Source organism: Homo sapiens, chromosome X (genome assembly GCF_000001405.40).
Source record: "Homo sapiens chromosome X, GRCh38.p14 Primary Assembly".
Lineage (NCBI taxonomy): Eukaryota > Metazoa > Chordata > Mammalia > Primates > Hominidae > Homo > Homo sapiens.
The window spans coordinates 20,598,445-20,886,802 of NC_000023.11; the positions used below are offsets into that span (position 1 = coordinate 20,598,445).

Consider the following 288,358-nt stretch of genomic DNA (forward strand, 5'->3'; position numbering starts at 1 on the left):
AAAATTGGAAGCCAAGAAAGCTAGATGCCATCTGGGGAAACAAACAGAAAACATCCTAATTTTTGTTTGTGGCTAGCACTACAGCTATCCACTAAAAACATGGTGTTTCTGGATTTTATACATGTGCAATTAAAATGAATCCTCACTATTGTGACTTAAAGAGAATCCTAGTCTTTGGAATGAAAAGATACTGTTTTCTCATGAGTGATAACAGAGTCACCAAATTCTATTCTGAGCGTATATGTTAGAATATGTCACGAAGTCTATTTTCTTCCATGACAGGGTCATCTTATTGGGTAACCACTGGGACCAATGAATTTCTTAGCAGTTTAGCTATATCAATGGTGAAATTCAATCAGTGGCTTTAGGAAACACTGCCATATGTGTTTTAGTTAAAACTGTGTATTTTGAGTTAATGCAAGATAGATAGCTCTACTTACTTTCTAAGGTTAGCTGAACTACAATGCCTAAAGCAAATGCTTCAAACTTCTGCAGGAGAAGTACAAGTAAGTTGTAGTGGACTCTGTTTATGACTGATCCACCATCCATTTTCTCTTTTCTTTGTTTCCCAATAGCATCCCAATTTTGTCCAGGTATCTGCAAGTCATTTATTTACCAGGTAATCTTAGCAAAAAACTGTTAGGGAGTGGAGAGAAGAGGCAGGGAAGTGAAAGAAGCCAATGAAAGGTATGTTATGTGAGTTACCACTGTGGGCTACTGGAGCTCAGGCCTGTTGGGGAAGTGTAGTGATATTGGGTGTGCTGCCAGGAGACAATTCTTCATGTCTTTATACATCTTTTGGCAGCTATTGTCCTCATCTATGTTTTCAAGGATGTTAGCATAGCAAACGGCCTTGGAATATAGACATAGTGTCTCCATTCAAGGGCAAAGTGCTGATTTGTTTCCTGACCAAGACGATAAAGAGAATGTCTTTCTTGGGGACAAAGGTTGGGTAGGTTTGCTAGTAGCCCTTATAAGATTGAAGGTTTCTAAGCTTGGAGTCTTTCAGCTATGACACAGATCTACTGTGTGCATAACATCCACTGAGACTCCTCAACATCACCCTGTGAAAATTGGGTGTCAAGGGGGAACAAATAAGGACATGAAGCTCATGCCGCCTGCTATGCCATGAGTAATAATGTCCTTTGTCTCTGACCCTGGGGTCTACTGTCTTCTGCCAGCATGCATGAAACTGTGGCAGTCTAACCTCCTGGCTTTTGGGCAGTGTAAAATCTCAGAACCTTCACAGTCCTTGACAGATGTCTCAGCCTTATTCCTTTTGAGGGATGATAAAGCTGGGGTATTTAATAACCACTGGTCATTGGTCGAAGGCTACTCCCACGAGGCCTTAAATCTTCAACATTTCCACCTTTCTGCATGAACAGGCTGGGTGACTTTCCACAATTTTGTTGAAAGCCTCCAGACAAAGAGATGTAGATGCTGCCATTTAGAATTGACAAGTGCATACTTTGAAATGGTAAAGCCTGAAGAATATAGGCAGGGCACAAAAAAGGTCTGCTATTTCTTCCCTGGTGTCCATGTGCCTCATTTTGGAGACTACTAGTGAAGAGCATGAGAGGGACATGTTACAAGATGAAGCCATCAGAAGTAAGGGGCACCAGATCACTGAAGATCTTTAGAGCCATATTAATTAATTTGAGCACGGTGGGGAACCACAGGGTTTTTAAAGCAAGGTAGCTACTATTTATTGAGCATCTACTATGTATTAGGCATCATGCCAGGAACTTTAAATGTATTAATGTACATCTTAACCTTCATAGCATTATTTTTATGATTTTATGTATAAGAAAAAAAATTAAAGAAAATTTAAGAAACAAACTCAACATTAAACGCTAATATTAATTTATCCCTTTATTTAAAAAGTAAATGTGGCAGCCCTCAAGCCAGCTGTCTTTGCTCTGAGGCCAATGGTGTTTTCATTATGCCATAGCTACTGCTTTTCTTCAAACATTTTCTACATATGAAGAAAATGCAATTCCCAGTGTGAAATGATTTATCTTAGGTATTGGATTGGTTTTTGACCTCTCATTTTATTATTGAATAAGAGAAAGTTTATATCTTCATTAAGCTAATATATATAACGACTATGCAATAACAATTTATTATTTATTTAACATAAAAATTATTATGCTAAAGCCAAAACCAGTTTGAAGTTGATCAATAAGTTTCCTTAATTAAAGTGCTTAATATTTTCCATAATTCAACTGTTACATTTTTGAGAATCATTCCAATCCAAGTTACCTTCTAATATTTAAAAAGTCTATAAATTAATATAATACATATTCAGGTAGAAAAACTCCAAATATACTGAAGTTTTCATGTTTACGTAAGCAAATCCTGTGTTTTTATTGCCATGTAACCATATCCTATTATTTAAAGTGGATGATTATGTCCGAAGAGCCATTTGCATTTATGTTACTCATGGTTCATAAATAAATCTCTTCTCCACTCCTAAATCACAAAAGAATCTTTTGAGATTAAATCTTCCATGATTTATCTTAGCTCCCATGTAAGACTATTGAGAAATGTTGGCAAAAATAATCTAGTTATTTTTGAGCTTAGAGATGAAAGTAAAGAATGTCTACTTTTTGAAAGCTAGCTAGGTGTTGACTTTTTTTCCTGTAAACATTTATCCTAGATGTTTAAAAACAATGTGGAAATTTAAATGGAAAATGTTTCTGTATAAATATGCTTAGTACAGAGATTTTGGACTTTTAAACGAAAGGCTTTCTCAATTACAAAGTACTTCTTAGAGCATTTTTTCCTCTATGCTTTCCCTAGACTGACTAAATGTCAGTGCTACATTGAAAAGGAACATGAAGAATAAAATTCAGGCCTAAAATTAGGCTATTGAAAGAGTTATCTGATCCCCTACATATTTTTGTAAACTCACATTTTAAAATTATGTCTAACAAATGATAATATGCCTGGACTCTATTTAGGAATATTTATCTATTTCATACTTAAATATAACAACACACATTTATGGCAGGTTCCAGCGTTCCTTTGGTGACCATATTTACGGTAGGCAGGCATTAAGACCTGCCTTAAAAATTCATTCTTGTAATGTCGGTGTTTGGCTCATCATTTCTAACTCTGTCAAGATAGGGGCCTGGAAGTGATAGAGCTGTAAGAATTCAGCTTTCAAGGAAGACAACATATCTATTGTCTCACTTTAGTTAAAATTTATTTAGAAATGCCTATAGAATTTGGTTGAAAACTACATCTTCAAACAAAAGTTAATAATCTATGTTGTAAAATGAAAGGTTAGAGCTTCTTCAGGAAACTAGGGGGTCATTATCAGCCTCCAAGAATACCATCTTCCTCAGATTCCCTAGGTCCTAGGAAGGAAATAAGATGGGTACTTGGGGACCTGAGATCAATTCTCCAGACACTGGGATTATCACTCCCTCATTTACGGAAGGAAAGCTAAGGCTGCTTTTCACCTGTTGGGCCAGCTGTTCTGGAAAGGTTGGAAGTCACCTGAGGGAGGGAAGAGTTGAAGGATAAATTCTGACTTTCTAGCCCAACATCGTGTTTGGGGAAGGAGGGCCATTAACTAAGAATACAAGGTGTGGCCATCTGAAGAGCATTCTAGGTGATATCCTGGGACCCCTGGCTTAAATGCCTGAGAGAGAAAACTACATATATCCAGAAGAGGGAATTACCTAGGGTCCAGGCCTGCCAAGGCTGGCCAGAGCAGCCCTGCCTTCAGAGGAAGTGTCCTTCTACTAAAGAGTTATGAGTGCAGGTGGAAACTGACAGAATAGCAGTAGAGACTTCCACACAGAAGAGGAGTGAATGAGTTTGATCAGCAGTGCCTGGCTAGGACTCATCCTGTTTCTTCTCTTAAGTGAGTGGAGCTATGGAGATTCCTATGCTTATATGCAACTGCCCAGTCCCTAAGAATTCTGAAATTCAACATTCTCAGAAGTAAACTTGTCACCTCAATTAACTTTTCTCTTCTGTATTCTCGAGCTTTCTTGGTTGCTGGCCCAGCCATCTACCCAATCAACTTGTCCATCATTCCTCATAAACAAATTTGTCAATCTTTCCATCCTTCATACCCCATGTCTGATACCACTTTCTTGGTTTAGGCCCTTATCTTTCTCCACATAACATAGCTATCAAGTTTTTGGACATAAAATACAAATCTGGCTGTATCACTCCACTGTCACTGCCAAAAATAGTCAATGCCCACCCCTCTTGCTGCCTATGGGATTAAAAAGAAACTTCTCTGCATGGCAAAGTGGTCTGCTGATAAACCAGTTCTATCAAAACAAGAAGGCCCTGATTTTGACTGGTTGCAAATTTCCATGGTGTAAATACCCCCACCATGGCCAATTCCAAAGCACAGTTTATCGACCAAATCACACAATTTCCAAATAATTAACAATTAGCTGCTAGCTGGCTCTAGCACACCAAATGCATCAAACTCTTGAAGATACGGTGCCTGACTACTTCTGTCATCACTAGCCAATCCTTTCTCAAAGCTATGCTCTGGGATGTGCTTGTAGCTCCCTTTGTATTCCAGGCTGCTTATTGCCGGCATGCTTTTGTTCATGCTGTCTGTAATGTCTGTCCACAGCACCCCTTTTCACCACCCCCTTGGGGCAAAACTCTTATCTTCATCTTGCTAAATTCTTCCATCCTGGCTTAGGTAAACTTTCAAGGAAGACTTTTTTCCTTCACTTTGTCTTCATTTGCATAGCCCAGAAGTAGGCCCTGAGTTGAAGATTCACATGTAAGTGATTTATTAGTAGGTGTTCCCAGGAAAAAACCAATAGGAGAGTGGGGAAGAGAGACGGACAAAGAAAGGAGGCCAAGCAAAGATGTGGTGGTGTTCCCATGGAGAGTAACTTTGGTGCCTTCTTATAAGGGACTTTTGCAGAAAGTGTAAGTTACACATTAAAGTTGCCTTGATCAAGGGCAAAGGAGCTGGCATATTTATATTGCTATACTTGTCGGTCACGAGAGCTGCCCCCGGGAAAACAAATTCCCAGGCACTTCCAGCTCTCTGTGCATGCGCACAGACAAAATGGGCTCTTGCAGCCTGAGAGCTGTCCTCCAACAAAGAGACACAGTGCTGGCAGCTGGGAATGAAAGTGACCTGAAGCTGATGTGCATGAAAATGCAAAGGGATTCCACAGGATATGGGCAGGGTACTGGCAGTGCATGAAATATACCCTACTCTCCAAAACACACATGCATGTGTGTGGGCACATGCACAAACACACACATATCCCTCAGGCTGGTTTGGGTTCCTGATATGGTTTGGGTCTGTGTCCCCACCCAAATATCATCTTGAATTGTGCTCCCATAATTCCCATGTGTTTTGGGAGAAACCTGGTGGGAGAGAATTGAATCATGGGGGTGGCCTCTCCCATACTGTTCTCGTGGTAGTGAGTAAGTCTCACGAGATCTGATGGCTTGATAAGGGGAAACCTGTTTCACTTGGTGCTCATTCTCTCTCTGGCCACCTCCATGTAAGAAGTGTTTTTCACCTTCTTCCATGATTGTGAGGCCTCCCTAGCCACATGGAACTTTAAGTCCATTAAACCTATTTATAAATTGCCCAATCTGGGGTCTGTCTTTATCAGCAGCATGAAAATGGACTAATACAGTTCTCCTCCACAGTACTTCTATCTCACCACTATTGCAGTTACCTCATGGTTTAGAGTAATTTCTTCATGTATCAGTGTCCTTCATTTTACATGACCACCTTGAGAATAGGGGTCATTCATCTTTGTACAGTGCCAGGCATAAAATACGTGTTCAATAAATTGTGTATAGATTAAATGCATGAGGGAGGAGACCATAGTGACAACTAATGGGAGCAACTGGGATGAGGGAAGGGGCATAGGTGGAGTAGAGTCTCAGAAAGACTGGATAGGAAGTTGAGGCACATGAATTTTTGAGTATAGCCCAGGTCTTAAGCTTTCTTGTTTGCTGTGGTCTGCAAAGATAGCATTAGCACAACATAATCTTGCTAAAACTGGGAAATGGTTCTTCAGGCCCCCTGGGGATTAGCTTTTTGCTATTTTTCCTGTCAAGAAGCATTCTAAATTATCGGAGACACTTAGAAATTATGGGTAAAATGTTGGCATTACAAAAGAACCTATGCCAGGCCTCCAAGCCAGAGGTTAGAGGAGGCTTGAATGCATTGTTCGCAGGGATTTCCCTGAAGTCTAATTAGCATCTAAGAACACTTCAAACTGCAGCTCCATTACTTGCAACATGTAATTATGGATATTACTAGCATGTCTAATTTGACACGTAACGTAGAGGGCGAACATTAAGTGGGAGCTGTAACATTTGGCAACATATGCTGCAGAGTTCAGTTTTTCACTGACACTAGAATCATCTGTGTGTGCCAAACAAGCCTTTTGAAAATGACAGATATTAGGAAAGCAGCGAGAGAGTAGTATTTCTTCCTCCTTCTCCTCTCTCAAGTTAATAGTTCAATGCAATTAAACTATATGATCTATGAGGAAAATGGAATTCTAATTAGCATTGATAACAAACCATTCACCCGCTGCTCTTGAATATTAGAACATTTGTTTCTGGCCAATTCTGTTCCCTTAGAATTCAGGGCATTTGAACCAATTGGGGTAATCAGTGGGCAATCAGTTTGTTTCTGGCCAATTCTATTCCCTCAGAATTCAGGGCATTTGAACCAATTGGGGTAATCAGTGGGCATTTGAGTCCAAGAGGAACAAAAGGAGGTATGATACTTATCTGGAAAACCTTCAACATATCTAAACAAGAAAAGACTAAAAACTATAAAAGAGAAATCTGAGATAAGGCGTAAGAAAAATTACAGTATTATTAAAGTGTTTTGTTAAAATAACAACCCTGCCTTTAGTAAAGATCCATCTCCTTTGCCTCAGTCTTTATGATTTTCTCAAGAACTCAGGGTTGAATATTTGAGGTCATCCACCTCTTTTAGTCCCTCTATCTGGTTATGGAAGTTCTCTTTTCTTATACCTTCGGAGTCATGTACACGAACCTGTCTTTGGGATAGATGGAGCAGGTGTCTGTTGACATGGGTTTGAGGAATTTCAGGGGGCACCATTGATTTGGGTCTGGAAGATGGTTCAATCTTTAAAGAGTAGACAATCACATTCAATTTCCTAAAAGAGGGCAACAAGTCAATTGGTTGCCACCTATAGGCTTAAAGGAATTGATTGACAGATATCACACCAGGGGTTTGAATGTGGGTTGGAGGAGGCAGCAGGAAGAGAGAAAGAAAGGTAGAATGCAGAGATAGGATGCTGGTAACAAAATATCAGTTTCAAGTTTTGATGAAGTCTGATTCTATGCATAGCATCCTCCATCCTCAATGATGCTCTGTAAGACTGCATCCCTCTTTAGCTTTTCAGACCCATCAACCTATGTGGAGATGTTGGGCTAATTTATCTCCATACTTCTCTCAACACCTTTCATAATTTCACTCCCATGTTGAATGAACCAGTCTTCCCCTGGTTCTTTAGCTGGGCCTCTGTACCAGGCACTGGCCACTAAAAAGAAAAATGATGGCTTCAATCTAGAGGAGCTACCTACCCTACCTCAAGACAACTCTTTAGTCCCACCCTTAGTTCCTTATTAAAACCATACCCCTGGAAATGTAAGTTAGTACAGCTACATGGAAAACAGTATGGAGGATCCTCAAAACATTAAAAATAGAAATACCATACAATCCAGTAATCCCACTGCTCAGTATAGATACAAAGGAAATGAAATCGGTATGTCAAAGAGATATCTGCACCCCCTCTCATGTTTGTTGCAGCACTATTCACAACAGTCAAGATATGGAATCAACCTAAATGTCTATCAACAGATGAGCTGATAAAGAAAATGTGGTATATATACACAATGGAATACTACTCAGCCTTAAAAAGAGAAGAAGTTCTGTCATTTGTGACAACATGCGTGAACCTGGAGGACATTTGCTAAGTGAAATAAGCCAAAAACAGAAAGGCAAATCCCACATGATCTCACTCATATACATGGAAGCTAAAAAAGTGTAACACATGGAAGCAGACAGCGGAATGCTGGTTGCCTGGGCACTGGGAGAGGGGTGGTCAAAGGATACAAAATTTCACTTAGACAGGGTGAATAAATTCAAGAGATCTATTGTACAACACAGTGACTATAATTAATAACAATGTATTATGTTCTTGAAAATCGCTAAGAGTAGATTTTAAGTGTTCTCAGCACAAAAAAATAAAAATGTGAGGCAATGCATATGTTAATTAGCTGGATTTAGCCATTGCACAGTGTCTACCTATTCCAAAACATCATGTTAGATACCATAAATATAAGTTTTATTTGTTAATTAAAAATACATTCTAAGAAATAAAATTTTAAAAAGACCCTACCACTTGGTGCGTCTCTGGTCCCAGGCACCTGGCAATGTGTCACCCTCCTTCCCCCTCTTGCAGTTTTGTGCCCTTATGTTCCCTCTGGCATTCATATCTTGGCACCCCTTCTCTGGTTTTAGTTTTGCTTACTCCTGGCCTCAGAAGTGCTCCCTGCTGCCTGCTCTAGCCCCCATCCCTGCATCTCAAAGGAAAGGAAGGAGAAAATGTTCTTGTCTAATTCCCACTGCAAATCTGGGAGCTAATTCTGCCAAAAGAACCATGTGGCATTTATGGGAAAGACTAAAAGCACGAAGGGGAAGCGTGTAGTGTTCAGTGGCTGGTCGTGTTGAAATAGCCAACTTCATAATTAGAGCTATGGTCCTTGTAACACCTGCCTTTTGATCTCAGTACAGAATATATTAGGTTTAATAAACAGCCATTTTGCTGCCTTGTTTTCAACATTCACTAAAAACTTCACATTTTCTGGGTTCGTATTTGTAGCCCTGTTGAGGTTTTTATTTCTCAACCTGTTTCCTATTAAGAATAGAACCTGACGTAAATGACCTCCTCAAGAGAGAGGATCTAGAGCAGTGCTTCTCAAATGTGGAAGGAAAATTTCAATCCCCTGTGGGTCTTGTTAAAATGAGATTTTTTTTTTTTTTTTGGTTCAGTAGGTCTGCCTGAGATTCTGCATCTCCAACAAGCTCTCAGATGCTGCTGATGCTGTTGATCCAGGGATTACACTTTGAGTAGCTAGGATCTCGGTGATTCTTGATGCCAGATTTTTCAGCCATGATTAATGAGCAATAATCGTGTTAATAGAGGTTGGGTTTAAGACCCAGCATTTTCCCCAAGCATGTACACTATATATACTTCATTGTAAAAAGAATCTGGTAAAACTTTAGACCCTCAGGCAATAATGGTCCACTTGCAAATTTTTTTGTGCATCTTCTTAGACACCTCTTCTGATGAGTCTGAAAAAGTGGAAAGAAGATCAGAATTTTGATCCAGAACGATTTCTGTCTGTAGTAATATTTTAGGTTGATGTTGACTGCAGAGCTAGCACTGAACTTGAGGCTTCCTCAGGGGAGGTGTTCAGGTGTTGTAGATCTGAGACCCTAAGATACAAAAATAATCAGTATCAGTTAAAGCTCCCTAAATGCAGCATTCTTTCAAACTGTAAAACCATTCATGTGTAATTAACATTGGTGGCAAATAAGTCAGTGACTGTTTCTCATCTCCTATTTCTGATTTCTCATCTCCTCCCTTGAGATGCTTCTTTTGATTTCAGTTACTGATGCTTTATCACACATATTTTCAAAGTCACTGCAGAGAACCTAGTAAATCCTACCTTTTGTTAGTAGTAAAATTAGCCTTAGGCATGGTAACTGCCCTGGCAATGTGCTAGCTGCTGAATCACCAGGTGAAAGCAATGGAAATTCCAGGAAACAGAATATGACCCCAAGCTGGCCACAGGGCCCACTGGTCATGACATTGTATTATAACGTTTTTCTCCACCTAGCCTCCCCTTTTCTATTCTCTCTTTTCCCATCCCATTCCCCTTTCCAAGTTACCTTTCTCTTTTTATCTTCTTGATCCCCAGCAGACAGCACAGATAGCACATTGAAAACCGACTCAATGAAAGTGTGATGGTGAAGTCAGGGTTTTCCTCCAAGTCCTTGCCCAAGGCGCCTGAGATTGCCCAAGGCAAAGGTGTATTGTGCAGCCCTCAAGTAGAAACTCCTCCCTTGTTTCTGCCTTTATCCATCACTGTCAAGAAGGGGCCTCATAACAGTTTAAGCGTTTGTGTTTTGGTATTTAGGTTCGTATTTGTCATTTAATGAACTGGTGTTCACTGCCAGAGCTTGAGCTAATAGAAAGTGATAGATACAGGAAATATGAAAACTAGCAATCTCTAGGTTGTGGGCAGCATAAGTGAAAGTTCAGAAGCTTAGAATTTAAGGTAGATTTGCTGACCCAGCTTTCAAAATCCTAGCAGTGATTTACAATTGTAAATCCCCCACCTCCCTCCAGGTTGCTTTATCTGTTTTTCTTTTTTTCTCCCAAGCTTTAAGCAGGAGACTGAGACAATATGAACTCACAAATATTTAGCTTATTATTTTCCATGACCACGACTAAAGTCAATGGAAGAAGATACCATAGGTGTGCAATACTCAAGGAATTCCCAAGTAAGCAGATCCTGTTTAATTCAGATTTTTCCTTTCCTGAGCTCATCTTTTATCGAATGTACAAAGCCCTCCAAAACTTCTACAAAGATCGTTGTTCCATGCCTAGTTATGATTTAATTCATTTGCATGTGACAATTCTATCATCTCAGTACCATAAGGAGCAAGTCCCAGGGCAACAAGAAGTGGTTCCATTTTTAAGGAGGTCTCAGGTTTACTTGCTGAATTTCCAGCCAAGCTATTGACTCATCTCATTGTTATAATTGCAAGATTACTATCTTTCTGTAGCATTACACCTGCTGTTTCTAGATCCCTCAGACCCATACATTTATCTCCAAATGAACTTTATTTATACAAATTAATCTTGACAAGTTCCCCTCCTTTAATAAACTAAACTCCTCTTCAGATCTGCACTCAATAGCATTCATTTGGAATCCATCTTGGACTTTTGGACCAAATGCCACTCCCTGTGGGCAACCCAGCCCAGACATCTGTCATGGGGCCACATAGCTACATGTCCCTGCAACTCAGGAAACATCCATGATTCTGACTACCGAGTGTGTGAGTTTTTTGAATAAAGGGGCTGTATCCTTCCTTAATCTGTCCTTGTAGTATTTTAGCACTGTGACTTCTTGTTTTCTTCTAAATGAAAAATGGCTTTATTACTTACTTCTGATTATAAAAATAATCCATGCTTGGGGTAAAACTTTCAAATAGCACAGATTAGTATAATGCAATAAGAAAAACATTAAATTCCACCAATTAGGGATTAATATGATTCACAGCCTTCTGGACCCTTATCTGCACATAGACACAATTTAATGCAATTGGAAGGCACTCTTCTGGCTGAATAATATATTATTATTGTTTCAGTGAGTACAGATATCAAAATAGGTATTTATTTATTTCCACTGGACTGAATTGCAATATAAACAGAAGCCTATGGCTGTTTGTAATTCTTATGCCTTTCCTTATTTTTTTCCCCAACTCCACAATTTCTCTGAGCTCCTCTCCCTCTTCTTTAACCACAGCTCCCAGCACCCCTGAGGGGCAGCCTTGGCTGCGGCAGTTGCCAGGGAGAGGAAGAGAAGGAAGGATGTGCAGGTGGTCAGGCAGCAGGAGGGATGTTCCATGCTGTCACTTCCAAGAGAATTGGCCTTCTCTACTCCTGCCAGGTGGGAGTTGAAGTGATGTCAATCTCCCATTTTATACAGTCTCCTTATTTTTTGTACTCCATCCACCTCTTCGCCTCCTTCCCAAGCAGCAGAAGGAAGGTATCTGCACGGTCATCAAGCTCCTTTGGCAATTCTGAGTTAGAAGGTGCACAGCTACTCTTTGAGACATGCTGCTCTGCTCATTGCAGACCAGGTGCATCTTATGGCTAAATAGGAATTACCTGGGGAGGTGGTTAATAAAACAAACTCCTGCACCTCATCCCCCGAGATTCTGACCTGTAGAGCTGGGATGTGGCCCAAGACTCACTCTCTCTCTCTGTCTCTCTCTCTCTCTCTGTGTATGTGTGTGTGTGTGTGTTTTCTTCTTTTTAAAAATGATCCTGATGAGCATCCCGGTTGGCACCTGCTCTACTTTCTGGCAACTCAAAGTGTGGTTCATGGACTAGCTTTATCATCACCTGGGAGCTTATTAGAACTGCAGGATTTCAGGTATCACCCTAGACCTGCTAAATCAGAGCCTATACTTTAATAAGATCCCCAGCTAATTCATATTGCAATTAATGTTTCAGAAGCACTGCTCTACCCCAGTGCTGTGAAATGGGCAAATCCTTCTTTGTGGCATTTAAGTAAAACATTGTGACTTACTTGATTCCCACGTACTTAACTGGTAGTGAGAGTTCACAAAATATACCCACAACCTATGAGAATATTTTTATGAAAGAGATGGGGTAAACAATACCAATAATTTTAACCTAAAGGAAACTCTCCATCATTTTGAATCTTGGCCTATCCCTGATTTTATGCAAGGAACCAATGTTTACATGAATATTTTAGATTAAAGGTTGGAACTCAGCCGCATTTTAGCTCTTAAATCTACTCTTCCATCCTTAGTGTTGAGTTCTTGTCCTTGGGATTGCAAGATGGCTCCTGTGCCTTCATGAAGTATGTACACCTTCCATGAAGGAAGAATGGAAAATGGAAAGGGCCATTGTGTTTAGAAGTCTGCCTCTTTTAACAAGCTTTCTAAGCAGTTCCTCCCAATGATTTCCACTTATATGTCATAAGCCAGAGCTGGATCACATGACCACCCCAGCTGAAAAGGAAACTGGGCATCTTGCTACCTTACCCCCCAACTGGGGTTCTGTAACCAGATAAAAGGGGAACATGGATATTAGGTAGGTAGTTGGCAAGACCTGTCTCTATCACTAAGTTGTAAATAACTCACAAGATCTTTGCATTGTAAAGGGGAACAAAGCCTTAAGCCAAAGGAATAAACCTGGAATAGTAGAATTTCAAGCATTAGTTACTGTGTACTTAGTCTTTGTGTTTAGCGTTGAGAAATTCCTATTTACTCTCTGCTCTTAGTATGCAGAATATTTGCCTACTCTGTCTGGGTTTAAGTTGGACCTTACTTAGATAAGAAACCACAGACTCCGCAATGTGAGACTTACCTCTGCCCCATCTGGGCTCTGATCTGCTTTGGGACATGACGTTCCTAATCAGAGTCCCTAAAACAGAAACATCGTTCCAAATGCCTGCTTTTATTTAAAAAGTTGTTAGCATAGTTATCTTGAATTGTATTTTTTATAATCAGTTAATTGTTTTTATTTGATTGAGATTCTAATACAATCCATACATGTTTCCTTTTTAAAGTGATGACATATTTAAGGTAAGGGCTTAAAAAATCAAATTATTATAAAACCTCATGTTTCAATTGAGGATGCTCTGCTTTTCTTGTCTGGACAGGCCCTTGATCTAGCACTTATGCCGTCTCTGGTGGAGAGGAAAGATAGATGCCCTCCTGATCTCATGTTTAACGTTGAGAGACTATGAGGCAGGTCCTTAGGGCAGGTAAGCTTAGATATCTGTGAAAAATAGTGACTTCAACTAAAATAGAGTAGGTGATCAGGTCTGGAGATTGAGAGCAAGAGAAACTAGAGATCTATTTTTTTTTTTTTTTCTGCAGGCCAGAGGGAGGAATGTGAAGAATGAGACTGCTAAATCCTAACCACTAGACCACCAGGAAACTTAGAACTGAGAAGAATGAACACAGAAATCTCAATGGTTCCAGGAAGGGTCAGATGGACTGAGGATGCTTTGTGTGATTTAGACAAGGTACCAGGTAGAAATAGATACTGAAAAGTCCTAATAGAAAAAAGTGAAAAATTATTGAGGCCAGAGTGTTTGAAACAAAACCCAGATCAGAGTTGGCCAGAGTCCCAGCTTTCTGCTCCCCTGTAACTTCAAGGGATCTAGTTGGCACTCATGTGGTCTCCATGAGCCTGGGGAACTTTGTGGGATTGTATGTCATCACATGTATACAGAATGTTTAAAGTTTAGGGAAAGTTCCTTGTTCCAATTAGTATTGTTACACAATATACCATCCCAAATTAGTGGTATAAATAACAACAACCATTTTATTAAGCTCACAAATTCTGGGAGTCAGGAATTCAGGCAAGGTACAGTGATGACCCATGATGTGTAAGTTCTCAGCTGGGAGGACTCAGATGGTTGGGGGTGACTTGAATGGCTGGGGGCTGAAACCATTTGGAGGCTTCTTTTCTCACATGTCTGGGGTATGAGCTGGAACAACTCAATGACTGTTGACCTGAGGATCTATGTGTGGCCTCTCCATGTGGCTGGGTGAGGGGCCAAGGAGTCTCTGGAAGATGCGAGTGCTCCAAGAGAGTCCAGGCAAGTTGCTGAGCCCTTGTGAACAAGCCTTCGGGATCTCATAGCATGACCTTCACTTTTCCCTTGTGGTCAAAGTATCTAGAAGCCTTCCTGGATTCAAGGAGCAGAGTCATAAAGCAGCCCCCTCTTGATGGGAGGAATGGTAAAAAAATTTTAGGCCAACAGGCCAGCCAGCAAGCAAACAGATTCCTAGTCCCTAAACTTGGAACCTTGACTGTACATTTTCTAGCTGTGTGACCTTGAGCAAAAGACTCAGCTTCTCTGTTGTCTACTTTTCTCATCTACCAAATAGTAGGTGCCCATTTCATGGGGTTTGGATGATAACTAAATGAGATAAGCTTACACTGAAGCATCTAGCACATTGCCTGGACCATAACTGTTCAATACCACTTGAGCCTAAATCTGAAGAATGTTTGGCAGAATACCAAGCCTAAAGTTAGGCTTATTTTCTCAGGTACAGAAGCAAGGATTAAGTTGAAAGAGGTATTGTGCTTTTGACAAATGTAAAGACCTACTACCTGCCAGGCATGTCCTCCTAGTCAGGTAGAAATAGATACTGACAGTTCTAAGCCAGGAACAGTTCTAATTCGAGTTAGACTTGCATCCAAAACTACCAGACAGGACATTTCAGATGATTATGGACGCAAGTATTATCTAAGCATCTTATCCTTTCCTTGACCATAAATTCTTTCCAGAACTGAGCTTTAGAAAATCTCTTTGTACATGCTCAAGCTCTTCTCTGTGCAGGTTTTGCATATATTTTATTTGTCTATTCTTACGTCTATTAAACTTCTTGTATCCTTAAATATTGAATTGATTTAGTTGGATTTCCTGGAAAAAGAATGAATGCTCTGTCCTTAGATGAAGTCCTCATTAGGAGATGTTCTTTTCTGAGAAAATCATTGTGGTTCCTGGGTACTGTGCCATTTAGTTGACTTGGTGCAACAGTTTTAATTAATTAGTGAGAGGAATGCGATGAGCCTTCTGAGGAGGCTTTCAGGAGAGTCTAATAAGACAGACAGCAGTTCTTGCTGAAATATTACACACATCTTGCCGTGTGAGGAGCAGTGATCATGGGTACACAGTGAAAATTACTGGCAGCAAGAGCTACAGTGGATAACAGAATTCTCACAATCCAACAAGTGATCTTGCTCGTGAAAATAAAGGTAGATTAAGAGCTGCAGACTGGCTTTCTGTTCATGGAGCAGTTGGGTTCTTCTCATTTTATGGGTTCATCATGCCATGTTGTGGATAATATCTTTCTAGCAAAGTTCATTTAAATATGTGAAAAAGGAAAGCTTAGTAATAGAATATGAAATTATTGTGATCATTAGATTTGAAAGTAGTTCTTAAAATGTAATTTATTGTAACCAAATGTAGCTGATTCTTTTTGTGTCCCAAACCACATTCCCTCTACCTTTATGCGACTTCAGCCATAGCTGTGGTGGCCATTTCCTGTGTATGCTGAGGGGTTCTCCCCAGTGCCTGCTGCATCTTGCTCAGCCCTCACATAGAACATCCTGGGATATGGCAAGGAGTGGGGCATGGGGGTCAAAACCTCTGGATGCAACTCTGAAACAAAGGAGGACAGGAAAGGGCCCATAATGGCTTCCTCTCCTATGGAGGAATCATTCTGAGGCACATTCTACATCATTTCCAGTGTGCTCCCAGCAGGATTAGTCTCCAGCTGCCCACAGGATTAATCATTTCAAGAACATACCCTTCCTTAACTTTCTTCCTTGTCTGCCTTACTCTCCCTGCTCCTTCACTCCTGATCCCTGAGCTCACCTCCCCAGTGAGCTACCTGGAACCCCCCAATTAATATACCAAATATCCTTGCTTAGTTGGACCTGAAATTCAGATATGCCCAGAGGAAGGGGATCTCTCATTCCAACTTTAATATCTATTGCCTTGCACTGATTGTCATAGGAGCCAAGGCCGTATGTGAACAAGGGACTCAAATAGTGTCCTCAAAGTGGAATGGAATGGGGTAGGGAATAGGGCTTCTGAGAGAGACAGAGAGACTTCACCTAAAAGGAAGAAGAGGCCTGCTGTGATTCATTCATTTATTCAACGGATATTTATTGAGAATCTTCTATGTTTCAAGTACAGTTCTATATGCTGGAAATGCATCAGTGAATGAAAGCAACAGAAATCCTTGCACTCATAGAGTTTGTATTCTAGTGGAGGAAGACTGGCAATTAAAATAATAAAAAGTAAATTTTAATAAACATGGGAGTAAAGATATCTCTTTGATATGTTGACTTCCTTTCTTTTGGGTATTTACCCAGCAGTAAGATTGCTGGACCATATGGTAGCTCTATTTTTAGTTTTTTGAGGAACTTCCCAAATTGCTCTCCATAGTTGCTGTACTAATTTACATTCCCATCAACAGTGTATAAGGGTTCCCTTTTCTCCACATTCTTGCCATCATTCACAGTAGCCAAGATTTGGAAGCAACCTAAGTGCTCATTGACAGAGGGATGGATAAAGAAAATATGGTACATATATACAATGGAGTACCATTCAGCCATAAAAAAGAATGATATCCAGCCATTTGCAACAACATGGATGGAACTGGAGGCCATTATGTTAAATGAAATTAGCCAGAAACAGAAAGACAAACATAGCATATTCTCACTTATTTGTGGATGCTAAAAATGAAAACAATTGAACTCATGATGATAGAGCACAGAAGGATGCTTACTAGAGGCTTGGAAGTGTTGGAGGGGCAGGGAGGAAGTGAGGATAGTTAATGGTTGCAAAGCATAGTTAGAATAAATATATAATATTTGATAGCACAACTAGGTGACTAAAGTCAACAATAATTTATTGTATATTTAAAAAATAATTAAAAGAGTATAATTGGATTGTTTGTAACACAAAGGATAAATACTTGACGGCATGGATACCCCAATTACTCTGGTGTGATTATTACGCATTGCATGCCTATATCAAAACATCTCATGTAACTCAGAAATATAGACACATACTATATACCCACAAAATTTAAAAATAAAAAATTAAAGTAAATTTTAGATTATTTTAGAAGAAGATGTTAAGGGCTAGCATAGAATAATATAAGGGGGATTAGCAGTACAGGCGAAGAGGGGGATGGTGTTAACTTATGAATGAGGTGGCATGTTAGTTTGCTCAGGCTGCCATAACAAAATGGCACAGAGTTGGTGCCTTGAACAACAGACTTTTATATTCTCACAGGTCTGTAGGCTAGAAATCTATGATCAAGTGCCAGCAAACTCAGTTTCTGATAAGGGCTCTCTTCCTGGCTTGCAGATGGCTGCCTTCTCGCAGTGTCCCTGTGAAAAAGCTCTGGTGTCTCCTCCTCTTCTTATAAGAGCACTAGCCCTATTGGATTTAGGTACCACCCTTATTACTTCACTTAATTATTATTACCTCCTTAGAGGCCCTATCTCCACATACAGTCACATTGGGGATTAGGGCTTCAACATCTGAATTTTGAGGGGACACGATTTAGTATATAACAGATGGTTTGAGTAGATATCCTTTACAAGGTGACACTTCAGCAAAAACATGAAGTAAGCAAGTTATCCATGTAGATATCTGAAGGAAGAGAATTCCAGGAAGAGGGAATGGCCAGTACAACTGTCCTGGAGGGAAACTGGTCTATCCTGGCCAAAGTGTTCAAGAAATAGTAAAGACATCAGTGTGGCTGAAGTGAAGGCAGCCAAGGGAGTTGCAGGAGATGAGATTGGACAGGTAAAGGTGGCCCACGTCCTGTACAGCCTTCTAGGACATTGTGAGAATTTTTTGCCTTCTGGAGTGGGAGACATGGAAAGCCAAACTCAGCAACAATATCTAATGGGTGGATGAGGAGCAGTGATTTTAGGAATAGGTGGCATGGTGACCTACTTGACAGTGTCCTGATCCAAGCACCCTTGTGGCCTGATGTTGAATGAATGACTGAAGTATATGCTAGGAAGAATAAAACATTATGATTACTGGTCAAAACAAAAATGAAAACAAAAACAGTCATTAAACTATGTAATTAGTTGGGGTCCAAGCAACCTGTTTGTGGGTGTCATGTAATAAGGACTGGAAGTGCCAGCAGAAAACTGCAGCCATCACTGAGACTGCTCAGTATGGATGGAGCCCAGTGTTGACAGATGATCAGCACAGTAAAGGAGAAAGTCTTGTTGCAGATAGGATCAATCAGATAGACCAGGGGAGAGAGAGAGGGAGTTGAGAAATACAACCCCATGAGGCCAGATGTGGTGGCTCATAGCTCTAATCTCAGTACTTTGGGAAGCCAAGGTGGGAGGATAGCTTGAGCCCATGAATTCAAGACCAGCAACATAGCAAGACCCTGTCTCTCAAAAAAAAAAAAAAAAAAAAATTTACCGGGCTTGGTGGCATGCACCTGTAGTCTTAGCTACTCCAGAGGCTGAAGAAGAAGGATCGTTTGAGTCCAGGATATCAAGGCTGCAGTGAGCCATGATCACAGCAGTGCACTCCAGCCTGGGTGACAGGGCCAGATGCTGTCTCAAAAAGGGAAAGGAAAAAGAAAAAGAAACACACCCCCACGTATATAGGAATTAGAATATGTGAGAGAAGTCACATTTCAAATTAGTGATTATGCTGACACTTGGTTAATAATGTGGCAAAAAATTAATTTGGAGCTCTATTTAAATCCTCATAGATTGAATATTTGAAATCAAAAAAGTTGTTGGAGACTCAATATTTGTCTTAGGTTGGGAAGGGCTTTTTAACCATTACCTCACTGGCAGAAATCAGAAGGAAAAGACTGGCCAGGCATGGTGGCTCACGCCTGTAATCCCAGCACTTTGGGAGACTGAGGTGGGAGGATGGCTTGAGCCCATGAGTTTGAGACAAGCCTAGGTAACATAGTGAGACCCCATCTCTACAAAAATAAAAAACTTAAGCCAGGCATGGTGGTGCACGCCTATAGTCCCAGTTACTTGGGAGGCTGAGACAGGAGGATCGCTTGAGCCCAGGAGTTCAAGGCTGCAGTGAACCATGATCATGTCACTGCACTCCAGCCTGGGTGACAGATTGTCTCAAATAAATAAATAAATACATACATAAAATTTAAAAAATATTGAAATATTTGACCACAAAGATGTTCAGAAGTTCTATATGGTAAAAAACACTATATCTGTAAAACTGAAAAAATATATTTGCAACATTTATGACAGAGAAAAGATTAATAGCCTTAGCATTTAAAGAGCTATTATAAACTGATACAAAAAGAAAAACTAATAAAAAATGAATTAAGGCTGTGAATAGTAAACTTACTAAGCCTATGAACATTAAAATATGAAACAAATAAATGCAAATTAAAATAATGAGATATATTTTCTCAGAATAGTAAGGATTAAAAAGATTGCAGACACAAAGTCTTGGCTAAGATTTGGAAAAATAGGCACTCTTTCTTATAATACTGGTTGTTTCTGATGAATTATTCTGCTGAGAAATTTTGTAATATATATCATATCCAAGTATATATTATTTAGCTCAAAAATTCCACTTCTAGTCATTTATCCTAATTCAGTGATTCAATATATATGTAAAGATGGGTATCAAGAAGGTTTAATTTTTGTCATTTATGCAAAATAAAAAGAGGGAATAGTATAAATGTCTCACGATAGAGATGTCATAAATAAATTATGGTGTGTCTAAAATAAATATGATACAGCAGTTAAGATTAATGATAAAGCTGTATATTTATTAATATGAAAGTTTTCTTTCTTCTTATCATGGTGACTAGTAGACACCACTCACAAATCTCTGAGTAAGTACTCTGTAATCTCATATGCTTGCATGTATATACCAGCATAATTAAGTAAAAAAATGATAAGTTACCTCTGGGTAGTGTTATTATGTGTGATTTTTAAAAAGTTCTCTTTTTGCTTATCTGCATTAGTTATTTAATTGATAATGAAGTTGTACAAATTGAATAATAAATATTTTTTAAAATTATAATTTAGGTTATATATTTAAATTGCTAAGTTCTTGAATATCTGATATTGAAAGGTGTCTGGTGTTTTTCAAGTTAAAATTTTCTCAAGCATGGATGATTTAATTTTTAAAACAATATTTATGTCAAGGAAATGTTGTATTTTACATAAATTTAGTAATTCATTTGGCCTTCAATTTCACCTCTAGCTCATTATTATGACAAATATATATTCTTATTTCTGATATTTGACATGTTAATAATACTGAAAGGACCAAGAGAAACAATTAGAACAGAGGCCAGGATTATACTTCTACAGAGCTGATTGAGATAGAGTCATCTGTGGGACCATAGGCTTTTTTTTTTTTTTTGGTAACAGCTTTATTGAGATATAATTCACATGCTGTACTACTCAGCTATTGCAAGTATACAATTCAATGGTTTTTAGTATATCCACAGAATTGTAAAATTATTACCATACACAATTTTAGAACATTTTAATTGCTCCAAATGCAATCCCCAAACCCTTAGCAGCCAACCCTCATTACCCTTCATGTTTTCCAGCTTAGGCAACTGCTCTATAGATTTGTCTATTCTGGACATTTCATGTAAATGAAACCATAAAATATTTGGTCTTTTTGTGACTAGCTTCTTTCATTTAGCATAATGTTTTCAAAGTTCATCCGTGTTGTAGCATGTATCAATATTGCATTCCTTTTTATTGCTAAGTAATATTGTATAATATGAACATTTTACATTTTATCAGTTCATGAACCTTTGGTTTGTTTGCACTTTTTGGCAATTATAATAATTCTGCCATGAAAATTTGTGTACAAGTTTTTGTGTTGAATGTCGGTTGCTTTGATCACTAATTCAATCTCTTTATTGTTTATATTTATTTAGATTCTCTATTTCTTTTTGAGTCATTTTTGGAAGTTGGTGTTTTCTAGGATTTTGTCTATTTTATGTAAGTTATCTAACTTATTGGAAACCATGGTCTTTTGAAAAATATTTGGAGTGTAAAGGGAAGAATGGGAGAATAGTGGAAGATCGTGTAGTAGCCCTGAGATCCTTCTTGTGATCTCTTAAATCTTTAATGAAGTGACTGAACTCACAAAATCTTTAGTGTGACTTGATTTTTTTTGGTGAATAGCAATAATAACAACCAAAAGAAGAAACAGTAGCAACAACAACAAAAACAGGGCAACAGGGCTCAAAGTAATTTTAGATTGGGCTGAATTAATTAACGAGACTGCCCTTGCCATATATTCTGAATTCAAGCAGCCAGTTCTATTTGTTTCGTTTGACTAAAACTTGTACTTAATGATGGCCTATGTGAAATAAAGTAGTGATGCCAGAAATATCTATGATGTAAAAGAAGGAATTCAAAGGCTTATGATGATAAAAATATTGGAGTGTATTTATCATGTTCAACTGGCTTACTTAACCTACAGCTATGTCTTCTGAGAGAACCTAGAAGATATTTTCCTCACCGTGGCAATAAAGAATAAATTGGTGAAGGTGGAAGCAGCATCCTGGAAAAGCATAGTATTGATGTTTTCTGTAGGCAAGGGACAAAGATGGGAAATGCAACTATTGAAACAGGGTGGCTGAGGCAGAGGCTGAGTAATAGCACTTAGTCACTAGAAGCCAGTGGGTGTGGTTATCATAATAGGCAACAAACCTAAATGCTTGTCATACTGGCTTGACCCACAGGGATCTTTGGCAGTAGCTAATTGATTATGGTTTCTCTAGAGCTGAAATAAATGACTAAATGTGTGATCTAACATCTTCTTTGTCTGGTGAACAGAGACTGAGTAATAATGTTAGAGAATATGGGATCCTCTTCCAATTCCCGGCTTGAGTCAATAACAGATCTAGAGCCCCTTCAATAAAAAAGATGCTGGGCACTCTTGTGGGACTGTAAACTTGACCCCTGACCTTTTTCCAAGGGGTCTGGAGCTATTTAATTAGGTAGCTTCACTAGGAAAAAGTAAAATGCATTGAGTTCATAATAATTCTTGGAAACCCAGAATACCAATGTGGTCTGCCTATCAGTGTCACGGGCTAACAATCATTAGATGATAAATGAAGTTTTGGCCTAAGTTCATCTCACTGTGGCTCTGGGAGTTTTGTAAGTCCATCTGTCTGCTAGGCCTGCCAACAAAATATCACAGTTTGGGTGGTTTAAACAACAGAAATTTATTTTCACACAGTTTTGGAGGCTGGAAGTCCAAGATCAAGGTGCCAGCAGGGTTGGTTTCTCTTGAGGTCTCTCTCCTTGGCTTGTGAATGGCTGTTTTCTCTATGTGTTCTCACACATACCTTTTCTCTCTCTGCATGTGCCCCTGGTATCTCTCCCTCTTCTTATAAGGACACCATTCCTATTAAATTAGGGCCCCAGAATAATGACCCTGTTTAATTTTAAATATCTCCTTAAAGTCCCTATCTCCAAATACAGTCACATTGGGGGTTAAAGCTTTGTTATCTGAATTTTAGGAGACACAGTTTGCTCCATAATACCATCCTATTATTTCACAGTTCCTGAGCAGATAGGTGCAAGTGAAATACTGAGCAACTTTCAAAATTCTTCCTTAACCTATGAAATGAGGACACACCCTAACTTTAACAAACTATTTAATCAAAATCAAACCCCTGGGGTAACTAGAGATGAGTGCTGTCAATAAAGACTTGATAGATTCAGGGGTGGTCAATCTACTCCTCTTGAGGACATAGTTGTGGTTGGGTAAGCCAGTTACACATGATAAATCCACTCCAACTTTCCCATCTCACTGAGCCTTTAAATTCCTGTTATTATACTTTCTCCAATTAATTTACCTATATAAAGGCCTAAGGTTGGGTTGGTGTGGTCCCAGGTCTCTCTTGAAATATGTGTTATTATGAGATCACAGAGAAAAGAAATGGATGACATGACACTCTCCATTTATTAGTCTTGCTAACGTGGGTAGAAACTGTTGGTATTTCTAGGGACTTTCATTCCATACAGAGTATTAAGCCCAGTGATTATGTATAGCCCCAAGGCCTTAAGAACTATGCTTGGCAGGTTGCTATGAGCTGTCTATGATCCATGTCTTAATAACCCTGAGTTAGCCATTGGCCCACATGTTTTTTTTCTGCCTAGTCCTGTGCTGGAGTTTCCAGCATTGATTTAAGAGGGTATTTTTTTTTTTTAAACATATCTTTATCCACCAACCAGAGCTCAAACTGAATTCATATGGGCCAAAGAGCCAATCAACCTCTGAGATGTTGAATCTGTTCAGATGAGTGAAACTTGTCTCTGAGATACCTCTTGATTAGATGGCAGTTGCTTGGTATATCTGCAGTTTTCTCTTGTTTTTTTTTTAATTTTTTTTAAATTTTTTTATTTTTTATCAATGTACCACACTCTGTAAACAACTGGTAGGGACCATTTTAAGTTGGTCACTTTTTGGAGCCTTATCTGTTATGGGCTCATGGTTTCAAGAGCCTTTCAATAAGACCACCTCAACATTTAACACAGTGATTTGTACATAGCAGGTGATCAGTAAATGTTTGTTAGTTCATTATCTATTTTTTTAATTATTATTATTATTTTTTGGGACGGAATCTCACTCTGTCACCCAGGCTGGAGTGCAGTGGCATGATCTTGGCTCATTGCAACCTCTGCCTCCTGGGTTCAAGTGGTTCTCCTGCCTCAGCCTCCCGAGTAGCTGGGATTACAGGCGTAAGCCACGACACCCAGCTAATTTTTGTATTTGTAGTAGAGACGGGGTTTCACCATGTTGGTCAGGCTGGTCTTGAACTCCTGACCTCAAGTGATCCACCAGCCTTGGCCTCCCAAAGTGCTGGGATTACCGGCATGAACCACTGTGCCCCCCAACTGTTATCGCTTTAAAATAGGACCATGTTTAAATCTTCTCAGACAACTCCAAACTTGTCCCAGTTTCAAAGTAATATACACTCTTTTTAATATAAGGAGTGCATTCTTATCATTGAAAACTTACGAAATAAAAGGAAACCTAAAGAAAAAAATAACAATAACTCATATAACACACTGAGAGATAATTACTATTAAGTTTTTGGTATATATTTCATTTTAATCTTTGCTACCATCCTCCCCTGATCACAAACCCTCACAGATTATAAAGTATATTTAGGTCTGTACCCATGAATTCTGATGACAGGAAACAAGTTCCATGAAATAATAGTTCATCACATAAATACACTTTAATTTTTTTAAACATAGTATTCTATTGTTGAACATACAGACATTTGCCATGAATTAAACAGAATTTAGATAAAAAAATCTTTGGACATAAATCTTGTCCACATTTTTAATATTTTCTATGGGATAAAACTGTAGAAGGAGAATTATCTAGTTAACGTATATAAATATATTTAAGATCTGGATTAATATTGCAACATCATTTTCCAGAGAATTTTTACCACTTGCACTCCCAGCAATATGGAATTTCCCTAACTATTCCTTAATTAGTAACTAGTTTCTTCTTTTTTCCTTTAATTCTTTGGTAAAATGAAAACTTATTGTATCAGTTATCTATTGTTGCAAAACAAACCACTCCAAAGCTTAGTAAATTAAGACAAAGATAATTTATTATTTCTAATGATTCTATGGGCTGGTAATCTGGGGCTAGGTAGTTTTTCTCCTGGTCTCAGATCATTTATGCATCTGAAGTCCTCTGACAACTCAACTGGGGCTGAAGGGGACAAGATGACCTCATTCACATGTCTGTCTGGAAGTTACTTCTGACTGCTAGTTGAGTCACCTTTTTTCCCCCCATCACGGTCTCTCATCCTGAAATACATGTGAGACTGAGCTTCTTCACAGTTTCAAGGTTCCAATGATAAGAGTGAAAGATGCACTGTCTAACCTCCAGAGTAATTTCCACCGCATTCTTTTGGTCAAAGCAAGTCACAAGGCCATCCCAGCTTCAAGGGGTGGGAAAATAGATTGCACCTCTTCATGAACAGAGATCAATGTCATATTACAAAGGAGCATGGACCCAGAGAGGTGTGATTCATTGGGAGTCATTAGTATTACTCTCTATCACATTTATCTAATTTGATTTTACTTTGATTATGAATGAGGTTACTTTTTGGCCATTTGCATTTTTTCTTTTTAAGATTGTCTTTTGACTATTTTTCTATGATGTCTTAAGATTATCTTACCAGTTTTTAAGAATTCATTATATATTATGTATATGAACTTTAGTCTACCATAGTTATTACAAATATTTTTCACAGTCATTTTGTTGATTTACTTTTTAAAAAGAATATAAATGTATTATTACCACTGAACTGTACCCTTAAAAATGATAAAGATGGTACACTTTATATGTATATTTTACCTTAATAAAAATTAAATTAAATATTGCTTTTAAACTTCAGAAACCTTTCTTCAGTAAAAAAATCAGATGCTTATATATAGAAGACTAGCTTTTATATGGCTTGACTGTTTGTGTTTAATTTTTTAATCTATTAAAAATTTATTTTGGCGTGTGATATAGTGATAATTTAATGTGATTTTCTCCATAGATGTTAATTTCTATTTTACACTCCTTAAGAAAAAAATCCATCCTTTCTCAATTGTTTTCTATGCGTATTCAATCATTTGGTAAATATTTTTGCATTCCAGAATTTGTTCCTGTATTATTTTTTCAATTTTATTGCTGTCTTTATAAGGATATTTTATCAATGTCTCATTATTTCAATTGAGATTTATAAATAATTTTAATATCTGGCAGAACAAGCCCACTCTCATTTTTCTTCAATAGTTTTCTTGGTTTGTTTTTTGCCTGTTTATTCTTTCAGATGAACTTTAGAAACATATTATTCAATTAAAATCAATCCCCATGAGATTATGATTGGGATTGCATTACTCCTCATTTGGGAAAAGATTAAGTCTGCCCAACCAGGAGGATGGTATTCAAGTCTTCTTTTAATTCTCTTAATACAGAAATCTGTATCTATACTACACACACACACACACACACACACACACACACACACACATTTATGTATGTATCCCAAACATTTCTTATTATAAGCTATTTCTAGGCTATTTTTAGGGTGTGCTATTGTATCTTCATTATATTTCTAGCTGCTTATTACCTAAACTATTGATTTCTTGATAATTACCCTGCACTCAGCCACTTTTTTGAATGTGTTTATTAATTCTAATAGTTTTCTTATTGATTTTCTTTCCTTATGTGTGCATCTTAATATCTGCAAATAATACAAATTATGTCCTTTGCCTGCCAATAGTCATACTTCTTGTTTTGGTTTAATGTCTTCTTTATTGGCCAGAAATTCCAGAACAATGTTAAAAAGAACTTGTCTGTTTTTTTAAGCAAGAGCAAAGAAATTTTGTAACCAGAAACTCATTCCAATGTTTCAAATTTCATGCTGGAATATGTAACATGTAATATGTTCTGTTTTGCCTTTCTCAATGCCTATCCTGTTGCTTATGTCAGTTTACTAAAGTTTTATTATTCCTCTGAGTATATGGCAAATAATATTCATAAATTCTCTGTGAAAAAGCCCTATAGTTGCATGAGAAGAATAATTAAATATTTCCATAATTTCCCCTTCTTTCTTTTTCCTTTTGCTTTTCCTGTTCATCAAAGCCCCTCATATTTGTGATTTTCCTTGAGTCATTTCCAAATTTTCCATGTATCTGTTTAACTATGGAATGTGGGAATAGGCTAATAGCTTGCGAAGAGGTTGAATCCTGTCACTAACTGGAAGGATTAATCCACAATTCTTACTAGTTACTTACGTGTTTTGTCTGATTTTTAGTGTGCATTGCTCAGCCTTTTGTTATGGAAATTAGGTCCTGATTAGATATAAAATCACATCTCCTGATTCAACTGAGATTTACTTCCCAGTGGTGACCAGGCACATTACCAAAAGCCCTCCCTGGAGCTACCGTCCCCCTTCTACCCCACTTATCTATTACTCCTCACAGCAAAACTTCCTGAAAGTTTAGTCTCTCATTGTCTCTGCGTCCTCAATTCACATTCTCTCTTTAACTCATTCCACCATGCCACTGAAACTGCTCTTATGGATCCCATACCCTCCACATTGCTGAACCCAGTGGTCAGTTCTCAGCTCTCTCCCAGGGTTTTAGCAGCATTTGCAAACGTGGTCATTTTTACCTTCTCAATTCTTTCAAGGGTCCACACACTCTTCTGGATTTTGTCCTGTCTCTCAGACTGCTCCCTCTTAGTCTCATTTGTGGGTTCTCTTCCATTTCTTGACTTTTAAAAAAGTCATGGTAAATAGACATAACATAAAATTTGCCATTTTAACAATTTTTTCCCTTTTTATTTTATTATTTTTATTTTTCCATAAGTTATTGGGGGTACAGGTGCTATTTGGTTACATGAGTAAGTTCTTAGTGTGGCCCAAGAGTGTCAATTCCAGTTACTATTACTGTGTAATAAATCACTCCAAAACTTAGTGGCTTAAAATAACACTTTTTAGAAACTCAGGCAGATATTGGCTAGTTGTTTCTTCTGTTCATGATGGAGTCAGTTGAGGTTACTGAGGGGAACTCAGCTGGCTAATCTGGAGGGTCCAAGATAATTTTTTTTTTTTTTTGAGATGGAGTCTTGCTCTGTCACCCAGGCTGGAGTGCAATGGCATGATCTTGGCTCACTCCAACCTCCATCTCCCAGGTTCAAGCAATTCCCCTACCTCAACCTCCTGAGTAGCTGTGACTACAGACACATGCCACCATGCCTGGCTAATTTTTATATTTTTTAGTAGAGACAGGATTTCACTATGTTGGCCAGGGTGGTCTCGATCTCCTGACCTCAAGTGATCCCCACCTCGGTCTCCCAAAGTGCTGGGATTACAGGCGTGAGCCACCACACCTGGCCAGGTCCAAGATAATTCTACTCACATCTGGCTCCTTGGCAGGGTGGCTGGAAGGTTGGGTTCAGCTGAGACACTTGACTGGAGCACCTACAACATGACAGTCTTAAGACAGTTAAACTTATATGGCATCTGGCTTCCCTCAGAGTGAGCACCCAAGAAATCAGGAGGAAGCTTCATGGGCTTTTTATGACCTCGCCTCAGAAGGCATCTAGTGTCACTTCCACAGTACTTTATTTATGGAGGCAGTCAAAAGCCTGCCAGATCCAAGGGGAGGGAACTTAGTCCTCACTTCTCGATGGCAGGAGTGTCAAAGAATTTGTGGCCATTAAAAAAACGAAACAAAACAAAACAAAAAAAACTGCCATAGCCCTGCATGCTGTAACTCCTATGATGTCCCTGGCCCTCCTCTCCAGCTTCTCTCTACCTTGTTCATTCTGCTGGACTCACACTGGGACACTCCAAGCTCTCTCATGCCTCAGAGCCTTTGCTCTTGCTACTCTCTGTTCTGGGAATGATTTTCCTTCAGATCTGTGCATACTATACCTTTTTCACTTCTTTCAGGTCTCTGCTCCAATATTCCCTTCTTATATAGAGCCTTCCTGGACTACCCTGCCTGAAATAGCACCCTCCTCTCAATGACTTTATCTCCTTACCCTCCATCATTTTCTTTACAGACATATGCAGACTTGTATATTTACTTATTTTTTTGGTTGTCTATTAATGTCTCATTCACCAGCATGTGGACTCTGTGAGGACAAAGACTTGGACTGATGTGATCACTTGTACACCTTGAACAGAGACTGACATACATAGTTACTCCATCATATTTGCTAAATGAATGATTGAATTCATGTGCATGTTTTCCATTCTATCATATAATCCTTTTTTTTTTTTCATTCCTCTCTGAGGAGGAAATGCATTTTCCATTCCTTTCTCTCTGGGGGATGTTTTCTGCCACTTGTGGCTCTTTATTAGCTGTTTGTTGGGGATTTGGTTTTGAAAAACATTTGATGCATCCATTTAACTTTTGGACAAATACTAGATTTGAGCAGCAGATTTTATTTCTATGGTCTCTTAAATTAGTTTTTTAGCTTGTGCTTCTTTATTAAGCCCAGGCTAGATAATAGCTTTATGTTTTCTATGTGCCAAAGTAAAAATCAGGAGATGATTTAAAATTTTCCATTAGACATATATTTACAAAAATAAAACCTTACAAGAATTGATTACATAAGACTGTGTTATTTAAGTGGCCTGGTATAGCATGTGCTTTCTCTTACCTGAAGAATCTTAGGAAGGAATGTGTATATTTATATCCTACTTTTTTCAGAAGAGGACTTGAGGCAGAGTGTATACACAATAGGAGAAAATTAGTAAATTGTGGCAAGGCAAAAATAAGTTTTTAAGAAGTGAAGATTTCCCCCCACAGAAATATGCCAGCCCTTACATTAAAATGTGAAAAATGAGAAGCTTCCAATAGGATTTTTTTTTAATTGCAAAAGTGCCATTTGGGTGTTTTAATCACAGGAGAAGGACGATGGTGAAAATGAATTTATCTGTGCTCTTCTACATTAGGCCATGATTAGAGTAGACTAATTAAAAAAATACTTGAGAAATACTAGGCCTTTCAATAGATTTTTGGGTATTTTTATTTGCTTATTCTTTGTGGATCAATTGATAACATTTTTATTAGCCTTCTGAGAATTAGCATTCTGAATATTTTGAGTGCTATCTCTGGATCCAATATTATTTTATTGTTCTGCCACAACATTTGCATTTCTGTTTCCTTTATTGTTTCCTTTGTGCATCATTTTTTTTTTTTGCTATTGCTCTGTTTGTGGATTGAGGTATCATAGAAGTCAGAAGAAAATTCAACGAAGAAACCATAGCATCAAGAGTGTTTGCAATGCATTCAATTCAACCACCATTTGTTGGATACTTACTGTATGAGTCTTGGACTCAAGCACATCTACAGACCAAGCAGATAAATTAGTGAAGCAGGGCAGGTGTGCAGATAAATTAGTGAAGCAGGGCAGGTGTACAGAAAATCAATTGCAGAAAAGCAATCAAGCTTTCTTTGTTTCTACTGAAATATGGTGTAAACAGATAACATCATAAACACAGTTATGTGAATGGGGATTATATTTTACCATGTACATGAGGAAATGTAAATTGAAAACAGACACAGTTAATAAATTATTAATTATTTTCTTTCATGTTTCTTTTTAATTTGGAATCAGAAAATGGGTGCCTTAACTTCTGCAAAAACATTAAGTGTCAGGTTTTATATTTCACATTGTGAGGTACAGGGCACCTTAATTCAGCGTTAAATCCTCTAATTGGCTTTCATATTTAATTTAATTTGATTTGATTTCAGGTTCATAACAGAATGAAGCTCTTCAAAAATTGATAGTTTCCTTTGAAGAGGATTGTTGCACAGTGTTTTTATAAATAGAAGATGTTATTTCACTTTTAGTATTATATTGCACTCCAGTTAAATAACTTCTATTTGGATCTCTCAATTCACACTATCAATAGTGTTTGAGGAAGATTAACTGAAAAAGTCTAGTTTATTCTCATAAAATTTCAGATTAAGAAACATATTTGGAATTTGGGATTCAATTTCACACTTTTGGGAATATAAATCCAGCTATGACTTCTACTTCTTTTAATAAAGGAAAGTAGATGAGATTATTCTCTGACAAATGAAATTCCCAGAGATTCATTTTTGTGTAATTAATGAATAAAACTAATTCCTCTGTTGGCTAATGCCCTTGATGAGAGATATTAAAAATATTTAGAAGGTAATAATGTCAAGTGCTAAATTGAGATGGGCATTCTTCCATGGGTAACATGTACCAGCGTCTATCATGAATTAAGAAGAATTCAATATCCATTCATGATTTTAAAAAAAGAGACTTTCAGTAAACCAGGAAACTGTACTGAAGCAATACAGATCTTCTTGTCCCTGCAGTTCCTTAACATCATTTACATAATGCTGTTGACATTGTTACATATTAACACTGCATCATGCGTCCTGCTGCCCTGGCTCTTTCTGATGTTGTAATTGTGCTTTTTTCATGATGATCAGAAATGCAAGTCCTACTTAGAGTATGTGGGAAAATCTGAATAAGCCATTTTCTGATCATGTTAAATTTACTACCCATAATTTTTTAGTGCAAAGGTAGAACAGCACATCAAACAGCTATGTCTTTTCTTGAACTCTTTAGGCCATCATTGCCACATCCCTAGAATGCAGTATCTTTCAATGTTGACTAAGCCCGTGCTGTGCACACTCTGATGCCAGCAGGGAGGAGAGTGGAAGGTAGATGAAGGGCCCATGGGCTGAGCCAGAAGAGCAGTCCAATTTACACAAGGAATGGCTGCCTCTCATTCCACATAGCTTTAGATTGACCTGGAAGAGCACAATGTCACCACATCAATCAAAGGCAAGGGCAGACCTGGATGGTGTTGTGGAGTAATGGTTTCAAAAGCCCTCAAGGACACAGGCAAGGCTTCTCTTTGAGTACCATTGACACATAGGCCTTTGGAGGCTTCAACAGGGGGTCACACTGGATACCAGCAGAGTGACACACAGAGTAACAAACACCTGCTGCCAGTCCTGCCACCCTGAGGTGCTGTAGACTGGAAGTGGCACAGTCCAGTGGTGGACCATTGGTAGCTCAGAGCTACTTGTCCTGTGTCTGATATGAGTGAGAGCCACCCTAAACCAGCAAGTTAGTACCAATCTTGTGCAATTTCATGAGAGAAATACCATGAAGGCTCTTGGGAGAAAAATGCTTGCCAGACTGTCTTCCTAGAACTGGGACCTTAAGACCAGTCTATATATATGATTCCTGGAGCTCTTCAGGGCATCTGGGTGCCCCTGTGCAAGGGGTGCATAGGTGAGGTAGCAGCTCAAAGAGCACCTGGAAGGGAGAAATGGCAACTGGTGACCAGGTCACACATACAAGTTCCAGTCTGGGCAAAGTAAGTGCGTACCACCTGGGCAGCACTGCTGGCTGGGCCACTACTGATGCCTGAGGGGAAATTAGAAAATTTCCTGGAAGGTAGCTCTGAGGCCAGGTCCTCTTATATTGAATACATATGCTTTATAAAGTTTGTAAATGTAAGGCCAGGAGTGGTGGCTCACTCCTGTAATCCCAGCATTTTGGGAGGGCGAGGCAGGTGCATCACCTGAGGTCAGGAGTTCAAGACCAGCCTGGCCAACATGGTGAAACCCTGTCTCTACTACAAATATAACAATTAGCCAGGTGTGGTGGCCGGCACCTGTAATCCCAGCTACTTGGGAGGCTGAGGCAGGAGAATCGCTTGAACCAGGGAGGTGGAGGTTGCAGTGAGCCAAGATTGTGCCATTGCAATCCAGCCTGGGCAACAGAGCAACACTTCATCTCAAATAAATAAATAAATAAATAAATAAATAATAAATAATAGATAGTTCCTAAATGTAAATGGTTGGTGTCAGGTAAGTAAATTAATATGTAACTGTATTTCATAGCAGCATTGTTGATTTTATTCATATTCAAAGTCAATTCTATTGCAATTGTACTCCTTTTCCAGTTCTCTAAATATTTTCTCACACAGCAAGTTGGTCAAGAGCATAAGTCCTGAAAGTAGAAGGCTGGGATACAAATCTCAGCTCTCCTACCTACTGGTTCTGTGACTTTGGGCAAGTTACTTAACCTCTTTGTGTTCCAGCTTCTTCATCTATACAAAAGGGAAAATAACAGTACCTACCTCATAGAACTGTAGTGAGGACTAAATGTGTGAATACATGTAAGTACCTAGAACCCTGTCAGCTGCATGATAAGGACTCTTTAAGTGTGTGCTATTATTATTGTATGCCAGCGGTTCTCAACAGAAGTAAGTTTGTCCTTCAGAGACATTTGGCAACATCTGGAGATATTTTGGTTGTTCCAACATGTGGTGGAGGAGGGTGTGGGGAATGCTACTGGCATCTAGTGGGTAGAGGCTGGAATGCTGCTAAACATTATATAATACACAGGAAAGCCTCCACAACAAAAACGTCATTCGGCCATGAATGTCAGCAGTGCCAAGGTTGAGAAATCCTTATTATATACTATTGACAGTTCTTACTGTGGTCTGTTTCACGATGGTGTCTTCAGGTGTATACTTTTGACATAGGTACACTTTCTTTGCAAAATAAACAAGCTACAGTCTTAGTTTCTACAGGAAACATACACTTTCCCATTTACCTTGAAGTAGATTATTATAGTGGTAGTGGGTACAAGAAATACTTCCTGATCCTCTTTACTCTATTACAAGTGCAACAGCAACAATTGAGAGCCAACCATTGGCTTCAGTGACAAGGAGAAAATAGAGAGTGATGGGGTGATAGGGAGGTAGCGAACTGGCTTTAGGTCCTTGAAATCATCAAATCTAGAAAGAGACCACTTACTTTCTTTCCTGTCCCCTCTTTCTTATGTGTCAGAGGGCACAGCATCAGTTATTGTTTGAATGGGGGGAAGTAGCAGAGGAAAAGGTAAACTAGTAGACAAAAACTCTGGCAGTTGTTATTTCAAATATAGTAACTGTTTCATGCAATTGTAAAAAAAAAAAATCATGAGAATGAATTGCAACAACCACCAAAAAATCGTATGTGAATCAAAAGGTTGGGCAAATTTCTGGTGGGAACGTTGCTCTTGAATGAAGCTTCCTTATGGGGTTGTGGATTGTCTATGTCTTTAATACTCAAAGTGGGGTCCACAGACCAGTAGCATCACCCAGACTTTGTTAGAAAGGTGGAATCTCAAGCCCCAACCTCTTCCTGATGAATCAGAATCTGCATTTTCACAAAATTTCTAGGTGGTTTACATGCACGTTAAAATTTGAGAAACACTGAAATGCGCTCTCTGTCCCTAGCACTCATGGTGTGCAGCTTAGCTTTTAATTCAGAAACGGGCCTATTAATAGGCTAAAGGTGACAGGAGAAAACATTTTTAATCAATGAGAAAGCTATTTCTCCCTTCCATTAAGCAATTTACATGCCATTGAGTTTATTTATAGATTCTCAAATGATCTGATTTTATAAGATATGATCTTTTCATTAAACAGATGTTACGGTTAATGATTTGTTTTATATATACAATTTAAAAGTTAAGAACGAAGAGTATCAAAGCTTTGAAAGGTAACAAGGTATGTTCTGCTATCTTTGTAATTTGCAAACGGGAAGAACCACACTTGCTATCCAGCAATGGCATTCTATATTTTTGATCTCTATAGTGTATATTTATTTGCATAAGTCTAAATACGGTAACTCTAATCTCCTACACACTTAGCTGACTGTCACAGGCTGAGACCAAAAAGGCAATTACAGTAAAATTGAGTGGTGTTAGAAGTAAAGGACACATTACTTCAATTAAGTGCACTTCCATATTAAATAAATTGGACTGGTAGGCCAGGACACTGAAAACTGTGTTTGTAGCAGAAACCCAAGTATGTGAGGGAGGCACCACCCATACAGTGTCTCAGGGGCATTTGAGCAATCCTGGCGTGCCTGTGTCTGGCCTTGCCCTCAATTTTTATCCTGTCTGCATCCCAGAGAAAGAAGTATCTTATTCTCTGTTAAAGGAGCCAAAGGGTGGGTGAGCAACTGATGTAGAGCTTTACCAGCTGCATATTCACAATTCCTGCTGTCTCCCCTAAAGTTCCTGTGAACCCTCCTGAGTCTTTTCTCATGCTACCTACTAAAACTCCAGTTGATCCTGGAGAGCTTGATACAATTGGAAAACTTAAAGCAGACATAGAACTGTGGCTTTCTCTGGAAAGCAAAAACATTCCCATGCCCTTCCATGTTGGGTGATTTCCAAAGTACTATAATCTGTGCGCCTTTGAAATGGTCGGTGTTTTGGGCCGCAAGCCACCAGTAGGAATAAATTTCAACTTTATCTGCTGCTGGTGAAGGATAATGAGCATTTTCTTATGAAATTTGGGGCCTCTCTCTCCCCAGCAGCTTATGCACTTCTGTTGTGCCAGATTCCATACACTGTCATTATCATTATTAGACAGAACAGCATCTAAAACACCATCAAAATAAATCTTATCTCAAATTGTCTTCCTCAAGTGAGCTGAGGAGATTCTGGCACCTATAAATGCAGAAATGTACACTGCAATGGGCTGTGTGTTGTATCAGACCAAAAATGAAATGAGGGACATATCAAGCTCAAGGTTTATCAGAAGCTTCTTGATAATTCTGCCACTGTTTCAATTTAAGTAGTCTCTTATGAAACATTGGATCTCATTAGGCTTTCAGCTCTTGAGCCCCAGGATGCATTGTATTTAATTAACTCTTCCTGGCATAAAACTTCTAAGAAGCTCTAAGCACTGGTGACCAAATAAAATACTCTCAAAGGTAATCTCACAAATCCCTTGATATACAGATATAAAAATACAAATATATATATACATATATTATATATACAAATATATATATACATATATTATATATACATATATGTATACAAATATTTAAATGTCATTTACTTTTCAATATGCAAGCTCAAGTGTAGTTGCAGAGACAGATGTCTATAGATATCTGACTTACAGCCAATATGAAATCTGGCTTAGAGAGAAATTGATCTTATTGCTGTTCAGTGGTTGTAAGCAACATGCATGTTCACCCTTAGACTGGATTGATGGCATCAGTAAAACTTATGGAAACACTTCTGAAATAACAGAAATTTGGGCTGAATATGCTGAAGTTGTGGTATGTCGATATTCATGGAATTTTCATCATCTCTTTGCAATGAGTTCTTTTCCTGGTTTGTCCATTTGACATTGTCACAGACTGAACTGTTATTTGCATATGAAGTTTTTAGCAAAACTGAGCAATAATGAGCAATAATAAGCAATATAATAAAAATAACAAACAATAGTGGTTATTTCTATTGGCTTTTGAACCTATTTCACAGGACACAAGAGATGAGAAAACCCCCTTTTCAATCAGGGTATCTAAAGTAGAAACTTCATAGGAGAGTGTAAAAAGCTCCCCTCCCCAAAACAATTCTTATGTCTGAAAATATTAATCAATAGGAGATTAAAGGGAAGAGAGTGAAGGAAAAGCAGTGGGGATGATGGTGACCTTTGGTGGGGGTAGTAACAGGAAAGAGCAAGACAGCAGCTTTTGAGATACTGGTAATATTATCTTTCTTGATCTGTGTGCTGGTAATGTAGACGTGTTCAGTTTATGAAAATTTATCATCCTGTGCACGTGTTATCAGTACACGTTTCTCCATGTATGTTTCAACAAAAAGCTAAAACAAACAAGTGAACAAACAAACAAAAACCCAAACACGTGGTTTGTGAAAGTGGTCCAGGTAGAACCAGGTATCCAGAAGACATGGTGAGGGTCAGAGTGGGATAATTTCACTTGAAAGAGAGAGAGGACACATTAAAGGGACCTGGCCCAACCAGCAGCCAGTGTCTGGAGGAAAGTTTAAGAGGGCTGGATGGCAGATGGTGATGGCAGCTAATGGTAAGAAGAAGGATAGTGAATCAGGATGCTAGAATTCAAAGAGAATTGAAACAGAAAGCTGACACAGGAGCTAAGTGTGTATAGATCACAGAATATTGCTAAAAGGAGTTCAGCAGGAATTAACATAGATCTGGGCAGCAGAGGAAGTGGGGGTGGGACTCTCCTCCCCAATGCATAAAGTGGCAGAGATCCTAGACAGGCTTTTGGATGAAACCCAATACTCATTTAGAAAGTGGAATTATCAATTACACAGAAAACATTGGTTCCCTAGATAGTATGTCCTCTGAGGTTCAGTCTTCCAAATGAGGAAGAGTCCCTTTTGAGTCCTGTTTGATTCACCTTCCCAGTCAAGGATTAGATTTTGTGGCCATACACAGCAAGCCAGATGGCTGAGTAGATCTATGAATTGTTCATTCAACACATAGTTGTTGAGCACCTACTATGTGCCAGAAGCTGTTCTAGGTGTTGGAGAGGCAATGAATAAGCAGGGAAAATCCCTGCCCCTTGAAGCTTACACCATATTGCTTATGTTTAATGTACCAGAGCTGAAGGCCTTATGCAGAGTTTTATAAGCAAAGAAAAAAATCTGTTGAGAATCATCAGAAACCATGATGGTTAAAATATACAGAAGTGTGTCCAGTAGGTAACCTAGGCACATAGACACATAAAAAAGATATTACACATAGGCATGTTCTTTATTAACTCCAAGCCCAAGGAAGGTACATTTTATGGGGTGAAAACACCCTGGGGTTAAGGTTTAAGACTTCTCCCTCTTTCTTGCCAGGTGAATGTGAGCAATTTGCTTTACTTTCTCAAGGTCCCAATTTTCTCATTTATGAGATTTGAGTACCTATATGCTAAGGTTGTGATGAGGATTAACATGCTTATCTTAGTTTCTAACTTACAATAATTCTATCTATAATTATTTAATAAAAAGCAATGCATTCTGAACGCCTAAATAGTTCCAAGTCTTCTAGGTTTCTTCAGTCCCTCTTTTATTTGTAAGCCATGTGAACTTTATCAAGCCCTCAAATCTGTATTGTACGATGGCCAGGGTCTGTCACAATATTTATAAGGATTGATGAGGTGGGGGGACTTCGTTTCCTGGGAATCTCTTTTTCTGAATTCCTACTCCATCTAAATTCTTGATCCCCACTCACGAGGCCATGATCTGGCCTCCTGCCACTTGGCCCCTGCACAGGTACTTCCATTTCACCTTCCTTCTCTCCACGTGTAACTAACACAGGGCTGTTCTGTGTAATAGACTTCGATGGAAGGTTTGGAGACAACCAAGGGAGCCCATGGCATTGCCCAAAACAAGAGCACCCTCTTCATGGAGATTTACTTACTGACCATCTTTCCTTCTCCAAGATTTGACTTCATCCCTCATTTCTCTTTCTCTTCATATACAATTTATCAGGAAATCTTGTTGGCTCTACTTTCAAAATATGCAAAGGAGAAACCTTTAAAAAAACTGATTTTTTCAAGTGCCTATGACAATGTCTGGTATAGAGTAGTTGCTCATTCATTATGTGTTGAGTGAATCGTCTAGCCTTTCAAGTGGTTATTGTCAGAAGTAAATTTTCTCTGTAGAAAACTGTCATCAACCTCACACTTCAAGTCAATTAATTAACACTTGGGTATAGTAGCCATATCTTGCTTCCCAAGGACTGATTTTCTTGAATATTTGATAAAGTCAGTTTCCTAGGTTTGTAAAGCTGCACAGGAGACGGTGAGCCCTTAATGACCACCATACAGGCAGGTATGTTGTGAGGATCAGCTTGAAACCAGATGAACAGCCTCTCTGTCTTAACCACAAGCATCATATCCCTATATTTAAATAGCATCAGGTTGATTGAGGAAAGGGAACCATCTGAACTGTTAGGTGTTTGCAATGAAAAATAAAATTGCAACAGCCAAGAAACCATTACCACAAGTCCTGCATGTGTTGTTAGACATTTCAGGTTTTACTAAGTATTAATACATTGCAAGAGGTATCAAGAATATGAGAAACGTACACATTTGAATTTTAGTTCAGTGAGATGCTTTTCTTACTGCTGCCTCAATAAAAGCACAGTTTTTAGACACATATTAACATATCTGTTCTGCTCAAAATCTTTTTTATGATTCTTCATAAAATACATGAAACACACTCCCTTAGTCTAACATTCCAGGAAACCCATATCCATTACAGGGATGGAAAATACTGGGCCAAAAGACTCCAGCTGTGTTTTCATTTCTTCCATGCCCACAGTGAGTAGGTGGTGGCCTTCTTTCCTGTTGAGTCTGAATTTGGTCTCAGCATTCTTCTCCACACAGCATTCTAAGTAGTTGTTACTGATTAATCTTCTGCCTTCCTACAGTCTACTCTCAATATGGTAGGCAGAATGAGCCATTAATGTGTAAGGCAAATCACTGTCCTCCGCTGTTCAATGTCCCCACCCGAATCCTTTACCTCAAATGACCTGGTTTCCCCACTTTCTGATTTTATTTGTCTCTTAGTACTCTGATTCACTGTGTCAGCTGTGCTGGCATCCTTGTTCCTTGAACACACTGGGAATCCTTTGGACTTACAGCCTTTGCACTGGCTATCTTTTACCAGAACATTCTCTGTAAATATAGCTTTATAGGTAACTCCCTTATCTTAAGGGTTTGCTCAAATCTTACCTTAATCAATGAGGCTTACCATGACCACCAATTGGAACCCTCCTGTGATAGCAGAATAATGTCCCCCCAAGGGATTATCCCCCCGGATTATACCCCACAGGGGGCATTATACTGGATTATCTGGGTAGGTCGGATGTAATCACAAGTGTTCTTATAAGAGGGGGACAGGAAGGACAGAGCCAGAGAAGATGTGACAAGGAAACAGATCAGAGAGCAGAGAGATTGGAGGATGCTGCCTTGCTGCTAGTCTTGAATAAAGAGGAAAAGGTCATGAGCCAAGGAGTGTAGGTGTCCTCTAGAAACTGAAAGAGGCAAGGAAATGAATCTGCCCTAAAGCCTCCAGAAGAAATGCCAGTCCTGTCCAAATCTTGATTTCAGCACTTCTGACTTCCTAACTATAACACAGTTTGTGTTGTTTTAAGCCACTATTTGTAGTAGTTTGTTATAGTAGCAAGAAGAACTACATCCTCCCTCCTAGACTTTTCTTTTTTCATTTCACTTACCAGCCTCTATTTTACCAGTTAACATGCTTATCATGTCTATTGTTTTATTGTTTCTCTGCTGCCTTGCCCTTTGCCCACCACTATAATGTAAGCCCCATGAGGACAAACATTTTCATATATTTTGTTCATTGCTGAAAACCTGCACTTAATTTGTTGAATTAACTAATTGGTTAGTCAATTCTGAATCTATTTCGACACTATAAAATTACTTCTCACTGTGTTAAAAATGAATCCTTTTATTTGGCCCCTGGTTCTTTTTCTGTCTCCCTCTGTCACTCTCTGTGTCTCCATCTCTTTCTCTTTCTCTGTTTCTGTCTGTCTGTTTCTCTGTCTGTCTCATATACACACACTCTCTTTCCCTGTCAGGGTGGGTCCAACTCAGGTTATAGGTCTTCCATGAAGCCCTCTCTTGACTCAACAGTCCACATTTAACTTTGCACTTTCTGAATTCCTAGAGCATCTCTTTTCATTATCCTCCAGTTTTGCACTTATATTCTCTTACTTTTTGTATCAGCTAGGTTTCTGTCAGGAAACAGAAACCATACAGTAATTAGAACACAGAGAGTTTAATATAAAGAATTATTAACTAATAACATGGGATTAGCTACTATGAGGTCAAGGATAATTCTAAAGAATACAGAGATAGCAGATATAGGGAGCAGCCACTACCTCTAGGGTTGAAGTGGAATACCTAGGGAGGAACACATTTGGAAGACCTTCCCTCAGCCCCCACCAAGGCTGAGATTCAGACCTCAGTTGAGGGTGTGTGGCTGTGGCCCACTGATTAGTAGTGAACTTCACTGAGGTACTGCAGACAGGGGCTGGCAAGCAAAACACTGCTGGCCGAGGTACTAACTAAACTCACCAGGAAGCCACCCATGGAGATGCTGATGAGACTCACCAAGAAGTTGCCCAGGAATGCTACTAAAACTCTGGGAAGCAGTCCTCTAGGTTACTAACGGAACTTGCTGGGAAACTGCCTGTGAGAATGCTGCTGAAAGTGGCTGAGAGGCTACCTGTATGGGTGCTGCTGAAACTCACTGAGGGGTGAGTACCTCTGAGTGATCTGCATGGCCCTGGCCACCTGTGCTGCACAGGCAGACAGGAAACCAGAAAAGCACATTAGGAATAGAAGTCTCTTTGCCCTGCCATGCACTTCCAGTGCCTAGCACTGAGCCAGCTGGCAAAAGAGAAATACTTACAGGGTCCAGCTCCAGTATCACAAAGCAGGGGAAAGAAGGGTGGATTTGCAACTGAGAGGCAATACATTGATAATTGGCACACCTTTGTATTTGTAATTTTCCTTGAGTGTTTGCAGTGTTCTAAGCCCCTTGAGGGCAAGGACAATGTCACGCTTCTTCCTCTCCTCCCCCTCCCCCCTCCCCACCTTCACCATGGTTTATATAGCATTTTTAACATGAAGTTGACCACATGTAGTGAGTACATGGTCAACTGTAAATAAGATTTCCCTGAGGTCTTATTTGCTCAATAGCCTGGGAAGCCAATGACACCATCCTCTCCCTTTGTGTTACCTATTCTGAAATAGAAGTTCAACCATGAGTGAACAACAGCTGACACCAACCTAGCAATTTCCAAGTGCAAACAAGACTGTGATTTTCTCCTCAGTGATTATGCCATCTTGGATGTCATTCTCAAAAACACTGAAGTCAAGCTGGGACCAATTGTGATTTTGTTTATTAAACTCTCACTTGGTGTGAAACAGTCCTGTCAGCTGCTGGTTCTCTTAAAGTCAACTCTCACTCAGACTTCTAAGGCGAACCAATCAAGAAAGTATGTTCCAATGTGTCCCACCTTCTCTTTTTCTCATAAAGACTTAGAAGCTTCACAGATCAGTCCTTTCGCAATCAGAATGACTCGAGCTGCACACACCTGCTTTGTGGCCAAAAGGAAAAGACTATAGTCTAAAAGTTGTATTAATTTTAATATATATATTTCTTGGCTTCCATATTAGTCAGTTTTGCATTGCTATAAAAGAATACCTGAGACTAGGTAATTTATAAAGAAAAGAGGTTTATTTGGCTCACAGTTCGGCAGGCTGTACACAAAGCATGGTGCTGGATGATGAGGGCCTCCGGAAGCTTACAGTCACAGCAGAAGGTGAAGGGGAGACCGCGTGTCACATGGTGAGAGAGAGAGAGAGCAAGAGAGATGCTAGGCTCTTTTAAACAACCAGCTCTTGCATGAACTCATAGGGTGAGAACTCACTCATTATCTCAAGGACAGCATCATGACATCCATGAGGGATCTGCCTCCATGACCCAAACACCTCCCACTGTGCCCTCTTCCAACACTGGGGATCACATTTCCACATGAGATTTGGAGGGGACAAAACACCCAAACCATATTGGCTTCTAAAGGCCTTCAAAAATCTTATTTTGTGTGAATCTAAGAATCTCTCACTCCAGGGCCTCTATTAAGCAGCCCAGCCTAAAGATAAGGTTGCCTAGTCCTAAAGTTAACACTAACTACCCTTGTTTACTCTTCCCTGGCCTGTGGTTAATATGTGATGGTACTCTTTCCTCACCCTGAATATAATGAGTTTGCCTCAAATATTAGCCCAACATCAGTAATTGTGGCCCATATAGTTTATTGAGAGCAAAAACAGTTCTGAGTCCTTGAGTTAGATAAATTTGTACGAACTCAGGGTCTATTATTTGTTATTTGTGTGACCTTGGATATGTTACTTACTCTCTTTAAATTTGGATTCCTTCTTGGTAAATCAGGGCTAGATGATGAAAATGAGATAAGTTATCCTCTTTTAAAAATCATTTTTTTCTCCTTAGTAAACAGGGGCTAATGATGGTACTTATGCCACAGAGTGGTTATGAGGATAATGTTTGTATAACCCGTAGGAACTGAGTGTTCATTAAGTGTCAAATGTGATTATATCACAAACCTGAAAATGTCAATCTTTCTAGTCCAAGCCACAATTATCTCTTCCCTGAACTGTTTCAGTGGCTTCCTAACTGGTGTTCCTGCTTACAGTCTTGCCTAGAGTCTATTCACCCCACAGAAGCCTGAAGAATCTTTTCTAAAATCAGGTCTTGTCACTCCCTTAACTCAAAACCCTATATTGGCTTCCCATCATACTTTGAACGAAATCCCAAGTCCTTACCAGGATCTAAAAGACCCTATGTGATTTGGCTTCAGCTGATGTCTCTGATCTCCTCTCTTATTGCTATCTTCCATCCCTCACTTTCATCTGGTTACAATTTTCTTGCTGTTTTTTGACCACGTAAGCATGTTCCAGCTGAGAGACTTTTTATATGCTGATTTCTCTCATCTGAATGCTCCTCAACCCAGAAATTCACATTGCACATGGCTTATTCCTGCATTTTATTCAGGTCTCCTCTCAAATGTCTTCTCATCAGACAGGCCTTCATTGGTCACTATGTGCAAATTGGGTCCTACCTCCCATCCATTGGCCTCTAGTCTCTTACCTTCCCTTATTTTATTAATGACACTTATTGGTACCTAACATCATCTTATATACTTATTTATTTATGAGCTTTGGTTTTCTTAAAATGTAAGTTTCATGAAAGCAATACCTTTGTTTTGTTCACCATGGTCCAGTGCTTGGCATATGTTAGGTGCACAATAAATGCTTGTTGAATTAATGAATATTGCTGCTATTATTATCCACGACTTTGACTCTTGTGAAACTTTGAGTCTTTTGTGATGCTCTTGATGGAGTGCTAATACCTCTAACAGTGGCTGACTCAGCTTTTTCTTGGTGATTAGTATAAATCTTAGCTGAGATTTTCAGAAATGAGATTCCTGGCTTGACTACAAGTCTTTGGGGAAACATAAAGTGAAAAAAGAGTAAGGAAGGGAAAGAGAAGCTCCTCAATAGGAGATATGGGAATATCTCAAAGAAAAATCTTCACCCAATTTATTATTTTGTCTAGAGCCATCCCTGGATACTTGTTCAAATCAGGATCTTAAATGAGAGAAAAACTCCTTTTCTCTACTTCCTTTTCCTAAATCTACTTGTATTCAGCATACACAACATAAATGTAATGTCAATTGCTAAAGATAAGCCAATTCTAACATTATTCAAGCTGTCTGAAGACAAAATGAAAGAATTCAGTTTTGTTGTTGCTTTAGCAATGAAAACCATGCTCTATTTTATCATCAAATAAGACAAAGTAAGTACAAAGCCATAGTGAAAGTATATACCTGGGCTTCTGCAAGCCCACTCCTAGGAATACTATAGCTGAAGCTCAAAAGCACTTTGGCTTATAGGCCATTTTCCCAGCTAAGGAGTTTAGAACTTCTATTTTAAAGTTCAAGTTGAATAGTGACTATTTGTTCTAAGTTGGTTCTACCATACTTTTAGGGCATGATTAACAATGATTATATGGGTGAAGGGCAAGCCATGGGGCTACTAAGAACTACTGAACAAAATACAGTAAATATCATGATACCAAGACCTACGACTACTCAGATTTGATTAAAGACAAGCACTCATTCTCCTCCCACCCTTGTTTTTCACCCAAAGGGAGGCTAAATTTCTTATTCTCTTGAGAATGGGAGTGGGTGAAAAGTGTTATGAAGGGAAAAGTGAGGACTGGTGGAGGAATGGCAGGCTGCCCTGTCTAGGGCAACTATGAGGTGAAGGGTGGCTGCCTTAGTTTCTAACATTCTTCTGGCCCTATTTCTCCATGTCGGGCTGACACAATTTGTGCCAATTAACAGGCGAATGCTTGGAAATACCACTGCTCTATGTATTCACAGGACCCAGAATTACTCCCATGAGCTATTAAGTAGACAACGAAATTAGAAGATGCCAAAACACAGCCTGAATCAGGGTAGAGATTCAGATCACACACCTGAACCCTTGGAACTTCTGGCAGGCTGGCTGCATAGGCTCACTCCAAAGTTTTCATTAACCTTGTGATAATATGGCTTTTCATTTTACACATTAGATGTCATTACCTTATTCATTTACTTGTTATTTGTTAAATGCCAGTTTCACCCCACTTAAGAATGCAAGCTCTATCACGGTAAAAACTGTGTTCCTTATGCCTAATACATGCCTAGGACATGGTGGGTGCTCAATTTATATTTGTTGAATGAATAAATGAATGAATATCCATGAATGAATACATTGAGGTATGAAGGTGAGTTAAGCAGGCTTTTCTTGCACTAAGGGAGTACACCAGACCGGAAGTGGGGAACTATTGACTAATAAATAACTCTAAATGTTGAAATTCTGGAGCTAAAACCAGCTAGTGAGGCTAAAAGAGAAACTGTCCTCTTTATATGGGATCTGAATTGTCCAATTTGCCATATCCTGCTTTACACATTATGTACCTGCCTGGAGTTTGAGGACATTTGAGTTTGTGTGGCTGCTGATCTTGTTACATCCCTTGTCAATTCCTTTCCCCCTGAATTTTTGGTATGCTGGAAAAGCCTTCAAAACTTTGACATAACCTAGGAGAAAGGGAAAGGACACCAAATTACTTAAGATTAAGGTTTGGTGGGAGAGCGAGGGGCTCAAGGTCGAAATTAAGTCGAATTATAGAATGAAGGTCCATTTCATGCATGCCTGAGTTTGTGGTCTGATACTCTCTAACTTACTACATTTATATGATGTATGCACTACAGGACTGAGGAGCAAGAGTTATATTTTAAGATATATCCTCATTACAATTGACCATGATTCAACTTACAACTGAAGGTAAAGAGAAATCCCACTAACAAAGAATGATACTTGATATTTTGGTTGATATTAATTTTTCTGCTACATCCATTAATATTTTGTTTTTGTGAATCTTCCTGTTATGTATCACCTCTTTTACATCTTAACAAAGTCACTTTTATTCCTGAATTATTTAGAAAAATGTATGAAGTCTGAGAGGCAGACAAATCGTTTACTGTCTTTGGATCTTAGTAACTTCATGTGTCAAATAAAGGAAGTCAACTAGACCAGCTCATCTTAAACTTTAATGTATATCACCTGGGGGATCTTGTTAAAATGAATATTGATTAGCAGGTCTGAGATTGGCCTGCCATTCTGCATTTATAACAAGCTCCCACCCAGGTGACGTCAGTGCTGCTGGTCCAGGGGCCACACTTTGGGTAGCAAGGGACTAGCTGACCTACAACATTCTTTTTCTTTGCGTTTCTAGGTTATTTACTGGACATAATTTAATTGGCACAGAAAACTCAGTATATACACACACAGACACACACTCACAGTGAGTTTTTCTGTGCCAAGAATTAAGCCAAGTGGGGTGCACTACTTTAGTTTTTGTAGCCCATGAACTTAATCATATAATGCCTTATGGGGATGACTTATCTCTCTTAGTACAATTTAAGGTCATTGAAAACATATTGGAGTCTTATATTTTCATATTGTTTAACATCCTGTGCAAAAGGATTAATTGGGTAGTAGGGTGAATAGTTGCAACTTAGCCACTAAGTGAGCAACATGAGATAAAGCATAATGTGGATATTATTACTGTGTCTATCTCAGTTTGATGCCACAGGGAAAATAAGGATGATCTGTGTCACATTAGCCATTGTCAAATGGAGTCATGGCATTGGGAGTCATGTTGAAGGAAAGCATGTTTCTAGTGCTTTCTGAGCAGGACATGAAACCCTGTATCAGCCAGTTTAAACAGCCATATTTGCATATATAATATACATTTTATAGTCTATAGATGAGATTAATATCACCTGTATAGTTCCCAGACTTTCCTTGGTTCTTCCCAATGCTACTCAGATTTATCCTAAAGGTCTCTGGGAGTCCTAAGAGAGTGTCTTAGGTTTGTACTGAGAATGACACCTCTAGAGGTATCTATTATTTCCCTTCTATCACAATTGCTGCGAAGAGAATAAAATACCTAGGAATACAGCTAACAAGGGAAGTGAAGGACCTCTTCAACAAGAACTATAAACCACTGCTCAAGGAAATCAGAGAGGACACAAACAAACGGAAAAATATTCCATGCTCATGGATAGGGAGAATCAATATTGTGAAAATGGCCATACTGCCCAAAGAAATTTATAGATTCAATGCTATTCCCATTAAACTACCATTGACATTCTTCACAGAATTAGAAAAAACTAGTTTAAAATTCATATGGAACTAATAAAGGGCTCATATAGCCAAGACAATACTAAGCAAAGAGAACAAAGCTGGAGGCATTACACTACTGAACTTCGAACTATACCATAAAGCTACAATAACCAAAGCATCATGGTACTGGTACAGAAACAGACAGATAGACCAATGGAACAGAATTGAGAACTCAAAAATAAGATTGCACATCTACAACCATCTGATCTTTGACAAACCTGACAAAAAGAAGTGATGGGGAAGGGATTCCCTATTTAATAAATGGTGTTGGGAGAACTGACTCTCCATATGCAGAAAATTGAAACTGGACCCCTTCCCCACACCTTATGCAAAAATGAACTCAAGATGGATTAAAGACTTAAATACAAAACCCAAAACTATAAAAACCCTAGAATAAAATGTAGGCAATACTATTCAGGACATAGGCAAGGGCAAAGATTTCATGGTGAAATCCCAAAAAGCAATTGCAACAAAAGCAAAAATTGATAAATGGGATCTAATTAAACTAAGGACCTTCTGCACACTAAAAGAAACTATCAACAGAGTGAACAGGCAACCAACAGAGTGGGAGAAAATTTTTGCAATCTATCCATCTGACAAAGGTCTAATATCCAGAGTCTACAAGGAACTCAAACAAATGTACAAGAATAAAACAACCCCATTAAAAAGTGGGCAAAGGACATGAACAGACACTTCTCAGAAGAAGACATTCATGTAGCCAACAAACATGAAAAAAAGCTCAACATACTGATCATTAGAGAAATGCAGATCGAAACCACAATTAGATACCATCTCATGCCAGTCAGAATGATGATTATCAAAAACTCAAAAAACAACAGATGCTGGTGAGATTGCAGAGAAATAGAAATGCTTTTACACTGTTGGTGGGAACGTAAATTAGTTCAACCATTGTGGAAGATGGTGTGGTGATTCCTCAAAGACCTAGAGGCAGAAATATCATTTGACCCACCCATCCCATTAATGGGTATATACCCAAAGGAATATAAATTGTTCTGTTAGAAAGATACATGCGCGCGTATGTTCACTGCAGCACTATTCACGACGGCAAAGACATGGAATCAACCCAAATGCCCAACAACGATAGACTGGATAAAGGCAAGGTGGTACATATACACCATGGAATACTATACAATGATACAAAGGAAGGAGATCATGTCCTTTGCAGGGACATGGATGGAGCTGGAAGCCATTACCTTCAACAAACTAACACAGGAACACAAAACCAAACACCACATGTTTTCACCTATAACTGGGAGCTGAACAATGAGAACACATGGATACAGGGAGGGGAACAACACACACTGGGACCTCTAGGCAGGTTGGTGGGGGGATGGAGAGCATCAGGAAAAATAGCTAGTGCATGCTGGGCTTAATACTTATGTGATGGGTTGATAGGTGCAGCAAACCACCTTGACACACGTTACTCTATGTAACAAACCTGCATGTCTTGCACATGTACCCCAGAACTAATAATAAAAATTTTTAAAAAAGGAAAAGAAAAAGAAAAAGAAAAAAATCTCCCCCTAAACGTTTCTTAAAGCTGCTCTTATTTCCGATTGGTTTAGAAAACATGAAAACACTTGCATTTTTAAAATGATCAATGGTAACACTCCCCTGGACCTTGCTCTCTTCACATTTAAACCAAGAGTAGTATTGGATGATCTCTCAAAGACTTTTTCTACCTCTGTATATATTTTACTTAAGCATTAATCAAAATTATTTGATGCTTTTGTAAAGATACTTTCAGGTTCGCAGTGTTCAAAAATATAGAGTATATTCATTGTTTAATCAGAATGTGTGTCCGTTGCTGGGAAATTCAAAGAGTTCTGTCACCCCTGAGAAGTAAATCACAGTCATCAGAAGCTTCTGTAATTAAGTTTATTACAGAGAGTATAATATAATTTACATCTGCAAACTCTGAGCTAACTAAAATAATGGGATGTCAATGTTCATAAAGTACCCAGCGAAGGCACTTTTGTTGAAACAACAATAATACAAATGAGGGCTTGCAAGGTCTGCATTCAGACTAGAAGAGTTGTAGAGCAGCTATTGACAGTGTAGACCTAGATAATTGGGGCTGGAAAGCTAGCCAATCAAGTAAGTATTCTTTATTTTTCTTTAAACGAAAATTTTATTTTAAAAATTTTTAACAATTTTGGGGGTACAGGTGGCTTTTGGTTACATAGATAGTTCCTTAGTGGTGATTTCTGAGATTTTGGTGCACCCATCACCTGAACAGTGTATGCTGCACCCAATATGTAGTCTTTTATCCCTCAACCCTCCTACCCTTACCCTGCCAAGTCCCCAAAGTCCATTATATCATTTTTATGCCTTTGCATCCTCATAGCTTAGCTCCCACTTATAAGTGAGAACATATGATATTTGGTTTTCCATTCTTGAGTTACTTCACTTAGAATAATGGCCACCAGCTCCATCCAAGTTGCTGCAAAGGCTTTTATTTCATTCTGTTTTATGGCTGAGTAGTACTCCATGGTGTATATATACCACATTAAATAAGTATTCATAATTTAAGAAATGATTCAGAAATATCCTTCTTGAAATGGGCCAAGCATATTTCTGGGTAATAGTTTATTCTCACTCTACTCTTACACCTGTCAGCCCCAGCCCACCACCATAGTGCAGTAGATTCAAATATCCCTCCATATTTTCTGATTGCATTCTGGGGGTAGTATAAAGTTAAAACCAAAAGATTTCTGGAAATTATTTTGTACCAACTAAGAAAGCAAATAATATATCTTTGTATTTCATTTTTTTCCCTGTTACTTTCTATATTGGTTAGAAGTGCTTTTAGCTGCAAGTAATGGAACATTTGTCTAATAATATCTACTACCAATAAGACTTAGTTGTTTATTGAATCAGCCTTGCATCCCAGGGATGAAGCCCACTTGATCATGGTGGATAAGCTTTTTGATGTGCTGCTGGATTCGGTTTGCCAGTATTTTATTGAGGATTTTTGCATCGATGTTCATCAAGGATATTGGTCTAAAATTCTCTTTTTTGGTTGTGTCTCTGCCCGGCTTTGGTATCAGGATGATGCTGGCCTCATCAAATGAGTTAGGGAGGATTCCCTCTTTTTCTATTGATTGGAATAGTTTCAGAAGGAATGGTACCAGTTCCTCCTTGTACCTCTGGTAGAATTCGGCTGTGAATCCATCTGGTCCTGGACTCTTTTTGGTTGGTAAGCTATTGATCATTGCCACAATTTCAGAGCCTGTTATTGATCTATTCAGAGAGTCGACTTCTTCCTGGTTTAGTCTTGGGAGGAGGTATGTGTCGAGGAATTTATCCATTTCTTCTAGATTTTCTAGTTTATTTGCGTAGAGGTGTTTGTAGTATTCTCTGATGGTAGTTTGTATTTCTGTGGGATCAGTGGTGATATCCCCTTTATCATTTTTTATTGCGTCTATTTGATTCTTCTCTCTTTTCTTCTTTATTAGTCTTGCTAGTGGTCTATCAATTTTGTTGATCCTTTCAAAAAACCAACTCCTGGATTCATTAATTTTTTGAAGGGCTTTTTGTGTCTCTATTTCCTTCAGTTCTGCTCTGATTTTAGTTATTTCTTGCCTTCTGCTAGCTTTTGAATGTGTTTGCTCTTGCTTTTCTAGTTCTTTTAATTGTGATGTTAGGGTGTCAATTTTGGATCTTTCCTGCTTTCTCTTGTGGGCATTTAGTGCTATAAATTTCCCTCTACACACTGCTTTGAATGTGTCCCAGAGATTCTGATATGTTGTGTCTCTCCAGCATATAAACAGAACCAAAGACAAAAACCACATGATTATCTCAAAAGATGCAGAAAAGGCCTTTGACAAAATTCAATAACACTTCATGCTAAAAACTCTCAATAAATTAGCTATTGATGGCACGTATCTCAAAATAATAAGAGCTATCTATGACAAACCCACAGCCAATATCATACTGAGTGGGCAAAAACTGGAAGCATTCCCTTTGAAAACTGGCACAAGACAGGGATGCCCTCTCTCACCACTCCCATTCAACATAGTGTTGGAAGTTCTGGCCAGGGCAATTAGGCAGGAGAAGGAAATAAAGGGTATTCAATTAGGAAAAGAGGAACTCAAATTGTCCCTGTTTGCAGACGACATGATTGTATATCTAGAAAATCCCATTGTCTCAGCCCAAAATCTCCTTAAGCTGATAAGCAACTTCAGCAAAATCTCAGGATACAAAATCAATGTACAAAAATCACAAGCATTCTTATACACCAATAGCGGACAAACAGAGAGCCAAATCATGAGTGAACTCCCATTCACAATTGCTTCAAAGAGAATAAAATACCTAGGAATCCAACTTACAAGGGACGTGAAGGACCTCTTCAAGGAGAACTACAAACCACTGCTCAATGAAATAAAAGAGGATACAAACAAATGGAAGAACATTCCATGCTCATGGGTAGGAAGAATCAATATCGTGAAAATGGCCATACTGCCCAAGGTAATTTATAGATTCAATGCCATCCCCATCAAGCTACCAATGACTTTCTTCACAGAATTGGAAAAAACTACTTTAAAGTTCATACGGAACCAAAAAAGAGCTCGCATCGCCAAGTCAATCCTAAGCCAGAAGAACAAAGCTGGAGGCATCACGCTCCCTGACTTCAAACTATACTACAAGGCTACAGTAACCAAAACAGCATGGTACTGGTACCAAAACAGAGATGTAGATCAATGGAACAGAACAGAGCCCTCAGAAATAATGCCGCATATTTACAACTATCTGATCTTTGACAAATCTGAGAAAAACGAGCAATGGGGAAAGGATTCCCTATTTAATAAATGGTGCTGGGAAAACTGGCTAGCCATATGTAGAAAGCTGAAACTGGATCCCTTCCTTACACCTTATACAAAAATTAATTCAAGATGGTTTAAAGACTTAAACGTTAGACCTAAAACCATAAAAACCCTAGAAGAAAACCTAGGCATTACCATTCAGGACATAGGCATGGGCAAGGACTTCATGTCTAAAACACCAAAAGCAATGGCAACAAAAGCCAAAATTGACAAATGGGATCTAATTAAACTAAAGAGCTTCTGCACAGCAAAAGAAACTACCATCAGAGTGAACAGGCAACTTACAAAATGGGAGAAAATTTTTGCAGCCTACTCATCTGAAAAAGGGCTAATATCCAGAATCTACAATGAACTCAAACAAATTTACAAGAAAAAAACAAACAACCCCATCAAAAAGTGGGCAAAGGACATGAACAGACACTTCTCAAAAGAAGACATTTATGCAGCCAAAAAACACATGAAAAAATGCTCACCATCACTGGCCATCAGAGAAATGCAAATCAAAACCACAATGAGATACCATCTCACACCAGTTAGAATGGCAATCATTCAAAAGTCAGGAAACAACAGGTGCTGGAGAGGATGCGGAGAAATAGGAACACTTTTACACTGTTGGTGGGAGTGTAAACTAGTTCAACCCTTGTGGAAGTCAGTGTGGTGATTCCTCAGGGATCTAGAACTAGAAATACCATTTGACTCAGCCATCCCATTACTGGGTATATACCCAAAGGACTATAAATCATGCTGTTATAAAGACACATGCACACGTATGTTTATTGCGGCACTATTCACAATAGCAAAGACTTGGAACCAACCCAAATGTCCAACAACGATAGACTGGATTAAGAAAATGTGGCGCATATACACCATGGAATACTATGCAGTCATAAAAAATGATGAGTTCATGTCCTTTGTAGGGACATGGATGAAATTGGAAATCATCATTCTCAGTAAACTATCGCGAGAACAAAAAACCAAACACCACATATTCTCACTCATAGGTGGGAATTGAACAATGAAAACACATGGACACAGGAAGGGGAACATCACACTCTGGGGACTGTTGTGGGGTGGGGGGAGGGGGGAGGGGGGAGGGATAGCATTAGGAGATATACCTAATGCTAAATGATGAGTTAATGGGTGCGGCACATCAGCATGGCACATGTATACATATGTAACTTACCTGCACTTTGTGCACATGTACCCTAAAACTTACAGTATAATAATAATAATAAAAAAAAGACTTAGTTGTTTACTTAAACAGAAGCACAGAACTAGGTGGTTCAGGGTTAGTTATGCAGCCCTGTGATGGTGTCAAGGACTCAGGTCTTCCTTGGATTCATCTGCTCTGTCATCTTCAGTGTATTCAGTGAATACTATGGGCATGGCTGCCTCAGTTTTGTATAACACCATCTTAAGCAAAACATATGGAAAGTGGTAGAAAAAGAGGCTTTCTCTTCATTATCTCTCTTTCAGAGGAAACAATTATTCTTCAAAGGCCATAGCAAAATTTTCTTTATGTTTTATTGATCAGAATTGGTCCATATCCTCACCCCTAGAACAATTACTGACAAAGTGATATGGGAATGCCACAAATGTCTGAGATTAATCAGAATTAATTCCCTGGAGCTGGATACTGTCAAACTCTAAATTTTAAATGGTTAAAAATATGACTCTCATACAAACATAGGATGAGCACATGTCAAAGATAACTCCTTAATGAGGGTGCCATCAAAGTAGTAAAGCTAGTTCAAAGGTAGTTAGAAGAGAGTGACAGATAGCATCAAGGAAAAAAAAGAATGCTGAAATGCAATTGCCAACATAGATACAAAACTGATTATTACCTTACAGGACTAGAAAACTGTAACCTTAGGGATAATTTTTTTTTTTTTTTACCAGACAGGAATTCCTTGCAACTTATTAATGTTCTACAAGTTAATATCTATCTTTAATGAATCAATAGTAAATTGTAAGTCAAACAAAAGTACATTTCCTTAGATAATTAGATAAATACTCTTTGGCTGGGCCTGTTAGTCATTGAAAGACAGACAGTCATTATTTTGCCTTATTTCCACGTTTGGAATACTATTTCTTAACAGCGTCTAGGCAAAGGACTCTAATTGAGGTTTTCTTAGAAAGATGAAGGAGAACATGTTTTCTGGGTAGGCAATCAATACTGTCTGCCACAAACCTCTTATTTCAAATGAGTAAAATTCATCAGGTGTTTAAATATTTTTTTCTAGATAATCATCTTAAACATGGATAACAATGTCAAGCATTTTCAACTGTTAACATTATATCTTCCATTTCTGATATTATTAAAACATTATATTTTGAGCAGTATTTCAGTGTCACTGGGAATAATTTTTATTGACATTTTAATCTAGGTTCCAATGTTAGATGAATATGTGGATTTCTTCAGTCAACTTCTCTGAAAGTAAAGCATTGTCGCTGGTGAAATGATTATGTCAATAGGTGGCATTTTCTTGATTTTCTCCAGAGGGTGTTTTCTATTTGTGATTTATTTTCTTTGAAGTTGGTCCTTACAATTGATCTTGAAGACATCACTTCTTTCTTTTCACAAGCTTATCTGTGGGTAACTAAATCCCAATGGCACTGTAGTAGACTTGTTTTTATTTAGTTATTATTAGTTTTTTCTATTGACTCACTAAAGCCAAATCTAGAGCTCTGTGTCAAGAATACCTGTGAATTCCACAGTAAGCATTTTGATCTTAGGGAAAAGCAAAGTTTGCCTCCAATTCCAAATGGCCCAAGCAGTACTGGGATACTAGCTATAAGAAGCCAATATTGTAATACATTCCATTTGGGATAAGAGTCATTGTTAAGGCATTTGTCTTATGGTGAAGCTTGGAAATAGCAGTTATAATTAAACAGGTGATGCTCTCTGAAGCAATTTCACTTGCAAGTGAGTCATGCTGCAAGAGATCTATGGAAGTACATCAGAAGCAAGTCTTGTGCTCATCATTCCCTCTGTGGCATCTCTTGGGTCTGTCATTCTTTTTGGTGGCTTACAAAGAAGATTCCAACAAGTGAGAATTTCAATCCTCTTTCAAATGCCAAAAACAAGTTAGACAGCATTTTTGGGAGGGAAACAGGAATAGTGACTGATATGGTTTGGCTGTATCCCCACTCAAATCTCATCTTGAATTCTCACGTGTTGTGTTGTGGGAGGGACCTGGTGGGAGATAATTGAATCATGGGGGCAGCTTCTCCCATACTGTTTTCATGATGGTAAGTCTCATGATATCCGATGGTTTTAAGAATGAGAGTTTCCCTGCACAAGCCCTCTTCTTCTCTTGTCTGCCACCATGTGAGACATGGCTTTCACCTTCCACCATGATTGTGAGGCTTCTCCAGCCACGTGGAACTGTAAGTGCATTGAACCTCTTTCTTTTGTAAATTGCCCAGTCTTAGGTATGTCTTTATCAGCAGTGTGAAAATGGACTAATACAGTGACTAGATCCTAAAATCATATCTTTATATTTACAAGCTAGGGTGTTTTTCCTCCACTGATTAAATTAAATTTCTGCCTTTAATTAACTTTTTCCTGAGATGTTTGCTGTGTTATTTATAGTTGGGACTTCCTTAGTAGGTCAGGAGACTATAGTATAGAACAGAAATGTTAAGAACAACATAGTAAATGATATAGGTTTACCTCAGCAAGGCCATGAAAGTAAGGAGAGAGTTGATCTGGAGAAATAGTTTCTCAATTGGCCAAATGAAGAGAAAGTAATGTTTAACTTGCTAGTATCTGATTTCTTTTTATTAATTATAACTATGTTAAAACCAGTATTATGAACTTAAAGCTTTCCTTTACTTCAACAGTTCTATTTTGGTTTTCTAATGTTTTACCTTAAGAAATGTATTAGTTAAAGGGAAGTATTAATTTGATGTGATGGGTATGGGAAAAGGATAAATTTTAATACATTCTTTTATAAACAACATCATAAAATGACAATGTTGCTCCTGCCTTTCTATTCCACCATTTATCAAAACACTGGTTTTACTGTTTTTCCAGGTCTCTTTATAGTTCAGTATGGGTGCTTTATTTTAGTACGCATGTCAAAGAAGATAACAGTTTGTAATTTGCTTTCTCCCTTTAATATTATATCAAAACTGTTGCATTTATTTTAATAAGCAGCCTCACTATCTGTTAAGTTGCATAATAGCTTATTTGGCTGTGTTTTGGACATTTATGATCTTAATTCTTTTTAATGCTGCAATAAAAACCCTTGTACATAAAGTTTTTTTTTCTATTTAAAATTATTTGTTATTTGGCAGGTATATTAGCAAGGATGGGCTAGCTTATGTTTCAATAACAAGTTGATCCCCAAGTACTAGTGGCTTAATGCAATAATGACTTGTCTCTTGTTCATGCTACACATTCATCATTAGTCACTGGAGGGAGGAGCACCCAGGCTGATGGAGTTTTCACAATATGATAGCTGTCGACTGGAACATGTGTCTAGGAAAAAGAGAAGAGACTGGAAAATTATGCACAGACCTTTCACTGCTTCTACCTGGGAATGACACATGTCCCCCTGTTCACAGCCATCAATCAGAACTAGTCTGGAAGGGGCTGGGAAATAGAGTGGAACAAATGGAGTATTGAAAGAACATTACAAATTCTTCAACAGCAGTGATGTTGGAGTGGGAAGAAAGATTATTTTCTTAGAATAAATCCCTGATTTGTTGGGCTCAAACAGACGAGACACATGTGTATTTTTGAAATTTTTTTCTTTTCTTTTTTTTCTTTCAGAGTGCTTTACAAAAGGATGGGCCTTCTTCATGGTGTCTAGTGGTAAAGAGTAGTGACAAAGAGCACGGGCTTGGGTCAGAGGCATATTTGTGTTTGTATCCTGGCACTTAGTAGTTACATGTCCTTGGACGAATTACTTACTCTTTCTAAACCTCATTTTCCTGATTTACAATATGTGTGTGAGTTTATCTACTACACTTGGATAGGATTAAATGAATGACTATATGTAAAATACTGGCCCAGTGTGTCTGGTCTATAGTAACTACTCAATAAATGGTAAATATTATTGTTTACCACTTTTCATTATGTTTCCATTATGAACATGTCTTTTCTAATTTTACATGTATCAAGTATTAAAATGTTAAATTTGGAATAATTAGCGGGGTCAACAATTAAGTGGTTTTAACAACATGGAGGCTCCTTTAAAAATTAACAATAAAACCACTACATGATCCAGCAATCCCACTACTGGATATACATCCGAAGGAAATGAAATCAATGTCTTAAAAGAGATACCTGCACTCTCATGTTTATTGCCACACTATTCACAATAGCCAAGGTATGGAATCAACCTAAATGTCCATTGACAGATGAATGGATAAATAAATTATGACACACACACACCACACAAATATTATTCAGCATTGAAAAGACAGAAATCCTGCTATTTGCAACAACATGGATGAACCTGGAGGACATTATGCTAAGTGAAATAAGCCAGACACAGAAGGACAAATACTGTATAATCCTACTTATATGTGGAATCTAAAAAAGATGAATTCATAGAGGTAGAGATTAGAACAATGGTTTCCAGGAGTTGGGGAGAAGGGATAACGTGGAGATGCCAGTCAAAGGGTACAAAGTTTCAGTTATAAGATTAATATGTTCTGGGGACTTAATGTACAGCATAGTGACTATAGTTAATAATACCGTATGGTATACTTGAAATTTACTAAGAAAGTAGATCCTAAGGGTTTTCACCACACAAACACACACACACACACACACACACACACACACACACACACACACCCCTTAAGTATATATAATTTTTATTTGTCAATTAAACCTCAATAAGGCTGGAGAAAAAATTAATGTGTTTAGATGTGGTAATTATTTATATTTTCCCCTCAACAAAATGAAGTGAGTGATCGCATTTATTCCCTAGTAAGAGATGATCTGACTAGGAGGCTCTCTTTGGTTTCTCATCACCAAACTCAGCATTGTCTCTATTATCTTTTCTTTAATCCTAATTGGAGATGTAGTGAGGGTGGGGGCCTAGAAAGCCAAGGAAGTTGTGCTGTGTTATCAAGATTCTGGTTCTTGTTTATAAGGCTAAGCCATTATGCGTGTATGTATACAGGTTTTGAGTATCCCATTCATGAGATTTGGAGGAAAAACAGTATGTCATGATGGAGACAGGAAGAGATGGATATAATATTTTACAGGTTGTAGTATTAAAAACATATGAGATCATTTGCTTTTTTCACAAAAGATAATAATTCCTTATTTAAATATTTCTTTGTGATTTTATCAAATAGGTTTTATTTATATGATACACCATCTGGATGTCTGATATTGAACAAATGCTAGTGTTCTTTCTATTTTTGTGGCACTAATAAACATATTGACAAAACAGTTTTGAGAGATTTTTATGCAGTTTCACTGTGCCAGGTGCTGCAGTATAAAAAAATTATGGTTCTCAGCTAAAAGAAATACATCTTACAGCTGTGTAGATGAATATGTATGTACATAGACAACAATTGTATGTACATACAATATGTATGTACATAGACAACAATTGTATGTACATACAATATGTATGTACATATTCAAAAGTGTGATAGGGTAACAGCCAAAAGTAAAGCAGAAATGTAGGCTCTGGGAACATAAGAATGGGCCAATTTTACCTCGTTGTTTTGGAGAACCTTCAGGGAGGAGAGGCTTTTGAGTTGGGCCTTGAAACCTGTGGAAAGCTTCAATTGGAAGCAGAAAGAAGTACACTCTAGGAAAAAGGAATAAAATGAGCAAAGGCACAGAGAGGAAAGAATAGGGCCTGTTGATTATATGCTCTTCCATAGGCATTAGGAAGCCAAGACAGGATTTTTAGCAGGAGGTTGACATAATTTGAAGTGTCCCAGCCATATAGAGGCTGGATGAGATGGGACAGCCTGGGTAAGAGAACCCAGTTAGGAGGCAATTGTAATGATCCTGGAGAGAAGAGCAAGAGAAGGATAGGTCTGCCGGCACTGCTGAAAGAGCCAGCCTTGGCAAGGTAGACTTGGCTCTGTCTATGATTTAGCATAACAAGTGGACGATGAATGAAGATGAAGGGAGACGAGTTGATAAGGCAGAACTTGTTGGGTGAGCCCCATGTTTTTAGACAGGTAAAAGGCTATTTGCTGAGAGGAAGACAGTTGGTTGGAGACCTGAGAAAATTTACAAGTTTAGAATTGCAATTTCAGTGAATAGGTTAAAGATGTGTTTAGGGATGAGTAAAATATTGGTCAAGAAGCAGTTGGGAGGAAGTTGGTAGTACTGTTAATCAGGGAAATTGGCATCTCAGACACTTTTGGTGACAGTGTAAGGTGCTAGCTATCTTTGGAGGCCAATTTGGCATTATCTTTTGAAATTTAACCAGTGTTTTCACTTTGATGCAGAAGTTCCTCTTCTGTGAATTTGCCATGTAGAAATAATTTCACATATGTACAGAAGTGAATATGTGAGGTTGTTCACTGAAGAACTGTTTAAAACAAACATCAAATTGGAAATAACATAAATTCCTAGTCAATAGACAATTGACTGAAAAAAAATACAGTACAACCCCACGATGGGATCCTATTTAGATGGAAGTCTGTGTTAGGTGATGGCACAGATAGGTGTTGGTGAGAAGAGATAGCAATATTATGTTAAAGTGAATAAAGTGAAAATAATAATATTTATGGCATGCCCATTTTTCTTTTGGAAAAATATCACCTAACAAAACTGTGTGCTTATATAGGCATATCTATAATTTTAAAGATTTGTATATGTATAGGATATATCTGAAAGGATACATACTGGATGTTAGTAATTTATATTTTTTCATTCAGCACAGAGTATCTTTGCTTTTTTCATAAAAATCAAATCAAAACTAAATCTCTGTGTGTGAATACATGTGTATGTGTTTGTGTGTATATTTGCACCTGCATCCATATATGCATGTGTCTGAAAAAAATAGTCTAGAAAGATACAACTAATCTTCACATTTTATTTTACCTTTTCATTTCTGTTGACTTTTTATTTTAAAAGAAGGAAATATTAATTTTTCAATTTAAAATAATAATTACAACATAAAATATTTTTAGACGATGAGGTCCTCATATAGATATTATGAAGTCTAGATTTTTAGTACAGCCTTTCATTACAATGAAACACTTCTTACCTCTAGCTGTGCTTGGCAGCCTACGATCTGGGGTGGAGAAACAATTGGAGGAATTTATCTATGTAAGCTGCGGTTACATAAAGTAGATGCAACAGGATGTCAAGGGCATTGATTAATCTAGAGAAGTGATAAGGGAAAAGTTGAGGTTGTTGCCCGTAACATTCAAGTTGGGTAGCCTGCAATCCCATTAAGCTGTCACACAAGAGAAAAATCCTACACCATGTACTTTAGTTTTGCACTTCACTTCATCCTGTCCTCTCTCTTTTGGCTACCACCCTGACTTTTCATCTTTTCTTTTAATTCTTACCACCTTTTAAGAATATATTGGATGCATAGATAGCTCTTATTAGAGATACGTCCCATCAATACCTAATTTATTGAGAGTTTTTAGCATGAAGCATTGTTGAATTTTGTTAAAGGCCTTTTCTGCATCTATTGAGATAATCATATGGTTTTTGTCTTTGGTTCCGTTTATATGCTGGATTACATTTATTGATTTGCGTATGTTGAACCAGCCTTGCATCCCAGGGATGAAGCCCACTTGATCATGGTGGATAAGCTTTTTGATGTGCTGCTGGATTCAGTCTGCCAGTATTTTATTGAGGATTTTTGCATCAATGTTCATCAAGGATATTGGTCTAAAATTCTCTTTTTTGGTTGTGTCTCTGCCCGGCTTTGGTATCAGGATGATGCTGGCCTCATCAAATGAGTTAGGGAGGATTCCCTCTTCTTCTATTGATTGGAATAGTTTCAGAAGGAATGGTACCAGTTCCTCCTTGTACCTCTGGTGGAATTCGGCTGTGAATCCATCTGGTCCTGGACTCCTTTTTGTTGGTAAGCTATTGATTATTGCCACAATTTCAGAGCCTGTTATTTGTCTATTCAGAGAGTCAACTTCTTCCTGGTTTAGTCTTGGGAGGGTGTATGTGTCGAGGAATTTATCCATTTCTTCTAGATTTTCTAGTTTATTTGCGTAGAGGTGTTCGTGGTATTCTCTGATGGTAGTTTGTATTTCTGTGGGATCGGTGGTGATATCCCCTTTATCATTTTTTATTGCATCTATTTGATTCTTCTCTCTTTTCTTCTTTATTAGTCTTGCTAGCGTTCTATCAATTTTGTTGATCCTGTCAAAAAATCAACTCCTGGATTCACTAATTTTTTGAAGGGTTTTTTGTGTCTCTATTTCCTTCAGTTCTGCTCTGATTTTAGTTATTTCTTGCCTTCTGCTAGCTTTTGAATGTGTTTGCTCTTGCTTTTCTAGTTCTTTTAATTGTGATGTTAGGGTGTCAATTTTGGATCTTTCCTGCTTTCTCTTGTGGGCATTTAGTGCTATGAATTTCCCTCTACACACTGCTTTGAATGTGTCCCAGACATTCTGGTATGTTGTGTCTTTGCTCTCATTGGTTTCAAAGAACATCTTTATTTCTGCCTTCATTTCGTTATGTACCCAGTAGTCATTCAGGAGCAGGTTGTTCAGTTTCCATGTAGTTGAGTGGTTTTGAGTGAGTTTCTTAATCCTGAGTTCTAGTTTGATTGCACTGTGGTCTGAGAGACAGTTTGTTATAATTTCTGTTCTTTTACATTTGCTGAGGAGAGCTTTACTTCCAACTATGTGGTTAATTTTGGAATAGGTGTGGTGTGGTGCTGAAAAAAATGTATATTCTGTTGATTTGGGGTGGAGAGTTCTGTAGATGTCTATTAGGTCCGCTTGGTGCAGAGCTGAGTTCAATTCCTGGGTATCTTTGTTAACTTTCTGTCTCGTTGATCTGTCTAATGTTGACAGTGGGGTGTTAAAGTCTCCCACTATTATTGTGTGGGAGTCTAAGTTCTAGATCCCTGAGGAATCGCCACACTGACTTCCACAATGGTTGAACTAGTTTACAGTCCCACCAACAGTGTAAAAGTGCTCCTATTTCTCCACATCCTCTCCAGCACCTGTTGTTTCCTGACTTTTTAATGATTGCCATTCTAACTGGTGTGAGATGGTATCTCATTGTGGTTTTGATTTGCATTTCTCTGATGGCCAGTGATGGTGAGCATTATTTCATGTGTTTTTTGGCTGCATAAATGTCTTCTTTTGAGAAGGGTCTGTTCATGTCCATCTAGAACTAGAAATACCATTTGACCCAGCCATCCCATTACTGGGTATATACCCAAAGGACTATAAATCATGCTGCTATAAAGACACATGCACACGTATGTTTATTGCGGCACTATTCACAATAGCAAAGACTTGGAACCAACCCAAACGTCCAACAATGATAGACTGGATTAAGAAAATATGGCACATATACACCATGGAATACTATGCAGTCATAAAAAAGGATGAGTTCATGTCCTTTGTAGGGACATGGATGAAATTGGAAATCATCATTCTCAGTAAACTATCGCAAGGACAAAAAACCAAACACCGCATGTTCTCACTCATAGGTGGGAATTGAACAATGAAAACACATGGACACAAGAAGGGGAACATCACACTCTGGGGACTGTTGTGGGGTGGGGGGAGGGGGGAGGGATAGCATTAGGAGATATACCTAATGCTAAATGACGAGTTAATGGGTGCAGCACACCAGAATGGCACATGTATACATATGTAACTAACCTGCACATTTTGCACATGCACCCTAAGACTTAAAGTATAATAATAATAAAATAAAATAAAAAAAAAGAAGAAGAGAGGCAGAGGCAGAAGGATCACTTTAGGCCAAGAGTTTAAGACCAACCTGGGCAACATAGCGACACCCTATCTCTACAGAAATTAAAAAAGAAAGAAAGAAAGAAAGAAGAGAGAAGTGGAGCTTGTGTAGGACAGCAGTGCATATTACCCTTACTCTTTTGATCTGACGCTTTGCATATTTTCCCTGAGGACAAAATAAAAGCAGCCTCTGCCTTTTGGGAGCTGGCCTGGTACCATCAGCTGGTCTTTGGCATTACTTTGAGCTGGCCTGGCACTAACAGCTTAGCCTTGGTGTTTTCTTGTTGAACATAAACTATTTCCTAGAACACCAACATCAGGTGAGGCTGCCCGATGGCCATAGTGGATCAAAACAAAAACAAGACCATTTCATAACCAAGTTTAAACACAGACAAAACAAACATTGTCCAAGCCACATAAATGATCAAATATGTCTCTCTCCAAGTTAATATAAATGACTGCTGCTTCTTTGCCAATCACAGATTTAGCCTCATTTTAGCCTTCCTTCTAGATAAGATTTATTAAGACATTCAATCATAGAATTACTCCTGTTTCCTTTCCATTTCAGAGCAAAGCACTACTTCCTTAAACCCTCCCCAAAGCACCTAGCAGCCCCAATCCTAAAACAAGTCTTTTCTAACATCCTCTTACTGAGATGCCCTGTGGTTCCCCAGGGTGTACATTTTCTCTCACTGCAATGAGTAATAAATCCAGCTTGTTCAACATCAGGAGTGTTCCTTGTGGTCTTTGACTGGAATGAAGGCCCAGCTTTATTCTGGTCTTAGTCCCTTTTGGCCACAATTCCCATGTGGACTTCAGCTGTGCTACCCTGGGTTGCCTTGAGGAAACACCATTCTGAATTACATACCTTAGGTTTAACCTGCCACTCTGCTTGCCATAGACCCAGAAATGGACTAACTAGTCAAATAGAGAGACAAGTAAAGTTGGAATACATTTGACAGAATGGAAACACGGGGAGGATCAGGGGTACATCATTCTTGAATTTATCCACACCATGACGTGGAACAGTGTCTATCACATAGCAAATCCTCTATAAACCTTATACTTTCTTATTATACTTATCATTACCTCTATGATGATAATGGCAAAATGCTGATTTGCTCCTCTGGGGAGGGGAGTGGGGCAAGGACATTACACTTGTCCCCAAGAGCCTGCTAGGCCTGGATGAGTTATTTCTCTGAGGGAGGACTGGTCCAGACAAGGAACCTGCAGCTTTCTGCACTGCACATTAATTACTTCATTGATTCATTCAATGCCATTCGACATTTAGAGAATGCTGGCTATGTGCCAAATCAAATTAGGGACTACCATTTTATCAACAATAAATGCATAACTTGCCCTAAGGAAAGCAAGTGCTAACATACAGAAAAAAAGTCGACATTGTGTCACCACAGAATTCTTTTTTGGGGAATAGATTCATGGCAGGGTTCCCTTAAAATTTTAAAACAAATTGTGTGTTTAATATGATTTTATTTATCAAAAATGTGCTTTGGATGACTTTTTTGAACCTATCTTTTGTGAAGAGACACCTTCACATGACATAGGCTCCAACATTGCCTTTCTTTCCTCCACAATCCTATAAGGGGCATATATTAAAACAAAAGTGGTGAGGGAGCTTCACACGGCTATTGAGAGCACAGACAAGAGCCAGGATGAGTCTGAATCTGGCGTCACTATCCACCAGCTGTTTGCCTTGGGCAGGTTAATTTGCCTCTCTATGCTTCAGTTTCTTTGTCTGTGAAATGGAGATAATGACATTGCCTACATCACAGAATTGTGAGGATTAAATTAATTCTTGCAAAATGCTCAGAGCATTAAGTGTTAAATATGTGTTAAAAATGAAGCACATAGGGAATTTGCAAGCAATAGCAGAAATTATGGGCCTCCTGTCCCAATCCACTGTTACTTAAATGAAGAAAGAAGTTTTGACATTCATTTATTCGTCAATCATTTGTCAGACTGCTGTGTTGCAAATAGTGAGTTAAATAGTGGGCAATATAACAGGCAGAGGCACAGAATCTGACCACGGTGGGGAAGGGGATGAAGGGATGGTGGGAGGTGGCAATGGACATTCTTTTCTTTTTACAGTAGAGAGTCTCCCCCCATCCTCCACTCCCAGTGCTGTTTGAGAGCAAGAGCAGGCATTGTGCTTTGTGGAAGCTGAATAGCAAGATTCTAATTTCAGGGGTGATGTGAGGATAGCAGACAGATCTGAGTGTGTTCAGTGGGAGCATTCCCTCGGGCCTGCCGTGTCTCCATTCACTGACACTGATGTACAGTGACTGCCCTCTCTTCTCCTCCTTAACCAGTGGTAACTTTCTTGGGCTGAGTGTTTTGGGACCTGTGAAGGCCTTTATGTCAGCACATCTCCACAATGAATATCATAAGAAAAAAAGAAAGAAAAAGCAACTTAGCAATAGAGACACATAACCCAATTTAGAAATGGGCAAAGCATTTGAAGAGACATTTCTCCAAAGAAGACACACAAATGGTCAGTAAGTACATGCCAAGATGTTTAACATCATTAGCCATCATGGAAATGCAAATCAAAACCATAAGATAACACTGCATAACCACTAGGACGGCTGTTATCATAAAGGACAGACATAGCAGGGGTTGGTGAGGGTGTGGAGGAATTGGAACCCTTATACACTGCTGGTGGGGATGTAAAATGGCACAGCCACTTTGGAAAACAGTTTGACATTTCCTCAAAGTGTTAAACATAGAGTTACCATATAACCCAGCAATCCCATCCTTAGGTATATTGCCAAGAGAAATAAAATGTGTCCATACAAAAGCCTGTGCACAAGTGTTCATAGCAGCATTATTCGTAATAGCCAAAAAGTGGAAATAGTCCAAATATCCATCAATGGATAATTGTATAAGCAGATTGTGGTATACATATGTAAATAGAACATTATTCAGCAATAAAAAGAAAGGCAGTCCTGATACATGCTACAATGTGGATAAACCTGGAAAACATTATACTTAGTGAAAGAAGCCAGACATAAAAGACCACATACTGTGTGGTTCCATTATATAAACTGTCCAGAATAGGCAAATCCACAGAGACAGAGAGTAGATTGATGGCTGCCTGGTCGAGGGGAGGGCTGAGAAGAAATGAGGAGTGAATGCTAATTGGTACAAAGTTTCTTTATGAGGTGATAAAAATGTTCTAAAATTGATTGTGGTGATGGTTGTACAACTCTGTAAATATACTAAAAACCACTGAACTGTACACTTTAAAAGGATGAATTTTGTAGTATGTAAATTATGTCATTATATCTAAAAAGAGAAACTCTTAATAAAACAAGAGGAAACATTACATCTGATTAGAGCCATGTCAAGCTGTCATCCATAAAATTTAGAAATCAAAGCTCTCACCATTTTCCTTCCTTGCTCTTATCTGGGGGAGTATTAGAGAGTGGAAGAAATCTAGAAGTGTCCTTCACTCTATTCTCCTGCTTGAAGGCAGAGAGGTTAACAGTCAGGGCTATGGATTTTAAAATGCAGCCCTCCTAATTTTAATATTCCCACATGATTATATTATGAAATTTCCCCAAAGCAGTGGAATATGAGAACAGGGTAATAAGAGTATGGGGTGCACTTAAGGTAGGGAATTCCTCAGGAGATACTTCACAGGTTTCTGCTACTGGGGAATTTCACTGCGGGAAAAGTATCCTGTTGCTAGGCAACACTGCAGCTTGGATTGAATTCATGGTGATCAGAATGCCTCACGTAAAGTCACAATGCGTATTCCTATCTCCAGTAAGAAGAGTGCAGAAGAAAAACATTGTTTAAATTAAAAAAGGATATAATCACAGCATTGAGAAAAATTTAAAAAATATAGGACTCACTCATATACCCCTCATTTAAACAGAACGATTACAATTTCTGTATATTTTATTAGATTCTAATTGTTCACAAGCATACATTTTTACAGGATTATAATTGTAATGAGCACACCACCTAGCAGTCTTCTTTTTCCTTTAGTGTAGTATAAGATCTCCCTATATTCCTAAAGTTTTCCTAATTATTATTTTAAATGACCACATAGCATTCCTTTTGGTTGATGTCCCATTGTTTGCTAAACCTTTGCTAAATGTTACTGGACATTTACACTCTTTTTCATTTTCCTGTTTTTATTGAGAAATCCAGAGCACATGCCTTCTTTGAGAAGAATGTATAACACAAGAACTTGACGAGTTAAGTACTGCTCTCGATGACTATATTTAATTAGCCTTCTTTTTTTTTTTTATAGCCGTTTGGAAATCACTTCGGAAGCCCATTTAATCCATCCAATCAGTCATTTCTCCAGAGTGGGAACACTGTCTAAATGCTTGGTTGAGTCTTAAAGCTGCCTGTGTGCCTGGCAAAGTCCTCTCTGATGGAAGCTTTGCATTTTTGAGATTGCCAGTTGCATGGGATGTGCCTGGGGGAATTAGCAAAATTATTTGAAGAGCATTCCACAGGAATGAAAAGGAATTCTCTCTACTGTAAAAAATGGGGCTCCCTCGTCACATGAAATTAATGTGCAAGAAACTGGTCAAATGTAGGGATGAAAAAGGATTACAAAAGTAAAAGGAAATTTATTGTCTTCAGCTTCAAGATTGTTGCAGTGGCTAATCAGAAGACTCACAAGGTTTAAGATTGGGGCTTCCCTTATACTTATTTGAATATCTAACGGCTTTATTTCCTTGCTGAATTGAAAAAAGGTACAGATTAGAAATCTAATGAAAATACTGTTTTATTTAAGAATGTCTGATGGTTGGGGGTTTTACATTCATAGCTTCAATAATTACCATTATCAAGACTTTCAAAAATAAGTATTTGAAAGCCATGTAGAAAAAATTGAAATAGATTTCCCAAATTAAAACAAAAAAAATGGAAATCCTCAATCAGAGTATGTGTGTTATTTTTTAAAAATATACTTCAGATCAGAAAGGTAATGTAGTTCTGTTGTCTAAAAACCTAGCTCTTATCCCTTTGGCCTTTACCTTTCAAAACTGAAATGTTGCAAATTGATTTTGAGATGGGAAGCCCTGCTAATGTCAGTTGAATACCTACCCTGGAAATTTTTGCCATTTCAAATAGAAAAGCCTCTATAGGCTTTCTTCTGATTCAGCAGCAGCCTGCTTAGCATTAAGGAAGGGCAAGCCAGACTCCAGAGCCGGGTAATTATGGCTGAGCTCTTGGATATTCTCTTCGGGAGATAACAAGGTCCCTTCTTCCCATATTACAAGATGCCAGGAGGAGCTTGTGCCTGGCTGCATCCTGCATTTTGAAAGCGGTTCAGCTTGGAAAGCTTTTGAAGCATCAAGTTAAAGGTACAACCTTTGCCAAACAGAGATTGCTTTAAAAAGAAGCTGACTGAGAATATGGCTCTCAGCAAAGAATCTGCAAAGATCTTTGAGCAGGAGGCCATATTAATCATTCATGATCACGAAGATGCTGTCTAACTCGGAGCAAACATTTGTTCCAAAGGAACTAAAGCATCTTGTGTATCAGGGTGCAATGGTTCCTCAAAATAATCAAATCAGAATTTTATAACTAGTTAGAATTAAGTGTTTGGCAACCTCTTCTACTTTTTTTTTTTTAAAAAATTCTGGTTCATTGAGGTATAATTCACATTTTTATGTATACAATTCTGAATACTCTGACAAACACATATAGTCATATAACCACCACCACAATTTAGCTATAGTATATTTCCATCAATCCTAAAGTTATTTTACTCTCCTTTGTACTCAACCCTTTCTCCTACCTCCAGTCCTTGGCAACCACTAATCTGTTTTCTGTCATGACAGTTTTGCTTTTCTCAGAATGTCATATCAATGGAATCATACAGTATATGGCCTTAGAGTTTGCCTTTTTTCACTTAGCATAATGCATTTGAGATTCATCTATGTTGTTGCATGTATTAGTAGTTTGTTCTTTTTAATTGCTTAACAGTATCTCATTGTAGAGTTGTACCACAGTTTTTTTTAATCCACTCACCAGCTGATGAATGTTTGAGTGGTTGCCCTCATTTTACTTTTATTATTATTTTCTTTTTGCATAATGGTGTACAATTTACAAGGCTCTTTACATTTGCTTATGTCATGTTATGGAAATATTGCATTCTAATTTTTTGATGATAATTAATCAGAGTCACAGGGAGCTTAAATGGCTTTCAAGATTTAGCAGCTGAGGTCACAGCTTCGAATTTCACTCTCCCATGCTAACCCTCTTTCCAGTATACAATACCACATCTCTGGTGTGAAATGGATATTATTGATTGAAAATCTTTATGCATTGGAACATAATAATGTACTGTATATTTAACAGTCTTGAAAAAATAGAGACTCTAATTTTTTTAAAGAAATAAGAATCCTAATTATGTCAATGCAGTGTGGGAGGATGAAAATCAAATTTGGAATCAGACAGTTTTAGATACAAATCCTGGCTATGCCAGTGATTAACTCTGCGACCTGGGGAAAATTGCTTAGCCTCCCTGAGCCTCAGTTTCCTCAGTTTCTTTATAAGAACAATGCTTTCCACCACACTGGCCTCTAAGTGATGGTAAAGTCTTGTGATGATAAAGTGAAGTTATGTGTATATGATGCATCTCACAGAGCAGCTGGAACATACTAGGCATTTCCTATGTTACTTTATTTCTCTCTCTGCCACATGCACACACACACACACACGCACACACACACCTATCCATTGGTGTGAAAACAAAGTGCTGGCAGAACGGTGCAGTGAGGGAAAAGAATTGGAAAGGAACTAAGCCCATGATTGGAGAGGAGGAATGAAATCAGGGTACCAGTCTGTCTTAGAGTTGCAGTACTGATTGATGTGAAGGCCTTCTCCAACAGAGATGGCCTCAGTCTGTTCTAGTGACCAATCCACCTTGGAGAAAACCCTCATGGTTGCTATCTCTGACTCCTTCCCATCTTCTCTTACCCACAGTCTTTGTTTCTTGCAGAATGAGGATCTGGGCTGATCTTGGATGAAATTGCGTGAAAGGCTCAGTTTGCTGTGGCTCTGCTTTCATGCTTACAGTGCCTTCTCCTCCCAGGTCCAAGGAGAAATTTAGGATTCCCTGACTCACCAGAGCATTTCTCGTCCCTTAGTCTTATTCCTGGGAAGCCCCTGGTGCTGTCCTCAGATCCTCTTTTTCTACCATTAAAACTGCCCAGTTCTATCATTAGAAAAAACCTGATAGTGCAACTTACCGGAAGCTCTTGACTTCCTGAACATAACTTTCTGTAATAACTAATGGTAGGTTTAAGTTATATCCTTCTCAGGAATACTTGCATTTTATCAGTAGACACTTCTAAAAAACAGAATACTAATGTAGAATTTCAGGCAGCATGTCACAGTAGGAAGAGCACTAGATTAGCTATCAGCAAATCTGAGTTCTTCTTTTTGTGTTTTGACCAAGTTACTTTAGGACTTGAGACAAGTATCACTTCCTGTCTGAAATGGTCATGTAATATGTGTTCTACCCTTTCCGGAACATTTCACATCATCCCATATGTCAGCCACTATGCAGCCCATTCCCAGACCAACTCTAATTATTCAAGTACCTAAATGCTCCTGGGCTATGCCATTTTTATTCATGATTACCCCTTTCTGGGCAATAAATTCTGCTTCTTTGCTCTGTGTGGGGAGCTCTGTGTAGCCTAAGGGCCACATTTACCATGGTGTTTGGCTTCTTTTCTATGCAGAAGTTATGGTGCTATGCTACAATGCCATTGGCCACTGCAGGGAAACATTGGTCTCCCTGTTGTTATTTATCAGCTGTGACCAAGTGTCCCAAGTCTCATCTGACAGAGTCTGGGGCATTTCTACCCCCATCTTACCAAAGGAGCACTATTCTTTGTACCACAAAGAATAGTGACTGATTGAAAAATAAAAATAAAAATAAAAGTTGACATACTAGGGGAACTTTGATTTTTAAAAAACGGAGGATTAGTGGAATAAATTTTTTCATAAATCTGTGATAATAGTTTTAAATTCATGTTAGAAAAATAGAGACTTTGGGAAGAAAGATCAGTGTACTCTTAGTACATTTTTCTGTAGAGTAAATCCTGTCCTTTTGAATAGAATGTAATCTAATACATTAAAAAATGTCCTGAGGCTTTTATTTTAAAGGCAGTGATATTGCTACAGGCAAAGTAATTATAACCATTAACTCCTCAAAATGTCAGTGGAGGCTTTGGCATCGAAATCCCAGAGGAATCCCAAATTGCCTAACCAGTTTTAAAATTTTAAGAATTGTATTCTTGGAGGAAAAAAGTACTTAGAGAGGGAACTCAGAAGTCTAAATTTTGCAAGAAAGTCACAATAATTTAAACTTATTTTTCAAAATTCATTCTTATGTTGCTTTGGGGCTTTATCTTTACAGCATGTTTTATATAGTTTGAAAATAATTCACATAGTCCCGGAACTTCAGGAGCAAACCACCATTTAGACTGTATGATTGAGAATACCACTTATTTTTCCATAAAGTGGGGGAAGTATTTATTATTATTATTATTATTATTTTAAATTTCTTTATTTTAATAGCTTTGGGGTGCAGGTGGTTTTTGGTTACATGGATGAATTGTATAGGGGTGAAGTTTCAGATTTTAGTATTCATATCACCTGAGTAGTGTACACTGTACCCAATAGGTAGTTTTTCATCCCTCGCCCCACTCCTACCCTTCCCCCTTCTGAGTATCCAAAGTCCTTTGTACCACTCTGTATGTCTTTGCATACCCACAACTAAGTTCCTGCCCATAAGTGAGAACATGTGATATTTGGTTTTCCATTCTTGAGTTACTTCACTTAGAATCGTGGCCTCCAGCTCCATCCAAGTTGCTGCAAAAGACATTATTTCATTCTTTTGTCTGGCTGAGCGGTATTCAATGATACATATCTATCTATATCTGTATCTATATCACATTTTCTTTATCCACTCATCAGTTGATGGGCACTTAGGTTTATTCCATGTATTTGCAATTGTGAATTGTACTGTGGCAAACATACACATGAAGCTGTCTTTTCGATATAGTACTTCTTTTTCTTTGGGTAGGTATCCAGTAGTGGGATTACTAGATTGAATGGTAGATCTACTTTTAGTTCTTTGAGACACTTCCATACTGTTTCCGATAGAGACTGTACTAATTTACATTCCCAACAGCAGTGTATAAGTGGAGAATATCACTTTCTTATTAACAATCTTTCATCACAAATATTAGTAAAATAAGGCAGATATATTATGAACAAAACTGAAATTTTAAAATAGGAAATAGCTATAACTCAATTATTACTGTCATTAATTACACTTCTTTATGATTTGTTGCCCCATTTAAGTAATGATAAACTGAAATAAAATCAGTGATTAAAATTGAAGTGGGGAAGAAAAATTCATCCATTAACTTTATTAGGCATTTAACTAAATATGAAGGTTGATGTAAAGCAGAGTGAACCACACATGTGACTTACTAGGGACTTCCCTGGTCTTAGCACTGAAAGGCCCATATATGGGAACTTCCTCTGTCCGAGGCAAACCGAGAGGGTTGATTACTCTAAATAAAGTAAAAATGCCTTGTATAATCCTAATCTCAAGAAATCTAGTCTACTAAGGGAGATGAGATAGATATGTGCAATGTGAAGTTTAATAATGAAGTAAGAATTGAATAATAGTACAGTTTTTACTTCACGTTGTTGATATGTTCTTGGAAACTTCGACTTTAAGTGAAACAGTATAGTATAACGAAACCAGTTTTAAATTGACATAAACAAGAATAAGTTCCTACAACATATTTTTGGTCACAAAAACATCACCAAACCTCTAAATAAAGACCCAAAACAGTTCCAATATTAAACAGTGAAATAAATGTGAGCTATAGATACATTTAAGAAAGATGAATAAAAACAAATAAGATAATTTTTATTTGCCTAAATTTAAGGGATACAAGTGCTGTTTTGTTACATGGATATATTGTGTAGCGGTGAAGTCTTGGCTTTCAGTGTATCCATCGCCAGAATAATGTAAACTATACCCATGAAGTAATTTCTCATCACCCATCTCCCCTGCTGCTCCCCACCATTTGGAGTATCCAGTGTCTATCATTCTACACTCTATGTCCACGTGTACACATTATTTAGCTTCCACTTATCTGTGAGAACATGTGGTATTTCATTTTATGTTTCTGAGTTGTTTCATTTAAGACAACGATCTCCAGTTCCATCCATGTTGTTGCAAAAGACATAATTTCATTCTTTATTTTTGGCTGAGTAGTATTCAATTATGTGTATATACCACATTTTCTTTTTTTAACTTTTATTTTAGGTTTGGAGGTACAAGTGAAGGTTTGTTATATAGGTAAACCTCTGTCATAGGGGTTTGCTGTACAGATTATTTCATCACTCAGGTACTAAGCCTAGTACCCAATACTTATTTTTCCTGCTCCTCTCCCTCCTCCCAGCCTCCACCCTCAAGTAGGCCCCAGTGTCTGTTGTTTCCTTCTTTGTGTTCATAAGTTCTCATCATTTAGCTCCCACTTATAAGTGAGAACATGTGGCATTTGGTTTTGTGTTTCTGAGTTAGTTTGCTAAGAATAATAGCCTCCAGCTCCATCCATGTTCCCACGAAAGACATGATCTCGTTCCTTTTATGGCTGCACAGCATTCCATGCTGTATATGTAATCTTTTTCTTTATCCAACCATCCATTGGTGGAAACTTAAGTCGACTCCATATCTTTGCTATTGTGAATAGTAGTGGAATAAACATATGAGTGCAGGTATCTTGTTTATATAATGATTTCTTTTCCTTTTGGTAGATACCAAGTTATGGGATTACTGGATCTAATGGTAGTTCTATTTTTAGTTATTTGAGAAATAGCCATATTGTTTTTCATAGAGGTTGTACTAACTTACATTCCTACTCACAGTGTATAAGCATTCCCTTTTCTCTGTGGCCTCACCAACATCTGTTATTTTTTGACTTTTTAATATAACTATTCTGACTGGTGTAAGATGATACATCACTGGGGCTTTAATTTGCATTTCTCTGATGATTAGTGTGTTGAACATTTTTTTTCATATGCTTGTTGGCCATTTGTATGTCTTCTGTTAAAAAATATTTTTTCATGCCCTTTGCCCACTTTTTATTGGATTTTTAATTTTGTTGTTGCTGAGTTGTTTGAGTTTTTTGTAAATTCTGAAGTTTAGTCCCCTGTTGGATGCATAGTTTGCAAATATTTTCTCCCATTCTGCAGGTTGCCTGTTCACTCTGTTGATTATTTCTTTTGCTGTGCAGAAGCAAAGTCCCATTTGTCTATTTTGTTTTTGTTGCCCATGCTTTTGAGTCTTAGTCATGAATTCTTTGCCTATACCAATGTTTAGGAGAGTTTTCCCTAGGTTTTCTTCCGGTATTTTTAGTCTGGGGCCTTACACTTAAGTCTTTAATCCATCTTGAGTTAATTTTTGCATATGATGAGAGACAGTGGTACAGCATCATTCCACATATGGCAATCAAATTTTCCCAGCACCATTTATTGAAAAGGGTATCCTTTCCTCAGTGTATGTTTTTGTCGACCTTGTCAAAGATCAGTCAGCTGTGCATATGTGGCTTTATTTCTGGGTTCTCTATTCTGTTCCATTGGTCTATGTGTCTATTAAATAGTGCTGTGCTGTTTTGGTTACTATAGCCATGTAGCATAATTTGAAGTGAGGTAATGTGATTCCTCCAGCTTTGTTCTTTTTGCTTAGGACTTTTTTTTGGCTATTTGAGCCTTTTTGGGGGATCTGTACAAATTTAAGGATTTTTTTTCTAATTCTGTGAAAAATGACATTGGTATTTTGATAGGGATTGCATTGAATCTGTAGATTACTTTGGGCAATATGGACAATTTTTTTAAATTTTAACAATATTAATTCTTCCAATCCATGAGCTTGAGACATTTTTCTGTTTGTTTGTGTCATCTACAACTACTTTCATCATCATTGTTTTATAGTTTTCCTTGTAGAGAATTTTCACCTCCTCGGTTAAATATATTCCTAAGTATTTTATTTTATTTGTAGCTATTGTAAGTGGGATTGCCTTCTTGGTTTGGGTTTCAACTTGATTATTCTTGGTGTATAGAAACACTACTAATTTTTGCACATTGATTTTGTATCCTGAAACTTTACTGAATTCATTTATCAAATCTAAGAGTTTTTTGTGGAGTCTTTAGAGTTTTCTATATATGAGATCATATCATCACTGAACAGAGATAATTTCATTTTCTATTTTCCAATTTGGAGGCCTTTTATTTCTTTCTCTTGCCTGATTGCCCTGGCTAAGACTTCTAGTACTATGCTGAATAGGAATGGTGAGAGTGGGCATCCTAGTCGTGTTCCATTTCTTAGGAGGAATGCTTTCAACTTCTCCACAATTATTCTAGTTCAGGGTCGTGCGTGGCTGGAGCCTATCCCAGTAGCTCAGGAAGCAAGGTGGGATCCAAATCTGGCCAGGATGCCATTCCATCACAGGGTGTGTGTTTCTTTCTTTCTTTTCTTTTCTTTCTTTCTTTCTTTCTTTCTTTCTTTCTTTCTTTCTTTCTTTCTTTCTTTCTTTCTTCTTTCCTTCTTTCCTTCCTTCCTTCCTTCCTTCCTTCCTTCCTTCCTTCCTTCCTTCCTTCTTTCTTTCCTTCTTTCTTTCTCTCTCTCTCTCTCTCTCTCTCTCTCTCTCTCTCTCTCTCTCTCTGTCTCTCTCTCTCTCTCTCTCTCACACACACACACTCTCAGATTGGGACCATCTAGACATACCAATTTACCTAACATGCACATCTTTGGGATGTAAGAGGAAACTGGAGTACCTGGAGAAAACCCATGCAGACATAAGGAAAATGTCCAACTCCACACAGACAATTGCAGACAATCCCCAGCTTGGAATTGATATTTTCCTCATCAATCTTACAATGAAATGAGTTTATTTGAAGACCTGCTTTACTGATAACAATGTATTGTCAAAATTAGTACAAGTTATTATTATATAAAGTAATAGTTTTTTAAAATATTGAATCTTGGGAAAGACATTCAGAAGTTGAACACCTACCATGTAGTGAGGTGGTTATTATCTTTCTCAGAAAAATCTTCCTGAGAAAACTGGACTTTAGAGAAATTTAGTAACTTGCACTAGATTACAATGACAGTAAAGGGTTGAGGTGGAATTTGAACTCAGGTCTTTGGATTTTGAAAGTCACAATCTTCTCATTGTCCCAGAAGAATCTGGAGATCACAATCTTAGCTTCTTTTCTTATACCTGAGCAGCTGAAGCCTGAACTAGTAGCCTGTGTAGCATCCTAGAACACTGCAATGACAGAGTTTGGATATAAATCCAAATTTCTTGGCTTACGGTCCAGGGCTGATGATAGCATGTAGTGACAGATCACACGGTGTGGAGTCAGCTACTGCCAGGTCTAACGCCACCTCAGAAAGTTAAGGTTTTAGGAAAATTGTATTCACTAAAATGATGTCAACTCTAGCCTTCTCCCATTTCTGCCCCATCCCACCCCCTCAACAATCCTAACAAAAGTAGCAGCAGGAAGATGAATGTTGATGTGTACTCCCTCTAGGGGCTTCATCTTCTGTATTAGACAGCAGCAGATCAGGAAAACAGAAGCCACTTCAGATATGACAACAGAGAGGAATTTTACAGAGAGTCAGGTTGGTGATTCTCTGGTATTGGAAGGACTGGAGAGTGGAAATGGAGAAGGTGGAATAGCCCAGGAGCCAGTGCTCTTTGGCCTCTACACTCCTGTGTCTCAGCACTGCTATGTAGCCACCTCTGGAGACCCTGGTCATCTGCTGACTGCCACGCTTCTATGAGCCCCCACTCTTCAGAAGGTCTCAAGTATCCAGGGTCACATACTGTCATATGCTGTTGCCACTGCTGTCAAGGGAACCAAACATGTCGTTCCAGGAATCCTTGGTTGCTTGCTTGCTGCTGCCACCATTGCTGCTGCTGCTGCTGCTGCATGCTGCTGCATGCTGCCCTAGCAGCAGAATGGTCTCTACCTTCTTCCTAATTCCTAATCTGCCATGAGTGTCTCCTTTTGGTAGAATCTAAGCAGAATCCAAATGGCAAGGGTATTTAGGATCCTTTCCTTTTCTATTTTGTATTTCTTTTAAGAAAAATCCTCTTTCTCTCATATAAATCTTTTCAAAGGATCAGTTTTTTACTTTATCAATATCCTGTTTTTCATTGATTTTCAGTGTATTTTTATGAGATTTTTAATTTTTTGAATTGAATTCTGTGTCCAATATTCCACATATATGTATGTTTGTATGTATATGTATATATGTGAGCATATATATACATAGACACTACAGTTATAATCCACATCTATAATTCATTTTAGCTATATACCATGTATTTGTTCTATAGTGATTTTAATATTGTCAGATGTTAGTATTTCCTAACATCCCATGAAATCTTAACTCAGATATTATTTAATAATACTCTCTTTAAGGTCCAGACATATGGGATCAGTTAAACTATCTTTTATTATTGACGACTAATTTTCTTTTTTTATTTTATTTTATATTTTTTGTAGAGACAGGGCCTCACTATGTTGCCCAGGCTAGTCTTGAACTCCTAGGCTCAAGCAATCTGCCTGCCTCAGCCTCCCAAATTGCTGCGATTACAGGCACTAGCCACTGTGCCCAGCTGATGACTAATTTTCTAGTCTTATGATTAGAGAAAGCTGTACACATAAGATGTAGATTCTTTGGAATGTATTAAGGCTTCTGTTTGGCCTAGAACATGGTCAACTTTTGTTCCAAATGTGATAAAAAAGCATACGTAAGGCCGGGCGCGGTGGCTCACGCCTGTAATCCCAGCACTTTGGGAGGCCGAGGCGGGCGGATCACGAGGTCAGGAGATTGAGACCATCCTGGCTAACATGGTGAAACCCTGTCTCTACTAGAGATACAAAAAATCAGCCGGTCATGGTAGCGGGCGCCTGTAGTCCCAGCTACTCGGGAGGGTGAGGCAGGAGAATGGCGTGAACCCGGGAGGCGGAGCTTGCATTGAGCCGAGATCATGCCACTGCACTCCAGCCTGGGCGACAGAGCGAGACTCCGTCTCAAAAAAAAAAAAAAAAAAAAAAGCCTACGTATTTTCTGCCTACTTCATAAACATAAATATATGCTGTATATGCACCAAAGTTCACTTCTGCCATAATCCACAATTCCATTTCGACTTTGACTTCAGCTTTTGGGAAGCCCAAATGGTAGAATGCCTATCTAAACATAGTTGCTATCAACTCTGAATTTTGGGATAAATGATTTCCAATCACTCAAGTTACTCTCACATCTAATAACCACATCTATTATATAAATTTGGCACATTGTTTAGATTTGTTTTTAATTTGTTCCCTTTAAAATACAGGTCAGATATTGATATGAACTGTAAGAAAATTACCTCCTTATGTGCTTTATGTATTGAAATTCTAACAGCTGGTTGAGCTATAATTGCATATTTATTATTGAATAAAGTCAATGATGTGATAATAACTGACGATTGTGAAAGCTACTAATTTTATATACAAAATAAATTATTAAGGCATTCCAAATAATTGAGTAAATAAGAAAATAGATTGGTAGTATTTAATCCAAATATTATACGTTAATGCATGATATGGTTTGGCTCTGTGTCCCCACGCAAATCTCACCTTGAGTTGTAATAATCCCCATGTGTCATGGGAGGGGCCTGTTGGGAGGTAATTGAATTATGGGGATGGGTTTTCCCTATGCTGTTTTCATGATAGTGAATAAGCATCACGAGATCTGATGGTTTTATAAAGGGGAGTTCCCCTGCACATACCCTCTTGCCTGCTGCCATGTAAGACGTGGCTTTCTCCTCTTTCACCTTCCACCATGATTGTGGGGCTTCCCCAGCCATGTGGAACTGTGAGTCCATTAAACCTCTTTTTCTTTATAAATTACCCAGTCTGGGGTATGTCTTTATAATATAGACTAATACAGTCCATTAAGAAGATAACGTTAGGAAGAACATTATATCTTTTTTGAGCTAAACTTTAGAAAAATTTAAATAAAATACAAAGCAGAATAATAGAGTTAAAAATAAAATAATTATTTGTCTAATTCAGTTGCATTAGATAGGAAGGAAGGCTTAAGACCTTGAGAAGACATCATCAACAACAATGCTCTGTACAAGATGAGCTAGCCCAAAATCACCTTGCTTCTCCACCAATGTTGATTGTAACTAACTGTACTGGGTTGAATAGTGTCCCTCCAAAAATCCATGTCCACCCAGAACCTCGGATCGTGACTTTATTTATACATAGCGTCTATGCAGATATAATTAAAGATGAGGTCACACTGAGTTAGGGTGGCCTGATGACTGGTGTCTTTATAAAGAGGGCTGTTTGAAGACATACATATACCCACAGAGACAAGATGGCCACATGAAGATGGAGGCAGAGATTGGAGTGATGCAATTATATTACAAGCCAAAGAATGCCAACGATTGCTGGCAACTACCAGAAGCTAGGAGAGAGTCAAGGAGGATTCTCCTCTAAAGCCTTCATGGGGATCATGGCCCTGCTGACATCTTGATTTCAGACCTGTGACCTCCAGAACTGTGAGAGAATATATTTCTGTTGTTTTAAGCTACCCCGTCTGTGGTACTTTGTTGCAGCAGCTTTAGGAAACTAATACATTGAATATCTATTTCATCTCACAATTGTGTATAATAGTCAGTGCAAGAGCAATCTAGTGCTGATAAAGTTAAGAAATTATTTTAGACATTTAATATTAAAGTATAATTTTTCATAATAAAAGTGAAATACTAATTACATTTTATTGAAACCATTTGAGATTTAATTCTTGTGTTCTAGCAGTTCATTCTATGATGACTGATTTTAGGTTTTGGTCAAATATTGGTTTAAATTCTGTTATAACTGATCATTTCTTTATTTGCTTTAGCTATGGGTTTTGGAGAGAGGCTTGTTAACATTGCTAGTTATTGTTATATATATTACAAGTGTCTACGTTTAGGTGTATGTATATATGTTAATGATAGTTAAACCTTCTTGATATGTTTTCTTTTTATGAGTATATAACATCCCCTTTGTGTTTTATGGCATTTTCTTTTTTTGAGATGGAGTCTCGTTCTGTTGCCCAGGCTGGAGTGCAGTGGCTCGACCTCGGCTCACTGCAAGCTCCGCCTCCTGGGTTCACACCGTTCTCCTGCCTCAGCCACCCGAGTAGCTGGGACTACAGGCGCCCGCCACCACACGCAGCTAATTTTTTGTATTTTTAGTAGAGACGGGGTTTCACTGTGTTAGCCAGGATGTTCTCGATCTCCCGACCTCATGATCTACCCGCCTCGGCCTCCCAAAGTGCTGGGATTACAGGCGTGAGCCACCGCGCCCTGCCCACTCCTTTATTTTCAACCTTTATTATTCTTTTAAGTGTGACTTCTGCAGTAACCATGTGGTTAGAATTTTTTTTTTTGTCCAATCTGAAGGTTTTTTTTTTTTTCTGAATGGTAAATTTACCTTTTTACATTTCTTGCAATGAATGTTAAATCTGGACTCATTACTGCCAATTTTTTGCATTTTTTTATTTACTACAATTTCTCTCTGTTTCCCTTTTCTCTCTTTTCTTCATTCAGTTGGATAAATCTTTTTTTTTGTTTGTTTGTTTTCGAGATGGAGTCTCACTCTGTTGCCAGGCTGGAGTGCAGTGGCATGATCTCAGCTCACTGCAACCTCCAACTCCCTGGTTCAAGTGATTTTCCTGCCTCAGCCTCCTGAGTAGCTGGGATTACAGGCATGCACCAGCACGTCCAGCTAATTTTTTTTTTGTATTTTTAGTAGAGACGGGGTTTCACCATGTTGGCCAGGATGGTCTCGAACTCCTTACCTTGTGATCCACCCGCCTCGGCCTTCCAAAGTGCTGGGATTACAGGCGTGAGCCACCATGCCTGGCCTCAATTGGGTAAATCAAATTTTCTTTTACTGGCTTAAAATAATGCATTCTAGTTTTATTTTGGCTATTCTTAATTTTTGTAGACTCATATTTAGGTTTGTTCTCCCCTTTTAGTATTTTTAAAAATTTAAATGTCTATATCTTTTCTTAAAACAAAGCAGGTACTTTATCTCTGGTTCTTCTTATTTCCTCTTGTTTCTTGGCTTCCTCTGGTGACACTGAACACATTCTTCTCCCCTCTATGAATTCTCTAGAGCTGCAGTAAAGGAGGGATATTTCACACCATGCATGCTACTTTGCAATCTTATAGAACCACATATGTTTTGTAACCCAAAACTTAAAATACATAAAATAGACAATGAGTTGCTAGAAAAATAAAGGGAGGGATCAGTAGCCATAAGAACAGTACTTGCTTTCTATGCTTCTTTTCCACTGGAACCATGTTTATAATTTTTTTAACCATGATCAAAATAAAATCATTTTACATTACAACTGGGAACACACATTCATATTAAAAATAAGAAATGAAGCAAACTTTTCATGAAACATTATGTACTATTATGTTTTCCATTCTATTGTACTCCAAACAAACACAACACTTGGCATGACTCGCTACATTGATTTCATGACCCACTCATGTGTCATGACCTGCAGTTTAAAATCATTAACCTAGACAGTGGGATGCTTTAGGAGATACATCCTGTTTTATCCGTTGGCATAGTGTGCATGCTTGACACAGTATATGATTTAATAAATGCGTGTTGCATGAATAAAACAAAAAGCAGGAGAAAAGAGGGGAGACTGCAGCTCAGAAGTTGTAAGGTCTAGGCTCTTCATTTTCTCTTTGTATATTAAACTCAGGTGAAAAAATATATTTAAACATAGGCAGTCAATTATTTCTCTGAGGCAGGAGATGTGAGTTACATGGAAAGAGCCACGTGTTGTGAGTAGAACCTGCGTGCAAGTAGATGCTACTTGTGGAGCATCATTGAGAGAACATAGTGTATCAGCCCAGCCCCTAATAATGCCACCACTATCATCTAGCTTTCTGGGAGTCCCTCATCTGAACGCAAACACTATTAAGAGAAAACTGTAAACGATCTCAGACATTTATCTGGAAGAACAATTGAAAACTGGGGAGGTAGATGAAGACCAGAAGGAAAGGAAGGGGTTAATGGAAGAAATGAAAATTGTTTGGTATGTTTTGCTGTTTTGCCTGCTGGTTTTATGAGATTCTTGTAAATATTTTTCCATTCCTGTTTTAGCGCTGGCTTCACTCTTGATTGCTTAGAATGATTGGTTGTGATGTGGGGAGCAAGTGACAGGAGTATGTATAAGGCTGATGAGGAGCCATGGTTTTCACAGTGGCTGTAGAGTGAACACTGATGCAGAGGCATCTCCACGGTGTTTGTCAACTGTGGCAGCAGTAGTGGCTGCTGATAATTATGATGAAAAGTTATACATTGTACTTATTTAAGCCTCAGAAGTCCTGTAGTGTAGATGTATGTTTTTGGGTGGTTGCAATTTATTTACTCTCCCCCACCTCCCAGTTTTATATAGAAATCAAGAAAAACACTGAAGCTACAAACTAGTGGTTGGCGAGATGTTGAAAAGACTTCAAGATTGATATTTATTTGATTTCAAGTAACTCAAACACAAGCTTACTTTATTTCAGAACGGTGTGCCAACAAGAATTCTATCATTGTCTGATGAATGAACCAAGCTATAACTTTATACTATTCTTACTGGGGTTTATTGATTCAACATACCTGTGGCAATGTCTATAGTGCTCACCAAATAGTTCATGTGCTTCCTTTATTTTCCAGTCTCCCTGGTGGTTAAATTGAGGTTGTGCAACTATTTCTGGCCAGTGGGCTGTGAGTGAAATGATGTGTGCAATCTCCATTCTGAAGCATTTAAAAGTCAGTGTGACACTGTCAAACTCATTCTTCCCTCATCTCAGGGCCCATGGGGGCTATATGTTGAAATGTTGGAGTCACAAGATGTAAGAAGCCTTGATTTCTGAGTCATTGCATGGAGGAAATACCTTGAAACATCTTTTTATCTGAATCAGTCTCTGTGGGAGTGATAAATAAACTTTTGCCACTGAAATTTGGGGGTTTATTTTTTACTACAGTACAGTTTATCTTATTCTGACTAAGCTAGGTACTTTGCTAGGTACTAGGGATAGAGAGATTAATAAAATATAATCCATGCCAGTAAAGAATTCCATCTGTTATAGGAGATAAGTACATACTCTTACCATTATAATACAATGAAATAAGTGCTATGATAGAGATAGACAGGGTTGAGTGGGTTTACTCAGATGCAGCACCTATCCCTGACTGGGGTGGGGGTTGGAAAGTCCTCCAAGCAAGGTGACATATAAGCTAGGTAAAAAATTAAGAGAAGGGTGTCTAGGTGAGAATAAGCTGTATGTGCAATGATAGAGCAAGGCACATTTGAAGAGCTGTAAGTAATTCTGTGCAACTAGAGCATCAAGTTGCTGGGTGTGGGGTGTGGAGTGATGAAAGATGAGGCTGGAGAGATAAATGAGGATGGATGATAAATACTGTTGGACTCTATTCTAAGGGGGGTTGGAATTCATCCTAGTGAAAGATTAAAGCATTAGTCAAGAAGGGATATAATCAGATCTATGATTTCTAAAGATCACTCCAGCAATAGAGAAAAGAGAAGAGAGCCACGGACCAACAAGGTCTCAGGAACCCAAGGGGAATATCAATATTTGAACCACCAGCAGAAGAAATATGTGGCAGAGATTACAAAAGAGGAATCAGGCTAAGACAAAAAGCAAAACAGAATGTGAATGCAGTATCCAAGGGAGTTGAGGTTTCAAGAGGAAAGTTGCTTTCCAAAGAATTAAAGTACTCTAATAGCATAAGAGAAATTACAGTGAAGTGGAGAGGCGTGGTTGAAGTCAAATTTAATAAGTGGAGGAGTGAATAGGAGTAGAGAAAGTAAAGTCAGTAAAAAAGGTTCTTCTAATAAAAGTCCCGAGTGAAGAGAAGGAAAGCCCTGTGGCTATTACTTGAGAGAGACAAAGTATAGAAGGAGTTTATTTCTATGTCTGAATGTCCTTCAACCAATCTTCCACAAGGGAATTGTTCACTCTGTAAAACACACACACACACAGAAACACACATATACACACACCCAATAAAGAAAAGAAAAACTATTGTTATAAACCCGAACCTCTCATTTAATTTCTTCTTTAGCTTTGTTGCAGAAAACCACAAATCTAGAGGATTCTAATTCTTCTTTTGGATATTACTATATTTAGGTACCTGGATATTGATTAGGAATGTCACAGAAATTATGGGCTTGTACCATTAAAGATTTATGGTCTCCAAATCAGCTGGGCTAGATTAGCCATTCAACCATTTCTTTCTTCTCCCACAGTCAAAGTCATTGGTGATGGCTGGCTGAAGACCTTGTAAGCACAGAGAGATCTAATGTTCACTTCGAGGAGTTTGTGCTGCTACAGAGGGAACCCTCCTTCTGTTTCCCAAGATCTTCAGAAATGCCTACTAAATATACAAATTACTCTGTGGGAGTGAGGTGTTTTGAAGGTATGAAAGAAGGAATTGAGTTTCATGTCTGGATTAATGTGGTACAGAAAACATGTAGTATCTGTCGGATGGGAAAATAAGTCTACAAACTAAGTTGAGTTGGCATAAGCAGGAAGGAGCTCAGAGATGGAGATGGCCATGAGAATGCAAGTTGTGCATTTGAAAGTCACAAAGGTCCACAAAGTTCTGTGGAAGGACTTTGAGAATGCACAGCACATGAAATAAATAGTCCAAGTTTATCTTAATAGGCCCTAAAGAGATAGCGAGATCTCAACTGATACCTGCAAACACTTCCCCACTCCCACCCCCATGTCCCACAGAAGTTTGTGTGTGTGTTTCTTTTCCAAATGTGCGTAGATGGAATTCTACAAGGGCAATTTCTTCCAGTTAGTGAGAGCAGGGCCAGGGACTAGTACTCTTTATGCTAAACACTTCTGTATTATTTTGTGATTTATTTATTAATTGTTAAACAATTATGGAAATACACAAATGTTTATTTAATATTAAATAAATTACTTATGATTTATTATGAGCATATATTTCTTTTGTAATTAAAAAAGGAATGAAAGTTTGGAGTAGAAGGCAGTAAATGGCTAGCTCAGTGAGTGTCCCAATTGGATTTAAGAGAGAAGGGACAGCTCTCTTTTATGTAGAGAGATCAGGAATGGCTTTGCAGAAGAGCTGGGATTCAGGTTGTGCCCTAAAGCACAGGCAGGATTTGAATAAGCAGAGTGCTTGAGAGAGACTTTTCCAAGTGGGGCAAAGAATGTTGGCAATGGCAAGGAGTGTGAAAGTAAGGGGACAAAAGGAGGTAAGGGGTGAGAGTGGAAGGGGAAGCCTGCTTTAGCTGTCTTTCTGCTTTCATCTCATGATTTGGGAAATATCTTGCTGTAATTACTCTTTCCTATTGTTTTCTCTTTCTGTTTTTTTTTATTTCTCCTTCCCTCCCAACAAACCTTTCATCTTTTCTTCCTAAAGTTTATTTTTTATTAATACCGCCATGCTTCGTCACTTATCCCTCCAGTCTTGAGTCAATCCCCTTCTTCCTTCCTTCCTTCTTTCTTTCCTTTCTTCCTTCCTTCCTTTCTTCTCCCCCTCCCTCCCTTTTTCCTTCCCTCCTTCTTTCTTTTTTCTTATTTTATTGTTGGAAGTAGCACTTCTGTACTAACACAAAATAAGTTTCCCTGCTCTGGTCTGATACATTTACAAAAATGAATTTCTCTGAAAAAATGAAAAGTAGATGGATTTTGGTCTGTTTGGAGGAATGCCAGAATGGAAGAAACAAATCATTATTACAACACCACTGTTTTCCAGTTTGCTGTAGATTATGTTTCTTCCTCAACCTCTGAGAAGCATCATGTTTGAGGAAATCAAGTTGAACAGTCAGCACAGTGCTAAGGGGATAAATCTCAGTAGCTGAGCAGCCCAGGTAATTTCCTTCTTTTCTATCGTCCTACAGTTGGTCATCTAGAAATGTCCTTGAGTCAGGAGGTGGACCAGGGTAGGGAATGAGAAGTGAATAACACACATCTGTCCTTATATATGGGAGAAGAACCCACAGGGTTTGACCCTCTTAGAATTTCATGACCAGCATCTTGGCATAAAGACATCCTTGGTCAAAGATATTTTAGTCTAAACAACTGCCAAGAGTGGCAGAGATTCTGGGTGTATCCAGGGAACGGAGAGAGAATTAGATTAGGAAATGGAGCCCTATGGTTCGTTCTCTGTTCTGTCTCAAGTGTGCTTTGGGCAAAGAAATAAAAAGGTGATGGGAAGGTCCAGTTTTGACCATGTGCTGGGCCTTGTGCCGTCACATATGAAACCCTCAACCACTCTGTGATAGAGGTGTTAGTGACTCCAGCAGAGGAGACACCACAGATCAGGGAGTTGAGGAAGCCCTGGAGCATTTCCAAGGTGGTCACTGATGACCTGAGATTAGCACTCACGTTATTCTGATGCTAAAACTTATGTTTTCTTTATACCATGCTTCCTCACTTATCCCTCCAGTCACAATTTTCTGATCTGAAAATAAGAAACATGGGAAACTCTAAGTCCCCTTCCATCTCCAATATTCAGTGGTTTCATAAGTTAGCAAATTCTCTGCCCTTTGCTGAAGGAGTCAATCACTGGCTCTACTTACTGAATGGAAAGCTTTAAATGAACGCTTATTTTGGGGTCGCATCTCTTTAGATGTCTTCTGCTCCATTTTTTCTTTTATTTTCATCTTTAGACAAAATTGATGAAGTTTGTCAACAGAACTTTACCCCTTTAAAATTTGCGTGGAGATTCATTGCATTGGGCTATGATTTAATACAATAATTTTAAATTTGGTTGCTTGAAATCCCAGAAAAGTGCCAGATACAGAATCCATTTCCATAATTCCTTGGAACAGAAACTGTGCTGCTGCTCTTGTCTTAACAAGCCTATCTCTCCAGCAGGAGAAATGCAACTATGGAAGCTGAAAGAGTCTGAAAGTGTGAGCTCCAGTGTGCTTAGGCATTGAGCATGACTCTTGGCAGAAAAACACTTTGCAGATAGGGAATTAAGACCAATTAACAAACTCAGTGAGTGAACCACTGCTTGACTACTGTTGGAAAGGTGACATAAAGGCATTGAGACAGCTTTGATCAGAGATATGATCTTTGAGACCTCTGGCAGGCTCATTACTTTCATTATTTGCATTTGTTTGTAGCCAGTAGACATCAGTTCAGATGGTCTTCATATGTCTTTTTGATATAAGTGGATGTTAGGAAAGAATCAGTAGGCATAAAAGAGGCCACTGGTTTAGTTTCTGAGCATGTCTCAGTTGGGTCCACAGGGCTGCTATTTCTGGGGTAAAGTACTTATCAGAGGAAGCCCTGGGTTTCTTATTTCACATTGATTTTCATGTGGTACTTGCTGTTTACGATAGGAAATGCTAAAAATCCAGCCTGACAAACTATGACATCATTGAAAAGAATGTAACAATCCGATGATGAAACCAAATTATCTCAAGGTAGTAGTTCACATGGTATCTGATAGACGCCACAGTGTTTCACAAGAAAATTAAAAATATCCCATGGTGCCTCTATCAATTTGCTGTGGCGCCTGGGATACATTGGCACATAGTTTGAAAACCTCTGGGATGTCCACCGGTTCTAGAATTTGGATGTTTGTCCCCACCAAAACTCATTTTGAAATTTGATTCCCTGGCCGGGCGCTGTGGCTCACACCTGTAATCCCAGCACTTTGGGAGGCTGAAGCGGGCAGATCACCTGAGGTTGGGAGTTCGAGACCAGCCTGGCCAACATGGAGAAACCCCATCTCTACTAAAAATACAAAATTAGCCAGGCGTGGTGGTGCATGCCTGTAATCCCAGCTACTCGGGAGGCTGAGGCAGGAGAATCACTTGAACTCAGGAGGCGGTGGTTGCGGTGAGCAGAGATCACGCCATTGCACTCCAGCTTGGTCAACAAGAGCGAAACTCTGTCCAAAAAAAAAAAAAAAAGAAAGAAAGAAAAGGAATTTGATTCCCAATGTGGGAGGGAGGTGGGGCCTAGTTGGTGATGTTTGAGTCATGGGGGCAAATCTCTCATGAATAGATCAATGACCTCCCACAGGAGTGAATTCTTGCTTTCCTGGGGATGGATTAGTTCTCATGAAAGCAGGCTGTTAAAAAGTCTAGCTTCCTTGGTTTCTCTTTCTTGCTTCCTCCCTCACAATGTTATCTGTCTTCTGCCTTACTGACTGTCCCTTTGTCTCCAATCAGCAAATACACAGCGTTGGGCGATTCCAAGAAAGTACGTTGTATGTAAATGCAATTCATCAGTGCCTGGCTGATAGCAAGTTCTCAAAAAATGCTAATTGTTATTATTATTATTTTTTTGAGATAGTGTTTCTCTCTACATTGCTCAAGCTGTTTCTGAACTCCTGGGCTCAGCCCAGCAAGTAGCTGAGATTACAGGTGTGAGCCATTGTAAATAGCCTGGCTGTCATTATCATCACCACTCTTTTTTTGATATTTTGATTTTTAATTGTTGTGGGTACATAGTAGGTGTGTATGTTTATGGGGTTCATAAAATATTTTGGTACAGGCATGCAGTGCATAATAGTCACATCATGCAAAATTGGATATCCATCCATTCAGGCATTTCTATTTTGTATTACAAACAATTCAATTATATACTCTTTTAGTTATTTTTAAACGTAAACTTAAATTATTATGGACTATAGTCCCCCTGTTGTGCTATGAAATACTAGGTCTCATTCATTCTTTCTAACTATTTTTTTGACACCTTAACCATATCCTGTCCTTCCCCCCACCACCAATTTTCCTCCCAGCCTCTGGTAATCATCCTTCTATTCTCTATCTCCATGAATTCAACTGTTTTGATTTTTAGATCTCACAAATAAGTGACAGCATGCGATTTTTGTCTTTCAGTCCGTACCTTATGTCACTTAACATAATGACCTCCAGTTCCATCCATGTTATTGCAAATGACAGGATCACATTCTTTTTTTATTACTGAATATTACTCCATTGTGTAAAAGTACCATATTTTCTTTATCCATTCATCTGTTGATGGACACTTAGGTTGCTTCCAAATGTTGGCTATTTTGAACAGCGCTGCAACAAACAGGGGAATGCAGATCTCTTCAATATACTGATTTCCTTTCTTTTGGATATAAACCCAGCAGTGGGATTGCTCAATCATATAGTAGCTCAATTTTTAGTTTTTGGAGGAACTTCCAAATTATTCTGCATAATGGTTCTACTAATTTTCATTCTCACAAACAGCGTACAAGGGTTCCCTTTTCTCCACATCCTTGCCAGCATTTGCTATTGCCTGTCTTTTGGATATAAGATATTTTAACTGGGGTGAGATGCTATCTCATTGTAGTTTTCATTTGCATTTCTCTGATGACCTGTGATGTTGAGCACCTTTTTATATAACTGTTTGCCATTTCTGTGTCTTCTTTTGAGAAGTGTCTATTCATTTATTTTCCCCATTTAAAATCGGATTATTAGACTTTTTTCCTACAGACTTGTTTGAGCTCCTTATATAATCTGGTTATTAATCACTTGTCAGATGGGTAGTTCGCAAATATTTTCTTCCATTTTGTGGGTTGCCTTTTTCACCTTGTTGAATGTTTCATTTGCTGTGCAAAAGCTTTTTAACTTGATGTGATCCCATTTGCCCAGTTTTTGCTTTGGTTGCTTGTGCCTGTGGGGTATTATTCAAGAAGTTTTTGCCCAGACCAATATCCTGCAGAGTTTCCCCAGTACTTTCTTTTAGCAGTTTCATAGTTTGAGGTCTTAAGTCTTTAATCCACTTTGATTTGATTTTTTATATGACAAGAGATAGGGGTCTAGTTTCATTCTTCTGTGTATGGATATCAGTTTTCCCAGCCCATTTATTGAAGAGACTATCTTTTCCCTGATGTAGGTTCTTGACACCTTTGTCAAAAATGAACTCAGTGTAGGTGTGTGGATTTGTTTCTGGGTTCTTTATTCTGTTCCATTGGTCAATGTGTCTGTTTTTATGCCATTATCATGCTGTTTTGGTTACTACAGCTCTGTAGTATAATTTGAAGTCAGGTAATGTGATTCCTCCAGTTTTGTTCTTTTTGCTTAGGATAGCTTTCTTTTCTCTTGCTGCTTTTAGGATCTTTTCTTTATCCTTGACATATGGGAGTTTGATTATTAAATGCCTTGAGGTAGCCTTCTTTGGGTTAAATCTGTCTGGTGTTCTCTAACCTTCTTGTACTTGGATATTAATGTCTTTCTCTAGGTTTGGGATGTTCTCTGATATTATCCCTTTGAATACACTTTCTACCCCTATCTCTTTTTGTAGCTCATCTTTAAGGCCAATAACTCTTAGATTTGTCCTTTTGAGCCTATTTTCTAGATATTGTAGACATGGTTCATTGCTTTTTATTCTTTTTTCTTTGGTCTCTTCTGACTGTGTATTTTCAAATAGCCTGTCTTCAAGCTCACTAATTCTTCTGCTTGAACAATTCCGCTATTAAGAGACTCTGATGCATTCTTAAGCATGTGAATTGCATTTTTCAACTCTAGAATTTCTACCTGATTACTTTTATTTATTTTAATCTGATTGTTAAATTTATCTGATAGAATTCTGAATTCCTTCTCTGTGTTATCTTGAATTTCTTTGAGTTTCCTCAAAACACCTATTTTGAATTCTCTGTCTGAAAGGTCATATATCTCTGCTTCTCCATGATTGGTCCCTGGTGCCTTACTTAGTTAATTTCTTGAGTTCATGTTTTGCTGGATGGTGTTGATGCTTGTAGGTGTATATCAGTGTTTGGGCATTGAAGAGTTAGGTATTTATTGTAGACTTCACAGTCTGGGCTTTTTGTGCCTGTCCTTCTTGGGAAGGCTTTCCTGGTATTCAAAGAGACTTAGGCCCCAAGCCCAATAATATTGTGGCTTTTGCAGACTCCCAAAGGTACCACCTTGGCGGTCTTCGATTAAATCTGAAAGAATTCTCTGGATTGCTAGGCAGAGGGTCTTGTTATTTTCCCTTACTTTCTCCCTAACAAATGGAGTCTCTCTGTGCTGAGCTACCTTGAACTGGGGGTGTGGTGATGCAGGCAGCCCCGTTGTCACCACCACTGGGACTGTGCTGGTTCAGACCTGAAGCTACCACAGCCCTGGGTCTTGCCCAAGGCTCTTCCCTTCAGGGCAGTGAGTTCCCCCCAGATTCTGGGCATGTTCAGAGATGCTGTCTGGGAGCCAGGGATTACAATAAAAAACCTTAGCAATTTACCTGATGTTCTAGTCTACTGTGGCTAAGATGGCCCTCAAATCACAATAACATCTTTCCCTTTCTTCCCTGCTCTTCCATAGGCAGAAGAGCCTCTCACTGTGGCCACCACCACCACTGGTTCAAGGGGGGTTCTGCCAGGCCCCTGCCAATATTCACTTAAAGTCAAAGGGCTCTTTTGTCAGCCTGTGCTGAATACTGCCAGGCCTGGGACTCCCCTTCAGGGAAGTGAGCTCCCCTCTTTCCCAGGGCAGGTCCAGAAATGCCGTCCAAGAGCCTAGGCCTGGACTTGAAGACCCCAAGAGCCTACTTGTTCCTCTACTCCACTGTGGATGAGCTGGTACCTAGGGTACAAGAAAAAGCCCCCTTTACTTTTTCCTCTGCTTTTCTCAAATGGAAGGAGTCTTTCACTGTAGCCACCAAAGCTGGGAATGTGATGGGTCACCCCTGAAGCCAACATGTTTCAGAGTCCAGGGCCACAGCATACTCCCTGGGAATCGTTGCTGGTTATTCAGGGCCCAAGGGCTCTTCAGTCAGCAGGTAATGAATCCTATCATCTCCACTCTTTGACAATACAAGAACAGATGAACACAAACTTCCAACACCCTGATCATATATGTCCTTATCATGCACAGGGGCACTTTTGGTTTCTTCCCCGATGGATAAGAAAAATGATTCACTGGGAATTTGGGAAAGCAGAGAATCTGACAGATGGATTGTCTGAAGGTGAGAACATGGCCAGGCTAACCTCCACTTGGTGATGCATATTTGAGCAGACATCACCCGCCCCTTTTCATCATCCCTCTCTTCTGGTGTTTTAGCTCTGCCAGGAGCAGTTACACAGATTGGGAGTCATGTAAAGATCTACAGAGAAGAATGGCAGGAAGAAGACAAGGTGGGACCTGGGTGAAACAGTGGCCAAAAAGGACACAATACCAAATAGAACACAGATGCAGTTGGCATACCAAGAGATAGATGGCTTTGGGCATAAAGACTTTTGGGGGTAGGCAGAAATAAATGAAGATGTTTTGATATATCCTCCTACTAAACAATAATTTATATGAATCACTAATAATTACCTGATGATATAACATATAAGTACGTGATTATTTATATGAGGATATAAATTGATATGTTATCTGTAATTTTCTGCCTAGAACCACTATACTATACCCATTAGGCTGGGAATTGGGAAACTTTCTTTTCTGAACTCTATTGATAATTAGTTATATGGCCTTAAACAAAATACTGACTTTTTAAGAATACAATTTCCTTCTCCATAAAGTAAAAACAAATTTGTAGACCATTTTCTGGAATTTATACTGGATCCTAAATATGCAATTATTTCATTTAAGGAATCTTGTCATTCATTGATTTCTTTACTTGTTTTTCAAAAAATTATTGATGGAATTATTTCTATGTCATCAGATTTGTAGTTGATTGCAGGGATGAAATGGTGAATACAATGGCGAGGTAAAAGAGAGGCCCTTGTCTTGGAGCAGACTAGGGTGAGGGCATTCTCATCTTTTTCTTTCAGGAAGCTGTCTTAGTCTTTGGAGAAGAGACTGGGCATGATAGATGAGAAATGTTAGCAACATCGGCAAGGTGGTGAATGATCCTCAAAAAAATGGCACCCAGACTACCCCCCTGGGGACTGATGCACTTCTGAGAGTGAAAACCTATTGTCTAAAGCATGATTTTTGGTATTCATTAGATCTGGGTGTCTTTAGATAGCACTCATTTGGTAATGGAATTCAGTGTTGGGATGGTAAAATTCATTCAAAAGATAGTAGCAAGCAAGGCAGTGTTAGTTGCTTACCAAAATCCATGTGCTCTTTTCCTTCCCAAGCACACAAGTAGGCTACATTTTCCAGCATGCTTTGCAGGTAGAAGTAGTTATGTAACTTCTAGCCAATGAAATATGAGCAGGATAGCCTGTGAACAATTCCTATATACACTCCTCCATGCTCTTTCTCTTTCTGTCACAGGGTAGACAACCATAGAAACCTTGAGAGTCACATACTGAAGATGACAGAGCCACAGGATAGAAGGAGCCTTGGTTCCTGAATCATGTCTTGGAAGATCTATTATATTAGTTAATGTTCTTCAGAGAAACAGAACCAATAGGATATGTGTGTGTATCTGTGTATGTATGTCGGTGTATATACATATATATGTATATATACAAAAATATATATACATATATATGCAAATATATACATATACACATATATACATATGTCTGTCTATATATTTATATATGCACACACATACGTATGTGTTTGGAAGAGATCTATTTATTTGTTTATTTATTGATTGATTTTAAGAAACTGGCTTATGCTTTTGTGGAGGCTGGCAGTCCAAAACCTGCAGAGGTAGGCCAGCAGGCTGGAGACCCAGGAAAGAGTTGATGTTGCAGCTCAAGTATAAGGGCGGTCTGCAGTAGAATTCCCTCTTTCTTGGGGGAAGTCAGTCTTTTTCTCTTAAGGCTTTCAACTAATTGAGTGAGGCCCACTTATGTTATGGAGCATAATGTGCTTTATTCAAAGTCTCCTGATTTAAATATTAATCTCATTTTACAAATACCTTTATAGCAACATCTAGACTAGTATTTGACCAAACATCTGGGCACTTTGATTTAGCCAAGTTGACACATAAAATTAACCATCACAGAAGAAAACCACCTGTTGATTAGGGGCAGCTCTTTTAGAACATAGATTTTTGAAAAATGACTTCTATAGCATCTGAGCCATTTTACTTATTCTTGTTATCAGCAGCTAGCATTACCTTAACTAATAAACTACAAAAAACCCATCAATTACTTTTTGTAATTTCAGTTTACTTATTTGCAAACACTTTGGTTTTGCACTGGCTCCCTGATGTGTAGGACTAGGAAAGGGGCAATTTTATAATTCTAATAAATAATAATGATGATGATTTGTTGGATCCCACCCTGGGAATGTATTAAACACCTCCGGGGTGACATTATCTCCTGTGGGTCACCAATAGGCACAAAGAAGCAGTCTGTTACTAATTGGTAGCCTAGTGGTTCCAGGAAGTTAATGCACCTTCTAAAGTGATTTGCTCCTATAGAGTAATTGATTTATTGGCATTCCATGTCTTAATGTTTGTGAAGCCCTTGGTGCTAATCAGAATAAACATGCTGAACTAATCTTTACTAAACTGCCAACAACATTTTACATGCCCCACTTTTAAAGGCAAGGCTTCCAAATTCAGTAATTTACAGTATGTTTTACTGCAGATGAAAGCATTTATTTTTCTGATGTGAATTGTTGTGAAGGGTAATATTTTCCACAGGAAGGTGATGATATACATAACAAAAACAAATCAGTGACCAAAATGCCTAATTATTTAAAGACAAATGTGGAGGCTTAAACAGGAAGATGGTGGATAGGAGGCAGGACTAGCTTGTAGCTCTCACTCAGATGGACAGGGCAGCATGTGGAGATTCACGGTGTGAACTTTTGCTCCAAGAACTATTGCAGGAATATACCAGGAAAGCCTGAAAAATCCACAGACCCTTTGAAGGAACTGGATCACCACTGCAGGCTCCCTGGGACACTAAAAAACTGTGAGTCAGCTTGCTTTCTCAACAGGGAGGCTCGTGATCTGGTGCAAGGTCTCAGCCTTGGTCACCAGCTGCCTGGAAATAGACTCAGTGCTGTTGGGGAGGGCATGGTGGGAATGAAAATGGCCAGTAGGCCTGTGGGCTGCAAGGGAGCAGGGTGAGGCCTGTGACTGCAGGCTTTCCCCCACTTCCATGGTGACCTGTATGACTCAGCAGAGACAACCATAATCCCCTTGAGAGTATAATTCCATTGGACTGGGAACCATACCCCTGTCCCCCACAGCAGCTGCAGCAAGCCCCGCCCAAGAAGAGGCTGAGCTCAGACATGCCTATTCTGGGCCCCCACCTGGTGGTCCTTCTCTACCTACCCTGGTAGGTGAAGACAAAGGTCATAATCTCTTCAGAGCTCTATGGCCCTGCCCACCACCCAAGAAACCTGAATACTTAACTAGGTGTCCCTAGGGCATCTTCTCTATAGGACCACAGCTGATGCACTCTTGAAAGTGCCACCTCCTGGCTGGAGGCCAACCAACACAAAACCAGCACACTAAACAAAAACACAACCAAGGACCCTCACAGATTCCACCTCGCTCCCCTGCCAGCTCCACAGGAGCAGGTGCTGATATCCATGGCTGCAAGACCTGAAGACAGATCATATCACAGGACTCTGCAGACACTCCCCAGTACCAGCCTGGAGCCTGGTAGCTCCACTGGGTGGCTAGACTCAGAAGAGCAAAAACGATCACTACAGCTCAGCTCTCAGGAAGCCCCATTCCTAGGGGAAGGGGGAGAACACCACATCAAGGGAACACCCCATGGGACAGAAGAATCTGAACAGCAGCCCTTGAATCCCAAATCTTCCCTCTGACATAGTCTACCCAAATCAGAAGGAATCAGAAAAAATAATTCTGGTAATATGATGAAACAAGGTTATTTAACACCCCCAAAAGATCATACCAGCTCACCAGCAATGGATCCAAACCAAGATGAAATCTCTGAATTACCAGAAAAAGAATTCAGAAAGCCGATTATTAAGCTAATCAAAGAGGCACCAGGGAAAGGTGAAGTCCAACTTAAATAAATCAAAAACATGATATAGGATATGAAAGCAAAATTCTTGAGTGAAATAGATAGCAGAAGTAAAAAAAAATCACAACTTCTGGAAATCAAGGATACTCTTAGAGAAATATAAAATAAATTGGAAAGTCTCAGCAATAGAATTGAACAAGCAGAAGAAAGAACCTCAGAGCTTGAAGACAAGGCTTTTGAATAAATCCAATCTGTCAAAGACAAAGAAAAAAGAATAAAAAGAAATGAACAAAGCCTCCAAGAAGTTTGGGACTATGTTAAACATCCAAACCTAGGAATAATTGGTGTTCCTAAGGAAGAAGAGAAATCTAAAAGTTTGGAAAACGTATTTGAGGGAATAATAGAAGAAAACTTCCCTGGCCTTGCTAGAGATCTAGATATCCAAATACAAGAAGCTCAAAGAAGACCTGGGAAATTCATCACAAAATGATCATTGCCTAGGCACATAGTCATCAGGTTATCTAAAATCAAGACCAAGGAAAGAATCTTAAGAGCTGTGAGGCAAAAGCATCAGGTAACCTAAAAAGGAAAACCTATTATCAGATTAACAGCAGATTTCTCAGCAGAAACTCTGCAAGCTAGAGGCCATTGAGGACCTACTTTTAGCCTCCTTAAACAAAACAATTATTAGCCAAGAATTTTGTATCCAGTGAAACTAAGCTTCATAAATGAAGGAAAGATACAGTCTTTTCCAGACAAACAAATGCTGAGAGAATTTGCCACTACCAAGCCAGCACGACAAGAACTGCTGAAACGAGCTCTAAATCTTGAAACAAATCCTTAAAATACACCAACATAGAACCTCCTTAAAGCATAAATTTCATAGGACCTATATAACAATAACACTATACTGTACTGTACTATACTATACTATACTATACTATACTATACTATACTATACTATACTATGCTGTACTATATAAAACAAAAAACACAAGGTATTCAGGCAAAAAAATAGCACAGTGAATAGAATAGCACCTCACATCTCAATACTAACATTGAATGTAAATGGCCTAAATGCTCCACTTAAAAGCTATGGAGAGGCAGAATGGATAAGAATTCACCAACCAAGTTTCTGCTGTCTTCAGGAGACTCATCTAACACAAAAGGACTCACATAAACTTAAGGTAAAGGGGTAGAAAGGATTTTCCATGCAAATGGACACTAAAAGCAAGCAGGAGTAGCTATTCTTATATCAGAAAAAAAAAAACAAACCTTAAAGCAACAGAAGTTAAAAAAGACAAAGAAGGACATTATATAATGATAAAAGGACTAGTCCAACAGGAAAATATCACAATCCTAAACATATATGCACCTAACACTGGAGCTCCTAAATTTATAAAACAATTACTACTAGATGTAAGAAATGAGATAGATGTCAACACAATAATAGTGGGGGACTTTAATACTCCACTGACAGCACTAGACAGGTCATCAGGACAGAAAGTCAACAAAGAAACAATGGACTATACCCTACAACAAATGGACCTAACAGATATTTATAAAACATTCTACCCAACAACTGCAGAATATACGTTCTATTCATCAGCACATGGAACATTCTCCAAGATAGACCATATGATAGGCCACAAAACAAGTCTCAGTAAATTTAAGAAAATTGAAATTATATCAAGTACTCTCTCAGACCACAGTGAAATAAAATTGGAAATCAACTCCAAAAAGAACCCTCAGAACCAGGCAAATAATGGAAATTAAATAGCCTGCTCCTGAATGATTGTTGGGTCAACAATGAAATCAAGAAGGAAATTTAAAAATTATTTGAATGGAATGATAATAGTGACACAACCTATCAAAACCTCTGGGATACAGCAAAAGTGGTGCAAAGAGAAAATTTCATAGCAATAAACACCTACATCAAAAAATCTGAAAGAGCACACGTAGACAATCTAAGGTCACACCTCACAGAACTGGAGAAACAAGGACAATCCAAACCCAAACCCAGCAGAACAAATGAGATAACAAAGATCAGAGCAGAACTAAATGAAATTCAAACAAAAAAAATACAAAAGGTAAATGAAACAAAAGCTAGTTCTTTGAAAAGATAAATAAAATTGACAGACCATTAGCAAGATTAACCAAGAAAAGAAGAGAGAACATCCAAATAAGCTCAATTAGAAAAGAAATGAGAGATATTACAACTGATACCACAGAAATACAAAAGATTATTCAAGGTTACTATGAGCACCTTTACATGCATAAACTAGAAAACCTAGAAGAGATGAATAAATTCCTGGAAATATACAACCCTCGTAGATTAAATCAGGAAGATATAGAATCTCTGAACAGACCAGTAACAAGCAGTGAGATAGAAATGGTAATTTAAAAAATGCCAACAACAACAAAAAAGTCAAGGACCAGACAGATTCACCACTGAATTCTATCAGACATTCAAAGAAGAATTGGTACCAATCCTATTGACACTATTCCAAAACAGAGAAAGAGGGAATCCTCCCTAAATCATTCTATGAAGCTAGCATCACCCTAATACCAAAACCAGGGAAGGACATAACAAAAAAAGAAACTACAGACCAATATCCCTGATGAACATAGATGCAAAAATCCTCAACAAAATACCAGTGAACCAAATCCAACAGCATATCAAAAAGATTAGCCACCATGATCAAGTGGGTTTCATACCAGGGATGCAGGGATGGCTTAACATACTTAAGCCAATAAATGTGATACACCACATAAATAGAATTAAAAACAAAAATCACATGATCATCTCAATAGATGCCGAAAAAGCATTTGACAAAATCCAGCACCCTTTATGATTAAAACCTTCAGCAAAATCAGCATAGAAGGAACATAGCCTAAGGTAATAAAAGCCATCTATGACAAACCCACAGCCAACATTATACTGAATGGGGAAAAGTTGAAAGCATTCCCCCTGAGAAATGGGACAAGACAAGGATGCCCACTCTAACCACTTCTGTTCAACATAGTACTGGAATTCCTAGCCAGAACAATCAGACAAGAGAAAGAAGTAAAATGCATCCAATGGTAAAAAGGAAGTCAAACTGTCGCTGTTTGCTGATTACATGATCATATACCTAGAGGACTCATCCAAAAAGCTCCTACAATGGGTAAGCGAATTCAGCAAAGTTTCAGGATACAAAATTAATGTACAGAAATCAGTAGCTCTGCTATACACCAACAGCGACCAGGCTGAGAATCAAATCAAGAACTCAACCTCTTTCACAATAACTGCAAAACAAAAATAAAATAAAATACTTATGAATATACCTAACGAAGGATGTGAAAGACCTCTACAAGAAAAACTACAAAACACTGCTGAAAGAAATCATAGACGACACAAACAAATGAAAACACATCCCATGCTCATGGATGGGTAGAATCAATATTGTGAAAATGATCATACTGCCAAAAGCAATCTACAAATTCAATGCAATTCTCAGCAAAATATCACCATCATTCTTCAGAGAACTAGATTAAACAATTCTAAAATTCAGATGGAACCAAAAAAGAGCGTGCATAGCCAAAGCAAGACTAAGCAAAAAGAAAAAATCTGGAGGCATCACATTACTCAACTTCAAACCATCCTATAAGGCCATAGTCACCAAAACAGCATGGTACTGCTATAAAAATTGGCACATAGACCAATGGAAAAGAATAGAGAATCCAGAAATAAACCCACTTACAGCCAACTGATCTTCAACAAAGCAAACAAAAACATAAATTGGGGGAAAGGACACCCTATTCATCAAATGGTGCAGGGATAATTGGCAAGACACATGTAGAAGAATAGAACTGGAACCTCATCTCTCACCTTATAAAAAATCAACTCAAGATGGATCAGAGACTTAAATCTAAGGCCTGAAACCATAAGGATTCTAGAAGATGATATCAGAAAAACCTGTCTAGACATTGGCTTAGGCAAAGAATTCATGACCAAGAGCCCAAAAGCAAATGTAACAAAAAGATAAATAGATGTGACTTAATTAAACTAAAAAGCTTCTGCACAGCAAAAGAAATAATCAGCAGAGTAAACAGAAAACCCATAGAGTGGGAGAAAATCTTCGCAATCTATACATCTGACAAAGGACTAATATCCAGAATCTACAAGGTACTCAAACAAATTAACAAGAAAAAAACGGACGATCCCATCAAAAAGTGGGCTAAGGACATGAACAGACAATTCTCAAAAGAAGATATACAAGTGGCCATCAAACATATGAAAAAATGCTCAACATCATTAATGATCAGGGAAATGCAAATCAAAATCAAAATGCTATACCAGCTCACTCCTGTAAGAATGGCTATAACAAAAAAATCAAAAAACAATAGATGTTGGCATGGATGCAGTGAAAAGGGAACACTTCTACACTGCTGATGGGAATGTAAACTGGTACAACCACTATGGAAAACAGTATGGAGCTTCCTTAAAGAATTAAAAGCAGATCTACCATTTGATCCAGCAATCTCACCACTAGGTATCTACCCAGAAGAAAATAAGTCATTATACGAAAAAGATGCTTGCACATGCATGTTTATAGCAGCATAATTTGCAATTGCAAAAGCATGGAGTCAGCCCAAATGCCCATCAATCAATGAGTAGGTAAAGAAAATATGATATATATGGTATATGAAAATATTATATATATCTATATCTATATATATATATACACACACACACATACACACACACACCATGGAATACTACTCAGCCATAAAAAGGAACGAAATAATAGCATTCACAGCAACCTGGATGGAATTGGAGACTATTATTCTAAGTGAAGTAACTCAGGAATGAAAAACCAAACATTGTATGTTCTCATTCATATACGGGAGCAAAGCTATGAGGACACAAAGGCATACGAATGATACATTGGACTTTGGGGACTCAGGGAAAGGATGGGGGGTGGCAAGGAATCAAAGACTATACATTGGGTACAGCGTACACTGCTCAGGTGATGGGTGCACCAAAATCTCAGAAATCACCACTAAAGAACGTATTCATGTAACCAAACACCTCCTGTTCCCCAAAAACCAACTGAAATGAAAAAATAAAAATGGAAAAAATAAAGAGAAATGCAGGGACATAAGAGAAGGGATAAGGGCTTAAGACAGATATCATATTTGTAAAACTGTGTTATTTTCTATTGTCTGCTTTGTGCAGGGCTGTGATGATAACACTGCAGTTTTACATCATTTAAATTTTCAACTCAACTCCTTAGACAGAGGCTTCCTCCAAACCATTCAGTGTGCTGTTAAGATTGCACAAAGATTTCCATAGTGACATGGTAACCATTACTTGCCACCCACTGAATACATGTGAACACATGTTAATCCTGAGATAATTTCTTTCTTTTCTTTTTCTCAGCCTGTTGGGTAAGGTTTCACTCCTGGGCCTGGCGGTTACATTGGTCTCATAAGTAGAAATGCAGAAATTGAAGGCAGATGGACATAGAGCTCCCTTTCCTGGTGGGAGAAGTCACTTAAATAATAGGTTGATTGAAAGTTTTTCTTTCCTCTGGTGTCTGTGGAGGCAGAAATAGAAAAGCCAACTTCACATTCCTCTTCTAGCCCAAAAAGACAATAACCAAAGCACTGTGGTCAAAACTAGTGATACATTAAAAGTAATTATTTTTCCAAGTTGGTGACCTCACAGAGAGAGGTTATAATATAGTGTGTAGTTCTCAAAGTTGGTTCTTGGACCGGCACCATCGCCATCACTTGGGAACTGATTAGAAATGCAAGTTCTTGGGCCACATCCTGGATTTACTGAATCAGAAACTCCAGGAGTGGGGTCTGGCAATCTGTGTTTTAGCAAGCTGACAAGGGATTCTGATGCCTGCCTAAATTTGAGAACTAGACTTTTTACTTCAATGAATATGGGTTGGAATGCAGCTCCATCACTTAATACATGTATGATGGTTTTGAACAAGTTACTCCCTCTCCTCACCCCCTTTTTATTTTTTGTATGGCATTTTAAAACTGCACATAGTAAAATTCCAAACCACATTAAATATCTTATTGAAAAATAAAAATTACCTTTCCCCCTGCTACAAGTCCCAGCCCTTCTCCCTAGAGGTAAACACTTTGAACAGATTCCTTTTTAAAAGTGTTTTTCTGGTGTTAAATAGTATTATCTTAAATAATAAGCATGTAATTGCATTCCTTGATTTATTAGCCTGATATGTAGTCTGTTACTGTCCCACTCTGAAAGGTGAGGAATTTGGTTCATACCAGTTGATATCACCTGATTTTGTTAAATTCTTGTTTTTACATAATCTAGATTTACACAATTTTATTTTGTAACTATAATTGTCTTTGGCTTTGTTTTTAGATTAATTTTAAGATATTAAAACAAAATAGCACTTGCAGTATTAGGTTTATGTGACTATTTTTCACTACAGGGAGTTCCTCCTATAGAAATGTCCATGCTACCAAACTTGAGAGGATTTTACAAACATAAATTTCAGTGCTTCTTTCAGGTTATAGTCAATTGCCATTGCTTCTTCTATCTCAAGTTTTCGTGTATAATATTCTTTTTTTTTTTTTGCTAGAATAACTTTTGTAAAGCACTTTTCATACAGATGTATGCAAATTATCTGCGTTTTTGTGTGTCTGAAAATGTATTTTGTTCTTACACTTGTAGTATGGCTAAGCATAAATTATAGGTTCCTAATCAGTTTCCCTCAGTATTTTAAATGCATAATTCCTGTTTCTTAAAGTTATTTTAATTTCTTCTTTATTCTTGGAGTTCTGAAATTATGATAATTCATTTCTCTCACTACTGTTTCTGCCACCCAATTCCTGTCCCAGAGGTAACTGCTACCCCTCTCATATGTATGCTTACAGAGTTATTTTATATACTAGTAAACACACACGTATCTTCTATATTCTTCCCCCCTTTTAATTTTTTTTTTTTTTTACAAATGGTAGTGTGCTTTCTTTTACTTAACATTATGTTTTGATGATTTTTTCAGATCACCACCTAAACGACTTCCACATTATTTTTATAGCTGTATAGTGTTGCTTTGTATGGATGTATCTTTATTTATTTAACCCATGCCTCTTTGAATGTTTTGAGTGTTTCCAATCATTTGTAATCACAAAAAATGCCACAGTAAATAAAGGAGTATAAATATCCGTAGGATAAATTCCCCAAAGTCATGCTGTTGGCTCAGTAGGAATGCAAATTTGTAATTTTGATTAATATTTCCAGGCTACCTCCATGAAAGTTTACCAGTTCATACTCTCAGCAGCAACATTATGAGAGAATGACTTTCTTCTCATCACTCCAATAGACCATGTTATCAAACTTCTCAGTATCACCAATCTGATAGAAGAACTAGTATACATTAGCATAATTTTGCTATACTTTTCTTTCATTATGAGTGAGGCTGAGTCTTTAAAATATGTTTAACAGCCACTTCTATTTCCTTTTCTGTGAACTGTATGTTGATATTCTTTCCTATTTTTCTATTGGTTTCTTTTTTTTTTGGTCTTGTTTTGTAGGAAATTTCTACATTTTAAAGAAATTAGCATTTTACGGTATGAATTGCAGACAGTTTCCCAAGTTGATATTTGTCTTTTGGCTTTGCTTGTGGTGGTTTTTGCTAAGCAGACTTCAAACAAAAAATTAGGTTATAGATTTTCCCAGTATTTTCTCTTATGGCTTCAGGATTTTTAATAATTAGAAAGACCACCCTCTCCCTAAAATTATGAAGGTATTCCATTAATTTTCAGTTTTATTTAATTTTAAAATGAACTTTTTTTTCAAGTTGGAATTTATTTTGGTATAAGATGTGATGTGTCTGTCCAATTTTATTGTTTAGATGGCTACCTCATTGTCTAACTAAAATTAAGAACAGTCCCTCTCTTCCCCATGGTTATAAACTATCACCTTTATCTAAAAGAAATGTTCATATGCAGTTGGTCTACTTCTATTGTGCCCCATTGATCATTTAAATGGTTTTAATCTCTATAACATCTTTTAATGTCCAGTAATGCTAGCTCCTTCTTATTTGTGTCTATTTTCTGAGGTTTATATATACAATTTTGCCTTATTCTTTTCCAGATAAACTTTAGACTCTGCTTGTGAGATGCAAACAAAATTTCTGTTGTTATTCTTAATGAGATCACATTACTTGGGGACACTTGACATTTTTATGATAACCAACCTACTAATCATAGAATATGGTTTGTCTTTCCATTTTTCGAACTTTCTTTTGCACTTTCTACTGACATTTGAAAGTTTTCTATTACAACTTTGTTATGTTTATTTCTAGGTATTTTGCATGTGTGTAAGACTACCTTAAATTGTGGTATTTTTTCATTTATTCTAATTGGTTATGGTTTGTAAATGGGATGACTATTTGTATACATTAATTTTAGACCTAGTCACATGTTTGCATTCTACTATTATTTATAAGTGTTTTTCAGTTGATTCTTTCCTATTTCAGAAATGTATCCAGAAACCAGCTGCAAATGATGGTAATATTAAGCATTTTCCAATTTTTATAGTTTTAATTTAACTTTCTCATCTGTTTTTGTTCTGCCAGTGCTCCAGAGCAATGGTAAATAATTGTAGGAATAGTAGACACTCTGGCTTTGTTTCAGACTTTAATGACAATGTTTCCAGTTCTCCATTATGTGGGATAGATATATTTGACCTTGACTTTTAAAAATTCTTTATTATCATTATTATTATTATACTTTAAGTTTTAGGGTACATGTGCACAATGTGCAGGTTAGTTACATATGTGTACATGTGGCATGCTGGTGTGCTGCACCCATTAATTCGTCATTTAGCATTAGGTATATCTCCTAATGCTATCCCTTCCCCCTCCCCCCACCCCACAACAGTCCCCAGAGTGTGATGTTCCCCTTCCTGTGTCCATGTGTTCTCATTGTTCAATTCCCACCTATGAGTGAGAACATGCAGTGTTTGGTTTTTTGTCCTTGCGATAGTTTACTGAGAATGATGATTTCCAATTTCATCCATGTCCCTACAAAGGACATGAACTCATCATTTTTTTATGGCTGCATAGTATTCCATGGTGTATATGTGCCACATTTTCTTAATCCAGTCTATCATTGCTGGACATTTGGGTTGGTTCCAAGTCTTTGCTATTGTGAATAGTGCCGCAATAAACATACATGTGCATGTGTCTTTATAGCAGCATGATTTAGAGTCCTTTGGGTATATACCCAGTAGTGGGATGGCTGGGTCAAATGGTATTTCTAGTTCTAGATCCCTGAGGAATGGCCACACTGTCTTCCACAATGGTTGAACTAGTTTACAGTGCCACCACCAGTGTAAAAGTGTTCCTATTTCTACACATCCTCTCCAGCACTTGTTGTTTCCTGACTTTTGAATGATTGCCATTCTAACTGGTGTGAGATGGTATCTCATTGTGGTTTTGATTTGCATTTCTCTGATGGCCAGTGATGGTGAGCATTTCTTCGTGTGTTTTTTGGCTGCATAAATGTCTTCTTTTGAGAAGTGTCTGTTCATGTCCTTCGCCCACTTTTTGATGGGGTTGTTTGTTTTTTTCCTGTAAATTTGTTTGAGTTCATTGTAGATTCTGGATATTAGCCCTTTGTCAGATGAGTAGGTTGGGAAAATTTTCTCCCATTCTGTAGGTTGCCTGTTCAGTCTGATGGTAGTTTCTTTTGCGTGCAGAAGCTCTTTAGTTTAATTAGATCTCATTTGTCAATTTTGGCTTTTGTTGCCATTGCTTTTGGTGTTTTAGACATGAAGTCCTTGCCCATGCCTATGTCCTGAATGGTAATGCCTAGGTTTTCTTCTAGGGTTTTTATGGTTTTAGGTCTAACGTTTAAGTCTTTAATCCATCTTGAATTGATTTTTGTATAAGGTGTAAGGAAGGGATCCAGTTTCAGCTTTCTACATATGGCTAGCCAGTTTTCCCAGCACCATTTATTAAATAGGGAATCCTTTCCCCATTTCTTGTTTTTCTCAGGTTTGTCAAAGATCAGATAGCTGTAGATATGCGGCGTTATTTCTGAGGGCTCTGTTCTGTTCCATTGATCTATATCTCTGTTTTGGTACCAGTACCATGCTGTTTTGGTTACTGTAGCCTTGTAGTATAGTTTGAAGTCAGGGAGCGTGATGCCTCCAGCTTTGTTCTTTTGGCTTAGGATTGACTTGGTGATGCGGGCTCTTTTTTGGTTCCATATGAACTTCAAAGTAGTTTTTTCCAATTCTGTGAAGAAAGGCATTGGTAGCTTGATGGGGATGGCATTGAATCTATAAATTACCTTGGGCAGTATGGCCATTTTCACGATATTGATTCTTCCTACCCATGAGCATGGAATGTTCTTCCATTTGTTTGTATCCTCTTTTATTTCCTTGAGCAGTGGTTTGTAGTTCTCCTTGAAGAGGTCCTTCACATCCCTTGTAAGTTGGATTCCTAGGTATTTTATTCTCTTTGAAGCAATTGTGAATGGGAGTTCACTCATGATTTGGCTCTCTGTTTGTCTGTTATTGGTGTATAAGAATGCTTGTGATTTTCGTACATTGATTTTGTATCCTGGGACTTTGCTGAAGTTGCTTACCAGCTTAAGGAGATTTTGGGCTGAGACAATGTGGTTTTCTAGATATACAATCATGTCATCTGCAAACAGGGACAATTTGAGTTCCTCTTTTCCTAATTGAATACCCTTTATTTCCTTCTCCTGCCTGATTGCCCTGGCCAGGACTTCCAACACTATGTTGAATAGGAGTGGTGAGAGAGGGCATCCCTGTCTTGTGCCAGTTTTCAAAGGGAATGCTTCCAGTTTTTGCCCATTCAGTATGATATTGGCTGTGGGTTTGTCATAGATAGCTCTTATTATTTTGAGATACGTCCCATCAATAGCTAATTTATTGAGAGTTTTTAGCATGAAGTGTTGTTGAATTTTGTCAAAGGCCTTTTCTGCATCTATTGAGATAATCATGTGGTTTTTGTCTTTGGTTCTGTTTATATGCTGGATTACATTTATTGATTTGCGTATATTGAACCAGCCTTGCATCCCAGGGATGACGCCCACTTGATCGTGGTGGATAAGCTTTTTGATGTGCTGCTGGAGTCGGTTTGCCAGTATTTTATTGAGGATTTTTGCATCAATGTTCATCAAGGATATTGGTCTAAAATTCTCTTTTTTGGTTGTGCCTCTGCCTGGCTTTGGTATCAGAATGATGCTGTCCTCATAAAATGAGTTAGGGAGGATTCCCTCTTTTTCTATTGATTGGAATAGTTTCAGAAGGAATGGTACCAGTTCCTCCTTGTAGTTCTGGTAGAATTCAGCTGTGAATCCATCTGGTCCTGGACTCTTTTTGGTTGGTAAGCTGTTGATTATTGCCGCAATTTCAGAGCCTGTTATCGGTCTATTCAGAGAGTCAACTTCTTCCTGGTTTAGTCTTGGGAGGGTGTATGTGTCGAGGAATTTATCCATTTCTTAAAATTCTTGATGAAAGTTCTGGAGATGGATGGCGGTGATGGCTGCACAACATGTGAACGTGCTTATGTCACTGAAGTGTACACTTAAAAATGGTTAAAATGGTAAATTTCATATCATGTATATTTTATCACAATAAAAAAGTAGCCAAGAAAAAAATAATTCTTGATGGAGGTTGACTTTCACCAAATGTCTTTTCAGCACCTATACAGAAGACAATATGACATTTTCCTTATTTTTTTTAACAAGAGGCAATATAGCAATGTGGAGAAGTGCACAGGCTCTGAGCTGCCTTGCCTATGTTCAAATCCTAGCTTTGTTACTCTTTAGCTCTCTCACCTTGAGGAGGTCACTTGAGGTTCTTATGCCTCCGTCTCCTTCTCTGTAACTCACAATAATAATAGTGCCTATCTCATAGATCTTCACTGAGGATTAAATGAATTTATATATATATGTATATATATGTGTGCATATATATTATACATATTATGTATATATACAAATATAAATTAAATATATATATATAGAGAGAGAGAGAGAAAGAGAGAGAGAGAGAGAGAGAGTACTTAGAACAAAAACCAGCACATAGGAAGTATTATATGAGTTAATATGATAGATTATTTTAATAGATTTTCCACATCCCAAGTATAAAACCTTCATTGGCAATGGAGAATTGTCCTGCTGAATGTCATATATCTATATTTCATTTAGAATTTTTCATTACTAAATCATATGTGATATTAGTATCTAGTTTTCTTTCTTGTGTAATCTTTGATTGGCTTTGATATCAACATTGGCTTAGTTTATAAAAAGAATATGGGAAGTTTTCTTGCTTTTTTATGCAGTGAGGTGTTTAAATCGTGTTTAAGTTATCTGTTCTTTAGATGTGTTATTCCTCCGTAAAGTCAACTAAGCCTAGTGCTTAGCTGACAACTTCTCAATTTTTTCTACTTAGATTTTCTATAATTCCTGGTGTCAGTTTGGAGTAAATAATATTTTCTTTGAAAATCATTCCTGGGAGGCTGAGGTGGGCGGATCATGAGGTCAGGAGATCGAGACCATCCTGGCTGACACGGTGAAACCCCCTCTCTACTAAAAATGCAAAAAATTAGCTGGGCGGTTGGCAGGCGCCTGTAGTCCCAGCTACTCCGGAGGCTGAGGCGGGAGAATGGCGTGAACCCGGGAGGCGGAGCTTACAGTGAGCCGAGATCGCGCCACTGCACTCCAGCCTGGGCGACAGAGCGAGATTCTGTCTCAAAAAAAAAAAAAAAAAAAAAAAAAAGAATAGAAGGAAAGAAAAAGAAAATCATTCCTGACATCCAGTATTCACGTGTACTTTTGGGCCTTGGTCAGGTGGCCTGGTCTGTGGGGAACTCTCCCTTTGCCAAATGAGGGGAGATTTACTTGGTTAGTGGAGTGATTTATTTATTTTCCTGCTGGAAGGCAATGCCTTGGTTGGGTTTATTTTCTCCACATCTGTTTTGGGAATCTGGATTTCTCTCATACTCTATTTTGCTTTTCTCTTAGACCTCTATACCCAAATCAGGGGCTCAGGACAGACAGGGTGTTCCTTTATTCAGACTTCAGTTCTTAGTGTTGGCTGGTGATATGGTTTGGCTCTGTGTCCCCACCCAAATCTCATCTTGAATTGTAACTCCCACAGTTCCCATGTACCGTGGGAGGGACCCAGTGGGAAGTATTTGAATCATGGAGGCAGTTCTTTCTCATGCTGTTCTCGCAATAGTTAATAAGTCTCATGAGATCTGTTGGTTTTAAAAAGAGAAGTTCCCCTGCACAAACTCTCTCTTTTTGCCTGCTGCCATCCATGTACAATGTGACTTGCTCCTCCTTGCCTTCCACCATGATTGTGAGGCCTCCCCAGCCACGTGGAAATGTAAGTCAATTAAACCTGTTTCTTTTGTAAATTGCCCAGTCTCGGGTATGTCTTTGTCAGCAGTGTGAAAACTGACTAATACTGCTGGCTAGGTGTCAGAAGTCTCTGAGGTCTCTTCCCTGTGTTGTCCACATTCTGGAGGGCACCCAGCCTGGCCTGGCTGTTCTGAATGCAGCACCATCATTGACTAGCTCTGTTCTTACTTCTTGGCCCATGCCTGCTCTTTGTGGGTGCTCCCTCTGTGTTTGAGTTCCTCTGGCTCTCTCTTGTAAAGAGCTACTTCTAGCCCTAGTGTTTTGGGCTATGGCTATCCCTGCTTAGTTTTCTCCCTTTGTCTGTTTCTAACTGATTTAAATTTTCTAGCATTTCCTCAGAGTTTCTGGGCTGCTTTTGGTTTCTTCTCTTGTTTGTATCACAGGTATGCCTTCCTCCTTGAAATACATCCATTTTCCTGTTATCTTCAGGATAACAGGCCATAATAATTATAGCTAACACTTACAATATGCTGCTTATCCTTCTAAGCCTTAGCAGTCTTAGCCTTCCAAGTGCTTGGATAGGCATTAACTAATTTAAACCTCACAAAACCCTGTGAGGGAGAAATTATTGTTATCTCTATTTTATAGATGAATAAACTGATGTAGGGAAAGAGTAAGCAAATAGCTGGGAAATTGTACTATGAACTTGGGCATTTGAGCACCTAAGTCCCTACTTTTAGCCACCATGCTGTACTGTGTCTTACTATCAAAAAGTTACAAGTTTTTGTCCCTTTACTTATACTCATGGGATGTCAGTTTACCTATCTGCAAAATTGGATTAGAAATATCTACCTCCTAGTTCTGTTGCAGGAATCAAATGTTTGGCATAGCGTGATACACTCCATACAATTTAGCCCCTTTTCTTTGATTTGGCTTTGGTTCAGAGTCACTGTAGACTTAGAATTCCTAGGCTCTTTTATCCCCCATGGTAGACCTTTCTCGCTGAAATGTGAATATTCAATCATTTGAACAGCATTTTCATTAATATCATGTGATCACATGTATCATCCCTCCATTTCACCATCCTCGCTGATATCAATGGTATATTTAGCTCCAACCTTCTCACTCTGCCATAATGTGTTTACATATTTCCTTATTTAGTTTTAGCACTTTACATTTCTATGTGTTTTCATTACATTTTATCTTCAATGATTAAATCAATGAAGTAATTTCTTCAAGATATAGCAGCACTCTTTATTAGACTTTCAATGTGCAATGAGAAGAGCACTGAGATCCCTTCTGGTGTTTGAAAACGTGTCCATTTCACTGACAGACCCCTTCCTTGTTGGAGAAAATCACACATGCTGTGTGTCTGTCTCTTTAATTTACACCTAGGGTACTCTAGGAGCTGGGAAGAAGGTCATCTGGATAAACTAAACTGATTAGAGATATTTCCAGTCTTCTGGCTGCTTGCCTATGAAAAAGGTGAGTACCACCCTGCACTTAGACTCTGCAGGACTGTTGAGGAGTAGAAAAGTGAGTACTTACTGCTCTTTTCCAGTCCAGGGCCATTTTGAGACCAGTGCCCCATGCAGTGTTTCTCAATCCTAGTTGCACAACAGTATCACCCAGGAGTTTTAAAAAATCCTGATATTCAGGAACATCAACCTTGAATTCCTGAAATGAATCTCACTTGGGTGTGTATTATTCCTACAATATATGTCTGAAATATTTTTCTACTAATTAAAGATTTTAACATTGAAAAAAATCCTGATATTCAAAGCCAGGTCAATTAAATCTGAATCTCTGAGGCTGGGCTACAGGCATTAGTATTTTATTTTTTTGTAGCTCTCAGGTGATTCAACTGTGCAGTGAAGGTTGAGAAACACTACTCTAACTCCTTTGGTTCTGTCGAATTTAGTATGACATTAAGATGCTACAGGAAAGTATTAGCACTGATGACTAATAGGTGGGGGAAAAATCAATTTGCAAATCTGAATATTTTTCAGTACCCACCTGCTAAGGACAGAGGGATAGGAAATGATGTCTCTTCATCATGCCTTCTAGTTGGAGGGCAATCTGGCAGCTTTAAAAATCTTTGTTTTAAATAAGGTCATTCAGAGTGCAAATGAATTAGCAGTAATTTTGGGAAAAATAATCTTTTATTTCAACATGTTATTTTCTGAACTTTTCAACACGTGCTCACTTTATGTTATTTCAGCTGCCTTGACCTTATTTCTTTTTTGGGGTGGCTTTTTCCAGGTGCCTTTTCTTTCATCAGGGAGTGGGAGCCTGCTCACAAATCTGGCCCCAGATGTCTCTTATCCTCCAATACCTGCCTTGGGCTGTGCTTCTAGGTTCAGCTGTGAATACAAGTCTAGCAGACTTCCCAAGTTTTGAGAAAATTCTGTGTATGCCGTGTATCATTCAGTATGAGAGCTCAGGTGCACCCAGGGCCAATGTTTGTGGTCTGTTGTGAAAGGTAATGCCTCTATATCACATATTTTGAGGTAAACCATACTGCTTTTCAGCTGTAATGATTTGCTGTCTAAATATTTCTCAAATCCATCTCTTCCTCCTTATCTCTGAAGCAGGCCTACATGATCTCAAACCTAGATTATTATAAGTCTCCTGAATGATCTTTCTTAAATTGGAGTCATCTAAGATGTTGGCACGGTGGTTGGTCTCAAATGGAAATCAGTGTCTATTGTTCCTCCCATGCTTAAAATTAACCTTCTAACAGATGGCCTCCAATGATGTCCAAGTGTTTTAACATGTTGTTCAAGGCCCTGTGTGATCTCCCTTTGTCTACATCTCTACCTTCATTTCTTCTCACTTCTCACCTTGTACTTCATGCTTGGATCTCAGGGCAATTTACCTCACCTAGCCTTCCCTTTGTCCTTTCTGTCTGCAGTGCCTTTGCCTAACAAACTCCTGCTTTTACAGATTCACTCGAGTGTTACTACCTCTCTCTGGCACTCTCACAGGAGTAACTACTTCTCTGTGTTCCTAAAACACACTGGACATATTTTGACAATGATATTTACCAGATTGTTTTACACTGATTTCTTTGTGGATCTGACTTTCCTCTCTTAGTGAGTTATCTCCTTGAAGCAAGGAATTATGCCTTATTCATTTTATTTCCATAGTGCCTGAAGGTAGCTACTCAAAAAAATCTGTTGACTTAATCACTAGAAGCATGGATATAAATTTTACATTTTCTGTATACAATTAAAATTCTGTGTCTCCTGTTTGAGGCCCCTGGGAAGTCATTTTTCTCAGGTCTTAATAGGAAGAAAAGCTGAGCTACTCCTGTGAGATAAATTTGTCTTTATCTTATTCATAATAACATCATATAGTTGATCATAACCTTCATCAGACTTCAGAGTCTTTTCTCTGCCTAGGTGTAAGCTCCCTGAAGGCAGGAACCATATTCCTCCTGATCACTACCGTATTTCCACCCCTAGCTCAGTGCCTGTTACAGAAAGGATATTTGATACGTATATAGAAATGATAAATTTCATCTGAAATTACAAACCATAGTATACAATAGGGGAGGCCAAGAAAGTGACCATCTTAGGTTGGGTTCCCAAGAAGCAGAGCCTGAGGCAAGGCTTCAGGTAAAAGTGATTTAGTAGAAACTGTTTCTAGGAATAACCACCAAAGCAGGACAAGGAAGGGAAGGTCAAGTAAGTGTATGCTATCAAGTAATATACCACAGGCAAGGTTCTGGAAACAGTGTAGGTACACTTCAGAGTCTTCTATCCAGTGAGCAAGGGAACTGGAGTATATTTGTTCTCTCCACTAGTCAGACATGAGTTAGAAGGCTGTGGACGAAGGATATAAATTCTCAGGCATCTCTGGATTTCCATGCACACAGGCAGAGCAGGTTATGACAGCCGGAGGGCTGCTGGCCAACAAAAGACACACAGGTGCTGGCTGTTGAGAGGAAAAGCACACCCACCAGGAGCAGGTGTGCATGAAAATGGTATGAGCACAGCACTGTGAACACATGCTATAGTGATTATTATCTAAATCTAGACATGGAAATTTCCTCCAGGACTCTGGATTTCTCAGACCGTGCAGAGATCATTCATAGACCACTCCTGAAAAATCAAATGGCCTTGACTCGACCTGAAGCACGAAAAGTAGAAAGGAAGGGACCAAAGTTCAGTGAAAGCATTTTGAATATGGGAAAGTTGTCACATTTCCCTCAGTTATGAAAATCAGGCCCTTCAGTTGGGGGTCATGGGATCACAAGAGTTCCCAAGATGGCTAAGCTCATGTTTTAAAGCAAGGGATTCACCTGTTCTCCCATAGAGTAAAAACCCCTGGCTTGGAGCACGGAGACCATGTGGTATAAATAATCTCTGTTAGGAAGCCATTGAGTATATGAAAATCTAATAACTTTACTCGTTGCAGTCAGTTTTACTTCCTAGGCCATATGAATCACTTGGTCATTATGTTAAAATGCAGATTCTGATTTAGCAGGTCCTGGGAGGAACCTGAGATTCTGTATTTCTACATGCTTCCAGGTGATACTGATATTGCTGGTCCAAGGATCACACTTGGAGTAGCAATGTTCTGAGGCACAGTTAAAAATGAAAATACAACACAACAAAACCCACCACTAAATATGTGACTTGATGTTTAAAAAGAAAGAAAACTGAAAGAGGCTGCCACCACCTCTTTTTTAGCTTTATTCAGTTTTGCAGATAGAGCTGATATTCTTGTTTTCCAGAAGAACTTTAAAAAATATGTTCTCAGGGGACCAGTAATATATGGATTTAAAATCCACTTAGTGCACCATTTGCTAATCTGTCCCCTCCCCAAATGGACAAAGTGAGTTATTAAGGTTATTCTTTTAGCAAATTGTGTTTTACAGCCTCCACGTTACCCATCTGCAAGGCCTCAGAGATGGTAATGATGCAAAAGAAGCCTTGAAGTTTGCCTTCTTCAATGTGGGTAAAGGCTCATGTGGATGAAGCTTATGCGGGTTGGACTTCAGGCTATTTTCATAGGAGCTACTTTGCTTTCTGACTCAGATACCAGAGAATAAATTCTGCATCATGTTGGTGACAACTGTAGGATGTGACTGGGTTGATAGGTGCTCATTATAATGGGTAATTAAGTCTAAAGGCAGGAAAGCTGACCATAAGCCACATATTATTCCTAGTTCCTCTAAATTCTGCCACTCCTAAGCCCACTTGCAGGCTTTTGTCTCTTTTCCATAAACATTGATCACAGTGGGTTGAGCCACAGCTATTGTACATGGAGAGGACAAATATGCCTATTTTTCCCGAGGCTCTTCTCAGAAACAGGCTTATGTAGAGAACAGAAGGGCATTGAAGCCACCTGAAGTGGGGAGAGATAAAGAGAACAGACCATGACTCATAGATTTGAGCAGATAAGCCCAATTATTTGGCTGGGGAGTTTGCTGGATTTTCTGTGCCAACTTGTCCCAGCACTATTGCCATCTAAGGCTGGGAACTATATTTCCCAGAAAATTCTTTCCTGTATAATTCTGGATTAAATTTTTCCAGTGACAGGTATTTTTGTGAAATTTGGAAGGTGGAAATACAAGGTATAACTGTAGAGCTAACATATAGCAGCTTTGTGAAATGCAGTGGGTTTTGCTGATTCGGCAGCTAAAGATCTCTCTACAAGCTCCTATTTTGGTGGCCAGAATAGTGGCTTCCTGGATTTCCTCACTTCCTGCTTCTTGGCCCACTTCAGTGCTTCTGGTGAAGTCCTTAAACCTTCCATTCTCTGGCTACAGCCCCTTCTGTACCTTCACTTCTGCAACTTCTCCCATGTTCATATGAGTCCTGATTTTTATGTTAAACTCCTTATTCTGGTAATAAATGTGGTGCTGCTGTTTTCCTGACTAAACCCACATGGGCACAGGAGTTCTTAAATTTATTGGGTTTCTAGTGGATTAGCAAGCTATTTAAATGTTTTGATGGACTTGGGACAAATGGGGAGAAGAGCACTCACTCACAAGTTTATCAAAACATTTAAATAGCTTTCTAGTCTGCCAGAAATCCAATCAATTTGACAACTCTTGTGCCTATGGAGGTTTAGGGCCAGAAGTGTCACAGATTGCATCCCTGGAGAAGCAGACCCTGAGATGGAGTTTAGTAGGCAGGTTGTTAAAAAGTGCCTGTGGGATCAACACTTGTGGAAGGGAGGGAAAGGAAGCAGATGTGGGTAAAAGAGAAGTTAACTGCAATGCAGGCCAGGGGAAGCTGTGGCAAACTCCATGAGGAGGTCTGGAGGATATAGGGTTCATCATGGTTGTCCCAGTTATGGCCAAGCTTCAATAGTCCAGCACTAATCAGTCATTGGATATAGGCCACTGCAGGAAGGAGCATGAACTTGGGCAAGGGGGCTCTCTTCTTGTGAAGCAGGACATGAAAGGGCTGCCAGCCAAAGGCTGGTATGACAGTGCTCCCAGGAGCTGGGGCAATGAGTGCTTCTTTGAAGGGGAATCTGAACGACACATCTTAGGTTCACCCCAAGAAGTAAGTTAGGCTGAGTTCTAAATCAGTGTTGGAGCTGGAGTTGGGAGTGGGGAAAGGAGAATGACATTTGTGGTAGAGTGAGTAACATGCTTAAAGGCTTGACATTTCAAAAAACAAAGAGTCCCATCTGACTGAAGCATGAGGTGAAAGAGATTTAGGCACATTCCAGAAAGACAAAACATGATTCTTGGAAAATCAGGATCTGGATCCAGATGTTGAGCATGTCTGTGGTCTACTTGTTTCTGGGTCACTGGAGTAAAAGTTAAGTCTTTCTGGAGGCCAACCCAGACCATCAGTCCCACCTTTGTCAACTCCAAGCTTGCTACATCACTTCACATTTCCAAGTTCTCTCAACCATGGAGTGTAGTAGGCACAGGGCCACTATCCTTGGTGAATTCCTCCAAATTCAATGTGTTTCTTCATCTTCCTGATTAGCTGCCTGTCTCTGATCCTGTGCTTCCTAACGAGGACCACCCCAGGATGTGGCTCTTTTGTTGCAGTTCCTCAGTGTTTTCTGGACTTCTTTGTTTCATCGTAAGCAGGCTCCTTTTCTGTCTCTTATAATTTCCTTCAGCTTTTGCTGACAACCACACTTTCTTTTAATTAAAGATATTTTCCCCTGATGCAGTGCAAGAGTTCTCACTGCCTTGCTTGGTCTAAGCCTCTCCTAGTGTCATTTTATCTCACTCATTTCCTTAGACACAAACGTATGTCATGTAGTGGAAAGAATATGTGCTTTGGATTCAGATGGACCTGGATCAGAATCCCAGGAGCCTCACTTTCTACTGATGTGATCTTGGGCAATTTCTTTAACTTCTCTGAGTCTCAGTTTACTTATTTGTAAAATAGGGAGGGATATTACAAATATGGCATAAAACACGATGAGTTAATGTCCCTTTCCCTTTATAACCCAGAGTTTTAGAAACTGACCCTGAACTTGGGCTAGATGAGGAGGGCCTCTCCTTTTCTTGAGAGCTATTGGCCCTGTTGCTTTTGTCTTGCTTGTTTTCCTTCTCTCAATGGCCATCAGCAGAGTGCAGCTCACTTTCTCTGTTGGAGTTCATATTACCAGCTTTCTGACATTAATCTTAGCTGCATCACTCAGTTGTCTTTATTCCCCCGTCCAGTTCTGCTAACAGAATTACTTCAGGCATTTCCTAATCTTTGTGCGTAATCAGTAACTCTAGACATAAGCAGCACTAACTCTCCAAATGAGACATGCACTACCCAAGTAGTACTTCAAGTCTTGTGGAAGGAGAGAGAACATGTTTGTATTCTACAACCAGATAGGCCATGATGGTTCTAATTGGCCCTCCTGAGTGTTCTTGCCAGGTAATGTTCTTCAGAGTACTGCGAAATTACAGTCTAATTGAATTTCCCCTCTGATCCATTTACAGATTTTTATAAATGCAGTCTGGACAGATCAATGTTAATAGCTGCTGGTGCTTTGAAGCTAGACAAGTGGGAAAAACAAACTGGAGCTTTACTTTTCATGGGTATTGTTTAGATTTCCTTGGCACATTTCAGAGGATGCTGAAGCTGCAATTGAATCTTACTTCTTGCTGCTTTTATTAGTCATGGATTTCCAGAGAAACAGAACCAAGAGGCGATTGATTGATTGACTATAAGGAATTGACTCATGTGATTATGGAGACTTGAGAAGTCCCAAGATCTGTAGGTAGCAAGCTGCAGACCCAGGAGAGCCCATAGTGTAAGTTCTAGTCCAAAAGCCAGCAGGCTCAAGACTCAAGAGGAGTTGATTTTTCAGTGTAAGTCCAAAGGCAGGAAATGACCAATGTCCCAGCTGAAGTCACCAGGAGGAGTTTCCTCTTACTCTGACTTTTTGTTCTATTCAGGTCTTCAACTGCTTGAATGAGGCCCACTCGCATTAGGAAGAGCAATCAGCCTTTTTCAGCCTACTGATTCAGACATTAATCTTATCCAAAAGCACCCTCACAGGCATATCCAGAATAATGTTTGACAAAATGTCTGGGTACCCTGTGGCCCAGTCAAGTTGACACAAAATTAATTATCACACTACTTCACTCCCACCCCAGTAGTGGCAATTGCTTATGGAAAGTTTTCTCCCATGAGAGAAAGCCTTTTCTTTAAGTTGCAGGTGAGTTAAAAGTAAGCCTACCTTTAAAATATTCTTTGCTAATTAGAATTGAACCAGCAACATCATTTGCACAATCACTTCTGTTAGCATGGATGACTAATGCTTACCAATAGACAGGCAGCTTTGACTCCCCACCAGTTGTTGTTTTCTTATTTGCATGTCTACTGTGGAGACTGCATACTGGGAGTGATTAGAAGTCAATTGACTAATTCTCATCGGAAATATAACCATCAATGTGTCCTTTGAGATAATCTCTGTTAGGGGACTTTTAGTTGAAATTGGGAGATGTGGTAGATTACATTAATGGCTCCATTCTTCACCTCTTTCTGTATCCATGTCCTTTACTCATACCTTTGCTGTTTCTCCTATTAAAGAGACAGCATCTCTTTCCCTACTCTTTGAATCTCAGCTCAGTCATGTGACTCGTATTGGTCAATAGAATGAGATAGGAATTATGGTGTGCTAGTTCGGAGCTTGAGCCCCCAGAGCTTTCTGTGTTTTTGATAGCTCTTTCATACTTCTGTCATCAATGTGAGAAAAATACACTCAGGACATCTCACTGGTCCCAAGAGGTGGATGAGAGATACATGAAACAGACCTCTCCCCTAAGGTGCTTAGCCTAGTGCATCCTAGAATAGAGTCTCCAGATGACCTGCAGACATATGAGCAGACCAGTCAACCTGCAGATGCATGAGCAAGTCCAGCCAAGGTCAGATGACACATGACCTATCCTTTATTATGTGAGTTGTAATAATAAAGTGAACGTTCTTTCAAGTCACTCAGTTTTGGAGTGGTATGTTATGCAGCAATAGCTAACTGCTACAAGAGTGCTATTTTATACTCTGTGCTTCAGGAGTGGGGATTTCGAGTCAGTGTGCAATGGTCAATTTTTGTTTTATATTGCTTTCCTGGATTAGACACACATTTATCATCTGCATTTTTTTGGTCAATTATGATACTGCTGCTTGATCAACAGCTTTGTTCTCTCTCTCTCTGTTACTGCCTCTTTCTCTTCCTCCTTCCTCTATTTTTATATTTTGAGCACAAACACTAATTTCCTATCCTCCCTTGCAGTCATGTGTTGCCATGTGATGATTTAAAGCCATGGAATATATGTCTCTGTACCAGGCCTGTATTAGTCTGTTCTCATGCTGCTATGAAGAAATACCCGAGACTGGGTACTTTATAAAGGAAAGAGGTTTAATTGACTTACAGTTCTGCATGGCTGAGGAGGCCTCAGGAAACTTACAATCATGGTGGAAGGCACCTCTTCATAGGGCTGCAGGAGAGAGAATGAGTGCCGAGCAAAGGGGGAAGCCCCTCATGAAACCATCAGATCTCATGATAACTCACTCACTATCACGAGAACAGCATGAAGGAAACCTCCCCCATTATTCAATTATCCCCACCTTGGCCAGCCCTTGACATGTGGGGATTATTACATTTCAAGGTGAGATTTGGGTGGGGACACAGAGCCAAATCATATCAAGGTCTGATCATCAAAACCTCCTCTCTCTCTCTCTCTCTCTTCACACTCCCACCCCTTGTCTACTGGCTGGATGTTGATATTCAAGGACCTTAAAAGCCATATGTAAATTTGTCAAGGTCTATGTCATCCTGGTTCCTGAATAACTGCAGGAGTAGTGCCCCCTTCTGCCTAGGAGGAACAATAATATTGGACTGCTGTGTCAATGAGAACTAAATTTTAGGATGTTATACCACTGAAATGTTAAAATTCATTTGTTAGAGAGCTACCTTTACTAATATGCCAGTTAAATAGTTATGCTCAGGAAAACTTGCACTTTTGCTTTTATCTCCCTCTTCCCCACTCCCCTGTTAGTATATTACATATGAATTTTAGATCTTATTCAATATATTGATGTCCAATATGCTGATGGAAAAGGATGGGTATGAAATATTTAGTTTTGAAATCTTGAATCATACCCAGATACTACCCCACGTATGTGCTGGGTACGTACTGAGTCCTAAATATTGTAATATATCAAGAGCTTGTGAGCAGAAGGTAAGTAGAGACCTCAGAGAACAAGCATTTCTGAATTAGGAGGTGATCAGCAAGCTGACCCTAATAATTATGTTTTTCTGGGATTGGCAAAAGGGTGAGGCTAAGGGATTTTGAAACATGACAGTATGAAAACATACAGTTTTGTTCAAGATGTATTCCTTGTGAGTGAGGTTGCTAAAACTCCTGATTTTGATCCCGTGATAAGTACAATAAGCCAATATCAATGCACTTTCCTAAGTTATTGAGCCAGCCCAGATTCTCTTTTCTCTCTACCTCTGCAAGATCTCATTGTACTTCTCAAAGGGGATTCTATTTCCAGTTAAATACAGCCGACTTGACATTCACTGCATTGTCACAAACAGGTGCATTTGGAAGATAAGCCCAGTAGTATTTCATTTTTCTCTCTCTTGTTTGGATGCTGCCCTTCAATGAAAATGGAAAACTTCCTCTGTCTCTGTTAACAAAAGGCCTGTTTTCCTTGCCTTCCCCTCTGCATTAGAAAACACCAGATGTGTGTGAGGCAGTGGGAGGTCCAGTGCAGTTCTAGGATGGCTAGTCATTAGAAAGCAGTGAAAAGGAGTCTGAAAACCCAGCTTCCCAAATAATCCCAAACAAAACCTTTGTTTTCTTAACTACAAAGCTAATTTCTTACCAAATATAGTAGCAGCTATTTCCAATTAGAACTACAAACTAGAATATGTTGGAGATAGTATAGTGGGTATCTTGTCCATTTTCTGTTGCTGTAACAGAATACCACAGACCGAATAATCTATAAAGAAAAGCTTATTTGGCTCACAGTTCTGGAAGCTCACTTTTATAACAAAGCCACTCCCTCAACAAATCACCCACTCCCTCAATAAAGACATTAATCCATTCACGAGGGTGGAGCCCCCATGACCTAATTACCTCTTAAAGGCCCCACCCTCTCATCACTGCTGCTTTGGGCATTAAGTTTCCAACACTTTGAAACTTTGAACTTAGGGAGATATATTCAAACCATAACAAGGGCTCACCATGATTTTTTAATTATAGTAACTGTACTCCACTGGAAATGAAAGGATGCATTTTGCTATGTGAATTAGGGATATTGTAAATAATCTTTTCATATCACTGAAAAAATTCATACTCTTTTCTACTAGAATATGTGTATGCATCTATCTCTTCATACAGTGTTCTTTTTATAATAACACAAGTCATATTGGATTAGGGGCCTGTCCTACTTTAGTATGACTCATCTTAACTAATTATATCTGCAACAACCCTACTTCCAAATCAGATCACATTCTGAGGTGCCGGGTTTTAAAACTTCAACATATGCATTTTTGGGGAAGGGGGGGATCACAATTCAACCTATAGTAGATAGTATCTATCTCAGTAGGCTGTGAAGATTAAATAAAATGATGTCTAAAAAATGTTATCATGGGACTTCCGTGGAGTAGTGCCATGGTTCAGAAATGTTCACTCTTATTATTATTATTATTATTGAGAGTTTGCATTTTGTTGACTGGAAATGGCAGAAAATACCAAATTTTAGTCATTTTAAGAAAAGTAAGCTGGTTGGCCTCTATCTCCTCAATCTTAACTTTCCATTCTTTCTGCTGCTCCAGGTCAGTGAGAATAGTCAGAGATGGCTGGGGACAGTCCCATCCAGGGCATCACAGTGGGAAGCTCCAGACATTCAAAAGGCTGCACTTCCATTGATTATTTCTTTGAAGGAGGTATATATGACATGACCATTTGAGATGAAATCCACTTCAGACTTGGTGAATTGATTTCTATTTGGCTCCCATTGTACGTGACTTTGAGCAAATTAACCAACCACTAAAAGTCCTTCTAGGAAATCATAATGCTGGAAAGGAACTTAAACAATAAATTTTATTTTAACAAGTTTATTCAGGTTCACAGTCACAGCCACTCCAGACACATGAGAATCAATTTCATTTCAAGGGAAGTCTAGGGAAGGAGATTTTGTACCCTCTCTCGTTGTCAGCAAATGTTAAATTTAATCTAAAACCCTCAACTTTGGTTTAAACACAAGTTTTGTTCGTTTGTTCCCAGTTTACAAACAGAATAACTGGTCACTGTAAATTGTATTAGTCCTCTAGGTACACGAGTTGTTTCTTCTGTTTTGGGGGTCTCCTCTCTTTATACTACTGGCCATCTATTCACTCAGTTGGTATATATATATATATGTATGTATGAGTTGCACACATCTTCATTTCCAGGCTTCCTTCCTTCCACTCTCCATCCCCTCCCTCTTCCCTTCCCTTTCCTTCCCTTCCCTCCTCTCCTCTCCTCTTTTCTTTCTTTCTCTTTCTTTCTTTCTTTCCTTCTTTCTTTTTCTTTCTCTTTCTCTCTTTCCCTTCCTCCCTCCCTCCCTTCCTTCCTTCCTTCCTTCCTTCCTTCCTCCCTTCCTTCCTTCCTTCCTTCCTTCCTCTCTCTCTCTTTCTTTTATTAGAGATGGGGTCTTTCTCTGTTGCCCAGGCTGGAGTGCAGTGGCATAATTATGGCTCACAGCAACCTCGAACTCCTGGGCTCAAGCAATCCTCCTGTCTCTGCCTCCTGAGTAGTGGGATTACAGGCACACACCACCATGCCTGGCTTTTGCTTTTAGTATTATTTTCCTCTCCTGACCATAGGCAATTTTTATTTTAACATTCTACCAACATGTTAATCTAAAAACTGAGCTTGGATGACTCATATGCAGTTTTTCTCCCTTCTCAGATTCATAAGACTAGAGTGATGGCTTTTTCTCGTTTCCCTTGTGCTTATATTGATATCCAGGTACTAAAGATTCTTCCATTTTCCCCTTTTTCCATTTCCTCACCAACTCTGTAGTCAGTGCTGAAGTCCAGAGGTTGTTTGCACTCAGGAGATAGCTCCTGGCTGTCTCCAAGCTTCCCATTTCCCTACCACATTTCCCATAGCAGGAGAAAAAGTATACGTTCTTCTGGAATCCTGGCTCCTATTATTATGAACCTGCTATATTTCTGAATTGCCACACAGAAGTAAGACTTTAAAAGGCAAGATTACTCAACTTCTCCACACCAACAAAATAAACTGGCTCAATCTTTGAGTTCAATAATTAACCAAATATTTATTGATCACCTCTGTTGTTCTAGGCTTTGTTCTAAGTGCTAAGGAGCAGCTTGATGATGAAGAGCTACTGTCCTAGTTCCCATGTACTCATTTGTTCCACCATTAGAGCCTATGCAAATGCCATTGCCTACACCAGAAATGACCTTCCTCCTTCCTCCTCCCTCCTCCTCCTACCTGAGAGATTATGTCACTCATCCCCCAAATTAATTTTCTTCCTGAAGTTTTTCATGAACTGGCTGTGTGGCTTACTTTATTCCAGCCATAGCTGGCCCCTATTTTTTTTTTTTTGAGATGGACTCTTGCTCTGTCTCCCAGGCTGGAGTGCAGTGGCGCGATCTCGGCTCACTGCAACCTCCGCCTCCCGGGTTCAAGCGATTCTCCTACCTCAGCATCCTGAGTAGCTGGGATTACAGGCGCACGTGCCACCACACCAAGCTAATTTTTGTATTTTTATTAGAGATGGGGTTTCACCATGTTGGCCAGGCTGGTCTTGAACTCCTGACCTCAGGTGATCTGCCCACCTCGGCTCCCAAAGTGCTGGGATTACAGGCGTGAGCCACTGCATCCAGCCAAGCTGGCCCCTATTCTTAAAATGTCTGTGTAGCCATTCTTAGTAATATGTATGTGTTGTGAATACACATGGCTTCAGTTATGGTTAGCCCTCTGTATCCATTGGTTCTGCATCTGTGGATTCAACAAAATTCTGGTCAAAAATACTTGAAATCAAACCAATGAAAAATAATAATAAAGAAAATGTGCAGAGGTGCAAGGAGGAACTGGTACCATTCCTTCTGAAACTATTCCAATCAATAGAAAAAGAGGGAATCCTCCCTAACTCATTTTATGAGGCCAGCATCATTCTGATACCAAAGCCAGGCAGAGACACAACACAAAAAGAGAATTTTAGACCAATATCCTTGATGAATATTGATGCAAAAATCCTCAATAAAATACTGGCAAACTGAATCCAGCAGCACATCAAAAAGCTTATCCACCATGATCAAGTGGGCTTCATCCCTGGGATGCAAGGCTGGTTCAATATACACAAATCAATAAATGTAATCCAGCATATAAACAGAGCCAAAGACAAAAACCACATGATTATCTCAATAGATGCAGAAAAGGCCTTTGACAAAATTCAACAACATTTCATGCTAAAAACTCTCAATAAATTAGGTATTGATGGGACATATTTCAATATAATAAGAGCTATCTATGACAAACCCACAGCCAATATCATACTGAATGGGCAAAAAACTAGAAGCATTCCCTTTGAAAACTGGCACAAGACAGGGATGCCCTCTCTCACCACTCCTATTCAACATAGTGTTGGAAGTTCTGGCCAGGGCAATCAGGCAGGAGAAGGAAATAAAGGGTATTCAATTAGGAAAAGAGGAACTCAAATTGTCCCTGTTTGCAGATGACATGATTGTATATCTAGAAAACCCCATTGTCTCAGCCCAAAATCTCCTTAAGCTGATAAGCAACTTCAGCAAAGTCTCAGGATACAAAATCAATGTACAAAAATCACAAGCATTCCTATAAACCAACAACGGACAAACAGAGAGCCAAATCATGAGTGAACTCCCATTCACAATTGCTTCAAAGAGAATAAAATACCTAGCAATCCAACTTACAAGGGATGTGAAGGACCTCTTCAAGGAGAACTACAAACCACTGCTCAAGGAAATAAAAGAGGATGCAAACAAATGGAAGAACATTCCATGCTCATGGGTAGGAAGAATCAATATCGTGAAAATGGCCATACTGCCCAAGGTAATTTACAGATTCAATGCCATCCCCATCAAGCTACCAATGCCTTTCTTCACAGAATTGGAAAAAACTACTTTAAAGTTCATACGGAACCAAAAAAGAGCCCGCATCGCCAAGTCAATCCGAAGCCAAAAGAACAAAGCTGGAGGCATCACACTACCTGACTTCAAACTATACTACAAGGCTACAGTAACCAAAACAGCATGGTACTGGTACCAAAACAGAGATATAGATCAATGGAACAGAACAGAGCCCTCAGAAATAATGCCGCATATCTAGAACTATCTGATCTTTGACAAACCTGAGAAAAACAAGCAATGGGGAAAGGATTCCCTATTTAATAAATGGTGCTGGGAAAACTGGCTAGCCATATGTAGAAAGCTGAAACTGGATCCCTTCCTTACACCTTATACAAAAATCAATTCAAGATGGATTAAAGACTTAAACGTTAGACCTAAAACCATAAAAACCCTAGAAGAAAACCTAGGCATTACCACTCAGGACATAGGCATGGGCAAGGACTTCATGTCTAAAACACCAAAAGCAATGGCAACAAAAGACAAAGTTGACAAATGGGATCCAATTAAACTAAAGAGCTTCTGCACAGCAAAAGAAACTACCATCAGAGTGAACAGGCAACCTATAAAATGGGAGAAAATTGTCGCAACCTACTCATCTGACAAAGGGCTAATATCCAGAATCTACAATGAACTCAAACAAATTTACAAGAAAAAAACAAACAACCCCATCAAAAAGTGGGCGAAGGACATGAACAGACACTTCTCAAAAGAAGACATTTATGCAGCCAAAAAACACACGAAAAAATGCTCACCATCACTGGCCATCAGAGAAATGCAAATCAAAACCACAATGAGATACCATCTCACACCAGTTAGAATGGCAATCATTCAAAAGTCAGGAAACAACAGGTGCTGGAGAGGATGTGGAGAAATAGGAACACTTTTACACTGTTGGTGGGACTGTAAACTAGTTCAACCATTGTGGAAGTCAGTGTGGCGATTCCTCAGGGATCTAGAACTAGAAATACCATTTGACCCAGCCATCCCATTACTGGGTATATGCCCAAAGGACTCTAAATCATGCTGCTATAAAGACACATGCACACGTATGTTTATTGCGGCATTATTCACAATAGCAAAGACTTGGAACCAACCCAAATGTCCAACAATGATAGACTGGATTAAGAAAATGTGGCACATATACACCATGGAATACTATGCAGCCATAAAAAATGATGAGTTCATGTCCTTTGTAGGGACATGGATGAAATTGGAAACCATCATTCTCAGTAAACTATCGCAAGAACAAAAAACCAAACACCACATATTCTCACTCATAGGTGGGAATTGAACAATGAGATCACATGAACACAGGAAGGGGAACATCACACTCTGGGGCCTGTTGTGGGGTGGGGGGAGGGGGGAGGGATAGCATTGGGAGATATACCTAATGCTAGATGACGAGTTAGTGGGTGCAGCACACCAGCATGGCACATGTATATGTATGTAACTAACCTGCACAATGTGCACATGAACCCTAAAACTTAAAGTATAATAATAATAAAATAAACAAATAAAAAAAAGAAAAAAAAAGAAAATGTGGTACATGTATGCCATGGCATACTACACAGCCATAATAAAGAACAAACTCATATCCTTTGCAACAACATGAATGCAGCTGGAAGCCATTATCTGAAGTGAGTTAAAGCCAGAAAAGGAAACAAAATGCTGCATCTTCTCACTTGTATGTGGCAGCTAAATATTGGGTATTCGTGGATATGAAGATGGCAACAATAGACACTGGAGGCTGATAGAATGGGGAGGGAGGGAGGTTAAGTGCTGAAAACCTACCTTTTGGGTACTATTCTCAGTACTGGGGTGATAGGATCATTCATATCTCAAACCTCAGCATCACGCAATATACCCACATTACAAAGCTGCACATGTGCCCCCTGAATCTAACATAAACGTTGAAAAAAGAAAGAAAAATAATAATACAGCAATAAAAAATAATACGAATGAAAAACAATACAGTATAACAACTACTTACATGGCATTTATAATGTATTAGATATTACAAGTCATCTAGAGGTGATTTAGAGGATACAGGGGGATGTGAGCAGGCTATATGCAAATAAGACACCATTTTAGATTATGGACTTGAGCATCTGAGGATTTTGGTTATCTGCAGGGGTCCTGGAAAGCCATCCCCCATGGATAGCAAAGGACAACTGTATTTGTCTGTTCTCCTCGACTACGAGTTCAACTGTTAGGAGGGAGGACAGTTGCCTAATATGTCATAATAATAATGAACCCTTCACCTTTTTGAGATTGAATTGTCTGACTATATCTGTCAGGTCTAGTTGGGAGGCAGAAATCACATTAGCTGTTTTAACAGAGAGAACTTGATATAATAAATTGTTAGTCTGGTATTGGAGATCCAGAAAGGCAAAATGGGGACACAGGTATTTCAGAGGTTGTAACTGCTGCAAGTTGCTCTACCCCTAGGACTGGGGAACACGGGAAAGAAGTTGAAATGGTTAAAAGTTAATAACTTGGAAGAGGAGATGCTGCTCAGCTGGTGTTGATATCTCCAAGGGAGCAAATGTCACTTCCAGGGTGAAGAATCCTTGCTGGGGTGACACTGACAGAAACAGTAAGCAAATGTGGATGAGCAAGTCCCTTCTCCTCCTTCTATCCTCACAGCCTTCCTAGTGTGCTCCTGTTGGCAAAGTATAACAGGGAGCATCTGACCAAGCAGAAATGTACCAAGTACTAGCCCTTGATACCTCTGAGAGCAGAACTAAGCAGGGCAGGTTTGGAGGCAAGAGAGAAGAGTTTTATAATCAAAAGGCTTACTTGGGGGGCAATGGGTCACAGAAATCTAAAATTTTCAGACACTTAAACTGAATCCCACGCCTACCTCTGACCTTAATGCATTTTCTGTGCATTTTACTTGTCCAAAGAAATCCATTATGCTTGCAGTTTTTAGAGAATGAGTAATGTTTAAAATCAGCGCCCAGTAGGAAACTTTCAGAATTTGTTAATGGAGTTTTCATGTGTTCTCCTAAGCAGAGGTAGTTGGGGGTGTCCCACAAAGCTTAACCTTACCTGCTACACTGCACTACATGAAAACCATGTCCTGGGTGAGCCTGGGAGAGTCTGGTATCACCTCGCTTCGGTGAGCCTGGGATCGGGCATCTCAAGCTGAGCAACAAAAAGAAAATGTGTGCTTTTCTGCTGAGCCAAAGTGGCTGTTGGAGAATTTCACTGAGACTTCATTTGTTGGAAGTCTTTTTCATCTTTATGTTGTGTGTTAAGGGAAGGTGATGATTGTTTATTCTTTGTAATTTCTTCCATTTCTGGTTATGCTCTGTTCAGAAGACTGCAGTTTTCAATTACATAGGTAGGAGGTCTTTAGAATACTTTTAGAAAGACTTTTCTTAGTACAAAAGGGATACATGCTCATTGAAGGTAATTTATTAAACAGTGAAGCAAAAAGAAAAGCATAAAAATCACCTGTAGTTCCGCTTCCCAGAGATAATTACTGTTGATATTACAAATGTTGTGTTACATATCATTACGTATGTATATTATATATGTATGTGTGTTTTTATACACACACTTTAAAATACATACTTAAGAGTAGCATATATATTATTAAAAGGGGACAATTCTTCACTGCCTGTCTTAGTCTGTTTTCTGTTGCTTATAATAGAATCCCCGAAACCAGGTAAATTGTAAAGAAGAGGAATTTGTTTCTTACAGTTTTGAAGGCTGAGAAATCCAAGGTCAAAGGGCCACGTCTGGTGAGAGCCTTCTTGCTGGTAGGGACTCTTCAGAGGCTGGAAGCGGTATGGGACATCACATGGTGAGTAGGTGAGTGTGCTGGCTTAAATCTTTCCTCTTATAAAAAAATATCAGTCCCGATTCCATGAGAACCCATTAATCCCATTAACAAATTAAGAGCCCTTATGACCCAATCACCTCTTAAAGGTCCCACCTCTAAATGCTGCCACATTGGGAATTAAATCTCAACATGAGTTTTGGAGAGGACGAATATTCAAATGATAGCATTACCTATTTGGTAATCTTTCATTTAACAAGCAAGTTGCTCCTGTACTAAAATTTCTAAATTGTTGTCTGTAGTAAGCATTATGCCTGTTCAGTCCTCTCAGTTACATCCTGCTGGCTACAACACGGGAATAATCACACACACTCGTCTTATGTATCCCTTAGTTACTTAAAAATATTTGCTTCAGTAATTGTCTACACATCTCAACCATGATCTGGTATCCTGGAGAATAAAGAAATATGTAGATGGCTGAGAATTTTCAAAAGCATTAAGGCATCACAACTTAGATTGGTCTTAAGTCCTCTCTTATTGGTTAAGATTTTACTCACTTCTAGTCTTCATGAGGATTTCTCTATTTGAGGCTACACTGAGCATAAGCAAACAGTGAATCAGCAGGTACAAACAAGTTTTGATAACCTATCTTCCTCATAAAAGGCCTGCCCTACTGTTTCTATTCATTGTAGTTTTTTATGCACAGAATTTTGCTCCTAGTGTCTCCCTTAGCTACATAGCTCAAACGCTGAAAGTAATCATTATAAAGAGGAAAAGAAAGCAGGTCAAATTAATTTAAATAGCATAATTTATTTAACCCAATATATCCAAATATTATCATTTCAAAATGTGATAAAAATGAAACATATATTATTGAAATATTTACATTCTTTTTTTAGTATTGAGTCTTTGAAAACTGTTTTTTCTTTTAAAAAAACTTACAGCATATCTCTTTTTGTGCGCTAAATTTTCACTGAGAATACTTGATCTGAATCTAGATTTCATAAAATTTTCAGTTGAAAAAGTTGGTTCACATACTCAAGGGCTTTCAAACATACTTAAAAGTTTTCCAATAACTAAATCAGGTACTGAAAATCATCTTCCTTTAATATTTGCATCCACATTGACAAAATGATTTATTGTTTTGAGGAGAATTGTTTTGACTTTGAATAAAAAGGGTATCAGTTTGAAAACTACATCTGTCTAAATTAAGTATATTCCCTAAGTCTTCTTTCACCTCAGTATGATTAATAAGTTCAAAGGGGTATTGCATAAATTGAAAAACAGCTCTTATCAAATAGAAAAGAATTCTTCAAATTTTTCCAGTCGTTCTGTTTTGCAACCAACTTACCAATTACAATTTAAATCCTCTGCATATGCTTTCCACATCAGAAAAATGTGAAAAATCATTATTAGTGATTTCTATTATGAAAAGATTCGATTTCAACCTAAATTCTTATACCTGTCTAGCTTACAAATAAGCTTTTCTTTTTCTTGGAACTTCAAGTTGAGCTCATTCCTCAACATCATTAGCCATCAGGGAAATGCAAATCAAAACTACCATGAAATACCACTTCCCACCCACTAGGATGGCTATGTTAAAAAAGACAGATAGTAACAGTGTTGGCAAGGATGTGGAGAAATTGGAACTCTCATACACTGCTGGCAAGAATGTAAAATGGTGTAGCCACTTTGGAAAAGAGTTTTACAATACTTCACAAAGTTAAACATAGAGTTACCATATATGACCCAGCAATTACACTCCTAAAATCTAGAAGAGAAATGAAAACATGTCTACACAAAAACTTGTACATGGATGTTCATAGCAGCATTATTTATAACAGACCCAAAGTGGAAACAACACGAATGTCATCAACTGATGAATCCATAAATAAAATGTGGTGTATCCATATAATAGAATATTATTCAGCAATAAAAAGAAAGGAAATACTGATATATGCTACAACATGATGAACCTTGAAAGCATTAAAATAATTGAAAGAAAGCTGTAACAAAGGACCACATATTGTATGATTCCATTTATATGAAATGTCCAGGATAGGAAAATCTGTAAGGATAGAACATAACTTGGTGACTGCCAGGAGCTAGGTGGAGTGGAAAGCTGGGGAGAAATAGGGAGTGACTGCTAATGGGTGTGGAATAGTTCTGGGGGATAATGAAGTGTTCTAAAATTAGTTTGTGGGGGATGGCTATACGATTCTGTGAATATGTTAAAAACCCATTGAAGTATACCCTTTAAATGGGTGAATTGTATGGTATGTGAATTATATCTCAATAAAGCTGATGTGAACAGTTTAGTTTATTCATGTGCAATGTGATATCAGTGAAAAAATGTAAATCCCACTGCCATTTTTGTCTTTGATTATTGAATATTTGGCATGTATTCCTTTTCCTCTAAGAATATCTTAAATTTGATTTAAAGGTACTTTACAATAAATCTTTGCAAAGCTCGTTCACAACTTAGCCAATAAGCATTGGCAAAGAACAGAAGATCATTGTCTTCTATTTCTGTCAACAGTTCCATAAACTGGCAATGATTCATAGCATTTGCATGTGTACAGAACAATTTTAATAACTGTATCCATGACACTTTTCCTAGGTTTGCTTCAGAAAACTCAGCACAAATGTTTTAAGTATGTATCATACAGTGGAACAAAGCCATAAGGGAAACATCAGTCTTTAGTTTAAAAATTTAATAAAACCATATTTTTGAAACTAACATAGCTGGAGCATCATCTGTTATGATAGAAACTAATGCTTTTCATATCTCATTGAAATTCTTCTTTGACAGATGTAACATTAAAAAAATCTACATCATAAATTTGATTTTTAAGCTACTAATCGACATCATTTTTTTTGGGGGGGGGGGTAAATTTGTGAGTCTTTTGAGACAAAATGTACCCAAAACATTACTTAGGCAGTATCACTTACATCACCTGACTAATCTAAAGCTTTGGAAAGTACATAAAGTTTTTCAAAGTTTGAATCAATTCCTCCTTAAAATTGTTAGAAAGGCCTTAGTACTCCACGGGCAATTGTTCGGTAGCATAATTGACAAGCTTCTGCACTTTATAAAATATCATTTTTTGTCTTATTCTTCTAATTTTCTAACACAATTTCCACAACTCAAATATTAGATATCTTATTAGTTTTCTATTTTAAAATGGTTTTCTTTTGTTGTAAGGATTCAAACCATTATATATCTGGCCAAAGTTAGAAGTCAATTGAAAGTTGTTGTTGGTCATTTCTTTCTGATTTCAGGTGGCCAATTTCATTGATTCTTTTTTGACTATTGATAGAAATTTCTAATCAAATTCCCTATGTATTTGCTGAAGATGTGTTTTAGTGTTGTCCACTTCATTACCTTTTCAATTTTTTACACAATTATTTCATTTTACTCTGTGGCAGCAGGTTGCAATTCCCATTAATTTGTGACGTACCTTCTTTCAATTTGTTTCTTTCCTGTTCCTATCATAGTATCAGTTTCTGCCTCTTCTCTCAATGTTGTATCAGTTGTATGTCTTCACTTTAAACTTAAAAATTTGTCTATACTTTTTTTGGAGACTAGAAAAGTAATTAAATTGTATTATCATTAAGATAAACATTTCAATTTTAATACAAATTATGATTTACATAGATATTATTGTAACTCATGCTGTCTATATAAAATATTCAAGTAAGCATCACAATGACACATTGGTACATTCAAACTGAATCAATCCATTGACACTGATTACATTGGTGAGGTAATAATGTGTAATACTCTCTAGAAATGAGACACACGCCCACCATGTGCACTAAAAGACAATGATAATAGCTTATGTGATGCAATGGTTAATGTGAAATGTAGTCCTTTGCCTTTTCTACTTCATTGCTGGCACTATCATTATTATCATCTTTACTTAGAAAATTATTGCTTCATTATTTAGCCCTCAGCCTTGGTGTGACTTCCTCAAGGAAGATTTCTCTGCTTCTTCCACTAGGCTGCACCAGTCAAACTGTTTAAATATTACAAGAGTAGCAAGGTGCCAGCTTGAGTTTCAGAAGCTTGAAAGAGAGAAGCCTGATTATGACTTCCCAGGTGGTGTGGAGTTCCTCTTGACCCAGATAACTTGAAGGAAGAAGAAATTAGGCCCAATACGTGTAGCTCAATAAGTAATAGCTTAGGTATTCCAAGGACATGGGCATTTTGAGTATAGCATGGTGTTTGCCATTCAGATTTGTCCCTTGCATGAGTATAAGCCCCATAGAGAGCAGAGCATTTGGATGGCAAGTAAAACTGGAATCCTTAAATATCCATAGAACATTGAAGAAGCCAAGATCTTACCTAACAGAATGTTATCCACAAGGGATATACTACTGAGCAGCTCCCACGAAAACTCCAGTACATTGGTCCAGGACACAGTGGTTCTTGGTCAGAGTGCATATCTTCCTGAGTAAGTGTGAGATATCCATGGCGACTTCCAGAGAGCTCCAAGACATATTTTAAAGGAGTCCAAGGTTTTCAATGAGTATGTAGGAGTAAGATCCAGTGGAATCTGCACCACTGTTAATGTGCCTCCCTTTAAACCCTCGCTTCATCCTTTAATAACAGATTTTCAATGTGTGTGTCTGATCAGATGTGTGGATCCTAAGCTCTGTCTATTTATGTCTATTTTCCCTTCTTGACTTTTTAACCCCTGATGAATAGGGATTTTTAAAAATTAATCTTGGTATCCTCAGTGTCTGTCAAACGATGTGTCAGGATCACAGGAGATGAACAATAAATAGTTGTTAACTGAATGAATTAATGAATGAATGAACACGTTTTAATTGGAGCCATTTGAGGCAATGTCCAGTCTTATTGTTTGATCCAGAGAAGCTACTATAATCATGGACATTTCAAGCTATGCAGGAAGGGAGATTATCGATATGACAGACCAAGAGAGGGATATATTTTTCCACAGGATTGATTTGTCTAGATCTGTAAGTTTTCTACCTACACAAAAAAGTCATCCCTGATTCTTAATGATGGAAGGGAAGAAAGACCTTGTGTATATTGCCTGCACTAAGGCTTCGCTATCTGCACCAAATATATTTTGTTTGAGAAAGAGAGGACTCTATCTGCATTTCATTTTTGTAAAACCCCTTTCTCCTAGTATACAATGGCTTTGTAAAAGACCAAAAACAATATAAATGAAAGTCTTATTTTTAATTTTGTAAATGCCACAACAAAGGACAGCCATAATGCCTGTGCACTTTCTTACCCTACCTATGGATGTCTTTGAATCACAACTGTAAGGTTGCCTCAGCAATGATCTCAATTCCAAACAGACTCCATCTTTGTGCTTTGCACTGAGGTTGGAAGAAAGCCACATTCACAGGGATGAGTTTGATGATAGAATTGAAAAAGGTATTTTCCACATGATACCAGCCTGGTTCTACCAATTTGAATTCCCAGGTCTCAACAACTGCCAGGTAGTAACAGCTGTAGCTTTCTCTTGACAATAAAAATGGAGGATTTCTGCAAAACTGCTATGGATTATGAAGCAGCCTCATTTTCCACTGCTTCAGTAATTGAGGGCTTCCAAATTCTCTGTGGGTGTTAGAGCTTCTGTTTTCTAATGGTAGAGAAGGGAATGTTTTGTTTTGTCAGAATTAGCTTTTGTGGGGGCTTTCAAATACTTAGCTCTGAACAGGTTAGGAAGACAAAACTCCTCATTTTGCTGGGATTAGGTTACCGGTTCCTTGGTAATTCCTAGTTGGCCTATTTCTTTTGGATGACTTTGTTCTGCCAGAACATCACCTGTCTTAACTAAGCATAGTTAACATTTTAAAAATCATTTTATATCTCATTCATTAATTCATCCACTAGCTAGTTATTAATACTACTCTGTGCAAAGTACTGCAGGATCTCAAGATGTGTTAGAAACTGTCCCTACTCTGTAGTACTCTGAAATTCATTGAGCCATAAGAACATAGGCACAATAAGTATTCCAGAAAAATGAATGAGAAATACCTGCAAGGAAGTGTTATAAAAATGCCAGGAGGGAGGAATAATTCCTAGTTAAGAAAGCAGGGAAACTTTGTGTAAAATGTGGTATTTAAAAGGTGGAGGGGCCAGGCATGGAGCCTCTTGTTCATAATCCCAGCACTTTGGGAGGCTGAGGTGGGAGGATTGCTTAAGCCCAGGAGTTTAAGGCTGCAGTGAGCTGCGATTGCACCACTAAATTCCAGCCTAGGCAACAGAGCTAGACCCTGTCTCTAAAAAATAAAAATAAAATAAAAGGTCAAGGAATTTCACTTGGGTAGAATGGCATGAGAGGTGAGACTGGCAGTAAACCATGCAGGGAAGAATATGTAATGACTGGTTTGACTGATGTATAGATCCAGTGCTATGCTGGAGCTAGCTGGTACTGGGTGTGAGAGCCCATGGTGTGCATCTCTTCTCAACTTTGTGTTCAGTGATGTCATGCTGATAGCTCAAAATCAACCACGGTGGCGGGAATTTTTACACCACGGAAATTAGCAAATGCCACAAATCAGGGTTTTGCTCTTGTTTTTTGAAATCTGGTTTAAAAGCACACCACTGGATATATTGCATTATTATTCGTATAAACTCCCTGAATCTCGAACCCTTGCCTTGAGAGTTTAACGTTTCTGCCACTAGAGGCAGAAGATATTTCACTGCCCCATTGATTTTGGGTTTGGCCAGGTGATAGTTGCTTTGACCAAAAGGATGTCAGCAGATGTGATGTGAGCAAATGCTTGAAATGTACTTGCTTAGTTAGGCTTGTGCTTTGTCACTCTTTCCTTTCACCATGAGGAGGATATTTTATGGGCAACTTTCTATTTCCAGAAAAATGACAGATGCATGAAGCAGAGGTAAACTGAACTGATAGCAGAGCACCAAGCCCAGCAGAACCCATCCAAGATCAGCAGAGCCCAGAACACATGTAGATATGTGAGCCAGAAGTAAATGCTTATGTTTGCATGCAACTGAGATTTTGTAGTTGTTGTTTATGTAACAATAGCTAATGAATTGGATTAGGCTCCTATTTCTGCTATAATGAATTACCACAAACTTAGTGGCTTAAAACAACACAAGTTTATTCTCTTATAGTTTTGGAGATCAGAAGTTTTAGATGAATCTTATAGAAGTAAAATAAAGATGTTAGTAGGTCTGACTCCTGGAGGCTCCAGGGAATAATCTCTTCTTTGTCTCTCCCAGTTTCTAGAGGCTGCTAGAATTCCTTGATTCATGGCTGCCTCACTTCAAATTCTGCTGCTGCCTTCACATCCTCCTCTCTTATCTCTAACATTCTGTCTAGGACTCTTATGATTACACTGGACTCACCTGGATAATCCATGTTAATCTCCCCATCTCCAGATGCTTAGCTTAATCACATCTACAAAGTCCCTTTTACTAGGTAAGGTAACATTCACAGGTTCTGGGGGTTAAGACATAGACATTTTTGGGTACCATTCTTTAGCCCACTACACTGACATAGATGGAGAACAAAGCATATTTTCACCATTTCAAATGGTGAACATTTCACCACTGCACCATTTGGAATGGTGAAAATATGCTGCAAAGACATTGGGGTTAACTGGTGGGTGCTCAAGGTCACTAATGATGAATGGCTAGCCTTCCTCTGCCACTAACTAATTTTTTTGGTCCTTTTTCAATTGTCATTCTTACTGACATTTATCCACAACACTCAACATTATTGATGCTGATATTGTTCCTTGTCACCTAGGATGCTACACTGTCCTGATTTCTTCATTTTAGTGAATTAACAGCACCACTAATCAGAGTAGGGAGCCATGGGGCCTCTCATTTTAAAGAAGGGGAAAACACCAATGGTAGTTAGAAATAAAATAAGACGGTACATTTAGTGGGGAATGTGTTTTGGTTAGTAAATCATTGAAGACAAACAAACCAAAGACAGAAAAACAGAGTTAAGGTCCCAGTGGAAGCTGAAACTGTATATGCTCAACCCCAGATGCCTTGTTGCTCATCACTTTTCAGTAATACCATCACATTAATTTTTTTTTTAAATACAAATAATAAAAACAATTAGAAGTAAAACCATCATTGGTCTGGAAGGAGTGGGATATACATTTGGTGGAATCTATGATGGTTTTGATGTGGAGATTGATACACTTAGCATTGTGCTTGAGGAAAATTAGTTTGGTAGCCTCGGGTAGGATGAATTGAACTGGGGAGAAACTAGAAGAAAGGAGGCTAGAAAGAACATTAGTCCAGTGGAAAATTGATGAGGAGGATCTGAACCAAGGGCATAGCAGTGGAAAAGGAAGAATAGGGATGGTTGTTTTAGGAACTGAGTAATAACTCTATAGTTTCAAGCTTGGGTGAGTGTTGGTTGCCTGTAATAGATATAGAAAACTCAAGAAGAGGGGCTGGGCTGGGTAGGTGTTGGGGGTGATGAAGATTACAATACATGATTTTTTTGGTTCTTAATGGTGAATTTAAGGTGCTTTTAGGATATGCATTTTCTCTCTAGATCATACATTACTTGAGTCTGGTTATTAGTCTCATTAATTTTTGTACTCTCAATGTCTAACAGAGTAACTGGCATTTGTTAGGCTCTCAATAAATATTTATTGAAGGATGGAAGGAAGGTGGGAGAGGAGGAGAAAAGAGGTGACTGCCTGTTTTTCTCCCACTCTCCACTCTGGCTGACCTACCCTAGATGAGTGGCTTACAGGACAGGGAGTGCAGTTTGAAGACAGGTCCTCCAGTTGCTCTGATCCAAGACTGGGAAAATACTCTTCTGTCTTTTTTTCCAGACAAAGATTCCTTATAGGCAGCTCGGCCAATGAGCAGAACAGATAAATATGCAACCAGATGATACTTTACCAACTCTGACTTTATCAGTACAAAGTGAGAAAAAGCAGGTATGTGTTATTCCCAGAAGATATTGCAAGTGTGCAGGTCCAAGGTGTTCCTTATGCACTTCACCCATCTCTCATGATCTCTTCCTTTGCCTGAGGCGCAAACTCTTTCTAAACTTCTTCCAGACCACTGATTGCTTTACTTCTAATTATTTTGTGTTTTGAAAAATCAATATGAAGGCATTTCTCAAAGGGGCGACAGGAAATCTGGTGTTGACCATATACAGTTTCAGCTTCCACTGGGACCTTAATTAACTCTGTTTTTCTGTCTTCAGTTTGTTTGTCTTCAATGACTCACTCACCATAACACATTCCCCTCTACATGTACTGTCTTATTTTATTTCTAACTACCATCGGTGTTTTCCCCTTCTTTAAAGTGAGAGACCCCATGGCTCCCTATTATGATTAGTATGCTGTTGACTCAATAAAATGAAGAAATCAAGATAGTGTAGCATCCTAGATGACAAGGAACAGTATCAACATCAATAATGTTAAGCGTTGTGGATAAATGTCAGTAAGAATGACAATTGAAAAAGGACCAAAAGATTTGGTTAGTTGGAGGAGAAGGCTAGCTATTCATTAGTGACCTTTAAGAGTGCAGTTTCAATGGAGGTAGGGGTTAAAAATAGACTGAAATGAAGTGGAAGCCAAGGGAGGGACGGTACTCTTCCGAGATGTTTGATGTTCAAAAATAAATGAGACAGGATGGTAGTTTAAGGTTGTAGCTAAGATAGTTTTTGGAAGATTTGAAATCATGTTTTATAAATATTAGCCAATTAGTTAATTCATAACTGAAATTCCTAATTTATTTCACAACCAGTGAGTAAGGGGAACTGATTGTGAGAGGAACTGACTGAAATCTTGACAGGATTCAAGATGAAGTAATTTGTGTCACCAATAATTTGTATGTTGTTTCTTATAAAATAGAAATATCACAACATTTTAAACCAGATGCAATTATTATTTATTTCCTATATTAAAGAAGTTTTGAATTAATACATTTTCGTCTATAAATCTTTATGGAGCTCCATGCTATTTTTCAGCAATGAAGAACTGAGGTGGCACAGATATTTATTTGAACACACATGATGAATGTAATTCCTCTTCAAAAGCTTTAAACAAAATAAAGTACAAATTAATCTTGCCATTTCTTTGGTTAGCTTTGTACTTAAAAATAACAAATAAACACCTTGTTTATTATTTTCTACTGCTTCAGGGAAAGTTGGTTTCTCTGATTTAAATTTGAGGGAAGGTTAAATGAGAATGCAACCTAAGATTGAATTTGTGAAGTTTTCATCAAATTAGCTCTGTTCTACTACAGAAAAGTCTTTCTCAGTACAATATAATTGCCAAATAAGTTATAGTTGGTTTCATGTTAAAAGAGATGAACATTGATTGAATATTGATGTTAGAAGAAATTGAACACTTGTTAAAAGATGAACATTTTCCTTCTGGAAAATACTAATTTAAAAAACCATTATTTCTTCTCACTCTGTGAGGCTTGTTAGACACTCCATGAGGCTTGAAGCACAACGAAGTTTTAGAATTATTAAATGTGGTAGAATGAGTGGAGCCTGGGTATCTGGAAGCAGAGATCTTATTCTGACTCTGCCATACAATTTTGGGCAAATGATTTCTGAGCTTTACTTTCTAAGTTTTCAAAATAAGAGGATAGGACTAACTTATCTCCAGATTTAATCCCAAGACTAAATATCTTTAACTTTGAATTATTCATTTGTTACCTGGTAAAGACAAATTGTTATGAAACATCACTCTCTGTTTTTCCCCTTTTGAACTCTTGGTAAAAATAATGAACTGTCAGCCTTACCCAAAGCAGCTGAATAGGAAAATAGAGACATTATAGAAATATCAATAACAATTAAGATTTCTGCTCATACTTGCACTCTTATGTCTGCATTAAATGAGACTGAAGATTATAATTTTGGAAGGGATAACAAATTACAGATTATTTCCATTTTGATTAAAATCAATAACATAAGAGCAACTTGACTTTGCTTGAGAGATGTTTTAAACAGAGTTTATTTGATCAGCCTCAGACATAAGTAAATTAGCAACCATAAGAAAAAAGAGGTATGCTTGCTAAGAGAACATTATGATCTGACTTCACTTATCCACAAGGAAAATCAGTGCACTTTGTACAATTTCCTTTAAGGAATGCTTTTTCCTCCAATTTGGTTGTTTCAGTTGGGACAACATCAGATGGCATCTGACAGTGGTTCAGAAAAGGGAATATGATTAATTTGGAAGGGAAACTACTTTTGGGTCATTTCTTATTTTTTTACTTTTATTTTAAAAAAGAAAGACCTCCTCAAATATTAATGATAACAATTTTGGAAACCCACTAACATACCCTTAACACACAACCCAACTGGATTTCTTTACCTATGCCATTTCTTCTATTTGGAAGACCTATTTCTTTCACAAGGCAACTTCCTTCCTTCTCTTCTAAATCATTTTCTAAATACATTTCCTCTCTGATAGCACATTGCCATCCTTGCTCCTGCTCCTGACACTTGATGAGTTCTAGGCCTTCCAGATATACCTGTATTCATTAATTATGCACATGGGTTTAGAAAGCAAGAATTGGCTTGTATTCACAAGCCATGGTGGAGAACGCTGGAGCTGTGAAAAGTAACCACCGATGCTGGGATAGCAGCTTTCTTAGAACCTTTTAAATTCCTTGTGGGCAGTCAAATGGCCCTGGACAGCTATTTTGTTTGGTCATTTCTTTCATTTTTAATTTTTTGGCCATTTCTCTCTCACTTCTACCCTTGTTAAGTGGTTTCCAGGTTGCTCCTGTGTCATCCTCTACTCTAAAATCCAATCAAACTCCAAATTGTGTTGATTTTACTACTCATCACCACTAGGCTCCATTTGCTTCTTTCCATTTCTATTATTTTCACCCTCATCCAAACCACCATCATTTCTCACCTGGACTGTTGTTATAATGTCCTTATTTGTCTCCCTGCACTCATGATTGCTGCCTTCTTATCTATTCTCCCCATTACAGCTAGAGTGTTATTAAAAATAATAATCATAACAAAACACAATTATACGTTCCCTTCCTCCTCGTTTAAAATCATTCAATGGCTTCTTACTGTGTTTAGGCTAGAAAATGAAATCTTTCCAAGGCCAATATTAAGGTCACATCTGTCCCAGTTCACCCAGTTTAATACCTGTTTATGCCTTTTGTCCTGGCTTAAGTATCAATGCTGCTTTCATTTTCAAAAGTGTCCTGGTTGCCCGGTAAGTCATGTGATCCCTGCCAGCCACCCCTAGCTCTTTGCATGCCACTCTCTCCCTCCTTCACTGGGTCCAGCCCCACTGGCTCCTCTCAGTGTCTTAGATTTTTTTTCTTACCTCAGAGCCTTGGCACATGCCTTCCTGAAATGTGTTTTCTTCTCCATCAAGATAAATGTTACTCATCCTTGAGATCTCATTTGATCTCATTTTAAATGTCAAGTCCTCCCATTATATGCTCTTATAACTCTCAGTACTTTCCTTCAAAGCATTTGCCGCCTTTGTAATCACATGTAAATGTGTGTCATTATTCAAGTAATGTCTGACACCCCTTCCCCCTGCCACAAGACAGCAAAGGAGGTATCTGTTTTACTCTCATTAAATTGCCAGTATCTCCCACAGAACCTGGCACAGACTATGCAATCAGTATCTGTTTGTGGAATGAATAAGCTGGTGAACATGCTCAGGGCACTCTGTATATAACACCTCCTACAAGGTCTAGATTATGATTGAAATTAAATCATTGCAAATATGATTAATGTCTTATATAAGGTCTTCTTAGCTCACAAGAATATAAACTCCAAGACAATAGGGCAATAGGGGCTATGACTGGGAGGCAGCGGATTGCTCGGTTCAAATCCTATGCCTACCACTGGCCAGTTGTATGGCCTTGGGCAAGTCACTTAACCTCTGTGCCCCATGTTCAAAAAGGGGATGACAGTGATACCAATCTCATAGGCATGCGTGTGAATCTTATAAACAAGAACAGTGCCTGGCACATTGTAAGTACCATGTGAGGGTACTTTTCATCACTGAACACTCTATCTTTGGTACATAGCATAGTACTGCGCTGTTACATATGTATGCTAAATAAATGTTTATTAAAGTATTTGGGAGACTAAATCCCCTGCTGTTTGATGTGTCTAAAGCCACTCCTGCATTTACCCAGTCATTGAGCGCAAGTGAGAGCAAGTGCTGTGGCTGTATTTTTATTACGTCTTAAGATAGATCTTCATTGTTCTCTGAGGGTTTTAGAATCATGCTAGAGAATTAACTGTCTTGTCTCATTTACTCTTACTTATAATGTCCTTTTCATGGGAAAAGGTCTCCAATGAGGTCTTCATGGTCTGGTCTCCAATGAGGGATCCAATCTAGAAGGTGTTCTGAGGTTTATTCTTCTATGAGAAACCCAATCTCTCTTTCCATTCAGCTATGAACACTGTTCTTGGGCCAAGGATACACCTAAACTCTCTCTCATCAGAATGAGATTGTTCTTCTGAAAAACCCTCACTCTGAGGGCTTAAGGGGTTGTTCTAAGGGCTCTGATACCTTTATAGCAGGGGTGGAAACTGTTCCCTAGGCTCTACTTTCCAAGCATTGTCCTGCCATAAAGGTCTTTCAGGCCCTCAAAGACCTGCAAGTGGCTCCCTCCACTGGCACTCTAGGTATTAACACAACTACCTACTTAACAGTGATTATATGCCATAGGCCTATGATATTAGTTATTTATTACAAATAAATATATTATAGATCTTAGACCTATAATATAAATGATGATATTTATCTTCTGTAGAGTAGTGCTAGTGTTATTTCTGTGATTGCTCCTACGTATAATATGATAAATACCATACAGTGGTTGGCATGTAGCATGTTGCTCCAAACTGTGTGGGTGGAATATAATCTTATATAAAAAATGAATTTTTATTACCCCTTACAGCCTGAGACTCTGCCTCGAGTTTATCATCATGTCTAGAGATCCTCTTGTTTGAATTAAATTTCCTCAATTGTTTACCCTGTGCCGATTGATCCCATTAGATAGAAAGAGGACGTTTTTCACAGAAAGGGGTGCAGCTTGAGAAGGAGCTGTAGTTACCAGTTATCCTTTCTCTGTTATCAGGGATGTTCTTGCCCCTATTGTAGTTAGCAGACATAATACACCACAACTCTATTTTTGATACTGGTCATGTGTGAAAGTGAGTAGAAGATTGTCTTAGTTGGGTTCCAACAGAGGCAGACTGTAAGACAAGAACTGAATGTACGTAGTCTATTAAGGAGGTACAGGAACACTGGCTGATGGTGGGGAGGTAATATAGGGAAGGAAAGATAGCCAATAAGAGATGCCTTTTAAAAACCAGTTACCATGGTTGTCAACTAAAATTTACTCCCATTGGGAAGCTTTGGAAATGGAGTAAAACACACATCTCAGCATAACCCACCCCAAAATCTGGGTATCTGAGGTATTTATACCTCTATACCCATCAGCCATCAGTTTAAGGCTGCCCTGAAGGAATGTTCGTTCTCAGACACTGTTGTGTGAGTGTGTGTGGAGGTGGGCACAAAGCTGTTTCTGGCAGCCCCAGATCAGCCCTCTGGCAAAGATGTACATACCAGCCATTGGAAGTCAGGCTGGTATGCACTGATATGGTAAGGTGATCAGAGAGGATGCGGGAGGAACTTTGACAGCATCTGTTATATAACCAAAAATCTTTTCAATGGGCTATCCTTTTGAAGAACACATGGCAAGGTAGATATAATGTGACTGTGGAAGAAAGACCCCTCTCCTATTCTCAACACTACTGTGACACCAGTTTCTTTATTTCTAGCTCTTCTCATATACACTGTGCCACTTTCCTCACTGCCACTTCTCTTTTATCTCTTTATCCCAGGCTTGGACTCCATGTGGTCTCTTGTTTTCCACCTCCTACTGGCATACTTGGCCTGCTTACATCTCTTTTCTCCTCTTGGTTTTTCCCAAATCGAACTCCTAAGCCTTCTGAACCTTCTCTCAGAACAAACACCATATAACGGATGATAACATGATTATTATTGCAGAGATGATAACATTTGTTGACTGAATGCTCCACTGGTCACTGCTCCCGGCTGTAACAAAGGCAGCTGAGGAACCACTAAGTCAGGATAATGAGTGATCAAAACTGAAGGGCTCTTTTCGGCCTGGCTTCCTTTATGCCCATCCGACTGTTGGCCTCACATGGCTCTGCTCTGGATCTGTGCCATTCTGCCTCATTTATCTGGCACTGCCTGGAGGAAGACTGCCTCTTGTGTCAGATGAAATTGATGATGATTCTTGGCTAGGAAAGTAAGATTCCTGAATGATTAGGACACGGAGGCTCAAGTTCATATATGAAACTCCTTTATCCAGGCCTTCTAATCTTCATTCTACTTTTAGGACTGTGACTTCTGTTCAAATGCCATTGGGTTTGATTTTCATCCTTTAAGCATGCTGTCATATCTGTTTGCTCAAGAATGCTGACCCTGTTTAGAAATTACAGTTGCAATGTTACCCGATGCACATACAAATAGTACACTACTCAGCTCACTACAAATATATAGTGCTCACTTGCTTCTCAATGCCTAAAATTTCTTAACAAAAAATAATTCCTTTCAAGCTACAATTAGAGAAAGGAAGCGGAAGCTAGAGAGAGAAAGAGAGAGAGAGAGAGAGAGAGAGAGAGAGAGAGAGAGAGTCCAAATTGTAGAATACTTCTGAGAGGGGTAATTTGTTGACTTGCCTGTATTTTTATTTTAACTTTTACCAAACTAATAGATTACTTTAATTTTAAAAGCACAATTAGCATTACAAACCTTGTAAGAAAAAAATAGCTACTACTCTACCACTCTCTATCCTCAAGAACAACTCCTTAGAGAAAACTACTTTGTCAAGTCTTTTAGTTATTTTTTCTATTTGCCTACATAATTATATACAAAATGTTTATAGTATGATTTCTTTATTGATTTTATACATTGTAGATTGACTTCCTACAATGGATCAGAATTTAGTACTCTTACACACATCCACACACCAGTGCAGTCCCTCTCCTTATTGTCCCAATATAGTCACATCATAACTTTTCATTAAATTAACATTCTGTATTAAACATTATGACTACTTTAGTCCATTTGTGTTGCTAAAAAGGAATATCTGAGACATGCAATTTATTTTAAAAGAGGCTTATTTCAATTATGGTTCTGCAGCCTGTGCAAGAAGCATGGCATGGTGCCAGCATTTGCATCTGGCGAGGGGCTCTGGCTGATTCCACTCATGGCTGAAAGCAAATGGGAACTAGCATGTGCAGAGATCATGGGGTGAGAGATGAGGAAGTGCCAGGCCTTTTTCAAAAATCGATTCTCCAGGGAACTAAGTGGGATCCCACTCATTCCTGAATGAGAATGGCACCAAGCCATTCATGAGGGATCCATCTCCAGGATTCAAACACCTCCCACTAGGCCCCACCTCCATTAGGGATCAAATCTCAACATGAGACTTGGCAGGGCAAAACAACCCATATCCCACCATAGCAATGACTATGTAAAATTGTTCACAGCTGAGACAAATAGTATGCAATAATTCCATTTCCTTCATTATAATTTTTTTCTCTAGGTAATGGTTACACTTTCTTTCTGTTTACTTAGTTTTACATGAACCAATCACTAATTCTTTCCAAACTCTGAGATCATGTCCTTTGCAGCAACATGGATGGAGCTGAAGGCCATTATCCTAAGTGAACTAATGCAGGAACAGAAACCAAGCACCACATCTTTTCACTTATAAGTGGGAGCTAAACACCGAGTACACATGAACACAAAGAAGGGAACAACAGACACTGGGGCCAATTTGAGGATAGAGGGTGAGAAACAAAAAACTACCTATCAGATACTATACTTATTACCCAGGTGATGAAATAATCTGTATACCAAACCCCTGTGACATGGCATGTCATGCAATTTATCTATAGAACAAACTTGCGCATGTACCCCTGCAACTAAAATAAAAGTTTTAAAAAGTCCTCTCCCACAGAGCTATAGGTGCTTCTCTACCAAAGATATCAAGCAATCTATCAGTTCCACCTCTCCTCCACTCCCTCACAAGTCATCTGTCCCAGAGTCTCCTTTTATCCTGATTCAATCTGCACTAGTTGTTCTGTAGAACATCTATGCGGCTGTTTTCCTATCACAGTTTCCTCTGTTCATAAGGAAGTTCTGCTTTCTGTCTTCTCTGTTGAATACCCTCTTTCCTGGATCCCAGGCCCTCCACTTTCCCTTGTGTTTGTTAAGCAAGTCCTGGAGTAGCTTTCTGCAAACACATTTTAGAACTTTTTCATGACTGAAAAAACACTTATCCTTCTGACTCTTGAATGTTAGTTTGGTTGAAACTGAAATTCCAGAATGGAAATAATCTTCCATCAAAATGTTGTGGGCATTGCTCCAGCTTCCAGTGTTGCTGCAGAGAAGTTAGATTGTAGACTGATTCCTGATTCTTTGTGTGCAACCTTTATTTTTCTGGGATTTTCTAGGGTTCTTCTGTTTATCGCTGTTAGTCTAGCTTTTAAAATGATGTGCCTTGTGGATATTTAGCTTTTGTGTTCTATACTGTACTTGGCATTTGGTGAACTCTTGTACTCTGGAAACTTATTTTTTTATTATTTGAAGGAAATGTTCTAGCATTACCTCCTTTATAATTTCTTTACCTCCTTTTCACCTATTTTTATTTTGAAATTCTTAAGAGTCAGATGTTGGATGTTCCAAGCTGATCATCTCACTTTCTCATCTTCCCCTTCCTACTTTCTAGGTCTTTCTGTTTTCCTTTATGAGAGATTTTCTCATGTTTATCTTTCAATCCATCTATTAAATATTTTCTATTCTGGCTATCATAATTTTAACTTCCAAAAGCTTTGAAGCATTTTGTCATTTCTTTTGTAACATTATATTATTGATTAATAGATGCAAGGTTTTCTTTTATCCTCCTATTATTTTTGCATTATTATTGCTCTTATTTTAAAATTTCTTTTTCTCCATTTCTTTTTGGTATGTTTGTTTTGGTCTCTGACAGTTATGTTAGAAGCTATTCAAAACATCTATTATCTTAAGATGTTTTTTCATATTTAAGAATAAAATGCTGAAAAGCTAATGAAAAGCTCTGTGTGATTAGAGAGGGTCCAGCCATTTTGTTGGGGAACCCTCAAATATAAGCATCTATAATCTTTTCTGTTGGGATTGTTTCTTCAGAAAAGAATTTTCTAATTTCCTGCCTGGAAGTTTAGAAACCTGTCTGAGAGTGTTCTAGAAGACAAGAAAGGGAACTTTTAATATTTCAGTCCTGCTTCTCTTCTATACCCTTTATTGTACCAGGCTCTGGAGCCTCTCAGGCTTGGCTGTTCCAGAGACAAAACCTCCTGGCTTCTGTTGGGTTGTGGAGTGGAGATGGCTAGCTGGGCAGGGTTATAGAGAGGATCTGAGGAGTCTACTTTTCCCTCATGCACATTTTCAATCAGTTTTCCTATATTTCACCCTACCTTCTGAGGTATTTGTGCCTCTGATTTCTCAGCCATTCTAAGACTCTACAGGGAAAATTAGCTTGTTTCTTGTTGGCATTTTGCTTTGTAGACACATTGTTTCAGCTTTCTGCTCTAGATGTTGCCCTTATAGAGATGGTCAAACCTATTCTCCCAGCACCACATCTGCATTTCTGCACAAAGCAAAGGAACAAGGGAGGCAGGTAGGACAGACAATTTCCTTTTAAAGAGGGGATATGGAGGTATATACATCCTCTTGTTCACATTCTATTGGGACAATTTAGTATCATGGCCACACTTACCTGCAAGGCAAGATGGGAAATGTAGTCTCTAGCTAGACAGCTATGTTGCCTGATAAATCTCTATATGTTGTGGGAGATTATTAAAAGGAAGAAGGGGAGAATGGATACTGGAAATGATAAGCAATTTTTGACACAGATAGAAATAGTGTAATTTTCTTCAGCGTTACAGTGGTCCCCCCGCCCGCAAGGCAGAGGTCTTCTAAAAACAGACATGTAGTCAGCAGTATGTGTGCTTCTATCCCTCTTCTGCCCAGGGTTTATAAGTGGGCAATATTGATAGTCTTTACTCATGATTCCTCACACTTCTAGCTTCCTTGAAAGCAATTCATTTTGCCTTTCTTTTTCTTTTTTTTTTTTTTTTTTTTTGAGATGGAGTCTCACTCTGTCACCCAGGCTGAAGTGTAGTGGCGAGATCTTGGCTCACTGCAGCCTCCGCCTCCCAGGTTCAAGCGATTCTCCTGCCTCAGCCCCCTGAGTAGCTGGGACTACAGGCCCACACCACCACGCCCTCCTAATTTTTGTATTTTTAGTAGAGATGCAGTTTTGCCATGTTGGCCAAGCTGGTCTCAACCTCCTGACCTCAAGTGATCTGCCTGCCTCAGCATCCCAAAGTGCTGGGATTACAGGCGTGAACCACTGTGCCTGGCCTCATTTTGTCCTTTTGACAGAACACAAATAAAGAGATAAAGCTTCTGGCCACTTAGGGAATTTTATTAGGCTGCATCTACTCATAATCTGGTTAGGGGCAGGAGCTTCTCTTCTCTGTGGTTAGAGAGGGTTGGAACACAGCTTCCAAACTGGTACCTATTTTTATGCTACAAGAAAGAATGTGCTATGTTTAATACAAAATGGGAAACATTCTTTGTGTACTGCTTAGAGCAGCCAAGTATTTTCTGTATACTCTACAGCAGTGCTTCTCAAACATGAATATATATATAATCTGGAGACCTGAACAGTCTAATTTGGTAGGTGTGGGCAGGACCCAAGAGACTGCATTTCCAACAATCTCCCAGGCAATGTCAACTTTGCTATCCAAAGGTTATACTTTGGTTAGCCCAGGCACTAAGTCCTTCCTCTGTTAATATTCAGCGACTATTCTCTGCTTGGGGTTAGATGGCTCAATTTGGACACAAAATCCATATATGTCTAAAGGAAGCAACAACAAATGCATTTCTACTGATAAACATAAGCAAAGAAATTTTATAGATTTTTCTGGTTTTTGCTGTACTTAGGAATTCTGAGCAAACAGCAAAACCGAATGATAAACAATGATGGGTGGGTTACAATCCTACAGGGAACTGCTTTGCTGTGTGAGTAAAAAAAAAAAAAAAAAAAAAAAAAAAAATCATAATTGCCTAAAGCATCCAAAAAGAAAAACTTCAGCTGGCTACTCTCTTGTCTTAGGATTTAAATTGCTTAATTGATGAATTTGAAGATGTACGGAAAGAGCAACACATTTGAAGCTGTTTTAACCAGCTGGTCTCTGGTTTTAGTGTATATACACTTAGTGGTAGTTCTAATGACTGTGGTGGCTGCTGGGTTTTGGAGGCTGTAGTTCAATATACGGAACCTTACCTACCAGTGGAGGCAGGCCAAGGTCAATTACTTTTTCTTAGCAAACTGAATTATAAAACAAAACAAAATGAAAGCCTTTTAACACCTGTGTTGTTTGCTGCTTTGCTTTATGTTGAATGCAGGTCTTGCTGGGTGACTCATTCTCCAAGCCTGCCCCCTTCGGATTACCTTGTCAGAGGTACTCATTTCTACCTAAAGACATTGTTGGGTGCAAGTCTCACATTTTTATTTTCAATCTTTACTTTCTATTCTCATATGGAGCAATAGGAAGGAAGGGATGTATGCATTTGATTGTGGTAGAAGGAATTTTGATAAGTCCTTACTGTTGGAAAAACTGGTTTTATCTGTTTCCCACAAAGCAATCTTTGAGTGGATGCTGAAGAGAAGGGTCAATGAAAGAAAGCAACACTCTCAGCAGCCTTGCAAAAAGTTTTGGAGTTTGGTGGGGAAACAGAGTGAGGGGTTCATTTCTTTTGAATTTTTAAATTGAATTATAATATAGAAAACTGCAAAAGTAAATAACTATGCAACTTGATGAATTTTCACAAATTGAACACTAAGGTAACCAACATCCATATAAGTAGAACATTACCAGAACCTAGAGGCCTTGCTCATGTCCCCTTCCAGTCACTTATACTGCCCTCCCAACACAAACAAGGAAAACCATTAATCTGACCTTAAGTATCATAGATTACTTTTGCTTGTTTGTGAACTTTATATAAATGGAATTGTCCTCTATACGCTCTTTTGGGTTTTACTTCTTTGGTTCAATATTATGTTTATGCGACTTTTGCATGTATTTGCTATGTGTTTTTGCACATAGCTGTAATTTGTTCATTTTCATTGCTGTGTATTATTTTTGTATGACTACAACACAATTTACTTATATACTTTTGATGGTCCTTTGTTTTGTCCCCCTGCCCCCATTTTGTAGCCACTACCACAAGTGATGCTGCTATGAATATTGTAATACATTTATTTTGGTGAATATAGGTATTCACTTCTGTCAGGTATATACCTAACAGAAATGGAATGGTTGGATTATAGGATAGATGTACGTTCAACTTCAGTAGATACTGCCAAACAGTTTTTCAACTTGGTAGGCAACTACCTTTTTGAGCAGCATTTCAGGTAGAAAGCTTTTCTGGAGGAGGCTTAGACACTAGTATGGAGTAATCAACTGGTAAGGTGATTTCTAAATAGAACATGGGAGACAGGTGAGGTGCTGGAAATAAGGAATTATTTCTCTCTATGGTTTGTATTTAGATGCTAACAATTTACAAAACAGAACGGAGCTCAAGCAGCTGAAACACAGAGCAAAGGGGAAGTGCTCTATCTCTTGAGTGGCTTAACAAATAGCAGGTAATAAAGTATTGTGACAATCTGAACGGATTTATGATAACTATGTACTTATATTCACTGTTAATCTTGTTAGAATGTGATACCAGACAACAGAATGCTTAAACACTTGACCCTTATAATCACATTACCTGGATTTAAATTCCAGGTTTTTTGTCCTTGCGTTAGTTTGCTGAGAATGATGGTTTCCAGCTTCATCCATGTCCCTACAAAGGACATGAACTCACCATTTTTTATGGCTGCATAGTATTCCATCGCAAGGACAAAAAACCAAACACCGCATGTTCTCACTCATAGGTGGGAATTGAACAATGAGAACGCTTGGACACAGGAAGGGGAATATCACACACTGGGGCTTGTCGTGGGGTGGGGGGAGGGGGGAGGGATAGCATTAGGAGATATGCCTAATGTAAATGACGAGTTAATGGGTGCAGCACACCAACATGGCACATGTATACATATGTAACAAACCTGCACGTTGTGCACATGTACCCTAGAACTGAAAGTATTATATATATATATATATTTATATATATAGTATATATATATTTATATATATACTATATATATATTTATATATATTATATATATTATATTATATATTTATATATTATATGTATTATATTATATATATTTATATATATTATATATATTATATTATATTATGTATATATTTATATATATCATATATATTATATTATATTATATTATATATATAAAATAAATTTCAGGTCATCACTCATTTGTTATGTGATTTTTTTTTTGGTTTTAAATTCAACTGAATTTTAATTGATGATTTTATAACTGTCACAAAAAGAAATTGAGATTATCTTCCCAAGAATCTAAAATATTTGACAAAAAAGTAAACTAAAATTAGGATGGCACACATTAATTTGTAACATAGGTACATAGTATTTAGTAAACCTCTTTTAAGGCTAATATTTGTTTCTTTTCTTTTTTTTCTAATTTTAATTTTTAAGTTTTGTGGGTACACAGTAGGTGTATATATTTCTCGGTTACATGAGATATTTGATACAGGCATGCAGTGTGTTACCACATCAGGGTAAATGGGGGTATTTATCACCTCAAGCATTTATCCTTTGTGTTACAAAAAATCCAATTATACACTTTCAGTTATTTAAAAATGTACAGTTAAATTATTTTTTATTATAGCCACCTGTTGTGCTATCAAATACTAGGTCTTATTCATTCTTTCTAACTATCTTTTTGTACCCCTTAAGCATTCTCACTGCCCCCAACTCCACCCTTCCCAGTCTCTGGTGAGCATCTTTCTACTCTCCATTTCATGAGTTCAATTGTTTTAATTTTTAGCTTCCACAAATAAGTGAGAACATGTGAAGTTTGTCTCTCTATGCCTTACTTATTTTACTTAACATAATGACCTCTGGTTCTGTCCACGTTGTTGCAAATACAAGATCTCATTATTTTTTATGGCTGAATAGTACTGCATTGTGTACATGTACTGCATTTTCTTTATCCATTCATCTGTTGATGGACACTTAACTTTGCTTCCAAATCTTGGCTATTGCGAATAGTGCTGCAAAACCATGAGCGTTCAGATATCTCTTCAGTATACAGATTTCTTTTCTTTTGGGTATATACCTAGGAGTGGGATTGCTGGATTTTATGGTAGCTTTATTTTTAGTTTCTTGAGGAACCTCCAAACTATTCTCCATAGTGGCTGTACTAATTTACATTCCCACCAACAGTGTAGAAGTGTTCCCATTTCTCTACATCCTCACCAGCATTCATTATTTCCGGACTTTGTGGATAAAAATCATTTTAACTGGGGTGAGATATCTCATTGTAGTTTTGATTTGCATTTCCCTGATGATCAATGGTGTTGAGCATCTTTTCATATGCCTATTTGCCATTTGTATGTCTTCTTTTGAGAAATGTCTATTCAGATCTTTTTCCCATTTTAAATCGGATGATTAGACTTTTTCCTATAGAGTTGTTTGAATTCCTTATATATTCTGGTTATTAATCCCTTGTCAGATGGGTAGCTTGCAAATATTTTCTCCCATTCTGTGGGTTGTCTTTTCACTTTGTTGATTGTTTCGTTTGCTGTGCAGAAGCTTTTTAACTTGATGTGATCCCATTTGTCCATTTTCGCTTTGGTTGCTTGTGCCTGTGAGGTATTATTCAAGAAGTCTTTGCCCAGACAAATGTCCTGGAAAGTTTCCCCAGTGTTTTCTTTCAGCAGTTTTATAGTTTGAGGTCTTAAGTCTTTAATCCATTTTGATTGGATTTTTGTATGTGGCAAGAGATAGAGATCTCGTTTCATTCTTCTGCATGCAGATGTTAAGTTTTCCCAGCACGATTTATTGAAAAGACTGTCCTTTTCCTAAGGTGTGTTCTTGAAACCTGTGTTGAAAATGAGTTTACTATAGATGTATGGATTTGTTTCTGGGTTCTCTATTCTGTTTCACTGGCCTATGTCTCTATTTTTATGCTAGTAACATGCTGTTTTGGTTACAACAGCTCTGGGGTATAATTTGAAGTTAGGTAATGTGATTCCTACAGTTTTGTTCTTTTTGCTTAGGATAGCTTTGGCCATTCTGGGTCTTCTGTGGTTCCATATAAATTTTAGGATAGTCTTTTCTATTTCTGTGAAGAATGTCATTGATATTTTCATAGGGATTACATTAAATCTGTGAATTGCTTTGGGTAGTATGGACATTTAACAATATTGATTCCTCTAAACCATGAACATGGAATATCTATCCATTTTATTGCATCTTCTTTAATTTCTTGCATCAGCAGTTTATAGTTTTCATTGTACAGATCTTTCACTTTTTTGGTTAATTCCTAGGTGCTTAATTTTATTTGTAGCTATTATATATGAGATTACTTTTTAAATTTCTTTTTCAGAGTGTTCAATTTGGCATATAAAAATGCTACTAATTTTTTATGTTGATTTTGTATCCTGAAACTTTACTGAATTGGTTTATCAGTTGTAATAGTCCTTTTTTGGTGGAATCCTTAGGTTTTTCCAAATATAAGATCATATCACCTGCAAATAAGGATAATTTGACTTTCCCCTTTCAAATTTGGATGCTTTTTATTTCTTTCTCTTGTCTAATTGCTCTAGCTAGGACTTCCAGTACTATATTGAACAACAGTGGTGAAAGTAGACATCCTTGTCCTATTCCCAATCTTAGAGGAAAGGCTTTCAGTTTTTCCCCAATCAATATGATACTAGCTATAGATCTATCATATATGGCTTTTATTATGTTGAGGTATGTTCCTTCTACACCCAGTTTTTTGAGGGTTTTCATCATGAAGAGATGTTGGACTTTGTCAAATGCCTTTTCTACATCAATCGAAATGATCATATGGCTTTTGTCCTTCATTCTGTTGACATGATGTATCACATTAATTTATTTTCACATGTTGAATCATCCTTGTATCCTTGGGATAAATCCCACTTGGCCATGATGGATGATCTTTTCAGTGTTTTGTTAAGTTCGCTAGTGTTTTATGGAGGATTTTCTCATCAATATTCATCAGTGATATTGGCCTAGAGTTTCTGATGTATCTTTTTGTTGGTTTTGATATCAGGATAATACTGGCCTTGTAGAATTTAGTTTGGAACTATTTCCTCCTCTATTTTTCAGAATAGTTTGAGTAGGATTGGTATTAGTTCTTCTTTAAGAACTAATATTTGCTAGAATTCAGCAGTGAAGCCATCGAGTCCTGGGCTTTTATTTTTGGGAGACTTTGTATTATGACTCTGATCTTCTTACGTGCTATTGTTCTTTTCAGGTTTTGGACTTCATGGTTCAATCTTGGTAGGTTGTATGTGTCTAGGAATTTATCGATTTCTTCTAGATTTTCCAATTTATTGCCATATAGTTGCTCATAGTAGCCACTAATGATCCTTTCAGTTTCTGTGGTATCAACTGTATCATTTTCATCTCTGATTTTATCTATTTGTATTTTCTCTCTTTTTTGTCAATTTTGTTTATCTTTTCAAAAACCAACTTTTTGTTTCATTGATTTTTTGTATTGTTTTATTCATTTCAATTGTATCTATTTATGCAATCATCTTTATTATGTCTTTTCTACTAATTTTCAGCTTGGTTTGCTCTTAATTTTCTTGTTCTTTAGGGTGTATTCTTAGGTTGTTTCTTTGAAGTTTTTCATCTTTTTTGATGTAGGCAGCTATAGCTGTAAAGTTCCCTCTTAGTACTGCTTTCACTGCATCCCATAGGTTTTGGTGTATTGTGTTTCCATTATCAATTGTTTCCAGAAATTTTTCAATTTCCTTCTTAATTTCTTCACTGACCCACAGGTCATTCCTGAGCATATGGTTTAATTTCCACATGTTTGCATAGTTTTGAAAATTCCTCCTGTTATTGATTCCTAGTTTCATTCCATTGTGGTCAGAGAAGATGCTTGACGTTATTTCAATTTTTTGAATGTTTTAACACTTGTTTTGTAATCTAACGTAGGGTCTTTCCTTGACAATAATACACGTGCTGAGGAGAAGAATGTGTATTCTGTAACCATTGAATGAAATCTGTGCATATGTATTAGGTTCATTTATTCTATGGTGCAGATTAAGCCTGATGATTCATTGTTGATTTTCTGTCTGGGAGATCTGTCTAGTGCTGGAAGTTGGGTGTTGAAGTCTCCAGCTATGATTGTATTGGGGTCTATCTCTCTCTGTAGCTCTACTAATATTTGCTTTATATATCTGGGTTCTCCAGTGTTGGGTGCATATATATTTAAAATTGTTATCTCCTCTGGCTGAATTGACGTCTTTAACCTTATACAGTGACCTTCTTTGTCTCTTTTTATTTTTGTCTAGAAATCTATTTTGTGTCATGTAAGTATAGCTAGCCCTATTGTTTTTTGGTTTTCATTGGCGTGGAATATCTATTTCCATCCCTTTATATTCAGTCTATGTGTATTTTTATAGACAATGTGTGTTTCTTATAGGCAACAGATTTTTGGTTCTTATTTTTTAATCCATTCAGTCACTTTATGTCTTTTGATTAGAGAGTTTAGTGCATTCACATTCAATACTATTATTAATAAGAACTTACTCCTGCCATTTTATTATTTGTTTTCCTGTCTTATCTTCCTTCTTTCCTTCCTTCCTGTCTTCCTTTCAGTGAAGGTTATTTTCTCTGGTAGTATGATTTAATTTTTTGCTTTTTATTTTTTTGTGTATTCATTATATATTTTCTGATTTGAGGTTACCATGAGGCTTGAAAATATTATCTTATAACCCAGTATTTTTAGCTGATTACAACATCACACTGCTTGCATAAACAAACAAACAAACAGACAGACATGCTAAAAGAAAACTAATAAAAGCTCTATACCTTAACTTAATCCCCTGGGTTTTTTAACTTTTTGTTGTTTCTACTTATATCTTATTGTACTGTCTGTGTTTTGAACAGTTGTTATAGATATTATTTTTGATTGGTTCATTTTTAATCTTTCTACTTACGATAAGAGTAGTTTACATACCACAGTTACATTGTTATAATATTCCGCATTTTTCTTTATACTTACTGTTACCCGTGAATTCTGTACCATCAGATGATTTCTCATTGCTCATTAACCTCCTTTTCTTTCTGATTGAAATACTCCCTTTAGCATATATTGTAGGACAGGTGATAAAATCCCTCAGCTTTTGTCTGGGATATTCCTTTTTATTTGTTTGTTTTTGAGACAGGGTCTCGCTCTGTCACCCAGGCTGGAATACCGTGGCATGATCTTGGCTCACTGCAACCTCTGCCTCCGGGGTTCAAGTGATGCTCATGTCTCAGCCTCCCAAGTAGCTGGGATTACAGACATGCACCACCACGCCCAGCTAATTTTTGTATTTTTAGTAGAGACAGCGTTTTCCCATGTTGACCAGGCTGGTCTCGAACTCCTGGCCTCAAATGATCTGCCTGCCTCAGCCTCCCAAAGTGCTGGGATTACAGGTGTGAGCCACCATGCCCGGCCCAGATATCCTTTATTATTGTTATCTTTCGTGTTTGAAGGATATTTTTACTGGATATACTATTGTGAGATAAAAGTTTTTCTCCTTCAGCACTTTAAATTTGCCATGCCACTCTCACCTTGCCTGTAAGGTTTCCACTGAAGAGTCTGCTGCCAGATGTATTGGAGCTTTATTGTATGTTATTTGTTTATTTTCTGTTGCTGGTTGTAGGATCCTTTCCTTGTCCTTGATCTTCAGGAGTTTCATTATTACATGCCTTGAGGTAGTCTTCAAATCTGCTTGGTGTTCTATAACCTTCTTTTACTTGTGAAGTGATCTGATTGTCTGGGGTAACACCCAAAGTTCTAGGTCTCATGGCCATAAAGATCAAGTATGTGTACACACAAAGGGTGAGGTTTAGAGCAGAAATTTAATAGGCAAAAGAAAGAGAATAGCTCTCTGATACAGAGAGGGGTCCTGGAAAAAAGGGCTGCCAATGTGCAGTGAAATGCAGGGGTTTTTATAGACGAGATACTGGGGAGGTGGTACCTGATCTACATAGGGCATGAAAAACCAGTTAGGACTAGGTGTGCCATCTGCACAGGGCAGAAATCTCTGGCAGTCCCCACCCCAATCTTTTATTATGCAGGCAGGTAGCCACTCCATATTGCTTATTTCTTTCTTACTGTGCATGTGCTTAAAGAGAGAGAAGGTGGAGCTCCCATAGTGGACATGCCTGGCCCCAGGTGGCCCTTTCTATCTGGGTAGCTGCAGGCATCTCTCCATGCAAGCTTCCAGCTTCCTTATCTACGTTTGCAGCCTGATCTTCCAGGCTGCTCTTTAGAAGAGAAGTGATTTCTTAGGCTGCTTTTTGTTAGAAGGGAAGTTTTGCTGAGGACTCTTTCGCCCTCACTATCTGCCTAAATTTTCTTTGGATCTCCTGAATCATTTGGTCTCTACAATCAGCAGGGTTTGAAGCCAGCCAGGCTTTTATGCTTCTCTTCATGGTGACACATTCCCTGAAGCCCCAGATAGATATAGAGGTGTCACTTGTAAGCCAGGGACTGGCATCAAAAAACTAAAAAGTCTACCTGGTGTTCTATTATACTGAAGCTGAGTTGGCAAGCATACCTTGAGAAACAGCCATTCCCATGCTTCCCTTCCCTTTCCACAGGCAAAGGAACTTTATCCTGTGGCCACCACCATCACAGGCCCATGGTGAGTACTGCCAGGCTACTGCTGACATTCACTTAAGGCCCAAGGGTTCTTCAGTCAGATTGTGGTGAATGCTGCCAGGCCCAGGACTCACTCTTCAGGGCAGTGGGCTCCCCTCTGGCCCAGGGAAGCCCCAGAAATGCTGTCGAAAGCCAAGGCCTGGAATCAGGGTCCCTATGTGCCCACTTGATGCTCTACACCTCTGTGGCTCAGCTGGTACCTAAGGTGCAAGACAAAGTCCCCCTTATTTTTCTCTTTGCTTTTCTCAAGCCAAAAGTATCCCTCCCCATAGCCACCACAGCTGGTAATGTGCTGAGTCTTACATGAAACCAGGAAGTCTCAGAGTCTCACCCAAACCCCATGGCATACTACCTGGGTATTGCTGCAGGTTATTCAGGGCCCAAGGGCTCTTTATTCATGAGGTAGTGGGTCCTGCCTGGATTGGGTCCTTCCTTTCAAGGCAGCAGGTTCCCTTCTGGACCGGGGTGTGTCTAGAAATATGATCTGGGAGCTAGGGCCCAGAAAGGGGTCTCATGATTCTGACTGGTGCCCTATTCTACTGTGGCTGATCCAGTGTCCAAAATGCAAAGCAAAGTTCCCTTTACTCTTCCCTCTTCTCTCCTCAAGCAAAAGGAAGGGGTCTCTTTTGGAGCCACAAGCTTTGCAGCCTGGGGTTGGGGGAGGGGTACTGCAAGCACTCTCTTAGCCACCTCAGCTGGTGTCTCAGTAGGTTATGTGTCCCCAAAGTCCACCAGCTCTGAGTTCAGTTCAGCACTTAGGACTTCCCTAGGAGTTGCAGGCCCTGTGGCCCAGATTGCCTTTTAAGTTTATTTAGCACCCAAGAGCACTTTAGCCAGTGGTGGTGAGGCTTGCCAGAACTCTAGTACCGACTGCTGGGATTGGCAATTTCCTTCTGGCTAGGGCTGGTTTAAACACTCCCTCTGTGCACCCAGATTCATAAAGCAAGTCCTTAGTGACCTACAAAGAGGCTTAGACTCCCACACAATAATAATGGGAGACTTGAACACCCCACTGTCAACATTAGACAGATCAACGAGACAGAAGGTTAACAAGGATACCCAGGAACTGAACTCAGCTCTGCACCAGGCCGACCTAATAGACATCTATAGAACTCTCCACCCCAAATCGCCAGAATATACATTTTTTTCAGCACCACACCACACCTACTCCAAAATTGACCACATAGTTGGAAGTAAAGCTCTCCTCAGCAAATGTAAAAGAACAGAAATTATAACAAACTGTCTCTCAGACCACAGTGCAATCAAACTAGAACTCAGGACTAAGAAACTCACTCAAAACTGCTCAACTACATGGAAACTGAACAACCTGCTCCTGAATGACTACTGGGTACATAACGAAATGAAGGCAGAAAAATAAAGATGTTCTTTGAAACCAGCGAGAACAAAGACACAACATACCAGAATCTCTGGGACACATTCAAAGCAGTGTGTAGAGGGAAATTTATAGCACTAAATGCCCACAAGAGAAAGCAGGAAAGATCCAAAATTGACACCCTAACATCACAATTAAAAGAACTAGAAAAGCAAGAGCAAACACATTCAAAAGCTAGCAGAAGGCAAGAAATAACTAAAATCAGAGCAGAACTGAAGGAAATAGAAACAAAAAAAGCCCTTCAAAAAATTAATGAATCCAGGAGTTGGTTTTTTGAAAAGATCAACAAAATCGATAGACCGCTAGCAAGGCTAATAAAGAAAAAAGAGAGAAGAATCAAATAGACTCAATAAAAATGATAAAGGGGATATCACCACCGATCCCACAGAAATACAAAGAGGTCATTCACGTCCCTTGTAAGTTGGATTCCTAGGTATTTTATTCTCTTTGAAGCAATTGTGAATGGGAGTTCACTCATGATTTGGCTCTCTGTTTGTCTGTTATTGGTGTATAAGAATGCTTGTGATTTCTGTACATTAATTTTGTATCCTGAGACTTTGCTGAAGTTGCTTATCAGCTTAAGGAGATTTTGGGCTGAGACAATGGGGTTTTCTAGATATACAACCATGTCATCTGCAAACAGGGACAATTTGATAATATGAGGCCAGCATCATCCTGATACCAAAGCCTGGCAGAGACACAACCAAAAAAAGAGAATTTTAGACCAATATCCTTGATGAACATTGATGCAAACATCCTCAATAAAATACTGGCAAACTGAATCCAGCAGCACATCAAAAAGCTTATCCACCACGATCAAGTGGGCCTCATCCCTGGGATGCAAGGCTGGTTCAACATATGCAAATCAATAAATGTAATCCAGCATATAAACAGAACCAAAGACAAAAACCACATGATTATCTCAATAGATGCAGAAAAGGCCTTTGACAAAATTCAACAACACTTCATGCTAAAAACTCTCAATAAATTAGCTATTGATGGGACGTATCTCAAAATACTAAGAGCTATCTATGACAAACCCACAGCCAATATCATACTGAATGGGCAAAAACTGGAAGCATTCCCTTTGAAAACTGGCACAAGACAGGGATGCCCTCTCTCACCACTCCTATTCAACATAGTGTTGGAAGTCCTGGCCAGGGCAATCAGGCAGGAGAAGGAAATAAAGGGTATTCAATTAGGAAAAGAGGAACTCAAATTGTCCCTGTTTGCAGATGACATGATTGTATATCTAGAAAACCCCATTGTCTCAGCCCAAAATCTCCTTAAGCTGGTAAGCAACTTCAGCAAAGTCTCAGGATACAAAATCAATGTACAAAAATCACAAGCATTCTTATACACCAATAACAGACAAACAGAGAGCCAAATCATGAGTGAACTCCCATTCACAATTGCTTCAAAGAGAATAAAATACCTAGCAATCCAACTTACAAGGGATGTGAAGGGCCTCTTCAAGGAGAAATACAAACCACTGCTCAATGAAATAAAAGAGGATACAAACAAATGGAAGAACATTCCATGCTCATGGGTAGGAAGAATCAATATCGTGAAAATGGCCATACTGCCCAAGGTAATTTACAGATTCAATGCCATCCCCATCAAGCTACCAATGACTTTCTTCACAGAATTGGAAAAAACTACTTTAAAGTTCCTATGGAACCAAAAAAGAGCCCACATTGCCAAGTCAATCCTAAGCCAAAAGAACAAAGCCGGAGGCATCATGCTACCTGACTTCAAACTATACTACAAGGCTACGGTAACCAAAACAGCATGGTACTGGTACCAAAACAGTGATATAGACCAATGGAACAGAACAGAGCCCTCGGAAATAATGCCACATATCTACAACTATCTGATCTTTGACAAACCTGACAAAAACAAGAAATGGGGAAAGGATTCCCTATTTAATAAATGGTGCTGGGAAAACTGGCTAGCCATATGTAGAAAGCTGAAACTGGATCCCTTCCTTACACCTTATACAAAAATCAATTCAAGATGGATTAAAGACTTAAACGTTAGACCTAAAACCATAAAAACCCTAGAAGAAAACCTAGGCATTACCATTCAGGACATAGGCATGGGCAAGGACTTCATGTCTAAAACACCAAAAGCAATGGCAACAAAAGACAAAATTGACAAATGGGATCCAATTAAACTAAAGAGCTTCTGCACAGCAAAAGAAATACCATCAGAGTGAACAGGCAACCTATAAAATGGGAGAAAATTTTCACAACCTACTCATCTGACAAAGGGCTAATATCCAGAATCTACAATGAACTCAAACAAATTTACAAGAAAAAAACAAACGACCCCATCAAAAAGTGGGCGAAGGATATGAACAGACAGTTCTCAAAAGAAGACATTTATGCAGCCAAAAAACACATGAAAAAATGCTCATTATCACTGGCCATCAGAGTAATGCAAATCAAAACCACAATGAGATATCATCTCACACCAGTTAGAATGGTGATCATTAAAAAGTCAGGAAACAACAGGTGCTGGAGAGGATGTGGAGAAATAGGAACACTTTTACACTGTTGGTGGGACTGTAAACTAGTTCAACCATTGTGGAAGTCAGTGTGGTGATTCCTCAAGGATCTAGAACTAGAAATACCATTTGACCCAGCCATCTCATTACTGGGTATATACCCAAAGGATTATAAATTATGCTGCTATAAAGACACATGCACACGTATGTTTATTGCGGCACTATTCACAATAGCAAAGACTTGGAACCAAGCCAAATGTCCAACAACGATAGACTGGATTAGGAAAATGTGGCACATATACACCATGGAATACTATGCAGCCATAAAAAATGAAGAGTTCATGTCCTTTGTAGGGACATGGATGAAACTGGAAACCATCATTCTCAGCAAACTATCACAAGGACAAAAAACCAAACACCGCATGTTCTCACTCATAGGTGGGAATTGAACAATGAGAACACATGGACACAGGAAGGGGAACATCACACTCCGGGGACTGTTGTGGGGTGCGGGGAAGGGGGAGGGATAGCTTTAGGAGATATACCTAATGCTAAATGACGAGTTAATGGGTGCAGCACACCAACATGGCACACGTATACATATGTAACAAACCTGCACATTGTGCACATGTAACCTAAAAGTTAAAGTATAATAATAATAAAATAAAATCAAAAAAATAAAAATAAAAAATAAATAAGTACTCCCTCTGTGGGTGGGTGTCAGCTGAGTTCAGCCTGGTTTTACTTTCTGCTGTGGCAGGGCAGCACTGAGTTCAATGCAAAGTCTCATAATCACTGTGCTGTCCCTCTCCCAAGTACACAGATTCTCTCTCTGTGCCATGGGGCTGCTGCTGGAGGATGGGGAAAGGGTGGCGTTGGAGATTCAAGACTGTCTTTCCTACCCTCTCTAGTGCTTTTTTCAGTGATATGACGTTAAAACCAAGTACTATGAGTGACCACCTGGTTTTTGGTTCTTATAAAGGAACTTTTTTTGTGTGTAGTTCTTAAATTTGGGGCTCCTGCAGAAGAGACAATCAGTAGAGCCTTCTAATTGGCCAGCTTGCTCTTGCCCCTGCTGTGTGATTTTTGAGCAAATCATTTCACCTCTCCTAGTCAGTTTGCTCATCCACAAAATATATATATTGAATACCCACATTTCAGAGTCATTGGGAGTATTAAATAAGATGACAAAAGTAAAACTCTTAGCAAGTCTCTGGCAATAACCTTAATAATATATAGATAATAATGATACACAACATTTATTGGGCATTTACCATCTGCTGAGATCTTTATATCCATATGTCATTTGAACACCAAAACAACACAGTGAGGTAGGTTTCTTTCTTATTCTTATTTTTATTTTTCAGATGCAGAAGCAGATTCAGAGTAAAAAACTGAAAAGCCCAATGTCAAACTTTACTATGGACTAGTTTGCTGTGAGTTGCTGTCTTCAAGCAAATAAAATGGATGTTACGAAGTATCCACATAATTGGAACTCTCATACATTGTTGGTGAAAATGTAAAACAGTACAAGCACTTTGAAAAATGATTTGTCAGTTTCTTGTAAAGTTAAGCATATACCTATACAACCCAGCTATTCTACTTCTATATATTTACCTAAGAGAAATGGAAACACATATCCACAAGATGACTTGTATGCAAATGTTCATGGCAGCTTTAATTATAAGAAGAGAAAACCTGGAAACAATGCAAATGTCCATCAATAGGTAAACAGATAAACTGTAGCATACCTACAAAATGGAGTACAACTTAGCAATGAAAAGGAATGAACTACTGATACATACAACAATGTGATGAAACTCAGATACATTATGGGGAGTGAAATAAGCTAGACAGAATAAGAATTATACAGTATAATTACATATATATAAAATTCTAGAAAGCAAACTAATATAGAAATGCAAATTGATCTATAGTGATAGAAAGCAGATCAATGAGTGCCTGGAACTGGGGATGGAAGGAGAAATGGACTGCAAAGGGGTACCGTAAGGAATCTTTGGGTGGGGAGGTGGAAATATTCTATATCTTCATTATTGCGGTGGCTTCCCATATATATATATGTGTGTGTGTGTGTGTGTGTGTGTGTGTGTGTGTGTGTGTGTGTGTGTGTGCATGTAATAAAATGTATGGAAATATACGCTTTAAATGAATGCAGTTTTTTGTATATAAATAATAAATAAAACTTTTTTATATAAAAAAAGGGTTTCTCGGGGCCCAGCATTGACTTTGAATCTCACTCCACGATAATGGTAAAATTGTGGCAGGGCCATTGGTGCTATAATGCAGGATGAAATTGACAGTTTTACTGGGGTTAAGGAGGAAAGTATTTTTGCGTTATGTAATTTATTTTCAGACACCTGCTGCAAAGAAGTCCCCAGCTTCTTATGGGAGAAAAAGGCTTATCTATTGAAGGAAACAAGAAAATAAAAGAGGTATTCTCTGTGATGTAACCCATGGTTCTGTCAAGTAGTGTCCAGTGTTTGCATTTTATACATTTTGCTGTGCATGTGGGAAGATTAGAACTGATTACAAGTGTCTTCCAGCCCATGTGTGTCCTTTGCCCTCTGATAATACTTATGCACATGCCACACATTTTTATTTTCCAAGGGTAAGCAAAATGCTAGAATTCTTTCTCATAGGAAATTCAAATTAGCTCATAAATATTGCATTATGGATTAGGTACTTTACCTCTAAATAACTTGTGCCTTTTTATGGCTTATTTTGAAGAAAGAGATGAACTGTGATGCTGAATTCCATACAAGATAGGCATAAGGTACTTGTGCTTCAGATGCTGTAAAAAGGCAGTTGGAATAATGCTTTCCTTCCCTTCAAATCCTGTCTAGAACAACTACCATATGGCAGTCATTGCAGTTTTGTCTTGAACATTTTGAGAAGAAGGGTTAGATCCACAAAAGATGAAAAAAATGACAAGTATAGAGGAGCTATTAAGTGCCAAGCATTACATCATTTGCTTTACAAAAGTTATTTTATTAAAGAGTCCCAATAACACTGTAAGGTCTTTAGTATTGGCCTCATTCTATGGATAAAGAAACTGTGGCTTGGAAGGGTTAAGGGACTTATCAAGAGCCCCTGAGGCATTTATTGATTTGGCAGAAGTTGAGAGGTTGAGAAACTGCACAGAGGATTTAGAAATCTAATGGATTGAGGGGACAAGAGCTAAAGTTCAGGGCCCCCTAAGGAGGAGGAGCCCCCTTATAAATACACATGTGTTTTAGTTGGAACCCTGTTTAAAAATAACCTTAACTTTTATTTTAGATTCGGGGGTACATGTACAGGTTTGTTATGTTGTATGATGCTGAGGTTTGGGTATGATTGATCCCATTACCCAGATAGTGAGCATAGTACCCAACAGTTAGTTTTTCAACACTTGCCCTCCTCCCTCCCTCCACCTTGTAATAGTTCGCAGTGTCTATTATTGCCATCTTTATGTCTATGAGTACCCAATGTTTAGCTCCCACTTATAAGTGAGAACGTGTGATATTGGGTTTTCTGTTCCTACATTAATTCACTTAGGAAAAGGGTCTCCAGCTGCATCCATGTTGCTGCAAAAGACATGATCTCATTCCTTTTTGTGGCTGCGTAGTATTACGTGGTGTATACATACCACATTTTATTTATCCAATCCACCACTGAAGGACACCTAAGTTGATTCCATGTCTTTGCTAATGTGAATAGTGCTACAATGAACATATGAGTGCTTGTGTCATTTAGAACGCTTGAAGGACTACACCTTAGGTAAAAGAGTGAACTCATAATAGACCAGCTCTCATAATGATTGAAGCTAAGTTTCAAATCAGCTCAATCCTAGACAAAAGTACAACAATGTTCCCCTACCCTAACTTCTTGCCAGAAGCAAAAGTAGATCACTCTGGAGGAAGATAACGCCATTCAAAGACTCAACTTCCAACAACTTCCAAACACAATGTCTAATATTCAGTTAATAAAACTGAAACCAAACATGAAAAAGGACAATAATTTATTTAAAAGGAAAAAGAAAAAAACAGGAGTTAGTAACAGATCTTCTGGAGATCCAGATATTGAGTTATTAATCATATACTTTAAAATAACTTTAATTAATATGTTTAATAAATTATATGACAAGAGGAGGAATCTCAGTAGAAATCTGGAAGCTGTGAGAATCAATTGGAAATTCTAAAATTGAAAAACACTGAAGTTAAGAGCTCAAGAAATGGGATTTATATTACTGCTTTAGAATTTGTTAAATTTTATATATTTCTTCCAGCTCTCAAATGCTAATGCATGCAGAGGTTAAAATAACTTTTATTGTTTTAGTTCATCCAAAATAATCCAATTTTATAGTGAAGCTTCTGAATGTTAATTTTTCATATTTTGAGCATTGGAACTAATTGCATTAATGCAACTATACTTGAATGGGAAAATAAAATGTGTAATCATAAACACATTTAAAAATAACTATTTTCTTTATCAAGGCTTCAGAGGTTTGTCTTCTCTGTCTGGTATTTTGCTGTTGGTTTCAGCACAGAAATGTGAATTACTTCACACAATGCCACTGCAAGGATAACTCCTCATGATTTCTGGATTCATTTCATTATCTTGCTAACAACACTAACTGATAAGGAAGGCAACTGTGAGCTCCAAACCTTGAAATCAGCTTTTAAAAAAAATTTAGCTTTACAAACCTTGGAGAAGTGCAGTTTTCCACGATTACCTTTTAAATCCATTCAATGATTCTATTAATCTCTTTCCTAATTTAAAAACTAGAACCCATGAATGATTTTTAAATCAAAGTTATGTCCAATTCCTAGAATCTTTATGTTCAGAGCTAGCTTTATCTACTAAACCAGTCTTGTAGACATAATCTCAAAATCATACCATCCTCTCCACTTTTCCCCCAATATAATGGCTCTAGTTTACAGATTCTAATGTCAACTAGCTGAATCAGGTGATGGCAATTGATGCACTCTATTAGAGGCTCATAATCTGATTGAAGATTATATTTGAGGAACATCATATTATTTAGTCTTCAAAACAAACCTGATGATTAAGAATTCTTGTCTCCATTTTAAGGATGGGTAAACAGGGGGGTTTCATATATTTTTATCCTTCCTATGGACACCTAGCTAATAAGAGACAACCCTGGAATTCAAATCTGGCTGGGAATAGAGAAATCCTACCCTAGTGCTGGAATACCAATTTCTACTCCACTGTCAGATAATCACTAGAAATACATTTTTGCTGCTAGGATCTATATTTTTGAGAGAACTTTAGATTCCCTTTTATAATGGTGAGTGATTAAATGGCAGTGAAGAATACAGTTCTGTAGACCATGTTTTCATTTTGAAAACCATTTTTGGTCTAGAAATCCAATTCGAATGATGTGTTGCTTTTCTAATGGTTTATGATAAATGTTGGGAAATCCTGTGGTCCAGAGCTGGGCAAGTTGCATTGCCTTGGGTGTATGCATCAGGGGCCTAGTGGTCTGACAGAGGACAAGTACCAGTTAGCTAAAGAATAAATCCAATCTGTGCCCTCAAGGAGACTGAAACCTAGTAGAGGGAATGTGATTTTCCAAATACATATACAAAACCACAGAAACACAGACATAAACATGTAACCTAGAATCATTTTAAAGACCAGTTTATATTTTTACCTTGGGGAATAATGGAGTTCTTGAGGCATAATATGGGGGTATAATATGCATGAAGTTTTCTAAGTCTTAAAGTCACAAGGGGATTTTGTTAGCCACCTACTCACACCCAGCATAATTAGATCAAGAAATGTCCCAGGAAGTAATAATAACGATGTTGTTGTTCCTACAGAGAAATTATTGGGATGTCTGAAGATCATACTCTACTCACAAGGCCAAGCCATTTGCTGCTTACGGTCAACTCAGCTTTCTTCCTGAACAGGACCATTGCTGAAAGCTTCCTCAACATTGAACTATGTGCTCTTTAATTTCCTCAAAAGAAGAGGCTGCAAAAATGCAAGCATGACTCAAACTTGGAGAGTCTTTAAAAAAGAACATGGCAATAAAAAAAATACTTTGGCAATATTTTTCAGGGTCAATGGCATGGAGTGCACCTTGATGTAAGATGTCCTATAAGAAACAGCAGTGGAGGAGATACGTGGGACTTGTTAAAAGTGTATAAGAGGACACCCTTACAGAATCAGTGTCCCAGTATATCTAGGAGGGGGATTGGATGTAATAAATACCTTTATTATTTTGGTCTCAGATTTTTCAGCAGCTGAGGCTAAGGGGAGAGGACATAAACAGACTTCTCAAGAAATGGATAGAATTGTTCAGAGAAAAAAAAACCTTCTGGACAAGGTGGGCCTTCAAATATAACATGGTGGATGCCAAAAAGAAAGATGCTTGCTTCATACACTGATATCCCATGCAAAAGTTCAGAGAAAGGGGAGAACTAGAGGGCAGGACCAGGAAGAAAGAAGACTTCATTGCAGCAAAGAGCAGCCAGCTGATGAGGCCATTCCATAGGGCAGGCTGGATACAACTATTTGGTGTTTGCACTCATTCAGAGAGCCTCAAAGAATTATTGGCAGTTTTAAGGCATAAATAATGATAGGTAAGAATATATTGGAGATATATGATAGACAAGGAGATCCTTCTCAGATAATGCTATATCTTGGCTATTAAATTCCAATTAGCCACAAGTTTGGAGCTAGAATCTTCAGGTTCAGAATTAGTTTTATCTATCAAGCTAGTCTTGCCAACATAACCTTATCATCCTTTCCTTTTCTCAAGTATAATATTTCTAGTACAGTTGCTAATGTAAGGAAAATATGTTTTAAATTTTAATTAAACAGGAAAAATTATAAAACATCTACTTTTGCCCATTACAAAGTAACTGGACCTTGACTTACTTTCATATCAACAACAAATAAACATTGGAAAAATAGATGCAGCAACTATTTTTAGGCAATGAACAACAGACAGTGCAGTATTGTGATCCTTGCAAAAAGAAAAATTCACAAAATGAACTCCACAGTTATCCACCTTTTTGCCTGTGAATACTATCTTGCCTCACACTGGAAGATGGAGCACGAGCAGAAGCAGAAATTGGAGTTCTGGGCTGCTGAAGATACTGGAATTTGTGAGATGATAGAACATAGAGCTGAGAAGAAGGGTGGCAGTAGAAGTTTGCATGGTCCTTGGCTAAGAGCTGGGCTCCACACAGGGAGGGCTTGACTTTGCTAGGCTTATCAGAAATTGTGGAGTTGCTTATAAAGGAAAAATACCAGAGGTCATGAACTGCTGGAAGATGTTGGTATTCTGGCCTAGCCAGAGAGAAGAGATCCCACTGAGCATCTCAGGCATTCAGATCAGACCTCATAATGCAAACACCTTAGAAATAAGGACCATGTCCTAGAATAAGGGACCGAAAGTTTAAAAGAGCCATCCTAACAGGATAAAACTAAAGCCAACAGGACCTAACATTTTCACCAATAATTAAAGCGTTTCCAGAACAAAATTCAATACATAATCTAGACTGTATACAATTTATTAGTTACTCTATTCAGCATATAAAAAGGCAGAAAAAAGGAAAAAACTATGTTCCATAATCAGGGAAAGTGGGAGTCAATAGAGACATACCATGAGAGGATACAGCTGCAGGAATTATCAGACAAGGAATTTAAAGCAGCTGTTATAAACATGTTCAACAAGTCACAGGAAAGATAGCCATAATGAGTAGACAGATGGGGAATATCAGCAGAGGAATGAACATTATAAAGAAGGAACATTATCAGCAGAGGAATGAACCAAACAGATATTTTATAATTCAAAAATATAAGATCAGACACGAAAAAAAAAAATCAATGAATGGGATTGACAGCAAAATAGAGAGTGCAGAAGAAAGGATTGTTGAAGCCAGATCAATAGAAATTCCCTGCTTGAAAGAAAGAGGAAAAAAACCTCCACTGAGCTTCAGTGACATGTGGAACAATATCAAGTAATTTAACATGCTTAGAATTGGAGACAGAAGAAATAATAGAGCAGAGAAAATAATTTCAAGAAATGATGGCTAAAATTTTCCCAAATTTGTTGAAAAAAATTACTTTTCTGATTTAAGGATCTCAGTGAAATCCAAACAGGATAAAAACAAAGATACCTATACCTGTGCACATAATAATCAAACTGAAACTGCTGACTTCTTATCAGAAACAATGGAGGCCATAATTCAATGCAATGGCATCTTTAAAGTGATGAAAGAAAAACATAGAACAAAACAGAATTCTATATCCAGGGAAAATATCCTTCAAAAAAGAGAATTAAAAACCAGACATTTTCAGCTAAGAGAAAGTTGGGAGAATTTGTCCCCAGCAGTTTTACACTAAAAGAAATGCTAAAGGGAGTTACTTAAGCTGGAGTAAAATGACACTGGATGGAAACTCAGGTTTACAAGATGACTTACCAAAAATAGTAAACAAGTGTTGGCAATTACACCTCAGTAAAGCTGAAGAAAAAAAGTTCATGTCTTTCTTACTCTGAATCTCTAAAAAAAAAAAAATAGACTATTGAAGGCAAAATAACAAACATGTATTGTGGTTTTTATTATATTTATATAAATGTAAAATACATAACATCACAAAGGATAGGGGAGATGAAATTTTGCATTATAAAGTTCTTATATTTTACATCAAGACTTAAACTATTAATTTGAGTATATTGTGATCAGTTAAGTGAAATCCAAACAAGATAAAAAGATACCTACACCTGTGCACATAATAATCAAAGGGTGATTTTCCTTCCAATGGGACTTTTGACAATTTCTGGAGATACGTATTTCGTTGTCAAAATTGGAGGGAAATACTACTGGCATATAGTAAGTAGAAGCCAGGGATGTTGTTAAATATTCTGCAATGCACAAGACAGCCCCCACAACAAATAATTATCCAGCCAGAAATGTCACTAGTGCTGAGAGTGAGAAAACCAGCTCTAAAACAAGCATTAAAAAAAAATGCAAAGAGGTATTTTACAGGAATTAAGATGGAATGACAAAACATATTTGATTAATCTAAAAGAAGTCAGAAACAAAGGAACAGAGAAACAAAAAACAGGAGAATTACAAAATAAGATGGTAGGCTTAAACCAAATCTTACCAATATTTACATTAAATGTAAAATAATTCAACACTCCAAGAAAAAGGTAGAGGATGACAGACTGTGTAAAAAAGTAAGACCCAACTATAGGCACTCTAAAGAGATGCAGTTTATATACAAACATAGGTTAAAAGTAAAAGGATGGGAAGAGATACATCATACATACACAAAGTAAACATCAAAAAGCTTATGTGGCTATATCAATACAAGAAGAGCAAACATCAAAACAAGCAGTGTTAGCAGAAATAAAGAGGGTCGCTTCAGACTGAAATCTCAGGACACACACTCTTAAGTAACAGAGCTTTAAAATGCTTGAAGTTAGAACTGCAGAATAAAGAGAAAAAGAGACAAATTCACAATTACATGTGGAGAATTTTATATTCCTTTTTCACAAATTAACAGAACAAGTAGACCCCCTAAATCAGTAGGAATACAGGAGCTTTGAACAGAACTGTCAATTAACTTGACGTAACTGATATATATAGAAGACTATACCCCCAAACTGCAGAATACATATTCTTTTCAAGTGTCTGAAATAGTCACCAAAATAGACCATATGCCAGGCCATAAAAGGAGTCTTTATTTGAGAAGACCAGAATCCTTCACTGCATGTTCTTTGATCAAAACAGAAATAAATTATACACCAATAATAGCTGAAAAAAATCCCCACACATTAGGAAATTAAACAACACACATCTACATATACTATGGATCAAAAAAGAAATCCAAAGGGAAATTAGCACATATTTAAAACTGAATAAAAATTAAAATACATTATACCAAATTATGTGAGACCCAATCAAAAGCTGTGTTTAGTGGAAAATGTACAGTTTTAAATATTTGTATTTGAAATGAGAAAGGTTTAAAAGCAAAGATCAAAATTTCCTCTTCAAGAAGCTAAAGTCAAGTCTAGGTTCAGTGACTCACACCTGTAATCCCAGCACTGTGGGAGGCCAAGGTGGGAGGATTGCTGGAGGCTGAAGTGGAAGGCTTGCTTGAGCCCAGGAGCTCAAGACCAGCCTGGCCAACACAGGGAGACTCCATCTCTACAAAAAAGAGTTAAGCAAGAAATTAAGGTCGTAATAAACAGAGGGAAGGAATAAAATGAGAAAGATAAGAAAAAAATCTATGAAATACAACACAGGCAAATAATAGAAAAATTAACAAAGGCAAAATTTGATTATTTCAGTAAATAACAAAATCATAACATTCTAGGAGGATGATCAAGAAAAAAGAGGAAAAACAAATTGTTAATATCACAAATAAAAAAGTACATCACTAAAAATAATAAGGACATTAAGGGGATACTAAGGTAATACAGGTGAGTACCCCTTATATGAAATGCTTGGGACCACAAGTATTTGGCATTTTGGAATTTTTCAGATTTTGGAATATTTGCATATACATAATGAGATATTTTAGGAGCAAGACACAAGTCTAAACATAAAATTCATTTATGTTTTATGCACACCTTATACACATACCTTGAAGGCAGTTTTATACAATATTTCTTTTTTTTGCACAAAACAATGTTTTATACATGAGGTTACATGTAAAATTTTCCACTCGTGGCATCATGATGGTGCTCAAAAAGATTCAAATTTTGGAGCATTTTGGATTTCAGATTTTTGGAGTAGGGATGTTTAACCTGTATTATATACAAATTTTTTTCATCTGAGTTTACATTTTTGATAAAATGAAAAATCCTATTAAAGTTTTTTTTGAAAAATTCAAATTACTAAATTGACAACAGAAGAAATAGAAAATCTGAATTGTACTATATCTAAAGCACAGGCAACTGAAGAAAAGTTGACAAATTGGATCACATTAAACTAAAAATCTTCTCCATAACAAAGTAAACAATCAACAAAGTGAAGAGACAACCTACAGAATGTGAGAAAACATTTGCAAAAAGCTGAATAAACTGACAAGGGATTAATAACCAGACTATATAGGAACTCAAGCAATAGCAAAAAAGCCAATTATAAATCATTCTGTTATAAGGACACATGCACATATACGTTTATTGCAGCACTATTCACAATAGCAAAGACGTGTAATCAACTTAATGCCCATCAGTAATAGACTGGATAAAGAAAATGTGGTGCATATACACCATGGAATACTATGCAGCCATAAAGAGAATGAGATGATGTCCTTTGCAGGGACATGAATGGAGCTGGAGGCCATTATCCTTAGCAGACTAACACAGGAACAGAAAACCAAATACTGCATGTTCTCACTTATAAGTGGGAGCTAAATGATGAGAACACATGAACACATAGAGGGGAACAAGAAACAATGGGGCCTATTGGAGAGTGGAGGATGGGAGGAAGGAAAGGATCAAGAAAAATAACTAGCCTGTCCTAGCCAAGGGAAGCCATGACAGATGGTACCTGGAAACTCGGGACACTCCCACCCTAATACTGTGCTTTTCCAACAGTCTTAGCAAATGGCACACCAGGAGATTATATCCTGCATCTGGCTCACTGGGTCCCATGCCCATGGAACCTTGCTCACTGCTAGCACAGCAGCCCGAGATCAAACTGTGAGGCAGCATTGAGGCTGGGGGACGGGCGTCTGCCATTGCTGAGGCTTGACTAGGTAAACAAAGCGGCTGGGAAGCTCGAACTGGGTGGAGCCCACCACAGCTCAAGGAGGCTGGCCTGCCTCTGTAGACTCCACCTCTGGGGGCAGGGCATAGCTGAACAAAAGGCAGCAGAAACTTCTGCAGACTTAAACGTCCCTGTCTGACAGCTTTGAAGAGAGCAGTAGTTCTCCCAGCATGGAGTTTGAGATCTGAGAATGGACAGACTGCCTCCTCAAGTGGCTCCCTGAACCCCGAGTAGCCTAACTGGGAGATACCTCCCAGTAGGGGCTGACTGATACCTCATACACCCGGGTGCTCCTCTGAGACCAAGCTTCCAGAGGAAGGATTGGGTGGCAATATTTGCTGTTCTGCAATATTTGCTGTTCTGCAGCCTCTGCTGGTGATACCCAGGGAAACAGGGTCTGGAGTGGACCTCCAGCAAACTCCAACAGACCTGCAGCTGAAGGTCCTGTTAGAAGGAAAACTAACAAACAGATAGGAATAGCATCAACACCAACAAAAAGACATCCACATCAAAACCCCATCTGTAGGTCACCATCATCAAAGACTAAAGGTAGATAAAACCACAAAGATGGGGAGAAACCAGAGCAGAAAAGCTGAAAATTCTAAAAATCAGACCGCCTCTTCTCCTCCAAAGGATCACAGCTCCTCGCCAGCAATGGAAAAAAGCTGGATGGAGAATGACTTTGACAAGTTGACGGAAGTAGGCTTCAGAAGATCGGTAATACCAAACTTCTCCGAGCTAAAGGACGATGTTCAAACCCATCACAAAGAAGCTAAAAACCTTGAAAAAAGATTAGACAAATGGCTAACTAGAATAAACAGCATAGAGAAGACTTTAAATGATCTGATGGAGCTGAAAGCCATGGCACAAGAACTACGTGATGCATGCACAAGCTTCGGTAGCCGAATTGATCAAGTGGAAGAAAGGGTATCAGTGATTGAAGATCAAATGAATGAAATGAAGGGAGAAGAGAAGTTGAGAGAAAAAAGAGTAAAAAGAAACGAACAAAGCCTCCAAGAAATATGGGACTATGTGAAAGGACCAAATCTACGTTTGATTGGTGTACCTGAAAGTGACAGGGAGAATGGAACCAAGTTGGAAAACACGCTGCAGGATATTATCCAGGAGAACTTCCCCAACCTAGCAAGGCAGGCCAACATTCACATTCAGGAAATACAGAGAACGCCACAAAGATACTCCTCGAGAAGAGCAACCCCAAGACACATAATTGTCAGATTCACCAAGGTTGAAATGAAGGAAAAAATGTTAAGGGCAGCCAGAGAGAACGGTCGGGTTACCCACAAAGGGAAACCCATCAGACTAACAGCAGATCTCTCAGCAGAAACCCTACAAGCCAGAAGAGAGTGGGGGCCAATATTCAACATTCTTAAAGAAAAGAATTTTCAACCCAGAATTTGATATCCAGCCAAACTAAGCTTCATAAGTGAAGGAGAAATAAAATACTTTACAGACAAGCAAATGCTGAGAGATTTTGTCACCACCAGGCCTGCCTTACAAGAGCTCCTGAAGGAAGCACTAAACATGGAAAGGAACAACCGGTACCAGCCACTGCAAAAACATGCCAAATTGTAAAGACCTTCGATGCTAGGAAGAAACTGCATCAATTAACGAGCAAAATCACCAGCTAACATCATAATGACAGGATCAAATTCACACATAACAATATTAACCTTAAATGTAAATGGGCTAAATGCCCCAATTAAAAGACACAGACTGGCAAATTGGATAGAGTCAAGACCTATCAGTGTGCTGTATTCAGGAAACCCATCTCACTTGCAGAGACAGACATAGGCTCAAAATAAAGGGATGGAGGAAGATCTACCAAGCAAATGGAAAGCAAAAAAAAGCAGGGGTTGCAATCCTAGTCTCTGATAAAACAGACTTTAAACCAACAAAGATCAAAAGAGACAAAGAAGGCCATTACATAATGGTAAAGGGATCAATTCAACAAGAAGAGCTAACTATCCTAAATATATATGCACCCAATACAGGAGCACCCAGATTCATAAAGCAAGTCCTTAGAGACCTACAAAGAGACTTAGACCCCCACACAATAATAATGGGAGACTTTAACACCCCACTGTCAACATTAGACAGATGAATAAGACAGAAAGTTAACAAGGATATCCAGGAATTGAACTCAGCTCTGCACCAAGCAGACCTAATAGACATCTACAGAACTCTCCACCCCAAATCAACAGAATATACGTTCTTCTCAGCACCACATGGCACTTATTCCAAAATTGACCACATAGTGGAAATAAAGCTCTCCTCAGCAAATGTAAAAGAACAGAAATTATAACAAACTGTCTCTCAGACCACAGTACAATCAAATTAGAATTCAGAATTAACAAACTCACTCGAAACCGCACAACTACATGGAAACTGAACAATCTGCTCCTGAATGACTACTGGGTACATAACGAAATGAAGGCAGAAATGAAGATGTTCTTTGAAACCAATGAGAACAAAGACACAACATACCAGAATCTCTGGGACACATTTAAAGCAGTGTGTAGAGGGAAATTTATAGCACTAAATGCCCAAAAGAGAAAGCAGGAAAATCTAAAAATCGACACCTTAACATCACAGTTAAAAGAACTAGAGAAGCAAGAGCAATCACATTCAAAAGCTAGGAGAAAGCAAGAAACAACTAAGATCAGAGCAGAACTGAAGGAGATAGAGACAAGAAAAACCCTTCAAAAAAATCAATGAATCCAGGAGCTGGTTTTTTGAAAAGATCAACAAAATTGGTAGACTGCTAGCAAGACTAATAAACAAGAAAAGAGAGATGAATCAAATAGACATGATAAAAAATGATAAAGGGGATATCACCACTGATCCCACAGAAATACAAACTACCATCAGAGAATACTATAAACACCTCTATGCAAATAAACTAGAAAATCTAGAAGAAATGGATAAATTCCTGGACACATACACCCTCCCAAGACTAAACCAGGAAGAAGTTGAATTCCTGAATAGACCAATAACAGGCTCTGAAATTGAGGCAATAATTAATACCTTACCAACCAAAAAAAAGTCCAGGACCAGATGGATTCATAGCCAAATTCTACCAGAGGTACAAAGGGGAGCTGGTACCATTCCTTCTGACATTATTCCAATCCATAGAAAAAGACAGAATCCTCCCTAAGTCATTTTATGAGGTCAGCATCATCCTGCTACCAAAGCCTGGCAGAGACACAACAAAGAAAGAGAATTTTAGACCAATATCCCTGATGAACATCAATGCAAAAATCCTCAATAAAATACTGGTAAACCAAACCCAACAGCACATCAAAAAGCTTATCCACCACGATCAAGTTGGCTTCATCCCTGGGATGCAAGGGTGGTTCAACATACGCAAATCAATAAATGTAATCCAGCATATAAACAGAACCAAAGACAAAAACCACATGATTATCTCAATAGATGCAGAAAAGGCCTTTGACAAAATTCAACAGCCCTTCATGCTAAAAACTCTCAATAAATTAGCGATTGATGGCACGTATCTCAAAATAATAAGAGCTATCTATGACAAACCCACAGCCAATATCATACTGAATGGGCAAAAAACTAGAAGCATTCCCTTTGAAAACTGGCACAAGACAGGGATGCCCTCTCTCACCACTCCTATTCAACATAGTGTTGGAAGTTCTGGCCAGGGCAATCAGGCAGGAGAAGGAAATAAAGGGTATTCAATTAGGAAAAGAGGAAGTCAAATTGTCCCTGTTTGCAGATGACATGATCGTATATTTAGAAAACCCTACTGTCTCAGCCCAAAATCTCCTTAAGCTGATAAGCAACTTCAGCAAAGTCTCAGGATACAAAATCAATGTGCAGAAATCACAAGATTCCTATACACCAATAACAGACAAACAGAGAGCCAAATCATGAGTGAATTCCCATTCACAATAGCTTCAAAGAGAATAAAATACCTAGGAATACAACTTACAAGGGATGTGAAGGACCTCTTCAAGGAGAACTACAAATCACTGCTCAACGAAATAAAAGAGGACACAAGCAAATGGAAGAACTTTCCATGCTCATGGATAGGAAGAATCAATACTGTGAAAATGGCCATACTGCCCAAGGTAATTTACAGATTCAATGCCATCCCCATCAAGCTGCCAATGACTTTCTTCACAGAATTGGAGAAAACTACTTTAAAGTTCATATGGAACCAAAAAAGAGCCCGCATTGCCAAGACAACCCTAAGCCAAAAGAACAAAGCCGGAGGCATCACGCTACCTGACTTCAAACCATACTATAAGGCTCCAGTAACCAAAACAGCATGGTACTGGCACCAAAACAGAGATACAGACCAATGGAACAGAGCAGAGCCCTCAGAAATAATACCACACATCTACAACCAACTGATCTTTGACAAACCTGACAAAAACAAGCAATGGGGAAAGGATTCCCTATTTAGTAAATGGTGCTGGGAAAACTGGCTAGCCATATGTAGAAAGCTGAAACTGGATCCCTTCCTTACACCTTATACAAAAATTAATTCAAGATGGATTAAAGACTTAAATGTTAGACCTAAACCCATAAAAGCCCTAGAAGAAAACCTAGGCAATATCATTCAGGACATAGGCATGGGCAAGGACTTCATATCTAAAACACCAAAAGCAATGGCAACAAAAGCCAAAATTGACAAATGGGATCTAATTAAGCTAAAGAGCTTCTGCACAGCCAAAGAAACTACCATCAGAGTGAACAGGCAACCTACAGAATGGGAGAAAATGTTTGCAATCTACTCATCTGACAAAGGGCTAATATCCAGAATCTACAAAGAACTCAAAGAAACTTACAAGAAAAAAACAACCCCATCAAAAAGTAGGTGAAGGATATGAACAGACACTTCTCAAAAGAAAACATTTATGCAGCCAAAAAACACATGAAAAAATGCTCATCACCACTGGCCATCAGAGAAATGCAAATCAAAACCACAATGAGATACCATCTCACACCAGTTAGAATGGCAATCATTAAAAAGTCAGGAAACAACAGGTGCTGGAGAGGATGTGGAGAAATAGGAATACTCTTACAGTGTTGGTGGGACTGTAAACTAGTTCAACCATTGTGGAAGTCAGTGTGGCGATTCCTCAAGGATCCAGAACTAGAAATACCATTTGACCCAGCCATCCCATTACTGGGTATATACCCAAAGGATTATAAATCATGCTGCTATAAAGACACACGCACACATATGTTTAGTGCGGCACTATTCACAATAGCAAAGACTTGGAAGCAACCCAAATGTCCATCAGTGATAGACTGGATTAAGAAAATGTGGCACATATACACCATGGAATACTATGCAGCCATAAAAAAGGATGAGTTCATGTTCTTTGTAGGGACGTGGATAAAGCTGGAAATCATCATTCTCAGCAAACTATCGCGAGGACAAAAAAGCAAACACTGCATGTTCTCACTCATAGGTGGGAATTGAACAATGAGAACACTTGGACACAGGAGGGGGAACATCACACACTGGGGCTTGTCGTGGGGTGGGGGGAGGGGGGAGGGATAGCATTAGGAGATATGCCTAATGTAAATGACGAGTTAATGGGTGCAGCACACCAACATGGCACATGTATACATATGTAACAAACCTGCACATTGTGCACATGTACCCTAGAACTTAAAGTAGAATAATTAAAAAAAAAAAAAAAGAAAATGTGGCACATATACACCATGGAATACTATGCAGCCATAAAAAAAGAATGAGTTCATGTCCTTTGTAGGGACATGGATGAAGCTGGAGACCATCATTCTAAGCAAACTATCGTAAGGACAGAAAACCAAACACCGCATGTTCTCACTCATTGGTGTGAATTGAACAATGGGAACACTTGGACACAGGGTGGGGAACATCACACACCGGGGCCGGTCATGGGGTAGGGGAAGGGGGGCGGGATAGCATTAGGAGGAACACCTAATGTAAATGACGAGTTAATGGGTGCGGCACACCAACCTGGCACATGTATACATATGTAACAAACCTCCACGTTGTGCACATGTACCCTAGAATTTAAAGTATAATTAAAAAAAGAAAAATAACTAATGAGTAGTAGGCTTAATATCTGGGTGATGAAATAATCTGTACAACAATCCCCCAAGACACAGGTTTACCTATGTAACAAACCTGCACATGTACTCCTAAACTTAAAATAAATTAAAAAAAAAAAGCAAAAAATGGGCAAAAGATCTGAATAGACATTTCTCCCAACACACTAATGGCCAACGACTATATTAAAAAAATGTTCAACATCACTAATCATCAGGGAAATGCAAATCAAAACCACAATGAAACATCATCTCACCCCATTTAAAATGGCTATTTGAAAAAAGACACAAAATAACAAATGCTGGTGGGGATGCAGAGAAAGAGGAACACTCATACACTGTTGATGGGAATGCAAATTAGTACAAGCACTATGAAACACAGTATGTGGGTTTCAGAAGAAAGGCAACTTGAAATGTTCCCAATGCGTAGTATTGATAAATACTCGAGATGATGGATGTCCAAATACCCTGACTTGATCATTACACAGTTTATGCATAAAACAAAATGTCACATGTACCCCATAAATATGTACAAATATTATGTATCAATTAAAAAAACTAAAAATTGAACTACCACATGATCCATCAATTCCACTGCTGGGAATATATCCAAAAGAAAGGAAATCAGCTTATTGAGGAGATATCTGAACTCCTATTTTTAATGTGCACTATTCATGATGGCTAAGCAATGGAATCAATCGAAGTTCCCATCAGTGGATGAGAGGATAAAGAAAACGTGTTACGGGCCCGGCGCGGTGGCTTATACCTGTAATCCCAGCACTTTGGGAGGCCGAGGCGGGCGGATCACAAGGTCAGGAGATAGAGACCAACCTGTCTAACACGGTGAAACCGCGTCTCTACTAAAAATACAGAAAAAGTAGCCGGGCGTGGCGGCGGGCGCCTGTAGTCCCAGCTACTCAGGAGGCTGAGGCAGCAGAATGGCGTGAACCCGGGAGGCGGAGCTTGCAGTGAGCCGTGATTGCGCCATTGCACTCCAGCCTGGGCGACAGAGCAAAACTCCGTACCCGCCCCCCCAAAAAAAGAAAAAAGAAAATGTGGTATATATACACAATGGAATATTATTCCACCACAAAAATAGAATGAAATCCTGCCATTTGTAAAAACATGAATAGATCTGGAGGACATTATGTTAAGTGAAATAAACCAGGCACAGAAAGACAAGTATCACATGTTCTCACTCACATGTGGGAGCTAAAAAAGTGGATCTCATGGAAGCAGTGAATAGAATGGTCGTCACCAGAGGTGAAGGATAAAGAGGGTTTAGTTGATGGGTACAAACATACAGTTAGAAAGGAAAAGTATGATCAAGTGTTTGGTAGCACAATAGGGTGACTATAGTTAAAATAATGTATTGTATATTTCAAAATAACTAGAAGACTAGATTTAGAATATTCCCAACACAAGGAAATGATAAATGTTTGAGGTAAATGTTTGATGGATATCCCTATTACCAAGATTTGATCATTACACATTACATGTTTGTTTTTTAAATGGTTTAAAATTATTTTAAAAATCTGTGGGCACAGAGTAGGTGTATAGCATGTACCCCATAAATATGTACCATAAATATGTATCCATGAATTTTTTAATTTAAAAATGAAATTCCTGATAAAAATTATTCACACAAAAACTTCAGACCCCTATGGCTTACCTGTGGATTCCATCAAACATTTAAGGAGGAAATAATGCCAATTGTTTGTAAACTGTTTCAGAAAGTAGAAGTGGAAAGAATACCTCTCAACTTAAAACCAAGGCCAGCAAAAAAACTAATAACAAAATTTCACAATATGTTTGAAGAAAAGAAACTTACAGACTAATATATTTTATGAACCTAGATGCAAAAGTCCTTAACTAAACAAAAGTGAATTGAACCTAACAATATATAGCAATATATAAAAAGGACAGTATGTCATGATTAAGTGGGATTTATCTCAAGAATATAAGATTGGTTTAATTTATAAAAATCAACGTAATTAACCATTAACAGAATAAGACAAAAAAGATAATATTATCTCAATATTATTGATGAAAAACAGTATTTGACCAAAATTGTACATCTATTTATCAAAAACCTAGGACTAAAGGGACCTTTGTCAATCTGATTAAGGATATCTGCAAAAAAAACTACAGCTAACATCCTAGCTAATGGTAAAATATTGAGCATGTTCCCTTAAGTTTGGGAGCAAACTAAAGATATTATCTGTCACCATTTCTACTAACCAATGTATTCGATGGAGGTCCTGCCCAGTGTGATAAGGCAAGAAAAAAAAACAGCATACAAATTGGAAGGGAGAAGTAAAACTATTGTATTTGTAGACAATATGATTTTTACATTCAAAATCTTGTCATCTAAAAACAACTGCTAGGACTAATTAGTGAATATATCAAAGGCACAGGATACAGGGTCAATATTAAAATCCAATTTTATTTCTAGATACTTGCAGCAAGTCATTGAATAATAAAATTTAGGGATTCCAATTGTAATAGTGTCAAAAAACATAAATACTTATTAGTACATTTCACAAATACTAGCTAAACCACTACACTGAAAACAAAATATTGCTGGAAAAAATTATAAAAGGCCTAAATAAATGGAACAATATACCGTGTTAAATGGATTGTAAAACTTGAAATTGTTAAGATGTCATTTTTGTCCAATTTGATCTATAAATCTGATACTACTCCAATCTGAATACTAGCAGGCTTTTAAAAATAGAATTTGAAAAGCTGATTCTAAAATTTATATGGAAATGCAGAGAACTATGAATAGTCAAACAATCCTGAAAAAGACACAAAGGCTGGGCCCTTGCACCTCCTAACTTCAAGGCTTACTATAAAGCAATATTAGTCAAAGTGGTGTCATATTGGCAAAAAGGTAGACAACGAATGGAAGAAAATAAAGAATGCAGAAATAGAACTACACTTATAAGTCCATTGATTTTTAATATATACACTAAAGCAACTCAATGGGAAAACTAACCTCAGTGTATGATTCTTGACAAACTGGATATCCGTACAGAAAATAATGAACATTGGCCCCATACACAAACACCAACTCAAGTTGCACTATAGACATGAATGCAAAAGGTAAAATTATAAAGCTTCCAGAAGAAAGTTACTAGAGAATATTTTTGCTATCTGGGGGAATGAAAAGATTTCTTAGGGCATAGAAATCAATAAATGTAAAAGAAAACAATTGATAATTTAGATTTCATCAAAATTTAAAATTTCTGCTTATTAGACAGTTAAGAAAATGTGAAGGCAAGCCATAGTCTGGTAGAAAATTTTCACAATACAAACTGGGCACGGTGGCTCATGCCTGTAATCCCAGCACTTTGAGAGGCCGAGGCAGGCGGATCACCTGAGATCGGGAGTTCGAGTCCAGCCTGACCAACAGAGAGAAACCGTGTCTCTACTAAAAGTACAAAATTAGCTGGGCGTTGTGGTACATGCCTGTAATCCCAGCTACTTGGGAGGCTGAGGCAGGAGAATTGCTTGAACCCAGGAGGTAGAGATTGCAGTGAGCCCAGATTGTGCAATTGCACACCTGCCTGGGCAACAAGAGCGAAACTCTGTCTCAAAAAAAAAAAAAAAAGAAAGAAAAGAAAAGAAAAGAAAAGTTTCACAATACAGAGATCTGACAAAAGACTTGTAGTAAAGATATTTAAAGAATGCTTTTAATGCATATATAAAGCATATATAAAGGCAGTCAGTCCAATATAAATGGTGAAAATACCAGAACAGACACTTAAAAATGGAAGATACACAAATGCCCAATAACACATAGAAAAGTGTTCAAATTTATTAGTTATCAAGGAAATGGAAGTTAAAACCACACTGAGCTTTTAAAACCATTATTCAACCACAAGAATGGTTAAGTTAAAATGACTGACAGCGCCAAATTTTGTTAAGGATATGGGGCAACTCATATATTACTGGTGGGAATGAAAAATAATAAAGTCACCTTGGAAAACTGCTTAACAATCTTTTATACAGCTAATTATACATTTACTATGTGACTCAGCAATCCTACTCCTATATATTTATTTGAGAGAAATGAAAGCATTGCTCCAAAAAACCACTTGTTCAAGAAACTTCATAGCTACTTTATTCATCATAGCCTCAAACTGGAAACAACTCAAATTGGTAGTATCATCATACAGTGAAATATTCCTCAGCAACAAACAAATAGTGAGCTAGGGATACATGAAGCAACATGAATGATCTCAAAATCATTATGTTGAGTGAAAAAGGAGAGTGCATACTTTATGTCAAGAACAGACAAACATAATCAATAATAAAAATTAGAACAGTGATTGTCTATGAGAATGTGGGAATTGATTCAAGAGGGCATGAGGAAATTTTCTAAAGTGATGGAAATGTTCTGTATTTTGACTGAGATATTGGTTGCATGAGTGTACACATTTGTCAAAACTAATAAAATTGTTCCTTAATACAATTAATATTTCACTGTATGTAAATTTTACCCCAATTAAGAAAATCTTTAGGGAAAGTTTATTTTTTGGCCATTGGTTCATTAGTGATGAACCCTGCAAGCCAGGTTAATGAGTTTGGACTTTATCCTGTATGTGACAGGTCTTCACTAGAGATTTTTAATCAGGCACTGAATACATTTATTTTTTAAGGAACACATTTCTGAGAAAAAGTGTAAAAGACAGATTGGAGAGGGGAGTATCTGGAGGCTATTGCAAGTCCAGGCAAGAAGTGGTGAAGCATGAAACTAGGGCAGTGGAAGTGGGTGTGAGGGAGTTGACAGATGGGAAAAACATCACAGAGTCAATATCAATGGAAATACATAGTGAAGTTGGTGAGAGATACAGAGGAGTTGAGGATGGCTTGCCATTTGCCAAAGCAAATATCATAGTTGAGTTTTTATTAGGGAAGAGGCATGAAGGGCAGGAAATACGTTGTCCTAGATGAGGTCAAATTGCCTGCAGGACACCCATGTGGAGTTTTCCAACCAGCACTGGCAAGTATGGATATGGAACGTAAGAGAGTGACCATGACTACAATCAAGGGTAGAGATAAAAGTTAGGGGGCTGGAGAAAATAAGCAGAGTGGGAGAGGAGAAGAGGGTTAAAGGCAGTATTACATAAGGGATCTCAGACTTGGTAGCTTGTACTAAGCTTGCCAGTTCAGAGAGAATTGTGCAAAGCTTCTAAACAGTAAAAATATGACCTTCTCACATTCACAAAACCCTAAATGCCCTCACGTTTAAATCCTACAGACTTCTGTCATTTTACCTCCTTCCTACCACTGATAACACCTAAGAAGAAGGACAAAGGAAGGTAGGTTTGATGATAACTAATTGGTGTCAATACTCAACACCCTGTCAGGAGCCACTGTTGGCTTGAAGGAATGTAACAGAGGTCATAATACAGGGCAACACAAGTGGCACATTTAACTCACTTTGGGAACTTGGAGCTGAGAGTTGCAGAATGTTAAGTGGCAGGCAGCATTTTGTGACTTTTCTATTTTAGTGACATCTTATTAGTCATTTAAATATCGATGAAAACCCAGGTAAAAACCTTTTTGCTTTTCTTTCTGCTGATGGTTGTGGCAGCAGCTGGTAGTGGTGGTGGTGAGTCCTTCAAGTGGCATTTATAGTGACAATGGTTGAATGGGTCCCTTAGTTCCATGAGTCCTTTTGGTAGTCCCCTTCCCCACAGCTTCAGATTGAAGAAGCAGGCAACAGAACCTACAGAACAGCTAATTTTAAGGTAAAACCAGGGAACTGGGCTCAGTGAAGTTTAGAGAAAAAGAGATGGGAAAAATGAGGAAATAAGAGCAGACAAATGCTAGGAAAACGCATCAACGCAGAGTGTGGTCAACAATATTGAATACTGCCAAGAGGTCAGTAGGATAAATACTTGGCATTGACAATTCCATTTGGAAGTTAGGGTGCTGTAGAAGAGAATTAAGGACAATTTCCTTATGAAAGCCAGATTGCAAGGAACTGACGAGTGGAGAATAAAGTGTAGGCATCAAGCGCACCTCTTATTTTGAAAAGGTCACAGGAAAGAAGAATGTGTGTTGGGGGGGCGGGGAGGGGGTGAGTACAGTGTCTTGCAGAAGAACCATCCCTGGGAAGAAATTATTTAGGAAATTAAAACTGCAGTATGCTTAATGGATAAGGTGAAAGATCAAGTGGAAAATCAGACTGAAACTGAAGAAAGGAGAAAGAAATACAAATGTAGGGAGCAGAAGAAAAAATATGAAAGCCAACACATGGCCTGTCCCTCAAATTCCAGATACACCATGGATCAGGACAGGAGGAAGCTCTCTTCATTGACAAGGTTCTTAACTTCTCTACCTTCCTTCTTTCACTCTAGGTTACATTGACAACTATCTGCTATTCAATTACTCCTGAGTGGTCCAGGCAACCCTCAAACTCAACATACTTGTAAATCAACAATCATTATTTCCAAAACTTATTCTCTCTCCTGCTTTTCATATTTCAACTAATCACACCCTCCTCCTTGCATTGATAAATAAAGTCCTACATCTGTATGTGGCACACCAGAAGTATTCAAACTTCGTAAGACTCGAGTTAGATAATAAACATTCTATAGCTCTAGGGACCAGGTTCTCTGATTCAACCACCCGGCCTCTAACTACTCTCAAAGAGCCTGCGGCACTATTCACAATAGCAAAGACTTGGAACCAACCCAAATGTCCAACAATGATAGACTGGATTAAGAAAATGTGGCACATATACACCATGGGATACTATGCAGCCATAAAAAATGATGAGTTCATGTCCTTTGTAGGGACATGGATGAAATTGGAAATCATCATTCTCAGTAAACTATCACAAGAACAAAAAACCAAACACCGCATATTCTCACTCATAGGTGGGAATTGAACAATGAGATCACATGGACACAGGAAGGGGAACATCACACTCTGGGGACTGTTGTGGGGTGGGGGGAGGGGGGAGGGGGGAGGGATAGCATTGAGAAATATACCTAATGCTAGATGACGAGTTAGTGGGTGCAGCGCACCAGCATGGCACATGTATACATATGTAACTAACCTGCACATTGTGCACATATACCCTAAAACTTAAAGTATAATAATAAAAGAAAAAAAAAGAGCCTGTTTTCAATAGCCTGGGGCCTATATCCTCGCCCATGGAGCTTCACAACCAATGCAGACCTCAACTTACTCCTACAGAAGCTGGAAACTTCCATTTTGACTTGATCTGTCTTGAAAGTGCAATCCATCTGGGTCTTGGCTGATGCCTGAAGGCCCGCTTCATTTACCAGTGGAATGATTAACTTGGTAGAACTATAGACTGCTAAATCCACATACTTTTTTTTTTTTAATTGACACAGAGTCAGTCTCACTCTGTTGCCCAGGCCAGAGTACAGTGGCATGATCTCAGCTCACTGCAACCTCTGCCTCCTGGGTTCAAACAATTCTCACGCCTCAGCCTCCCGAGTAGCTGGGATTACAGGCGCCTGCCACCATGCCCAGATAATGCTTGTATTTTTATAGAGACGGGTTTCACCATGTTGGCCAGGCTGGTCTCCAACTCCTAACCTCAGGTGATCCACCCGCCTTGGCCTCCCAAAGTGCTGGGACTATAGGGGTGAGCCACTGTGCCCGGCCTAAATCCAAATACCTTTTTTTTTTTTTAACTTTTATTTTAGGTTCTGGGGTATATGTGCAGGTTTGCTATATAGGTAAGTTATGTGTCATGGGGGTTTGGTGTACAGATTATCTCATCACCCAGGTAATAAGCATAGTACCCAATAGGTAGTTTTTCAATTTTCTCCCATCTTCCAACCTCCACCCTTAAGTAGGCCCCAGTGTTTGTTGTTCCCTTCTTTGCATCCATGTATTCTCAATGTTTAGCTCTCACTTATAAGTGAGAATATGTGGTATTTGGTTTTCTGTTCCTATGTTAGTTCGCTTAGAATGATGGCCTCCAGCTCCATCCATATTGCTGCAAAGGACATGATCTCATTCTTTTTTTATGACTGTGTAGTATTCCATGGTGTATACATGCCACATTTTCTTTATCCAGTCTACCACTGATGGGCATTTAAGTTGATTCCATGTCTTTGCTATTGTGAATAGTGCTACAAGGAACATACGTATGCAGGTGTCTTTATGGTAGAATTATTTCTAATACTTTAGGTCTATACCCAGTAATGGGATTGCTGGGTCAAATGGTAATACTGTTTTAGGTTCTTTGAGAAATTGCCAAAGTGCTTTCCACAATGACTGAACTAATTTGCATTCAGCATTACCTTTTTTCCGCAACCTCTCCATCATCTGTTATTTTTTTATTTTTATTTTTTATTATACTTTAAGTTCTGGAATACATGTGAACATGCAGATTTTTTACATAGGTGTATATGTGCCATGGTGGTTTGCTGCACCCATCAGCCCATCATCTACATTAGGTATTTCTCCTAATGCTATCCCTCCCCTAGCCCCCCAACCCTGACAGGCCCTGGTGTGTGATGTTCCCCTCCCTGTGTCCATGTGTTCTCATTGTTCAGCTCCCACTTATGAGTGAGAACATGTGGTGTTTGGTTTTGTATTCCTATGTTAGTTTGCTGAGAATGATGGTTTCCACCTTCATCCATATCCCTGCAAAGGATATGAACTCATCCTTTTCTATGGCTGCATAGTATTCTGTGGTGTATATGTGCCACATTTGCTTTATCCAGTCTATCATTGATGGGCTTTATCCAGTCTATCATTGATGGGTTGGTTCCAAGTCTTTGCTATATTTATTGAACAGTGCTTCAACAAATATATGGGTGCATGTGTCTTTATAATAGAATTATTTATAATCCTTTGGGTATATAGCCAGTAATGGGATTGCTGGGTCAAATGGTATTTCTGGTTCTAGATCCGTGAGGAATCGCCATATTGTCTTCCACAATGGTTGAACTAATTTACACTCCCACCAACAGTGTAAAAGCGTTCCTATTTCTCCAAAAACTTCCTATTAAGACACATGTACTCTAAAACTCTACTAGAAAAAAACACAAAAACATCTTCCAAAATGTTCACTGCTAGTTTCTTTAGATATGCACAAGTTACAAAGTATAAAAGACAATATATTTATGCTCCCGGATGAAGAATTTAACAATATTAAACATAAATCTGAATAACTCAAAGTACTGAGTATAATTTTACTAAGCAACAAATCTTGAAGTATAAATTCATGCTCATTAAAGGACTAGAGAGTTTTAATTTTTCATACAAAGTTAAGGAAGACACTATTATACATTAATTTCTAGCTACAATGCTTAAAGTGCCCATCAAATTATTTTTCTTTTTAAGTAGTTTTTAAAAAATATTTTTCAGTTACATTATTCAACATATACATTTCCTTGATGTGCTTCCCTTTAATATAGATTTATTGTGCCTAGACGCAAACGTTAACCTGCCTTATTTTAAATATATATTTTTTAAATTATGTCTCAGAGTACATCTGTTCTCCATAATTCAACGGTTTTAACATTTTAGCTTTATTCTTCCCAAATAGGCAAAATTCCTTAAAACTGGGATCATTTTGATCTATTTTGGTTTTAAAAATATATTCTTACGGCCCTTGGTCACCCCTCAATATATGAAGCCATGAGTCTTTTGACACACTCACATCTCCAAAATATTCTTTGCCCTCTAACTCCCATTCCAAACTCCTAGAAAAACAAACTTTCCCATGAACCTTCAAGAACTCTCTTTTATGGGTACAACTTTCCCACATTCAAATCCTCTTCTTGGAGATTTCCTCCATCTTCTTGTTGATACTGACAGCCAGGGCTTTCCCCAAAGACTCAGCTTCACCTAAAATCCTCTCAAGTGGGAGCAACTCTTTTTTCCACACCTCTTCAGTTCCCATGCTGCTTTTAAGATATTGTTCTTCCATATTTTTGGAGAAGCACTTCCCATTGATGTTCATGCCATTGGCTTATTATGGAAGAATGAAATTCCCCTCTGTTTTTAGTTATTCTGTATGGTCACTTATTTTATGTGGAAAATGACTTTTCAGTGAGAACCCTTTAGACCTGTTCCTAGTTGTAAGAGGATCTACATCATCTTTTATAGTGGTTAAGCAATTAATACTAGATCAGTACAGTTATAATGAGAGTTAATTATTCCAAGGACGATGAATAAATTAAACCCCCAGTGGTTAATCAATGTTAAATACGGAATCCAGAATACACAATAATTCACCATGAACCATTCACAATTTTAAGTGAAAAAAATTGGCTTTCTACCCAAACATCTTAACAAATGTAGTTTCTGAAACCAACAATGATATTCTCAAGGTTATGAGTCAATAGTTCTTAGAACTATTTTTAAAAATCTCTCAATGTTATACAGAGCCTTTCTGCCAGTTTTAGTAATTATAACTAGACAGAAATTTGACTTCATGATGAGAATATATTGCATAAATATACATTTAACTCAAATTTTATGCTAGTTGGTTTATAGTTATTCCCTAACCTTGATTCTTCTCTGTCTAAATAAAAGCTAATGGCTAACCTAGTGCATTGTCTGTACAAACTACTTGTGTTAACGGCTTCTTTAACGTTTCCCATTAAGAGCTGCTAAGGACTTAGAGCCATGAATAATTTTAATACAGGCTGAACAAAGTTAATGTGCATATATATAAATTCTGATATATATATATATATTATTAAACATATAATATATATTTATATATATTCATTTTAATTGCCACAGAATAAACCATTCTTTCCCCTTCCTCATTGTTGTCATCTACCAAATCCCCTCCCTTCCCTGCAATCCATTGAAGATATTAATGTAAGCGTTACTGACTTCCTCTGTACCCAAACACCTGCCATTATCCTGGACAGTATGTAAGCCACAAAGATGCAGTGTTATGCAATGAGCTGTGTCCACTCAAAGTTAACATGTTTGAAGTCCTAACCCCCAGTACCTGAAAATGTGACTGTATTTGGAGATAGGGTCTTTAACGCAGTAATTAAGGTTAAATGAGGCAATTAGGGTGGGCCTTAATCCAATATAACTGGTAACCTTATAAGAAGAGGATATTAGGACACAGACACATACAGAGGGAATTCCATATGAAGACACAGGAAGAAGACAGTCATGTAAAAGCTAAGGGGAGAACCCTCAGAAGTAACCAGCCCTGCTGACACTTTGAATTCAGACTTCTAGTCTGAATTGAGAAAATAAATTTCTGTTGTTTAAGCTACCCAGTCTGTGATATTTTGTTTTGACAGCCTTAGCAAACTAATACATGCAGTATCTAGTATGTGCCAGACATGTTTTAAGTGATTTACTTCTATTAACTCATTTAATGTTTACGAGACCTATATGAAGTGGGCAGATGAGGAAAATGAGGCACAGAGAAATGAAATAGCTTCCTAAACTAACGTAGCTAGTGAATGGCAGAGTTTAGAAGCCAGGTTGTCTGATTTCAGTAAAGAAGCTATTGATCATGGTGCTTGAAGCCTGCATGCACTGGATATGCTGTTAGTTTTTATTTAGCTGGAAAGGCATAAATGTTAGAGGCTATTTACATAAGTTATCCGCTGCACTTTGCTCTGTTGGGTGACTTCAGTATCTATGTGGAGTTTTAGCCCCTCAGTTGCATAACCTCAGGTTCACCTGTGACTACAGTCCTATTACTCTTCTTCCATTTAGGGCCAAGGGGCGTTAACAGTTATTCTTACTAGAATGTGTCCATTTACTTCAGTGTTACTCTTTAACCCATTGCAACATGGTTGCTTTGCCCACCATGCCCCTGAAACAGCCATTACTAAGGTTACTTGCAACTTCCTTTCTGCTGAATACAATAAAACACTTTATATTTTATTTTGCATTTTTGAACAGGTAGTACATACACATATAAAACAATACTTTAAACATATAAGAGTAGAAGTGAAAAGAAAGTTTCTCCCTCCCGTTAGTGTTTTCCAGCTTAGTTCCCATCTCAAGAAGCAATGGCTATCACCAGTTTTTTGTGTCTCTTTCTAGACCTATTTTATGCAAAGATGAATATAAGTGGTTTTTAATTTTTACAAAATCATAAGTTGAGCATACTAAAACACTATTCCATTCTTTATTGCTTTCACATAATGACAGAGGTCTTTCCATATCAGTACATATAGAGCTCACTCATTCCTTTGAACAACTGCATAGAATTGTATTAATTTTATTAAATAGAAGTATTATGATTTATTTAACTCATCTTCTATAACACTTAGATTGTTTTAATATTTACAATCAATATTGTAATATATTTCCTCAAACACATGTGTCAAGAATAGGTTGGGTAATACTTAGAGGTGGAATTGCTAGGTCAAAGCAATTTTTGTTAATGTTGCTACATTAGACTCCATAGCAATTTTACCAATTTACACTCCCACAAGAAATATTTCAGAGAATGTTTCCCAGTGCCCTCTCCAACATAGTGTATTGATAGTGTCTTCTTCAAGTTTTAACTTGCATTTAAAACATTTTAAGTGAAGTTGAGCAACTGTTTGTATATTTGAGACATATAAGTTTCCTTTCAACTGGCAGTTCCTAGCAATAAACACTGAGCATGATCTTACATGATTCCTGTTCAGAGTTGAATGACAATGATCACTGTGTCTTTTTTTCCCCTGGATGTGCCCTCTTTTATTGGCTTTCATAACACTGCTGTTGCATTTTTTCTTCTTCCTTACTGACTACTTGTTTTCAGTGTCCCCTGTGGGGCTCTCTTCCTTTGCATATCTTTTAAATGCTGTTTTTTCTGGGCCCTGTCCTATACAGAGCAGGGACTAGAGTGAGGCGAGCAAGACTCCTAGGGCACCAAGTAAGAAGGTTCTCACTCTCAGGGTCTTCAAATGCAAGTCCAGCACTTGTACAACCCAGAGAGTGCATGCAGGGAAGTATAGGTAAGCATAATAGTAAGTATCCCCTGGCAGTTGCCTGCAATTTTCCCACTTCATTTGCTGTTTCTGGAATATTTCTTTAAAACTGTTTTTTTTTTTTTTTTTTTTTAGCTTTAAGCGATAAGCACTTCTGATATTAAAGAGAAAATGAGAGATTTGGATTCCTAGTAACTGTGTGTTATGTAACTCTAGGTGAGTCATTGTTCTGTAATAAAAGAGGATAGTCTCGAAGCTTATTACAGGCTGTCGAGGGTGGCAGTAGATGAAAATGATAACACAATTCATTTTCCCTTTTCCATTTGTGAGAAAAGGAACATATTATGATACTATATGGCACATAAATTTGAAATAATTCAATTCTTGAGCATGGGTTTGGTAAAGACCTCAGAGTGTACATTTACTAATTATATTATGGCATGTAGTTTCATAATGTTATAGATTAATGGGGTGTTTCAAATAATAGTTTTCTTACATTGTTTCTGAATGCTACAGGTTCTTTTAAATACAAATAATTAGAATGATTCTGGAATTTGTTTTTATGTTACAGGTTTGGACTCTATAGGTTAATATTTATACTGCTGTTATATTTTCTTAGACACCAAAATGACCAAAATTTGGAGAATTAGACATGAGAAGTGATACTCAGTATGATGGTTAATTTTGTGTCAACTCAACTGCTTCATATATGTTCAGAGTTGAATAAACACTATTTCTGGGTGTATCTGGGAGGGTGTTTCTGGACAAGATTAGCATTTGAATTGGTGGAGTGAGTAAAGCAGATGGCCCTCCCCAATGTGGATGAGAATCATCCAGTTCACTGAGGGTCCAAATAGAACAAAAAAACGGAGGAATGTTGAATTAACTCTGCTGGTTGCATGAGCTGGACCATCAGTCATCTCCATCCCTGAGTATTCCACGTTCTCAGGCCTTCAGACTCATACTGGAATCTAAACCATTGGCACTCTGGCTCTCAGGCTTTTGAGCTATACCACTGTCTTTTTTGGATCTGCAGCTTGCAAATGGCAGATCAGGGGACCTCTCAGCCCCCATGATTGCATGTGAGCAAATATCTTATAATAAGTATCTTCCTAGATAGGTAGATAATTGCAATATGTTCATACTTATATAGATCTATCTATCTATATCTATCACATATATATCCTATTGGTTCTGTTTCTCTGGAGAACTCTGCTAGGATAGCAAAATTCAAAGGGTCAGGTTTTCATGACCTTTTAAACTAGATTGTCAGATTAGATCATATATTACATATACTAGTGCTTTTTAAAAAATATAGTTTCTGAGGCCGGGCACAGTGGCTCACACCTGTAATCCCAGCACTTTGGGAGGCCGAGGCAGGTGGATCATGAGGTCAGGAGATCGAGACCATCCTGGCGAACACGGTGAAACCCCGTCTCTACTAAAACTACAAAAAAATTCCCCGGGCCTAGTGGCGGGTGCCTGTGGTCTCAGCTATTTGGGAGGCTGAGGCAGGAGAATGGCATGAACCCGGGGGGTGGAGCTTGCAGTGAGTGGAGATCACGCCACTGCACTCCAGCCTGGGCGACAGAGCGAGACTCCGTCTCAAAAAAAAAAAAAAAAAAAAAATATATATATATATATATAATGTTATATATTATAAATAATTATAACTAGACAGAAATTTGACTTCATGATGAGAATATACTACATAAATATATATTTAATTCAAATTTTACGCTAGTTGGTTTATAGTTATTCCCTAAACTTGATTCTTCTCTGTCTAAATAAAAGCTAATGGCTAACCTAGTGCATTGTCTGTATTATATAATATATATAGCTTCTAAAATTCAAACAGCAAGTGGTTAATATTTAATAATTTATTATAATAAAGGATTGATTTAGCATAAGTTTCTATCTGATCACCTTTTGATATTTTTTATTAATATTTAGTCACTAAAATCTATTGCTTAACTTTATCTTGATTCTCCCTCCAGAACTAAATAAACATTGTGAATACCTTCTTTGAGCCAGATGGCTTCCAGACCATATGACTCTCCTTTCTTATGATTTCCAAGAAGTTTGATTTGAAAAATTCTTGCAAATGGTTTTACTTCCTTTTAAATTCTTCTCATTCTGCAAGTTGATCTTTTGTAATTTAAGGACTTTTAAATTTTTCTATTTTTTGCTTATTTAATGGGTGCAATATCTTCTCCTATTTCCTAAGAATATTATGACAGCTTATTGAACTTTTACTTTATTTGCATAGTGTATGCTTTTTTCAGGTCGTATTTTCTCTTTGTTGGCTTCGATCGCTCACTCTTTTATATTCAATTATTTCCAGAATTGGGTAAACTTTTATTGTCTTTCTGTTTTCAAGATGGGAGACTAAAAGCCAATTGGGAGGAGCTCTGTTTCTAAAAACATTGACTAGCTTGTGTGAAAACAACATCCTGAAGAAAAGAACTGGCAAAACTGGATAAAACATGAGAAACATCTTTTTAAAGGCATGAGAGTCACCAAAACAGTGAGGACATGTAGAGCCAATATTTCAGAGAAAAAAAAAATAAGCCCAGAGAGGAAAGATAAACAGATTTTGTGACAATTTGAATGACAACAAAATAGATCCTAGAACATACTATGGAGGGATAGCCCAGGTAAACACTCTTGGCCTTCATTTCTGACCCCAAAAGGCTCCCAAAGAGTGAGGGCAAACCAGGATTATACCAGCTCTCACAAAGTCAGAAGTTTAACTTTGAATCAGCTGAGTCTTTGATTGGATCACAGTGGTCTTTTAGACCAGCTGACTGCCAGAAGCAAGAATAAATTCTCTGTGGAGGAATAGAACATCCAGAGCATCAAATTATCTCTAAAAATGTCATATACATCATCTAGCATTCAGTGAAAGATAATCATGCACATAGCAACATGAATTGATCAAAAACTAATATAAAAATAAACACACAGTAAAACTGGAAAATGTAGTTACCAGGCATGGGCTTTAAAATAGCTGTGATTAGTATTTTCAATAATTTAAGTGACAAGATGAATATCAGCAAGGAACTGGAAAATATAAAGTATTATCAAATGGAAATTTAAGAAGTGAAATATGAAATATCTGAAATTAAGAACTCAATAGATGGATTTAATAGCACATTAGGCATAGCTTAAAAGACAATAATAAAATGGAAGGTAGATCAGAAGAAAATATCTAGACTTAAAATGGAGAACAGAAGGATGGACAATACAGACAAGGGCATAAGAGACACATGAAACACAATGATAAAGTCTAACCCACATATGATTGAAGTTACAAAAGGAGAGAGAGCATAGAGCTGAAGTAATGTTTGAAGAGGCAGTTTTTGAAAACTGATAAAAGACTTCATGTTATAGATTCAAGAAATGATGCAAGTCCAAAGCAGGAAGAAAATAAAAAAAAAACTATACTGAGGCATTTAGTACTAAAACTGCTGAAAACCAAAGTCCATGAAAGTATAATTTTTCATATGATTTAAAATATAATTAGAATTAAACTATGTAACAGTAACACAAAATTGGAAAAGAAGTAAATGGAATAAATGATTTCCATGGTGTTTTTATTTGCTGGGAAGTGTTACCACTTTTGATTTGACTTTTGTAAGTCAAGGATATATTTTGTAATTTTAAGGGTAAACCCTGACGAGTAGAAGAAAACACACTGCTAAAAAGCAATAGAAGAAAGAAAACAATAAAAATGCTCAATTCAAGAGAAGGACAGAAGGAGAGAAAAAACAAAAGAGATAAAACACAGGAAACAAATAATAAGAAGGATTAGACACTTAGGCTCATGTTACCATCTTTTCTGGAAGTAGAGCCAGCTTTTGATGACAAATCTCCAATGTAATTCAAAAATCGTGTTGTCTCCCAGAATATTCATATAGTTACATAATTATTAGAGTACAATTATTTGATGTTTATTGTACTTTTGTCCTGAATGCCCATCACATGCAGTTTTAAAGGGAAGTATTGAAAAACAATCTTTACCTTTCAATTTTATTTTTTGTGAGAACTGATTTAGTATAAAAGGATTATTTAGGACCCAATTGTTACCTGAATCTATAGGTATGCTTTTTGAGGCTTCCCTCTAGACCAAGCATTAATAAATTGATTCCTCATATAGTCTGGATCAGGCTTTTCCTATATCTTATATTCTGACATTTCCTTACTATTATTCTGTAACCTCCAATAGAGATTACAGAAACAGCATCTTTACTGAACTTATACATTTATTGGTAACTCTGCAAGAGATGTGTTTAAAACAGCTCTTTCTTATTTGAAAAAAAATCGCCTATCATTGCAATTATTCTAGGGAAAGTAAATACACTCAAAAGTGACTTTCTAAGTTATACAGCTGTTTTATTATAACTATACTATAAGAACTGGTTTGTACAGTATGGAATACTTTGTTCTACAATTGTTTTTTCTAACATATCTACAAAACAATGAAAATTGATATTTGTAATAATGACTCCGAGGTCATCGTAAAGAGGTCATCGTGAAGAGAAAATTCAAAATATGTTATTTTTGGCTTTAGTACTCAGTTTATTTTGTTGCAGCATAATTCTTTTAAAATTGACAACCCAGGAATTGACTATTACGCCAAAGCACTTAATTCTCAGACCACATTCTACACTAGGGATTGTACTACACTATCATTTGCAGTTATTCTTGAGGTGCTGGTAATAAAGATTTTTTTTAATCCTTGGGAATCTCCCACTTATTGAACTATCATAAAAATCACTTCAGTACCTAAGGATAGGACTGATGTTCAATCACTGTAGATTGGTAGCACTGTGTTGATTGTTAAAATGGTGAAATATTACCCTACTGTTTAATAAATGACCTTAATCCAGAGACCAGCTATTGTTCTCTCCACAAATGCCCTGGTCCCACCACTCTTGACATCTTTCAGGACCCTACTCCAGGGCTCATGCTGTTGCAACTAGTAAATGTTTTGAGTAATATCCCACATAAGGATACTAACATTGCTCAAGATGGATTATAAACCACCCTTAATCACTCAGGTAAGCATATATAGCAACAAGAGGTACCTAGAGACTTCTTGCAGGGTTCTACATTCTCTCTTAGGAGTATAGATGCACATTTCAAATGTGGCTTTTGGTTATGCAGTTTATCTGTGACTCTAGAAGCTGTAATTTTGGTTTAGTCAGACATCTAAACTTGTGTTCCTCCATAAGGACAAGGATTCTGGCACAAATAGTTTATTAGGGAGGTGATCCCAGAAGATTCCAATGGAGAAGTGGGGAGGTAAGACAGGGAAGGAAAGGCAGTCAGTAAAGTGTGTTTTTTTTAAATTTATTTTTTAATTTTCACTTTAAGTTCTGGGATACATGTGCAAAACGTGCAGATTTGTTACATAGATATACATGTGCCATGGTGGTTTGCTGCATCTATCAACCTGTCATCTAGGTTTTAAGCCCCACATGCATTAGGTATTTGTCCTAATGCTCTCCCTCCCCTTGCCCCCCACCCCCCAACAGTCCCTGGTATGTGATGCTCCCCTCCCTATGTTCAGGTATCTTGCTTGATAAAAACACACTTAATTCCCAGCAAACTAACACAGGAATAAAGGGTGTTTTATCAAGCAAGCTACCACTGTGAGAAACTAGTACTTCATCTCATTGGAGAAGTCTGGAAGCCAGTATAGAATGCACATCTTAAAGTTATTTCACCTGCTATGGTTTGGATATGGTTTGTACTCATCCAAACTCACAATTTTATTGCCAATGTAGTGGTGTTGGGTGGTGGGGCCTAGTGGAAGGTGTTTGGGTTATGAGGGCGGATACCTCATGAATGGCTTGGTGCTATTCTCACGGTAGTGACTGAGTTCCTGCTCTAGCAAGACTGGATTGGTTTTCATGGGAATGGATTAGTTCTCATGAGAGTAAATTGTTATAAATCCAGGAAGTCCCTGAGGGTTTCCCCTTTTGCATGTATTCACTTCCCCTTTGACCTTCTCTGCCATATCATGACACAACATGAAAACCCTTGCCAGAAACCAGGGCCATGACCTTGAACTTCTGAAGTTGCAGGACTGTGAGCTAAAAAACCTCTTTTCCTTATAAATTATCCAGTCTCATGTATTCTTTTATAGCAACATAAAACAGGCTAAGACACCACCTGAGGGGTTAGAGATCTAAGGAATAAATACTCATAGTTCTGTTTGTCTTGAATTGAGGTTTTCAGGGGCATTAATTCTATAGTACTTGCTGTGAAGTAGGCAGAACTGGCCCATGTTACTAGAGAAATCTCTAGTATTGGTAATAGGAAATCACTGGGACAAGATTACACTATATCCAACTTGCTAATCTAAGCTTTAGCAAAGAGATGCTCACAGCACACTCCTGTTGGTGCCATCACTACCACCTCACCCTACTCCCAAGGTGAAGAAGAAGTGTGTTGAGGATTAATCAGCTTCAAGAGGCACATTTTCTCATCTTGACACATTATCGAGGGAGGGAAGCCTTAGTAGAAGGGAAATAAGTTAGCTTGCATTGGAGTAATATATCCCTCATATTTTTGAATAATCTTCCAGGTATTTTTAGCAAAAGTGGATTGGGTCTGCATTTCCCCCCTTTAAGAGAAATCTCAACCAATCGTTTTCTCTTTGCAGCTTCACTTCAGCTCTTCAAAAGCATTTTCTTTCTTAAAACAGTAGTGGTCATGGGAAACTATGGCTGCTGCCATTTGGGGGAAAGACCCAGCTATCTCTTTTTCTCTTTGAATCACTTTACTCCTTCCATTCTCTTTGATGTGGAAGGGTAGGTGGGTGAGAAGCATGCATCTCTCTGCTAGAGAGCTTAGAAGAAACTCCATCCTGGAAAAGCTTGAAGTAAACTGTCTATGTAAGTTCTCTTTTGATATTGGGGCACTCTCTGCTTCTGGATTTCACACTGTTGGCTTTGCTACTTCTTTATATTGGTCATCTGATTATGCAAGTTTGTGATTTGGGTATGGTTTTTGTGGAAAATAAAAAAATAAACCATTTGACCTGCTTCGATTCTGCTCTGTGGTCCAGTGGTATGTGTTTTATTATTTATTCAATCCTTACAACAACTCTCTGAGGTTGGTACTATTCTTACACTCATTTCATAGATGTGTGCTTCACTGGGTCCATCAAATTTCTCTAATAAAGATGAAAACCTTTCCCTTTGCAATTACTAAGTAATCCAAGGGTGATATGTTGATACCACCTGAGCATCCTGTTTCCAATAACCCTTTAATTAGTGGCTTTAACATTCTTATATCAAATAATTATTGCATTATAGTTGCAAAAAGGTGTTTTTTTGTTTCTCTCAGTCCTTCTATATTTATTAACTGGCATCCTTCTGCAGAAAAGAGCATACCTGTTTCCCCCTCTCTTGCCCTTTTCCCTGAGCATCACTTGGACCCATAGAGTTTTATTTATTCAGGCTTATAATAATTTATGGCCTTTTTGATGCTCAAATTGTCTCAAACTTGTCCAAGAGGAATTCCTTCAAGCTGGCCTCTATGTCCTTCTAAAACTCTTTGAGTGATTTTTAACTTTCTGGTTCAGTGAAATATTTCAGGCTCACTCCCATAATCTCTCTGCCTCATGTTTGTAATTAGCCAGTTATCAAAAGAACCTTGTTTTCTCTAAGAGAGAAATGGTATGTAGACACTAAATCTGAGCATTAGGTATGTTCACTGCCACTGAATGTCACTGCCTTCAGACCCCTTCAATGGACAGAGCCAGAAAATTTTTCCAAAACTAATGAGTTTATTTTGAGATTTTTACTTTCATTATACCAATGGATAACCCAAAACAAAGCTGGATTTGCAGCTGTCTGTGCCTTCTGCACTGTGCCCATTATGAGGTCTCTTCTCTATGTCTCTATTGGCCATTAGAAAATATTGCTATCTGCAATTTTACCTCTGTCTTTTCCAGACATCTTTTCTGACATCTTTGGTTTCAGAAAAAATTTCCATGACTATTTTCCAAGCTGGCTTTTTCTGCTGCTCTCATTTGCCCCCATTTCATACGTAGGCAAGGGGTAGACACGAAAAAACACTGAGTACCGCCTCAGAACTGCGCTATGTACCTGGTTGCTAAGAGCACATCATATTTCAAAGACATAGTTTGGCTATGTGGAAGATGTGAAACCGTCAATAGTTTCCAGCCAGAATTATTTTCTGTTCAAAAGCAAGTGATATGGTTTGGCTGTGTCTCCACCCAAATCTCATCTTGAATTGTAGTTTCCATAATCCCCACGTGTCATGGGAGGGACCCAGTGGGAGGTAATTGAATCATGGGAGCAATTACCTCCATGCTGTTCTCATGATAGTGAGTGAGATCTCACGAGATCTGATGATTTTATAAGGGGCTTTCTCCCCCACGTTGCTCTATACTTCTCTCTCCTGCTGCCTTGTGAGGAAGGATGTGTTTGCTTCCCCTTTTGCCATGGTTGTAAGTTTCCTGAGGTGTCCTCAGCCAGCTGAACTGTGATTCAATTAAACTTCTTGTCTTTATAAATTACCCAGTCTCAAGTATGTCTTCATCAGCAGTGTGAGAATGGACTAATACAGTAAATTGGTACTGAGAAGTGGGGTGCTGCTGTAAAGGTACCTGAAAATGTGAAGCAACTTTGGAACTGGGTAACAGGCAGAGGTTGGAACTGTTTGGAGGGCTCAGAAGAAGATCAGAAAATATGGGAAAGTTTGGAACTTCCTAGAGACTTGGAGGCCTCAGAAGAAAGGAAGATGTGGGGAAGTTTGGAACTTCCTAGAGACTTAAATGGCTTTGATAAAAAAGCTGACAGTGATATGGACAACGAAGTCTAGGCTGAGGTGGTCTCAGATGGAGATAAAGAACTTGTTGAGAACTGGAATAAAGGTGACTCTTGCTATGTTTTAGCAAAGAGGCTGGCAGTATTCTGCCCCTGCCCTAGAGATATGTGGAACTTTGAACTTGAGAGAAATGATTTAGAGTATCTGGCAGAAGAAATTTCTAAGAAGCAAAGCATTCAAGGTGTGTCTTGAGTGTTTTAAGAGTATTCAGTTTTATGTATTCACAAAGATATAGTTTGGAATTGGAACTTATATTTAGAAGGAAAGCAGAACATAAAAGTTCTGAAAATTTGCAGCCTGATGATGCAATAGAAAATTAAAAAACAAACAAACAAAAACAAACAAACAAACAAAAACATTTTCTGAGGAGAAGTTCAAGCTGGCTGCAGAAATTTGCATATGTAACGAGAAGCCAAATGTTAATTGCCAAGACAATGGGGAAAATGTCTCCAGGGCATGTCAGAGGAAGCCCCTCCCATCACAAGACAGGAGGCCTAGGAGGAAAAAGTGGTTTCATTGGCTGGGCCCAGGGCCTTGCTTCTTTGTGCAGTCTTGGTGCCCTGTGTCTCAGCCGTGGCTAAAAGGCGCCAATGTACAGCTCAGGCCATTGCTTCAGAGGGTGTAAGCCCCAAACCTTGGTGGCTTACACATTGTGTTGGGTGTGCAGGTGTACAGAAGTCAAGAATTGAGGTTTAGGAACCTCTCCCTAGATTTCAGAGGATGTAAAAAAAAAAAAAAAAATGCCTGGATGTCCAGGCAGAAGTTTGCTGCTGGGGCAGGGCCCTCATGAAGAACTTCCGTTAGGGCAGTGTGGAAGGGAAATGTGGGGTGGGAGCCCCCACACAGAGTCCCCACTGGGGCACTGCCTAGTGGAGCTTTGAGAAAAGGGCCACTGTCCTCCAGACTCCAGAGTGGTAGATCCACTGAAAGCTTGCACTGTGTGCCTGGAAAAGCTTGCACTGTGTGCCTGGAAAAGGCACTCAATGCCAACCCATGACAGCAGCCAGAGGGGGACTGTACCCTGTAAAACCGCAGGGGTGGAGCTTCCCAAGACCATGGGAGCTTACCTCTTACATCAGCACGACCTGGATATGAGACATGGATTCAAAGGAGATCATTTTGGAGCTTTAAAATTTGACTGCCCTGCTGTATTTTGGACTTGCATGGGGTCTGCAGCCCCTTTCATTTTGGCCAATTTCTCCCACTTGATTGTAGTTCCCATAATCCCCATGTGTCATGGGAGGGACCAAGTGGGAGGTAATTGAATAATGGGGGTGGTTACCTCCATGCTGTTCTCATGATAGTGAGTGAGTTCTCATGAGATCTGATAGTTTTATAAGCGGCTTTCCCCCCTCTTCGCTTTGCACTTGCACTTCTCTCTCATGATACTTTGTGAAGAAGGACATGTTTGCTTCCCCTTCTGCCATGATTGTAAGTTTCCTGAGGCCTCCCCAGCCATAACTTAAACCTCTTTCCTTTACAAATTACCCATTCTTGGGTATGTCTTTATTAGCAGCATGAGAATAGATTAATACAGCAAGATACCACCTTATTATCCTCAAGGGTTCTGCTCATAAAAAAACATCTTTGCTAGCTTTATTTCATCTTGCTTTTGATTTCTGTAGACATCTCATTTGAATTTTCAAATTAATATAAAAAGCGACTGTAATAAAATATTGCTAACTGTTCTCATATTTATGGTGCCGTGTTATTTAAATGCAGTTTATTATTTTTGCAGTAGCAATAATGAAATTTGGACCAGCATTAGCTCATATATAGTACTTATTTAGATTCCATTGGCCTGGTGGCTTTTCTTCCTAACTTATCCTTCCCTATGGTGGCAGGAAAAGGGGTTAGATAATTATGAGTTCTCTTTTTCTACTCTTGGGTTTTGTTGTTGCTGTTCTCTTTAGTTTGTTCAAAGGATATGGAATGTTCAGGTCCAATTCACTGTTTAAAGGCCCTTTTTCATCTTCCTTAAAGCATTTCTCACGTTAATTTCTTTTGTGAACATTTTATCTTGATTCCCATCAACTATTCCCTCTCTCCATCTTTAGCATGGTAGTTAAGATCTTGGTTTCTGGAGATCGTCTCTAATTTTGTAGTCTGGGTCAGGCTACTTAATCTTTCTGTGTCTTTGGTTCCTTATCTGGAAAAAAGGGATAATAATAGTACCTACCTCATAATATTGTTGTAAGGTTTAATTGAATAATCCATGAAAATTACATAAAATGGTACCTCATATAAAGAAAGCTTTGATAAATGTGAGCATCTATTATTATTTACTATGCCTACAGCCTACATGTAATCATGAAAAAGACATTGGTTTTCTTCCAAGAGCAGATGTCTGTTCCTCAGTCCTCCACAGACAAATTCAACAGGGTCTTACCACCTCCACTCTTCACATAGAGGGCAAAGGTGTTTCACCTGAGTAAATGACAAGTGGGAGATACAAGTAAGAAGGAAGAAGGGAGTGGGCAAGTGGATCACTGTTTCCTTCTAGACACATTGACTTTGTTGTCTCTCTGTCATGTATTTCTGGAGTTAGGGTTTGAACTTAGCCTCCTATATTCTTAGTGACCCTATCTAAAAGTCCTGTGACCAGGGACCAGTAGGACATTCTCTGTCTGAGGATCCTATGATTCAGTACAAAGAGGAGCTGTATTAGACGCTGTCAGTGTGCTGTTGTCTCCCTTGCTCCCTTGGCCCTGACTCACCCACATGCTCCAACTCACCTCCAGCTGCCAGTGTCTGCATCTCTGGGCCTGAGGGCTTTTTCTGAAACTGGAAATGCAGACAGGAAATGCTAGTGAAATAATCACTGTCCCTCCACCTCAGTAGTCCTCAACCAATGACTACCAGAAATTGGGGTATAAATGCCCCAGCTCCCTTGCCCCTTGGGTGGGATGATTCTGAGGCATTTATTTTACACCATTTCCTAGAGCTTTCTCTCAGGATTAAGCTCCAGTTGTCACGGTGGTGATTGGTCTCATAATGACCCTCTCCTTGAACATGTTGCCCTCCCCTTCCCATATTCCTTTCTCACTACCCTATCAGTGGTCTCTGTGCCTCCCAAATACACAACTGGCAATAGAGTCCTCATGTCAGGGCCCGACTCTTGGACACCCAAATAAAATACAAGCTCTTAGTTTCTTGTTTGTTTCCAGAAACTTCCTGATGATGTTTGTATTGTGTTAACGCCTTTGGTCAATGCCACCACTTGAGTGGAGTAAATATTAAAAATTCTCTTTCTAATTGCTATATTGTTTCATAAAGGTGTTTCACTTTTTATGCCTGGCTTGCATTTCAGTAATTGTCTGGTCTGCTTTTTTTGACAATGAATAATTTGTTTCTTTCTCCAGGATGCCAAGAGATTGGCTTGGAATTGGATATTAAGACCAGCTCTGGCACAACAAATGAAAGGCCTTCAACTGCTGCTTGTGACGAACTCTAACAAAGGTAAGATAATATGCAGCAAAATTACTTGCCTCTTTGAGCTGGCAAAGAATATAATTAAAATAAAGAACTGACATCTTATGTGACAGAGTCTGAGTAGGAAGCATAGCATTTATCACCTCCTGTTCACTAGCTTTTCTTTGGGGGAAAAAAAGTCAGCAAGATTTTATCTGGGATGACGCCTACTCACCTGGCTTGGCTTAAGCTTAAAAAAAAACATGAAAATGGTGGGTATGAAATAACCTGTCAGATATACAATTTGGCCATATTATGGCTTAAACACTAAAACCAGATTTTATTTTCCCAGAAAAGGATTGATTAGTAAATCTGTACTACATATTGAAAACTAATAAGAGTGCAAACACCATTAAAGAAAATGGGGCATGGATTGCTGTCAATGCCTAAGTGTGTGGAGAGATAACAATCTCTGTTCTTCAGGATTACATTAGGAAAGTCCTGAGGGATAAAACTCAATTTGTATACAGATTCTTAGGACCAAACCTATTGCATGAAGCAGCATATATATGAATAATAAAGTAGGTTATACAGGGATTTTACTGTGTTTACCTTAGAGTGAATATTTTTATCTCCTATAATTATTCCTGAAGGGAAACCTCCTGAAAACATTGACCTGACTCTCCACAGAGGAGTAAGAATTAAATCTGCTGAACTCCAGAGTCTTGCTGAAGAATTCATCCAGGCCCTCAAATCTAGGCCTCAGCTGAGACCACAGCATCCTTTCTTTCCTAAATACAGTCTCTGAGTGGGAGGTTCTCAATGTAGTACTGACGTAGGTGTGAACATTCAGTGTTTAAAGTCATGGGAAGCAACTTAAATTAAATTGCCTTGAATTTTTTTAAGCTTTGAAATTTCTATTTTGGACTTTTAGAAAAAGAGGGGTGGGGACAGAGAAAGAGAAACAGCTTGTTCACTGGTTAGCTTTTTGTCCACCTGCCTCCCCTAACCCCAACTCTCTGGGAATCAACAATCGTTTTATTGGCACTAACAGAAGTCTGTCAATACTGGAGAAAATGTAGTTTTTTGTGTGTGCTTTTTGTATTGGTGACTATAGAGAAGAAACCTCTTATCAGTAAGGTCTTCTTTTATACCAAGTAGAGTCACAGCCATTATCAAGAGAAACTATATTTACAAGGCCATGTTCCCTTGCAAGCTTGCTTGTACAATCTGCTCCTGAATGTCCCATCTGGCATGGATTGAAGAAATTCAAGACATGGGCTTACTTAAAGCAATGCATTTTTTTTCAATCAGAGATTCACATCCAGAGGAATGAAAGATTTTACTCTTATTTCGAATAAGCTTCCAGAATTCCTTTATTTAAGTTATTGATCTGAATTGATTTTGATGTCCAGAAAAGCAGCAACAAATATGTCTAATCTAAAGAAGAATGGTTCTGAGCTGAAACCATCAAGCTATCTGCAAATAATATTTTTTCAAAACGTTGTTTGCCAAACCTCAAGCTTATATGGATTTACTTTATGTCTTGATTCTCCTAGTTGTTTTAGTTTACATTGATCAGTGGATGAGATTGGGTCTGTCTCCTCAAGTATATCTATAACATTCATTTGAAAAGTGAACAGCAGCAGTACTTGTGTCTGGCAAGTAGTGGGTGCTAAGTGAATATTTGTTGAATGAAAGAACACTTTAGAACATCTTAGTAGCATTATGCAGTTTTTCAAGTGCTGCAACAATCATTTTATTTAATTCTCACAACTAGATAGGAAAGAAACTGAAGCACTGTTTCTGTATCTCTGACTAAAGTCTCCCATCTTGGAAGTGGCAGAGTTAGGATTTAAACTCAGAGTATATACATGGAAGGCCATATCTTGACTCTACCAGTCATGGAGGCATGGAATGCAAGGCACTTTTGGGGAAAAACAACTAGTTCAGTTTGATGGCAACTTAGAGCATGTTATATAGGGGAATAATAGGTGACTATTCTGAGATAGTGATTTTTGGCCATCTTGAAGAGGGCCTTGAATGGCAGGCTAATGTGTTTAGACTCTACCGCAAAGTCAGTGAAGAACCATTTAAACTTTTTGAGCAAGGGATTAGTGTTGTCCTTTAGGCAGATTCTCTTTTGCTATAATGTATTGGAGGAGGGTAAGAATGGCAGCTCGAAGAGTTCTTTTTTTTCTCAGAAACAGGAAAAAAGAGAAGTTGAGACATAAAGAGGGTTTGAAGTAGAGAGAAGGGAAATTGGGATGCTGTGTTTGAAGGGATTGACCTTTAGTTTCAAGGTATAATTGAAACTTGAAGTAAGGGGAAACAGGGTAGGATTGAAGATTTGTGAGGGTGCTTTAGAACCTCTCATTTGAGCAGAAAATAAAAGGGCTTCTATAGAGCAGTTAAGGCTTCCCTAACACTAGATAGCATAAATTGTGGTGAATCCAACTGACAAAGCGTTGAGCCTTTTGGTAGTACAGTTTTCCCACACTGGGAAAGTGGGAAAACCAGAAAACACAGAGATAAAAGGGATAAAGCATTATACATATGGGGGTTTTGCACCTAAGATATGCTGAATTAAAGTTGTTGACTAAAAATTGGGGGGCTGGGTGCAGTGGCTCACGCCTGTAATCCCAGCACTTTGAGATGCCAAGGAGGGCAGATCAAGAGGTCCAGAGATCGAGACCATCCTGGCTAACATGGTGAAACCCCGTCACTACTAAAAATACAAAAACAAATTAGCCGGGTGTGGTGGCATGTGCCTGTAGTCCCAGCTACTCAGGAGGCTGAGGCAGGAGAATCGCTTGAACCCGGGAGGTGGAGGTTGCATTGAGCCGAGATCGTGCCACTGCACTCCAGCACGGGCAATAGAGTGACACTATGTCAAAAAAAAAAAAAATTGGGTGACAAGGCAGAAGAATTGGAAAGGACGAGAGGCTTGAAAGTAGTCATGAAGAGAGTAAAGCTCAGGCTGATTATGTGTGAGAATGTAGGAAAGGGAATTGTAGAGCCAGAGGAGGGAATTTGAGAGTTTGGGTTCTTAGAGTCTTTGAGAAGTGAAAATTTCAGAAGTATAGTGAATGAGTAAAATGCAATGGAGATGGAGGTCATTGGGGTTTAGGGAATCAGTGTAATAGAGACCAGGATAATAGAAGGGTCATCAAGAATGGTGACCTCACTGAGGAGAGTATAAAGCAAAGGGCCAGAGAAGAAATATAGTGAAGCTTAATTTAGATAAAAAGTCTTTACTGAGACAAAAGACACAATCAAATTGAATGTCCTCATTTGTGACTATTCATCTATCTCCCTGCTCTACCCCACCCTGCTCTCACCTTTCATTGCCAGATTACAGATCCTTTATGAACAAAAATTTACTCTTCAGCAAGTTCTTTTAAAATAATAGGAAAGCCTGTTTGCTATCTATAGGACAGAAGAAAACTCCTCTTTTCATGAATGAATTTTTTGAAAGATTGAATAGAACAAGGTCTAAACAGTGCATTAATGAAATTCTTGGCAGGAAGGAAATTGAGAGGTATGGCCTGCAGGTGTGTAGCTAGAGTAAGCACAAGGATAGGTAAGACAGCAAACTGGATTGGAACAGACTCAGGAAGATTTTGCCGAGAAAATGCCAATGGTTATTTCTTATAGTAAATGTATACTTGCTTAAAATTCATTAGAAAGAAAATAATAGAATTGCAGGAAAGTCATAGATAATATGCCCAGCATGACTAGATAAAGCTCCAAAGCCTAGACAATGATTCTACTACAAATTAAAGCAGGGTGTGGTCCTTTGCTTTCCAGCAGGACTTTTACGGATATTGATGCCAATTTCCATAATGCCAAGTCTATTCCCCTTAAGTCCTGATTTCCTCATCCCCTGCTTTCCCTGTCTCCCCAACACATCCATTCTTATCTGGCTTTGCTGCCATAGAAAAGAAATCATATGACATTAGCTTCTTTAGCTTTCCTCCACTTCACCTTATATTTTCTCTGCATCCTTACTCACCTTCAAGTTTTTTCCTCCCTTCCACCTCAGAGAAAGTTTCCCTCTCACTAACTGAGCTAAGGCTCACCCCTCCTATGTGCCCTTGTTACCTCTCCTCAAGGCTCCTCTAAATTCATCATCAAGATCCTCATTCCAGAACAATCCATCTATCCCTCTGCCATATCACTCCTTTCATCCCATTGAAGTAAGTCTCAAGTATTCTATTTCCAATAACCCTATTTTCTGTCCACCCATTTACTTCCCAACTCCTTGTTACCTAAAACCTTGAACACATTGCTACAATCACCTTCTAGGATGTTACCTCTAAACTGCTCTTTTTTTTTTTTTTTTAAGAGAGAGTCTTGCTGTGTCGCCCAGGCTGGAATGCAGTGGCGTGTTCTCGGCTCACTTCAACCTCTGCCTTCCCAGGTTCAAGCGATTCTCATGCCTCAGCCTCCCAAGCAGCTGGGACTACAGGTGCGCACCACCAAGCCTGGCTAATATATTTTTATTTTTAGTAGAGACACGATTTCTCCATGTTGGCCAGGCTGGTCTCGAACTCCTGGCCTCAAGTGATCCCTCTGCCTCTGCCTCCCAAAGTACTGGGATTACAGGCATGAGCCACCACACCTGGCCTAAACATCTCTTTATTAGGAAGCACAGTTTCTCTGCATCTTCATTTCCCTTGACTCATTCTCAAAACTTTCTTCCTTTGGCTTACAAGACTCTATCCTCTCCTGATTTTCCTCCTCCTACTCAGGCCATCTATTTGCTATACCTCTTTTTCTACTCCTTCCTAAATACAGATATCCTGAAAAAATATGGTGTTTGCCTTCTCTCTTTTATCTATATCTTTCTTCCCATCTTATTTAACACTTCACCTTTGCTCTTGCCTTGATGGAGATTTTCAAAATGTATAGCTTCAGCCTTGGCCTCTTTTATGAGTTTTACTTCCATATTTCCAACTGTCTCCTGGACACATCCATCTGAATGTCTCCCCTGTATCCCAAATCAATGCTCTGAGTCCAAAGGTGAACCAAGCCTTCCACTCTTTGGGAAGCTCTACTGATGCCTCAACCAACCCCCCAGATGATCAGTCTTGAAACTTCTGAGTTTTCTCTGGCATCTTTTTCTCCCGTACCCCAACATGTTAGTTCTGCTTTCTAAGTTTTTGTTGCATTCATTCCCTTATTTTTATTCTCATCATTACTATCCAAGCCCACATTCTATTTATTGCTAACCCAGGCTAGGGAAAAGCCACCTCTGTTGTCTCTCTGGCCTCCAGAATCTCTCTGCTCCCACCAGTTAATGCACTTCACTTTGACCAATATTCTGGAAACACAACTATCATAACACTGGAAAATTAAAAAAAAAACCCTTCATTTTTTCATATATAAAGTTCAAGCTTCTTAGTCTGATATCCAAGATCTTTTAAAAATTTGACTCCATCTTACATTTCAAATGTAATGACAGCTCTTTAGATATATGCTATTCTCCAGACAAATAGAATCATTTGCCATTCACATTCTAGTCTTCCTGACTTCTGGTCTTTTGCTCTTGCAGAGCTTATCCTTTGCCAATATTTCTACACATCCAAATCCTACCTATTCTTCAAAACTCATCTCAAATATTGTTTACTTAATGATACTTTCCTGATCACCCAGCTGGTAATAATGTCTCTCTTTTCTGAACATTCATAAAATTGTAATTACAGCATACACCACCTTTTATATTTTAGTATATTTATTTGAGTGCATGTCTTATCTGAATTGTTTGAATTGCCCACAGTTTTACTCACAACAAATTCTAATTAATTATGTGATAAGTATATTAATGTAAAATACACACTAATCAATGATTAAATAGATCAGCATCAAAGGGAATTTGGGAATGAAGAGATGGCAGGCATGGGAGGATAGACATAAATATATCCTAAAAATTTGAGTTTGTATCCCTAATGCAACTTTTTAAATAGAAATAGCGTTATTGAAATATAACTAATATACAATAGAATTCAGTGGATTTTCGTATATTCACAGGGTTCTGGAACCATCACTATAATTTTAGAACATTTTCTTCCCATAGAAGAAACCCCATACCAATTAGAAGTCAATCCCCATTCTCTTCCTGCCTCTCACCTTAGCCCTGAGTAGCCACCAATTTACTTTCTATTTTTATAAATTTGCCTGTTGTAGACATTTCATAGACATGGAATCGTACAATATGTGGTCTTATGTGATTTCACTTAGCATTGTGTTTTAAAAGCTCATCTATGTTACAGCATGTATCAGTATATCATTCCTTTTTATTGCTGAATAATATTCCACTGTATGGATACACCACATGTTATTTATCCATTCATCAGCTGATGCATATTCAGGTTGTTTCCCCTTTTGAGTTATTATGAATAATGCTGCTATGAATATTCATGTACAAGTTTTTGTATGAATGCATATTTTCATTTCTCTTGAGTGTATACCTAGAAGTGAAATGGCTAGGTCATATGGCAACTCTGTTTAATATTTTGAGAAACAAGACCATTTTCCAAAGCAGCTTCACCATCTTACATTTCCACCAGCAATGTATAGGGTTTCCAATTTTTCCACTTTCTCACCAACACTTTTTTCCATCTTTTTTATTGTAGATATCCTAATAGATATGAAGTCATTGTGGTTTTGATTCGTATTTCTCTGATGACTAGTAGTGTTGGGCATCTCTTCCTGTGCTTATTGGCCACTTGTATATCTTCTTTAAAGAAATGTCTGTCCAAATAATTTTCCCTTTTTAAGTTGGATTATATGTGGTTTTACTATTGAATTGTGAGGGTTCTTTATGTTTTCTGAATACAAGTCTATTATCAGACAATGATTTGTAAATGTGATACAACTTTGATAATACAGCTGAATCTGCGATAGATGCCTTTTTTGTGAAGATATTAAAGATAAAGTGAAGATATTTCTGAAAAGGAAAATAAATGAAATCACTGAGATGTATTAAGGCAGAAATAGAAGAAAAGACTTAAGGATCTAAATCAGTGCATACAATAACGAGGAGGAGGAGGAGGAGAAGAAGAAGGAGAAGAAGAAGAAGAAAGAAGAAGAGGAAGAAGAAGAAGAAGAGAAGAAGAAGAAGAAGGAGAAGAAGAAGAAGAAAGAAGAAGAGGAAGAGGAAGAAGAAGAAGAAGAAGAAGAAGAAGAAGCAAGAAGAAGAGGAAGAAGAAGAAGAAGAAAAGGAGAAGAAGAAGAAGAAGAAGAAAGAGAAGAAGAAAAAGAAAAAGGAGGAGGAGGAAGAGAAAGAACAAGAGGAGGAAGAATTCTTCCAAATGGCCACGAACTATTTAATAATAATCTGAAACACTATTGTTGAAGAATAATTTTCAGAGTGGTTATATTTAGGAGAATAAAATTAAGTAAAGTTTGTATGAATAGAAAGATTAAGTGAAATTATAGAATTATTACATAGTAGTATAAATTCCTTTGCACATACACACACACACACACACACACACACACACACACACATAAATTGGAGCAAAATTCTGGGTGAGTTCATGGTTCAATCCTGACTTGCAATGGAAACCAAAATGAATATTAATAACCGAGACTTGAAGGTTATATTACACCCTGTTTAAAACTAGAGACTAACTCTGCTCAAAATAAGTTGATGTTTGGCTGCTTAAAACTGCAACCAACATCTTATACTTTTAAAAACAGTGAAGAATTTTCATATAAATTTTATGATTTAGCTCTATTTAGTAGGAGTCCAGATGAAAATCATTTCTTGCTTAGTTTGAATTTCACTTCAGTTTTGGCATCTGATTCAATCTGAAGAATGTTAGCCTGAAGTCAGAAAAGTCTTAATTGCTTTTGTAAAAATTGAGACAATTTTGACAGAATAAGCCCTCATCTCTTTGGCAACTGATAATTGGAAACCAGAAGTATTTTTCACATTGTGGTGAGGACTGTTTCCAAAATTCTATTTCCAGAGACTAAAGATAAGACAAATTGGGGGAAGTGTGGTTAGGTGGTGTGTTTTGTTTTTATTTGTATTTGGAGTCAGGCCAACTGATTTCTCACACTTACATATCAAAAATATTGGAGCATTTTTTTTATTGATAAGGGGTAAGCTTCCTTGACACTGAAGTTAGAATGACACGATAGTGGCAAACATACTTTTGGTCTAGTAGACAGTGAAAATCAGTAAAAAAGGAAATATAGCATTTAAGGAGCAGATGGCAGTGCTTTCAAAACTTTTTGAGCTTTTTCTTTGCTTTTTTTCAAACTCTTGTAATATAACCAATTACAATTACTAAAATCAGATGGTATAATGATGGTGAGCACTGTAGCACCTAGCAGAGTGATTGGATCAATGTGTAGGGTGATGCTAATGGATCAATGTGTAAGGTGATGCTTAACCCATTAGTTAAGACTGGATAAATGGGTATTACAGTTAATGACAACCTTTAAATCACATTATCCTGACTAATCCTATTTTGACCACTCTATCATGTGTCTCTACTTACTTATCTCTGAAAGGTATCTATGAACAAACATGCCATCAGATTTTTAAAAACATTTTATTTTGAACTAATTTTAGATTTACATACAAGTTACAAAAATAGTGTAGAGTGTTCCCATATACTCTTTACCCAGCTTTCTCTAATTAACGTCCTATAAGACCATGGTACAATTATCAAAACCAAGAAGCTAACACTGGTATAATACAATTAACTAAACTGCAGACCTCACTAAAGTTTCATTAGTTTTTTCACTATTTTTTTCTAGTCTAGGATTTAAACTGGGATCCCACATATCATTAAAATTCGCATGTCTCCTTAGTCTCTTCCAATCTGTGACTATTCATCAATCTTTCTTTGTTTTTTATGACCTTGACACTTTTCTTTTATTATTATACTTTAAGTTTTAGAGTACATGTGCACAATGTGCAGGTTAGTTACATATGTATATATGTGCCATGCTGGTGTGCTGCACCCATTAACTCGTCATTTAGCATTAGGTATATCTCCTAATGCTATCCCTCCCCCCTCCCCCCACCCCACAACAGGCCCCAGAGTGTGATGTTCCCCTTTCTGTGTCTATGTGTTCTCATTGTTCAATTCCCATCTATGAGTGAGAACATGCAGTGTTTGGTTTTTTGTCCTTGCGATAGTTTACTGAGAATGATGATTTCCAATTTCATCCATGTCCCTACAAAGGACATGGGCTCATCAATTTTTATGGCTGCATAGTATTCCATGGTGTATATGTGCCACATTTTCTTAATCCAGTCTATCGTTGTTGGACATTTGGGTTGGTTCCAAGTCTTTGCTATTGTGAATAGTGCCGCAATAAACATACGTGTGCATGTGTCTTTATAGCAGCATGATTTATAATCCTTTGGGTATATACCCAGTAATGGGATGGCTGGGTCAAATGGTATTTCTAGTTCTAGATCCCTGAGGAATCGCCACACTGTCTTCCACAATGGTTGAACTAGTTTACACTCCCACCAACAGTGTAAAAGTGTTCCTATTTCTCCACATCCTCTCCAGCACCTGTTGTTTCCTGACTTTTTAATGATTGCCATTCTAACTGGTGTGAGATGGTATCTCATTGTGGTTTTGATTTGCATTTCTCTGATGGCCAGTGATGATGAGCATTTTTTCATGTGTCTTTTGGCTGCATAAATGTGTTCTTTTGAGAACTGTCTGTTCATATCCTTTGCCCACTTTTTGATGTTGAAGAGTACTTGTCAGTTATTTTGTAGAATGTCAACTAACGCGTGTCAGATGCTTTCTCATAATTAGATTGAGGTTAGCATGTTTGGCAAGAATGCCACAGAAGTGATGTTGTGTCCTTCTCAATGTATCTTATCAAAAGGTTTGTGGTATCAATTTGTCCCACTACTGGTAATGTTAACCTTGATCACTTGGTTAAGGTGGTTTCTGTTGGGTTTCTCTACTATAAAGTTGCCATCATTCCATTTGTTCTTAATAAATATCTTGAAGGACTATGATTTCAAAGGGCATAGTGGGGCAAGATTGCTCATATGTTTTCAAATGACTGGGCAACCCTGAAGGCTAGGAAGACTAGTAATATGACTTAGAATACAGATAAATTTGTTTGGGAGAAAGAAGGACTTCCTCTGCAGGAAAATTTTCTTTATTCCATCTTCTCTCCCCATTTTCCACTACCCTTTACTGCTAATACATTTATTCCAGAAAATAGAGAACTTCCTCCCATATTCAACCCCTTTTTGGGGAAATGGCAGTCTTCTGCTTTATTCTGGTTCTACTGATATACATTTCACATATGGCATCAGATAAAAGCTCTTAGGAGTCCTTTGGGTTAGAGATTTTCATTGTTTCTATTTCTTATTCATCATTTTCTGAGTAGCATAATTTCTTCTCCTATGTGTGTAGAAGCTTTGCAGGAAGTAATCAATTTTTTATTTTTAGATTATATATAAATCTGATCTTAATTAATTATCACAATATTAGTCATACTGACCAAATTTTAAAGTTCTCTTGCAATAAAAACAGTGGAATGGCGTAATTTATCCAAGTTCTACTTTCTAAGTTGATTTTCAGTGTCATTGATATCCTGTTACTTATCCTCCTCAACTAATTTGTTTATTCCTTTGTTTGCACTTACTCTATTGGTTGAGTACATACTAAGTAAAAGGCACTGCACTAAATAATTCAGAATGTAGACAGAGGGTAAGAGACAGTGTCCTCAAGAAATTTTCTATTTACTATTCTAGTAGCATAAAAAATTATAGTACGCTATTATATTATGGTTATTGAGGATTCTCTGTTTCTAACGTATGTATATAACTTCAAAAGAGAGAACGCTATGGGTTCCACCCTTCCATCTAATCTTCAAATTCCTTGGAAATAAAAGTGATGAGATATTCTTTCATGTAAATGAATCTTTGAGACTAAAAGCAAAGAATTGTATAAGAAGACAGAATAGATTGCTAAGAGATCTCTTCCATTTCCATTTTCCCAAAGAAGTCAGGCTGTCAATGGACACACTGATATGCCATTAGAATAATCAGAGAGACCTTGTCTGGGAAAGCTCAGTATTTCCTCACAAAGTCTCCAAGCATCATGCAAGGACCAGCTTGGAAAAGACACTGGGTTACTCCCTTGTTAGTGAAGTACCTAGAGAGAGCCTGGGATTGAATGGATCTAGTATGACAGCACAAAACGAGAGGCACTAAGCAAGATGGACAGATACATGGATCAATAACCAACCGTTTGTTCACAGGCATGTCTTTCCTGCTAGACCATGAGTTCCTTGAAGGAGGGAACATGTCTTCAGCAGCATTATAACCCTAGTACTTGGCACCAGGCCAGACCTGAAGAGAGGGTTCAGGGAAGGTTTGTCCTATGAATGGGCAGCTTCAAATCTTTGTTAACCTCTGGGGGATTCTTACATATACCACTGTGGACCCAGTGCTTATCCGCGTTATTTGCATTTGAGTCATATGCTTTCCAAAGTCCCATGCTATGCATGGATGTGAGTGGGTTGCTCTTGGCTTTCCAAAACAATCCATTTCATCTCCTAGGACTCAAACCAAGTAAAGTATAACTGAACCCTCAAGTCATATAACTTGATCCCTTTGGACCAAGGACAGACATTTCTGACCCACTGAAGATAGAGACATAACCTGTTAGTACACCAGTATCATCCTGTGTTTTCTCATTTACAGAATTAATCATTTTTGCAATTCTTTCCTTAATGTCTATGTTTCCTGAGAGAATGTCAGCTTTCTGAGAACCAAGATCTATAGAGTGTCTTATTTACTGCCATTCCTAGCACATGTAACCTAGCACAGAAGAGACATTTAATAACCATTGTATCAATGGGTGAACAAAAGGAACACAACACAGAACAAGAGAGTATGGGGAAATGGAGAAGGGTGAGGCTATATTGAGTCAGGGGGAGTGCATTAAATCTGAGTCCAGAAGGGTAAAGAGGATTTAGAGCTCTGAAGATGGGTGTGTGGAAAAGGAATGGTGGTGGCCGGACAGGGAGAGACTTCGGATGAAAGGAGCAATAGCAGCAAAAGCACATGATAGGGAGAGGTGGGATTTGGTTATTTGGGCAGGAAAGTAGAGGTTATGAAAGTAAGCAGGCAGAAATAGGGTCAGAAAGGAAGTATAATCAATAGATATATGAATGAAATATTGAGAGTTTAAATAATAAAACTATAATAATTAAAATAGGAATGATTGTTATCATAGCTCAAGTGTAGTATGATTCTCTCTTATTACTTTTTATTATTGTTTGTTGTCATATTTTGAAAGCTTCAGTGTTTGTGGTTTCATTCAGAAATGTACAAGTTTCTTCTGGAGAGGAGTGAAATTGAGGCACGATATATTTTATTATAATATAAAACCATTTTTAATGATAATCAGAACTTAAGTATAATTGAAAACCCAGGGAAGTATGGCTAATGATGAATACAAGGTTGTTATACTTGTTTGAAATAACTGTTTCTGATTTTACCTCATGAAATCACCTCTTTGCTCTAAAGTCTCAAAGGTTAAAAAAGTCTTAAATGCTTTCTAGCCCATCTTTGTGACTAGGTTCTCAAATTTGCATGGGCATCATCTTCCCTTTTTTAGACTCTCTAGAGAAAAGATACTATTTGACAAATCTTAACAAGTTAGTGGGTTTTTTTTAATGTAACCTAAATACCTCTTTCTACACTTTAAATTAAATTTCTTTCCCTCACTCTTTCAGGAAGATGGAGGGTCATGATTTTACAACTGTCAATAGTGTTTTCTATGCACATGTTGCCCCGGTATTTGTTACCCAACATACCATCAAACAACCTCCCAGTTTTAAATAGCCTCTTAATTCAAGAGACTCACAGAGAGAATCAATATGACTTTCTGTTTTCATCTCTACTTGCTTCTTCTAAAAATGTACAGAGAAGTATAAACTTTGTATAGATTCCCGTCACAGCATGTGGAGTTTAATACCCACCCACCACCCTACCCAAAAAGGTGAATAGCCATACAAGGAAATGGAATAAGCCACTCAGCACCACTCTATGAGCAGTTTAAAATGACAGCTTTGCACAGCATATGTGAGCTCAGAATAACGACCCCTGGTAAATTCATGCAATATGCTTTGTACACTAATAAAATTCATCATGATCTCTTGGAATGCAACAATTATTCATGCTCTTCTCATTTTATTTTTTTGGGGGAGCAGGCAAATGGAAATAGTTCTACAGAGCAGCATGTTGAGATAAAGGTAAGTGGGATGTGATTTTTCTCAGGTGTGCCGTTCAGAGAGAGATAGCAGCCTGAATATGAAGGTAGGCAACAGTATTGCTTTTTCCTGTCAAAGCACTGGAATTAAGTGAAATGGATTTGAAATAGAAGAACATATTGTACTGTACTTCTTATGGAAGAAAACATATCCCTATAACACTTTGTACAAGCTAACATTAGATATGGTAATTAAATTCAGTGGTTGTTCCAAAATTAATAGATGCTTTACTTCAAAGTACTTTGCTAGCAGAAGAAAATCAGAAGAAAGCAAAATGAAAGCAAAATGAGTATCGTCTTTTTCATTTCACTGGTCTGTAGGAAAGTATTCTGCAGCTAACTCTTCACAAAGACCCAATACACAGTCTCATGAGGTGGTCCCCTTTCCTTCTGATGTACGCACTTCCCAAGTAAAGCAATATCCTTTGGCCACCAGCTAAGCTCTGTCTAGGATTTTGAGAGGATATAGCACCAAGCACATTACTTTTCAACACAATTTAGATCTGAATTCGAAACTCTCAGTTCATGTCAATAAAGGTGATGTTCAATAGCTTATGTTGATTAGGGACTGATTTTCTTTGCAAAGAAAAATACTGTGTTTAGGTCAAATCAACTTACATTTTTGCTTGCTTATGAAAAGCACCAAAATTGAACAGTATGTTTTACTGGTTTGAGTAAGTTTGCTTTTCCTAGATATTGTTTTTTTTGGTGAGGATATTCTCTATAACTAATAATGGGATAATACAATATCATGTACCTCTTGATGGGTTGAACTGAGAAGGGCACACCATGACTTTTGTGGTATTCCTGCCAAAAATGCATAATCTGAATATAACTATTAGAAAACATCAGACAAGCCCAAATGGAGGATCATTCAATTATTCTTCAGAAATATCTGTTGTCATAAAAAGAGAAAGGCTTCAGGGCTTTTAAGATTAAAGGAGACTAAAGGAACATGACAACTATATGTACTATGTGGCCCTGGACAAGATTCTGGACCTTAAAAGCATTGTTATAAAGGACATTATTCAACTGGCAAAAATGAAATATGGATTATGGATTAAATAATAGTATTCCATCAGGGTTAAATTTCCTGATTTTGATACTGTAGTTATGTAAGAGAATAATCTTGTTCTTAGAAAATACATATTGATGTATGTAGGGGTATAGGAGCATGATTTCTGCGAGTTAAAAAAGTATCATTATCTATCTATCTATCTATCTATCTATCTATCTATCCATCTAAAGAAATAATAATAAAAAACAAATAGGAATAACTAACAACTGGTGAATCTAGATAAAGAGCATGTGGAAATGCTTTATACTATGTACATAACTCTTATATAAGATTAAAACATTTGCAAATAAAAACTTTAAAAATACTTTTAAAAAGATATTCTTTATACTTTGCATTCAGCTTCATTTGTCTCAAAAGTCTTGTCTTGCCTGGCTTTCATCTTGTGTGCACTAAAATTATTAGCAATGACACAAAAAATCCATAGCATTGTCAAAGAATTGTAAAAGGAAAACTATAATCTGTTTTAAATGATGCCAAATTCACCTAAAATCTTGAATTTGAAATAGAACGAACTAGTGTCAACTTTAGATCTGTGGTCTGAATGTGAATTTCACACAGAAATCAACTTTACATACTTATTCAGTGGATATTGCAAATACTCTTTACCATTGTTGTGTGAGTGTTTTCTATTTGGTTCTTCAGCAGATTCAATGTGTCCCATTTTGAGGAATATAAAAATAGATATATTTCATCTAAGTATTATGTTTTTAAATGACCTTTAGTTTTGTTTTTAAATGAAATCATTTGAAATAATTGCTATTCTAAAGGAAATTTTTGGAAGTATGGTCTCAATATTTGTTGGGGGGCTATTGACATTTAGTGGGAGGAGGTCAGAATTGATAGACAGTGTGTGGGATAAACCTCCTCTATGGAAAGTTATCTTACTTCCTGCATTACTTTGAAATATCTTGCTGGACATTCCTGATGGTAAAAACCCATAAAGAATGGCCATAATCAAAAAATAAAAAATAATAGATGTTGGCGTGGATGCAGTGAAAAGGGAACACTTCTACACTGCTAACAGGAATGTAAACTAGTACAGCCACCGTGGAAAACAGTGTGGAGATTCCTTAAAGTAGAACTACCATTTGATTCAGCAATTCCACTACTGGATAGCTACCCAGAGGAAAAGAAGTCATTATATGCGAAAGATACTTGCACACGCATGTTTATAGCAGCACAATTCGCAAATGCAAAAATGTGGAACCAACCCAAATGCTCATCAATCAATGAGTGGATAAAGAAACTGTGAGATATATATGTATGTATGATGGAATACTACTGAGCCCTAAAAAGGAATGAATTAATGGCATTCACAGCAACCTGGGTGAGATTGGAAACTATTATTTTAAGTGAAGTAACTCAGGAATGAACAATCAAACATTGTATGTTCTCACTCGTAAGTAGGAGCGAAGCTATGAGGGTGCAAAGGCATAACAGTGACACAATGGCATTTGGGGACTCGGGGGAAAGGGCAGGAAGGGGGTGAGGGATAAAAGACTACAAATTGAGTGCAGTGTATACTGCTCAGGTGATGGGTGCACCAAAATCTCACAAATCACCACTGAAGAACTTAGTCATGTAACCAAATACCACCTGTTGCCCAATAACCTATGGAAATAAAAACAATTTTTTTTTTTATTTTTGAGACAGAGTCTCGCTCTGTCGCCCAGGCTGGAGTGCAGTGGCGTGATCTCGGCTCACTGCAAGCTCTGCCTCCCGGGTTCACGCCAATCTCCTGCCTCAGCCTCCTGAGTAGCTGGGACTACAGGCGCCCACCACCACTCCTGGCTAATTTTTGTATTTTTAGTAGAGACGGGGTTTCACTGTGTTAGCCAGGAAGGTCTCGATCTCCTGACCTTGTGATCCACCCACCTCGGCCTACCAAAGTGCTGGGATTACAGGCATGAGCCACCGTGCCCGGCCAAAAATTTTTTTAAAGAATATTGCCTAGCACACAGTAGGTACTCAGAAAAAAAAAACTATTAATAATTATCAAGTGTATGCGAGGCTGGTTCAACATATGCAAATCAATAAATGTGATTCATCACAAAAACAAAACTAAAAACAAAAACCACATAATTGTCTCAATAGACACAGAAAACGTTTTCGATAAAATTCAACATTCCTTAATGTTAAAAATCCTCAACAAACTAGTCATCAAAGGTACATACCTTAAAATAGTAAGAGCCATATATGACAAACCCACAGCCAACATAATACTGAATGGGCAAAAGCTGGAAGCATTTCCCTTGAGAACTGTAAACAGACACTACTCCTGTTCAACATAGTACTGTAAGTCCTAGCCACAACAATCAGGCAAGAGAAGAAAATAAAAAGAATCCAAATAGGAAGAGAGAAAATGAAACTATTTCTCTTCACGGATGATTCTATACCTAGAAAACCCCATACTCTTTGCCCAAAGGCTCGTAGATCTGATAAACAACTTCAGCAAAGTTTCAGGATACAAAATCAATGTACAAAAATCAGCAGCATTTCTATACACCAATAACGTCCAAGCTGACAGCCAAATTGAGAATGTAATCCCATTTACAATAGCCTCAAAAATAATCAAGTACCTAGGAATATAGCTAACCAAGGAAGTGAAAGAACTCACCAGTTGGAGTGTATAAGTATTCTTTTCTCTACAACCTTGCCAGCATCTGTTATTTTTTGACTTTTTAATAATAATAGCCATTCTGACTGGTGTGAGATGATATCTCATTGTGATTTTGATTTGCATTTCTCTAATGATAAGTGATGTTGTTTTTTTTCCATATGCTTGTTGGCCACATGTATGCCTTCTTCTGAGAAGTGTATGTTCATGCCCTTTTGACCACTTTTTAATGGGGTTGTTTTTTCCTTGTAAACTTGTTTAAGTTCCTTATAGATTCTGGATATTAGACCTTTGTCAGATGCATAGTTTGCAAAAATTTTCTCCCATTCTGTAGGTTGTCTATTTACTCTGTTGATAGTTTTTTTTTCTGTGTAGAAGGTCTTCAGTTTAATTATATCCCATTTGTCAATTTTTTCTTTTGTTGCAATTGCTTTTGGCATCTTCATCATGAAATCTTTGCCCATGCCTATGTTCTGAATGGTATTGCTTAGGTTGTCTTCCAGGGTTTTTATAGTTTTGGGTTTTACATTTAAGTCTTTAATCCGTCTTGAGTTAATTTTTGTATATAGTGTAAGGAAGGGGTCCAGTTGCAATTTTCTGTATATGGCTAGCCAGTTATCCCAGCACCATTTATTGAATAGGGAATCCTTTCCTCATTGCTTGTTTTTGTCAGCTTTGTCGAAGATTAGATAGTTGTAGGTGTGTGGTCTTATTTCTGGGTTCTTTATTCTGTTCCATTGGTCTATGTGTCTGTTCTTGTACCAGTACCGTGCTGTTGTGGTTACTGTATCCCCGTAGGAATCAACCCAAATGCCCATCAATAGACTGGATAAAGAAAATGTGGTACATATATGCCATGGAATACTATGCAGCCATAAAAAGGAACAAGATGTCCTTTGCAGGTACATGGATGGAGCTGGAGGTCATTATTCTTAGCAAACTAATGCAGAAGCAGAACATCAAATACCATACGTTTTCACTTACAAGTGGGAGCTAAATGATGAGAATACATGGACACAGAGAGGGAAACAACACACACTGGGGCCTATCAGAGGGTAGAGGCTGGGAGGAGGGAGAGGATCAGGAAAAATAACTAATGGATACTAGGCTTAATACCTGGGTAATGAAATAACCTGTACAACAAACTCCCATGACACACATATACCTATGTAACAAACCTGCACATCCCATACATGTACCCACCCCAAGCTTAAAATAAAAGTTAAGAAAACACACACACACACAAAATAAAAAATAAAACAAAAAAAAACCCACAATGAGATACCATCTCACACCAGTCAGAATAGCTGTTATTAAAAAGTCAAAAAATAACAGATGCTGGCAAGATTGTGGGGAAAGGGAAAAACTTACATGCTGCAACTGGCAATGTAAATTAGTTTAGCCACTGTGGAAAGAAGTGTGGAGATTTCTCAAAGAACTTAAAACAGAGCTACCATTTGACACAGCAATCCAATTACTGGATTTTGGGTATATATCCAAAGGAATATAAATTGTTCTACCATAAAGACATATACACATGTATGTTCATTGCAGCACTATTCACAATAGCAAAGGCATGGAATCAGCCTAGATGCCCACCTAGGCTGATGGTGGACTGGATAAAGAAAATGTGTTACATATACACCACAGAATACTACATAGCCATAAAAAAGAATGAGATAATGTCCCTTACAGTGAAATGGATGGAGCTGCAGATTATTAGCCTAAGTAAATTAATGCAGGAACAGAAAACCAAATACTTCATGTTCTCATTTTTAAGTATGAGCTAAGCATTGTGTACACGTGGACACAAAGAAGTGAACAACAGACACCAGGGTCTACTTGAGGGTGGAGGGTGGAAGGAGAGTGAGGATTGAAAAACTACCTATCAGTTATTATGCTGATTTCTTGGTTGACCAAATTATCTGTACACCAAACCACCATGACAGGCAATTGGCCCATGTAACAAACCTGCACATGTTCCCCCTGAACCTAAAATAAAAGTTGGAAAGATAAAAAAAGACTAAAAAGAAGCTCCAAGAGAAAGAAAAAAAATTTTCAAGTGCAGAACATAATTCCATTTTTTATTTAAAAACTTTTTGCACTATTTTAATAATCACTATATTTTCCAGGAATTTAGATGCTTCTACCATATACAATGAGAAAAAAATTGAACTTATTTTGCTTGGTGTTTTACTAGGAATTGCTTATCAATCTGGAAAATCATGCCACTAATGGTAATGTCACTCACATTTGTGTGGCCAACACAACACACCTGAATTAGTCTGCATATGTATCTGTCTCTATTATGAAGCTCCCAGGAATATAGATGAATATAACCATTTAACCTTTATTTCAAAATGTCAAAAAATTAAAAATATTTCAACAACATTCAACTGAATATTGTCTTATTTTTTCATTGAAAATTATGTGGATTTTGCTCTTGACTTTTAAAATTATGATGACTAATATCTACTTCATTTTTAAAGCAGCTTTAGATTCACTGCAAAATTGAGCAGAAAGTAGACAGTTCTTGTATATCTCCTCCCCTGCATAGTCTTTTCCACCTTCAATATTCCCCACCAGAGTGGTACATTTATAATAATTGGTGAACCTACATTGACACCATTATTATCCCCCAAAGTTCATAGTTTATATTAGGGTTCATGATGTTGTCCACATGACTGGACAGATTTATAATGACATGCATCTACCATTATATTATCATAAGGAATAGTTTTACTGCTCTAAAAAATCCCCTGTGTTCTGCCTATTCATCTCTTCCTCCTCCCACTGATTTTTTTTTTACTGTCTCCATATTTTTGCCTTTTCCAGAATGTCATATATTGTAGTTGGAATTGGAACCCTGACTAATACACACAGTATGTAGCCTTTTCAGACAGTCTTCTTTCACTTAGCAATATTCATTTAAAATTTCTTATTTCTTTTAAATTCTGATTTATCTATTATGAGTAAAAGTAAGCTGACTTTCTAGTGTGGTCATGCCCAAACATTTACATTTAAAATATATTTTATATTATGAATTACGTTCCTTTTATTTCTCCTTAAGGTCATAGGATATTACATAGATTTAAATAATTACCTGTGAAGAGAGATATTAGCCATGAATTTCATTTCAGTGTAGCAAAGGGGACAATATAAAATATTTCTTAAAAACAGGGTAGGAGTTCCTGCAAACATTAAAAATAGAATTATCATATAATCTAGCAATTCTACTTCTGGGTATATACCCAAAAGTACTAAAAGCAGGATCTTGAAGAGATGTTTGTATCTCCCTACACATAGCATCATTATTCACAATAGTCAAAGGGTGGAGGCAACCCAAACGTTCACCCACAGATGAATGGATAAACAAAATGTGGCATCCACATAAACTGGAATATCATTCAGTCTTAAAAAGAAGGGCATTCTTTTACATGCTGCAACATGAATGAACATTGAGGGCATTATACCAAGTAAGATAGTCAGTCACAAAAGGACAAATACTGTATGATCCCACTTATATGAGGTACCCAGAGTAGTCAAAATCATAGAGACAGAAAGTAGAATGGGAGTTTCCAGAGACTGGCGGCAGTGGTGGGCGGGGGGGAGGGGGGGAGTGGGGGGGACGGGGAACCGGGAGTTGTTTAATCAGTATAAAGTGTCAATTTTGCAAGATGAAAACAGTTCTGGGGACTGGTTACACAACAATGTGAGAGTGTTTGAAACTACTGAACTGAATACTTAAAAATGGTTAAAATAGGAAATTTAGTATTATGTATAGATTACCACAATTTTAACAAACAGGGTGGAGGGCACTGGAGATCTACTGCTCTGTAGGCTTGAGGGAGAGGCATGGTCTATGGTCTGCCTGACTTTACTTTCCTCTTTCATGAAGGTTATACATCCTCAGATATTGAGACACCTAATAGCAAGAAGAAAAAGTTATCTCCTTATATGATCACAAATAATGAGTTGGTTGATCCCATTGTTTAATTTTCTAATGAGCAATCATCATGTTGTTTAAAGACTCAGTCTGTGCAGTTCATGATCCCAACAGCCCCCCGATGAAGCAATCATCTCCAAGCAGCTCCCCTGGGAGATTCAGCACATCTAGTTGACTCTTAGCTGGAGCCTCCCACTACATCCACCTCCACTTTCCTCTGAGCTACTTTGTTCCAAATGATCAGTATTTCAGCAATTCTGCAGTCCTGCCTCTAGGATCTGTTGGTACAGGAGGGACCCATCTTCCCATACCTTGCACAAAGTGAAACTGGGAGCTTGAGTGGGCAGGCATTTTTTTTTTTTTTTGGTAAGAGATATTGTCTCTTATGCTTCATATCTCTCCTCAATACCTTAAGAAGCACAACAATATGCACAATGATAAAGACATCTTCTCCCCCTTGAAGACCTGCCCAAATACTGACTGGTTTTCTCAATACTGGGGGAGTAATGAATGGAGTGACCCCCTCCTCCTCTCTCTCTCAGAAATGTGAGGTAAAGGGATTTCTTTTAGAATACAGAAGGAACACAGAAATAAAGGGACAGTGATACAGGAACAGTGCTCAAGGTTTGTTGTCACATGTCCATTTGCAGATGAACCCTAGGCATGCCCTCAAGAAGCCAGCTCTCCTCTCTCCCAATACCCCTAGTTTATCTCTTTATGAAAAATGCCAGGGTGGGCATGGAATCTTTGAGCCAATAACTAAGTCTTTTTTAAATTCAGTCTGAGAGAATTTATCTGTTCTAAATAAAGCTTGATCTCAGCCATAATCTCTACTGTATTCTATAATCTCTATGTATTCTACAACCTTTAGAGACAAGAATAGGTCTCAAACAGTCCTTCATGCTACTTTGTCACACAAACCTTATCAACAGTGCTTTGCTTACAGACAACCACCTGCTCCCTCCTAGTTACACTCCTTCATCCTGCTCATGCCTGAATTTTTCTTCATACCGTAGCCCCCACCTCTGACCCCATATATTAGCTTTCACAGCTTCCCACTCTAATTCTACTAGTCTGATCTTGCTTTAGACTTTGTTTTTTGGTTTATTTTTACGTTGGATCATTTATTCATTTACTGACACAAGTATATTCAATACTTTCTGTGTGCCAAGCCTTCCCAATTCTGCTAATTCCAATGCCTGTGTCAATCCCTATGATCTCAGGAGACAAACTCTATTTCAACCCTGGACCTAATAAATCTATATAATCAAGTTAGTGCCACTTCTGGAACATCCTTCTCCACTCCCTACCCCCAGATCTGATTTCCTTGCTAGGCAAAAATGCCTGCTTAGGGCTTTTGAGTTTTCCTACATAAAGGGCTACTCTAGCTATTTAAGATCCTCAGCCACTTCCTGACATCTTTCTGTGAATGGATAAATAACTCCAAATTATGAGAAGTCACTCTTTATATATCAAGTTTCTATTGCTACGTAACAAACTACCCCAAAATTCAGTGGTTTAAAACACCAATCATTACCTCTTATACCACATGCATCTGTGTGTTGGCTGGAGCTTTGTTTTAGGTTGGGCAGTTTGGGGCACCTTAGCTGAGGCAGCTGTGCTCCACATGTCACTCATCCTCCCCCTGGGAGTAGCAGGCTAGGTTAGGCATGTCCTTCTCATGGGAAAGGTATAAGCACATGAATGAGTGAGCCAAATTGTGTGAGCACTTTTCAAGATTCTGTGTCACATTTACTACGTTTCGTTGGACAAACATGTCACATTTCTAAGTCCAGGGGTGAGGAATTACGCTCCATCCATGTTGGAAAGGACTGCAAGGTTACATGGCAAAGGGTACAAATACAGGGAGAAGTGAAGAATTTGGGCCACTGATAGAGTCTATTGAACTTCTCATCCCCCCTCCTAATTTCTGCTGTAATCTTAGACTGCATCTGTATATTTTCCCAAACCACACCTTAGTTTCGTCATGACTTTTGGACATTGTGATACGTGTCTTTCTCTGGGTGACTTTTTCCTAAGTTATATTTAGGCTTCTCAAATACAGTTTGCTCACTTCACAGTCATATTCGCATCTTTGTCCTATGTAGTGAAATGCCAAAGCATATTCTTAATAAACACACAATTGTTTTGTACAAGAAAGAAGCTTGCAGAAATAAGATTATTAGAGAACAAGGGGTGGATATTCTAGATTTGAATTTTAAAAATCAGCTAATGCACTATTTGATAAGTAGATGGCCTTCTGACCAAGTCTATGTCTTTGAGTCAGCTTGAAGAATGCGAACACTCCCAGGACATGTGAGGAAGTGTACAAGTTTGAATGACAGGATTTTAGTGGACACATGGCTCCTCATGCATTCATTCATTGGGTGGTGATGAAAGAACTGGTAATTCTGAGATGGTGTAAGCAGTTGTCATGAACTTGAAATCTTATCTCTTGAAGACTGATTCAAAGAAGTTAATAGAGCATCTCCGAACTAATACTCTTGGTAAGTTGGCAATGAGATGTTTTTGTGTTGCACAGATAATAGTAGAATCAAGTGTGACCTCAGAGTTATTATTACTAACTCATATTAGCTAGAGTTATCCGCTTATTGTTTCCCAGTGCATTAGGTTGGTGGTATGGTGGTGATCTTTCCATGCTATTATGGAAAGATCACTAAATTGGCAGCTCAGAACCCTGAATTCTAGACTCTAATGAGCCACCACTTTAACTAGGTGTGCTTGGATAAGTCTCTTAATCTCTCCGAGTCTTAGCTTTCCCACTTGCAAAATATAGGCTGCTACTAGATATTTTTAAGACTGTACTAGGATAGAAGGTGATAGGATCAAGGAAGCATTATATATCTAACAATTAGAATCCCTTTTCAATTGATTCTAAGCATATCATAGTTGCTAGAAGAAAATGCAGGGATTTTCCAATGCCCTAGATAAAAGCAATGATATTGCTCCACTATTTATTAATCATGTATGGTGAAAAAATAAACTGTACCATAAATATATTACATCCTTAGTCCTGTTGTGTCTTGAAGCTAGGCAAGAACATATGGTTTTCTTAATACAAACTCATATTAACTACTAGAAAAGTAGCTCAAAATGTATGCCTTACTGATCATGAGTTAGCATTATCATGTTTATATGTAGAGACTCCTTATTTTCCCATTTAACAAATGCCTGCTCTAAATGATATAATAAAGTCCTTACTAATGAATGGTGACTGAGGTGTCTTTCACTACCTCAAGAACTGAGTTTTAAACAATCAGTGATGGCTTATTTTTCCAATTCACAGTGTTATTTTATTTACAAACAGAAAGGGATTGCAAAGATACTGTAATTGATTTGCTGGCAAGTTTACAGCCTCTATAAGTGATTTATCAGGTTGATATGGCTCCCTGTGAATCTCAGCAGCTAGAGTTATCCACTTATTGTCTCCCAGTGCATTAGGTTGGTAGTATGATAGGCTGTCTTCAGATGTAGGTTATGTCTTCTACTTCTTACTACCATTAGTGAGTTAGAAGTTTTTAGACTCTAATTACTGCCATTTGAGCTTTTGGAATCCATACATTCACTCAATCGTTCAATGGAGCTCCATTACTAGAAGCCAAGCATTTGGACACCTGGGAAAAAACAGTCATTATGAAAAAAATAAGTCTGACCTACGTTATTCTGTAAATAAATGAGATAATCTCAGAGCAATTTGTGATTTTTAAAAGCGTATCATAATTCTTTTTTATTTTTCATTTTCTCTTGTTCAGAATGGTAAAGGTAACACAATATTTATCAGTCCAGGAATAAATACTAACTACTTCAGTTTTCACCACCAGTCTGATGTCCCTAAGTGCCATCTTTAATTAAAACACTGTAGTTGTGATATTTGCTCTTTGGGTCACAACACTCCTTTCCTTCCTATTTAGTCTTTTTGTATGTTTGTGTCTCTCTAAATAAATAAAAGCCTCACAATGCAAAATTGTCACCATTCCCTGATTGAAACCCTTTTTTTGGTCCTTTAATTAAAATCTCACTCTATTCGAACTCATTAAGTCCATTTTTGTTATCTCTTGAATTTTTAATGACCAAGAGTTACATCTGTGGAATGTTCTTTGAATCGAGTTCTCTGAAGTGTGGACACTGGTATGACCCCCATAGTCTTACATTCAGGCCTAGAAAATGTTTAATTTTTTGTTCTTTCTTAAAACAAATTTCTCTATTTGTTAAAATCCTTCTGTTTTTATTTCTCTAAGATTCTGCTCTAAAATCACTGTTGGCTTTTTATTTTTAAGGAGACATTGTATCAGAAAAATATGCTATGGGTATATGGGTACCCAGCCAGTTTTTATTTTTTCTATCAAGCAAATCTCTGTGAAGAAAAACTCACTGTTTTTTTGCTGTTGTTGTTGTTGTTTTGTTTTGTTTTTGATTTTTTGAGACAGGATCTTGCTCTGTCACCCAGGCTGGAGTGCAGTGGCATGATCATGGTTCACTGCAGCCTTGACCTCCTGGGCTCAAATGATCCTTCCACCTCAGCCTCCCAAGTAGCTGAGACTACAGGCATGCACCACTACACCTGGCTATTTTTCTTTTTTTTTTTTTCATAGAGACAGGGTCTCACTTTGTTACCCAGGCTGGTCTCCAACGCTTGAGCCCAAGTGATCTTCCCGCCTCAGCCTACTAAAGTGCTGAGATTACAGGAGTGAGCCACTGTACCTGAGACCAAACCCACTTCTACATCAGACACCCTCAATAGTTCTATTACAACATGAGCTAAATTGGCATTCTAATTTATGCCAATTACCTTAGACAAGGGTTTATATTTTGGATACTGCTTTGTTGTAGGGGACTGTCCTGTGCATTGTACAGTCTTTAACAGCATCCCTGACCTCGACCTACTGGATGGCAGTAGCATTTCCATTATATATTGATAATCGAAAATGTATTCAAATGTTCCTGGGGGAGAATCAGGTGATTTCTCAGCTAAGTTTTTATATTTTTAAAGGTGAAAGCTTTGACTTGCTCAATTTAACCTGCAATATGTGATCATTTTCTGTTACTAAGACTACAGGAGCTATGCTATGCTTAGAGCAAATTGTTCATCTGCACTAAAGGCCACCTACTTACACAGATTTACTGTATATTATTTATGTTATTAAGTGCTACTTATACATTATCTCATTTAGTTCTCTGTTTCACATAAGAACAAATTGAGGCAATAAACACAATTTCCTGGGAAGTTTTAATCCAGATTCCAGATAATGCAAATGTTCTAGGCCTTTAAAACCTATACACTGTTTCTACATTCTTTGTTATGCTCACTTTATAATCTTGACGAACTTATTAAACTTCCATGTGCCTTAATTTTGCCAATAGTGTTAATTATTATTACTATTACCTGTATGAACTATAGTTTGATATTTTTTTTTTTTTTGAGACAGAGTTTCACTCTTGTCACTCAGTCTGGAGTGCAATGGCGTGATCTCGGCTCACTGCAAGCTCTGCCTCCCGGGTTCGCGCCATTCTCCTGCCTAAGCCTCCCGAGTAGCTGGGACTACAGGCGCCCTGCACCATGCCTGGCTAATTTTTTTGTATTTTTAGTAGAGACGGGGTTTCACCATGTTGGCCAGGATGGTCTCAATCTCTTGACCTCGTGATCTGCCCGCCTCGGCCTCCCAAAGTGCTGGGATTACAGGCGTGAGCCACCATGCCTGGCAGAGAAAAAAATATTTTTTGGCTTAGAACTCTACCTGAAATCCCCTTCAGAAGAACTTGGGTTTCCATGTAGTTTGTTGACCTGCTGTTTTATAATACTGGAGTTGTCCCTTTTGTTTTCTTCTCCTTGAGGCTTTGGACATACTGGACACATAGACACTCAATAAAGCCTTGCCAACTGACTGCATAAAAAAACACAAATTGCTTATCTATAGAAATTCAAGGTATTTTTTCCCAAGGATACTAACAATCCCTGTTATACCAGCATTTGATGATTCACTGCAAATATTTGTGTGTTTTGACATATTCTAGTAGTTTACTCATCTAAATCGAAGGGTTCTTATCAGCATTTCTTTTCAAAGTTTTATGCTATGAGCAGTAACTCTTCCTTACTTAGACTTTGATATATATTACCTTTAAAATATGAGACAATTTGCAGACAAGGGGGAAAGAGGGATAACGCAATCATCAACTCAGTTATGTGGGATTAGCCTTATAAAATTGTACTACATCTTGAATGCTTCTGTCACCACTTCCTCAGACTGCTGTGTGTGGTCTGTTGCCTCAGAATGATTAATCACCTTCTGAAGGCAAATGAGACATCACCATGTCACTAGCATGGTGAATGGCTGGTCACAGGAAGGCAAACAATGGTCAGCAGTATTGGTTACTATTTAATAATTGACGAATGGGATTATTTTATTTTCTCTGAAAGATGAATGAGAGGTTACTTCAAGATAATGGCAGGAAGGGTAAACATCAAGAAGAAAGGGATGGAAATTCAGGACTGACTTAGGCAGGAAATGAGTTTAGCTGCAGTGACATCGTTTTGACAGTGCCTGCACAGTATGTGCCTGGCGCAGAGCCTGGAGAGAAAAAAAAACATTTTGACTACATTTCTTTGAAGGAAAATGAGGAGCATTAGATTGTATTCACAAAGGCAGATCTACAATCTGTCTTCTCAGAGGGACTAATATGTGTATGCTTTCAGTTTGGACTGCATCTGGGTCTCAGCTGCCTGGTTCTATATTGATTATTAAGTGTTATTTTTTGTCTAAATTAAGCTACTTTTTAGAACCACATTGTTAAATCAGTATTTCAAGATTGGAGCAATATTCATTAAGAAGAGCTATGAGCTTTTTGTCCTCAAATAAATTAATGTTGTCCCTTAACACCTCCAAGAATAAATCATGTGAAGCTAATTAAGATAGTGTTCACTCTTCTTGCACAGACAATTGGAAGCCTTTAGGGTCAAGAAAATGAATATTATTCTCTCTTAAAATGACTGTTATAGAAAAGAGCTACACCATATCTTATTTCCAGTAGTTCTTCCTTGAATGGGTACAGTTATAAACAGGAAATATGAACCCAGGCACCCATCTGATAAAGAATGACCAACCTTTCTGGTAAGAAGATGTTCACAGACATATATTCATGTTAAAAGTAGTTGTTTGGCCAGGTGCAGTGGCTTACACCTGTACTCCCAGCACTTTGGGAGGCTGAGGCAGGTGTATCACTTGAGCCCAGGAATTCGAGACCAGCCTGGGCATCTATACAAAAAATACAAAAAATTAGCTGGGCATGGTGACACGCACCTGTAATCCCAGCTACTTGGGAGGCTGAGGTGGGAGGATCACCTGAGCCCATGAGGTCAAGGCTGCAGTGAACCATGATCGTACTACTGCACTTCAGCCTGGGGGACAGAGTGAGACCTTATCTCTAAAATGAAAATAAATAAAATAATAAAAGCAGTTGTTTATTAAGACACCTTTTCCAATCCCCATAAATCAAAGTTTAAAATCCTTGCAAAAAACACCATATGCTGATCTCCTCAAGCAACCTAAGGAGCCAGCTCTTGAAAAATAAAGCCAACATTGGTTAAGCCAAGAAGCATTGCTGTTAAATGCAAATGCCAAAAATTGATTTATAAGATAATCAAAAGCTGAAGATCACAGTATCATGGTCATGTGAAATTTTCTTATATGTAAAATGAGAAAATTGAAAAAGATAAATGTAGAACTCTGAATACATGGAATAAAAAGTTGTGTGCAATTGCCTCAGAATAATTTTTTCTTTCACTGAAATTGAAATATATTTTATGTATAGTTAACTTTTGATATTTCTGGACTATAAATATTTGCTATAGTATTTTATAGTTAATTGGTGTTTGTCCTTCCTATTTGATGGTTTTAATTAAGAAACTTTGGCTTTTTTTAGTAACTAATAGATGCATAATGTCTATATTGATTTAACTTTCAGTAAGAGATTTGGGAGTTAGTCTATATGACTGTAAGACAGAAATGCTTTAAGGTAAAATTCCAAAGCAGTGTTTTCCAATGCACTGAGATTCTCAAATCTAAGTTAGTGAAGATCACGAGATGTGTTGGATTAAAACAATGTGTCTGTATAAAGCAATGGAAAGAATATTGTTCAAGAAGATAAACACATTGACCAAGTGCTTTGGGATTATTATGAGAAGCAGGGATTTGTTAAGTGCATGTAGTGTGACTTTGGGTCTGCAGGTTTTAAGATTAGAAGATAATATTGACATACATTATCTCTTGCAGATTTCCATCCCCCCAGTGTTAGTATTTGGAAGAAATTTCCTACACGAAATGATAAATGATGAAGTTTGTAGTCAGTCTCTCTAGACTCTCATGTTCTTTTTCATGAGTTTTTTCTTCAACATACAGATGTATGCTGTTGGCCTTTCTTATCTAATCTATCCCTTCTTACCTTAGCCCTCCCCTCCCACCTCCATTCCAAAAAAAAAGACCTGAAAGAAAAGTATTTGTAATTCAAAAAGCAGGCTCACGTGAACATTACTCAGGTGCCCCCACTAGGTTGCCTGGACAATACGCTGATTGCAATCTGGGAGAATCTTTTCCCAGCAGGAGGGACAGTGCCCAAGCTAAGCTCACAATGGCACTGGTGGCTTCCTGTCCAACCTCTTCCTCCTCCCACCTTCAGACACACAAGGAGAACTGTAACTTCTCAAGGGCTCCACAGGCCCCAGGTACTGGAGTAGCTAGCATCCTAAATCCAGATTCCTGTTTCCAAACAGCCTATTTATTTCATTCAGTAACAAAGCCACAATTTCACACTTGCGTCATAAGAAGAGAGACCCAAGAGTAAAATATTGTTATCTTCGTTGGAGTCAAACCCCAGCCAGGTCCAGAAAACGTTCCCACAAAGGAAGATGGTCAAATTAGGGAACCACAACCATCTCTGGAGGCTGACTCTGGCCTTGTGATTTTTCTCTTTTCCCACCGATACTTATTCCTTAAACCAATACCGTGTGGCTTGTGAAGTTTGTTCTGACCCATTATATGGCAGATGGCAACCCTGAGCAGAACCACCTGGTTCAACAGCTTTCTTATTTATTCCTCATTCACCTATAATTATGGCACCACAATATTGTGTTTGAAGCCTCATTTCTACGTGTGGAAGGAAAGATTTTTTTTTTCATTTAAAAGATATTTTAGTACCAAGTAACATATGGGAGGGCAAGTATTTCAAACTTTTATTAGGAAAAACTTTATTGGTATTTTAAACTCAAACTACATAAGTGGTCATTCTCGTGTGAGGCTGTCTTGATTACTATAGTTTTATAATAAGTCTTCAATCAGAGAGTATGAGTTCTCCAAATATGTTTACTTAAAATGGTACACTGTATATGTATGTTAATGTAACAACCACCTAAAACATGATACAGAACTATTCCATCACCACAAAGATCTTTCTTGTGGTACCTCTTTATAGTCATGCACAACTTTTTACCACCCCCCACCATCCATAACTCCTGGTGACTACTAATCTGTTTTCTAGCTCTATAATTTTGATATTTCAAGAATGTTATATGAACGGAATCACACAATATATTATCTTTTGATATTGGCTTTTTTTCATTCAGCACAATGCTCCTGAGCTCTATTAAACTCTTGTTTGAATCAATAGTTTGTTGCTTTATATTGCTGAAAAATACTTCATTATATATATGACATATATATTAATATGCACAAACACACACACACACACATCACAGCTTGTTTAACCATTCACCTACTAAGGAACATTTTGGTCGTTTGCAGTTTCTGACCATTAAAAATAAAGCCGCTATGAACAATTGTGCACAAGTGTTGTGTGGGCATAAACTTCATTTCTCTAGAATAAGTGCCTGAGAGTTCAACTGCTGGGTCATATGGTAGGTGTATGTTTCTCTGCATCCTTGCAAACAGTTGGTGTTGTCACTATTTTCTATTAATATTTTAGCCACTCTGATGAATATATAGTGATATCTCATCATTATATTAATTTGCATTTCCTTAATAGCTACTGATGTTGAACATTTTCCGTATGATTATTTGCCATCCTTTCATCCTCTTTGGGGAAATGTCTCTTCATGTCTTTTGCCCATTTTCTAATTACACTGCTTTTTTTTTTTTACTGTTCAGTTTTGAGAGTTCTTTTTATATCATACAAATGAGTCCTTTGTCAGGTATGTAGTTTGCAAATATTTTCTTCCAGTCTGAAGCTCATCTTGTCATCCTTCTAGCAAGGTCTTTCACAAAAAAGTTTTAAATTTTGATGAAGTCCAATTTTAATATCTTTCTTTTATCAATTACACTTTTGGTGTCTTGTCTAAGAACTCTTTGCTGTCTTAGGTCTCAAACATTTTCTTCCATATTACATTCTAAAAGTTTTATAGTTTTAGGCTTTATATTTACATTTGTGACTCATTTGGAGTTACTTTTAACGTAAATTATGAGGTTTAGGTTGAAGTTCACTTTTTTGCCTATGGATATTCAATTCAGCATCATTTGTTGACAAGAATATCCTTCCTCCTTTAAATTGTTTTACTGCCAAAAATAAGTTGGCTATATAAGGCTATGTGGGATTATTTCTGGGTTTTCCATTCTGTTCCAATGACCTATATGTCTACCTCTTCATCAATATCAACACAGTTTTGATATCTGTAGCGATATAGTAATTCTTGAAATAGGGTAGATTGATTCCTTCTACTTTACTCTTCTTTAAAAAGATTTTTTTTTTTTTTTAGCTATTCTATGTTCTTTGGTCTTTCCATATGAATTTTAGGATAGTCTTTTCTATATCTACAAACAAGTCATGCTGAGATTTTGATATTTATTGTATTAAACCTGTATATCAAACTATGAAGAATTGACTTTGTTTTTCTATTTTGAGTTTGCCGAGTCATGAATATGGTACATCCCTCCATTTATTTAGAACTTTAATTTCTTTCATCAGCATCGTATAATTTGCAGCATGCAAGTTCTATAGTTGTTTTGTTAGATTTACACCTAAGTATTTCATTTTTCTTAAGAACAATTGTAAATAGTATTATATTTACTATTTTGGTTTTCACAGTTTATTGTTAATATAGAGAAATACAAATAATTTTGTATGTCAATCTTATATCCTGTGACTAGAAATTTTGTTGTAGATTCCTTGGGATTTTCTATGCAGACTGTCATGTCATCTACAAATAGGGACAGTTTTATTTATTCCTTCCATATATGTGTGCCTTTTTCCTTTTCTTGCCTTATTGTGCTGGCTAGAATTTCTAGTATCAAATGAATAGCAGTGATGAGAGCAGACATATTTGCCTTTCTCATCCTAGAGTGAAATTATTACATCTTTCAAAATTGTGTTGTTAGCTGTAGGTTTATTTGATCATTTTTTATAGATGTTCTTTATTAAGAATGTTTTCTTCTATTACTAGCTTCCTCAGAGTTTTAATACTGCATGAGTGTTGAACTGTGTCAAATGTGCTCTTTCTGCATCAGTTGATATAATCACGTGATATTTTTTCTTCTTTAGCCTGTTGGTATGATTAACTTTAACTGAATTTTGGCTACTGAATCAGCCTTACGTCCCTGGAATAAACTTTATTTTGTCATGAACATACGAGTACATGTGTCTTTTTGTTAGACTGATTTATTTTCCTTTGGATATATACCCAGTGATGGGATTGCTGGGTCAAATAGTAGTTCTATTTTAAGTTCTCTGAGAAATCTCCAAACTGCTTTCCACAACAGCTGAACTAACTTAAATTCCCATGAACAAAGTATAAGCATTCCCTTTTCTCCACAGCCTCACCAGCATCTGTTTCTTTTGACTTTTTAATGATAGTCATTCTATTAGTAAATAGTTTAGATGGTGTCTCATTGTAGTTTTGATTTGCATTTCTCTGATGATTAGTGATGCTAAGCATTTTTCGTGTTTGTTGGCTACTTGTATGTCTTCTTTTGAGAAGTGTCTGTTCACATAGTTGCCCACTTTTTAACGCAGTTTTTTTTCTTGTTTATTTGCTTAAGTTTCTTACATATTTTGGATATTAGGCCTTTGTTAGATGCATAGAAAATATTTTCTCCCATTCTGTGAGCTGGCTGTTTATTCTGTTGATAATTTCTTTTGCTGTACAGAAGTTCTTTAGTTTAATTAGGCCCCGCTTGCCAATTTTGTGTTTGTTGCAATTGCTTTTGAGGACTTAGCCATAAATTCTCTGCCAAGGCTAATGTCCAGAAGGGTATTTCCTAGGTTTTTATATTTCTAGGTCTTACCTTTAAGTATTTAATCTATTTTGAGTTAATTTATATATTGTGAAAGTAGGGGCCTAGTTTCATTCTTCTGCATATGGCTAGCCAGTTATCCGAACACCATTTACTGAGTAGGGAGTCCTTTCTTCATTGCTTGTTTTTGTCAACTTTGTTGATGATCAGATGATTGTAGTTGTATGGCTTTATTTCTGCATTCTCTATTCTGTTCCACTGGTCTGTATGTCTGTTTTTGCATGAGCACCATGTTATTTTGCTTACTGTAACCTTATAGTATAGTTGGGTAATGTGATGCCTCCAGCTTTTTTCATTTTGCTTGGGATTGCTATGGCTATTTGGGCTCTCTTTTGGTTCCAAATTAATTTTAGAATAGTTTTTCTTAATTCTGTGAAAAGTAACATTGATAGTTTAATTGATAGGAATAGCATTTAATCTGTACATTACTTTGGGCAATATGGCCATTTTAACAATATTGATTCTTACTATCCATGAACATGGAATGTTGTTCCATTTGTTTGTATCATCTCTGATTTCTTTGAGAAGTAGTTTGTAATTCTTGTTGTAGAGATATTTCATCTCTCTGGTTAGCTGTATTCTTAGATATTTTATGTTTTTTGTGGCTATTAGAAATGGGATTACATTCTTGATTCTCAGCTTGAATATTATTTTAGTATAGATACACGACTGATTTCTATACACTGATTTTGTATTCTGAAACTTTAATGAAGTTGTTTATCAGTTCCAGGAACCTTTTGGCAGTCTTTAGAGTTTTCTAAGTATAGAATCATATTGTCAGAGAAGAGAGATAGTTTGACTTCTTTTCTGATTTGGATACATTTTATTTGTTCCTCTTGCCTGATTGCTTTGGCTAGGACTTCCAGTACTATGTTGAATAGGAATACTGAGAGTGAGCTTCCTTGTCTTGTTCCAGTTCTCAAAGGGAATGGTTCCAGCATGCCCATTCAATATGATGTTGGTTTTGGATTTGTCATATTTTGAGGTATGTTCTTTCAATGCCAGTTTGTTGAGGGTTTCTATCATAAAAGGATGTTGAATTTTATCGAAAGCTTTTTCTGCGTTTATTGAGATGATCATATGTTTTTTGTTATTAATTCTGTTCATGTAGTGAATAACAATGATCAATTTGTGTGTGGGGAAGCAACCTTGTATCCCAGGAATTAAGCATATTGATTGTAGTAAATTAACTTTTTGATATGCTGTTGTATTTACTTTGCTAGTATTTTGTTGAGGATTTTTGCGTCTATGTTCACCAGGAATATTGGCCTGTAGTTATATTTTTTATTGTGCTTTTGCCAGACGTTTGCATCAGGATGATGTTGGGTTTCTATAATGAGTTAGGGAGGAATTTTTTCTCTTTGATTTCTTGGAATAGTTTCAGTAGGATTGGTACCAGCTGTCTTTGTACGTCTGGTAGAATTCACCCATGAATCCATCTGGTCCAGGACTTTTTTTGGTTGATATGTTTGTTTATTATATTTTAATACTGATTCAATTTCAGAACTTTCACTATTGGTCTGTTCAGGTCTTAAAGGTCTTCCTGATTCATTCTTGGGAGGTTGTGTCTTTCCAGGAATTTATCCATTTCCTCTAGATTTTCTAGTTTCTGTGCATAGGGGTCTTCATAATAGTCTGTGAGGGTCCTCTCTAATTCTATGGGATTGGTTGTAATGTCACCTTTGTCATTTCTGATTGCGCATTTCTCTTTTTTTCTTTGTTAATCTAGCTAGCAGTACATCAATCTTGTTTATACTTTCAAAGAAACCACTTTTGGCCTTGTTGATCTTTTGTATGGATTTGGGGGTTTCTATTTCATTTTGTTCTGTTTGGATTTTAGTTATTTATTTTCTTCCACTAGTTTTGGGGTTAGTTTGTTCTTGTTTTTCTAGGTCCTGTAGGTGCAATGTTAGATTGTTGCCAGAGTTTTTGCACTGATTCCTTCTTATCTGAGGGGGCTGATATTTCTTTAGCTTTTTAAATTGCTGTCATTTAGATGGGACTTTTTGTTTTTTTTTATTCTTTTTTTTCCCTTGAGGGTTTAATTGTGGTGTATGCTGTGTCACTTGGCTTTATTTCTGGATGTTTTCAGAGGACGAAGGCCCTGTGTGGGCTCCTTAGTTGTGACTAAATTCCTGCATTAGGTTTCACAGGCTATGTGTGCTGAAGGCATTTATTTTTGTTTGGTGGTGTAACTCAGGCTGCAATATAGTAGACGACACTTAACAGTAAGAGCTGGTAGATAGGCTGTTACTCAGCTGCACACCTCTTTTGTACTTAAGTGTGTTTTAAGCAGTGATCTGGAGAGGGGTAGATGGGGTGGTGGTGAGAGACAACCCTTTCACCAAGTCCATTCCCAGGCCTCGGTGGAACCCCCAGCCAATGTCTGGTGCTGTGCTTGCATTTCCTTAGCCCCAAGAGTGGCCCTGGTGGGTTGTACTCCCTCCCAAATGTTAGGTCACCAAGAGACCCACAACTGGCCATGGGTCTGCTGGTCCTCTGAGCTTGGAAGAGTCAGACCGGGCTGTGGGGTATGTCTGCAGGTGGTCTGATGATGCAGTGGGTCAAGGGTGGAGAATCCCTAGGCAGAGGTGGTCGTGCCATGGGTGTACAGTTGGTGTGGTGTCCACAGCCTGAGATTTTTTGCCCAGCAGATGACTGTGGAGACCTCCCAGCTCACACTCTCTTGACTGGGTCTCCCTCCAGTGTATGTCCCAGGAATAGGCCCAATCAGCTAGTTTTGTCCCAAGTCCTATGCATCCAGATCCCTGGGCTATTCCAGGCCATGGCACTCTCTTGGGTAGAAGCTGCAGCTGACCAACAGGCTACACCCTTCGTGGACCAGTCTTGCAGAAGAAGGGATGCCCAGCCCCCATGCCAGCACACAAACCTGTGCCTTAGTCTTTTCAGTATTCTTGGGTTGGGGGCTCCTCCCTTGATCAAGCTCAGGGCACAGACTTCAGCTCAATATCCTTTGGCAGGATGCTTGAACCCTGGGGGTTTGAGACCTTTGGCAGGATGCTTGAACCCTGGGGGTTTGAGACTGGGTCCGTGGCTTCATCTTCTGGCCCTTCAGGGTTGAGCACTGGCAGTGCTGGGGGACTAAACTATTCCCAGGCTACTGACAAAACAGTCAGGTGGGGCAGCAGAGACTGTGCTGTGTGCAACCTCTTGTGGAAATGGCCAGGCAGGAGCCTTTGCAGGGGTTGGTGGACAAGGGGCACACAGATCTGATGTGCCCTGGTCCCATGGGATAGGCAGCCCTGCTCTCTCCCTGCTAGCAGTTAACAGGGACTAGACATACTCAGAGCAAGATGGAGAACCTTGGGGATGAGCACCTATGGTCGTGTTTTGCTGCAGCTTCCGCATGCACAAAATCTTCTGGGTTCCACGCGGTTTGAGCTCTGCATCTGCCTTTTTTCTAGGTAGTTCCCCTTGCCAACTCAAATGTCTATGGGATCATATCTCTTCTAGCTAAAATCTTAGAAGTTCATGTCAGAAGTGTGGTGCTCTGGAGTTCCTTCACTCACCCCTTCCTTAGGAACTGCTGAGGTTGAGTAGTCAGTCCTGGTACTTGATGACTCCATGCAGGCTTCCCGGCTTTCTTCTTCTTCAACCCTGAAGGGCAAGAGGATGAAGGCATGGACCCGGTCTTAAACCCCCAGGGTTTGAGCAACTGCCTAGGGATATTGAGCTGAGGTCTGTGCTTTTCTATCAACTTTCAGTGTTTTCTCTTAAAAGATCTGTTCAAAGTGTGATAGTTTACTTGATATTTTGGTTTCTGTCAGTAGGAGAGGTGTTTCCTGGATGTGTCTAGTCAGCCATCTTGTCCTATCTCCACAAAGTTTCTCTGCTGAGTTCCTGGTCTCAGGACACGAAATGGGAAATTCCCTGGTGGGTCTTCCAAAAGTTGGGTCTGATCACATATGGCCTCTGTACCTGCAGGCTTCAGGTATGGTGGGTCATTTCCAAACTTAGAAGTGATCTGTGCCAAGGCTCTGGAGGTTCACTGCAGAGATATCCTTTCTTTTTAGGGAATTACACTTAGGCATTCTTTTAGCGTTGTTACACTAGTGACAAATTCTCTTAGTTTTCTTCATCTTGACTTTACCTTCACCTTTATTCCTGAGGATATTTTCACAGAATGTAGGATTCTAGGTTGACAATTCTTATCTGTCAGAACATGGAAAATGTGCCACTTTTTTCCTGGCCTCCATAGTTTCTGATAAGCTCTTCTATCGATGAAATTGTTTGACCCTATAGAAAATGCATTGTTTTTCTCTGGCTATTTTCAGGACTTTTCTTTGTCTTTACTTTTCACATGTTTAATTATGCTGTATCTTGGTGTGGATTTCTTTAAGATTTCTCTGTTTGAGCTTCATTCAGCTTCTTGAATCTGTAGGTCATTTTGCTTTTGCCAAGTTCAAAAAAATTTCAGCCACTATGTCTTTGAATACTTTATTAACATAACTCTTTTTCTCCTCTCTTTCTAAGACTCTGATAACATAAATATTAGGTTTTTTAGTTATAGCCCTACAAGTCCCTGAGGATCTGTTCATTTTTTTTTAAGTCTATATCTCCTTGTCATTCAGATTGGGTAATTTCTATTCTTCTATTTTCAAATTTACTGATTATTTCCACCTTCTTCATTCTTTTGTTTTAAACCCCAACATACTTTGTTAAAATTTTTGCTTTAAATCATCAGTTATCTTCCAAAGAGAGAAAAATAATGAGAAAAGCATTTTATGTTTTCCCACATAATTACTATTTCCAGTGCTTTTCCTCCCTTTGTGTAGATACAGATTTCCATCTGATACAATTTTCCTTCTGTTTAAAATACTTCCTTTAACATCTCTCATAGTTCAATTCTGCTCTTGATGGATGATTTCAGGTTTTGTACATCAAAAAGGTAATTATTTCACCTTCACTTTTGAAACATATTTTCACTGCTTATAAGAGTCTAGGCTAACAGGGTTTTTTTTTTAATTCATTTGGTACCTGAGATATGTTGTTCCACTGTCTTCTGTCTTGCATTATTTCTAATGAGAAGTATGTTGTAGTTCTCATCTGTTACCCTCTATATAATGTAATTTTTTTCTCATGGGCTGCTTTCAAGAATTTTTAAAATCAATTATTTTCAATGATTTGATTATAATGTACCTGGATATTTCTTGGTGTTCATATTGCTTGTGCATGGGATTCATTCAGCTTCTTGGAACTGTTTATTTTTTTAGGTAGGCTAGTAAATCCAGTCCCTGACAGTCCACCTTGGTCAAAAGCAGAAGTCCTGCATTACTAATTTTTAGAGGTCTCCAGCCATTTCTTATGTGCAATTAGGGTTGAGAACCACATGGTGATAGACAGAAGTGGACAAATGTCAAAAACAATTATGAAGTAAAATGGCCAGACTTGATCATTGAGTGGAGGTGTGGAGGTGGATGGGAGGTAAAATGTGGTTAAAGAAAATGAAGATACAAATAGACTTCTTGCCTCAGTAACTGTGCATTGAGAAGGATGTTGAAATACAGAACTCTATCATCAATATAGTTTTAAGAAATGGAAAAAACTAAATTTGATAAACCTGAAATCTGTCCAAGCAGAGTCATTTTTTTAAGAAATTAGTCTAAAAATCAGAAGGCAAATACAAAGTGAAGGAATATATGTAAGTAGAATTCATATGCATGTAGATGATAGGAAAATTTATAGGGTGCACAATATCGGCAAAGAAGAATGTTCAGAGTGACACACTCTTAATCTTCAAGCTGCTATTCCTTTTGAGGAAACAGGAATTTGATGACTCAATGCCCAAGTAGATATTTAAACAATGAAATTGAGAAACTTATTATTTCTTTTACCTTTGTTATCTGTTTAAACTGTTTATCCATTTCAAAAGTTTGACTGAATGTAAAAAATATTTAAATTATTACACTAAAAAAGTAGGGATTTATGAGATATCAAGTAATCCTGGACCAACTTTTCTTTTCAAAGTAGGAAGACCTACCTTCATATAACTCATGAGGATATATAGATATTTAATTTTAAAATATGAAATCATCTACTTTTTCTAAGCCTATGATGAATTCTAGTTGGTGACATGTAAGAAAATTAATTCATTCTTGAAATTTTTGTAGCAGAATGGACCATAATGTGGAACTTTATATTTTTTGTGAGAAAACTAGTATGTTGGAATTTCTAGCAGTTTTGAGGGTAGACTTCAAGTCTCTTAATTGCAGATCTTTTTTAGCCTTGCTTTTTTTAATACCTGTGCAAGGAAAATAGCCCTAATGAAGTAAGAAGTCTCCCTGTAATGTAACTCTACGACAAGTTCTCTTTTTCTCTCTATTATAATTACCTTTCAACATCCTGAAGTCATCAGAAGAGTCTGGAGTTAGACTTGTGTTTGTGATGCTTAGGAGACTGGAGAAAGGAGTTCTTCCCAATTTTGGGGTGCAGAACTCAGAAAAATTGGGGTAAATGTCATCAAAATGTCTAGACATGATTGGTGAATAAGTTGCAGATGCAACAACCAGCATTGTTGCTTTTGGAAGAGTCCTCAGAAAGAGTGGGGAGAGAAAACGATTCCACGCAGTAATCATATTTGGAAAATCAAGAAAGGGAAAATCCCAGGAGGCTGGAAAACTTAGAGCACTGAGCTTACTTTTCAAAATCCTCTCAAAATGATGACTGTACAGTTCATCTTTGATTATCTGGCCATATAATTAATCAGTGTATCTTCCTGTAAAACAGCTGAGAAAAATAATAAACAAATAATAAACAAGTAAATGAAATAATAAGCTGCTCATACTTCCTTACCTTTAATTGCCCATAGTGCCCATGTTTTTGATTATAATGCATTTTGTTCAGGAAGGCTTATTGGCCTTTAGAACTGTTCATTCTTTGGGGATGTCAATACACACTTTTCTGGATTTTTAAATGATCTCCATTAGCTTTCAATCACCAGTGATTTTCTTCTTGGATCTTTGGAGGGGCAAAATTTGAATCTTTCCCAGCCTGCTATTGTAGAAAGGGCACAGGCACCAGAGGCAGACGAACCTAAATTCAAATTTCAGCTTAATGATCTTGGGCAAATCCATTTGACTTGACATTGACTTCATCGTCCGTCTGTTCTCATTTTAAGCATCTTTCTCAAGCTATTCTCTAAGATATCAGTCTGATACTCAAGGCAAATTAGAGATGTCTTTTCAAAGCACAGTTTTAATGTTTATGGCAAAAGTAAGGTGCTACATTATGGTGATAGTAACTTAAGTGTATACATTGGTTCACAGTCACCAAAATTTATACATTAATTATATGCAGTTTTTGACACATCAATTATACCTCAGTAAAGTTTGGAAGGAAAGACTAAGATGCTGGAGAAAGACTTTGGAATAGGAGGATGTCATAAAGCTCATTCTGTGGACCTAACAATTACTTTTTTAAAAAGTCTTACAGGAGGCTATCATCTTTAGCAAACTAACACAGGAACAGAAAATCAAATATCTCATGTTGTCACTTACAAATGGGAGCTAAATGATAAGAACTTATGAACACAAAGAAGGAAACAACAGACAGTGGGCTCTACTTGATGGGGGAGGGTGGGAGTAGGGAGAGGAGCGGAAAAGTTAATTGAACTTAATGCCTGGGTGATGTAATAATATGTACAACAAATCTCCATGACATGTTCATCTATGTAACAAACCTCCACATGTACTCCCAAACCTAAAATAAAAAAAATTTTTTAAAAGCCTTACAGGAAAAACAATTATCTGGTAATAAAATACAAACACTCTCTCTAAAGACTTCCTTTAAAAGTCTTCAAGGAAGTTTTTTTAAAAAAAGATATTTATCCATGCTTAAAAAAATATGAGCCTTAATTGAAAAACTGACAATTCTCTGACCTTAGTAAAATGTAACATCCTCCAAACAACTGGCATGGGAAAGTAAATAGTTTTTTTTTGTATCAGTGGATGGTTTAGCTTAGTAACAATATGGCTAAATAATTTCTGTAAAGCCTGAAGTGCCTGTTTTGAAATGTCTGAGATATTATTTGTTTGGTGGTAGATTGGGGGTGGGGTATATGGAAATCAGCTCTAAGGATGACATGACATTGTTAGTAATGAACGTATTTAAAATAGGACTCAGGCAAGGCTATTTGCAGAGCTGCCTGACTGGTGTGAATCTGCACAGACATATTTCTGGACTTCTGTTTGCAACTCATGGTAATTTACAGAGTAAATGGCTCAGGATGTGCAAAAGGGAACAACAGCCTATATAGATTTCAGGGGACTAAATGGAAATCTTCCTCCTTGACACAGGAAAATTGGCATGTGATGAATAGCTGATGGCTGGAATTTTATGCTCTTGCATAAAATTCAATTTAATTTTCTTTAGGTTTTAAATCAACTCATTGATAATGTGTTAAAATGAAGAAAAGGAAGCATTTAGCCTTTGGGAATGTATTTACCCTTCAGTAGATGCTATTTAATAGACAAGATTTAACTTGCTTGAAATATGAAATTACTTTCTATGACTACCATATTCACCATTACTGTAGAAATGAACACTAAAATGTTTGAATATGCACAAAGGATATCAAACAGGTGCATTTATTGAGTACCTGGTATGCCTCAGGCATTGTGATAAACAATTTAAATACATTATTTCATTTCATCTGTATTCCAGTTCTACTTACACTTAACTACCATTTCACCCTTAGGCAAATCATTTAAAGTCTCTGAATTTTTTTTGTTTTCTCATCCCTATAGTAGAAACTTTAATAAGTGTCTTGCTTTCTGGTTCACTAGTCTATGCATTCAATACATATTTACTGTGTACTTATTATATACCAGTAGTTGTACTAGATGCTGGGGATACAACAGTGAATAAGGCGTTTTCCTGCCCAGAGGTTATTTGGTTTTTTAAACATGATGTATGTAGAAATGTAAGTGTGTATTTTTTCCAACACTTATTAAAAAAATAACCTTTTAAGGTGGCACATCTAACAAGGTTGTTACAGAGATCAACTGAGGTAATGTCCAAGAAAAGTACTTGATAAGTGATAAAAGGATATAAACCTACTTTGATGAATATTGGAAAATGGAGTTAATATTAAATCAACAAATTCCTTATGGATAAAAAATACTTTCAGGCTAAAATTTAATATTAATCTCTGAAAAAGTGTAGTTATGATTTCATTAACGTGAACTGCAAATTATTGCTGGGATAATTGAAACGAGTCTAATATTCATGAAAAACTGCTGCTCAGTAAGAGTATAATGTGGGATGGGGGTGGAGCCAAGATGGCCGAATAGGAACAGCTCCAGTCTACAGCTCCCAGTATGAGTGATGCAGAAGATGGGTGATTTCTGCATTTCCATCTGAGGTACCAGGTTCATCTCACTAGGGAGTGCCAGACAGTGGGTGCAGGACAGTGGGTGCAGTGCACCGTGCACAAGCTGAAGCAGGTTGAGGCATTGCCTCACTTGGGAAGTGCAAGGGGTCAGGGAGTTCCCTTTCCTAGTCAAAGAAAGGAGTGACAGATGGCACCTGGAAAATCGGGTCACTCCCACCCTAATACTGCGCTTTTCCAACGGGCTTAAAAAACGGCACACCAGGAGATTATATCCTGCAACTGGCTCAGAGGGTCCTACCCCCACAGAGCCTCGCTGATTGCTAGCACAGCAGTCTGAGATCAAACTGCAAGGAGGCAGCAAGGCTGGGGGAGGGGCGCCTGCCATTGCTCAGGCTTGATTAGGTAAGCAAAGCAGCCGGGAAGCTAGAACTGGGTGGAGCCCACCACAGCTCAATGAGGCCTGCCTGCCTCTGTAGGCTCCACCTCTGTGGGCAGGGCACAGACAAACAAAAAGACAGCATTAACCTCTGCAGACTTAAATGTCCCTGTCTGACAGCTTTGAAGAGAGTAGTGGTTCTCCCAGCACATAGCTGGAGATCTGAGAACGGGCAGACTGCCTCCTCAAGTGGGTCCCTGACCCCCGAGCAGCCTAACTGGGAGGCACCCCCCAGTAGGGGCAGACTGACACCTCACACAGCCAGTACTCCTCCGAGACAAAACTTCCAGAGGAACAATCAGGCAGCAGCATTTGCGGTTCACCAAAATCCATTGTTCAACAGCCACCGCTGTTCTGCAGCCACCACTGCTGATACCCAGGCAAACAGGGTCTGGAGTGGACCTCTAACAAACTCCAACAGAACTGCAGCTGAGGGTCCTGTCTGTTAGAAGGAAAACTAACAAACAGAAAGGACATCCACACCAAAAACCCATCTGTACGTCACCATCATCAAAGACCAAAAGTAGATAAAATCACAAAGATGGGGAAAAAACAGAGCAGAAAAACTGGAAACTCTAAAAAGCAGAGCACCTCTCCTCCTCCAAAGGAACGCAGTTCCTCACCAGCAATGGAACCTCACCAGCAATGGAACAAAGCTGGACGGAGAATGAATTCGACCATTTGAGAGAAGAAGGCTTCAGATGATCAAACTACTCCGAGCTACAGGAGGAAATTCAAACCAATGGCAAAGAAGTTAAAAACTTTGAAAAAAAATTAGACGAATGGCTAACTAGAATAACCAATACAGAGAAGTCCTTAAAGGACATGATGGAGCTGAAAGCCAAGGCTCGAGAACTACGTGAAGAATGCAGAAGCCTCAGGAGCCGATGCGATCAACTGGAAGAAAGGGTATCAGTGATGGAAAACGAAATTAACGAAATGAAGTGAGAAGGGAAGTTTAGAGAAAAAAGAATAAAAAGAAATGAACAAAGCCTCCAAGAAATATGGGACTATGTGAAAAGACCAAATCTACGTCTGATTGGTGTACCTGAAAGTGATGGGGAGAATGGAACCAAGTTGGAAAACACTCTGCAGGATATTATCCAGGAGAACTTCCCCAATCTAGCAAGGCAGGCCAACATTCAGATTCAGGACATACAGAGAACGCCACAAAGGTACTCCTCAAGAAGAGCAACTCCAAGACACATAATTGTCAGATTCACCAAAGTTGAAATGAAGGAAAAAATGTTAAGGGCAGCCAGAGAGAAAGGTCGGGTTACCCACAAAGGGAAGCCCATCAGACTAACAGCGGATCTCTCGGCAGAAACTCTACAAGCCAGAAGAGAGTGGGGGCCAATATTCAACATTCTTAAAGAAAAGAATTTTCCACCCAGAATTTCATATCCAGCCAAACTAAGCTTCATAAGTGAAGGAGAAATAAAATCCTTTACACACAAGCAAATGCTGAGAGATTTTCACCACCAGGCCTGCCCTAAAAGAGCTCCTGAAGGAAGCACTAAACATGGAAAGGAACAATCGGTACCAGCCACTGCAAAAACATGCCAAATTATAAAGACTATCAAGGCTAGGAAGAAACTGCATCAACTAAAGAGCAAAATAAGCAGCTAACATCATAATGACAGGATCAAATTCACACATAACAATATTAACTTTAAATGTAAATGGGCTAAATACTCCACTTAAAAGACACAGACTGGCAAATTGGATAAAGAGTCAAGAACCATCAGTGTGCTGTATTCAGGAAACCCATCTCACGTGCAGAGACACACATAGGCTCAAAATAAAGGGATGGAGGAAGATCTACCAAGCAAATGGAAAACAAAAAAAGGCAGGGGTTGCAATCCTAGTCTCTGATAAAACAGACTTTAAACCAACAAAGATCAAAAGAGACAAAGAAGACCATTACATAATAGTAAAGGGATCAATTCAACAAGAAGAGCTAACTATCCTAAATATATATGCACCCAATACAGGAGCACCCAAATTCATAAAGCAAGTCCTGAGTGACCTACAAAGAGACTTAGACTCCCACACAATAATAATGGGAGACTTTAACACCCCACTGTCAACATTAGACAGATCAATGAGACAGAAAGTTAACAAGGATACCCAGGAATTGAACTCAGCTCTGCACCAAGTGGACCTAATAGACATCTACAGAACTCTCCACCCCAAATCAACAGAATACACATTTTTTTCAGCATCACACCACACCTATTCCAAAATTGACCACATAGTTGGAAGTAAAGCTCTCCTCAGCAAATGTAAAAGAACAGAAATTATAACAAACTGTCTCTCAGACCACAGTGCAATCAAACTAGAACCCAGGATTAAGAAACTCACTCAAAACTGCTCAACTACATGGAAACTGAACAACCTGCTCCTGAATGACTACTGGGTACATAACGAAATGAAGGCAGAAATAAAGATGTTCTTTGAAACCAATGAGAACAAAGAAACAACATACCAGAATCTCTGGGACACATTCAAAGCAGTGTGTAGAGGGAAATTTATAGCACTAAATGCCCACAAGAGAAAGCAGGAAAGATCCAAAATTGACACCCTAACATCACAATTAAAAGAACTAGAAAAGCAAGAGCAAACACATTCAAAAGCTAGCAGAAGGCAAGAAATAACTAAGATCAGAGCAGAACTGAAGGAAATAGAGACACAAAAAACCCTTCAAAAAATCAATGAATCCAGGAGCTGGTTTTTTGAGAAGATCAACAAAATTGATAGACTGCTAGCAAGACTAATAAAGGAGAAAAGAGAGAAGAATCAAATAGACGCAATAAAAAATGATAAAGGGGATATCACCACCGATCCCACAGAAATACAAACTACCATCAGAGAATACTACAAACACCTCTACACAAATAAACTAGAAAATCTGGAAGAAATGGATAAATTCCTCGACACATACCTCCTCCCAAGACTAAACCAGGAAGAAGTTGAATCTCTGAATTGACCAATAACAGGCTCTGAAATTGAGGCAATAATCAATAGCTTACCAACGAAAAAAAGTCCAGGACCAGATGGATTCACAGCCGAATTCTACCAGAGGTACAAGGAGGAGCTGGTACCATTCCTTCTGAAACTATTCCAATCAATAGAAAAAGAGGGACTCCTCCCTAACTCATTTTATGAGGCCAGCATCATCCTGATACCAAAGCCGGGCAGAGACACAACCAAAAAAGAGAATTTTAGACCAATATCCTTGATGAACATTGATGCAAAAATCCTCAATAAAATATTGGCAAACAAAATCCAGCAGTACATCAAAAAGCTTCTCCACCATGATCAAGTGGGCTTCATCCCTGGGATGCAAGGCTGGTTCAACATATGCAAATCAATAAATGTAATCCAGTGTATAAACAGAACCAAAGACAAAAACCACATGATTATCTCAATAGATGCAGAAAAGGCCTTTGACAAAATTCAACAACGCTTCATGCTAAAAACTCTCAATAAATTAGCTATTGATGGGACATATCTCAAAATAATAAGAGCTAGCTATGACAAACCCACAGCCAATATCATACTGAATGGGCAAAAACTGGAAGCATTCCCTTTGAAAACTGGCACAAGACAGGGATGCCCTCTCTCACCACTCCTAGTCAACATAGTGTTGGAAGTTCTGGCCAGGGCACTTAGGCAGGAGAAGAAAATAAAGGGCATTCAATTAGGAAAAGAGGAAGTCAAATTGTCCCTGTTTGCAGATGACATGACTGTATATCTAGAAAACCCCATTGTCTCAGCCCAAAATCTCCTTAAGCTGATAAGCAACTTCATCAAAGTCTCAGGATACAAAATCAATGTACAAAAATCACAAGCATTCTTATACACCAATAACAGACAAACAGAGAGTCAAATCATGAGTGAACTCCCATTCACAATTGCTTCAAAGAGAATAAAATACCTAGGAACCCAACTTACAAGGGATGTGAAGGACCTCTTCAAGGAGAACTACAAACCACTGCTCAATGAAATAAAAGAGGATACAAACAAATGGAAGAACATTCCATGCTCATGGGTAGGAAGAATCAATATCGTGAAAATGGCCATACTGCCCAAGGTAGTTTATAGATTCAATGCCATCCCCATCAAGCTACCAATGACTTTCTTCACAGAATTGGAAAAAACTACTTCAAAGTTCATATGGAACCAAAAAGGAGCCCGCATCACCAAGTCAATCCTAAGCCAAAAGAACAAAGCCGGAGGCATCTCGCTACCTGACTTCAAACTATACTACAAGGCTACAGTAACCAAAACAGCATGGTACTGGTACCAAAACAGAGATATAGATCAATGGAACAGAACAGAGCCCTCAGAAATAATGCCGCACATCTACAACCATCTGATCTTTGACAAACCTGACAAAAGCAAGCAATAGGGAAAGGATTCCCTATTTAATAAATGGTGCTGGGAAAACTGGCTAGTCATATGGAGAAAGCTGAAACTGGATCCCTTCCTTACACCCTATACAAAAATTAATTCAAGATGGATTAAAGACTTAAATGTTAGACCTAAAACCATAAAAACCCTAGAAGAAAACCTAGGCAATACCATTCAGGACATAGGCATGGGCAAGGACTTCATGTCTAAAGAATCAAAAGCAATGGCAACAAAAGCCAAAATTGACAAATGGGATCTAATTAAACTAAAGAGCTTCTGCACAGCAAAAGAAACTACCATCAGGGTGAGCAGGCAACCTACAAAATGCAGAAAATTTTCGCAACCTACTCATCTGACAAAGGGCTAATACCCAGAATCTACAATGAACTCAAAAATATTTACAAGAAAAAAACAAACAACCCCATTAAAACGTGGGCAAAGGATATGAACAGACACTTCTCAAAAGAAGACATTTATGCAGCCAAAAAACACATGAAAAAATGCTCATCATCACTGGCCATCAGAGAAATGCAAATCAAAACCACAATGAGATACCATCTCACACCAGTTCGAATGGTGATCATTAAAAAATCAGGAAACAACACGTGCTGGAGAGGATGTGGAGAAATAGGAACACTTTTACACTGTTGGTGGGACTGTAAACTAGTTCAACCATTGTGGAAGTCAGTGTGGTGATTCCTCAGGGATCTAGAACTAGAAATACCATTTGACCCAGCCAACCCATTACTGGGTAGATACCCAAAGGACTATAAATCATGCTGCTATAAAGACACATGCACATGTATATTTATTGCGGCACTATTCACAATAGCAAAGACTTGGAACCTACCCAAATGTCCAACAACGATAGATTTGATTAAGAAAACGTGGCACATGTACATCATGGAATATGATGCAGCCATAAAAAATGATGAATTCATGGCCTTTGTAGGGACATGGATGAAACTGGAAACCATCATTCTCAGCAAACTATCACAAGGACAAAAAACCAAACACCGCATGTTCTCACTCATAGGTGGGAACTGAACAATGAGAACACATGGACACAGGATGGGGAACATCACACTCCGGGGACTGTTGTGGGGTGGGGGGAGGGGGGAGGGATAGCATTAGGAGATATACCTAATGCTAAATGATGAGTTAATGGGTGCAGCACACCAACATGGCACATGTATACATACGTAACAAACCTGCACATTGTGCACATGTACCCTAAAACTTAAAGTATAATAATGATAAATTTAAAAAAAAAGAGATAGGAAAAGAAACAGACACACAGGGAGGAAGGCCATGTGAAGAAGGAAGTAGAGATTGGAGCTGTGCTGCCACAAGCCAAGGAAGGCCAGGAGCCACCAACAGCGGGAACAGGCAAGGAAGCGTTCTCCCCCAGTGCCGTCACAGAGAGCATGGCCCCACAACACCTTCATTTTGGACTTTTGGCCTTTGGAACGATGAGAGAATACATTTCCTATTTTTTTAAAAAAAGAAATTAAAAAAATCTTATTGTTAAATTTAGAATATCAAAAATCATAACATATTTTGATCTGTAATCACAAAGCTCAAACTCAGTGTCCCTCCTTCCCCATCTTCCTAGTGTTTAATATATGTTTAAATTTAAAAAAAAAGAGTATAATGTGGGATGATGTTAACATGATGGTCTCTCCTTTACAAACAGACTTGTCATGCTAGTTGAAGATACCATCAAAGTGAAGAAGTTTATGTATAATTTGGCTGAAAACATTTTTTATTGAAGGAGAGCTAATAATGCTGTATGTCAAACTCACAAGTTTGTGAAAAGGAACTTCTGAGTTGGAAGATGTACTACCAAATATATAGATTAATTCATTCATTACTTCATTCATTCTATAATAAACCTCTTCAGTCCCAAAATAATTTGGAGCCCAAGAACTGACCTCTTTAAATTCCTTAATCACCCCCTTGCAGGTAAAGGAAGGTCATGAAGGCTGGGGATAGTTAGAAGATACAGAAAAATGAGATTATCTTTTATAGTTTCTTAGTAGAAACTAGATTTTTGGTTTTCCTTTGTTTTGGACTTTCTCCCATTTCGGTTTTCTTAATTGTCACAGACAGATTGTTTTCTGTTGTTTGAGTTTTAACAGTTGGTGTTCCTGATTTTTGCCCTTGACACATAATACTGGGGAACAGGAGTAAACAGCGCAATTTTCTCCAAAGCTGAAAAATTTTTGCAAATTTTTCCCTTTCATGTACTGAATTCTACTTGAGATAAGCCTGATTAATCCATCGTAAAATAGCTATAAGTTAAAGCAGGGAATATCAAACTATGGCTCACAGGCCAAATCCAGCTAATAGCTTGTTTCTTTAAAGTTTGTTAGAACATGGCCAGGCCCATTCATTTAAATATCATCTATGGCTGCTTTCATATTACAACAGCAGGGTCAACTAATTGCAACAAAGATTGTATGGCCTGCAAAGTTGAAAATCTTTACTTTATAACCCTTTAGAGAAAAAATTTGCCAATAGCTGAGCTAAAGCATTAACTAACTTTAAATATACATATATGATCATTTTACAGATATATATTGACTTACAACACTTATTTGACCATGGTAATTAATTATATCTTAAATTTTTAAATAAAGTTATTTGTGAGGATTTAAAATATTCTAAGTGGGCTTTTCCTTCACAGGCAGAATTCTATCAAGTCTTCCCTCCCCCAACTTTTCACACCATCTCTAAAGCAGCAGGGAGTGCTGGTTATTTAAACATCTTAATTATAGTACTAAAGAAAGAAGTCATGATCATTTATCTCCCAGCTGTTCAACAAAATCATTGTCTTTTCAACAAAAATACTAAAGTAATCTCTACAGAGTGATATAAAATAGCTGCTGCATGATATCATAAAATTAAATTATATATTCCATAATTTTAACATAACTCAACTTAAAGTTTGATATGGATACTGTGCCTTAAATTTGGAAACCCTAAATCTTATAAGGAAAAGGATAATTCTAATTAATAGAATGTAATTATGAAATTTTCAAATATAATCACAAACTATTCTGGGTAAAAAATATAGCGCTATTCAGTGCTTTCAAAAGGAGAAGTGTCAGATCCTGCTGTTCAGACTATAGCTACTCTGCAGATACTAATTTAATATGGCAAATGAAGAAGTGATTTCTTTTTAAAATGAGGATAATATACTTACCAAGTGATTCAATGAGTCACATCACCACTTAGTTTAGGTAATTTGCCAAGTGACTATGCCATTTGTTCGCAGGGATAGCGGGGAGACTCCCTTTGTTCTGAAATATTTTCTTATGTACCTGTGAACCTTACTGTAGGTACACAGAGGGTAGATGCTGTCCTGAACAACGTGAGACATCTGGCTGACTTTGGTCAAATATGTTTGCTCAGTTATCCTCCTACATCAATAACTTGTTCTTCTTTGCCTCCTTCAACTGTTTCTTTTCCTTCTCTCTTCTCCTAAAGGTAGGCATTCTCCAAAGTGCTTTATTAGCTCTTCTTCATTGTCTAAAAACTTTTTATTTTCATATAAATTTAAACCTAAACAGAAAAGTTGCAAAAATCATACAAGGAATTTCCATATACCCTTAGTCAAGATTCACCAATTATTTGCATTTTGCTCCATTTGTTTTATCACTGTCTCTCTCTCTCTGTGTCTTTGTCTTTCTCTCTCTCTCTCTCCCTGCGTATGTGTGTGTGCATAGTATTATTTTTTGAACCATTTAATAGTAAGTTAAAGACAATGTGCCCCTTTACCCCTATATACTTCAGAATGTATGTTCTAAGAACTAATTCCTTCTTTTACATAACTATACCATAGTTATCAAAATTAGGACATTCAACATTAACGTAATAATATTTTCTATCCAAAGCTCATATCCAAATTTTATCAGTTATTCCAATAATGTTCTTTATAGCTATGTTTTTCCAGTGTAGGATCTCGAACTAAATCATGTGTTATATTAACCATTATGCCTCTAATTTCTTTTAACTGGTATAGTTTTTCTGTTTTACTTTGTATTTTTGACCCGAGCACTTTGGAAGAGTATAGGAAAGCTATTTTATAGACTGTCCCTCAAGTTGGGTTTGTCTAGTGTTTTCTCAGCAGCCATTCTTTTATTCCTTTCTAAGCAACTTTTCCAGATCTCACCCAATTTTCTAGCTTCAACTTCTTATCTATATCACCAATTTTCTTGTCTTCCCTTGTCTTAACCAAGGCATATCATTGTTTCTACTTCTGACAACGCAACAAAGCAGCTAACTTGAAAAAAATTTAATGAAAACTACCTAAAATAAAATATCTTGACATGCTGGGAGAAAACATTGTTTTAAATGCATAGTTGAGTCCACTAGAAAGTAACAAAAACCTCATAAGACAAAAAACTCAGTGATAACCAGAAACTAGAGTGGGAAACTGATGCTGAAGCTGAAGCTCTGGCTACCTGAGACGCCTTTTGGGACCTGAATTGATAATCCTCAATAATTCTTTTTAAAAGTACACGATAAAGGAAGGGGTGAAATGGAAACAAATATCTACCAGCAAAAGAAGATGACAAAGAAATCTGTTTACAGTGAAACTGACTTGGGCTCTGGATTTTAAAAAAAAAGTCAAAAAACCCTCTTCCTTGAGAATTTGAGAGCATAGATTTGTTTCTTTCAGAATTGGAGTTTGAATTTATACAAGTTACGTATTTTAGGAAGTCCCAAATACATCTAAGAAATTTAAGTGATTCTGAGTTTGCTTGGCAGAAGAAAATGTAAACCTTTTCAGAAGGGTCACACTTCAGTCTTCACAGAATTCTCTTAGATAAAATCCAATAAAATAGAAGCTCACAATCCAAAGTTAGAAAATGCCTAGGGAAAAAAACTGCTATGAGTAAGAATCAGCAGAATTAGAACCCCCCAAAAATGAGATAGAATTACTAGCCATATACCACAAAATAAGTACATTTAAAGTGATTAAAGAATGAGAAAATAGACGTGATAACACGGCCCAGTATAAAATATTCCCACACAGATTAACAACACCTAAATGTTACTTGGAGGAATAAAAAATATAGTTGCTGAAATAAACAAAACTCAGTGGATGGTTTAAATGGTAGAACAGATTCAGCTGAAGAGAGACAAGGAAGAATTATCGAGGTGTAGCATAGAGATGTAGACATGGCAAACATAAAAAAGACCGAGAAATAGAGAATAGAATAAGACCTTACATATTTTCAACAATAACAATGGATTAAGATCTGTATGCTGAGAAAAAATAACTGTCAATCTGGAATTGTAACATATGATACATGATTTTTTAAGAAAAAAAAGTGAACTAAATATTTTTTCAGACAAACCTGAGAGCTTACCAACAAAAAACCTTTATTAAAAGAACTTCTAAAGCACATGCTTTAAGAAGGACAATCATCTCAAAGAAAGGACTGAATGCAAAAAGAATAGTGAGCAAAGGAATTGGAAGACATATGGGTATGCTGGAAAACAATCATTGAATAATGATAGCCTTAACTTGAATACATCCTGACTTGTCCAAGTTGAACACACTGATTTACTTCTACAGCCTCCTGAAACTCCACTAAAACAAATATAAAGAATTTTTTTAAATACTTGAGTGCATAAGGACAATGCAAACAAAGAATAGAGATAGCAATTATGGAAGATGGAAAGAAAGCAGAGGAATAAATATTAACTTATTTAGTAGACCTAGGAGAGCTGAATCTTGAGCCTTGAGAAATCTGATTTTTATCACAGAACCCTGAATTGGAGGGGTCAGTTACCTGTGGAAGTAGAGGGGCATGTAGAGTTCATAATTAGAACTACTTTGGGAATTAAAACCAAATAAAACTAAAATACTTTGGAAAATAACATGTAAGAAGATAAGAGTTGAATGGAATTAAAATGATCTTCTACAAAATGAGATATTAAATTTAGTCTTTGTAAACAACGTGTGTTAAAATATTAAGGAATGGAGATAAAAATGTATAACTTCTGAGCCAGTGGAAAATGAAAACTAAATTTATAAAATGCACATGTATATAATATATATTTAAAATAGATATAGGTATAGGCATCAATGAAATAGATGTAGATATAATAGGTATAGATACAGATAAGCTCTGCTATCACAGAGTCAGGGGTTGTCCTACAAGATCTGATATTCAAATCATACTCAAATTTCTCATTAACCAGTAAACTCTAAGTTTTCTTTTTCACCTGGGATAAGGGTAGATTCAGTGGATTATTGCCATCATTTTTATAATGATAATAATAGCAACTAGTTGTAATAGTCTAAATTGCTTCAAAGGAAGAATAATTGGAAGAACTGTATAATAGGAATAATAGTAAAAATACTGCTGAATTAAGCCACAAGCTCAGTCTAGACCCTATTGAGATTAGATTACATTTGAATAAAAAATAGACATCAAATGAACCATGCCCTGTATGTTCAGCCTCTTCTTGAAATCAAAGATGTTCATTGTTGTTTTGTCATTAGATGTTATGGTACAACAAAATCCTATCAAATGGTGAAGTTATTTCTAGGACAATCCATTAAATTATTCATTGTAGTTTTAAGTCAGATTTCAGAATTGTGAAGAAAAGCATTGGAAGGGGATGTTCCATGTATTTTTAATACTGAATCCATAGAAACCAGAATATTTTATGATAAAACCTACTAGCAAGATAGGAAGCTGCTTTTGAACTTTTCTTTCCTTTTATTTCTTTTGTTTTAATGGATTAAATGCTGAAAACAGAAGCTGAAACAGTAAGTTTAGGAGTACCAAACAAAGATGTATTATATTCCTAGGATAATGTGAACATAAAAAAATTGCATCATTTTCCATTTGAAAATAGCCTAAAATATAAAACCAAATTGAACAATAATTTGTCAGAAGGGGAACAGGTTGCACTTTATGATATTGGTCTCTTTTTCATGAAGATTCTGACTACATGTCACTCTATATGGTTTCCATATGTGGCATGGATCTTATCATATAGCTACTATTCATACAGTTTTACTTAGAAGAGTGATTCTCAACCCTGGTTGCACATTGGAATTACTTGGGATGCTTTAGAAAATACTGATGCCTGGGATCCACTCCCACAGATTCTGATGTAATTGGTCTAGAGAGCAATGTGAGCATTGGGCTTTTTAATTTCCAAGTGTTTCTAATATGTAGCCAAGCCTGAGAACCACTGAGGTAGAGGATTCAACTTAGGCTTCTTACAGCTTTCGAACCCCTGGGTTTCTAAGGGCTTCCTAAAATCAAAGGCCATTTCTCTGGTTAAAACTAATAATGTTGAACAAAGGATCTCCTTTTTAAAATTTCTTTTAAAGTTAGTGAAGCCTGTAACTCATCTCTCTCTTAGCCTCTTCTTGTTTCCCACCCACTCTACTTTCCCGACCATTTGAATATTTGCTGTGATCCCAGGCAGCACAAAGGGTGGACACCCAGCCCCACTTCCCTCACCATGACTCATCCTAAAAGCTGTTTGCCGAATGAGGCTCTGGTTTTTGTTTCAGACTTCATGTAAGGGCATCCACAACCCTACACAACAATGCCTGTTCTTGCTCAACTCCCCCTCAGTCCCCGCCCAACCTCCTACTCTCTATTCAAAACCCAGCCAGAAGAAAAACAAGGCATTTGTCCCCAGCAGTTTGCAAACCAGTCATGCTTTTCCAACATACACAGGGTTACCATTCAGCAACCCAGGATTCTTGAAACTAATTCCCTAGGCATTCATCAAATACACTTGTAGCCCTCCAAAGACATTAGGAATTTTCAGCCTCTGTGATACGTAGACTGTGGATGGGATTGGCCTTTCACGATGCTTATAAAGGAAGGACTTCCAAACCTCCCAAATCTACAGGACAGCAGATAGAGGCCCCTTTTAGAAATATTCATAGGCATTTGCCCTAAACTTTTCAATGGGAGCTCAATTTGGCTGTGTTTTGGGCACAGATGTATGTTTACTGGTCAGCTACAGGGGAAAGTAGCATGGTAAGGGTTTGGGACAGGGAAGTAGAGCTAGATCTGTCCAGTGGACTGTGGTGAGGACTAAAGAAGAAAGTACACCGACAGGTGAGCTCCAGAACTAGAGGGTGGCTAAGAGACAGTAGATGGTAGTCCCTGCCTGACATGAGAACCATGGAGGAAGGAGAGGAGCTGACAGATTTCTGAGGCACAGTGAAGAGGAATCCAGCATTAACAATCTTCTGAAATCCAAGTGATATGGTTTGGCCGTGTGTCGCCACCCAAATCTTATCTCAAATTGTAATTCCCAGGTGTTGAGGGAGGGACCTGGTGGGAGGTGATTGGATCTTGGGGGCAGTTTCCCCCATGCTGCCATCGTGATAGTCAGGGAGTTCTCACAAGATCTGATGGCTTAAAAAATGGCAGTTTCCCCTCCGCTCTCTTTCTCTCTCTCTCTCCTGCCACCATGTCAGATGTGCCTTGCTTCCTCTTTGGCTTCCACCATGATTGTAAGTTTCCTGAGGTCTCCCCAGCTATGTGGATCTGTGAGTCAATTAAACCTCTTTTGTTTATAAATTGTGCAGTCTCAGGTAGTATCTTTTTTTTATTATTATACTTTAAGTTCTGGGGTACATGTGCACAACGTGCAGGTTTGTTACATATGTATACATGTGCCATGTTGGTGTGCTGCACCCATTAAATCGTCATTTACATTAGGTATATCTCCTAATGATATCCCTCCCCGCTCCCCCCACCCCACAACAGGCCCCAGAGTGTGATGTTCCCCATCCTGTGTCCATGTGTTCTCATTAGTCAATTCCCACCTATGAGTGAGAACATGTGGTGTTTGCTTTTTTGTCCTTGCGATAGTTTGCTGAGAATGATGGTTTCCAGCTTCATCCATGTCCCTACAAAGGACATGAACTCATCATTTTTTATGGCTGCATGGTATTCCATGGTGTATATATGCCACATTTTCTTAATCCAGTCTATCATTGTTGGACATTTGGGTTGGGTCCAAGTCTTTGCTATTGTGAATAGTGCCGCAATAAACATATGTGTGCATATGTCTTTATAGCATCATGATTTATAATCTTTTGGATATATACCCAGTAATGCGATGGCTGGGTCAAATGGTATTTCTAGTTCTAGATCCCTGAGGAATCACCACACTGTCTTCCACAATGGTTGAACTAGTTTACAGTCCCACCAACAGTGTAAAAGTGTTCCTATTTCTCCACATCCTCTCCAGCACCTGTTGTTTCCTGACTTTTTAATGATCACCATTAGAACTGGTGTGAGATGTTATCTCATTGTGGTTTTGATTTGCATTTCTCTGATGGCCAGTGATGATGAGCATTTTTTAATGTGTCTTTTGGCTGCATAAATGTCTTCTTTTGAGAAGTGTCTGTTCATATCCTTTGCCCACTTGTCATACTGAATGAGCAAAAACTGGAAGCATTGGAAGCATTCCGTTTGAAAACTGACACAAGACAGGGATGCCCTCTCTCACCACTCCTAGTCAACATAGTGTTGGAAGTTCTGGCCAGGGCAATTAGGCAGGAGAAAGAAATAAAGGGTATTCAATTAGGAAAAGGGGAAGTCAAATTGTCCCTGTTTGCAGATGACATGATTGTATATCTAGAAAACTCCATCGTCTCAGCCCAAAATCTCCTTAAGCTGATAAGCAACTTCAGCAAAGTCTCAGGATACAAAATCAATGTGCAAAAATCACAAGCATTCTTATACACCAATAACAGACAAACAGAGAGCCAAATCATGAGTGAACTCCCATTCACAATTGCTTCAAAGAGAATAGAATACCTAGGAATCCAACTTACAAGGGATGTGAAAGACCTCTTCAAGGAGAACTACAAACCACTGCTCAATGAAATAAAAGAAGATACAAACAAATGGAAGAACATTCCATGCTCACGGGTAGGAAGAATCAATATCGTGAAAATGGCCATACTGCCCAAGGTAATTTATAGATTCAATGCCATCCCTATCAAGCTACCAATGACTTTCTTCACAGAATTGGAAAAAACTACTTTAAAGTTCATGTGGAACCAAAAAAGAGCCCACACTGCTAAGTCAATCCTAAGCCAAAATCACAAAGCTGGAGGCATCACGCTACCTGACTTCAAACTATACTACAAGGCTACAGTAACCAAAACAGCATGGCTCAGGTAGTATCTTTATAGCAGTGTGAAAATGGACTAACACAGACAACTGGTACTGGGAGTGGGGTACTGCTATAAAGATCACCTGAAAATGTAGAAGTCACTTTGGAATTGAGTAACAGGCAGAGGTTGGAACAGTTTGGAGAGCTCAGAAGAAGAAGGAAGATGTGGGAAAGTTTGGAACTTTCAAGAGCCTTGTTGAATGGTTTTGACCAAAATGCTGATAGTGATACAGACAATGAAGTCCAGGCAGAGGTGGTCTCAGATGGAGATGAGGAACTTATTAGGAATTAGAGTAAAAGTCACTCATGCTATGCTTTAGCAAAGAGACTGGCAGCATTTGCTCCTGCCCTAGTGATCTGTGGAACTTTGAACTTGAGAGAGATGATTTAAGGTATCTGGCCAAAGAAATTTCTAAGCAGCAAAGTGTTCACATGTGACCTGGATGATTCTGAAAGCATTCAGTCATATGCATTCACAAAGAGATTATCTGAAACTGGAATTTTTATTTAAAAGGGAAGCATAACATAAAAGTTTGGAAAATTTGCAGCCTGACCATAAAGTGGAAAAGAAAAACCCATTTACTGGGAAGGAATTCAAGCCGGCTACAGAAATTTGCACAAGTAACAAGGAGCTGAATGTTATAATAATAACCAAAACAATTGGGAAAATCTCTCCAGGGCATGTCTGTCAGAGATCTTGGCAGCAGTCCCTCTCATCACAGGCCTGGAGGCCTAGGAGGGAAAAATGGTTTCATGGGCGGGGCCACTGCCCTGTGCAGCCTTGGGACATGGCACCCTTCATCCCGGCAGCACCAGCTCCAGCTGTGGCTAAAAGGGGCAAGGTACACCTCAGGTCATGGCTTTGGAGGGGGAAAGCCACAAGCCTTGGCAGCTTCCACATGGTGTTAGGCCTGCAGGAACATGGAAGACAAGAGTTGAGCTCTGGGAGCCTCTGCCTAGATTTCAGAGGATGTATGGAAATGCCTGGATGTCCAGGCAGAAGTCTGCTGCAGGAGCAGAGCCCTCATGGAAAACCTCTACTAGGGCCATGCAGAGGAGAAATGTGAGGTAGAAGCCCCCCACAGAGTCCCCACTGCCTATTGGAGCCGTAAGAAGAGAGCCACCATCCTCCAGACCCCTGAATGGTAGATCCACGACAGCTTACAACACAGGGATACAATGCCATGGGGGCTGTACCCTGCAGAACCAGAGGAGTGGAGCTGTCCAAGGCCATGGGAGCCCACCCCTTGCATTAGCATGGCCCAGATGTGAGACATGGAGTCAAAGGAGATTATTTTGGAGCTTTAAGATTTAATAAATGCCCTGCTGGGTTTTGGACTTGCATGGGGCCTGTGGCCCCTTTGTTTTGGCCAATTTCTCCCATTTGGAACAGGAACATTTACCCCATGCCTGTTCCTCCAATGTATCTTGGAAGCAACTAACTTATTTTTGATTTTACAGGCTCACAGGTAGAAGGGATTTGCCTTGTCTCAGATGAGACCTTGGACTTGGACTTTTGGGTTAATGCTAGAATGAGTTAAGTCTCTGGGGGACTGTTGGGAAGGCATGATTTGTTTTGAAATGTAAAAAGGACATGAGATTGGGAGGGACCAGGGGCAGAATGATATGGTTTGGCTCTGTGTCCCCTGAAATCTCATCTTGAATTGTAATTCCCAGGTGTCAAAGGAGGGACCTGGTGAGAGGTGATTGGATCATGGGGCTGGTTTCTGCCATGCTGTTCTCATGATATTGAGGGAGTTCTCATGAGATCTGATTGTTTAAAAGTGGCAGTTTCCCCTGTGCTCTTTTTCTCTCTCTCCTGCCACCATGTAAGATGTGCCTTGCTTCCCCTTCGCCTTCTGCCATGATTGTAAGTTTTCTGAGGCCACCCCAGAAATGTGGAACTGTGAGTCAATTAAACCTCTTTTGTTTATAAATTATGCAGTCTCAGGCAGTGTCTTTATAGCAGTGTGAAAATGGACTAATACACTAAGTAGGACAGTAGTTACCACGGGCTCAATCTCTAGGCAGAGAACAAGACCTTCATTCTGCTCTTTGAGAATGGGGTGGGGTATGAGATGGTGGCAGTAGAGTAGGAGAAGAGTATGGGAGGGCCATAAGCCTCAAGAGAATTGGTCAGAGATCCCTTACATGTAATTATTTGCATGTCTTTGATCTCAGTTCAAGATTTAGCTGTGAATATTTGAGAAATTATTTAACATTTGGAGTCTCAGCTTTCTCATCTTTAAAATGTGTGAAGTAATACTTGTGCTATGGACTAAATGTTCTTGCCCCCTCAAGAACTCATATGTCAAACTGTAATCCTCAATGTAATGACATTTGGAGGTTTGGCCTTCGGGAGGCAATTAGGTCATGAGGGTGGAACCCTCATGAATGGGATTAGTGACCTTATAAGAGGAGGCCAGAGCTAATTTGCTCTCTTTTCACCATGTGAGACACAGGAAGAAGTCAGCTGTCTGCAATCCAGAAGAGGTCCTTCACCAGAACTAGACCATGCTGGCACCCTGGTCTTGGACTTCTTACCCAGAATTGTGAGAAATAAATTTCTCTTTCTTTTTCTTCTTTTTTTTTTTCAAAGTCTCATTCTGTTGCCAGCCTGGAGTACAGTGGTGCAATCTCGGCTCACTGCAATCTCCGTCTCCCAGGTTCAAGTGATTCTCCTGCCTCAGCCTCCTGAGTAGCTGGGACTACAGGCACTCACCACCATGACTGGCCATTTTTGTATTTTTAGTAGAGACAGGGTTTCACCATGTTAGCCAGGATGGTATCGATCTCCTGACCTTGTGATCTGCCCGCCTCGGCCTCCCAAGGTGCTGGCATTACAGGCATGAGCCACTGCGCCTGGCCGAGAAATAAATTTTCTATTGTTTATGTTACCCAGTCTATGGTATTCTGTTACAGTGGCCTGAAGTAAGACAACTTGCCTCTCAAGAGTGTAATAAAGATTCAATGACATCAGTATAAAGCAATTAAATAGCATCTTGGTAGAGTTTATGCATACATGACTTCAATTCTCCCTTTCTTTGTATCCATGCCTCATTGCAATGTGACTTTGTAGTTTCTTATATCAAAAGGTGAAGTTTATCTCTTTACCCTTTGAGCCTGGACTTGTCTTTTTACCTGCTTTGGACAATGGAATGCAACAGAAGTGTTCTGCATGTATGCTTTAAGAGGCCTTGCACATCTCCTTTTGCTCTCTTACAACACTGCTGCTGCCATGTAAACAAGCTCAGGCTAGCCTGCTGGAAGATAACAAGCATATGGCTCTGTTGCCCCAAACATCTGATAGGACAGCCAGCCAATCCCCCAGAGCATAACCAATTAGCTGACTGAAAGTTGATTGTAGAGCCAGCTAAGACCAGAAATGTCCAGTTAAGCTCAGTGTCTGTTGCCAACTCAAATTTTGAGATAAATTAAAAATTATTGTTTTAAGCCATTGGGGTAATTTTTATGCTGAAAAAGCTGATACAGTCCCTGGCACAGAGTTAGCACCCAATGATGATAGCTGCTGTGATTCATAATAGTATTAACTGAGTGCCAGGTGAAATACCTAGAGCCAAATGAGCCTCACAGTTGTATACTGCCTGGTATAAACAGTAGTACCTGTACAATGTTTGTAAGTTTTTAAAGTCAATTACAATATTTTAAAATTGGGAGAGTTTACATAAAATCAGCTAACCCAGCTTTCCTTCTCCAGGCAACAACTGCAAGATCTGAGTAGTTGCTGCCCTTGAAATGGGGAAATTTCTCCTTAGATGTTCAGTTTCCCCAACTTTCTGTGGTTTCTGAAACACAATTATTCACTCAAAAGTATTGATTCTGTTTCTTATATGTAGCAGGCATTGTTCTAGGGTCTGAAGATACAGTGACAAAAAAAGAAAACAAACTTTCTACTTTCCTATGGAGTTTGCAAGTGTGTGACAGCGTGGACTGAGGGGGGTTGCACAGAGGCTGGGAAACAGTCCATATCCTTGCACAAATTTTTTATTTTGCTATAGGAAGCCAGCAATAAAATCATTTTTTAATTATTTATAAAAACAGGACACTTAAAGAAGAAAGTCGAAGAAAAACATTTGCTGAACCATAGACGGATTGTTGAGAAGGATATTATGGCCCCATCTAAGCTTAGAGCAGGGTTTCTCAGCTAAGGCTATTGATATTTCAGACTAGATAATTATTTGTTATGGGGGCTGTCCTGTGCATTGTAGAATATTTAGCAGCATCCTTGACCTCCACCTACTAGACGCCAGTAGCACCTCTCAGTTGTGACAACCAAAACTGTCTCTAGACATTGCCAACTGTTCCTTATGGGGCAACATTGTCCCTGTTTGAGAACTAATGACATAGAGTGAAGGAGAAATACAATGGGCAAAAGCTGTCAACTGCACTGGTTGGGATAAAGCTAGCTTCTGTAACAAAGGAACCCTCAACTCTTAATATGGAAATTATTTCTTGCTCATGGAATAGTCCAACATGGTGCTCCTGGCTAGCCAGTAGTCCACACTGCTTCTGAAGTTCCTATACTCATTTGCATCAAGCCAGGAGACGAGGAAAGAACATGGAGGATAGCACAGTGAGGTTTTTTAAATGGGCAATGCAGGAGGTTGTGTATGTCAATTCTGCTCATACTACACTGGCTAAAAGTCACGTGGTCTTATCAGGGGTTGGGAAAAGTTAGTTCTAGTTAAGTGTTCAGGAAGAAGAGAAAAGAGGTTTGGTGAACAGCTTTCAATTTTCTACATCATTCTTACACTAAACTATATTGGTTACCACAGAGGACATTTCTATATGAATTATGAATATAAATCAATAAACCTTGATCACCACAGAGGACATTTCTATAGGAGTTATAAATATAAATCTATAAACCTTGAGCCTTTCATTGCATTCTTCGTTTTAAGGGAATTTACTGACCTTCATACTAACAGCTCAGTGCTAATAGAAGTTGTTACAAGTCAGACAAGACCAATTTAAAAGCCAAAATCAAAACAATGTATTTATATATACAAATGTCAGAAGCAGGCATAAAGACTTTGTTTTTGAAAGTAGCAACAGAGAATTAGAGAAACCCCTTATGGGCCATGGAAAGGCCATTTACTTATTTATGGGGGGAACAAAAGAATGTTATTTTGGGCCCCAAAAAACAGTGGGATTTCCATCCACTACCTTTGGGTAAAATGTCTATACAATGGTAGCATGACTGCACATTTATGCTATGACATTTCCACATATGAGAAATTTTTTTTCTTTTATCTAAGTATCACTAGGAAAAATTACTGTCGTGTGAGTAAATTAAAATTAGAAAAGTTTTTAGTATACTTTTTATCTCTTCCCTGTATCTCACAGGTGTAAGGCATACAGAAAAATTGAGGAGCATTGTTGCGCTATCTAGAACCTTTTAGTACTGTGCAGAAACAGTACTGTATCAAACAAATATGCAATGTGAGATGTGAGTACCTGTCCTTTTGCTGTGTTTGGTATGGAATCTGTCTCATTTTTTCTAGCATCTCGTTCTCATTATTGTTATTTATATTAAGTACAGAAATGATTTTTCATATGATGTTTCTCTTCTGCTCTTCATTCTGAGTAGTGGGGGATGGGAGTAATAAGGAATATGCTAACTCATTTTACAATCTCTTTAATTTTGTAATTCACCACCCCCACCAAGTCAGAACTACATTTTTAACAGCTGCTGTGAAATAATTTTAATATCCACAAACTGAGGCTCAGTGCCTGAAAAAAAATCAACTTCTTAAAAATCTCCTTTTCCTGGTTGAGTTGAAGATCTCTACTTCATGTTGTTTTAATGTCGATGTGCAATCATCTCCTCTAATTTTGTCACACAGTGTGCTCTACAGGAAGCCCCCATTGCAGGAGATTTATGGGACTCTTGGCGAAGGATTCAATCAGAAATTGAGGAATGTAAATGAGCAGTGGGATTGGAGTTCTCTACCTTTACTTGTTTATTAGAGTTTGCTTGAAAAATCTCTTACTTCAAACTAACATGTTAAAGAAGAAAAAAACAGAATCTATGATTTCTTGGCCTTTATTATTAAAAATAATTTGTAGTGCACTAAACTTTCTTCTTTGAAATAATCCCTTCCCAATCCTAAAGTAGTTTTATAAGTGCAGATGCCCAGGATAACAAATTAACAGAGATTTTGTTTCTTGTTATATCGCAGGAGCATCTTCTCTCTGCTTTATGCACCTCTAAAGAATGGCTCATGCAGAGTCTAAAATAAAGAACTATGATGCAATATTTTAACAATAAAACTGTTAAGGATAATGCTATCTATATTTCACTACACTCCTGCTACAATCTACATTTTACTAGGATTATTACATCTACTGTAATACTTACAACAACTTTCTGAGTTTGTTGCTACTGTGCATATTTTATAGAGGAGGAAACTAAGGCTCAGAGAAATTAAGAAGCTTGGCCAGAATCACACAGTGGTAATTTAGTGGCATGATATTTGAATCTAAGTTGATATCCTGCTATGATCTATTTTTTAGTTGTCCACTAATGTTGGAGCTCCTTTCCTTCTACATGTGAGATTATTTGGAAGTAGATCATTGAGAAAAGATTATAATGTCAATGGGTAGTGCTGAAATCCACCAGCAGACTTTTCCTTAGGCTAGAGTTATCTTTAAAGGCAGTTGATGTTCCTTTGGAGTTCCACAACTCTGTCACTCCAAAATAGCCACTTCCTTGTTTGGATGTCTCTCTGTCTGAAAAAGTAGAGGTCAATTCCCATGCTAGGTTGAAATTTTGGAGAATGCCCCGAGGAGCTCCTCTACTCAATGCTTTTGCCTTAGCTTGCTACTCTTTTTGTTTAAAACAGCTCTCAATACTACTCACCATCCTCATCTCTCTCCAGTAGTATTAAATTTAATTACAGTTGGCCTTCCCTATTGGAGGGTTCTACATCCATTGATTCAACCAATTGAGGATCAAAAATACTTGAAAAAAATTTTGTCTGTACTGAATATGTACAGACTGTTTTGACATTATTCTATAACAATATGATATAACAACTATTTACATAGCATTCACAGTGTATTAAGTATTATAAGTAATCTAGAGATGATTTAAAGTACACTGGAAGATGTGTATAGGTTATACACAGATATTATGCCATTTTATGTAAAGGACTTAAACATCTACAAATTTTGGTATCCACAGGAGGTCTTGGAACTAATCCGCCTTAGCTAGCAAGGGATGACTGTATTTAAAATTATTTGTTAGATGTTTGAAACTTCTATTTTATTTATTGATTATTAACTAAGTAAATGAAAATTAATACTTGCTAATGTACATTCAAAAATAAAGCTTTGATTTATTTTACTAGCATGTTTAATTTTATACTGCCAGAAATATCTCACGTTGACACTGCTCTCAACATATTTTTTTCTTTTAAATAATTTTAATTTTTTCTAATTTCCAACTTTTATTTTAAGTTCAGGGGTATATGTGCAGAATGCGCAGGTTTGTTACATAGGTAAATGTGTGCCATTGTGGTTTACTGCACAGATCATCCCATCACTCAGGTATTAAGTCCAGCATCCATTAGCTATTCTTTCTGATTCTCTCCCTCCTCCCACCCCCTGCTTTCTAACAGGCCCCAGTGTGTGTTGTTCTTTCCTACCCCCATGTGTGATGGCTAATATTGAGTGTCAACTTGATTGGACTGAAGAATGCCAAGTATTGTTCCTGGGTGTGTCTGTGAGGTTATTGCCAATGGAGATTAACATTTGAGTCAGTGGACTGGGAGAGTCAGACCCACCCTCAATCTGCATGGGCACCATCTAATCAGCTGCCAGTGTAGCTAGAATAAAAGCAGGTCGAGGAATGTGGGAGGAATAGACTGGCTAAGTCTTCCCGCCTTCATCTTTCTCCCCTTGCTGGATGCTTTCTGCCCTCAAACATTGGACTCCAAGTTCTTCAGCTTTTGGACTCTTGGATTTACACAAGTGGTTTGCTAGGGGCTCTTGGGCCTTCAGCCACAGACTGAAGGCTGCACTTTCGGCTTCCCCACTTTTGAGGTTTTGGGACTCAGACTGGCTTCCTTGCTCCTCAGCTTGCAGAGGGCCTATTGTGGGACTTCATCTTGTGACAGTGTGAGTCAATCCTCCTAATAAACTCCCCTTCATATATTCATCAATCCTATTAGTTATTTCCTTTTAGAGAACCCTGACTAATACAGATTTTCATACTGGGAGTGTTTCTAGAAGAACAGACTTTTAAGGATGGAGTTCTTTCGTTGGTTTTGGGGTTTCTGGAGTTGGCTGCTTAACCTGATTAGACCCCAAAATGCTAAGGACTCTACTTCTAGTAGTATGAAGAACACTGATAGTCCTTGGCATGAACTGTTTAGAGAGCTATGCAAAATAAATGCATTTGATACTCCTTATTCACCGATCATGAAAGGCAAGGAGTTTAGTGACTCTATACACAATATCTTTGACCTTATGTGGAGAACCAAGAAATATAATGAAGTTGGTTGGTTGCTTCTAAGTTCACTGGACAAAGTAACGAAAGAAAACCATGAACTCAGGGATTCTAACTCTCGGCTCCAGAAGTGCATACAGAGCCTTAAATCTTCTAAGATTGCCCTGAGCTAGAGTCTTACTTAGCTCCTGTAAAGAAAGAGCTGAAATTGTGAAAAATCAGACACATGCTCTTATCATGCGATTGGCTGACCTTCAATGAAAGGTGCACACACAGCTTTGCAAGGTGTTTACTATTAAAGTGAAGGCATTCATTGGAAAAGAATGAGACCCTGCAACTTGGAATGGGGATGCGTGGAGGGCCTTGATGAAGCTGGGAATGCTGAGCTTGAAAACTCTGATGAGCCATTTTTGCCAGAGGAAACAGCTTCCCCATCCCCAGTGGTGGCAACATCCCCTCCCAGACCCACACTGCCATCAGCCTTTCCACTTCTGTCTCAGGATATTAACCCTGCACTGCCTGAGGCAACAGTGATGGCCTCCCCTGAGGCAGTTGCCAAGCAAGACAATGTTGATTCTTCCCAGGACCCACCCCCGACACCCCGTTTGCTTCTAGACCTATAGCTAGACTAAAGCCCTGGCAGATCCCTAGAGGTGAGGCTCAGAGTGTGACCCACGAGGAGATGTGCTACATTCCAAAAGAATGGCTTGAGTTTTCTAATTTATTTAAGTAGAAATCTGGAGAACAGACATGGGAATTGATATTAAGGGTGTGGGATAATGGTGGAAGGAACATAAAGTTGGATCAGACTGAATTTGTTGATTTGGGCCCACGAGGCAGGGATTCTGCATTTAATATTGTAGCTCGGGGAGTTACAAAAGGTTCTAATAGTTTATTTGCTTGGTTAGCTGAAACATGGATCAAAAGATGGCCTTCTGTGACTGAGGTGGAAATGCCTGATCTCCCTTGGTTTAATGTAGAGGAAGGGATCCAAAGGCTTAGGGAGACAGGAATGCTAGAGTGGATTAGTCACTTTAGACCTACTCATCCCAGTGGTGGGGGAGGGTCCAGAAGACATACCCTTCACCATTACTTTGTGAAATAGATTTGTGAGGGCAACACATGCGTCCTTGAAGAGCTCTGTGATTGCTCTTCTCTGTATGCCAGCTCTAACAGTAGTAATTGCAGTCACGCAATTACAAAATTTAAATTCATTGGGAATAATTGGATCCCAAGGTGGCAGGGGCCAAGTGGTAGCACTCAACCGTTAAAGGGAAAGTGGGCATAGTTATCATAATGGACAGCAGAGGCAAAGCAGCAATCAGAATAGTCTGACTCGAATAGAGCTCTGGCATTGGCTAATTAGTCATAGTGTTCCTAGAAGTGAAATTAATAGGAAGGCTACTGCATTCTTACTTAATTTATATAAGCAGAAAACTTCCAGGTCGAGTGGACAAAAGACTAATTTGAATTATAAAAACAGACAATCATGGCCCTTCAATCAATTTTCAGACTTGAACCAGTTTACAGACCCAGAACCCCTTGAATGAAGGGGAGGCTGGGTCCCCTTAAGGAAGAACCCCTCTACACTACCAATTTATGCTGTTAATCTTTCTCCCATCCTTCCCCAAGGAGACCTCCAGCCTTTTACCAAGGTAACTCTGCATTGGGGAAAGGGGAAAGATCAGACCTTTCAGAAACAGCTGGCAGAATCCCCACGTTGGCTCCCTGACTGGTAGGCTGAGAGCTATTGTGGTGGGAAAGGACCAATGGAAGCCATTACAGCTGCCTCTAGCTAGAAAAACAGTAAATCAAAAACAATATTGCATCCCTGGAGAGACTGCAGAGATTAATGCCAAAATCAAGGACTTGAAAGATGCAGGGGTGGTGATTCCCACCACATCCCCATTTAACTCTCCTATTTGGCCTGTGCAGGAGACAGATGGATCTTGGAGAATGACAGTGGATTACTGTAAGCTTAACCAAGTGGTGACTCCAATTGCAGCTGCTGTACCAGATGTGGTTTCATTGCCTGAACGAAGTAACACAGCTCCTGGTACCTGGTAGGCAGTCATTGACTTGACAAATACCTTTTTCTCCATTCCTGTCCACAAACCCCACCAGAAGCAAATCGTTTTCAGCTGGGAAGTCCGGCAATATACCTTCACTGTCGTACCTCAGGGGCATATCAACTCTCTGGTTTTGTGCCATGATGTTGTTCGCAGAGATCTTGGTCACTTTTTCCTTCCACAAGATATCACCCTGGTCCATTACATTGATGACATTATGCTGATTGGATCTAGTGAGTGAGAAGTAGCAAACACACCGGACTTATTGGTAAGACATTTGCATGCCAGAAGATGGGAAATAAATTCGGCCAAAATTCAGGGACCTTCTATCTCAGTAAAATTTCTATGGGTTCAGTGGTGTGGGACCTGTTGATACATTCCTTCTAAGGCAAAGGATAAGTTGCTGCATTTAGCCCCTCCTATAACCAAGAAGAAGGCACAACACCTAGTGGGCCTATTTGGATTTTGGAGGCAACTTGTTCCTCATTTGGGTGTGTTACTCTGGCCCATTTATCAAGTGACCCAACAGGCTGCCAGTTTTGAGTGGGGTCCAGAAAAGGAGAAGGCTCTGCAACAGGTCCAGGCTGCTGTGCAAGCTGCTTTGCCACTTGGGCCATATGACCCAGCAGATCCAATGGTGCTTGAGGTGTCAGTGGCAGATAGGGATGCTGTTTGGAGCCTTTGGCAGGACCCCATAGGTGAATCACAGTGGAGGTCTTTAGGATTTTGGAGCAAGGCCCTGCCATCTTCTGCAGATAACTACTCTCCTTTTGAGAGACAGCTCTTGGCCTGTTACTGGGGTTTGGTAGAAACTAAATGTTTGACTATGGGTCATCAAGTAACCATGTGACCTGAACTGCCTATCATGAACGGGGTGCTTTCTGACCCATCTAGCCATAAAGTGGGGTGTGCACAGCAGCATTCCATCATTGAATGATAGTGGTATATACATGTTTGGGCTTGAGCAGGTGCTGAGGACACAAGTAAGTTACATGAGGAAGTGGCTCAAATGCCCATGTTCCCCACTCCTGCCACCCTGCCTTCTCTCCCTCAGCCTGCACTGATGGCCTCGTGGGGAGTTCCTTATGATAAGTTGACAGAGGAAGAGAAGACAAGGGCCTGGTTTACAGATGGCTCTGCATGGTATGTAGGCACCAACTGAAAGTGGACAGCTGCAGCACTACAGCCCTCTATTAGTCTGTTCTCATGCTGTTAATAAAGACATACCTGAGGCTGGGTAATTTCTAACAAAAAAGAGGTTTAACAGACTCACAGTTCCACATGGCTGGGGAGGTCCCACAATCATGGTGGAAGGCAAAGGAGAAGCAAAGACTCATCTTACATGGCGGAAGGCAAGAGAGCTTGTGCAGAGGAACTCCCGTGTATAAAACCATCAGATCTCATGAGACTTATTCACTACCAGGAGAACAGCATGAGCCCTCACCAGACACTGAAACTGCTGTCTCATTGATCTTGGACCTCCTGGCCCCCAGAAATATGAGAAATAATTTTTTAAAAAATATAAACCACCCAGGCTATGATATTCTGTTATAGAAGCCTAACAGGACAAAGACAGATGTATACCGGGGAATGGACTAGCCTCACTCACACTGATACAAGTAGAAAAGCATCTAAAGAAAAAACAAATCTTTTGATGATATAAGATGATGTGAAGTGGATTTAAATAAGCAGATTTTATTATTTTATTTTAACATTATATTTCATAGGCATATATTTTGTTTTTCTTTTGGTTATGGTTTTACTGGTATGAAGAATGAGTTAATAGAATGTTTTTTCAACTTAAATGATTCCAGGAAAAAGGTTCTCCCCAACAGTAACACTCAGTAATGATGTCTCTGTCTTTAGGGGAATTCTAGCATCAGAGTGATTTAAATTTGGTTAGCTTTGGACATACAAACTGAGATCTCCTGCAAGATTCCCAATCAGAACAGAGATTGCATATATAAAACATATTAAAGATTTTAACATTCAGATAGTTATATGTTTGTATTTCAAAGGGCAAAAGCAGTCAATTCAATTAAATACTTTGTATGATAGCAAAAGTAATATATTATTGTAAAACTACGGATAATACAGATAATCTTAAATAAGACAAAAATTAAATGATACCAAAACTCAGAGATAATCACTTTTAATATTCTTACATGTAAATAAAAGCATATTTTACATAAAATTATGTGCCTATTTATTTTTGATTAATATTGTCATAATATTTTTCCTCTGTTACTCAATTCCTCATGATCAGCATTTATGTTTGCCTTAAAATGGTGCTGAGAAAGAATTTATTATAACTTGCTTAACAATTCCTACATTATAGGATATTTGAATAGTTTCTACTTTTTTATTACTGTAAATGTTATAAATACAGTTTTGTGGATAAATATTTTCCATAACTTCTTTATGATAGACTTCCCTAAATAAATAAAAAAAAGTAGAAATATTCTGAGATCCCTTATTAAATATGAAAAAACATATTTTAAAATTTACCTTGATTTTTATAATTTCTGGTGCTCTTTTTAAATATAGATTCAACTTTTCATCTGTTAGCTAAAAAACTTACTTTAATATTTCTTATAGTACAGGTCTGTTACCAGTGAATTATCTCAGCTTTTATTGTCCAAAAAAGTTTTAATTTTAATTTTATTTCTTAAGAAAAATTTTCATTGGCAATAGAGTTTTGAATTGACAATTTTTTTCATCTTTCAGTATTTTAAAGTCATCCCATTAACTTCTATCTTTTGTAATTTTAGATGAATTATATTGTATAATCCTTTTTTTTTTTTTTTTTTTTTGAGACGAGGTCTCGCTCTGTCGCCCAGGCTGGAGTGCAGTGGCTCGATCTCGGCTCACTGCAGGCTCCGCCTCCAGGGTTCATGTAATTCTCCTGCCTCAGCCTCCTGAGCAGCTGGGACTACAGGTGCCCGCCAGCATGCCCGGCTAATTTTTTGCATTTTTAGTAGAGATGGGGTTTCACTGTGTTAGCCAGGATGGTCTCGATCTTCTGACCTCGTGATCCGCCCGCCTCGGCCTCCCAAAGTGCTGGGATTACAGGCGTGAGCCACTGTGCCCGGCCGTATAATCCTTTTCTTTGTTCATCTGTATATACTGTATGTTTTTTCCCTGGCTTCTTTCAAAATTTTCTTTTGGGGGGAGGGGCCAAGATGGCTGAGTAGAAACAGCTCTGTTCTGCAGCTCCCATTGAGACGAATGCAAAAGGCGAGTGATTTCTGCATTTCCAACTGAGGTACCCAGTTCATCTCATTGGGACTGACTAGGCGGTTCGTGTGACCCACAAAGAGCAAGGAAAAGCAGCAGGTGGAATAACGGTTCACCTGGGAGGAAACTCCCTCCCCCAGCCAAGGAAGGCAGTGAGGGAATGTGCTACCCGTCTGGGGTAGTAGGCTTTTCCTACGGATTTTTGCAATCCATGCATCAGGAGATTCCCTCGTAAGCCTACACCACCAGTGCCTTGGGTCTCAAGCACAAAACTGGGCAGACCCATGGCGGCTGCTCCAGTCAGCAGCCGTTCAGGGAAGCACTGAGCAGCAGGAGTTGTTACATACTCCGGTTGCTCTCGGAACTCTTGTGAGGTAGGAGAACCTTCCACTCCTTTTGAAAGGGGGCTGAAACCAGGGAGCCAAACAACCTTGCTCAGTGGGACCCACTCCCATGGAACCCTGCAAACTAAGACCCACTGGCTTGGAATCCCTGCTGGCCAGTCACAGCAGCCTGGAGTTGGCCTAAGATGACGGAGTTCCTGGGGGGAGGGGCAACCACCATCACTGTGGCTCTAATCAGCAGTTTTCGCCTGCCAGTGCTAGGAAGGCTGGGCAGTTTGGACTGGGTGGTACTCCCCACAGTGCAGCACAGTGGCTGTGGCAGATCGTAGCCAGACTGATTATTTAGGTGGGACTTGGATCCATTCCTCGTCACTGGGCAGGGCCTCCCTGCAGGAATTCCAGCACTCCAGTGAGGGGCTTATAGACAGAACTCTCATCTCCCTACGACAGAGCCCTGTGGGGAGGGGTGCCTGCAGTCTCAGGTTCAGTGGACTTAATCTTTCCTGCCTGCTGGCTCTGAAGAATTTGGGTGATCCGGACAAGGGGGATTCACCCAGCACAGTGTACCAGCTATGCTAAGGGATAGCCAGCCTGCTTCCTTAAGCAGGTCCCTGATCCCAGGCCTGCTGACTGGGTGAGACCTCCCAACAGGGGTCACCAGGCACCTTATACAGGAGAGTTCTGGCTGGCATCAGGGTGATGCCCCTCTGTGAAAAAGCTTCTGGAGGAAGGAGCAGGAAGCAATCTTCACTGTTCTGCAGCCTTCACTGGTGATACCCAGGCAAACAGGGTTTGGAGTGGACCCCCAGCAAACTGCAGTAGACCTGCAGAAGAGGGGCCTGACTGTTAGAAGAAAAACAAACAGAAAGCAGCAACAACAACATCAACAAAAAAGACTCCACAAAAACCCTATCCATAGGTCAACAGCCTCAAAGATAAAAGGTAGATAAATCCACAAAGATGACGAAAAAACCAATGCAAAAATGATGAAAATTCCAAAAGCCAGATGCTTCTTCTCCTCCAAATGATCACGATACTTCTCCAGCAAAGGGACAGAACAGGGCTGAAGCTGAGATGGATGAACTGACAGAAGTAGGCTTCAGAAAGTGGGTAATAACAAACTTCACTGAGCTAAAAGATTATGTTCTAACCCAATGCAAAGTAGCTAAAAACATGGTAAAAGATTACAGGAGCTGTTAACTAAAATAACCAGTTTAGAGAGGAACATAAATGACCTGACAGAGTTGAAAAACACAGCACAAGAACTTCATGATACAAACACAAGTATTAATAGCTGAATCGACTGAGCAAAAGAGAAAATATCAGAGCTTGAAGACTATCTTGCTGAAATAAGGCAGGCAACAAGATTAGAGAAAAAAGAGTGAAAAGGAATGAGAAAAACCTCCTAGAACTATGGGACTATGTAAAACGACCGAACCTACAACTGATTAGAGTGCCTGAAAGAGACAGGGAGAATGGAATCAAGTTGGAAAACACACTTCAGGATATCATCCAGGAGAACTTCCCCAACCTAGCTAGACAGGCCAACATTGAAATTCAGGAAACCCAGAGAACCCTAAAAGATCTACCCCAAAACACATAATCGTCAGATTCGCCATGGTCAAAATGACAGAAAAAAATATTAAGGGCAGGCAGAGAGAAAGGCCAGATCACCTACAAAAGTAATCCCATCAGATTAAAAGCACACCTCTCAGTGGAAACCCTACAAGGCAGAAAAGATTGGGGGCCAATATTCAACATTCTTAAAGAAAAGAATTTCCAACCCAGAATTTCATATCTGGCCAAACTAAGCTTCATAAGTGAAGGAGAAATAAAGTTCTTTTCAGACAAGCAAATGCCGAGGGACTTCACCACCAGGTCTGCCTTACAAGAGCTTCTGAAGTAAGCACTAAACATGGAAAGGAAGAATCATTACCAGCCTCTACAAAAACACACTGAAGTACACAGACCAACAACACAATGAAGCAACTACATTAACAAGTCTGAAAAATTAACCAGCCAGCATCATGATGACAGGATCAAATTCACACATAACAATATTAATCTTAATGGGCTAAATGCCCCCAATTAAAAGACACAAAATGGCAAGCTGGATAAAAAGACAAGACCCATCAGTATGCCGTATTCAAGAGACTCGTCTCACGTGCAAAGATTCACATAGGCTCAAAAGAAAGAGATGGAGGAAAATTTACCAAGAAAATGGAAAGCTGAAAAAAGCAGGAGTTGCAATCCTAGTTTCTGAAAAAGTAAACCTTAAAACAACAAAAGTCAAAAAAGACAAAGAAGGGCATTACATAACAGTAAAAGTTTCAATTCAACAAGAAGAGCTAACTATCCTAAATATATATGTACTCAATACAGGAGCACCCAGATTCATAAAACAAGTTCTTAAAGACCTGCAAAGAGACTTAGAACCCCACACAATAATAGTGGAAGACATTAATACACCACTGCCAGTATTAGACAGATCATCAAGACAAAAGATTAACAAAGATATTGAGGACTTGAAGTCAGCTCTGGACCAAATAGACCTAATAGATATCTACAAAACTCTCCACTCCAAAACAACAGAATATCCATTTTTATCGGTGTCACATGGCACCTACTCTAAAATTAACCACATAATTGGACATAAAACATGCCTCAGCAAATGCAGAACTGAAATCATAACAAATGGTCTCTCAGACCACACTGCAATCAAGTTAGAACTCAAGATTAAGAAACCCACTCAAAGCCACACAACTACCTGGAAATTGAACAACCTGTTCCTGAATGTCTTCTGGGTAAATAATGCAGTGAAGGCAGAAATTAAGAAGTTCTTTGAAACCAATGAGAACAAAGATACAATGTACCAGAATCTCTAAGATGCAGCTAAAGCAGTGGTAAGAGGAAAATTTATATCACTAAATGCCCATATCAAAAAGCTAGAAAGATCACAAATTGACACCCTAACATCACAACTAAAAGAACTAAAGAACCAAGAACAAACAAATCCCAGAGCTAGAAGAAGACAAGAAATAACCAAGCTCAGAGTGGAACTGAAGGAGATAGAGACAAAAAACTCTTTTAAAAAATCAACGAATCCAGGAGCTGTTTTTTTGAAAAAAATTAACAAAATAGATTGCTAGCTAGACTAAAGAAGGAAAGAGAAAATATTCAAATAAACACAATCAGAAATGATAAAGGGAATACCACCACTGACCCTCCAGATATGCAAACAACCATCAGAGAATACTATAAACACCTCTATGCAAAAAACTGGAAAATCTAGAATAAATGGATAAATTCTTGAACACATACACCCTCCCAAGACTGAACCAGGAGGAAGTTGAATCCCTGAATAGACCAATAACAATTTCTGAAACTGAGGCAGTAATAAATAGCCTACCAACCAAAAAAAAAAAAAAAAAAAAAAAAAAAAAAGCCCAGGTCCAGATGGATTTACAGGTGAATTCTACCAGAGGCACAAAGAGGAGCTGGTACCATTTCTTCTGAAACTATTCCAGGCAATTGTAAAGGAGGAAGTCCTCCCTAACTCATTTTATGAGGCCAGCATCATCCTGATACCAAAACCTTGCAGAGATACAACAAGAAAAGAAAACTTCAGGCTAATATTCCTGATGAACATCAATGTGAAAATTCTCAATAAAATACTGGCAAACTGAATTCAGCAGCACATCAAAAGCTTCTCCATGATGATCAGGTTGGCTTCATCCCTGGGATGCAAGGCTGGTTCAACATACACAAATCAATAAAGGTAATTCATCATATAAACAGAACTAAAGACAAAAACCACATGATTATCTCAATAGATGCAGAAAGGGCCTTCAATAAAATTCAACATATCTTCTTGTTAAAAACTTACAATAAACTAGGTATTCATGGAACATATCTAAAATACTAAGAGCCATTTACGACAAACCCACAGCCAATATCATACTGAATGGGCAAAAGCTGGAAGCATTCCCCTTGAAAGCCAGCACAAGACAAGGATGCCCTCTCTCACCACTCTTATTCAACATAGTATTGGAAGTTCTAGCCAAAGCAATTAGGCAAGGGAAAAAAAAATAAATGGTATTCAAATAGGAAGAGAGGAAGTCAAATTGTCTTTGTTTGCAGATGACATGATTCTATATCTGGAAAATGCCATGAACTCAGCCTCAAATCTTCTTAAGATGATAAGCAACTTCAGCAAAGTCTCAGGATACAAAACCGATGTGCAGAAATCACAGGCATTCCTATACACCAACAACAGACAGAGAGTCAAATCATGAATGAACTCTCATTCACAATGGCCACAAAGAGAATAAAATACCTAGGAATATAGCTAACAAGGGAAGTGAAGGACCTCTTTAAGGAGAACTACAAACCAGTGCTCAAGGAAATCAGAGAGGACACAAGCAGACGGAAAAACATTCCATGCTCATGGATAGGAAGAATCAATACTGTGAAAATGGCCATACTGCCCAAAGCAATTTATAGATTCAATGCTATTCACATTAACCTACCATTGATATTCTTCACAGAATTAGAAAAAATCTATTTTAAAATTCATATGAAACAAAAAAAAGAGCTTTATAGCTAGGACAATCCTAAGCAAAAAGAACAAAGCTGGAACCATCACACTACCCGACTTCAAAATATACTACAAGGCTACAGTAACCAAAAAAGCATGGTACTGATACAAAAACAGGCACATAGACCAACAGAACAAAATAGAGAAGTCAGAAATAAAACTGCACATCTACAACCTGACAAAAACAAGCAATGAGGAAAGGATTACCTATTTAACAAATTGGTTCTGGGAGAACTGGGTAGCCATATGCAGAAAAGTGAAACTGGACCCCTTCCTTACACCTTATACAAAAATTAACTCAAGATGGATTAAAGACTTAAAAGTAAAACCCCAAACTATAAACGCCCTAGAAGAAAACCTAGGCAATACCATTCAGGACATAGGCATGGGCAAAGACTGTATGATGAAATCGTCAAAAGCAATGGCAACAAAAGCAAAAATTGACAAATGGGATCTAATTAAACTAAAGAGCTGCTACACAGTAAAAGAGGCTATCATCAGAGCAAACAAACAACCTACAGAATGGGAGAAAAACTTTGCAATATATCCATCTGAGAAAGGTCTAATATTCAGAATCTACAAGGAACTTAAGCAAATTTCCAAGAAAAGAACAAATGAATCCATTAAAAAGTGGGCAAAAGACATGAACAGACACTTCTCAAAAAGACATATATGTGGTCAACAAACATATGAAAAAAAGCTCAACATTCACTGATCATTAGAGAGATGCAAATCAAAACCACAATGAGATACCATCTCATGCCAGTCAGAATGGGGATTATTAAAAAGTCAAGAAACAACAGATGCTGGTGAGGTTGTGGAGAAATGGGAATGCTTTTACACTGTTGAAGGGAATGTAAATTAGTTCAAGCATTGTGGAAGACAGTGTGGTGATTCCTCAAAAGTTTAGAACCAGAAATACCATTTGACCCAGCAACCTCATTACTGGGTATATACCCAAAGGAATATAAAGCATTCTACTATAAAGATATGTGTATACATATGTTTATTGCAGCACCATTCACTATAGCAAAGACATGTAATCAACCCAAATGCCCATCGATGATAGACTGGATAAAGAAAATGTGGTACATATACACCACGGAATACTATGCAGCCATAAAAAGGAACAAGGTCATGTCTTTGCAGGGACATGGAAGAAGCTGGAAGCTATTATCCTCAGCAAACTAATGCAGAAACAGAAAAACACCATATGTTCTCACTTATAAGAGGGAGCTGAACAAGGAGGACACATGGACACAGGGAGGGGAACAACACACACTGGGGCCTATTGGGGGAGAGTGGGGGGGTGGCGCATTAGGGAAAAGAGTTAATGCATTCTTGGCTTAATACCTAGGTGATGGGTTGATCTGTGCAGCAAATCACCATGGCACACGTTTACCTATGTAACAAGCCTGCACATCCTGCACATGTACCTCACAACTTAAAAAAATAATTGTTTTAAAACTTTCTTTTTATCTTTGGTTTTCATCAGTTTGACCATGGTGTATCTAGGTGTGATTTTGTTGACATTTATTTTTCTTTGGGTTCTCTGAGATTCTTGGATAAGTATTTTAATATAGTTCATTATTTATTAAAACTATCAGGGCTTATATCTTCACATATATGTTTAACACTATTCCATCTTCTTTCTTTTCCTCCCCTTCCCTCTTTTGTCCTCTCCTTTCCTCCCTTCTCTTTCTGGGACTAGAGGTTAGAGCATTTGATACTGTTCCACAGTTTTGGAATGACCTTTCATATTTTTTCATGTTTTTATCTCTGTCTTTCAGTTTAGATAATTTATATTAACGTATCTTCCAGTTAACTGAGTTTGTCCTCAAAAGTGCTTAGTTTACTAATGGGTCCATTGAGGAAATTCTTGGGTACCAGAAACAAAAATAAAAAGATTGTTCATCATGACCAAGTGGGATTTATCCCTGGGATGCATATGCAAATCAATCACTGTGAAATGGCATATCAACAGAATGAAGGATAAAAACCATATGATCATTTCAATTGATGCCAAAAAAGCATTTGATAAAATTCAACATCCTTTCATGATACAAACTAAAAAAACTGGGTATAGAAGGAACATATCTCAGCATAATAAAAGCCAGTTATCACAGATCCACAGCTAGCATCGTACTGAATGGGGAAAAACTGAAAGCCTCTTCTTTAAGATCTGGAAAAAGATAAGGTGCCCACTTTCATCACTGTTATTCAACATAGTACTGGAAGTCCTAGCTAGAGCAATCAGACAAGAGAAATAAATAAACTACGTCCAAATTGGAAAGGAAGAACTCAAATTATCCTTGTTTGCAGAGGATATGTTCTTATATTTGGATAAACCTAAAGGCTCCACAAAAAAACTATTAGAACTGATAAATTCAGTACAGTTGCAGGATACAAAATCAACACACAAAAATGGGCAGCATTTCTATATGCCATCAGCAAACAAACTGAAAAAGAAATCATGAAAGTAATCCCATATATCATAGTCACAAATAAAATAAAATACCTAGGAATAAACTTAACAGAAGAAGTAAAAGATCTCTACAATGAAAACTATAATACATTGAAAAGGACACTAAAATTGGAAAGATATCCCATATTCATGGATTACAAGAATCTATATTGTTAAAATATCTATACTACCCAAAGTAATCTACAGATTCTATGCAAGCCCTGTCAAAATACCAATGTCATTCTTCAGAGAAGTTTTCTAAAATTATATTCCTAAAATTTATATGGAACCACAAAATACCCAGAATAGCCAAAGCTATCCTGAGCAAAAAGAACAGAAGTAGAGGAATCACAATACTTGACTTCAAATTATACTACAACGCTAACCAAACAACAAACAAAACCAAACATAACCAAAACAGCGTGGCACTGGCATAAAAACAGGCACATAGACTGATGTGACAGGATAGAGAACCCAAAAAGAAATGCGTACATATACAGCACACTCGTTTTCAAAAAGGTGCCAAGAACATGTATTAGGAAAAGGACAGTCTTCTCAATAAATGGTGCTGGATGTCCACATGCAGAAGAATAAAACTAGACCCCTATGTCTTGTCATATACAAAAATCAAAACAAAATGGACTAAAGATTTAAATTTAAGGCTGCAAACTATGAGACTACTGAAGGAAAACATTGGGGAAACACTCCAGGATATTGGTCTGGGCAATAATTTCCTGAGTAGTACCCCAAAAGAACAGGCAACCAAAGCCAAAATGGGTCAATTTGGTCACATTAAGTTAAAATCTTCTTCATGATCAAGGAAACAATCAGCGAAGTGATGAGACAACCCACAGAATGGGAGAAAATATTTGCAAACTACCCATCTGCAAGAGATTAGTAACCAGAATATATAAGGAGCTTGAACAACTATAGGAAAAATATCTGATTTTAAAATAGGCAAAAAATCTGAATAGACATTTCACAAAAGAAGACATAAAATGGCAAACAGGTATATGAAAAGGTGCTCAACATCATTGATCATCAAAGAAATGCAAATCAAAACTACAATGAGATGTCATCTCACCCCAGTTAGAATGGCTTTTATCCAAAAAAGAGGCAATAATGAACGCTGGTGAGTATGCAGAGAAAAGAGAACCCTCACACACTGTTGGAGGGGATGTAAATTAATACAGCCACTATGGAGAAAAGTGTAGAAGTTCCTCGGAATACTAAAAATAGAACTATCATATGATCCAGCATTCCCACTGCTAGGTGTATATCCATATGGAAGGAAATCAGTATACAGAAGAGATAACTGCACTTTCATGTATATTGCAACACTATTCACAATAGTCAAGATGTGGAAACAATGTGTGTGTCCATCAACAGATGAATAGATAAAGAAAATGTGATACATATATACAATGGAGTACAATTTAGCCATGAAAAGAATCAGATCCTGTCATTTGCAACAATATGGATGTAACTGGAGGATATTATGTTAAGTGGAATAAGCCAGGCACAAAAAGACAAACTTTGCATGTTCTTACTCATTTTGGGGAGCTAAAAATGAAAACAACTGAACTCAGGGAGATAGAGAGTAGAATGATGGCTACCAGAGGTGGGAAGGGTATGAGGGGTGAGGTGGGGAGAAGTGGTGATCGTTAATGGTTACAAAATTATGGTTAGATAGTTAGAATGAGTAAGAGCTAGTATTTGATAACACAACAGACTGACTACAGTCAACAATAATTTATTGCACATTTTAATATAAGTAAAAAAGTATAATTGGACTGTTTGTAACACAAAGAAGGGATAAATATTTTAGATGATGGATACCCCATTTATCCTGATGTAATTATTACACGATATGCCTGTATGAAAATATCTCATGTATGCCATATATACACCTACTATGCACCCACAATATTTAAAAATAAAAAATACATCCTGAATTCCAAAAAATTACCAATGTCATAGAGCTTTCCTTCTACGTTTTCTTCTAGTAATTTTATAGTTTCAGGTTTTATGTTTCAGTTCTTAATCCATTTTGAGTTGATTTTTGTATATGGTATGAATTGAGGATCTAATTCTATTATTTTGCATGTGGATATTCAGTTTTCCCAGCACCATTTATTTTCCCATTGTGTTTTCTAGGCATCTTTGTTCAAAATCAATTGACCATAAATGTGTAGATTTGTTTCAGGCTCTCTTTTCTGTTCCATTGGTCAATATGTCTGTTTCTATGCCAGCATCATATTGTTTCAATTATTACAGTTTTGTAGTAGATTTCAGATCAAGTAGTGTGATGTCTCTGGGTTTGTTCATTTTGCTCAAGATTGCTTTCTTTATTTGAGGTCTTTTGTGGTTCTATGTAAATTTTAACATTGTTTTTCTATTTCTGTGAAAAATGTCATTGGAATTTTGACAGGGATGGTGTTGAATCTGTAGATCCCTTTGGGTAGTAGGGACATTTTAACAATATTAACCATATGGATTGCCCCGGAGCCTAGGTCCCTAAAGGCTAGCCTAGAAGATGGGCGTGCAAGTAGCGGCTTGGAGATTAGGTCCATGTGGGCTAGCCTGAGTTCTGGGGTTTTGGGGCCATCCTGGAACCTGGGTCCATAGTGACAGTCATGATGCCTGTCTCCATGGGGGCCCACCCAGCACTGAGGTCTACTGGGACAGTACTGAGCAGATCTATACCCTTGGTCTGCTGGTCTGGTCTGGAGGATGGGCTCATTGGGATTGACTTGGCACTGGGAAGGCCTTGAGACTGTGCCCACAGGGCCTGGCCTGGTGTTGGGTAAATTTGGAGCCTATATCCACAAAATCCTGCCTGGAGACTGTCCATAGGTGCTGGCCTCATGACTTAGGCTGTGGAGATCAGCCTGGTGCTGAGGACGGCCTGAAACCTGAGGAAATGGGGGCCGACTCAATGCTGGGAGTGGTTTAGAACTCAGGGTTGCTAGGGCAGACTGGCCTGTGACAGGCCTGAAGCCTGAGTCCACTTGGCAGGCTTGGAGCCGGGGGCTGTTTGTTCCAAACTGGTACTGGGGCATGCCCAGAGACTCAGTGGAGGAGCCTAGAGTCTGGGGCTCTGGGGGCCTGCCTGGCATTGGGTTTTAGTGAGTCTGGTGTTGGGGTTTGTGACAAATCCAGTGCTCATTTCCTTCTCCCAAGCAAAGCTATCTCTTTCCATACTATGTTGACTGAGTTTTGGGGGAGAGATGACATGGGTAGTATAAAACTGTCCTTCCTATGCTCTTCAATGTGTCTTTTCTTATTTCTGTTTTGTATCTGGTGCTATGATCTCTCACCTGGTTTTCTCAGCTCTTGTGAAGATATTTTTGTGTGTGGACAGTTGTTCAAATTGATGTTTCTGTGGTGGGCTGAGTGCCAGAAAGTCCTATTCTGCCATCTTGCTGACTTATGCCTCCTAGGAGTTTTTTGTTTTTTTTTTTTTTTTTTAACTATAGTACATTTTTGAGTCAGAGTTTCTTAACCACAGTTTCATATTCTCCACAGGTTTTTCAAGTGGCACAAATTAATTTTGCCAAAAGGAATATACATCTTCTCTTAAAGGAGCATATTTTAACCAAATTAATTCTATAAATAGCAGGTCAATTTTAAGGCTTCTTTATATAGATGACATTTTTTCCCAAAACCACATAAAGAGTTTTGCGTTTCCACTCTCCTCAGTTACCTATGACTATGTAACAAACTTCTTCATAACTTAGTGGTTTAGAATGACAACAATTCATTATGATGACTATGTGTATTGATTGTGCAGTTCTTTTGCTCTTTGCAGTGTTAGCTAGGCTCAGTTATGTGACTGCATTCAGTTAGTGCCTGGTCTAATATCTAAGGTTCATGAAGGCTTCTTTCTCATGACTGGGCCTTGATGTTGCTTATCACCTGGGGGGCATCAATTTTACTCCACGTGGGATCTTGCTGCATATGGCAGCTCGTTCTCTAGGGCCTTGCCACATGTCTTTTGTCTCCAGCATGACAGCTGAGAGTTTCTTACAGCATGGCAACTGGGTTCCAATGGAATAAAACAAACTACCACTGAAGTCCCAGGCCCAGAACTGGTACAGTGGAACTTCTGCTATATTATATTGGTCAAAGAAAGTCACAAACTAGCCTTGCTTCAAGAGAAGGGAAGCTAGACTCTAACACTTTATGAGAGTAACAGTATGCAAGTACAGAGAAAAGAATAATTTTCATGAACATAGTTGGAGACTATCTAACACAATTCACCCACTAGCCACAACAACTCACATCCCTTCCATATGCAAAGTGCATTCAATGTCATTTTCAACAATATCATACCACTGTAGCATTAGCTCAAAGTCGAGGGTCTCATCATCTAAAATTAGTTCAGATGAGGATGAAGATCCTTAGGTGCAGTTTGTTGATTGCAGCTGCTTAGGTATAGTTTCTCTCAAACAAGAAAACTGTAAATTAAAAATGCACGTTATCTGTCCCCCAACATGCAAAGGTGAGATAAGAATAGGAAAATTACAACAGACACATCCATCCAAAGGAGGGGATGGAAGGCACACAGTGGTCACTGGCCCATAGCAATTCTGAAATCCACCCAGCTACATTATGTCAGGACCCCATACTCTAGTAAACCTTACAGATTTTCTACTAATCAAATTATAATCTACTCCATTAAATGAAAGCTTCACCTATAATTATTTTCTTAACAGGCTTTCTCTAAACTGGGCCATGAGTCGAAGTGCTGTGGAACAATGGCTTTATGAATTTTTAAAGCCCCTTTGTCCAGCTGAAAGAGGATTTTTGAGGCACTGCACTAAATCATTCAGCCTCACTTTTGATTTGATCTTGATCCTGAGGCCACAGTTTACTGGTAGTATCCTGAATTTAATGTATTCCCCAAGTTTCCTTCAAACTAAAGTCTCTTAGCAATTGAAGAGACTGTCTTAAACTCTCTACATTTTCTCCAAATCCTTATCAAAAACTTTAACAGTTTTTTCATTAGCCTATCTTTCTTTTGCAATACATCATACAGGGCTAAGAGAAGTCAATTGGCATCTT

The 288,358-nt window shown here is 38.2% G+C and overlaps 1 long non-coding RNA gene across 2 annotated transcripts, besides 2 other annotated features; it reads right to left on the bottom strand.

Moving 5' to 3' along the window:
- Positions 1 to 8,032: 8,032 nt before the first annotated feature.
- LOC124905257 (uncharacterized) lies at positions 8,033 to 129,037 on the bottom strand. Of its 2 annotated transcripts, none has more exons than XR_007068409.1 (3): positions 128,831 to 128,938; positions 128,517 to 128,595; positions 8,033 to 9,502 (listed from the first exon to the last, which is right to left on the bottom strand). It is a non-coding gene; the product is annotated as an uncharacterized LOC124905257 (long non-coding RNA). The 2 variants fall into 2 exon arrangements; XR_007068408.1 differs by lacking the exon at positions 8,033 to 9,502 and adding an exon at positions 127,772 to 127,957 and having other exon boundaries at positions 128,831 to 129,037.
- Positions 246,847 to 247,348: an enhancer, noted in NCBI's record as "H3K4me1 hESC enhancer chrX:20863409-20863910 (GRCh37/hg19 assembly coordinates)". NCBI's record gives its function as "activates a minimal SCP1, AML or CMV promoter by ChIP-STARR-seq in naive H9 embryonic stem cells {active_cell/tissue: H9 hESC(naive)}" and the evidence as "EXISTENCE:reporter gene assay evidence [ECO:0000049][PMID:30033119]".
- Positions 247,349 to 247,848: an enhancer, noted in NCBI's record as "H3K4me1 hESC enhancer chrX:20863911-20864410 (GRCh37/hg19 assembly coordinates)". NCBI's record gives its function as "activates a minimal SCP1, AML or CMV promoter by ChIP-STARR-seq in naive H9 embryonic stem cells {active_cell/tissue: H9 hESC(naive)}" and the evidence as "EXISTENCE:reporter gene assay evidence [ECO:0000049][PMID:30033119]".